Below are 237368 nucleotides of genomic sequence, written 5' to 3'. Positions count from 1 at the left end.
AAAATCCCATAATACAGATGGAAGCCCTATAGCAGAAAGCAGAACCGATGCTTTTTGTGTTCTGTAGTTCTGTACAATGGCCTTTTCTAATTCCTCTGTCATATTTTCATGTTTCTAATCCAGCCCCGCCAAATTTTGGGCTTTGGGCTAGTCCCTCCCTTCCTGTTCCTGTCTCCAGTCCAATTCTTTCTCTCATTCTCTCTGGTCTTTGTATATCTGTCCTCCACCCCCACCCCCTGCATCCCTCTCTCCCTCTGCCACATGTTCCAGTGCCCTTCTTTTCTCTGTTCAGTTAAATGTAAATTAAAGTAAACGTTACTGCCTGACAAACATGCCGCGTCTCCCACATGTAATTAATCCCACGACCGGCAGCTTCTCGTGGAGTCTGTCAGTCTTACTGTACCCAGCTGCACATGCAGCATTAGAGGTGTAATGAAAGCCGTGTAATGTTAATAAAGTATGAATCCACATTTGCTTCACAGTAAACTGGGGATAAAGCAGAGATGCTAAATTTATTGAAAAATTGACTTTTCAATATATTTAATTTAATATATTTACACAATATATTTGCACACCGCAAATTGAAACTCTGTTGCACCTGCAAAAGATAAAGGTTTTACACTGTGACAGTGAAAGCGACTAAAGAGCATGAAAAAGTGGATCTCAGTTAGAGGCTTTATTCTTCATATTTATACGAAGTGGAGATTTGCTCGCTGGTGTTCTGGATTTATATCTGCAGGTAAGACTGCCTTGCGCGAGGCAAGAGAACTCTACATCTGGCATAAATGCCAGTACTGCGAATTAGAATTGAATTGTCTTCCATTTAGAAATTAGAGTAAATTGCCATGTTTTATATTTTTCAGGCCCAGATGTTACTACATTTCCAGTTGTTTAGGTTCATAGACGTGAGTGTAATGACGTACACCTGTATCAAATATGATGTTTATTTTGGGACTGCAGGTCCATTAAAATAAAGAGATGTAATGTGTCTCTTCTGTATCTAATGCATAATAAATGTTAGTCAGTTAGGAGAGAGCGGAATTTCGGTCTGATCAGAACAGATAATGGGTTGGGAAATGGATGATGTATTTAATAATAGCCTCCTTCCTTTCTGCTTCACCAGAGAGGAAGCCAGTGAGGACATAGGATCTCTTCAGTGCAAGTGAAGTTCATGGATTCTGTTCCTCTGGGTGAGAAAGTCTTAGTGGCAGTCATCAAAGAGCTCTGAAGCTTTCGCCCACTGCAGATTCTGAACAATGCAACTGATTCCACTGAATCCTCCATGAAAGCACTGTGATGCTATTATTAGCATTTAACATTATTGAATTATTTCTCTTTTGTATTAATTGTATCAATTTAAATGTTATTGGGTTATTTAACCGGGCAGGTGGAGTGAAGAAGTTATTTACAATGAGGGCAGAGAGACTTTTATGGGGAAGCGGTACACACACACACACACACTCACACACACTTGCATGCACACACTCACGTGCACACATGCGTGTAACTTGCTGGTTGAAGGACATAGTGAGTCCAGCCATATTGCCCGGTGTGTACCTGTTTTAAGGAAGCTCTCCAACGGCATTACTGTCACTATCTGCTCATGCAGTGTGACCAGCATGTTTATTCTGTACACACTTTATCTTTCTGTTATTTCTCATTCAGCTTTGGGATTATGCTTAAGTGACTACTTTTAAAGACTCATTTTTGCTATGATTTTGCAGGTCCTGCTGTGTTTCGGTGATGTCAGCTATAAAGGTGCTCTGTGCCAGTTTCCATCCTGTGCTTAAACAGTAACCTGGTTGTGATGGTGATGGAGGGGATCATTAATACCCATGTCCCCCCGGGTCCCTGGTCTCTGATCTTTCTTCTGAGCCTCTGAGGCACTGGCTGCAGTGTGTAACTGCTGACCCTCCTGCAGGAGAACAGTGCAATAAGAGAGCAGCACAATAAGAGCAGCACCCCTTCCATGTCCCTCTGTCTCTCTCACACATACATGGCTCTATCTTCTCTGTTTCTGTGGGGACCTGCTGCAGTACAGCAGCTGTAAGCAGCAGAGACAGGGAGCACATGTGTGGGGTTCTCTCTCTCTGCCCCTTTGGTGTGAAGTTCTCTCTCTCTGCCCCTTTGGTGTGGGGCTCTCTCTCTGTGGCCCTGTGCACTCTGTTTATATGCTGCCTGCGACTGCTGTACTGCAGCACGTCCCCACAGCAACAGAGACCCTCCCACTAACAGGGAGAGTCCCCGGTAGAGCAGAGTGCGTGAGAGAGTGAGGGGAGAGAGAGAGAGAGACGGAGGGACAGGGAGAGAAAGGGAGCGCAATCAGCCGGCCTGATCATTGCTGCTGTTACTGAGAGGCTGACTCCACTGGTGTTCCTGGCAGGCGCTGTTTTCGGGAGGGTGGGGCACAGAGCAGAAGCCATGGCCCCGCAGCAGCTCCAGCGCGGGGTCCTGTAGAGCGAGCGCGCGAGTGGGATACCCCCTGACAGGACGTGGGGGGCTCGGCTCCGCCAGTGAGACGATGAGCACGCGGCACGGTCAGCCGCTGGCGGGGGGGCTGGAGCAGCGCCAGCAGAGGAGCAGTCTGGAGGGCCCCCCCGTCCCGCTGAGCCGCGCGGGCAGCTTCGCGTACAGCGGGGTGCAGCAGCAGGGATACGCCGCCGGCGTCTGGCTCCGCAGGAAGGACCGCAGGCTCGAGCGCGTAAGCACACCCTCTCCAGCACCTCCGCTCGCTCAGCGGTGAGGTTAGGCTCTTACACTGCCTTTACCCACAGCTTACATCCTGTCTTCACCTGGTATTTTCTTAAACAGTCTTAAGCTGGAGCTTAGCTGGTCTCTATCCTGTCTTTACCTCATCTGTACCAGGTCTGTTCCTGGTTTTTAGCTGGAGTCACATAGGACAAACTGTTGGCTCCTTGCTGGTGAACTTGGAAGGGGGGAGGCGGGGGGGGGCGGGGGGGGGGGGGGGGGCGGGGATGGTGCTACAAGTGGAACAGTGAGAACTGCTCTCAGTGAACGGGCTGTGTTGCATACTGAGGGAATTCCGTATCCTGCATTACCCACTGAACACTGCTGCATGCTACACACTGCTGAACACTAGAACACACTGCTACACACAACTGAACACTCCTGGGTAAGGTGACACACTGTTAAAAAACCATTTAAATTGTTATTTACCTGTTTATATAATGTTGTTCAACATGTGAGCACATGTCTGGCATGATCATTTATCTCAGCAGAATGATATGATTGGCTGAGGAAACCACAGCCTCACAGGGCAAACAGAATGATATGATTAGCTGAGGAGACCACAGCCTCACAGGGCAAACAGAATGATTGCTTTCATTATGTCTGGTGATGCTCCATCTGGTCATGTTCCATTCGACTAAACACGTGAGTTTTCAGGCATGATGATGAGGTCTGAAGAGCTGCACTAATGGACTAATGCTGAGGCATGGAGCACGCTTCATTCCTTTGGGTTTGAAGGGCCTCGGTGCCATACCAACCTGTGGCACTAAACTGCTGCAAACGCACGTCTCTCTTAGTCCTACTGCTGAACTGCCGTAACGCTTGTCTCTCTCAATCACGGTAAACTGTCGCTAACACACATCTCTCTCTCTCTCCCGCAGACTGCCACTAATATATGTCTCTCACTCATGCTAAACTGCTGTTGATACACGTCTCTCTCACTTCTACTGCTAAACTGGCACTAATGCACGTCAGTCTCACACTTCCTGCTAAAGTGTTGCTAATGCACGTCTCTCTCACTCCTTCTAAAGTGCTGCTAATGCGCATCTCTCTCTCTCTTTCTCACTACCACTTAACTGGTAGCCAGAGAAGGAAAATCCAGGTTCAGAAAGTAAAAGTACTCCCCTGTATTTTCTTCCAATCACATGGATTTGCTAATTAGCACAGTTCTTCAGCCAGGAGGTTGAAATAATTTGAGAAATCAGCTTGCTGAATTTATGGGTAGAAGAATCACATGGCAGGACTTTTACTTTCTGACCCCTGGACCTGCCACCGCTGCTGGTACAGGGGGGTCCTGAGGGAACACGAGATGGTGAGATTGGTGTCCAGTTGCATAAATAAGAGCTCTCTCTCTCGCACGCACTGTCTTACTTTCTTCATGGCTCTTCAAATTAATATCTTACATCCTGTAGAACTATTGAAAGGATCAGGTAGATGTTTCAGAAGTAAAGTAAGTACCAGTTATAAATGCAGAGAGGAGTTTCAGTGATCATTTTTACATGTTCTGCCAGTGTTTGGAGTAAAATATGCATTTATGCAGCAAGCAGAAAGACCAAATGGCAGCTGTGATATATACCATTAACTAAAATGTTTCACCAACATCATGTGATATGCACCCATATCAGCTTTATGGTCAATTCAGAGAGCTGGTCAATGTGAGGAAACTGCAGCACATTCATGCTGTGAAATAAAAGTGCAGCCGTATACTCACATTAGGGTCTCACTGAGCGGCGTTTGCATGCTCTCCTGCTGACTCATTCATTAATCACACAGAGCAACTGCAGTACAGCTCTCCAGCAAGGCTAATGAACGGCGGTTTTCACCTTTAACTTTAATTATTCTGTGTGCATCACTGTGAATGCGTTTCGACCCAAATAAATTCCGCCTGATTTTTGATTTGTTACAATGGATCTAGGCTATTCAGAACTGACAGCTACCCTTTGATTAGCCCCAGACATCTTGCGCTTTTAATGAGCTACACCAGAATCTCTGTAATAACCTCAGAAGGTCCCCCCCTCTGGAATCCAGTTGAATAGCTGTTGAGTGAGTCCTGTGCAGCTGATCTGAAAGTGCCACTGTGCTGGGGCCGTATGGAACACATGGCTCACTCACGTACAAGGTCAATGCAGAAACTGGCCATCTGTCAGCTGAACAAGAGGTAAATCAGCGGATCATAACGCTGTGATAACGCTGAGATGGAACACATGTTCCATCCAGGCCAGGAAGCAAGAGGCAGGATCAGCAGCATTATTCAGGGATTATTATTAGCATTATTACTATTATCAATCCTTGTTATTTCCCGCAGAATATTAAATCAGCATGATTCATGATTTATTAAACCAAGCCAGATCCACTCAGTGCTGCCTGTTTAATTAATTCACAGATAAAAATGTAACCACAACCCAAATGCCTATTGTTACATTACATATTCTGATAGCAATTCAGTACATGATTGTCATTTTGAATCATGTCATCAAATATTTTGCTGATCGTATTGTTATTCACAGTAATCACTAGATACTAGAATTTTTCACAATTGCAGAACGGTGTTCTGTCATAAACCACCAATTAAAGACACTCAGTGCATACATAACATGGGTATTTGCTTCATTAAGAAATGTAACTTTTTTAACACATGTATTTATCAGTTAAATATTGTTTGTTCAGGGTAGTGGTCTGCAACCCTGGTCCTGGAGAGCCACAAGCTCTGCTGGTTTTTGCTTTCACCTTAAAATCAACACCCAGTTGAGACCCAAGTAACCAGGAGCAGTGAGTTAACTGTGTAATCGACTCCTCTAATGGATTAAGTGCAGAGAAACTAGGAAAACCAGTAGAACCTGTGCCTCCCCAGGACCAGGCCTGCAGAACCCTGGTTTAGGGCAGTAGCTTCTTGTTGGACAATAGCTTGTGCTGCATAGATTGCTGGGTCTTGCTACACTGACTGAGTGGAAATAATATTTTCCACCATGTTCCCACAGCAATAATATAATATTCTGTGTTTTTTATTTCCAGCGAGACTGTGTTATTTTATTATTGCCGTGTATTTTAATAATTAATGTTTAATGTTGTTCATATCATAAGATTTGGCCTTCAGATTATTGCCTAGATCAACAGTGGAGGTTCTCATGGTGAAGGTACGTTAATGGCATGATGTATATCAAACTCATTATGATGGAATAATGATGTCATAAATTCAAAATCTCATAAAGCCGCAGAATGATCACACTAAATCTTACCCAGCAACAGTGTTACCGTGAGATTACTGCAGGTTTATTTGTGTCCTTTTTATTGTTGAGATAGAGTTTAAAGGAACAATGGAGTGTATGTGTCTTTTGGGGCTTTGTCACATCCTGCTAAATCTCCACAGCCTGTAATGTTATTACGTTATACCCTGTGATACCTACATACACAGTTCCACAGAATGTGATCTAATCCACTTTTATTAAATGTGGAAGAGAAACTTCAAAAGCAATCAAAACGTGCAAGGTTAGAAACTTTAGGAAACGACATTCTCACAATGGTGCATATACAGTGTAGTTTCTCAATAGTGCAATAAGACTATTCTTCTAAAACATAGCAAGATTATTAGTGTTAACACAATAGTTTATACAAGTCCGACAGGGAATAACTGTACTTGGAGTTAAAACTGCTCTATCAGACTTGATTTTGCACTTACTATTTTGATGTGGAACATTGATATGATTCCAGTAAACATATTCTGCCTCCTTAATGACTCTATTGAGTTGGTTAAAAAGTGCCTTATATTCTGCTCTCAGTAGAGTTCACTGCAACTACTGGCTGCTCAACTGAAGCAGACCTGGGGCATCACTGCTAACAGTGATCGAAATGGCAATCTGCTGATATCTCCTAAATGATGAGTGCTTACAGGTACTTAGGTTACTTCATTTTGGGTTTGAAATTCCTCTGTGGTTTATCAGGTATCTTCTACTAATACAGCATGTCTGTTATTCACATAACGAGTCAGATTTTCTGGCCATGTACACGGTGAAGGTGATGTAATTAGAGGTCGCTGGGGCATGTAGGACTCGTGGTCAGAGCAGTGATAAAAGATGTTTTCATGCTGGTAAAAATCTAAATACGGGAGAAGTTATTTTAACACTGAGAGCTGCTTCCATGGGACCAGGTACTGATGATCGGTCATACAGGTCCTGCCTGTGGAAAGGATGAGAGGTGTTGTGTGGCTCTTCCTCTCCATTACCTCTCCTTCTCTCCTTCTCTCCTCTACCTCTATTTTTCTCCTCTACCTCTCCTCTTGTCCTCCTCTCCTCTACCTCTCCTCCTGTCCTCCTCTCCTCTACCTCTCTTCTTCTTCTCCTCTCCTCTACCTCTCCCCCTCTCCTTCTCTCCTCTACCTCTCTTCCTGTCCTCCTCTCCTCTACCTCTCCCTCTCTCTTCCTCTCCTCTACCTCTCCTACTGTATGTCTCTCCTCTACCTCTCCTCCGGTTCGCCACTCCTCTACCTCTCCTCCTGTCCTCCTCTCCTGTACCTTTCCCCCTCTCCTCCTCCTCTCCCTTTGTAAGGGCTGTTTCCCAGAATCCTGTGGAAGGACCCGGGTGCTATAAGGGTGGTTAGAGGAGCATTAGAGATGAGCTCTCTCTCTCTCTCTCTCCCCCTCTCTCTCAGCTCCTTCATGTCATGTGTTTTGATGTCAGTTTCACAGATGTGGGAGATGAAGCATCTGCTGTAAAGCTGCTTGTATCCAGGATGACCGCTTGGTATAATTAGGAGGATTTACAGAGCCATGAGTCGCTTGCTAAAATATCTTTACCAAAATGAAACTGATGTTGATTTTATGGGGAGTAGCTTATTGTTATGAAAGAGAAATGAACCCTTAAATGCTTGCCGGTCGTTACTGTAGCCTAAGATAGGCCTGTGATGAAATACTTGTTTTAGAAGGTGCATATTTCTGGGGGCTTTTAAAAAATTTTTTAATTGCACATAGATGTAAATGGTGTGCTGTCTTAAGATAAATGCCAGATAATTAGCCTTTTTACAGATACATTTTTGACATGTTTCCTGTGCACAATGCAGAATGTTTCAGCTGTCAGACTGAAAGAAGCCTCTCAGTGCAGTTCAGCCACAGTCCGTCTGACCTGGCCTTCTGATACTGCTTTCTATAAAACCACAGGACCATGTGCTGTTTTTTTCAGGGAATAACTGCTATGATTCCGATTCTCCCTTAGTCCTGCCTGTTACCAGTGAAACATTGCTAAATTAAATTCAGCACTGATATAAGGAAGCAATCTTTTACATGAAGCTGCCTGTCAGAGGAATAGCTTGGCAGGTCACATTGCAGAGCAGAAACCCTGAAAATGTCCCGGCTTGACACAGTGATAGATGCTCTCTAGTCTATAAGCCTGTTTCTGTTTTATAAACCAATATAGGCTATGCAGTGCATGCGCGTGATATAGTGTGGAATAGAGTGTGTGATGTAGTGTATGTGACATCGTGTGTGATATAGAATGCATAACAGAATGCATAATCTAGAGTCTGCTATGGAGTGTGTGACCTTATGTGGAGTGTAGCAGGTTACTTGTGTTTCACTTGAGCAGCATACAGGGAGCGCCCTCTGCTGGGAGAAGTGAGGTATCACACAAACAAAGACTACTGTGGGCACTGTCTCTGAAATAAATTTAGGATTATTTTATTCAAACCACAATAAATAAATAAATAAATAAATAAACAATCAAATCAATAAATATAACTGAAATTGAGCCTTTTAATGGAAAAAACTGTCAAGATTTTTGTTATAAATTGTTATAAATATTGATATTGTATTTTTTTAAAATTATATTTTAAAAATTATAATGAATTAGTTAATAGTTAGATTTGTGGTCAATGCATGCATATTTAAGCCGCTGGGAAAGCTAAACAGTGTAAAGATTGTCTGAAACCATTCAAATGTTTTTTAGCTGTAAAATAATAGTAAAATAATAGTAGTAAAATAATATTCCCCCAGGCTTAATACCTGCTTGACCTGAGCGCCAGTGTTCAGTGAAGTGTTGCTGAAAATATATGCGCTTGACAGCCCAGAGTTTTAAATCTTTCCACCCATTTTCTGGTACCACCTGTCAGGCCTCCACTGAAATATGCACAGCTGTCATGTTTTTTTTTTTTTTACCTTTGCAAGGCGAACAGATGCTGCACTTCTCCGCAGTGAAGCGCAGAGCAGCTATAAGATAAACACAGCGCAGGTTTCCCTGGCCTGTAGCTTTGGGTCCAGCGCCCTGTGCAGGGGCTGAGGTTTGGGCCATTCTGACTGCGAGCTGGAGTGTATTCTCCATAATGCTGGGAACCCGCTGCCTTAATCTCCTTCAGCGGTAATGGAGGCCGTGCTGTGCTCAGCCTGCTGAGGCTACAGTATTGAGAGTTTGTGCTTACTGTTGTCTTCTCTGCTCACTCCAGTGATCATTTAAACTCCTCAGCGCAGCATGTGAATTGCAGAGGGGAAATATATTATAAACTTGTGGTGTATCTTATAAGGTTGCTTGCAAATTCCAGACCTGGTTTTGGACAGTAGGCTGTCATTGACCTCAATGTAAATATGTGTGTGCATGTGTGTGTGTGTGTGAGAGAGATAGAGAGAGCGAGAGAGAAAGAGAGAGAGAGAGAGAGAGAAAGAGAGAATGACATAAACAAATCAAAGTTGTAAATTGATTCTGCAGAAATCTGAGCGAGCTGAGCATTAGCGAACGCAGCCGCTGCTGTCTAATTTTACATCGGGCTATTTCCGTGTGCGCCAGGGTCCCCCCTGACTGCAGGTACTCTCACTCACCGCAGGCTCCAGCATGGCTTCTCCTCGCTGGGCAGGGGCTTCGCATCCAACAGGAGGAGTTTGGGGAGGGGCCTGGGGGAGTGGAGGGAGGAGTGTGAGGGCTCTCTCTTTTTCTTTCTCTCTCTCTCACTCACACGCATGCGGTCGGATTGATGGCATCATGTCCGAGATTTAGTGGCTCCCTGTTCCGGTGCCTTACATCATGATTTTCACTTGGATGCCTCACAAAGCGTGAGATCTGGTGTTTCGGGGAGCAGAAGCTCCGTGTGAGGAACTGATCTGGAGTTTCGGGGAGCAGACGCTCAGTGTGAAAGACAGATCGGGCGTTTTGGGGAGCAGAAACGGGCTCCCCCACACAGCTCCCCCACACAGCCGCCTGTGCCCCAGCTCCCAGAGTGTCTGAGGGCGCAGGATACTTGAGCTGAGAACCGCGCTGGGTCCAAAGGACAGGACCACACCATGAAGGTGCGTCTCCAGTCCTCTCATCTCCTCTCTTCATTCCTGTCCTCCCCACCTCTTTCCTCTCCTTTTCTCTCTTTTCTCATCTCTCCAACTCTGTCCTTTCATCCCATGTGCATGCCCAGTAGTTTTGGAGAACAGTTCTACCCCCTCTGACTCCCTCTCTGGCTAACATGTTGTGTTTCTGGGTTGTGTTCCCGCTCAGCGTGAGTCTTGTTTGGGACACAAGCACATGCTCTAGCTGTGGTCCAGTATTCACAGCATCTGCTAATGTCTGAATGCCTGTCTGTATAGGACTGTCTATTAATGCTTTTTAAATGGGTATCTGAATTTGGAACAATTGTTTTCACGTTAAAGGATGCAGTGATTGGATTGTTCCTAAACTCATATTCTTTAAAATATATTGTAATCATTTCATTTTCACATGGATGTTGCTTTCATAGTTTAATGAAAGAGAGATGGGAAAAGTGCTTGTAGTATGTTCTTTCTGTAGTGTAGTATATTGAGGTTTTTTGGGGGTGCATGGTGATATATTAGGGTCTTTGTTGATGGGGAAACATTTTCTGGGTGCAGGGTGGTATATTTGGGGCTTTGTTGATGGGAAAACATTTTCAGGGTACAGGGTGGTATATGAGGGGATTTGGTGATGAGGAAACATTTTTGGGGTACAGAGTGGTATATAAGGGGATTTGGTGATGGGGAAACATTTTTGGGGTGCAGTGGGGTACATTAGGGGTTTGGTGATGGGGAAGCATTTTCAGGGTGCAGTGTGATATATTAGGGGGTTTGGTGATGGGGAAGCATTTTAGGGGTGCAGTGTGGTATATTGGGGGGTTTGGTGATGGGGAAACATTTTTGTGGTGCAGTGTGTTATATTAGGGGGTTTGGTGATGGGGAAACATTTTTGTGGTGCAGTGCGGTGTTTTAGGGGGTTTGGTGGAAGAGAGACATTTTTGGGGTGCAGAGCTCTCAGAATATCCTCTCAGGCAGTTACAGTGCAGAACAGGATTCAGTTAGAAAACCTGCTCTGATTTTACTTATGAGGTGCCCTGGATGACATCTTACTTGCTGCTGCTAATGTGCATCAAGCAGGTCCTTATAAAAGGACCCAGAGAGAACAGACAGTGCAGGAGTGTGTGTGTGTACGTGAGTGTGTATGTGTATGTGTATGTGTGTGCATGTGTGTGTAGGTGTGATTATGTGTGTGTGCGTGTGTGTGTGTGATGTTAATATTGCACTCACAGTGCCGATGCTGTATATTTTAGCACATAAATCAGCATAGCTGTGTGTCAGTGCTCCTGCTCTACCATCCAATGTCAGTGTTTAAGGATGTTGTCAGACTTGCGTGTGCTGGATGTTTGAGTTGCTCCTTGATTACATTTATGTGCAATTAAGTGCCAGTTTCACTGCCCCCATGTCCTCCCAGAAGGATCCACACAGCATATTTCTGAATGTGTCCTAATCATAAATCACGCTGCTGTTGTACTGTAGTCTGCAGAACTGGCTTCAGTACCAGGAGAGATTTATTCAGACAATAACCTGGGTCTGTAAGCATAAATATATTAAAAGGTTATGGATGTTTATTGCTTTCAGAATACACAAAGGGTTTGAAATCAGGTTGACTGTGTCCAGCTCTGCAGGGCTCGAGTCACCTGGGACATTAGAATGAGGTTTGCACTGTCTAATCTCTGGCAGAAAAGCTTTTGCTGAACTAGTATTTCCTAACAGTCCAAACAAAATCTCCTCTGTTCTCACAGAGCCCAGAAAACTCCAATATGAGTTATTTTTAAAAATATGTATGTTATGAGTCTGTAGATATCAGGTCTGTCTGATACTCCCAAGGCACTCTGTGGTGGTGGTGTGTGTGTGTGTGTGTGTGTGTGGGGGGGGGGATCTTAACTGAAATCCATATATTCTGTTTGACCTTTTCAGACTGTTAGCTAGTACATGTGTGAACATGTAGAGTGAACATAAGCTAACAGAAAAAAGTTTAAATGTGTTAAATTGTTTTTAAAAAGTCTGTGCTGGCTCATTTGTGCAAGCATGAAAAATGTGTTTGAGTGACATGACCCCACATATGAGAGGTTTAGCCTGCTAGTTTTCTACATAACCAGCATGTCCACACAGTTTAATCTATACCTGAGGCACCCATGTGAGAGGCAGAAGCTCTCAATAAAGTTGGGACAGGGTAATGACATCAACCAGGTTTCCATCTGCGTGATACCATTGGCTGAGAGACAAATTATACTTTTTCTCATTCCCATGCGCTAAATTCTCACCTGCTCTATTTGAAAAGTACCCTTTAAGGGTCAGTTATCCTATTTTTTGAACCTCTCTGTACTTTCAACCTGTGTTTGGAGAGGAGAAATAACTGGGCTATAAATATAATGAAAGTTCAGTTAATGACTGAAAGAGACAGAATAACATTGTGTGTGTTCTAAAGTGGTCACATTTAAGAGTTAAGTGCTCTAAGGCCTTTTTAATTTGAGCTTGCTCTCATGCTGTTTTACTGCAGCTTCTAGCATGAGCCCCACTCAACTCACTGTCGTGAAACAAAGATATATAAATGCAGTTTGGTCTTTCGCACTGTTCACATGACTGCCCTTAATCTTACCAGACTAATATCTGTCAATCATCTTAAATAAGCATGGGCATTTGCAACTTTGTAGGCAACGCATCTGGATTGATTTTAGGTTGTTTTGGAACAGAAAATAATAATAAAGAATTTGAATCAGAATATCTATGTGTACTCTGAAATGCAACACTGCGGATATAGATTGGGATCATCATGTTACAAATTCAAAGGTTCTTCTTGTAAAATAAAATGTTATCCCTCTCATTTTGCCTCAATAAATATCAGTCACTTTGCTATGCATGCTATTCCGAGCCTGCCTTTTACCCACAAACCCCAGCCGAGCACACTCTCTGGCCATGACTGCTGGGTTCCTGTAGACACTGCTGGAGTGGGAAGGACTCATACATGTGTCTGCAGGTCGGTTGGTCTGACTTTCACAGGTAACAGTGGATTCTCCCGTGGATCCCTGGAATGCTCACTGGCATCGTAGGAGCAGTCAGGTCAATGGATCAGTTTCAAAATGCTGATCTTAGAGCTTGTGGTTGATAGTGACATGCTGAGGGCAACTTGATATTTTACCAGATGTGCAGAACGGGTCTCTGGCAGGAAACGGACAGCTCTCTAGAACTGCAAGCGTTGGCTAAAAAAACACATAGGGTCATAAATGGAGGAAACCAAGCTATTTGAATAGAGGTCAAGAAGAGTTTTCCCATGGTACAAGATCCAGTGTAACAGAAAGAAAATGTGGGTGAGGCTAAGAGTTCCGGAAGTGTTTTTGATGCAGATTCTCCAGATTGCAGATTTTAATCTAAGCAAAAACCACAATATTATAAAATATGGATTACGACCAAGGGTGGATTGATGTTTTGGTCCTCGGTTATGAATATTTCAACTTTATTTAGGAGAAATCATGTTTTTTTTTGTTCAGTATTACAGTGCCCATGAGCCTCAGCACCTGTTACTATGGTGATGGTGTGGGTTATAGAATTGAAAAATTCTAGGTAGCATCCTCATTCTACCTGTGAAGGTATCCTGTCCTCTTCTGAAGCAGTCACTGTCAGGCAAAGTTTGCCATCTCTTTCCATGCTTTCCATGTGATTCTCTCTGGTGTGGGAGGGGCTTATGGGCCTGTGAGGTGAGTGTCTCTGGTGTGGGAGGGGCTTATGGGCCTGTGAGATGAGTCTCTCTGGTGTGAGAGGGGTTTATGGGTCTGTGAGGTGAGTCTTTCTGGTGTGGGAGGGGCTTATGGGCCTGTGAGGTGATTCTCTCTGGTGTGGGAGGGGCTTATGGGCCCAGGACTCCCTCTGCACTAGGAGTGCCTGGAGCCACGGCTCACATGTCTTTCTAATGGAAGTTTAATTGATGTATTGATCTCGAGAATCCAGGCTACAATCAATACTGTGTGCTGGGAGTCAACTCTCTCTCTCTCCCTCTCTCTCTCTTTCTTCCTACCTCTGCTTTGGTTTAGGTGTTGGTGTGCAGGAAGCCATATCTGCAGGTTGCGCTGTGGGAATATAGGTTTCCAAAATAATTTTAGAGATTTCTGTTGGCAGTTGTTTTTTTTTTAAAGAAAACTTATTTTTCATTTTCCCTAAGGTCCTTTCCCCAGCATAACCGTTGAAGTACAGTACATTACATTTTCCTCTGGTTAATTAATCAATTATTCTGGCTTGCTGTGCTTTGTGAGTTGCTGTTAGAAATGTAATGTTTTCTGCTCTTTTAGTTTTGTGTGAAAGATGAATTCCTTGGATCCACTCTTTCCTTAAGCCTTTTCATTCTTAAACCATCATTTTGAATATTAATTAACAAAGAGAATGCTACATTAACAAGGGGAAGGCTATATTAACAAAGAGAGAGCTAAATTAAGAAAGGGAAGTTTACATTAACAAGTGAAAGGTCACATTACCCAGGAGTAGGCTACGCTAACAAGGTGGAGGCTATACTCAGCCTCCTGAAGTGGAATAATAGTGTCCCGCCCACTGCAAAACAAGGTGAATGGACCTAGGAAGTGGTTTGAAACAATGGGATTTCCCACAGAGGAAAACTTCTCATCGCATTTTTTATCTTTATCTTGAAAAACGTATCTTCTCATGAGCAAAAAATTACACAACTTCTTTTTTTAATCGATGCGTTGATTGTAAATAAATTATATTTTATCCTCAGATTTATAATATTGTTAAAAAACTACGCAACAGACGTCAACAAGCTCTCCACGACATTCTCTGTTGTTGGCCGGCGAGACCTTGATGACATCAACATCTTGTGTGGTCTTTTTTAGATATTGTAAATTTGAGGACAAAATTTACAAAAAAAAAACAAAAACATTTTTTACAATCAACTAATATGCGAAACATAAACTTGTTTGTTCATGAGAAGATTTTTTAAGTTTCCTCAGTGGAAAAATCCCAATTTTTCAAATCACTTCCTAGGTCCAGTCACTTTTTTGCGGTGGGTGAGACTTTTTGTTTCTTGTACTGCCCCCTGTCTGCTGGAGGATAGAATGGCTCCTCTCAGGCTGAGCCAGTATTCTCCCTTCCACACTTGGCCAGGCTGCTTTCTGCTACTGCTCTAATAGGAAACCTTATCAAAATGCATCCTTCAGCACATGACTCACAGCCTGCCAATTTCGGCACAACAAAATTCCATTGTTCCCCGGCAGAGGCTGTTTTGAATTAATGGAAAGGGATGTCCTTTTGCATGGTGTGTTGCCGGAAATACTGATCCGCTCTCATTACTGTTTGGCATTGGATGCCACGGATCAGTATCAGCTAGTGCAGGCACCAGCAGCAGGCTTGCAGATTGCAGTGGGTTTGAGTGCAGTCTCAGGATCGGAACTCATTTTAAAGTGCCCTCAGATGAACCCAAATTTTCACTGGGGTAAACGACTGAAGAAACACGGAGCAGAGCTGACGGGATGTGTGCTACCAGCCTGAAGCTCTGTCTTCTGAAGCTCTGCAGTCCCCTGTGTCCCGCGCTCCTGGTTCTGCTCTTCATGCCTCCAGTCAGTCGAGGGGCCGGGAGAAGCGGCGTCTGCCCAGTTAAACCGGCCCTTCAGGAAAATGTAATTAACAATTTGTGCTGTAATTGGATTGTGCGATTCTGCATTTCCTGAATGCAGCGTGTCTGACCAAGACCCCCCCCCCCCCCCCCCCCCCGTGCTCAAGGTCGGTGAATGAGTCTGGCTTGGCTGTGAAGACTCACAGGAAAGGCACCAAGGAGAAAAACAGGACTGTTAAATTATGCATGTGTTCCTCTTGGTTTTTTATTACCAAGGAATACATAAAGCACATAAATATAGAATACAAAAAACTCTCTGCTTGTTAAGTGCTGTATACTGTGGGGGGCATGTTGCCATGGCTGGGCCGTCCATGGGCTGACAAGCATTCACAGACACCCCGTCCCTCCCCATTAGACCGTACCATGTCTGTCAGTGAGCTCTCACAGTCAGGTCTCTCCAAGTGCACCTAGCCGGAACCACAGACTGCATGCTGTGCATAGATGATGTGGCACACACCTTTTTTCTAGGGGGATGCAGTGGAATCGATAACTATGTGTAACTATGTGTAACTATGTGTAACTATGTTACAGATCAGAATGAAGGTTGGCTCCCCTCCCCCCAGGCAGAATAAAGGCAGGTGATTGAATCAGAGCTTTGTGAGAATGTAGATGAAACAGCCTAATCCCCTCTCATTAAAACTGTGAATGAAGTCAACCAGCAAGACCTCAGTGCTCCACTTCACTGTTCCTGTCTGCCTTCTGCACAGAGCTGTATGAGGCTTTGCAGGGTGGGTTTGATGGCGCAACCCACAGGTGCATAGATTATACCTAACCAGGAGCACTCACTGTCTACCTATGGTAATGGATACACAGTAAAATGCCCAATGTTATTAGTTCAACCCTTAAGAGAAAACGATAATAGTTGACTTAATCTGTGTGTAGCATCATTACAATTTCTTGGGGTAATTATTTGTTAGCTAAATGACAATGATTGTCGACCCTGGTACACGACCAGGGTATATCAAGCGTCCATATCAGAATTCTGAGATTTTCAACAAGCAACGACCAGAAATGACCATGAGATGGTCGGCTGCTGCTTACCGCAAAAATGGATTTGTTCAATCAAACCGTTCAATTATGGCCAGCAGCACAAACAACGTTTGTCATCCCTCCATAAATGACAAAAGCACCAGTATCAGATTGAATTCTGAATCAGCCCCAATGGCACCTGACCATTATTGATGATGCTAACCTTTCTGTGTTTACAGTAACAGTGTAAATGATGCTGGAAGTTTTTAGCATTGCTATTTGCTCCCTAAACTTTGCCACATGCATGTTATTGTAAAAGTGAATATAGCCTTAAATGTTAAACATATTCTGTTCTGGTTATGTTGCTAGGCTGCCGTCCCAGGTGTTCTGATTATATTTGTGAATAGCTAATATTTACTGTAGGTGAATGGTCCTGCATATTTGCCAAACTGAGCTCCAAAATGCTCTGCGCACTGTCCATGGTCCTGATCAGTGCCATTATTGTAGCTGTGCATTGTAAGCTTGAAGGCTACAGTCAAAGGCCTATGGTCACTTATTAGGTTGCGTTAGGTGTGTGTGCTGTTATGCTGTGTGCATTAAATTGTGTGTATGTGTGTGGTTGGCAGAGGAGCCCGTTTGTGTGCTTTGCATTTGGGCCCAGTGTGACCATGTTCTGCTAGTGGTATAGATATTCGGTGAGACTTGTCAACCTGTAATGATGTGTCTGCCTCCCTGCTGTGTTGACTGAGATGTGTGCAGTCTGTGGCTATGATGATCTGAACAGGCAGTGAACAGGATGTCTCATCCCTGTCATTCTGTGTGAGACAGAAACTCCTCCAGGCCCCAGGACTGCTCAGCCACACCAGTGATTATTCAGTGAATCCACCCCACTCTACCCCATTCCCCATCATCTAAATGACTGATCAAATCATGTCACATTGATCAGTTCAGTCGTATTACTGGACTGTCTGACTGAACCATATGCACCTGGCACACTCCCAACCTGACCATGCTGCTGTGTCACCTCAACCAATTCTGAATCCACCCTGCCAAGAGACCCAGCTCCTCCATGAACAAATAGCACTTCTTACTCAATAACTGTCAGTTGTGCAAGCTGAATTATGATGGCCATGTTAATGCACAGCTTAATTTACAATATTTCTGCTGCAACCCCACGACTCATTGCTTTGAATGAGTCAGTACGAGGGGTGTGTGCTAGCGCTTGTGTTTCCTGCATCTGTCACCTTGCAGCCTGTGCCTTTGTGTAAGCCAGTGCCCCTAATAGAAAAATGATTCATGGGACACATTTTGAAGATGAATGTGTTTGAAGCTCTCTGATGGAACCCTTTAAAAGTGTGGAGGACCTTCACCCTTGCTCTGTGGCCGTCTGCCAACGTGAAGACGGCTGTTAACTCCGGAGATTCGTCTCCTGGGGGCGGTGCTCGAGTCCTGCGTGGAACGGGCTGCCCTGTCCTGGGGAGGGAGGCCCCTCAATCCCAGCAGGCTGAACGCTGTTGCGGTCCCGTGTCTGAGGGGGTCCCAGCCCCTACGCTGCTTTCCGATCACCCCTGGAGCTGGAAGCTCGGCTGACGGGTGCCGGAGGTGGACAGAGAGACTGGAGGCTGAGGCTCCTTTGCTGGGATAACGCCCGTCCTCAAACCCCTGGAGCTCAGCCAGCACCAGGCTGTGGGACCCAGCTGCAGCACATGCACGCCCACAAACACTCCAAACATCATGAATACACCCCCAGGTGTCATATTCCCCCCAGCTGAGCTCAGCTCTTCTGTAAGTAAAAGAGAGTCTTCCCCATTAACAAGTGGTAATTCTGCACAGTAACCATAAAAATATGACTTTTCTCACAATACTGAATAGTGGACTGCTCTGCCACCCAGCAGAAGAAACAAAAGCTTGCAGGGCTATGAGGCAAATGCAATTTTTCAAATTATTGGAGATGTCATTAGATAGCATGTCATTAGCGGGAGATAGATGACCACAAACCAAAACTATCAGGAAACACATAACAAAAGAACAATGGAAACTGCTGTGAGCAATATGTCTTGCATCATCAAATAATAAACAATACTTTATTATTTATTTTGCATTGTTTTTCATTGTTTAACGTTTTTTTCCCCTTTGGTCCAGGAGGGCACACTATGCAGTGTATTTATACAGTGTTAGAGACTTTAAATAATCATTATATTTTCACAAAGACAGGAGCTTATCAGGTGCATGACAGTATAAATTTTTTTTTTAAGTGAATTTTCTGTGCTGGAAGTGCTGTTCACTTCTCCATCTTTATGCCTCTCCTTTTTTATCTGCTCACTTCATGGTTTTCTTCGGTACAGACGGTGGTGCAGAAGGGCAGGTCTTTGCCTTAAACAATCTGAAAATAGAGGAATATTTGTCCTCATCTACAGGCTTGAGTAATGTCATACCTTTAAAAGATTATTCAGTCTGTCTGTTTAGATGCTAATGAAATCACTTGTTCTGTTGCCTTGAGCAACTCGTGATCTCCACAGAATAGCATGGAGCTGACTGTTTATTTTCTTTTTGCAGTCTCAGCAGAAGTGCATAGCGATCTTTGCACTGGTTTGCTGCTTCGCTGTCCTGCTGGCCTTGATCTTCTCAGCAGTGGACGTGTGGGGAGAAGATGAGGATGGAATCACTGAAGAAAACTGCAGCACTTCCTGCCAGTGAGAACACATCCCTATTATGAGCTTGACTTGAATGTTTTACTGTAACGTTGCACCATTGTAACATTGTGACATTTTGGACGTGCTGTAGCATATGTTAAAATGCTATAATTGTCCCTTCTTATTTTAATTCCTAAATGAAGTTTGTATCAGTTTTTCTTTTTAGATGAGCATTACTCTTGACCTGCAGCACACTGGATAAAATTTGTTAATCAGATTGCCTGTAACCAAGGTCACTGACTGTAAATTCCCTTTCCAGGTGCTGTAGAGACTACATCTTGGTACCACTCTACTTGCACTAATCTGTCTCAGTCATGCTTAATAAGGGCATCTGACAAATGTATGGTGGTTTCTGTTCAATTAGCAGCCAATTTAAACCTTGGAAAGGACACCAGTGTGCTCTTCAGCCAATCAGGGACTGTAATTTAGAAGAGTGGACAGTCTGCCCTTTCCTGGTAATTTAATTTGCTTTATTCAGGTATAATGCCTTTGCTTTGTGTGAGGCTTGTCACGCTCTGATGGTGTCATGGTTTTGGCTGATACCACCATTTCTTTTCCTAACTGCGCCTTTTCTTCAGTTATTACGGCCATTGGTTTTTTTATTCGCCTTTTCTTCAGTTATTACGGCCATTGGTTTTTTTATGCGCCTTTTTTTTAGTTATTACGGCCATTGGTTTTTTTGTGCGCCTTTTCTTCAGTTATTACGGCCATTGAGTTGATTAAATTATACACGTGCAAATTTCTTTTTACAATTTGCACCTGTTGGCGTTCTATTTAAACCCTGAGCAAGCCGATAAGCTTTGTTTCAGTGTCACTTATGTTGCGCGAGAGCCGGTATTCTGTCAAGTGAGGTGGTAAAGGTAAAGGTAAAGGTAAAGGTAAAGGTAAAGGTAAAGGTAAAGGTAAAGGTAAAGGTAAAGGTAAAGGTAAAGGTAAAGGTAAAGGTAAAGGTAAAGGTAAAGGTAAAGGTAAAGGTAAAGGTAAAGGTAAAGGTAAAGGTAAAGGTAAAGGTAAAGGTAAAGGTAAAGGTAAAGGTAAAGGTAAAGGTAAAGGTAAAGGTGTAGTGATATTGGATTGTTGTGGCTATAAAATTAGCACAACAGTCTTTAGCTTTTTTAGATTGTTGGCAACAAGTTAGTGCCACAATCTAAGCTCAGTATTCTTTCTTTAGGGTTTTACTTTTTCAGCCTCGGTTCGAGGTCTGTTTTCTTTGCCGGAGCAGAAAACGGGGCAACTCAGTTTTGTTTTATTTTCATACTCCTTAAGCTTTAGTTTTTTTTTTTTTTTTTTTTGTTTTTTTTTTAACCCAGTACGTGGGTTGTGTAGAGCTTTTCTTTGGGATACTCTCCCTAAGGAGTATTGTTTTCCTTTCCCTTGTCTCTTGAGACTTTGTGGCTATTTTACCTCTGGTTAATAGCTTAAAGAACCCCCTGTTCAGTCTCAGTTGGTCTCCCAAAACTCCCACTCCCTCACAGATGGAGCTTATTTTGAAAGAACTGCCTAGATCATTGTACAATATTGGAACTATTCCTGTTTGATATTCATACATGAAACAGATCACATGCATAAAACTGTTATTGCAGCTTTGGACAAACAGGTGCCTTTGATAGAGGAGGGTGGGGTGGTCTGTCTGACCTTCATACGCTGCGCTAGTTAAAATGTGATTCAGCTTGACCTGTCCTTTCTCTCGACCCTGGCAAGCATGACCTCATCACTGCACGTGTTTAAATGTGATTCAGTTTGGCCTGCCCTTTCTCTCACCCCTATCAGCACGACCTCCTTTCCGCTGCAGTCCTGTCTCTGGGGTGGCTCCCAGGACTGAAGCAGTGTGGCTCAGTCTGTTCTGAACACATTTGTTTCCTCTGCTCCTGCCTGCTTACTCTTTACTTTCTTCGCAAATGGATGCTTGTTCAGGGTTATTTCCATCTGCCCCCAGAATCAGCTGTAGTAGAGTTTCTCGCAGCCTCAGGGTTGGTGCTGTCTAATGAGTTTGCTAGGTCAGTCACACCTTTGAATATGTGCACATTGTTCCAGAGCCAGGCCTCTCTGAATACTTTATGGCTGGAAGTGGCCTCCATCAGATGTTTCCCTGTGGCTATGGAGGGCATTGGCCTTTATGTATCCCAATCACTTTCATTTCAAATCTGTCTTCCTGTTAGAGCCCACTGCACTGCGGGTAACTGCAATTTCTTTCGCTCGCCAATATTACACTTTTCAGCTCCCGTGCATTCAGAAGTAGGACACAATCATTCTGCTTTTTGAAATAAACAATTTGAAAGCTGGAGGCTGCTGTGGAAGAGGACACAGCTGAAGGCCAACATTGGTGGAATCCCAGTCGATGTAACCTGGTGTACCGGAACTGATAAGCTTTTGTCTCTGGTGCATCAGTCTGTTGCTAATCCCCCTCTTCTCTCTCAGGATGGTGCAGAGCTCATCTCTGCTGCATGACCACAGCAGGTCTCTAAGCTTTACACCCACAGATGAGTTAGACACATTGTGTGCACTAATGTTTAGGAACGCTAAGCCCAAAGGTAATCTCAGGTAAGGCACTGTCACGCTTCCCTTTGACAATGCACTGAATGACATCATTACAAAATAGAGGTAGGCTGTAGGCTGTGTGAGATGTGAAATAAAAAAATAAAAACCAATGAAACTGCCTATTCAAATGGCAAATGCAACACAAGGTTTTGTCTGATGATAACTATACCCACCTGCAGACAACCGTGATGCATTTCAGAGGAGTTCCTAATTATTCTCAAGGACAATGGTTGGCAGTTGGTTTGCAAGAATTTTTGCTAGCCTGCTGTTAAAAGGTTCTATTTGAGAGACAATCCATAAATTGCTCATCCTATCAGTTGCTGACATTACACCATCTTTCATGAACCATTGGGGAACACAGGACAAAAATTTACAGCATTTGTAATTCATTTGAGCAGGAAAATCTGTGATGTAATTTCTTTTTTTGGAGTTAAGATTTATGTATTAAAATGGCCTGGCATAGGAAAGGAATTTATTAAGAAAAATGTGTTTCTGTGAAAAACAGAAAAGTGGAAAATAAAGTACAACAAAATTTAAAATGTCATTTTTTGATAGTGATGGATGGGAAATCCAGTTTTTTAAACAACAATGAATAGATGTGTAACTGAAAACATTTATGATGAAAAATGTCTTTCAGTGGAAAATAGATACATACAAGTCTTATGTACAAAATATATAAGACTATAGTCCTATATCCAAAAAGGGATAAAAAAATAAAAAATTTAAATGTCACTTTTTGATACAGATGAATAGGCAATCATGTTAATGTAACAACCATGGTGAAGATAAGTTCATCGAAATGTCTGAAGAAAATTATGATTAAAAATGTATTTCATTCAAAAGTATAAAAAAACATCAGACTAGCCCAAAAAGTGGTAAAAAATGCAAATATTTTAAATTATTATATTAATTATTAAATACATGACAGATGTACATCCAAAGGGTGAAAAAAATGCAGAGATTTTTGAATAAAAAATTTTGACGGATTGGAATTTAAAATTCTTTTTTTATTTTTATGGACCACGGTCCATTAACAAATCAAAATGTGTTTAAAGACATTTTTAATGAAAAATTAGCTCCACAGGAAAACAGCAAAATACATAAGACTATAATGTTATGACTAAAATGGACAGAAATACAAAAAAAATATGTCACAAACATGGCTAATGAATAAAAACATGTTTGATGAGATTTATGATGAAAAATGTGTTTCAGTGGACAACAGTGTAAAACATTTTTTTTTAATGCATTAGAAGAAATTTTAACTGTAAAAATTGTAATGTAAGACTATAGACTGTATAGATGTCCAAAAAGTAAAAAATAAATAAAAATTCACTTTCATTCAAAAGTTTTTCATTCAGGTGGATAGGATATCATTTGTACATTCATGCTGAAACACACAAAAATGTGTTTGAAGGCATTTGCATTTAAAAATGTGATTCAATGAAAAAACTGAAAAATACAAAAGGCTATATTATGTCCCAAACATAAAAGAATAAATAAATACATAAATAAATAAAAACACAATCCCCTTTTAATTTACACGGGATCTGGATTATAAGTAAACCCCATTCTGACTGATCTCCCATAACCTTCTCTGTGAAGCAAAGCCTTGATTGTTGGATAACTCAGTTAGCCTAAACAGCCCTCTGCATCCTGCATCACATCTCCTAGTGCCTTCCTCTTTTCCCACCCCAGGGTTAAGTTTCTGATCTCCTCTTTCAGCCCATCCTCTATCAGTTTTGTCATTTGATCTTTTTGATTCATCCCTGAAAGCACTGGAGTATTCCCTAATGAGACATCATAGAAATCAATGCTTCATCATCACTGAAAACCAACTTAACACTTTTTGGTGAGGTTGTGTTTTGATGTAGTAGCTCGATGACAGATACATATCCATAGACATCTTAGGGAGATAAAAGCCAGGTATCCAATGGCAACTCTGGTCTGTCTCTGGTCTGTCAGTCTACAGACAGAATCAATGTGCTGTGTTGAGAATGTTTCACAGCCCACTAAAATTCATTAGAGATATGAGAGCTTGTGAAAGCCTTGATTCAGCTCTTGCAACCATTTGAAAGCATTTCTTGCAAGAATTTCACTGGCATAATCTGGCAGAAGGAGAGAATGGTAGTTTTCTCATGTCTGTGTTTTGCTGTGATGTGTAATGATGTGGACTTAAGCATTATTTTATGGCAGTGTATATTGATCAGTGCACGTTTATTTTGGACATAGTAACCGAACACCAGACATTTATCAGCCCAGTTTGCTCACAGAAGCCTATAATGGCTTCTCTCCTCCAGGCTGCTGCTGTGGACATGAGCTGCCTCTAATCACCCTCTCTTTTTAAATAGATGTAGATTCAGAGGATGGGATTTCCTTGTCTTTAAGAGGTCAAAGGTCATCTTGCTTTCCACTTGTTTGTGTTAATTTATTTTGAGTGATTTGGAATCCATGTCAAGTTGCAGACTCCCTGTCCCAGATAGGTTTGACAGCATTTTCACAAAAACACACACCTCCATATCACACAGATCCTGTGAGACTCCACTTGGGCAGTACATTCCCAGAAAAAATTCCCAGGGTGTCCCAGTCCCCCACGCATGGTGCTGATGGGCTGTTCCTGCTCATCATCACCGCGTGAATCCCACATTCTAAACAGGTTAAAACTGCATTCTTTCCTCGTTCAGTGCATTTAACTCTGATAGAGTGCATTGTTGGGACCGAGAGTCCATTTAGCTTAGCTTTGTGAAGTAGGTATTGGAATATGAATTCATTCTGCTTCTATTCACTCAGAAGATTGTTTAATGGTTGGGGTTCTTTGGGATGGAGGTCTGGTGAAGGCTGTATTCCTGAAAGTGGAACACAATTAAATCATGCTCAATTCATCAGGGGCCCTCTGTAACTGGAATAGACGAGCTTGGCTTTCTCCTACAATTACTGAGGTTTTCCCTGCTTCTGGAAAAAGTGCTGTGTGGGCATCACACAGCTGGTGGCACACTGGGATGTGAATTTACTGTGGAAATGCAAACAAAGCAATGAGCTCCCTTTGCATAGAAACAGGCACTTTCCTAAGCTTTATCATTTGGATAATGCTTTATTGAGGGGGAGGAAATTCTTAAGTCATTTATTTCCTGTTGAATTATGAATGACAATGTTTTTCATAGTTCACTAATTAATTAATCAATTAAATTTTTAATTTTTCTATTTTAATACCACGTTAGATAAACGTTCATTTTATTCATTTATTTGTTCATTTAATTAAATTAACATGCCATCCTCTGAATCTTAATCTATTTAATTCAGTCCATCTCCCTACCTTTATGCTTGAGATGCATTGTTGTATTCATTATCTCAATGGTGTCCATGTCGTTTTATACAGATCCATGCATGTTTTTACACAGTGTAGCTGTTTATCTTCATTAATATTATATCACTTCCCTATTTTTTTTTGGTCAACTACTGAGTTGGTATCAATCAGAGGAGAATGGTTCTTGGTACTTAGACCCATTGTGCACATTTGTTGCTCTTTGGCAGTCCTTCTTCCCAGAGTCGTATGGCCTAAGTCCAGTTTCACAGGTTTTAATTTGTCTCAGCTGGTTTTTATGTGTTTGCTTTCTAATAAAGGTATCTGTCAGTCTCTTTTTGTGCACAGCAGTGGAAATATTTCATCCGTGCACTGAATTAGCCAAGCGCGGACGTCTGCATTAAACACATGCTCGGCTGCTTTATCGCTGTAAGACTGTAAGAGATTTGTAGAGTTTTTCCTAATGGAAGGCAGCTAAAAATTAGGATGGCTGTGAACAGATGACTTGAGAATACAAGGCACAAGGTTTTAAGCTTTGACATTGTAGTGTGGAAGCACAAAGCAGCAACACCGCAATCTATTATGTTTCCTATTGGCACTAGGTGCAGCTAATTTGTACCGCTCCTGCTGAGTTGTAATATAATCAGGCATGTACAGAAAATGCCAAAAGTGACAAACTTGACTGCATATAGACCAGTGCTTATAACAGCCTCTAAAATAGGTTTGTATGTGGTTATATTCACAGGGTTTCCTCTGACACTGGAGGTGGATATCATTTTTACTTTGATTCCAACAATATAAAAGCTTTATTGTAGATTAAAATTTGCAATAAAGTGGAATAATGTAATATTCTCTAAAGTTTTCCCTGTACCACAATGGTGAGGTATAGCTACACAAACCTGGATTGTTCTTCTCTGTAGTAATAATAATTATAATAATCCTTGCATTTATATACTGCTTTTCTTACACTCGGAGCACTTTACAGTGCACTAAATGTAATAAATGTTCAGTTTATTTCAGAGATAAGATCACGTCCAATAGATAGTCCATTAGATCAATGAATATGTCATTCATTGCTACAATTATTCTATGTATGAGGTCATTTGCGCACGTCATAGACGTCAAAACCCAGTCTACCCTGTCCATTAAACGGTATATTTTTCCCAGAGCTCAGTCTGCTCTGCAGTTCCTTATTTTGGCCCAGTCCCTGTGAAGTGTCAGAGTAATGAGTTTGTCCTCTAGTTTGACTGTCATGGCTGTTGGGCACCTAATCCTTCGGCATTTTTAGCTGGCTTGAAGCGAATTGAGCATCTTCCTAATATACCCTACACCTGTTTGTTTTTAAGTGGGGAATATTTTAGTTTTCATCCTGCTTGATAGGACCAGGAGGTTATCCTGGTATAACCAAGCTGCTGCAGGAAGTGATGTCACTAAGCATCAATACCCCTAGACCAGTCACCGGGAATCATGCTCCAGGATACATAAGCCAATCAATGGATAACATATACAACACTTAGGATATCATCCTAGACTTCTTATCATGTAAATTATATGACTGGTGCATGATGTAAAAAACACTAATGTAACGTGCATTAGCCCCAATATCACCTGACAATGTCCCCTTGCAGAAACTGCTCTGGTGCCGATGCAAATTCAGGCAGAGTTAATGGCCCATAAGGCTAATGTACCATATAAAATTGGGCTAATGTCCTCTATTAGAGGGTCCATGATGCCATTCTGGACCCGTGAATATATAATGGGACATTGGGGCTGTAATGTGGTCACATTACGAACCACTGATATAAAAAAGTGGAAAATATGTGCCCCACTCATCTCCAGCAGAACAAATATATATGTTTTCATTGAGAAAAAAATGATTGTTTTCACAGGATAGTCCTTGTAGAGAACATTCCAGAAGAGGTTTCCTTCTCAGAGAACAGTACAGTGCACCTCCCCCTCTCTGTGGGTCTGCACTTGCTGTTGGACCTGGCCAGCCGCTCGGTGGAGATTGTGTCCCCTGACTGGGCCCTGACCTCCGCTGACCCCGAGGCCGACGTCTCCTCCGCCAGACAGGTAAGCACACCGGCAGCGCAACCAACAATGCGGTTGAGCTTAATTTATTCATGAAAAACATCAAGGAGGATGTGTGTCTATGAAGTTTTTGAACGCTCTGAATGTAAAGTATTAAAATGCCAGATTTGCTCAACATTACTAACTGACCAGATACAATGAATACCATTTACTGCAATAAAAACCAGTCTGAGCCTGCAGGCACTGTAGGCAGCTGTTTCAGATAATGGTTCAGATACTCCCTGTCTCTCTATAAGCCCCCCTGCTGTCTCAGATACTCACTGTCTCTCTGTAGGCCCGCCTGCTGTCTCAGATACTCACTGTCTCTCTGTAGGCCCGCCTGCTGTCTCAGATACTCGCTGTCTCTCTGTAAGCAGGCTGCTGTCTCAGATACTAGTTGTCTCTCTGTAGGCCCGCCTGCTGTCTCAAATACTCGCTGTCTCTCTGTAGGCAGGCTGCTGTTTCAGATGCTTGCTGTCTCTCTGTAGGCCCGCCTGCTGTTTCAGATACTCGCTGTCTCTCTGTAAGCCCACCTGCTGTTTCAGATACTCACTGTTTCTCTGTAAGCAGGCTGCTTCTCAGATACTCGCTATCTCTCTCTAGGCCTGCCTGCTGTTTCAGATACACGCTGTCTCTCTGTAAGCCCACCTGCTGTTTCAGATACTCGCTGTCTCTCTGTAGGCAGGCTGCTGTCTCAGATATTCGCTGTCTCTCTGTAGGCCCACCTGCTGTTTCAGATACTCGCTGTCTCTCTGTAGGCCCGCCTGCTGTCTCAGATACACGCTGTCTCTCTGTAAGCAGGCTGCTGTCTCAGATACTCGCTGTCTCTCTGTAGGCCCACCTGCTGTTTCAGATACTCGCTGTCTCTCTGTAGGCCCGCCTGCTGTTTCAGATATTCGCTGTCTCTCTGTAGGCCCGCCTGCTGTCTCAGATATTCGCTGTCTCTCTGTAGGCAGGCTGCTGTCTCAGATACTCACTGTCTCTCTGTAGGCCCGCCTGCTGTTTCAGATACTCGCTGTCTCCCTGTAGGCCCACCTGCTGTTTCAGATACTCGCTGTCTCTCTGTAGGCAGGCTGCTGTCTCAGATATTCGCTGTCTCTCTGTAGGCAGGCTGCTGTCTCAGATACTCGCTGTCTCTCTGTAGGCAGGCTGCTGTCTCAGATACTCGCTGTCTCTCTGTAGGCAGGCTGCTGTCTCAGATACTCGCTGTCTCTCTGTAGGCCCGCCTGCTGTTTCAGAGGCTCCAGGGGTTGGGCTCACGGGGGGTCAATCTGAAAGTGGCCAGTGACCGCCCGGACTCTGCAGAGCTCAGGAAACTCTCGAATCATGGTGAGTGACATCACACTCGCATCCCACAGAGCTGATATATGAGCGCTCCAGATAGGCTGTTAGCACAACGGAAATGATTCTGTGGCATGTCCTAAATATTGATCCCCATGTACAATAATGTTCACCATGGGACTGCTGGGCTATATTTAAAACAATACATTTTTTTTGAAGCTGCTGATATAGATGTATTCTATTTGCTTTGTCCCAAACGAGACAGAGCATCTTACTGCCTGCAGGCATTTAAGATTAAAAATATGTTCTGCAGTTTTCCTTTTGCTCCTAGAAAATGATTTTTCTTTTTTGATATTTTATCACATGCATATAAATAGTACTGGACAGATACTGAGCTACTGTATAGTGGAAAAAAATAACTCACAAGTTCCTGTGAAAAAGAACCTAATTTTTCATGGCGCAATAAAATTTATGCATATGGGTGAGGGGCAGGTGAGGGGGGTATATAGGGAATGGGTATATGGGGAGGGGCAGAAGGAATTAGGAAATAGACGTTCAGGTCAGCACGCACTCTTTCAGTGGCCTGATCTAACAGCTACCATCGAAGGGTAATAGCCTCACTATATACTTGCATCAAGCTTTCAGTGAAACCTTGTCCTTGTTTGTGTTTTTAATATCATAATCATGGGTCAGAACATGTGAACGGTTTGATTTTTGCTCTCCTCTCTGCACAGGTGCGGAGGTGCGCTACCTAAACTTGGCGGCTCTGACCAAAGGCCAGTTCCGCTCTTCTTTCTGGGTGGTGGACAGGAAGCACATGTACATCGGGAGTGGGGGCATGGACTGGCACTCGCTGTCAAAGGTATCCCCAAACGCCCACCTTACACCCTCAAACACCCAAAACACACCTACATGCCCTCAAGCACCCCCTTACACCCCCACACTCCCCTTACCCCCCCCACAGTGAGTGGTGCAGAGAGCTGCGTAGCAGGGCCTGTGTTTGTCTTCACAGGTGAAGGAGTTCGGGGTGATAATCTCAAACTGCAGCTGCCTCGTGCTGGACCTCCACAGGATATTTTCACTCTACTGGCAGCTACAGTACAAGGATTTTGTGCCATCAATCTGGTCCAAGAGGCTGAGCGCTCTGTACAGCAAGGAGCAGGTCCTGGCGCTGTCCTTCAACAACAGCAGGAAGGCCAAAGCCTACATGTCCGTAAGTGTCCAGACCGCTGGGTGTTCGAACCCGAGTCAGATCTAACCTGCGTCAGCAGAACCGCAGACACACTGCAACCAAACTCTGACCCAGAATGGCAGGCAAGGTTATGAAATCAACTGATTTAATCAGTCAGTTCAGTGCACTGTTCTCACCCAGTCCAAACTCTTTGAAGGTAAAGCACCGTAAGCTGAACATTCTCTAAGAGAGTTACTTCTGCAGCGTCCCTGGTGTTCCTGGCCCTGTGTCAATCAGCATTACAGCAGAGAACTCTGCCGCACAGCCCAGGCTGGTATTAGCGGATGGGGCGAAATCTGTGTGGCCAGGCAGGGGAAGCACATTAAGCACAACTCAATTAAGCACAAGCCATAATAAAGTTTGCTATCTGGGTTCGCAGCTAAAGGCTAAGTTGGTTCCTCCGCAAACAGATTAGTGCTGAGCTCTGCTGAAATGACATAGCGCTGCTTAAACTAGGGCCTAAAGTCATTTCCAAAAATAGTTTTATACTTGAACACTCTTCCTAGTTCAAACTGGGTACAGTACACTTTATCTGACAAAGATACACTTTTAAAACTCTCCATAGTTTCTTATTTAACTCCCCTTGGGCAGCAAAGTCATCATGACTGATGGGAGTTTTTCATCAAACACTAATTGGTAAAAAAGTCTTCTGAAGTTTCTCTCCCTACTGATGAAAGATCGGACGCACATTTGGGTATAGAAGCTCCGCGTTGCAGTTCAGCCAAAATGATCTGCTGCTCAGTCGATATTAATTACTGTCTTACATCAGCTAACAGCGCATGTTGCAGTTTGGGCTCTGAAGTGTACCAGTTTCATTTGAACTGATCTTAATGAGCCTCACCAGACTCTCATCAGCAGGATAGCTAAGAGGAGAAGACAGGTTCTTTGCCCTCAGTACACACTGGCACAATTTATGTGAGGCAGACCTGGCACCTCCAGGGAAGGGGGCTTCTTACAGATGTATTTGGGTGTACAGGTCTTAACATTCCTCCCATCTGTTGAGAAAATTACTCTTTCCTACAGCTGAAGGTCAAGCGCTGATTGTATGGGGGGTGAAGAAGGGGACACACACACATAAATAACAAGAGATGTGTAGTTTGGATGGGGGGAAATTGATGGGGTAAAAATGACATATATCACACCCTCATACACAGAAGTGTGATATACACAAAGATGTGTTACACACAGACAGGTTTGGTATGCAGAAAGGTGTGCCATGCAGAAAGATCTGTAGGCCCCTGACCTTTGATCATGCACATTTGTGATGGAGTAATCAAAGTGGTTCAGAAATTTTGCAGGGGTGGCAGGTTTGATTCCCAGGTATGGCACTGCCATTCTACACTTGAACAAAGCAGTTAACCTAAATTACTTGTGTCAATATCCAGCAGTATAACCACACGGTATGCACCAAAGCTGGGTGAGTCACTATAGATGAAAGCATCTCCTAAATATCAAATTTACATTTCCAAGGCTTGTCCATTTCATTACTCTTCTTGGCCACAGAGCTCTCCTGATGTCTTCTGCCCGAAGGACCGAACACGAGACATCGATGCCATATTCCGCCTGATCCAGGATGCCCGCAGGTTCATCTACATTTCAGTCACAGACTACCTGCCTCTCATCAACAGAACCCCTCAGAGGTGAGCAGTCAGACCCCTCACAGGAGAACAGTCAGATGTCTCACAGGTGAACAGCCAGACCCCGGTGTATAGTCAGACACCTCGCAGGTGTACAGTCAGACACCTCGCAGGTGAACAGCCAGACCCCTCAGAGGTGAACAGTCAGACCCCTCACAGGTGAATAGTCAAACCCCTCACAGAGAACAGTCAGACCTCTGACAGGTGAACAGCCAGACCCCGGTGAACAGTCAGACCCCTCACAGGTGAACAGTCAGACCCTTCACACACAAACCGCTTGAACATGACCAGCAAATGCACATACAGGCATTTAAAGCAAGTAACCTCCTTTCTAAATGAAGTGGGAGAATCAGTTGAACCACAGTTCTTTTATTTGTGCTGTGCATGTCCACACAGATACTGGTCGTATGTGCTGTGTGTGTGTTCACATAGATAGTGGTCATAGGTGCTGTGAAAGTTCATAAAGATACTGGTCATATGTGCTGTGTGTGTTCTCACAGATACTGGTCACGCATAGATGGTATGCTTCGAGAGGCCCTGATCCTGAGGGGTATTAAAGTGAAGCTGTTGATCAGCTGCTGGAGGCAGACCCACCCCCTCACCTTTAACTTTGTTTGGTCTCTGAAGTCTCTGTGCATGGGGATGGCCAACTGCTCTCTGGAGGTGGTGAGTATGGAGTGTGGAGTATACACTACCTGCCTGTTATAAGCTACAGTTACCCTACAGTTACCCTTAACCCTTCTGTGTTTTTATGTTTGATGAAAGCCTCTCATATACAGGCCATAATCTCTAAGCAGTTTTACCTCTTTAGTTTAATAGTGCATTCTGTCTGTTAAATCAGGCCAGCTGGTCACACCCTTTATTAATGCCTGCTCTGAACACAGAATGGGTCTGTGCGTTTGCATGTTTGGATTTAATGCTCAGTGGAGGCTCTATGGAGGAAACATGTCTCTGTGTGTGTGTGCTGGTCTACGCAGAAGTTCTTTAGTCTGAGGGACCAGAAGAATGGAACATTCCACAGCGTCAACCATAACAAGTTCATGGTGACAGACACTGCCGTGTACATAGGTAGGTACTAATCTGGTAGGTACCAAGCTGTAAACGCAAGCACAGCAGATCTACTGGAAATCCAGAGCCGTCTGTGTACACCTGAACAGAAATCTGTTCAGAAATGAGCGTGAGAAGGACTGTCTGTGTTTGTGTCTCAGGAAGCTTGGACTGGCTGGGGAATGAGTTTGCTTACAATGTCGGCGTGGGGCTGGTGATCAGCCAGGCCGAGGGGCCGGGGGACCAGGGTGCCCCTGTGGTGGGGCAGGTGAAGGCCCTGTTCGAGAGGGACTGGTTCTCCTGCTACGCCAAGAGTCTGCAGCCCAACAAGCTTCCGGAGTGCAGCAAGCTCAGGAACAGCCCGCCTCCCCTGCCCAAGGCCCAGACCAACAGCAGAGACCTCAAACAGAAACCCAGCACCCTTCTGTGATCCGGGGAGACCACCAGAACCACAGGATATCCTCTTCCTTAAGTGGCAAAACTATACTGGCTGTTTGAATCACATTTTCAAGTTTGGATATTTGTAACTCTCTGTCAGATCCAACTCTTGACTCCTTGGGACTTGATCCATTGTTTTTTTAACCAGGCCATGGTGCTTAATTTGAGAGAGCATCTTTTTTTTTCTCATGTCACAGAAGAGAAACATACAAAAGACAAGCAGCACAGAGACATACACATTGCCAAACGACACAGACACACTTACTTCTCTTCCAGTGGGCGGTGGGAGAACATGAGAAGGCAAAACTGAAGGATTGAGAAACAAGGTTTGGCCTCTCCATCAAGCCAGGTAGTGGCATGTGCTTATATGTTATGTCACCATGAATAAAATTCACTTTTTTATTTGTAATATAAATTAAGCAAAGATGATATGTACTGTAAAAATGACTGTTGAACAGAGGAAAACAATGAATATGAGAAGGCACGCTGGGTATGGCTTCATAAGCGTTAAGAAACTATCAAAGTGAAAATTAGAAGACTCTACCCAAAAAGTCATTCCATCCTCTGATATGGACTCAACATGATCCTCCATTATCTGCTCACTGGCAACCCTATCTATTTAGACCTTGTCCATTTCAAATCTTTACTGCCACAGAAAATGTGGAATAATTGCACAAGAAATCAAATAGATGGTTATAAGAAAGCAATTACTGTCTGCAAATTATTTATTCATGGCTATTAACTAGGAAGGATTTTCAGCTTTGGACACAAAATTAATTTCCAAATATTGTAATATAATTCAGTGAGTGTCTTAATTGCTGTTGAAATATCAATGTCACATTCCAGAATACTGCTCAGTAACATGTATGATCCTTCTGAAATTATCAGTTCAAAACAGTTGGGAACTACCTCAAAAACATGCATTCAGAATGTGTGCAAACATGTCAATCTGAATGGGATGCTTAGATTTGTTACTTAATGTGACCTGTAATCAGAACCCACATTCCATTACACTCTCCTGTTCCCCCAGTTTTGAGACAAACCCATTTGTACATCTGTATATAGGGGACGTAAGGATAGGAAATTTGAATACAGACACAGTGCTCATTTCCTTGTTAGTTGTAATGGAGTACAATTTATATCAAGTCATAAAAAAGGTCTTGTGAGGCACTTGTGAAGTGATGTTCAACGTAAATTAAACTGACATTAGAGTTGACATACCATGTCAACCATACTGTCCAAATACTTTCCCGTGTGTTGCCCTTAAAGTCCAGTTCTCAGTCCAGGTCTGTGTTTTCTCTGTCCTCAGATCATTTCTATAAAGTGTACAGAGTAAATGGGTTACGTAAAGAACTTTGGCATCTGCTGTTCAGGCCCACCTGGATCATTTGGGTGCGATGCCAGAAGAGCTCTTCAAGCCTACAGTATAATCAGCTCTCATTGCAGTGGTCGTGCTAGCCCATGGAATGCTGCGTCTTCGGAACGCAAGACATTTCTAAACGTTAAACTAATTGCCTTCTGATAAAAAATACCTGTTTTTGCCGTAATATTCCAATTCACAATAATAACTAAATTATATGTCATTCATAATTTTATTATCAAACATGTAACAGAAGCAGGATGAAATGGCAGGATTAGTGGGATGAAATAAACTACAAATAATGTTTAGGTATTCTTGAAGATCAAAATGAATGTATGGCACTCAGGCTAATAATATTGGAAAACCCTTTGAGTGATTTCTGTTTTTATTTACACATGCTGAGCAAGCAAGCTAGAGCAGGACATCTCATTTTTTACTTTTCATTCAAACGCTTTCCATTTTAATCTCACAATGTTACCAGTGGCTGTATAAATATTATGATAAAAAACAGCATGCATGTCAGACACCGAAAGAGGATTGGCTGAAAGAAACAGGAGTGATTATTTTTTTATGGTTCAAGTCTAGTTCATCGCCTGCTGCATACTTTCTCTGTGTAAAAAAACGCAGAATCCTGTGTTAATGTGACCACTGTCATAGACCAACAAAACATTTCAGGAGGCAAACATTAGTTAAAATTAAAACCTGCTTTTAGAATATGCTCATGTTTGCTTTTCTGATCCCCAAATGAAAGCCCAATGTGCTTTATTTTCTCATGAATTCATTTAAATGTACTTTTAAAAATGTTTTAAAGATCCATGTAGTGCCTTGATGTTACAGTCAGCATCTTCTTTTGCTTAGCATGACTACTCCAGTGAACAGATACAAGTCTAGCCAATTGCTTTTGCATTTTTGGTTATAAGTCTGTGAGAATTTTGAAGACAAATTCTAAATGATATGTAGAACAAACAATATGACACAAAGACCTTATTATTTGTTTTTTTCCCCCAGCTCTGTACTGCTGTTGGTTTCACAGGAGTCATTTTCCACAAGCACAAAACTATGCAGTGCCTCATCTTTCAGGTCACTACAGTATGTAGTAGACTGTTCAAGTTCAATTTTGGATCCTGCAAGATTCAGCATCAGAACAGTATTTAATAGCACAAGTTTAAACATCCTCTGGTTGTTGTAGCTTTCTAATGTTCAATCACCACTCATCTCACTAGAGCAACACTATACCTGCAACAATATACATATACCAGAAGCAATAGACAATATACCTGTGACATTAGACAATATACCTGTAACAATATACAAAATACCTATTCTGAACTTCACTGCATGTGACTTTTGAAAAATAAAAAAATAAACATCACCTATCTAGGCGGCCAGACATTTTATATGTTTTTATACCTGTATATAATACCTTAACATCATTTATGCTTTCATATATCTGATGCAATGTGATTTTGGAAGGATTTGGGCAAACACCTGTAGTATGTGGAAATGCCCATATTCATTCATTCATTCATTCACTCAGACCTGGATTATTGAGGAATTTGGTTCAGCATCAGCATTTCTTTCTGCTTTTTTTTCTCAACTGTGTTATTTTTTAATCAGTTTGGTTTATTTGCTTTATGTCATGCAGTCATGAGACTACAGGACACATGTTCTACTTTATTACTCATGCATGACAAAATACCGTTTCATAAGCAGAATGTCCTACAGGAACAGTGTTTTTTACAGGGCATGCTCAGATATGCTTTTGTATTTTTCATGGTTTTATATATTTTCCATGAATCTGGAATCCCCCTTTCCATGACTGTAAATACGGTACTCATCCAAGACCGAGCTGCTTATTTTTTTCTCATGACAGAAAGAAAATAATAAGAGTGTTTTAGTGGTATATTATCAATATGCTGGTGCATGTAGACATGCAACAGATATATTTTCTCCAGTTAGAAGCACTTTAATTTTGAGCTGAACTAGATGCCCATATTGGGTTGGGTTGGGGGGGGGGTCTTTTACTGTTTGATCATAAATTCAATAAGAATCTTTCTTTTAATTTGCAGACCTGTAATGACTATGTGTCTAGCACGCAAAAACTCCAGTGATGACCACAAAAACACTTTCAGATAGTTAGTAGCATGAGAATAGTATGTACAAGACTTTACTTTGCTCCAAACAAGAGATGTTGTATTATTAGGAACCAGGGTAATACAATCAGTCATTGTTTTTATAACCAAACCTATGAGGAACAAATTTATCATACTGATTTTTATGCATGTTAGCAGTTTGAGATTGCATAGATCATTTCTAAGCTTCCTCTTCTCATTCTTCTGGCACCTGTGTTCTCTCTTGAACATTGCAATATGGCTCACCGTTGCCCCCTAGGAATACAAACACATGTTGTACCAATATCAATACGCTAGTGCACTAAAACTGATCTCATGCGTTACCTTGGCTAGAAGTTAAAATATTTATCCTTTTTTCTTAAACATAGAATTCAATTATTGCTATAAGTTATTTTATTCTAGATATTTACAAAAGATATATACAATGAAATTCTGGCTATGTACCTCTGAACTCTACACTTAAATAAAAATAAATTGATGAAACTGACTAGACTATGGTAACCCAATCAGTTTTCAGATATGATATACTACTGTCTTGATTTCAAACTCAAACACTCTTTAATTCCTTAACACTTCAGGTTAACTGCTATCAACACGTGATCACATTTTAGCATTTTTTTAATTGGATCATAGAAACCCTTCAAAATAATCAAATAGGACTGAAATTCTTACAGAATCTTACACCTGCAAAATTAATTTTGTGCCATTGCAGTGGAAGTTCCTTATGTGAGGATTTATTTTCAAGGAATTAGTCCATTTACATTTACAGTCATACTCCATTTACATTGGAGTATGACTGCCATCTAGTGGACTAAGTGTCAAGACGGGGAGGAGTTATTATTTTAATTATAATCACTTCAGCATTTTCCACGTAAACGCTGTAGTGATTTCACAGTAGCTGAATTAAGTACTATGCATTGCAAATGCTTTGATACCAAGTAATCTCCTTTTTATGCTCTGCTTTCTCTATTTGGCATGTTGCCTGTTTGCATGGCCTGCCCTTACAAGTTAACTTTACTACATTTGTTCCCCCAATATATTTTCTAAATGCAAAGGAATGTATATGTATATTTATTTTATAATCTTGTTAATGCTCTGAAATAACCAGTAATTTAAATTTGTACTCTAAATTAAAAAATTATGAAGGTAATATGTGATGTTTGCTGTTTTATTAAAGAGAAATGTGTCCAAATTCACTGCACATCTGTGACTTACTCATTATGCTGTAAGACTTAAATGAATTAAGAAACCTCCCATATGACACACTAACAAGCCAAATGTACTCATACCACAATGAGGTCTAGAACAGACGCACGTTGGAGGATTATATGTGCTTATTTCTCTCGGTAGTTTAACCAATCAGATACTGTAAATCCTTGCGCCACCTCACCAATCAGACTGCAGGTGCCAGGACTGTTTCTCTGTGCCAGGAATAAATCTCAATCCTGCCGGACAGATTACTGAGCACACTCTGATACCTTCTACACCTTCTACGGGCCAAGGGCAGAACCATTGCATCTGCGCCAATTGTTCGGGAATGCGCCGTGGCGTTCACCAATGCTATCTTGTGATAGTGCTGTAGCTACAGGTGCCACCAGTGTATTTTGGCAGGTACGGTAATATCTGTTCCTACCCTTTTTCAGTTTTTTTTCAGCACAGGTTTAGTGCAACTTATTCAGTCTGTCCCTTCATTGGCTGTTTATAAATGTTCCTGGTATTTTGAAGTGCACTCTCGAATGTACTGCATATCAAATATTACAGTAATAGTCCATATTTATCCTGCTGAATTTTGTTTTATTTTATATAATGTGTCATGAAGTGCCTTTTAGAACGGTCTATCAGTGGATGAAACGCAACACATTGACGTAATTGGTTACCATAGGAGCCGATTAGGAGACAATCCATCCGGGTAGTCCAAAATGCGAGTGTGCGTACCTTGAGTCCCCAATTAACCTGCAGTATACAAGCGAGAAGGCAGTTACAACAAATGCCTGCGGCCTCAGATTTGATCTGGGCATCTTTTATGATAGCAGGGTGATTCTGTCATCTCCGGAGCCCCAACTGTCAAAATGGCTGAGGATAGCGAATGGGTCGTGGAGAGCATCGCCGGCTATTTGGGGAGTCCCGAATGGGTCATACCAGTCACCGACTTTATGGAAAACAAATGTACAGGTAGGCTAATACAGTTATGAACATTTCAAATACTCGGTGATTATTGGGTAAATATCTAGATAATATATTATTTATTTATTTTTGCGGTTTGTAAGGTTCTGTTATAATTGCATATTCTTAAATGCACCGTCTTAGCGAGCTGAAGTAGGCTATATCAGCTGACATCAGTTAGGTATGTCACTCATTTCGGTGCGTCCTTACAGTCTATATCTTTCCAGATGTCCATAGCAACATAATTGTTCGCGTACTATCCATTTTTTCCACGCACTTGCGCCAGCCATTGCTCTGGGTAAACTATCTGCGGTGGCTGTAATCGGCTCACTTCTAGCCGCTAGCAGGGTACAGTCGAGGGTTGCTGTAGTTTGCCCGATGCATGTTTTCTGATCTCCGCACTCACGGTGCCGAAATGGCCGTCTAGGCTAATGTGTCCTCACCCAAACGGACGGGACGAGGCCAGCAATAAAAGTACACTACATCGTGACAAATGAGTATAAGCATATGCAATGTTTCCCAAGGAATTCTATTCAATTGCAGACACGGCAAGCTAATTCATTCATTTTCATATTGTACTTTGTAATAGTCAATTGGAATACGGAGGTACCATCAGACCCACCAAAATGTGGGCGTGGTACCAATGGTGGTCTAGGCTATCTAGCCAAGCAGTTTGCCTTGGCAAACAAACCAATTCTGAACAAACTTATTGTTATTACATTTTGAAAAGCAACGCAATACCTGTAGAAAGGCATACTGTATCTGGTATTCCCGTGGGGAACGTGTCGTTATCGCAGCCATAGCGTTCAATAAGCAAGCAACACACCAACACAAGCAACTAACGGCACGTGATGAGTTTTCATTTTAAGTAGGCTATTGACCGTCCTGTAGGTACCCGAACAATATATATCCACCCGTCCATTATCTATACCCGCTGATCCTGGTCAGGGTCGCCGTGGGTGCTGGAGCAGAGGGAGTTCCGATCACACCCTCAGTGCCGCACGGACCTTCCTCGCTGCGTTTGAATATCCTAATGTATGTAACCAAGGTCCCACTGCGCTTGCCCACGACTATTTTTTCTGTTTTCGCAATACAGAGCACTTTAATGATCCAAATAAAAAATGATACTTTTGTTTGTATTTAATTTTCTCAAGTAATAAATTACTTAACAATAACTTGCCCCCATAATTAGATATTATGCCGAACAACATATTGTCCTGAGAATTTACGATTTAAAATGGATTTAAAAGAAAGCCACAGTTTAAAAGAAGCCACCTACAGTGCCAAAAAAGGGCACTGATTGCAAATCAAAAAGTCTTTGTTACCTATATGTCGTCCATGTGTCATATATACTGCCTCATTAGGACATTTCTCTTTCAGTAAAATCTCAGATGCTAATTAAATTTTGTGTCATGAAATTTGTATGGTCTCATATGCTGTTATACTGCATTAACATGTTAAGCAGAAACATGCTCTGTCAGTCTTACGTAAGCTCTTCCTTCCCAGTTTTTGATAATGAAGATGAGAATAAACTGACGTACACAGAAATTCACCAGCAGTACAAGGACCTGGTGAGTAAATGCCTGGGAGATGTGGTGTTGCTACTGGTACCCGTTACACACATGCACACCCACACACTCTCTGCGACACACATGCATGCTCACACACACACATGCACAATCACCCTCTGTCACACACATGCACACCCACACACTCTCTGTGACACGCATGCATGCTCACACACACACTTGCACGATCGCATTCTCTCGCATACATGCACGCTCAATTTCACTGTGTATATCCGATGAAAGGCTTGTGCAGATGGACTAGTATGAAACTTGTGTGGTGATGACAAGACGTTGGTGGAAAGCAACTGTTCGTTGTAGTTTCAATATAGCAACTTGTTAGCAACTTTATTAAAGCACATAGCAGCTTTGAAATTCATGACTGAGATATTCATGGGTGTAATTTATCTGTTTGTCGTAAAACAAATAGTGAAACTCGCTTAGTCTTATGTTAACTACAGACCTTATTTTCTGCATTAATCAAAAATCCTATGGCAAAAAAAAGATTGGACCTCTGCAGAGGGAACCCATGGCTCAAAAATGCAAACTGATTTCCGGATTTTAGGACTACAAACTGTAACACTCTGGTCAGAGACTGCGTGTATATACTGGGTTGACATGCTTCTGTAGAAGTATCAGTTCTCAATGAAACCGTGCGCAAATTAAAGTCAGTGGATGTTCATGAGTAACGGTGGCATTATATTTAAAAAGAGACATTGCTGTTGAATTTTTTGAATGTCAATTTTGGTACATTGAGCCCTACAAAAAATATGGGTCTGTTGAAGTCCATTGTGTCAGGGTAAGCTGCAGCACAGCAGGGGATATCTAGAAAAGTCATTACATTTCAGAAAAACTATCTGAATGGATAGATAGTTATCGGGGTAAGTGGAAATATATCATAATTTCATTTTTGGGTGAACTTCCCCTTTAATGATGGACTAATACTTATTATTTTTCACCATTTATTTTCCAAGTGAAACCCAAGGGACTGTTTATGCAAGGAATGTTGATAACCAGAAAGGTGATGTCAGGTACATGTAAAATATTAAGTAAATTAATCATAATCCACAAAAACATTAGTATTATTGCAGGAGTACTGTAAATATGTCCTTGTCAAAGCATTTAATGTTTGTCAGGGAATTTCATCATTTTAAATGGTAACGTAAGAATTCACATTTCCATTTGCACTAAACAATCCCAGTCAGAATGCACATTTCTCTGCACCTAACCTACCTCTCTTGCTGCCAAACACTTGGAGCCAATATTTTAAAACAATTTTTTTAATTATATAGAAAATAAGTTAAATACAAGTGCAAGAGCTGAAGACAGTGTTCTAGGACAGTAGGTCTGTTATTGTGTACAATAATAATTTATAACATCATTATATCTTTCATCACATAAGCTTCTGACAGGTACAAACAAAATTACCCATAAATCATGTTTGAAAATCATGGAATACTGATACACTGGAGCATTCCAAAATTAAAAAACCAAATGATGCTTCTATTCTAGCAATTATTTCCTCAAATGCTCCTGTGGAGCTCAGAAATAGTCAGCATTTATTTATTGTATTGTCATGAAATAGTAATTGACTTTTGCTGAATTATTTTGTGTTCTGGGTCTCTTTATAATTACAGAATCATGTTTATGTTGTATGCAAAATAAGTAGCTGACAATATTTCTACTTCCATTGCTGAATGGATCAGTAGGTCATTTTTCTCTGTGACACATTTTTCAAAGCAGACTAGACATCAGGGAGCTACTCAGAGCAGTGATTTGTGTGTTTTTATACACCAGGTCGAGAAGCTTTTGGAACACTACATGCAGGAAGTGGGAATCAGTGAGCAGCAGTTTTCAGAAGCATGCTCATCTCCTTTCGCCAAGTCCAAGGCGCTACAGGTGAAGTAACGTCCTCTGAGCAGCAGCTAGACAGGCCTCCATCCACACTCCCTTATCTCCCAAAGGGGAAATGAGGGGGGTTTGAGTGGATGGAAGAGTCTCAGATTTGAGCCTCACTCTGGACTCCACAAACATGAACCTGAGCTTACTTTAGATTTTTTTATGTGGAAAGCAGTTGATTTAGAAAGAAAATAGTCAATGCTCTAATATGATTTCCATTACTGGTTATTGTTTAATCTAAAATAAAGGTTTACTAAAAACAAAGAGTGGTCTATTAAAAAATAAGGCTACAGTAACTTAAAATTTCAAATCAATAAAATAATGTAATTATATATAATAGGTGTATTTTCACAGGACTTTCAGTTATGAACATTTCGGACATCAAATTCCATTCCTGATGATTGGTATCTGAGAGGTTCTATTGTAGTTTCATAACTGAATGCTTCCTGATATCATCCCTCTGTAGACTGTGCAGTGTAATATGTTCCTCTATGTATTGCATGTCTGCTCTCCACTCTGGCTACTAACACGTGGATTTGAAGATATGCAGCTGCACACTATCACACAAACTACTTTAAACCTTTCAACAGAGTCCTTCCTCTGTCTAAGATACATATGAAAGACATCCATAATGAAGAGTTTATACTGTTCTGCACAAAGGAGTATTATCTTAAAAACATAGCTTTTTCCCTGTTTTTTTCCTCTTTTTTTACCTGTTTTTTTGGCAATCTTCTGGTCCTTTTGGGAGAAGACGCTACTTGAGAAAGCCTTAAGTGTGATGTACCTTACATCAGGCAGATGTATAACAGGATTAAGGCCCTGCTCTTAGCACAGGAATGGCGGTCAAGCGCTATTCTGGTTGAGTGTCTCTGGGCCCAAGCAGGGCCCTCTGGGTCTTACCTGCGCCAGAAAAAGCCTGCAGGAGCGATTATGCTTATGGCCTAGATGGGGTCGTTTCAGCCTGCCCTGCTGGAGGAGGCTTACCACCGGAGGAGTCAAAGGGTTCAGTCCTTCTGAACTGGGAAAAGGAACATTGTGTTTCCTACAGCCGTGCAGCTCCACTGCATACATTATCCAGCACGCACGTTACACTCAGCAGCTGTAGGGCACCACGGGAGAGCTAGCACCAATTAGATAAGATGAGATTCTACTGCATAGCAAAGGGGGCTTTCACTGTAATGGCCCACCGAACACAGTGGAGAAAAGAATGTTCTGCCATTGCTTGTAGGCGGATAGCAACACAGCCTAGCCTGCATTCATGATGCCTTTATTGACTGAGCCACTCTGAACCCCTCCATGAGTGTCTGAGGTAGCAATGCCAGGCACTGTGGTAGTGAAAGGACCTGCTCTCTAATGTGCTTTTGTTGATTCTCCCTCACCCATGACTCACCCGCAGACCGTGTTCCAGCCAGTTCTGGCCACAGACGACTTCCAGATGTTCCGGTCCCTGATGGTGCAGAAGAACGTGGAGCTGCAGCTGCAGGCACTGCGTGTCATAAAGGAGAGGAACGGTACTGCACCTCTGCATTTCCCCCACTGCCCCAAGATCGTGCAATGACAACACACTAAAACATGGATATCAAACTGGAAAATCCACACTAAAACATGGAGATGAAACTGAGCCAATCCACACTAAAACATGAATATCAACCTGAGCCAATCCACAATAAACCTGAATGTCAAACTGAGCCAATCCACACTAAAACATGGATATCAAACTGTGTAAATCCACACTGAAACATGGATATCAAACTGAGCCAATCCACACTAAAACATGGATATCAAACTGAGCCAAATCCTCACTACAGCATGGATATCAAACTGTGCATGCACAATTATGAAGGTTATTAAAACCTTTAGTCTGCATTGTGAACAGTCAGTACTGTCTGCACATGGCCATCTGCATTCATTAAGCTTAATCAGAAATCCAGTCTTGTAGTCAGCAGTTCAGTTGGATAAAAAGTTAAAATATTTATGTGGCACTCCAAGATAAGACATATACCATATATACCTTTGATATTCCTGTGGGAGATTGACTGCAGCCCTGCTTTGGTGTTTGATATTTGCATGGTGGCAGTTGGAGTCTGAATCTGGTGTCTGATGCATGTGGACGGTCTCTCTGTGTGACAGGCATGCTGCCAGACTGTCTGACCAATGGGATGGACATGATGAGCGAGCTGGAGCAGCAGGAGATGAGAATCCTGCAGGAGGTACTAAAGTGAGTGTTCCCGCTGTTCTGTTCTCCTGGCCTACAGCACCCAGGTCCATGTACAGGTTATACATTTACCAGGATGCTCTGTCACCAAAGAGAAGCACACAGTTTAGCACAGGCTGTAGATTTATTCATATAAAAATACTAGTGTCATTACAGCAGGACATAATACATATATGGAAAGTGAATTTAAATGTGTTTATAACATTGAGTAATGCAGTTGTACCGCAGGAGGGATGGACTTTGTATAAATATTTTAGCTAGGCCTTGGTATTCTGAATTTCCTCATGGAAGCAAACCAGTAGGATACATGCATACATTTGCATGTATCTAGCAGTGCTCATTATGTGTTAGTTTGGCGTGAATCATGTCAGGGTGTGATGAGTAGGCTTCTTTATGACATCACTATTTTTTGTTTCTCTGGATGATTTACCTGGGTCTTGTAGTTCTGTTGTCTGTTTACACTGAGAAGGGAAATGTATAGGGTTCTGGCCCCTCACTGACTCTTGGCTCATCTGGCTGGGGTGAATTCAGTTTACTACAGCATACGAGTCCTGCGGTTTCAAAATAGCTAAAAATGTCACTTTTAGCTCTATTCCACATTCAGTTATTTGTTTGGGTGGGAATGCATGATACCATCATACTGTGCGATGCTCCCATCTACTTGGCCTGCCATCTGCAGGTGGGAGTATAGAGTTTCAGATGATTTATGCTACATGAAGCATGCAAACATGGTTAAAGTGCTAGCTCCAGGTGTTAGCATCCACTTACTATATGAAGCATGCAGACATGGTTAAAGTGCTAGCTCCAGGTGTTAGCATCCACTTGCTATATGAAGCATGCAGGCATGGTTAAAGTGCTAGCTCCAGGTGTTAGCATCCACCTGCTATATGAAGCATGCAGACATGGTTAAAGTGCTAGCTCCAGGTGTTAGCATCCACTTGCTATATGAAGCATGCAGACATGGTTAAAGTGCTAGCTCCAGGTGTTAGCATCCACTTGCTATATGAAGCATGCAGACATGGTTAAAGTGCTAGCTCCAGGTGTTAGCATCCACCTGCTGGAGGCTGCAGAAGCTGGACTCGTAATGGGATTGGTGCAACTCGCAGTAATCTTACAAGCTGTGTGTCTCTGGTGGCCTAAGCTCCTTAAAGCTTTGGGCAGTATTGGGTTGTGGGGATTTATACTTAAAGGCAACTGAGCAGTATATTTAACCCAAAGGACAATTTTGGTAAGTTCTAGACTGATGGAATCAGTGTTGAACATCAGCTGTAGGAGCCTAGTAGTACACTGGTATGCTGGTGTGTTGATTTGCTGGTTGGGTTGAGTTGTTCTCTGTAAGGAGATGAGGGGCATGTTGGTTGGCTTGAGTCATTTGTCAGTAAGTAGATGAGGGGCGTGTTGGTTCCGTTGAGTTGGTAGGGCTAATTCCAACCCTACAGCGAACGGTCTGGAAGCATGGAGGTTTAATTTTAATTCAATTAAGCAGTTGAAGCAAATCCAGGAATGCTATTTAGAGGGTCATATGAAAATAAATATTGGTCAGGATATTCAGTTGTTCTTTAATACTAATTTGAGAATCAGATTTAAGTGGGCTGAAGTGACGCCTCGTACATCTTGTTGATGTGAGCTGTTGGCAGTGCAGGCACAGAGAGATGTGTGGGGAAACATCAGCTGCATGTGTGCTTCAGTGAGACCCTGTGACTCAGGGAGGCATGCCCAGTTCACACCACTGTCAGCTGAAGAGCTCAGAGCTTCGGCCAGACTTAAGCCACCCTGCTTGCTGTACTGAGTGAGTAAAGTCATAGTAATAGCACGGGTTTGTAGAATGCTTATTCATGGGTCTTGAAACAGACTAAGTAAGAATGAGCAAGTCTATTCAGCTAATACGGAGGAGCTGAATAATAGATCTATTGATTGATAGGTACAGTAGAGCTGATTTACTGTTTGGCTGATTGACTGATCAGCAGTCTGAAGAGCAGGTGAATCCAGATGAGCCCAGCACATTCCCCAAAATAAATTCGCTGATCCCTGTCATGGCCCTGGTGTCCCCCCCCCCCCCCCCCCACTGCCTCCGTCTCCCCCTGTCTGCAGGAGGTCAAAGGAGGAGTACGACCTGGAGATGTCCATGAGAACGCAGCCTGAGGAGGGCTCGGGCTCTGCATCCACCAGCAGCTTGGACCAGGCCGTGCAGGACAGCGCCGAACAACGGCAGCCCTCCCCAACCCACCCACCGAGCGCTCACAAGGTGCCTTATAAGCGAGGCTGTTTAGTCAGCACCCCAGGAAAACTGGGCTGACATACGGCAGGGTTCCTCAGTCGTGCACCTGGAGAACGCTGCATGTGCAGCAGTTCAGTGCCACTGGGCTGTGCGCTTTCAGTTTCAGTTCAATGAACTTCAAGGGCCTGTTTTTGGTTGTTGAAATAACAATACAGAGCAGTTCAAGGAGTAGTGTGGCTGATGTGAATACCAATCTCTATGGTATTTTCCAGTGGTTCTTATGAATATTGATCTCTATGGTATTTTCTCACGCAAAGGGGAAGGTGAAGAGGAGCGGGCAGCCAGAATCGGTGGCCAGCAGCCAAATTCCTACGCCCATGCTCACCAATGGCACCAGCACAACTGCCGTCCCAACCAGCAGGGTACATTGTGATGCTGTGGAGTAGTGTGTGTGCCCTATCCCCTCCACACAGTAGCTTCAGATGTTCAATTCTGTGGACTATGCACAGTTCTGCCGAAAAACCTAAGTGCAGTGTGAGTGTGTGATATTAGTGTGTGATGTGTGTACTTGCCCCTGTAGGTGTGCAGTGCAGAAGGGAAGAGAGATAAGGAGGAGGCTGGCTCCAGATCAGGGGAGTGTGTACAGACGAGTGCAGCAGTCAGTCCTCCAGCATCTGTCAGGTTTCTTCCAGGTATGTTAACTCTATGGCACTACAGCATACAGGGACTGTAAGGTTTGATCTCTGGTATATGATTCTTCTTGGAATACTAGAGATTAATGCAGCACCCTTTTGCCAGTCTTATATGCAGTAATACACTAGAATTAGACCCAGTACCCAGAACTTCAACTCAGGGGTGAACACGTTTGAGATTAAGTATTGTGTTTAGCAATTAATGTTATTAAACAATAATTTGCAGTTATTTGAATGACATTAGTGTTACACTTACCTTGATAAACGGAAGACCAGAGTAGCTTGGCTTTGAGGCACACTGGACAAGGTCTCCTTCCCGTCTCTCCTGCAGTGTGATGGTGTTTCAAACAGTCATGTTTTTCTTGCTTTACTTTTTCCCTTAAAGAGAGAACGTCTCCTGTTTCCAATTATGTGATTTCACAAAATAAGATTTCCTATCAGTAGAGAAGCAACACGTCTGAAATTCAGAACACAGTCAATATGTACATATTTTTTTATCCCAAGGAATTCTGGGAGAAGCTTTCAACTAGCAAAGGAATGGCATATTCATTATTCATTGTGTGGAGTGACCAGGCTTACAGGTTTAAAGGCTGGTTGGAGTCCTGTAGTTTCACAGAGTTAGAGGAAGGCTAGCCCTTTCCTGGGCATGGTCACTGTTTTGTCCTTTGCTGTACAGGGCAGGACGGTGTGGGCCCCAATATGCCCCCAGCAGTGAGGGCCCCCTTAAAGGGGACTGGGTCTTCGTCAGCAGAGAGGACCGGGGGAGAGAAGACTGGGGGGGCGAGGAGCGGGGGCCAAGCAGCCGAGGCATGGCTGGAGGAGGCGAGCAAAGAGGCCGGAATCTCTAAACCCTTCAACGTGAGTCTGTCCTGCAGCATCAGAACACTCACACTGACTGTGCTGCACTGTGAGTCTGTCCTGCAGCATCAGAACACTCACACTGACTGTGCTGCACTGTGAGTCTGTCCTGCAGCATAAGAACACTCACACTGACTGTGCTGCACTGTGAGTCTGTCCTGCAGCATCAGAACACTCACACTGACTGTGCTGCACTGTGAGTCTGTCCTGCAGCATTAGAACACTCACACTGACTGAGCTGCACTGTGAGTCTGTCCTGCAGCATTAGAACACTCACACTGACTGTGCTGCACTGTGAGTCTGTCCTGCAGCATTAGGACACTCACACTGACTGTGCTGCACTGTGAGTCTGTCCTGCAGCATTAGAACACTCACACTGACTGTGCTGCACTGTGAGTCTGTCCTGCAGCATTAGAACACTCACACTGACTGTGCTGCACTGTGAGTCTGTCCTGCAGCATCAGAACACTCACACTGACTGTGCTGCACTGTGAGTCTGTCCTGCAGCATTAGGACACTCACACTGACTGTGCTGCACTGTGAGTCTGTCCTGCAGCATTAGGACACTCACACTGACTGTGCTGCACTGTGAGTCTGTCCTGCAGCATTAGAACACTCACACTGACTGTGCTGCACTGTGAGTCTGTCCTGCAGCATTAGAACACTCACACTGACTGTGCTGCACTGTGAGTCTGTCCTGCAGCATTAGAACACTCACACTGACTGTGCTGCACTGTGAGTCTGTCCTGCAGCATTAGAACACTCACACTGACTGTGCTGCACTGTGAGTCTGTCCTGCAGCATTAGGACACTCACACTGACTGTGCTGCACTGTGAGTCTGTCCTGCAGCATTAGAACACTCACACTGACTGTGCTGCACTGTGAGTCTGTCCTGCAGCATTAGAACACTCACACTGACTGTGCTGCACTGTGAGTCTGTCCTGCAGCATTAGGACACTCACACTGACTGTGCTGCACTGTGAGTCTGTCCTGCAGCATTAGAACACTCACACTGACTGTGCTGCACTGTGAGTCTGTCCTGCAGCATTAGAACACTCACACTGACTGTGCTGCACTGTGAGTCTGTCCTGCAGCATTAGAACACTCACACTGACTGTGCTGCACTGTGAGTCTGTCCTGCAGCATAAGAACACTCACACTGACTGTGCTGCACTGTGAGTCTGTCCTGCAGCATTAGGACACTCACACTGACTGTGCTGCACTGTGAGTCTGTCCTGCAGCATTAGAACACTCACACTGACTGTGCTGCACTGTGAGTCTGTCCTGCAGCATTAGGACACTCATACTGACTGTGCTGCACTGTGAGTCTGTCCTGCAGCATTAGGACACTCACACTGACCGTGCTTCGTAGAAAAGTAACATTTCAATGATTAAGTTTTTAGATTGGAATATTTTAGCTCAATTCTTTCTGTAGATCAAAGTCCAAACTTCAGAAGAGGCTTGCTCAGTGTTGAAAGCGCATTCTGATGTGTACTTGTGTGTGTACTGTGTAGGAGCTGTCAGCGGCACAGCAGGAACAGCTCCAGCAGAGGGCGCTGTATCTGAGGCAGCAAAGGGATAAACTGCAGGCCCTGAAGAAAGAGCAGCGGCCCACACCTGTAAGGCTCTTTAACCCTAAGCACACCCACACCTGTAAAGCTCTTTAACCCTAACCACACCCACACCTGTAAAGCTCTTTAACCCTAACCACACCCACACCTGTAAGACTGTTTAACACTAACCAATTGTCATGCGCAAGTAGCACATTATTGTTATTTGGATTGTTGACCTTGTTCTTCAGGCACAATGCATACAGGAGGGGGAAACCACCAACAGGAGCGTCGCTGCTAACGGCGTAGCAGCTGATCGGCTCAATGGCTCACAAACAGGAAGTGCGCCCCTAGTGGCACCGACTAAAAAGGTGATCTGTAGTTCCTCTTCCATTCCTTTTTCGTTTCTGTCGAGACCGTATTGTGAAGAGACAATTAAGAACCTGATGTGTGTTTTTGCTTTTGAAAGGACGTCTCTACAGAAGAGAGGAAACGCTTGCAGAAAAGGAAGCACCTGGCAGAAAAGCTGCGGGAGGAAGTCATTAAAAAGTAATGCTAAGAAGATCGTTTTTTTCCTACCTACGAATGAGGGCTTGACCTTCCCTTGATCATGCATGGACTGCTGTGATTCTGCTTTGGTGCCAGTGGACAGATGGGTTTTAATGGAAAAGAATATTGAAACCTCTTAGTCCTAAATAGACTTTACAAAAAGAAACTATGTACAGATTCTTTGACGACCTACAGACTGTTTAGTAAATACATTTTATATATACTCATTTTTCACTAGGTGTCATAGTCCAAACCACTGTTGCCTACTAAAATGGAAGTACAATAGCAAACTAAATATAATTTTCCAGGTACATCCCCTCCAGGTACAAGCCCAGCCCAACTGTGTTAAGATATGAACTGTACGAAAGTAAAACTTCAGTATTTGAATGAACTTGTACCCAATCAAGGCACATTAGCATTTTCAGGTCTCCTGTCTAAAAGTGTTATCAATTTCCAGAATGTTGAAGACATACTATTTGTATGCTGTTCAGCAACATAACTGAATGCTGGAATATTGCACACATTAATCAGAGCTGAATTACAGCCACTGACAATAGTCTGAATTTGTGTACATAGTACTGTGGGGCACTTGCAGACCCAGGGACGGTTGCTTATTGTGCAGAGCAAAAATGTTAATTGGCCAAATTAAAGCTGTAAAACTAATGACACTTCAAAGACCATTTAAAAATGGACCAAATTAGTCATTACCCAGAAACGCGTACAAGGTATGCATATAACCATAGTAGGGTTCACGAACACAAAAGATGTCCGTGTGTGAAAGTGGGTCAGCAGTAAATGAATCGGCTGCTTCAGCAGAGTAAGCTAGTCTGTGTTCGTCTGATACAGTACCTTCAGAGAACAGGGCTTAAGAGACTTAACCACTGTAATGACCAGGGAAGGCCATCTTTGCCCATTCAACAGAATTGATGCTAATGTGATTTTATGAAGTGTGCAAATTGAAAAATCACATCTGTGAGTAGATGTGGCAGATTATTCAGGCTCGCACAGAAACTGATTCTGGGAGAGAAACTTCTTCAGTCTTCCCCCCCAGTGAGTTTTTCTGTGAACTCCAGCCAAAATAACCAGCTTCCAAAGCATAATCATGTGCTTTAATGTGTGGAGTATGTTTCCATAAGGAACATCAGTATTTGGGGGCAAAAAGCTTGTCTAAAATTCCTCGATTACCAAAAATAGTATCAATAAAGGCAAATGTCCTGGCTAGCTAACAGTGAATGAATTGCACTTCCACAAGGTCATTTTCTTTTTAATACATTTGAACTAATGGTATGGACTGAAGTGTGATCAGGTGACGATGGTCTGTAAAATATCCAGCCTGGTGGAAGTCAAATGACATTTGTAATTTTGTACATTTACAGTATTGTGGCAGCAGTCTTACACACCACATGTCCAATGCAGCAGACAGTAAGTAAAAACAACAAAAACACAAAAAAGGCAAACCATTAAAATAAGACTAGGTTGAGAGTTTTTAATGCCAGGGTAACATTTAATCTGAAACCTTTTCAAATATCAAATGTATACAAATGATGTAGAATGGAGATAGTGGTAGTAAACGCACTTGTACAAAATTCTATGGCCAAAAAAAATAAAAATAAACTATTTTCTCTACACATCGTCCTCTTGGAAATGTTAGCACTCAGCCCCTGCACAGTCTGCGCTTGCTCAGAATGAGATGCTTGCTCCTTTTCTTCTGATGCTCTGAAAGCGGACTGTCGATCGGAATGCCTGGTGCCGTCTGCTTTCAGAAGCAGCGCTGACTGGGGGGCGCGTATTCGGACACGCGTCTCTCCCCCCGTCCCGGTCCTTCCGAATCAAAACACCCGGAAACAAAAAACACTCACTCATACAGTCCTGTGCACCTCAGGGCACTGAGGGGGGGCGGGGCGGGGCTTAGTAAAGACTCCTCAACGCTGGTTTGTACAGTAAAAGGAGGCTTCCCTGAAGGAACGCTGAAGGAACGCACACACACCTGACGAGTGACTGAGCCCTGGCCCCCAGCGGCAGAGCGGACGCCCCCTCCCCACCCTCTCAGGCCAGCGACGCGCCGGCTTCACTGCACTTTAACGCACGCCATTAAAAGCAGCTCCGCCCTTCACAAAGCAACCAGTGTCTGAATTAAAATAAGGGGAAACGGACCCTCGCGACCCGTGCTCAAAATCACACTTGCAGGCTCCACTTTCCCCTTTTAAAATCTTCCAAAAGGGGCAAAATGATTTAAAAGAAAAACACGCTGTACAGTACTTTAATAAAATTATGAATACAGAATTCCTGGCTGCCGCGGTTCCAACACAGGGGTCAACAACTGTCCCAGTTTCAAAGTTTTGAGTCCTGCTCCTTGGAACTAAGTTCGGTTTATGTTTGTTTTTGTGTTATTATTTTTTTATTTTTTTTTGCCTATCCCCCCCCACCCCCTCCCCGAGTGTTAGGATCTGAAGCCAGTCAGGCATCCGTAACCGTAGCGCTGGCCCTGCCTGCCTGACTGGGTGGGAGGCGGTTGGAAGTGCTGTCCCTGCCAGAGGGGGCGGGGCCTCGGCATGCTGTCGCCGGGACGACGGTCCTCCTGCACGCGGGCGGGAGGGTATTTGGGAGTGGGGAGTGGTCTCACAGTCCAGGGGGGGCAGTGGGACAGTGGCACTGTCGGACTAAAAGACCAGAAGGGGGCGCACCGCCTCTATGTTCCCAGGCGAGGCCGCTTTCGTGGTGACTCTTCTTCCTCTTCCTCCTCGTCTTCATCATCGGGGTAATCCACGAGCCCAACCAACCCCGTCTGTGCAAAGGCAACGAGAGTAAAGATGCATTATGGGAATCCGTTTCTGTTACCAGCTACGACATGCAGTGTTTCGCACGCACACCTGGGCAGGTCTATAAGCTTTTAAAATTCTGTGACTGTGTATTAAGCGGAGAGCGGCTCAAACAGGAAGTGTGAAGCGGAGGGGGCTGTTGGGAGGGGGCTGTAGGGGGCTCACCTTGGTCAGGGGGGCAGCAGGTAGCAAGGTGGTCTTTGCGCTGGAGCTGTTGGGGCTGGCGGGGGAGGGCGGTGGCACAGCGGGCTTCCCGTTAGCGCTGTTAGCACCGTTAGCTGCTGCTGCACAATGAGAAACTGTGAGCTCAAAGCAGCAGGCTCTGCACTCGCTCACTGCACACACAGCTCAGAGAAGTTCAGTCCCAGGGAGAAACGGCTGTGTGTGCATGCGCGCACGCTTACCATTAGCATACACTACACATAAAGGAATTTTTTACCGTTAAAATACACAACAGGTAAATGGGTTTTTACCCATTAGGATATGCTAAATCTAAAGGGGTTTTTAGCCATTAGAATATGCTACAGTTAAAGGGATAAGGCAGAGAATGGCAGTAAAATACCTTTTTTTGCCTGGATAAATTTCCCATAGCTCTCGGGGAAGTCTTCTTCAGACCTGCTCTTCTCCACCACAGGCTCTCCTTCATCATCATCTTCGTCTTCATTAAACCACATTTCTTCATCATCGTCCATAGCCCGAGCATCTCTCCGGTACCTTACCAAGCAGGAGAAAGGACACGCTGAACAAGCAGTCACACTACAACCATTCCAGCATGCTATGTGCGCTCACATAGAAACAGGACAACTGTCCACTGCAAATTTGCAATACAGTGACCTATGAGTTTACTGGAACCTAGGTGTCGAAATGCCCCCAATCAAAAAAAAGAGTTTTACCTACCTCCATTTATATGATAAATGATACTAATAGTAATGACTGTAATAGTAATTGTTGTACACATCTGAGCAGTAGTCACTTGTTTCCACGGTGCGGTGCGAGAGACAAGCTGCCACTCACCTGTTGAGTCTCTGGTTCTGCCGCTCCCTCTCCTGCTCGTACTTGCTCTTCAGACCTTTGAACGTCTGCACGTACTCGATGGACTCCAGCGCTGTGTAAAAGTTGTCCACTATGTGCGCTGTGAGGGACTTGATATCCTCCTGCAAAGGGTGTGGAGCACTTAATAGTTATGGGTTCAAACATGCAAACACACACACACACACAGCTGAGCCACCGCACTACATCACTGACTCTGCAACAGCAGACTCACCACTTTGATGAACTCGAAGAGCTCAATGACAGCAGAATTGAGGAGGTTGTATCTGGTCCCGTTGTCCAGGAGGGCATTGATGACTGGCTCAAATAAGTTCCCTTTAATGATGTATCGGTTATAAAACTCATCCTTTAAACCGATGATCCTCCTCATGAAACGCAGGGCACCTGTGGGGGATGGGGAGACAGGGGGGCACACCTTTAAGATTACTTCATTACCATGATTAATCAGGCCATAAATCTGACCAATCTCATTTATCCTTTACTTAGGAGTCCCCAAACCAAACTAGCACCAGCAGCTGGCCGGGGCCTAGCTCGTGATGCGGATGTAGACAGTAGGGGCGAGGCACTTACACAAAGCCAGGAAAGTGTGCTTGGAGTTCATGAGCACCAGAACCCGGCGCAGCAGGTCCTTGGTCATGATGTAGTTCTTTATGTGGTAGGTGTGATGCTCCACACAGAACGTCAGCAGCTCCAGGATTAGCGCCAGCAGCTGTGCCGTCTGGAAGTTATCTGTCAGACCGGGCCAGAAGCACAGCACACACCATTAAAGAGGAGGGAGACGCTCGCATGCACATTAAATCGGGGGAAAGAATGTTCTGCTTACCGGGACAAACTGGATTGATCTTGGTGGCTCCCTCTAGTGAATCTGAAGCACAAATGTTTTACAGACTTCTGTAATGATTCATTTTTCTCAAAAACTGTCACATTACAGGCACAACAGCTACAGTGCAGAGCTTTTGCCAGTTTTGTCAGCCGAGGAAATTCAGTGGGATCTAGTTACTGCCATCAAAATGGCGACCCGACACGATATAATAAAATAAGAGCAGATTTTGGGTGATGATGAACAGCGTGTGTAAAGCTCACCCTTACTGCTGTCCTCCTCGGCAGTGTTGGCCAGTAAAGGGGCGGTGAGCACCTGCATGCAGTACTTATAGAAGAAACTCAGGAACTCAGTCTTCTCCGTTTTCTGAGGGAAATGGAAAAAAGACAGAGGAGTCAAACGCCAAACCGACTACGAACCATTCAAGTTAACAAAATCATATAATTTTATGCTTAAGATTGTATTTTTATACAGTTTTTGGAGTTTCCCCAACAAGTGTACAATGTGTGAACACCTCCAAGTGGGAGCAATGGGAAGTCTTGTGGTTCGTTGTGGTTTCTCTCTCATGACGTGAACGTAGCATTATGTTGCTGGGGACAGTGCAATGCAGTGTTCTCCATAGGGAAGGGGACAGTGTAATGCAGTGTTCTCCATAGGGAAGGGGACCGTGTAATGCAGTGTTCTCCATAGGGAAGGGGACAGTGTAATGCAGTGTTCTCCATAGGGAAGGGGACAGTGTAATGCAGTGTTCTCCATAGGGAAGGGGACCGTGTAATGCAGTGTTCTCCATAGGGAAGGGGACAGTGTAATGCAGTGTTCTCCATAGGGAAGGGGACAGTGTAATGCAGTGTTCTCCATAGGGAAGGGGACAGTGTAATGCAGTGTTCTCCATAGGGAAGGGGACCGTGTAATGCAGTGTTCTCCATAGGGAAGGGGACAGTGTAATGCAGTGTTCTCCATAGGGAAGGGGACAGTGTAATGCAGTGTTCTCCATAGGGAAGGGGACCGTGTAATGCAGTGTTCTCCATAGGGAAGGGGACAGTGTAATGCAGTGTTCTCCATAGGGAAGGGGACAGTGTAATGCAGTGTTCTCCATAGGGAAGGGGACAGTGTAATGCAGTGTTCTCCATAGGGAAGGGGACAGTGTAATGCAGTGTTCTCCATAGGGAAGGGGACCGTGTAATGCAGTGTTCTCCATAGGGAAGGGGACCGTGTAATGCAGTGTTCTCCATAGGGAAGGGGACAGTGTAATGCAGTGTTCTCCATAGGGAAGGGGACCGTGTAATGCAGTGTTCTCCATAGGGAAGGGGACCGTGTAATGCAGTGTTCTCCATAGGGAAGGGGACCGTGTAATGCAGTGTTCTCCATAGGGAAGGGGACAGTGTAATGCAGTGTTCTCTATGGGGAGGTGGACAGTGTAATTCAGGGTGTGTTTATGTATTTATTTTTACATTGGTGGGAGCCAGCATGTTCTCCGGATCGATCAGCGTCCGCAGGAGGCCCATCAGCTGCACGGCTCCGCCCAGCTCAGGGTCCGAGTCGCAGATCATCTGCTTGATCACCACATTGATCAGCAGGACGTCCTGCAGGAGAGGCATGGCCACACGTCAGGGGACCAACAAACAACTTTACAGGCGTTTAACCGCTGTCATGCTCAGGGTACACAATTATGACATACAATCATTTTACTGTAGATAGGGTTCACATCAATTAAAACACTGATCTGCATATGTAATTATAGGAAATTAAATATAGGATGCTAGCATAGACAGGCTCTGCTAAAGCACAGATGAACTTCACAAAGACAGTTAGTTTCCAATTGTGTACAGGCACGCATGCTAACAGATGCGTGCCCTCCCCCGGGTAGCCCCACGTACACCTTGCCTCAGGCGACCCCACACTCACGTCATCGGTCTGCTGGGGCTCCTGCATGATGAACTCGCGCACCATGGACGGGCTGAACTCCACCAGGTAGGAGAAGATGTCTATGGCTGCTGCCCTCACCTGCAGGTCGTCCATACCCTGCGGGACCACACCATTTATGAGCGCCAAACCAGCAGACAGCACACAGCTACACAACTACTCGCATACAGTCTGAAAAAAGCCCTTTTCAAGATCAACCTCACTGTCCAGCATTGCAGCCAATAGCGCACATCGCTGCATGATCGATTTGCTTGTGGTCCTCTGTATTAGGACCCTGTGCAGTAAGGGGCTGAGACGCGGACTCACTCACCATCACGATCTCCAGAGCAGGCAGGATCCCCAGGTTAGCCAGCGTCTTGAAGAAGGCATCCCTGTTTTGTGGCTGCAGCGTTTGTGAAAACGCACAAAACTCTTTGAAAAAGTTCACCTGCAAAAAAAGTTACTCACAATCAGAGACCTTACATTAACACACTGCGCAGGAATGATCATCTTCATCCTCATCCGAGATGAAGTTGCTTCATCCGTTGGGATGGTTTGCTGTGAGGGGCCCTTTAAATAGCACAGACCCACCCCGCCCCCTCCCCAGCTCTTACCAGCTCTCTCCTCTTCGCACCCTCAGTGGCTTCATCTGTTAACTGTGCAAACACTTCGGTCAGAAACTTCTCATCTTCCTGTTTTTCAGGGAACAAGAATACCACAGTAAACACAATGCATGTCTTTAATCCCTCATAACCTAACATCAGATAGGACAGAATCGGTGCCCAAATACCAAAACATCAGGTAAAGCAGTACAAATGCTATTTCCCAGCAAGCAATAGAAACACTTATCTACACAACTCCACAAGTAGAAACAAAAATATGACAGCTTACTTCATCCTGACTAGTCAAATAATAAAGCTGGACTAGAGAGAGACACATTCAGGGGGCAGGGCTTAAGGAGACCTGCAGTAAAATGCAAGTAGATGAGTGACAGTGGGAGGTGGAATCAGGGGGTGGAGACTGTTGCTGAGAAACATGCATGGAGGAACTACTGCAGGTGCACTACCATGGAAATGAAATATGTAAAAGTAAGAACACAGGCTGATCGAGTTCTGCAATTCTCAAAGCATGACATGCTCCCCCCACCATATAAGGAGTTTAGGAAGCAGACATGCTGGATGAACAATTAAATGCTACAAAAAGCATGTCTTGGAGCAAAGAAGTGAAGCAGTATCCACCTGATACACTACATACTGACACATTGAATTTCTTTTGCACAACTTGCAATTTATCAATAAATTCCAAGAAGCAAACAGGCCGACATTTACAAACAAAGAAACGTGAATTAAGGTCCGAGATCTACACCAAGGGAGAACCATCCGTCAGCAGGGGAAAAGACAGCCATGAGCGTAATGTCATTCAAGATAACCGATGCATTCTTAAGTGCAAATATTCCACTGGAAAAAGCAGAATGCCTAAATAGCGTGCATTTGTAAACAAGCATGTAATGAGGGGGAGATTCAGTCAGCTTGACAACTTCGACAGGAGTACGTGCTGCAGACCGCTACTTTGCATAAAAGAAAAACTCAACAACTGACTGTGGTCACAGACAAACCAGCAGAAGCCAAAGACAATAATGTTTTACATACTTTATTTGCTCCTCTAGGGAAATCCCTCACGACCGATCTTGCTGACAGTGTATCTAACTGCTATGAATTACCTCTCAGTTACAGACAGCATCAAGAAATGCTTACTGGAGTATAATGTTGACTTTGAAAATGTGACTGCATTTGTGTCTGACAAATGTGAATTACATGCTAAAAGCATATAAAGACATCCTTAAAAGCTTGTTGCCAAATTCAAGGCATTTAACTTGTGGCTCTAGTGAGTAGTGTTTGCTAAAGTAATTTCCCTGAAATTCTCAAATTTGTGACCACTGTCAAAGTTTTTAAACAATGCCCAAGCCAGAAGATGCGTTACATGGAGAACATTAAGAGCAAGGCAAAACAAGATGCATGTAGCCTATTCCGATTGACACATTTTCAACAAGCGCTGCAAACTATTTTCTCCAAACTAATGCCAAGTTAAATGTTACACAATGGCTCTCATTTTTCATGTGGGCATTTGCCACGGCTTCTAACTAAAACTAGCATGCCCATGCCAGTACAACATTTACAAATACTGCAGTAAGTCCATTCAACTGAATTGAACACGCACGTGTCACTTGTAAACATCGCTGTCAATCATCGTCTGTGCTTAATTAGTGTCTATTACTTTACCAACGTAGATGACCATGGTGGTGCAAATGGGATTACTGTTTGATGAAGAGGCTATCGTGGTCCCTAGCTGGCAGAGGACTGAAATACCAATGTGAAAAAAGAAGGGGAGACTGGTGGCTAATCATAAGGAAATAGCACACTTAGTAAGCACAACACAGTAGAACAAGTCAAATTAAGAGGTCTCCTGTGACACCCCAAACTCAGTCACACAATCAACCGCCGCTGTCTGGAGAGAACCATTGCACATCAACATAACATGGGAGATATTCTAACTGCATTAGGCCTACTCAAATATGTTTTAGTAAAAATAATAACGTGTCTGTTGTAATGTCTTTCAAGTTTTTTTTGGTATAGTATGTCGTACATTGCGAGGTTTGAGTCTCTGATGAAGCATATTGTCACAGACAAGTTATTGTCGCACTTAGTCTCGAGTCCCAGCATTTGGCAATATGGTTAAAATGCTATGGGCTTAGCCTATAGGCTACAAATCACAATGCAAGCTACGTTAAGGTTGAAGTTCCCAAACAGAAACTCCCGAAAAGTCACAGAAAACACTAAAAACGGAGGAAATCACGGAAATGGTAAAAACATGAAAGTAACAGAACCCCCCCACAACGAGAATTCAAATAACTCTCAAAATTGTCCCTGGGTACTCAAGCACTAAAAATCACCCAAATGCCCATCCCTACTATAGATGGGTGGATCCAGGACCGCAGGGCAAACAGCAAAGCAAGTTATACAGGTTGTGGGCTCACAGAATATGAACACAGGTATATAAACAGAGTTTCCTTTCATCTGTACCAAATCCCACATCTCACCTAAAGCTGAATACCACAGCGCCAAGAAAGAGGAGCTGAGACCAAACAGGCCTGGAGCTGGACAAAGCTGCGCTATGCTGGGAGGACATGGCACTGGCACCAGTGCCATTTGAGCAGAGCGACTGGCACCAGTGCCATTTGAGCAGAGCTACTGGCACCAGTGCCATTTGAGTGATTGAAGACTAACCTGCAGCATGCTGACTATCTCCACCTTGTTAAAAAAGATGAAGGATGTGAGCGTGGACAGGAAGTTCTCCTCAAACACGGAGGGGGTCGGCAGGATGATGTCCTGGATGTACTGCACCCGGTAGGTCTGGTGGATCTTCTGCCGCAGCTCCGAGTCCGTAATGGGGATCACCTCCTTGAACTTGGCGGTCTTGGTGAGGAACTCGCGGTGCCGCTTGGGCTGCACCAGGGCGGGGTCGTACTCCAGGCAGCCCACCACGTCCATGATGCTGTCGTCCGAGAACATGACCTCGAAGAGCGCCGCCTTGTTGAGGAAGAGCACGCCGCGCACGATCTCGTAGAGGTGGTGCAGGCCCTCGCGGTTGTCCAGGTCTTCGCACTCCTGGAACAGCTGCAGCAGCCTCTTGATGTAACCGTCGCTCATGAGCGCCAGCGCCAGCTTCTCGCGGCGGATGGGCGAGGACAGCACCGAGGTCACCAGGTCGGCGATCTCCTCCAGCTTGGCCAGCTCGCACGGGGGCAGGTCCACCAGGTGACTGGTCTCTGGCAACTCCTCGATGCGCTCTTCCTCCGACTCATCAATGGGGTCCTGAGTGATCTCCACCGCCGGGTCTTTCCCCTGTACCTGAGACAGGGCACGCACATGCAGAGAGACGCAGACAAACACAAACACGGTAAGTTACAGAACTGTGTTCTTCACCAAAATTCCAATTATTCGTTAAAAAAAGAAAAAGAAAGCAGCACCAAAACAATTTACAATAATTAAAGCCTTGTGCCCACTCAGAAGGTAGTAAGTGAACCCGTATTGTTTATAAAAGTGAGAAGTACTGGGATTTCTGATTTCCCCATCACGTACATGCCAAACAATTTTCCAAATGTTGGGGGTGCCTTAACATCTACAGTAGACTACATTGGCATATTGCATTTTTTACTGAATTAAAAGCACAGAAAATATCCCTCCCACCATGAATTTGTTGCGTTTATGAATGACACAGCAAGTTTTCCGCTGACAACAACAACCTTTCATGTGTTAGCCTCTCCCTACTGTGTCACTTCAAAGGTCAGTCCCATTACACTTTCTTATCTTAATTACATTGGCAAAGCCAGCAGCTAGTTGAATCCTCTTCACATATTTATCTTCATATTATAAATCCATACTGTACACTAACAGTAATTGTGGAAAGGTAGTACAAGGTACTAACATTGTCAGAATCCACAGCTGTAGGACTGCAACAAACGAAAACCATTTTTTATTTCATCTTAACTGAATATATGTTTCCACATCTGAGAGACTACTTTCATATTTTCATTACTCAGTGCATTTTATGAAAGTTTTGCACACTTGTAAACTGACCTGGCAAATCTTTTCCCAGATTTCATCACAGCCTGCCTTTTCCTGGAAGCTCAGAGCCAGGTCATAATTCTCTGCTTCAGACCAAACAATCAATGTGTCCTGTTCAGAGGAAAAACAATTGAGCACAAATTTAAACAGCACCCTGATGCAAACAAAGAATTGCAAACTTCTTGACTTTGTTTGGCACCTCCATGACAACACACTTCTCTCTGTAAACCATGTACCCTTTTACCATGACCAACTATACTGTGGTTAGCCTGGCAAACACTCCACTCAAAGGTACAATAATGCATTTTGACATCACAAGAAAACTAACAATTTTTTTCTGCTTTACAAAAAAAGTATGTTCCATTGTATTGACAAAACTTCCCCACAATAGTTTGACTTAACATCTCATGCACTAACTGTTACAGACAAAAACGATGTAAGGTTGCTAAGACAGCCTACCGATGTGGCGTCACATGTTTTAGCGGACAATGCAAATTTTACAGTTCAAGGCCCACCAACATGAACGTTTCGTAAAGCTTGAGAAATTCAAATGCAATATCATTCAATATCCTAAACTGTTCTATTAACGCACACGACATATGTCCACCTCATACTTACTTGTTGTTTCTGATATGCTGTGTTGGGACTGATTCTGGATTCTAACAAAACCGAACCTAGAATAAAAGAAAATAACCACACCAGTCACACCAATTCGAGAGCTATTTTAAGATTAAATTTCAATTATATAGAATTATGTTCAGCGTTATACAAAACCTGAACACACTGAGGTAAACTGTTTTATACTTTCGAACAACATTCACCAGAAACAGCAGTTTAGCCTTGTCTTCATTAAATTAGGTGTTTATGCAAACCAGCTAACTTACACAACATGGATGGCTAATGGTAATGGCATTTCCAATAACAGGTCGCTACGCGTTTGTCAATTTTGGTAGCGACCACCTAGCGAAGCATACATAACAAATTAAACCTTATCTGGTGAGCTAACGTTACATTTGAAACAATTGCAAGATGTAACGTACCCACCAATAACCCAAAGTAAAAACAAAGCAGTGGCACAAGTCCCACGAATTGGGACACGTTCAACAAGAGTTAGCCATCTGGCTAACTAGTTAGCATGCACTTGGGAAATGTACCAAGTTACAGAAAAGTTCAGTTTCTTAGTTGATTAGCTTTCTGTGTTATGGAGGCTATACAAACAACACCAAACAAACGACCCAGCATTTAAAACAGTCATAATTCATCATTAACTTACCGAAGGCTATCACTTAGCTAGCCAACAATGTAACAATGACTGGCTGCGAAGTTTGTTGGCGTTAGCATCCACTTCAGCCGGCTGAACTAACCTGAGTGCTTGCAGCCATGCAGTTACACAACCGGTTCGGGAAGTAAAACCATGTGCTGTTTAACTACTTAACGCGAAAAAAACTCGCTAAGGTCGGAAAGCAAGTTAGCAAACTTATTAATGTGGCTAAATCTAAAGAAGAACAGTCGCATAGTAAGACGTTAGTGCACTAGCGCCGTGGCATTTGCGGCCTACCAGCCCAGCTAGGCTAAGTTAATGCTACTCCATACTCAATGATAAGCAGTTGCAGATGCTGGAGAATCATGCCACAGCTCCGCTTTAACACGGTCACAGGCACACAAAAAAAACTTACCGTCTGATTCCGCCCGAACCAACAAAGATATACCCTTCTGCCGTTCGATAAAGGTGGATGAGACATGTCCAGTTCCTCTGTCGTCCCACTGCCGGTCTTCATTTAACGTGTAGACTTTTACACGCCGCCGAGTATCCGACATGGTTTCCCACTTCTTCACCCTCTCTAAATAAAATATATTTCTTAACCCAGAGCTTTGAACTTTGTTTCTACCCGCATGTTCCAAGCGCCCTACCGAGTCTGTAGTATACAGTTCTGCAAAAGAACAGGTTCTCGAGCATACTACAACAAGACTTCTTTTTATGGAAGATTGAAGCAACAAAGTGAAAATTCACCGCTATAGACACAAAAACAGTGTATCTGGACCTCCTCTCTACAAACCGCTGTCCGCCATCTTGTAATCCGATCTTGTGTCTTTTCCTTTCCGACGTCAATCACACCGGCGGCCGCCGCGGGGTTTCCTTTAAGGGGCTACAGAAGCCGGTAGGCGTTGTGGTGCTTTCTACGCCAAGCATTAGAACCGATTATAACGAACACCAATCAGACAGAGACTTTTTTTGCGATAAAACAACTTGTGTTTAGGTAATTCCATGGAATTAACAAATATGCTCGTCCATACAAATTAATGTATTAATTGGTCTTTAATTCATCTGAGAACATTACTGTTTATTTATTGTTCAGTGTCTGAGGTATTACATTGACCAGTGTTTTCATAATAGAATCACAATGTGTGTTCATTTAAAAGAAGTATACACCTTTCTTTGTTTTACGATAGAAAAAAACATGAATTTTCAATATGTACCTAGACAATAATATGAATGAATGCAAGCCCTAATTTTTCATGTTTATTTCACATTATCACACCAAAGCTTTTACATACATACAGACATACATACCAGAATATTATATAAAAAATATCAAAATATATAATAATACACGTGTATTTATATTATAGTCCAAATTGTTTTCTCATTCCATCATTCAAACATACACATTCATTCTGGTGTTTTTGTCTAACTGGTAACAGAAAAAAAAACGAGCTACAAGCTAGAAGCTCTGGTTTACTCCAACTGAGATACAGGTAGACATAAACATAATCACTGGGTGAGGTGGGTGGACACACCATTCAGATGAAAGTGAAGGGTCAAGAGGAGTCTGTCACATGAGCATTTCCTGTTCCCATGACAATGCTCTGCTTCTCACTCATGGTCTTGACCAGCATGGCAGCAGGAGCCTGAAGCACTTTACGTGACAGTCGCATCCTTCCGTCAATTGGGTCTCGTCCAAAATATTTAACCTGCGATCAAAATCCCATACTTCCGTCAAGCAGGCTCTGAATTGGCTCAAATTCACTTATAATAATGTATAAACAATGGCAACATAAATTAATATTTGTCACAGGGAGATGCTCTTCTAGGGAATATTTGTAATATAGGGTACAAATAACATGAAATGTCTTACAGTAGCATATTCTAGGATAGACAGAAAATAATTTAGCCACATACACAACACAGAATTTTGGTCCATGATGGCTCAGTTTCACCACACTTTAGACACGCTAGCCCTTTTTCAAAGGTAACTTTTGTCATATCTAAAACATCCCAACATCATACCACCTCAATAATTTTACTCGCAATGAAATTTTAAAAAGCTTAAACGGGATAATGTATGTCACTAATAGCATACTGTTATGAACTGAAGCATACAGACATAGAAACTGTGAAAGAGACTACTTACTGTCAGGAATACCACCCATATGGATTCCCCCTGTACTCAAAAATGTTTGAGAGCAAGAGCACTGATCTAGGATCAGTTTTCCTTTGTCCATATTCTAACTCTGTCATTTATGAGCCAAAAGGCAAAGCTGTTCCTAGATCAGTAGTCCCACTCATAGAAGATTTGTGAATACAGGTTTCCTGTTTCAACACAGCAAATGCTGGGGTCCACACACCTGAATCTGCTGTTCAACCTCAAGGCCAAGAGCACTCGGATGTTTTATCTGAAACGAGAGGAGAGCATTTCATCTCACTGATAGTACAGTCACAATATTGACCATGATTGTTTTACTTAATGAATGCAAAGAATCACACTGATAAAATCAACCATGTTACACAGCAATGCTTTCTGAAAACATTCATTTTGTCATTCGTTGATCACACACAATTATGAAAATAAAGTAATGTGCAACTGTTCCCATCCCTGAACTACTGTCTCAATCACTATGCTTTCTGATCTCCGGTGTGTGATGGACGAGCAGACACTTACTCGCTTGTGGTCCAGCTGGGAGTTGTGGAGCAGAACAGGGGTCATGTTTGGATACAGCTTCACCATGACTCCGCTGTCCCTGTGGAGGGAAGAGAAGTTAGAGAGCATTCCAGGTACTCACAAACCCATCACTGTGCTCACACACATCCGCTCTGAGGTACTCACAAACCCATCACTGTGCTCACACACATCCGCTCTGAGGTACTCACAAACCCATCACTGTGCTCACACACCATCTGCTCTGAGGTACTCACAAACCCATCACTGTGCTCTCATACATCTGCTCTGAGGTACTCACAAACCTAAACAATTTCAGGCTAAAAGCTGCGCTTTGTTAGCACACACTGGTGATGTAGGCATACCTTATTTCCGTGATGGTTGCTGTGTAGACCGCACCAAACTCCAGCTGCATTTCTTGCTATATATTAAGACAGGCATCAGCATTGAGGCATTCTCACTATCAATCAATTTCAGCCATGTTTCCTGTCTGGTGCTCTAATTTACGTTATAATACAATTACTGAAACAAACAATGGTCAAAATAACGTACTGTAAATTACTGTTCTGTCTAAGCCCCCAAAATAAAATATTTTGAAACTAACTGGATAAAAAAATACTGGAAAGATTTTTTAACTTTAGCATTAGCCTTTCTTCAGAACAATACTAATACTAGTATTTCAAAACTGAAAACAAACACATATATATACAGTATATTGCACAATGCCAGCAGTGTTATTGGTGAACGGTGACCGATTATGGCCATGCGCTGCTCCACACAGCACGCTGGCCCTGACCATCACTGAAGCGGTTCAGAAGGCTGTCTGACTCACGTCATCTTTGCACAGCTCTGCGATGAAGTCCTGCGCTTCGTTCATGGCACTGGGAGTCGGTGCGAACACAGAGAAGGTCTCCTCATCCACCTGGTTTATAGTCACACCTGTCCAAAGGTAACGACACTACTGTAAGCTACTGTCACTAAATTTCAGATATACAACACGTTTCGTATCGCCATTGTTTTGCATGATGAAAGCAGACACAACGTCATTTGTATCAGCAGATAAGCGATGTTCGGTTGTCTCTGAGGAAATGGCAGACTCGCCTGCCTGGGCTTGCAGTCTGCGAAGGTTGTAGCCCCCTGGACCCACAAACCGCGCTCGTCTGGAGACAGGCACTCTGACCGTCTCTACGGAGACAGGAAGTGGGAACAGTAAAAACCACACATCCCCACACCAGTGTCCAAGCACACATTCAGAGAGTTCCTCTGGTCTTACCCACAACCGGTCCATTCTCCTTTCTGCTGGCCCTAGGTTTGGGAATGGTCTTATTCATGATGGCCAAAATCTCCCTCTTCGCCCCTGAAAGGAAATGTGAACAGAATACATGCTAATTAGCCTTTCGTATGTTTTTACACAGAAATATTGCACAGTGCTAATCCATGACTTGGTCTCTCCGGGCTGTAAGGGTTCCATACCTGTTGCTTGCTGGATTGCCTCCATTACAATTTTGAGAGGTAACCCAGGAATCTTTACATCAGCCTAGAAGAAAAATTGAAGCAATAATCTATTTATAAAGACACAAAAGGAATCTGCTGGGTGCGACAAACTGAGGAGGAATAAGATGAGTACTGCACCTGTAAGGCACTGATACCCTTGCTGGTGCCCGCCAATTTGAAATCCATGTCTCCGTTGTAATCCTCAATTCCCTGACATTAGATAAAAGCACATTAACTTACACAGTGGAAGATTTGCTATGTGTCATTTCAATTATCGCAAGAGTGATCGAGCATGTTTCCAGAGCAAGACAATTTCAGCAATAAAAATCATTGCGAACATTAGAAATTCACGTGGCCGTACGAGGATGTCTGTGAGTAGCCTGTAGTCCTGGATCTCCGACGGTTTCTCCGGGTTTGCCTTGGAGATGAGGCCTATGGCGACTCCAGCCACCGGGGACGAGATTGGCACGCCTACAAGCCACCAAGCATTCATTTTATTCTCAGAATCAGTCTGCATTTCCATATGTCATGTTTCCTCATAGCATTGAACAAGGAAAACAAATTGAATTCATTGCCAAAGTTGCCTGCACAATGCTCTGAATCACCAGTGGTGACGTTCAACTGCTTGGGCGGCTCACACATACCTGCATCCATGAGAGCCAGGCTGCCCCCACACACTGATGCCATGGACGAAGAACCTGAGGCACAAACAAAGCAGAGTAAAAAAGACTAGCACTAACTTCAGTCAATCCATTTTTATTCTGTAGGTTGTTACACATTGCTTCAAAATGGACCTCAGCAAAACTGGTTGAAAACAACTCACTGACCCCTTAAAAGGTGATTGGGTTTACACTACACAGGGTTTTAATTAATCTTTGGTTCATTTGTCAGGGACAGTGATGTAAATAATGAACAATCCTGTAATGAACAGTACTGCAAATATGCCAGTTAGCCAAAAGGCTATTTCTCATCTGTAGTCCCTTGTTAGATGTAAAACAGGCTAGCTAAAAGTCATTAACTCAAATACATGATGAAAAATACATTAAAATACAAATGCAAATGCATTAATGGGTAGACCCCATTAAGCAGCACAGGATTTAACTCGGGACTGAACTCAGTGCAGGGTTAACCAGAAGACCAGTATTATACTGGAGAAGAAGGGAGCTCACCGTTAGACTCTAACACTTCTGACGTGACTCGTATGGTGAAGGGGAAGTCGGAGGGGATGACGGGTTTTAAACCCTTCTCTGCCAGGGCCCCTGCAAGGAGAGCAACACTGCTGTGAGCCAGCCTGCAAGAGGGGCGGACGCGTTTCTCCCATGAGCCTCTGCTCCTGAAACAGACACCTACCGTGACCGAGCTCCCGGCGGTTCACCCCTCCCAGTTTCCCGATCTCGTTGGTGGCATAGGGAGGGAACTGAAACACAGACCAATAAGCCCTTTACTAAGAACCAGATCAACTGCTGGGTTACTGCCATATTAGAACATGACTGCAATAGTTAATTATGTAAAATTCACATTTCCTCATTTAATGATATGCAGTGTGCTGCATATGCCTGTGGATAATCTGACCTATGCAGCACACTGCATATCATTAAATGAGGAAAAGTGAATTTTATTTGATTGGATTATTTTACACACATGATCATGTGAATACATGGGGATCTTACATGGGTGTCACAACTGGCAACAGTTCTAATGTAAATTGGGGAATTGATAATACTGTAACACTGGAGTGTACCAGTGTATATTATCAATACTGCAAGCTTACAATCACTAAACGCTCCCGCCTTGTTATTACTTTGTTATGTTCGTATGCTAAGTAAGTACCAAAATATAATAGGAATAAGCACATCAGCTGGGATCTGCCATCAGCACAGCTGTGTTTCAAAATAAATTATAGAATTATAAATTATACACTAAATGAGCCATTCCAGTAAAAACAACACCCACCTCATAGTGTAGCATGAAGTTCTTTTCTTTGATTCCACTGTTAAAAAGAAACACAATAAATGCAGTAATTAATTCAACTGGAATTAAAATTAAATTCTTGCATCACAGTCTAACACAATGTCATGTTACACTGTCATCTTCAAGTAAAGAAAACCCAACATACTGCTCAGAGCTCCCACTGCTGCTTAGGAATCTTGGTATCACTTTTGTGATAAAGTTCTCCCTTTCATTTTAAATCCAGTGACCGTGATGAGTAACTCAAAACCTCAATCACCTCCTCTTCAAATTACATCACAATTCAGATACAGAGTTCTTGCATATGGTTTAGGCCCTAAACCATATTCAGATGGCCTTAAGCTATATGATAATTATATGCCCCCAAAACATTGTGCCTTACTCACTACGCATTATATAACCCTGAAAGCACAGTGTTCCTTACCTTAAAGCAGCAGTGACGGGGTCAGCTTTCACACTGGATTCTATAGAATCAAAGGTTACAGTACAGAGCACCTGCAAGATAAGCAAAAGCAAACAGAACCGTTACGATGGCACAGTAAAAATGTTCCCATGAGTTTCCTCCTACACCACAGTCACAAGCCTGGCTTTCCACAGTCAGAGTAAGGACCTGACTCACTGAGGCCATTAAAGATAACGTGTCACTTATCGTAAAGTATGATATTGGGTTCTTCAATGAATTGAACAATTCTTGGCTAGCTTAACTGCCCCAGTTACCACAACCCCCCCAGCACCCGCACATGTTTGCTAGCATTCTGGTGCATAATGGCTCCCATGGTGTACCATGAAACAACTTTACACTGTGAAGCACTTCAACAAATTGTATTTGAAAATACAATTTTATTATTATTATTATTATTATTATTATTATTATTATGTAAGAGAAAGAACACCTGCGTCTGTCCCCTCTGGAAAAGAGCAGAACCGTGGACCGGTCTGAGGATGTCCACCTCACAGGAAATGTCTCTCAAAGACGTCAGATCCCTCCCATCACACCTGTGGCCACAGAATAGCATGCAGTCACACACCCCATTATCAGACACGCTACAGCTAAACCACATAAAACACAGAATGAACACACAACATACTTTCAGGATATCGATCAATCCGTCATATTTGCCTCATGTGAAAGACACTGATAAGGACACGTAAATACACACATGCGTGCATGTTACTGGGAGAGCTTGAATAACATGAAAACTACCTGCCTTCTGTATTCATTAAGTACTAAATTGCGAAAGACCTCCTTGGAAACAGTGTTGAAGGCTTCAATCACATCATAAGGCTCAGCCTCAGGAAACTTTTCTGAAAAGCAAACACTTTTAATCAAATTTGTGAAAGAACGTTTTCTGGAGCTTTTGGAAAAAAGTCAAATTCATTCAAGAGGCAAACACTGATCACATAAGACAACCCCTGTATGAGTGAGCAGAACAGCTCAGTGAGAATAAGCAGATCCATCACACACCACCTCTAAACTGCCCCTCTGTACCCCACACACTACCTTTAATCTGCCCCTCTGTGTCCAGTCGTATGCTGTTGATGGCCTCATCTCTAGAAATCTGCAGGTAAAACAGGTACACCATATCAGTGACTGTAGCATCATGTAGCATTATACACTGTCATACAGCATCATACAGTGTCATAACGTGTCAAACAACCTCAAACAGCATCACACAGCATCATACAGGGTCAAACAGCACCATACAAAATCATACAGCACCACACAGGACTGCACAAGGCCTTCATGCTTACTTTGTCATGGGAAAAGTCAGTGAAAACAGCATAAATCTTATCCGACGCCAATCTGAAAGCAAGCCAAAGCAGAATCAGTTCAGCATAGTCATGACGCCCTACCTGTGTAACTATTCAAACACCAAGAAAATGACTAGATTATTTCACGAAACTGTACCAGTTTCCGTAAGTTGGTACCAACACACACTACTCAAAACTGTTTATTAAGGCTTAATATTAGTTTAAATGCCCTGCTAAAATACCAGATCATGCACATCTGCACTCAGGAAAAGGGTCCCCCCCCCCCCCAAATCCCAGATGTAAAGCATAAATGATGGGACTAGCAGCCGGCAGATCCTGTAGGGTGCCAGGGGGGGTGGACTCACTGTTGCGCATACGCTACCATCTCCGGGACAGCAGTGAAGAGTTTTGGAGGGGTGCGTTTGGACACGCCCAGCTCCCGGACCAGCTGCTGGATGCCCAGGACGATCTGCTGTATGTGTTTGATGCCCAGCTTCACAGCGTGGCAGAAGTCCTGCTGCAGCACGTTGTCTGCAGCCGCCTCCATCATCACTGGGACAGACAGACAGACAGACAGGGCAGGTGTGTGTAAAAGAGGGCAGGATGTGCATAAACGGGCAGGGTACGTACATGGGCGGGGCATATGATGGACTCACCTACTTGACTGTGAAGGGCTCCCGCCACCACCAGGTTCAGTGTGCTGGACGCCATCTGCTTTCGGGTCGGATTCACTAGGAACTCGCCATCTACCAGGCCCATTCGCACCGCACCTGACCACCAAGAACCAGGTGAACAGTGATAATCACACTCTGACAGACCAGTATTCTACCTGATTAACCATTCCAGCTGACTAATGATTATCACACTAACAGAACAGTATACCACACCGCATGACACAATCTGAAGCTTACGGACAAACTGAAGTTGCCTCTGGCCAAACTGAAGCTGACTCGAGCAAAATTAAAGCGGAATCTACGACAAGCTGAAGCTGAAGGTAGTTCCATGGCTAAGCTGAATTGGACTCACCAATAGGCCCATTCCATGGGATGTCAGAGAGAGCAAGAGCTGCTGAGGCTGTGGGCACAGATGACATATTAATAATTAAATGAGATGCACAACTTATTTTATTCATTTTTTAAAAATGTGTTGATGACTGTTAAACGCAAGTGCTCTCTCACCCCCATTGATCGCAAGAACGTCTGGGTCATTCACTCCATCAACAGCTAACAGGTTACACACAACCTTTAGTAAAAAAGTGAAATAACAACATATTACATTGGCAAATGCCTAAAGAAGACATAATAAAACATAAGCTGTAAGTCTATAAAGAAAATTTAATTTGGGAAATGTTGAATATACTGTATCAGTAGGTATACAAAATCGAAGCCTTATAAAACACTCTGAGACAGAATTACTAAATTCTGATGATACAAAATGCTAAAAACTCACCTGTGTGTCATAGAAATAACCAGCAGGGAACAGTGGCCTGATGGACCTATCTGGTATAAAAGAAGAAGAAATTATAATCCACCACTCCTGTGCCAGACCACCTGAATGACAGTAGGCCCTGCTCTCACCTATCAGTCGGCTGGTGAGGATCTCATCGTCGGTCGTGCCCAGCTCTCTCCGGAGGTGGTTGGTGGGTATCCTGCCAGCGGCTGCTGCTTTGCGCCTGTAGTCCACCTGATAATGAGACATACAGCCTGGCTGACGCGCTGCAAACTTCTGAAAACTCACTTGTTAAAAAATTTTCCTTTATTTTTCCAGGTGAATCGCAGTGAGATAATTCTCCTTTTCAAAGGAGCCCTGAACAAGGTGAACACTGCGGCAGTACACATTCACAGTGGCGCAGCAGCAAAAACCCACTATTTACAAGAAACAGTGAGGACAGAAGCAACCAAGGAGCTGAGTACCTGATGAGTCTAAACAAGGTGAAATAGCAGTAGGTTGACACTTACTACGAGTGGCATGAATTGAGAGGAGGTGGGCTTTGTTTTGCTCACAGCGGTCACCATCACAGAGGTATCCCCAAGCTGAAATGAGAGGGTAGCTTGGTCTCGCATATGCATCACTTGTCTGCTCAATATCTGTCAGTACTGACGTCAAAATAGGCTTTTTCTCAACAAAAACTCATATTCATTTCAATTGTTTATTTTAACTTATATCATTCACTATCTGCGTTCAGTCATTTCAGCAGCTACTGGACCTGAGAAAACTGCAACGTTAACCCTAGAACCTACTAAGGGGAATCCCAAGACTTGTACCTGTACAACAGCACATCCATCGGCAAACCTGGCAAGTCTGCCCGTCGATATCTCAAGTTTTCTAAAAACAAGGGGACACGTCAATGTCAATTACATCGAACTGCACAAACTCGCAGTTACAGAAATTGTAGTAGCAGTACTGCTTATGCAATCTGGGCGTTCATTTAGCATAGGACGCTGTACTAGGTGCTTTACTGAGCTAACTGCATCACATAAGATTATCCGATCGGCATATAGCTAGCATACATGAGAGTACATGTTTCGGTGCCACACATGAATCATCAATTCAACCAACATGACAGAAACAAAATGTACTATCTGTCACTGATCCTTGTAACTATCAACTCTGGTTAGCTAGCTGATGTTAGCAAGAAGCTATGTAATCTCACCTTTCCCCCAAGTCAACCCCAACCTTCTTGACGGTGCCATGCTTGCCCCAAACACTTTGGTGACAGTGTCGCAAATTAAACCGGGCTACTCTGAACCCAAGGACGAGAAAATGTTTCATATCCGAGGGACCATTTGCTTGTTTTTCCCCAAATAAAAATCAATTTTGAAACTACTACTCCAGCCGAGTCCACCTCCAATGCGCACATGTGCGGAAGTGCTCTCCAGTCATTGGATATTTGCAGTGCATCTTTGAACATGGTAGTTGGACCACCAACACGCTGACAGTTTAGTTCCAGTGTTTATGGGAAAACGCTGTACTGTACTTGTTGAGGTCTTCAAAATCAAAGCTTCACATTTTGGCGATCACATTTTGGTTACCGTTTACAAGCGTCACATTTGGCAGGTCATAAAACAATCAAGCCCCTAAGGATCGCGCTTTTCGAGAAAAGATTGTGCCTAATTATTTTTTATAGGCTACAGGAGAAGTGACAGTATTATTGGCACCTTCGGTAAAGATGCACAGAAAAAGACTGTAAAAACAAGTAATATCATCACTGAGATTTACTTTATTCATTAGTACTAATGATTTAAAAAATATAAAAAATAAATTATATGGTGAGCTCCATCATAAAGTTTGGGACAAAGACATGTTGTTAAAGTTTCACTTTTATTCGGCACCCCTGTGATTAGTACTTGATACAGGCTTGCCTGACAAATATAATGGCACTCAGGCTGGAAAACACATTTGGAGGGATCTTGAATAATTATTTCATGCAGAATTAAAAGAGAAGGCCTGTCAGTGTTTTATTCCTCTTTCTGGGAAACCGGATCAGATACATCCACTGAGCTGTATAAGAGATATAAATCCTGACTGACGCGCATATACTGTGTAGTTCATTGGATACATCTAATAATGGTAATAATCAAGATTCTTGACAGCGGGTTATTTTTCTCCAAAGGAAAAAAATAGTCATAAACCTCCCGGAATGTGTCCAGTGGGACGTCTATGGCGTCATAGAATTGGCTGCCTAATGCTGTGACGTCATTCGTGGATCCCGACGATACTTTCTACACTAATTTCACCGATCATTTTTTGTTATTGTAAGGAGACACGGAAGACGTCACGGGGGTGTAAATCTTATAAAACCCAGTTGACTTATTTTATCTATGGGGTTGTTGTTGCATTTGCAATAGTATGTTTTAGTTCATTTTAAGGCCGACCATGATTTATCATGGGTCAGGCTTGTTCTAAAAACCTGAATGAGGACAACAGAGCTAGTCAGGATAATGTAAGGCACCCTTCTGGTGGTAAGTGACTTTCACTGTAAGGTTGGCAATATAACTAGCAAGGCATGGTTATCACTAGCTATCTGGTTTAGCTCAATTCTGGGAGGTGAGTAAGCTGTGTTGTATGCAGACTATAAAACAGTTTTAATTAGCTGACAAGCATGAAATTGAAATCAGGTCTCATTCTTGTTATTTTACTAATAAGCAACTAAACCAACTTCCATTAGCTAACTTAAAAGCAAATGAATATAAAAATACATGGTTTTACTTTGTTGTAGTAAAGTTCAGTGTAGAGTGGAACAAGACTAGGAAACATATGGCTGGACCTAACACATGATCCGGCCGACCAATGGTGTAACTTTATCACTCAGTCACTCAGTCAGTCACAGACATTCGCGTTTGTAGGGCTGGTCCCGCTGTTGCAGTCCAGCCAAAAATACTTGTGCCTTATCAGCTGTCTCAAATTCCAAATATCACCAAGCCAATGGCAGCATATTTTTCAAGAGCTTGTGTGATACTGTTTGTGTGACTAATTACCAGAAATGGTTTTGTCAAGGGTTGCTTAGAGATGTAAAATTTTCATGTTTTAATTCTAGATGCTGAACTCCTCTTCTTGGTCACATTTGAGAATGCGAAACACAGAAATGGAATAGCATCAGAGCCACCTGGGCCCTCAGCCCCAAGGCCCACAGAGAAGCAGCTGAGGACTAAGGGTAGCAGGAGCCCCACCCCCTGCAATGTGCATGCTGGGAAAGCCCAGGCTGAAAGCACCAACCAACTGATATGGCTGAGCTCTGTCTCCCCGAGTGACAGCTTTCCAGCGGGGGGGAGAATTTATGTTGTCAGGAAGATGAAGCTGCCTGATGACAGGGTACAGTCTGCCATCGACGAGGTTCCCGAGCCGAAGAAGGTCTTTATTGTCAGAAAAGCCTGCCCCAAAAGGCTTAAGGAAGTCACTGACTTTGGACAGACTAAGTCCTTAAAGAAGGGCACTAATTCACTTGCTCAGGTGGGTTCCTCCCTATAAACATTGATATTTCCCATATTGGGCATGAATACAAATGAACTGATGTGCATATCAAAACAGAAAACAGTGCTTTAAAGCTGAGGAGTTTATTGAACGGTTTTCAAAATGCTTCCAGTTTGTGCCTCAATTACTCTTGAGCAATGGCAGGAGGCCAATGATATGTGGAAATAAATTCTTCTTATTTCAAACCCAAATATAATTGACTTTTCAATGACTATATAGTCAAATAATAAAGGCTTCTATACTTTTTTTCACTGGAGGTTGACTGGAGTTTTAGCTAACTGATTTTCTTCTACAAATACGATTGCTTTTGAAACTCATTTGTTAGTTTGTGTTCTAAAGCAAATGGAGGTTGTTATACCTTAACATACATTGTTACTCATCATGTAATGCTGAGGATCTCCTTCACAGGGCATGTACAAAACACCAGGAAGTATTCGGAGCATTGTCCTTGGCCAATCAGAGAGCCAACCCTGGAAAAACACACTTCCTAGCCAATCAGAGAGCCAAGCCTTGTCACAGACACAGGTAGCCAAAATGGCATGCAAGGATACATACGTCAAGCAGCTGATGGCTCAGATGGGATCGAAATGCATCCAGAAGCGCATCAGTGCTATCAACCAGCTGGTGGATGACTGCATCCTAAAGCCAGGCATCATCATGTCCTGCATATTCCCGGTAATTCAGCCGAGCAAAATTCCACACATGGGATTTATTGTACATGCAACCATGGGCCCAGGTATTTTGGGTCCAGAAACAGCCATGATCTAAACAGAAGCCTTCTGAAGCAGTGCTTGATTAAACCATTGTCTTATTTATTAGTTTAGTGATTATTTGATAGGGATAGATTCATAGATACATTAAACAATAACCTGATTAATTTTACCGTAACATTAGTAGTTTACACTGCTTTCCAGTGCTTTTCAAAGATAATGTATCATAAATGAAAATGAACATGAACATATACTTCCAGAGGTAAACTGCTTTCTCATCCTCTCCTACGGAAGGTCTTTGACACCATCAGGGCCAGGCTGGTGGAATCAAATAGAATGGTGAATCTCCACATGTTGAAGGCCCTAGGGACCATAATACCTCAGATGAAGGAGAGATTGCACAAGGTGGTCTTCCTGTTGATCCCTGCCATCGTAGACAACCACCTCAATTCTAAGACCAACGCCATCTACAGTACTGCCCTTGCCGCGATCCGCAGTGTTGTACACAATCTTGGTGAGGTTCTTAGGGCCTGCCAGGCCCCCCAAGGGCATTCCCCTGTTGCAGATAACTCCCCTGTGCTTATATCTGTGCTGTTGCAGATAACTCCCCTGTGCTTATATCTGTGCTGTTCCAGATAACTCCCCCTGTGCTTATAGCTGTGCTGTTCCAGATAACTCCCCCTGTGCTTATAGCTGTGCTGTTTCAGATAACTCCCCCTGTGCTTATAGCTGTGCTGTTCCAGATAACCCCCTCCGTGCTTATATCTGTGCTGTTCCAGATAACTCCCTGCTGCTGGAGATTTTGGTCACCAAGGCCCAGCTCATCAGTGGAAATGCAAAGACAGACCTCACTGATACTGTTGCAGGTACTGTTTGGATATTATTATTATTAGTTGTAGTGGTGGTATTAGTAGTGGTGGTAGTGGTAGCAGTAATAATAATAATATTGAAAATTTAAAGAACATGTATCAGGAGCATTTATGTAGTTATGGTGTGTGAGGTTTCATGAAACAAAAATGGGAGGAGACACCATATGCTCTGAGCAAGCCACTGATTTGAGCCAATCATGTTTTTACTGCATATATATATATATATATATATATATATATATATATATATATACACACATATATTGTTTGGTTCCAACAAATAAATGATTGACAGCTCATTATAGCTCCAGTACCGGGGTTCATACAATCTCACTTTCCCTTGTTTTATGTTTTTGTTTCTGTCACAAATAATTGCAAGAAAGAGTGAGAAGACTGTGACGTGATGCGATGATGTAGGTGTGTTAGAATGTGATGAACTGTAAATGTGTTTGACTGTGATGTGCTGTAAATGTGTTTGACTGTGATGTTCTGTAAATGTGTTAGACTGTGATGGGCTGTAGATGTGTTTGACTGTGATGCGCTGTAAATGTGTTTACTGTGATGTTCTGTAAATGTGTTAGACTGTGATGCTCAGTAGATGTGTTTGACTGTGATGTGCTGTAAATGTGTTAGACTGTGATGCTCAGTAGATGTGTTTGACTGTGATGCGCTGCTTGTGTTTCAGGCATGGTGATGGAGCTGTACCCTCGCAGGCCTAAGATGGTGGAACAGCAAGTGCTTCCTCTGCTGTGGCACATGTTGGCCATCTGCAGCCGCAGTGCAGCCACAGTCACGCTGTTCAGGGCTCTGTACAGTCACATGGGGCCCAGGCTGTGGGCAGCAGCTGCCTGTCAGCCCCTCAGCATCCGGAAGGGTCTGCAGCACCTGCTCAGCTCTGCCTGATTAACTCGTGGGGGCCAGGGAGGGAAAAAGAACATCATAAGTGTGTTCCGCAGACACACGCCTGAACACCTTTCGCCTGGGCTATATCACAACTACACAGCTTTTCTTCTATCTGATTTTAATGTAAAGAAATCGTGAGGTAAAGGTGTGGCCAAAAATCAGCTGGGCTGTGGAGGTGGTTCAGGTGGTCAGAGCAGAAGCCAGTGTCCAGGAACAGCTTTCCAGGACGAGGAGCACAGATCAACTGTAGCACAACTGTAGCTTATTTGGGTCACACCTTTTGGATTTTAACCATATTCATACAATAAATGACCATGAATTGTCATTGTAGTGCTTGTGATTAATATGTGAAATTTCATGCTGACTGATGTTGATGCCTTGAGGTACTGTCAAACCCAAAATCATTAACTTTAATGTTAGTTGTCTTAAAACCAAATGCAGACCCCCCCAACTACTGCCCCGTCCCTAATTAACAAAGATATTTGCATTATAAGGTCTAACCATCAGTCCAACCCCATTAACACACCAAATCAAATATCAGTTAATATTTGTACGACAGTAAATTCACTTTCGGTCCTGTTGCCAGTGTCACCCGGTATGACCCCGCCCCATTGTGAAAGTACGCTAAATGATTGGCAGTTTCTATGTCGTAAAGCAGTTTGTAAATTACAGTCACAATTTGTACAATAATATTGGGAAGAAGCTTGTTTTTACGCCTTAAAAATTAGGATTACAACGGGAAAACGTTTGTATTGCGATTATTGTTTATTGTAGAGATTCAGTCTAACAGCTATGCGAGTGTTGAGGGTAATTGTGGCGCTTTAGAGTTTGGTTTCATTGCGAATGTTGAAGTTCTGTGTACCGGGTGCTTTCTGTCGCGGTACTACAAGCTACCGATAGCTCGGGGATCTCTGACTAAAACTAAATCCACACCTAACGCAAACCGTATGTTCGCTAGATAAAAATAAACGCAATATACTGCAATCTGAACCTTAAAATCTGTTCAAATTGCCTGATACAACAAATATGGTAAAGTTAGCTAGTATATATTAACCCGGCTCCAAATGGAAATAGCTGAAGTTACTTTTACCAAGCTCGCTAATGTAGCTAGCACTAACTAGCGTTGTTTGTCTACGCTATTTGTTCGACTGGATAGTCTGCTAAAATTAGAAGTAGCCTACATTGTGACAACTGCACTGGATGTAACAGTAATCAGCATATAAATCAAACTATAAAGTTAAAAGCTTTTGAAATAACAGGGCACTAATCTAAATAGGTACAATGAAAGGCGTAATCTTGATATGTTTTAAACGTAGGAAAAACAGTACCGTCTTCCTTAGATAGCAAGGAAACAGTGCAGAATAGTTCCACTGCCTACAATAACAGAAAGATTTACTGTTGTTAAAATATGACATCCTCGTCTGAGCCTTTAAAGAAGAAACTACGGTTGGAGGGTGCCGGACCATCTGTCAGTGGCAGCACGAAGAACTGCAGTCAGCAGTGTGGACGCTCTGTCAGAGGTCAGTTTCTCCATTGCTAATGATTTAATTGGCCGTTCTTAATGAAATACATACGCTTATTTATTAAACCAGGCTTAAAAAAAAACTATTTTCCTTTTCGGCAGATAACAAAAAGAAGACTTCTCCGACTTCTACAAACAAAATGGAGGAAATCACAGAAAAGTAAATTGTTTTCGTTTGGGCATGTTCATGATCATATGCGCTTATTTATGATCATCCGAGTATTTATGATCATATTCACTTACGTATTGTCATATACACACATGTATGGTTATATTCACATTTATGATCATATACACATCTATATTAACATATTTATTATCATGTGGGAATTTTCTGGTGTCAGATTTGATGGATTTGATCATTGTTCTGGGTTAGCAGTATGTTCATAATTAATGTCCGGCCTGCATTTTGCTTTGATAACAGAATGTGTTCATTATGTAGTGGTGGGAAGCATGCAGAGAGTAGGAGTAACACAGCTGGGAAAAGGAGAGTGGTTTTCCCTGCCCTGTTCCCTGAGAGGAAGCCTGATGGGGAACCACGGGACAGTGAAGACCGAGGAATGGCAGAACACTTACAGGCCCTTCCTTCTGGGGGGAGCGCCACGCTGGAGGGGCCACAGGTGGAGGTGGGCTCTTCAGGGCTGGAGGGGCCACAGGTGGAGGTGGGCTCTTCAGGGCTGGAGGGGCCACAGGTGGAGGTGGGCTCTTCAGGGCTGGAGGGGCCACAGGTGGAGGTGGGCTCTTCAGGGCAGTGTTCAGCCAGAGCTACCAGCTCCTCACCCGGCAAATGGAAACCCGTCAGGCTGAGCGTGTCGGCTGTGCAGGATGTTGAAATGCAGAGTGTGGAGGACACTGCCACAGCTGCCACACACCAGGCCACAGGCTGCGTGCCAGCGGGGGACCCCAGGGGCTCCAAGCACAGTGGTGGGAGGGAGAGTGTCGATCATTCCACAAGCAGCTCGAAAAATCCAGGAGCAACTGGATTGTTGTCCACCCCACAGACCAGGCCTGATGAAGGTCAGAAGTCCCAAACACCGAGCCCGTCTCCTAGGTACTGTAATGCTGTTCTCCTGTTATTAACCCTGAACCAGGACTTTTACTGTAGTAGTGTTGGGAAGATAGCCTGTGTGTGTGTTGCAGTGTGCAGGTTCCAGTGCAGGGGAGAGGAGAGAGTTGGTGGATGGCGACGCCCATCTCTGAGCTGAGGAGGGCACCAGGCTGCAGCCTGGCTCTGCCCCCACTGAGGGCTTCCCGCAATCACACCATCACAATCAGAGTGAGTCACCCCATCACCGTCAAACACACCGTCACCATCAGACACACTGTCACCGTCAAACACACCGTCACCATCAGACACACCGTCACCGTCAAACACACTGTCACCATCAGACACACCGTCACCATCAGACACACCGTCACCGTCAAACACACCGTCACCATCAGACACACCATCACCGTCAAACACACCGTCACAATCAGAGTGAGTCACCCCATCACCGTCAAACACACCGTCACCATCAGACACACCATCACCGTCAAACACACCGTCACCATCAGACACACCATCACCGTCAAACACACCGTCACCATCAGACACACCGTCACTGTCAAACACACCGTCACCATCAGACACACAGTCTTCATCGGGGTGAGTCACACCATCACCATCAAACACACCGTCACCGTCAAACACACCATCACCATCAAACACACCGTCACCGTCAAACACACTGTCACCGTCAAGGTGAATCACACCGTTACTATCTGTGCCGTTGCCTTGGTGAGACCTGAGTTAACCCCAGTGCTCCTGTGTTACGTTTGACAGACAGACCTCTTACGGGAAGGACAGCTCCCTGTCCCGTTCCCCTTCAAGTTCAAAGATGCGTGGGATGACGTGACAGTCAAGATGCCCTGTTCAGAGTGGAACCTGTTTCCTGGAGGAAGTGAGGTAACCTGACCGTCTTACTGCTGCTCATATGTTATAAACATCTGATGCACATATGCTCAAGCCTTATATACACACATTTTATATGTACACATCTTATAATTGCACACACCTTGTACACACAGACACACACTCAGGTAATATAAGAACATAAAAGTAGATTTGGCTAAACGACTTGCCCAGGGTGTCCACAGAGTCTAATTTGGGCCGTAGTAAATGGTAAATGGACTGCATTTATATAGCGCTTTTATCCAAAGCGCTTTACAATTGATGCCTCTCATTAACCCATTCACACACACACTCACACACCAACAGTGAAAGGCTGCCATGCAAGGTACCAATCAGCTCGTTGGGAGCAATTAGGGGGTAGGTGTCTTGCTCAGGGACACTTCGACATGCCCAGGGCGGGGGATCAAACCAGCAACCCTCCGACTGCCAGACAGCCGCTCTTACCTCCTGAGCTATGTCGCCCCTATGTTGTGGTAGTTCTAGCTATGACTGGGAGCACTGTGGAGCGGCACAAATTTAGCCATAGTGCCACACAGAGTGGAGAGGGGCACCTCTCACATACTCACACAGTCATGGCTGAACAGTCTGTGTGCAGAGCCTGTGTGGGTGCAGTACCCAGTGCGTCCTGAGTGTGGCGCTGTAGGAGAGATCTGGAGGATATGATTTCATGCTGAAACCCTGGGCTGAAGTGACCTTCTGTTCTCCCCAGGGAAGCGGGGTGCAGAGCCGATGGGACCTGATCCGGACGTCTTTGGAAACCGAGTTTGACAGTTCAGTGGATGTGCAGGTAAGGGCAATGAAATGCTGTGCGGAGCCTAGCTGGGAGATTCTGGCCTCTAAGTATAGGCCTCTGTATAGGACTGCTGCAAATTATGCAGTAAGTGGGATTGCAGTCACAGGAAAAATTCAGGAGTTATTACAAAAAGAACCAGCAGGTGGCGTTATAGTCAACAAAAGTCAAGATTTCAAAATATTAACAAAAGAAATGTAAAACATGATGAAGTTTTTTTTGACTTACTGTATTAGGGTTTTATTGTACAATTTTCTCAGTTATATTTATTTCATTCTTACTTCATTACTTATTTTATTATTTTCAAAATATTATTTACATATCTGCATGCTTGAAATTAGGGTTGAAGGAACAGCCTGTTTTAAATATTCATGATAAATGTCCCATTTCAGAATGCAATACTGCGATATAATACTGCTCATGCCAAGAGATGGGACTTTACTGCGCTGAACTACCTGTGCACTGAGGTGAGCAGCGCCCCTGCGTGTAGTCAACAGGAGGTCTGTTATGTTCATTCCTCATACCAGTGCACATACACCTGCCTTCTACCAGTGCTCATATACTTGCCCTATACTAGTGCATATATACCTTTCTGTATACCAGTGCACATACACCTGTGGCTGTCTGATGCTGTAAGGACTGTGTAAAGCGCTGTACTCATGGTGCTGTACAGGTATGGCACTGTTTTTACCTGTCAGGTAATTTAAAGACTGAGAGTGTTTCTGTAGGGAGCTCTGTAAAGCGCCGTGCTCTTGGTGATGTAAATGTATGGCATGTGCGTTGTGAACATTTCCAGTAAGCAAAGGGCTCTTTGTGCCGCTCTACTTATTTTACAACTTCCTCAGTTTTCTGAGCTCTGCAACATTCTGGGCTCTGAATGAGGGGGGAGAGTGGTTTCATTAAAATGATTTATTTCCTCTCTTCCTTAATTAATCCTTTGGTTTTGAAAGAGGATTCAGCTGTGTGTTTGGCTGTTGTGTACATTCTGTTTTTTAGTAACAAACGTCTAGGCACTGTGCTGAAGGAACATATTAGCTGTCAATTTATTTGGATAAAAAGCCCCGTTCTGTTTTAACCTGGCTCATTAATCATTTCCTTTTGATTCATGTCTTTGGCAAAGTCGTGGAAATTCTTTTCATTTCTTAAGATGATTTTATTGGCCAAGTCAGTACTTCTGGATCAATAACCTCCTGTGCCATTCAGTGGAGTAGGCTGATTTAATTAAAAGGGGCTGTGAAGTTTATAGGGATGCTAATCAAGGCCATTAGCAAAGTGCACTTCCAGCCAGTGGTAATCAGGCTTGCAGTGTTGCTCTCCCTGCTCTGGCTCTCTCTCCACTTAATTGCCAGAGGGAAACTGGAGCTACTTAGCCAGCTCTGCATACTTATAAGGGCACCCCCATATTCCCTACAGGCGCCCCACAGTACGAGCAGCTCTGCACACTCATAAGGGCACCCCCATATTCCCTACAGACTCCCACAGTACGAGCAGCTCTGCACACTCATAAGGGCACCCCCATATTCCCTACAGGGTCCCCACAGTATGGGCAGCTCTGCTCTTACACACTCTTACACACTCACTGCACTCTTAACCACTCACATCACTCTCACATACTCAATGCCACAGGCTGGTAATTCAAGCAGCTTCGTAGAAATGTTCACAAAATGAAGAAAAACACATGAAATGTAAATAATCATGCTGATCGTCTTCATTCAGTGCTGCCAGACATTTACTTAAAATTATTTCTACTTTCCTGAAGGGGGTACTTCACTCCCCAATTACACGTGGCCGCTTTTGTGTATGTTTCCTTCTTGATCATCTGTCGTATAAAACTGAGATAATTTACTTTTAATTTATTTCTCAACTTTCAGGCAGCAGAGGGTGCTGCAAGCCAAATGTTTACGATATGAAGGCTTAGTGGGAAATGGGCTGAAACATGTCCATTTTGCCTGGTTTTACTGTTTGGAACTGGCACATGTGCAGAACCCACTGCTCTGCTTCAGCCCCATCAGTATGAGTCACAGTGAGCTGCAGCCCAGCTAGCGCCTGGCTGAGGACAGACACACCAGCCCACCTGTAGGCACTGGAACCCTACAGGTTCACAGATTGTTTATTTCCTATGTGAGTGTATCACACTCATATTTTCAGTCTTACAGGCTTAACCCTCCAAGGTGTAAGGTCAGAAGAACAGATATGTGATTAGAATGTTCTTAACTGAACATTCTAATGCTGATGTAACTGTAACTACTGGTAATTGAAAGCTGCAGAGTTCTAGAACACTGACAAAAAATCTACTCTTCAAAGGGTTAATGAGGACTTTGTATTTTGGTGTATTTTTTCAGTTCTATTTTAATGAAATAGTATAGTTACTTAAATGGGAAAGTATATAATAATGTGTTGAAATGGTGAGTAAGTGCTGTTTGTGGATAAAATTCAGCACAATTTGTGAAAATGGCACTGACTATTGTCATAAATACATTTGGAAATTGTAACCCAAGATTATTTTAAAGATGGGGCTGGATTCATATGTAACCATTGCACACTCCTTAATGTATTTCATATCACTATTACACGTCCAACAGCCAGACAAGACTGGATGAAAAAAAGGAGGCAAAATGCTAATCATTTCATTAAACTAATTTCAGTACTGAAATTCCCTTGTTTACATTTGTTAGCTGAAAGCAGTATTAATGCAACCTTTCTTTACTCTCAATGGCTTATGAAGTGTTAATGGTAATTATAGGCTTATATTTTTTATGCCAAATTGATAGATCAATCAGGTGTAGCTATGTGAAATTTGGGCTGATGCATTTTCACCCTTAAGGTATGGGGAAATGGGCTCATATTTAAAAATGCCAGCCGGTTGTGCTAAAGTCTTTGGACTTAATTAAATTTGTGAAGCAGTCCTTCAGGCCTGCAGTAATTGTCACCAGGTGAAAAGCCTCAGCACTGACATTAAGGCCTTGATGGACAGCCAAGGAGGAATGGCAATAAAAAAGGAACTACAAATTAGGGTGTGTCCTGTCTGCGTGTTCCCCAGAATTGAAAGTGTCAGTGTGTGGTTTCTGATAAATGTCAGAGTGCTTTTCCTCTGACACATTGATTAGATTCCCATCATATTCAACTTCTGTTGAGGCTGAGACCTGATCCAACCACATGCTTTAATGGGGTTACAGTATATCTGTATTAAAGGTGTGCGTTAGTGTATATCTGTATTAAATGTACAATATCACAGTATACCTGTATTAAATATTTCAGCAATATGGCATGAGAGGCAGTGCTGTATCATGAATACAGTCACTACTACAAGGGTGTTGTTTATGAACAGTATTGCTGTTTATCTGTATTAAATGTACAGTATTACACTATACCTGTATTAAATGTGCAGTATTGCAGTATATCTGTATTAAATGTACTGTATTATATCTGTGATGAATATGGATCAGCATGCATGCACACTAATTGCTGTTAAGGTAGTACAGATGTGGTATCCCACAGTTATGTTAATTTAATGCGTACCCCATGGTTATGTTAATTTACAGTCTACCCCACAGCTCTAATGGCTCCTTGCTGTTGGTGTGTCTGAGGAAACCCGTGTAACCCTGCAAACACTGAAACATGACAGTGTCCATCAGCTGCATGTCAAACTCAGCTCTGCGGGTTGGATTTGGTTGTGTCGTTGACAGGAGGGGTATTCATCTCAATTTAGAAGGAAATACTGACAGGAACCTTTTGGTTTCATGCAGAGTGTTTCATGCGACTGTTTTTGCAAAAGTAAAGCACATGACACCTGATTCATGTGACGGTGGTGGATCTTACCCCTGGCTGTCTCTTCTGCTGGATGAGCATAAACAACACAAATGGTAGACACCGAAAGACAATTGGCTTATAGAACCAGGAGTAATTAGTTTGTTGTAGTCTGGGTTACTGTCTGTTGTAATCTTAAAAAAAGATCTTGGAATATCTTGCAATATAAGTTTATAGAATGCAGTGTATTTTTCCCCTGCATTTTGGCTCCTTCTTTCTGCGTAAATAAATACTATGGTGAATGGAAAAATTGCTTGATTAATACTGTAGTGAATGGGAAATTTGCTTGATAAATACCATGATGAATGGGAACTTTGATTGATGAAGACTGTGGGGAATGGGAACTTTGCTTGATGAATACCATGGTGAGTGGGAATTTTGCTTGAATATTGTGGTGAATGGGAACTTTGCTTGATGAATACTATGGTGAATGGGAACTTTGCTTGGTGAATACTGTGGTGAATGGGAACTTTGCTTGGTGAATACTGTGGTGAATGGGAACTTTGCTTAATGAATACTATGGTGAATGGAAACTTTGCTTGATGAAGACTGTGGTGAATGGGAACTTTGCTTGGTGAATGCTGTGGTGAATGGGAACTTTGCTTGGTGAATACTGTGGTGAATGGGAACTTTGCTTGATGAAGACTGTGGTGAATGGAAACTTTGCTTGGTGAATACTGTGGTGAATGGGAACTTTGCTTGATGAATACTGTGGTGAATGGGAACTTTGCTTGGTGAATACTGTGGTGAATGGGAACTTTGCTTGGTGAATGCTGTGGTGAATGGGAGCTTTGCTGGACTTGCAGGCTCTCTCTTTTTTGGTGGATGACTGGCGAGGTGATGTACGAGCCATTTTAACTCATGCGCAGAGTGTGAGCCCAGTTTGATTTGATGCACTGTCTGGGTTTGATTTAGAAACGCTGGGCCTTGCTACCTCAGCTATATCCTGCCGGCCTGTCAGCTCCTTTCATTCATTTGGCCCGGAGGAGCACTTTATGGTGCGGAGCGGGTCATTACTTATGACAGCATTTAGTCCCGTCTCCCGTCCGCGCCACGGAAACGTTGGCGCTAAATTGGCAGGGGAAGCCTCCCATCCAGAGCGCTGTCTAGCCGTCACAGCGGGGCCATTTGCATCTGCTCCAGGAGCCCATTTAATCAAACGACACGCCCGGCAGCTCTGATGAAATGCTGCGGACTGAGCGGCCTGACGTCTGCAGCCAATACAGGTTTAAATAAGTGGGCAGTAAATCCCCGCTATGGTGAAATAACCACAATGTTACTTCGGGTTACAGGCACACCGTGTGTTTATGTAGCACACGGTGTGTTCATATAGCGCACGGTGTGTTTATATGTAATGCACATTGTGTTATCTAATGCAAATTATGTTTATATGTAATGCTTGGTGTGTCCATATGTAATACTCTGTGTGTTTATATATAACACGCAGTGTGTTTATGTGTATCATGCAGTGTGTTTATATGTAATGTGCTGTGTTAATATGTAATGTGCAGTGTGTTCATGTGTAACTCCAGAGGAGTCGTAAGGTTTTTAGAGGGGGTTTTTTTTGGTTCGCTGGATTTTTCTACCTGTCGGATATCTGAAATCAAGATCAATTAAGGATTTAAGAAATTACTCCCTTTTATACGCTCTTATGAAACAACCCCTTTGCTGTATATTGGTATTACAAAGCACGGCTCCCTGGTGGCCTTTTTTAGGTTATTCTCAGTGTGAAGAAGGTTGTTTTGTTTTCTGTAGTGTTGTAGCCTTGCTGGCCTGCTCTGTATCTCCATCGATACTGCAGTGTGTGACATTAGGGCTTGTGTGTGCTCAGTAACTACAGAGAAACCGGTGCATACAAGCAGTATTCTGCCTCCTACCCTGATCTTTCACGCCTAAAAAGTAAGAGGTTTTACTTCTGTAAGTATAAAATAACTTGCAGTCCTTACTTATGCCAGTAATCAGTTCACCTCTGCTTACAGGTCCGGCTGCTCAGCCACTGCTGTAGAACAATAAAGTGGGATAATGAAGCCTTTTAACAAACAATTAGCACAGGACTCCTTATACCCTGCAGTTTCTCTAAGCATGTGTATGATGTTTAGTTTGCATAATGAAACATTATAACATTCTGTTTCTTGTTCTAAGGGTCTGGAGGATGTTGAAGTAGAGCATCTGTTTGAGTCCATCCTGCCGTGCATGGTGCAGTTAGCGGTGAAGGCGCCTAGCCTGTGTACTGACGTGAGTATCTGAGGTGTGAAAGACCGACTCTTCCTCCTGAGAGCGAGGGGAACTGCCAGGCCAGACGGACAGGAGCTGTGTGTTACAGGCCTCGGAACTCTGACATAACCTTCGCCCATATATGGATTTCCGGATCCAAGGAGAATTTCTCAATGGAGAAAATGAATTGAGTCTCACATAACCGTCACAGTCTGATTTAAGCTGGAGTTTAAAACTTTTTTATCTGCACACATTTCTCTCTTAAATGGCACTGGATACACTGAATTCCGATGCTGCTTTCCAACCTCAATTATTTTGCTGACAGCCTGCTAAAACTGCTGCCCATATATCACAGCTAGCAGTTCCCTGACAAGGCTTTTTAAGCTAGTCAAAGCTAACGTTAGCCAGCAAAGAAATTTAAAGAAACTTACTCAACTAACTTTACTAACGAGAACAGCAACAATGCAACAACAATAGCAGCAATAAAGATATTTACAATGATATATACCACTTTACAAAATAAATCTATAATTTCTTACACTATAACAAGTAACAACTAAAGGTTTATAGCATTAGCACGCTGGGGACGGCAGCTTCTGGAGCGCCTCTGTACAATGATAAGTGGCACCGTGCAGTCTTCGCTCTAAGCTCCCATACACAGCTCGCTCTGTTGAGATTCTAGATGGTAAAGTGCCTTACAGGACACTGAAACACAAGTGTTGTAACCGACAGAAGCTGAGGAGCTCGGTGGAGGTCGATCGAGATGTCACCTCTGCTCTCTAGTGTGAGGTTAAGGGCACACTGGCGACGATGCAGCTGTCTATGTTGTTAAAATGGACTTCTTCATGCAGTAGTAGGGTTAAGGCTGTATGCTTTTGGTTTTGACTTTAGTATTGATAAGTAGTGCCACTACTTAAACTATTAGTCAGATTAATGGGACTCAACTGTAATGCTGCTGGCTGATTTAAAGAAAACAGTACTGCCCCTAAATTACTCGAAGCAATTTGCTAAACGCAATTTGGCTCCCTGTTTGGTAAATAGCTAAATTATTTCACTCACTCTCCCCCTCTCTCAGCCGATACCTCTGCTGAAGCAGAAGATGAATCACTCCATCACCATGTCACAGGAGCAGATCGCCTGCCTGCTGGCCAATGCCTTCTTCTGCACTTTCCCTCGGCGCAACTCCAGGAAGTCCGAGTATTCAAATTACCCAGAAATCAATTTCTACAGGTAATATCACCGTTTAGTGCATATCATGCTTATGTTCTGTGTGTATGTTTGTGATTTTTGTATGTACATGTGTGCGTGTGTGTGTGTGTGTGTGTGTGTGTGTGTGTATCTGGTCTGTGTGTGTCTAAAGCCAAGCATTTCTGCTCACAGTGGCCAATCCCTTCACCCCAATGATCAATGATCATGCAAATGAGTCTTAGTGTTTATGCAAATGAGCCTCAGCGTTTATGCAAATGAGCTTCATTGTTTATGAAACAGGAGACACAACATAAAGAAAAAGAGCACATTTCACACTCATGGCTGTCCTGGAAAGTCCTCTGTCAGAACCGCCATAGGAAGACCTTTGACCACTCCCCCAACTCACCACCAAGTTAAATGTGAAGCTTTTTTAAATGCATGTGTACACATCAATCACATTAAATTAGGTTCTATTTTAGTTTAGAGGTTACAGCAGTTCTGTTGGGCTTTTTTTGTTGTTTGAACCCTGGGAGAACAGGCTGTTCAGCTCATGTAGGACAGCCATTAAAAGCAGAAGGGACAAAGCATCCCTTCCCTGCTGGGGTCTGCCTGTCAGTATGCCTGTCTGTACTACCCCACCATGATGGAACAAATTTCTCAAAGTCAGCACAATCACTGACTGTCGTCCAGCCCAGGCTGTAGCCCCACCTTCAGACTACATGCCATCACCACCCGGTAGTGCTCCCATCTTGTGTTCTAATTCTGGTTATGCTAATTTTAAGGTTTTAGGTTATATTTTTATTGTTGTATGTTCATCCTCTTAGGGCTTGTTATGGATGTGCTCTGTATGTATTCAGGTTAATGGTACATGATTAGCAGCGCTAACTCACACTACTGCTTTGGTGACGCTGTATCCTTTACTTGCTGGGCTAGGAATGTTGTGAGCCAGGTCTGCACTAGTGCTCATGTTTATGAGGTGAATGCACTTCTGTTTCTCCTACAATGAAAGTCGTTGTGCTTTAATTTCACTCTGCCAGTATAAGGGTGAAGGGAATGGATAGGTGAGGGGGTCAAGTTTAGGGTGAAATGTGAAGGGTGTGGCTCACAGGGGCCTCTGAGGAGCCTCCATGTTAATCTCACCTGTGATGGGCTGAAAGCTGAGAGGATGAAGAGAGGTCTTTGTTTGGAGTCGGGATATTTATGTTTGATGGGTCGCTCCCTGGCGTTTGGTAGTCAGAGGGGTGAGCACATTGCACCTCTGTGTAGGAGGCTCCCTCTCTGCACATTGAGTTACAGCTGCTCTAAAATCAATCATCTGCTGAAATAATTCCTGAGAGCAGTCATTAAAACGGATGAGGACAGTTTAAGGTAGTTTATCCTAAAGTGCACTGTGATTCATCTTGTCAAGTTGTCACAGTCTCAGTTAATCTTACTGTCAGGTGTGAAGCCATCAGAGCTTAAGCAGGGGTGCTATACATGTCTTTGGATGGTTAGACGTGTACAAACTGTGTGCTGTTTGAGACTGGACTCCACTTGTTCCAGTTAGATCTGTAGAAATGCTGTGTGCAGGTTTGGACTTTACCGGTGTGCTGGTAAGATGTTTTAAATGCCATGTATAGGATAAGATTAGACACTGTGGTACACATCCTCTGTCCTTGTCTTTAATTTACCTGCCACATGTAGCAGGACATACACACAGTCACTTTCAATTTCAAGATGAATTTAAAATTTTTATTTTACAATATAAAGTGCAAAGTGTTTGGTGCAAACCATCCCTGTGACTTCATATTCAATACACTGTTCTTTAACACAACCCAATGTGAACACAGTGTGTTTATATTTAAAGCACTGTCAGACATTTTTACTCTTGACCTCGTCTTTATCGTTTTATTGAAGTGTTCTGCCTTCGACAGCTCAGAAAAGTAGTATTTTTATTTTCTGTCACAGTAGTAAATATTAAAATGTCAGGGATAATAAATAACGTTTTTTGCTGCTGCAGCTTGCTTATGGTTCAGCCGCTTATGAAACCAGTGATTAATTGATGCAGTCTAACCAAAATGAAATTACATTGCTTTCATTTGGGGGAAAAGGTGCCAATTAATTTGTGAATAAAATGTCTGCCAAGCAAGTGATCAAAACTAATTTAATATGGAAAGATGAGGAAGAAATTTAAGGTGCAGGTGTGTATACCCATCTCAATAAAAACACGTCTTCAACATACTGAAATGTCTAACACAGCGTTAAAAACCACAAAAACTAGGCCTGGCATTAATTGTTTGTATACTGAGGTGACAAAGTTTGAATGACCACTTTCTCTTCAGATGGTAAGATGAAAAGATTTCACCCTGCTAATCCTGCCATTTCATCCCGCTTCTGTTACAAGTGTCATAATAAAATTATTACAGTTATAAGAACGCAAGTGAATTTGTGTAAAACACGGATTTTGAAATGTCCTGCGTTCCAGAGATGCAGCATTTAATGGGCTAGTGTGAGCACTGAGCCTTAGACAATAAGACCAAATTCTATGCATTTTTACCACAGCTTTGTTGGACACTCAACTCTGATTGAACAGTGAGCAGTGATTATTTCAGTGTAATGAATGTAGTATAACCGCTTTTTTACACCTGAGTAAAGTGGTGGGCAGAGTTCACAAAATCTAATACATACAACTCCGAAGTTTGGCAGTACATGTGGGTTGTCTCCTATAGAAAAAGTAATGAGTCATTAGGAAACCTAAGGATGGAGAGATATTGACTTGGTAGCTAGCTGGTGATAATATAACCCCCCTTACTGTAATGTTGTAATGCTGCTAATGTTATATATATTTTTTTTTCTTCAAAATGCCAATAGTTTGTTTTTTGTTAAGCAGCTGGCCACCCTCCTAATGTCCATCTCTCGTTTGTGCCACTTGCCCTCAGGGTTACAGTGCATATAATTGGCTTTGGTGCCTGTGAAGGGCTCAGAGACCAGGTCTGTGCAGGAATCGACTCTTTTAAATGAGCTTTTATTCCCTCTGGGCATTCGCAGCATTGGACGCCACTCTTGTCGTTTTTCCCCCCTGTGAGATGTCTTCATTTGGCACCATGCGCAGTAAGGCTGTTTAAGGGGAGGCAGTGCTATGGCTGTGCTGACACAGGGTCTAAGGGCAGGCAGTGCTATGGCTGTGCTGACACAGGGTCTAAGGGGAGGCAGTACTATGGCTGTGCTGACACAGGGTCTAAGGGGAGGCAGTGCTATTGCTGTGCTGACACAGGGTCTAAGGAGAGGCAGTGCTATGGCTGTGCTGAAACAGGGTCTAAGAGAAGGCAGTACTATGGCTGTGCTGACACAGGGTCCAAGGGGAGGCAGTGCTATTGCTGTGCTGACACAGGGTCTAAGCTGCGGCAGTGCTATGGCTGTGCTGACACAGGGTCTAAGCTGCGGCAGTGCTATGGCTGTGCTGACACAGGGTCTAAGGGCAGGCAGTACTATGGCTGTGCTGAAACAGGGTCTAAGGGGAGGCAGTACTACAGTGTGTCTGTGCGGACAGCTAGGTTTCTGTCGCAGAGGCAGACCACAATGAAGCACTTCTCCTGATAACTGGAATGTTTTTACTTTATTTTCTTAAATAACTTCACCACGTTAATGTTAAACTCTCTCCGAACCATTTCAGGCTATTTGAAGGTTCTTCACACAGGAAGACTGAGAAACTGAAAACGCTTCTGTGCTACTTCAGACGAGTCACTGAAAAAAGTGGGTCTCCGAATATCTCTTTTGTGAAGAATGAAATTAACCCCCATCACTGCATTCAGCTTTACATCTTCACATCTGTGTACAGTTTTTTTTGTCTATCGTCTCAATATATTCTCTTTCCACAATTTAGGACCCACTGGCCTGGTGACATTCACAAGACAATCTTTGAACAGCTTTCCAAAATGGGAAAGGTATATAATTTCTCAAATTATTTGGGCAGAAACAGTGATTCAGTGTTTTTTGGCAAATTACCCAAATCTTTATCAATGTCTCTATCAGTCTAAATATATGAAGTATTGGGGACCCCACTCATTTTGATGAATAAGCTGATTAATGAAGAACACAGCTATATTGATAATGGTCTCTGTCAGCATCTCTTTGAAGTTTTGCTTACATTTCACCAGCTGAAGTGATGGAGACACAAACATGTATTCTTTTAATAAACTCCTTGTGACTTAAAGCACCTGAATGTTATGGATTTAAAACATCTGAATTTAGTTTTGTGTGTGTGTTAGTTATTTTTTAAATAAACATTAATAATCATAATTTTCACTTTTCAGTTCTGAGACTCTGCTCACACGACTTCACATCACCTGTGAAGGGACCATTGAAGATCAGGGCTATGGAATGCTTCAGGTACGAGCTGTCATCCGTCTACACTTTTCATTAGTATTTTTCATTGTCATTCGATTAACAGCAAATACACTTTACATTCACAACTTGAGAGAAATCCAGCTGTTCTGAAGGCCTCGTTGGATATTAAAAGTTTACTGACCACTGATCCCGGTTGAAGCATTGTCACTGTGCTACTCACTTATCCCGAGTTCTTTCAGTAAAATATCCAGCTGTATTAACATTGATAATATGTAAGTGTGTTTAAAGCGCTGTGGATAAATGTGTGTGCACAGCTGATGTACAGCATGCTCTATTTCACCCATCCTAATAAGCTGCGTTGTGATTGGCCCACAGGTGGACTTTGCCAACAGGCTGGTGGGAGGGGGTGTAATGGGCCAGGGCCTGGTTCAGGAGGAGATCCGCTTCCTCATCAACCCCGAGCTCATCGTAGCGCGCCTGTTCACCGAGGCTCTTCACCATAACGAGTGCCTCATCATTACAGGTCAGCTTCCCACCGTCCCACAATGCCCTGCAGATATTTACTTTAATCAGTAGGGGTGTCAATACTTTATGAATTCATTGTTTAAACAAAAAATATTTAGAAATTTAGAAACTTCCCTAATTGTGTCACTGCATTGCTAAATATCACAATAAAATTGCACAGGCTAGTTGAGTTCGATAAAACTACACGGGCCAGTTGCTCCAGTAGAAGTACGCAGGCCAGTGTAGTCCGTACTCTGGACCCACTGGACTAAGTGCTGCAGCACTGGACTGAGTGCTCATTCGGTTCTAGGACGTGGCAGATTAGGCCCGTGAAGCAGTCGCCTCTCTCCGAACCTTCATTCCCCTTTGAGCTTCCGCGCTGCGGTCACCAGAATTCCCTGAGCTCCTGAATTCTCCTGGTGTCATCGGCATCCTGCCCCTTCAGTCTGAGCTCCCATCCCATCCTATCCCATCCCATCCCATCCCATCCCATCCCATCCCATCCCCCATCAGCTGTCCTGCTGTCTGCATTCAGCCCTCTCCAGCAAAAGTGTCCTGTAAATTTGACAGGACGGCTGGAATTGGACGATCAGCTCGATAATGCCACAGTCAGGGAAATTAGAGGCCAGTCCAGAGGCACTTCTCTAATGAAGTCTCTTTTCGCTCTCATCATCCCTTTTTGTAAAAGCGGCGAATCGTCAGCTTGTCCCGCCCAGTCGGCTCGTGCAACAGAGGCTGATTCCAGCCCAGCGTCTGTGGAACTGATGCTGTTTGCACTTGGCAAAGCTGCGGCTTGCCTCCCAGTGTGTCTGTGTTGGCCTGCTTTCGTGGATTAAGCATCTTTATGGCTAATGGTTAATTTTTGCATTTTTTAAATTCAGTTATATTTTATTCATCTCAAATATCATTATATTAAAGACCCCGTCTTCAAAAACGTGCTTTTAAATTGTAAACCCCTATTGGAAGCATGACTTTCAGTAAACAGCAAGTAAACAGTTTCAGCAGAGTGGCTTTCTCAGATTCTTCCACTGTACAGGGAGAGCTTCTCTGTACTTCCCTGAAATCTGAGTGGGAAATGTGCACGTATGAGCAAAATGTGTTACATCACAAATATGACTAGTGAATCATGGTCCTCTATTCAAAGATATGCAGATTACAGGAGAGTGATGTGGTAAATTGAAACCTTAGCACAGACAGGGCTGTGTGGGGCTCCATGTGGGGCTGTGTGTGGCTCTGTGCGGCTCTGTGTGGGGCTCTGTGTTTGTACTGTGTCTGCTGAGATCCGGTCAGCTGAACATAACTATAGGACAGTGGAGCCTGCTTATTATGTGTTGAGTTTATAGCAAACACACAGCCATAGCTAGACAGGAATGCTGGCTTTGTCCTTTCCTAAATTGTGACATATTGGCTAATGCTTCTCGGTCTCTGCCAGTACTGTCTAACACACAACTGCTGATTAAAGTGGAATTGTTGATTCAGCAAAACCTCCTGTAGCAGCATTCAGCTCTGTCTCAAAATGAAAAGAACTCTCAGTCCTTAAAATGCATAAATCAGACTTCATACTGGACAAACCTGTTTAAGTTGGACATTCATCATTGCAACATGGACACAGTGATTTATTAATTCATTTATTTATTTTTGATATTAGGTAAATAGGTAGGCTGGATAGGCAGGCAAAGTTTCTGCAATCTCAGGTATATTATTTGTTGCTTCCAACTAATTTAATTGCATTCAGAAAAAATGGTTTCCTTTGCATTGCAGTTCTAAAGACAGTGTGTTTCACAGAAATTCCGTGCGAAGCAGATTTCCTGTGGACAGCACAGTGTTAGGCACAGGCTGCCTCTCTCTTTTGCTCTGTGCTGGATAAGGGCACAGTGCATTATGAATAGAGTGCACACTGATGGAAAAGGAAATAAATTACCTTTATTTTCATCTCATATTTAATATGTACTGGTCCTAAGAGATAAGTAGTTCTGATGGAAACGTTGACTGTGTGTGTGTGTGTGTGTGTGTGCGCGCGTGTGTGTGCACGTGTGCGTGTGCGTGTGTGTGTGTGTGTGTGTGTGTACACGTGTATGTGTGTGTGTCTGTGTACGTGCGTGTGTGCATGTGTGTGCATGTGTGCACATGTGTGTCTGTCTGTCTGTCTGTGTGTGTGTGTGCACGTGTGTGCGTGTATGTGTGTGTGCATGTGTGTGTGTCCGTGTGCGTGCGTGTGTGCACGTGTGTATGTGTGGCTGCACGTGTGTGCGTGTGTATGTGTGTGTATGCACGTGTGTGTGTGTGTGCTTGTGTCTGTGTTTTTCAGGTACGGAGCAGTACAGTAAATACACTGGTTATGCGGAGAGCTATAAATGGATGCACAGCCATAAAGATGAGACCCCAAGGTACAGTAAATCCTGACTAGCTTTATTTTGCTGACAAGCTTTAGCACTTTTCCCGAGTTCCTGTGAGAATACCCCGTCCTGGGACTGTTTTATTTTATTATTACTCCAGTGCTGTATACCCAGCTTGTGAGCTGGTAATCTTAGTAATGTTAGAAAAATGTTTACAGAACATTGCATGCAACTTGTATTGTATTTTACAGTTGGCAAGTTAAGCTAAGTATTCACTTGATGGATCCTAAATGCTTTAGCTGCTTTTCATCTGTTTTGCACTGAGATGTGGGTTTGATCCCTGTATCTGATCTACAGGAGATGGGGTTTAGGGTGGGAACTGGACCTGAAAATAGATTATATTTGGAATGAATTGATGTGTATGTGTTAAAGGGGAGTGATTTGCAGGTTTTTGTGGTGCTTATTGGCCCTTTTCCCTCTGCACAGAGACGGCTGGCACAGGAAGTGCACAGAAATCGTTGCTTTGGACGCGCTCAATTTCAGCCACTTCCTGGACCAGTTTCACCCTGCGAAGATGAACAGGGAACTCAACAAGGTGCGCAAAAAATGACCCGCCACCTCTCACTTCTCACTCACTCCTTCATATTGGTTGAGGAGTGTGAAGAGATCTGTGGGGTTGTAAATTAAAATGGATGCACACATTTGAAGAGTCTGAACAGTAGTGTAGTTGGTTGGCTTCAAACAGAAACTTATAAAATTATCATTCAAACTAGCCTGTTTTAAGAAGTTTGTTACACAACTCCACTGGTCTTGAATGTTCTCCAATATCTTTTACAATATAATCAATTTTGTAGTCAAAAATATCAATTTTATGCACATTTTGTATGCCTCTATCATTGTACAAATGTGAAAGATCAAGACAGGTATCCTTTGATTATTTGATGTTTGATGTTAATATTTTGCTGATTAATTCCTCTGTAAAGGTTAGATTTTTTTAATGCATGCAGCTCTTTGAGCTGAGGTCACCATTTAATTTCAGGTGAGCCTCTTGCAGATTTTAATGATCTAAGTGCTGTTATATTTGGTCACAGTATATAGACCTAATGCATTCATGTGTAGCATAATTAGATGTTGCATGTTGCATTTTACTAGCTTGCTAGTCACGTACAGCTACAAGCAGCCCAGCTAGCAACTCTCTCAGCATGATGAGATGGGGAGCTGAGAGCCAGCTGTCTGACTGAGTCTGTGCTATAATATGCAGTATATGCTCTTTTCATAGACTAAACACTCTGCTGTCATACTGAAATAAATCCCTGCTATATTCTCATACTCTTAATGGGCCTGGAGTTTTTAAGTATTATTTTAAATGTTCTGATCATTTTTGCTTATGCGAGTAGAATGTAGAAACCTCAGGCAAATTGGCTGACTGCAGGCTCCAGTGCTCATTTATACTGCTTTTATTTCATCTCATATAAACCTGCTGGGTGGGGTGGAGCTCTTGCTTCTGTTAAATCTATCAAATTAATGATAAATGTTTGAAAAAGTTGACAGATTTGAAGGAATTCGGTCTGAAAATCATGGCTGTCATGATTAATTCTGTATTAATTAGTATCTGGAGGATTGTCATAACTACCTTGTAGATTTTACTGTTAAATTTTGAAAATTATAATCTAGGCGATGTGATGATGTAATGTGCTATTCTGATGATTCCGTGTGTAGGTCAGGAACACTGATGTTATGCTTCTTCTGCTCAGGCTTACTGTGGCTTCCTGCGTCCGGGAGTGCCCAGCCAGAACCTCAGCGCCGTGGCAACGGGGAACTGGGGGTGCGGAGCGTTTGGAGGAGACACGCGTCTGAAGGGTGGGCAGAGTGTGTCTAACGGGGTCCCACAGCATGCATGTGGGGCTTCCCTGAGTAAACTACTGGATCTCAGTAAATATTATCCTGTTTCTTACACAGGATGGTAATCACAACCTTTTCTGGTACTTTGAATCTCATGATTGTCACATGACCCCACATGCATGGTTGCATTTTCCGCCCACAGAGCAGACACTAGTGGTGCACATACCCATGTCTCTGAACCCCCCCTGAACTTAGAAAAGAGCTCCTGAGTTTGTGTCTTTGGAAAGGCAAGGACAGCAGCACATTCTCACGGGCAGTTCAGTTAGCAGCCTGCTGGGCTCCGGTGAGACGCCATTGTTTGATGTCGGACAGGATACAGGACGAGCTCGGCCCCTTTACCACTGTTTTCATAGGCAGTGTTTAAGATCACTGGCCTCTGCAGAGCAGTGAGGAGGCCCAGGGATCTACCCCTCAAATCACTCATTCGCTGAACTACATGCCTGTCCTCCTCTTATTGATCAGCTGACTCACTTTCCTCGTTATGTGTGTGATTGACTGCCTTGCCATGCCCACAAGATCATTGGGGACCTGTTACTCCATTGAATTGGCAGAGACCTCAGAAATCTCCAGAAACACAGCATCACACTTTCTGAAAAGATTATGGCATTATTATTATTATTATTATTATTTGTATAACAGACAGTACTGAAGCCCTTTATATTTAAGTCCTGTCTGCTTCCTGGATTTCTGCCTGCATTGAGTTAATTATCCAGTGGGTGCAGAAACACTGCTCTTCTTTCTGTACAGTTGCTGGGACAGACTTCTAAGCTCTGGTTTCTCCCTTTACTGAGCTGGGATGTTTTCAGAGTTCTTAATTATCTTATGAAAAGGTGCTGCAGAGCTGAAACCTGGTAAAGAGTTGATCTGAGGTGAATTTGTTTACTCCTAAATTTAATGCTGAAACCAGATCCTCATTATCAGCAGGCTGTTTCCAGCCTCTTTAAATATTAAAGTCCCAGAGGCCTGTTTCCCATGCAACGCAGTGGCTGAGATAGAACACTGTGACTGGGATGGAACACTGTGACTGAAATAGAATGCTGTGACTGAGATGGAACACTGTGACTGAATTATAACACTGTGACTGAGATGGAACACTGTCTGAGATGGAACACTGACTGAAATAGAATGCTGTGACTGAGATGGAACACTGTGACTGAAATAGAACGATGTGACTGAGATGGAACACTGTGACTGAAATAGTATGCCATGGCTGAAATGGAACACTGTTACTGAGATGGAACACTGTGACTGAAATAGTATGCTGTGGCTGAAATGGAACACTGTTACTGAGATGGAGTTTATCTGGAAAAGAAACCTCTGTGTTACAAAACCTGCCATGTCTTTGTGGATGCTGTACTTATCACAAGACTTCGTTGAGCCATTAGCTAATTGAAATGTAATACTGTTTATGACTTCAGATTCAGCCATCTCTCTGAGGTAGCTATCACATGTAGAGCCACCCGTCTCTCTCAGGTAGCTGTAACATGCAGAAGCATCAGTCTCACTGAAAGCATATCCAAAATGCTGGTTTATCACTTAGGTTCAGTAAAGACTCCTTCTGCATGTTGGACAGCGGTGAGCTTTTAACTCCATATGGTGAACGTACAATTTTATTTACTATGCTTCATTTTCAAAACTGAAAGTCTGTAAATCTGTATTTGTGCTGGTTGTTATTGCGTATAATGAGGCAGTTTGCAGAATGATACGCCAGTGCTGATTCACTACGCACACCCCGGCTTCCTGTCCCCAGCCCTGCTCCAGATCCTGGCGGCCGCGGAAACGGGGCGGGACGTGGCGTACTTCACCTTCGGCGACCGGGAGCTCATGAGGGATGTGAGAGACATGCACGCCTTCCTCACGGACAGACGCGTCACCGTGGGTGAGAAATGCGCACCTCACACACACCACACACCTCACACACACACACACACCTCACACACACACACACACACACACACACACACACCTCACACACACCACACACCTCACACATACACACACACACACCTCACACACACCACACACCTCACACCTCACACACACACACACACACACCTCACACACACACCTCACACCACACACCTCACACCTCACACACACCACACACCTCACACACACACACGCACCTCACACACCCCTCCAGAGTGTGTGTAATTGTGTATAAGTGATTGTGTGTGTTTTTTCCAGGCTGTGTGTACAGGATCCTGCAGCAGTACTACCACAATGTGTGTAAGACCTGTCACTGTTCACGGCCGGATGTCAGCCTGTATGGCTTCATCTATGAGAAGCTCAGCTACAGCAATGCATCACCACTGAGAGACCCAGACTGCAGCCCTGCAGCATCGCCGAGAGACCCAGACTGCAGCCCTGTGTCAGCAAAGAGAGACTCAGACTGCAGCCCTGTGTCAGCAAAGAGAGACTCAGACTGCAGCCCTGCGTCTCCACAGAGAGACTCAGACTGCAGCCCTGCGTCAGCACAGAGAGACTCAGACTGCAGCCCTGCATCTCCACAGAGAGACTCAGACTGCAGCCCTGTGTCAGCAAAGAGAGACTCAGACTGCAGCCCTGCGTCACCACAGAGAGACTCAGACTGCAGCCCTGCGTCTCCACAGAGAGACTCAGACTGCAGCCCTACATCTCCACAGAGAGACTCAGACTGCATCCCTGTGTCACCACAGAGAGACTCAGACTGCAGCCCTGGATCTGCACAGAGAGACTCAGACTGCAGCCCTGCATCAGCACAGAGAGACTCAGACTGCAGCCCTGCATCTCCACAGAGAGACTCAGACTGCATCCCTGCATCTCCACAGAGAGACTCAGACTGCAGCCCTGCATCACTGCAGAGAGGTGGGGACTGAGATGACCCTGACGTCCCCATGACCTTTCTGAAAACTTCACCCCTCACACAGAATCAAAACCTGCCCTCTGCCTTTCTAACAGGAAGGAGAGGGGTTCAGCAGGAAGTCACAGCCTTTCTAACAGGAAGGAGTGGGGTTCAGCAGGAAGTCACAGTTTTTCTAACAGGAAGCAGTGGGGTTCAGCAGGAAGTGACAGTTTTTCTAACAAGAAGGAGTGGTTTTCAGCAGGATGTCACAGCCTTTCTAACAGGAAGGAGTGGGGTTCAGCAGGAAGTCACAGCCTTTCTAACAGGAAAGAGTGGGGTTCAGCAGGAAGCCAAGGGGATAAGGTGACTAATAATAGAAATGGATTCCTTGGTGGTGGCACCCGTCTCCTTTTTTTGTCCGAACATGCAGTTTGGTTCAGTTCTCCCTTTAAAGATGGCATAACTTTATGCTTCTTCCTTTTTCACTCTAACATTAGCACTGGGCTGAATGAGGGATTTGTCCTGTTTGCTCAGATCTGCATGTGGACTTGTATGAACTTTGCAGGATGTTATAAACCGTCAGGATTCAAATCAACTTGTTCAGTTTGGTTGATCTTTTGTTGATTGTTGTTTTGGATTTGTATCTTGGATTGGGTTTGATTGGTAATACAGAAATTAAAATGAAATGTGATTGTATGGGTCTTTTTTAATGTGTATCATGTATCATGTTTGCATTTGATAATAAATATGGATCTCTTATGCATTCATTTTCACATTAAACAACACATTTTCATAATGATGGAAATGGACTCGCTGTTTCTCAAGCTGCCTGAGAGTTTTGTTTGGGAAAACACCAGTTTTTCATTATAACAAATTGGCAGTGCGAACGTGCAGTGGGTAGCCAATCAGAGGTGTGTCTGTGGGCAGCCAATCGGAAGTGAACTTGAATGAAATATCCTTATGCACCTCCAGCTCTTTTTTTTCCATAAATTACATTCTTTTGGTCAACAGGACATTTTCTTATTTTCCTATTTATAAATTTGGAAAAAGTAAGTATGTGTTCTTATCATGTGGCTAAATGAACACCTTAAATGTAAGCATAGACGTGATTGGCCAGGGTCTTTAATAATCTATGAGTCCAGCTCTCTCAATGGGAGTACTGCCATTGAGGTGTGTGTCTGAGGGTTATTCAGGTTTGTAATTATCCCAGTCTTCCCAAGCACCTGCTGTGTGGTCTTCATGATGGAGCGAGTCTGTGGGAGTCCTTTGTAGCTCTTATCTGTATAATTTATCAGTATGCTACAGATTTAGAGACTGCAGATATTTTGAGATGCTCGGGATAATTGTTTATTTTCCCCATTGATTAACTACCGTGGCGTACTAGTCAGTTTTTATTTTCATGTGGATTAAAAAGATTTTTGGATGATGCTTACCTCTCAGGGTTTGCCTTTGTAGTCTCTGTTGGTGATGTCTCCAGGAGGGGGAAGGAGGAACTCCTGCTCTGGGTTTGGCAGCTGTCATTCCTCAGGCCTCTGTGGGCTGATTTCTCCCCCCCCCCCCCAGAGACCTGGGCCACTGCAACCCATGCAGCTTCCTTTCCCTGTTTCCTGCAAGCTCCACCCATCCACTCAGCTGATTGGGTAAATCTGCCTTAATGATGGATGTGTGGGGTTATAGAACCTCTGGAATATGACTCTGAGCAATGGTCTCTGGCTAGAGCAGAGGCGCTGTGCCAGTTTGAACGTTTATCAAGAGTATAACAGTCCTTTCACTGTGCTGTGCCTTCATATAGCCTGCTCAAGGAGTTTCATTAAGTACACATTGTTATATCGCTCTGTGAGTTTCCCATGAGTCAGATGCAGGTTTGGATTCCCAGCATCCTCTGCTGGTGAGAGCTGCCATTAATAGTAATCTATTGTACCTGTTTAATGGGTGCTTGAAAGGCTGAGTAACCTGATGCACCTGGTCCACAGACATTTGACAGGCTCTTGGCAGCAATTTTATGTCTAATTTTGTCTTTTCAACATTTTGAGCTATGTAATATATCAGGCTAATACAGCTAAGCACTGATCAATGATGACAATGAAAAAAGAAAGGACTGAACAATGTTTCCATTGTAATGTCATGAATAAATTATTCATGGTCAATTTAATGCACCAGAATATGAGATCAGCGTAATTCATCTTGGTGATGATCACTGAATCCTCTTTGTCCCCAGTGGGACATAAGGTTGTAACGATCTTCCATCTGGACCTGTCCTGTGCAACATGCAGTGCCTCGTCCCAGGTTAGACCAACTCCGTGAGCTCTGTCACTAGTCTTTCGCCTGGTTCTTTTTGGCCTTCTCTGGCGATGATAAGACACAACTTGTAATGAAAGGTTTAATTATTTCTATGATTTTCTGGTCATCATATTGCTCCCTTGGTATAAGTGACATGTTTTAAGTTTCAGGAGATTCTGAAACGTAGCAGCCAACCAGAACTGGTCTGCTGCCGACAGCATTGTCTATAACGTTGTTAGCAATTTGAACATCTAGATTGTCGGAAGCCTCAACAATGAATAGTTCCAGCAAGTATTTGAAGAGCTGAATGAAGCTTGTAGGATGTGAGAGGTTGATGTTCAGCTGAAACATTAGCAGGATCAGGAGGAATATGAGTCTTGTCTCTTAGTGAGAACCTTAACCGCACACATCAGCACAGTCCTGTCTCTGAGAGAACCTTAACCACACACATCAGCGCAGTCCTGCCTCTGAGAGAACCTTTACCACACACATCAGCACAGTCCTGTCTCTCAGTGAGAACCTTAACCACACACATCAGCACAATCCTGTCTCTTAGTGAGAACCTTAACCACACACATCAGCGCAGTCCTGTCTCTGAGAGAACCTTAACCACACACATCAGTGCAGTCCTGTCTCTTAGTGAGAACCTTTACCACACACATCAGCACAGTCCTGCCTCTGAGAGAACCTTTACCACACACATCAGCACAGTCCTGTCTCTTAGTGAGAACCTTTACCACACACATCAGCACAGTCCTGTCTCTCAGTGAGAACCTTAACCACACACATCAGCACAGTCCTGTCTCTCAGTGAGAACCTTTACCACACACATCAGTGCAGTCCTGTCTCTCAGTGAGAACCTTAACCACACACATCAGCGCAGTCCTGCCTCTGAGAGAACCTTAACCACACACATCAGCACAGTCCTGTCTCTCAGTGAGAACCTTAACCGCACACATCAGCACAGTCCTGTCTCTGAGAGAACCTTAACCACACACATCAGCACAATCCTGTCTCTTAGTGAGAACCTTTACCACACACATCAGCGCAGTCCTGCCTCTGAGAGAACCTTAACCACACACATCAGCACAGTCCTGCCTCTTAGTGAGAACCTTTACCACACACATCAGCACAGTCCTGTCTCTCAGTGAGAACCTTAACCACACACATCAGTGCAGTCCTGTCTCTCAGTGAGAACCTTAACCACACACATCAGCGCAGTCCTGTCTCTCAGTGAGAACCTTAACCACACACAGCAGCACAGTCCTGTCTCTGAGAGAACCTTTACCACACACATCAGCGCAGTCCTGTCTCTCAGTGAGAACCTTTACCACTACCACACACATCAGCACAGTCCTGTCTCTTAGTGAGAACCTTTACCACACACATCAGCACAGTCCTGTCTCTCAGTGAGAACCTTAACCACACACATCAGTGCAGTCCTGTCTCTCAGTGAGAACCTTAACCACACACATCAGCGCAGTCCTGCCTCTGAGAGAACCTTAACCACACACATCAGCACAGTCCTGTCTCTCAGTGAGAACCTTAACCACACACATCAGCGCAGTCCTGCCTCTGAGAGAACCTTAACCACACACAGCAGCACAGTCCTGTCTCTCAGTGGATACTATCTCATTATTTGCTACTCTTAGAGGACTCCCCCCTTTGCAGTTTTATAAAGGCAATAGTGAAGGTTGCCTGACAACATATTTTGTAATTTAAGAATATGGATTTATGTCTATATCTCAACACAGAAGACATGGATATAGGATATTAATTGCAAGTACATTTGTTTTCAATAACAAACATAGGCATTATTCCTGCTATGCTGCTGTGTGTGGAACACATGCAAAGTCATATTTACATTATGCAAATACCATTCTGTTAAAGAGTAAAGTAGTACAGTGAATGTCTGTGAAATACGTGTAAGCTTCTTTTGGTCTTTTTCTTAACTAACTTTACTCTCTATTGCCTGTGCTGGGAGGTAATTATGCCAAACCGTGTAATTTTGCATACCTGTGTGTTAGGAACCACTAGCAGGTCTTTTTAAAATTAATGCTATTAATAATATGCCAGAAACAGAAGGTTCTCACTCCATCTCTGTCACACACTGGAGTCGGAGGGAAAAATGGCATTTTCACTTATAATTAGCTGACCCTTCCTGCTCAGGGTCATCAGCAGGATCACGTTTTTCGTACCACAAACAAGGATGTTCAGACGCTGCGCTTTCTGGACCAGAATGAGGAGATGGAGGAAGGGAGGTAGTGGCGGAGGGATAGGGACAGACATTTATTGCATCTCTCAGACAATCCAGGAGAACGGCAACTGATTAATCAGGAGAGCTCCAGCCAGAGAGATGTTTGTTTGCAGAAACTATGTGGTATATTATGAATGGGAGACAAAGGGATGCTTTCCAGTGCTTTTTTCCAATGAATAACAACGGCTACTTGGTAAATTAAGTAAACTTTGTACATAAGACTGCTTAATGCTGATTGCCATTACATGCAGATATATTTAATATGGACTATCATTACGCTGGTGCTCACCTGGTTAAATTAAAATAACACATTCCCTTACAGAAATTAAATATATATAAATATATATTGAAATATATATTTTGTTGGGAAATCGTATGAATTATTTAATGGATTGAAGGTTTGTTCCCAGTGTCTCATTCACAGGTGATCTCTAGCTGAAGTGCAGAGTGGCTTTTCTTGGATTTTCTTGTGACGTAATCCAGTTTCTTTGAGCATTCTCTCATGACCCCATGACCCCTCTGTCTACATTAGAAGAGTAGCACACTGTGCTCAGTCAGCAAATGTCTCTGCAGACTGGGGCTGTATTTTGAACTGTATACTTGTGTTCTATCTAGAGCATATAGCAGGTACAGAAGTAAAACTCAAGAATGCAACAAGGCAAAATTGCGAGGTTTTAGCGGAAGTTCTCTTCTTCTTCTTGGGAGGATTAAAAATCAAAGTACGCTTCAAGCAGACTTTTCCTTGCTTTCCCGTCCCAACAACCATTGTGTTTTCTACTCTGTATTTGGAGGCAAGTAAGATTTTTTTACTCAGCCAAAAAAATGGACAACAGGAAGTAGAAGGATTTTGGGTGCAAATGTAAGTATATTTTATTTATGGATTTTTGTAGTGTCGATGTGTTTCTTGCTAAGGTTAGACGTTAGTAGTGGTGACATCAACATACAAGAATGTTTCATATTGAACAGATTTTAACCGTTCTTGTACACTCAAAAGGTATATTCTTGTAAGTGTACCTGGAGGTGTGTTTTTACAAGAGCACAGAACACAAGTATACAGTAAAAACACCCTGGCTTTTATCCCAGCAAACTTGGGAGTCAGAAACGACTTCAGTATCTGCATTTGTACTGATGGCTCCTCCCATAATTGTTATTTACTCTGCAGTCTATCCCAGCTTAATTAAGTAGCCAATCATAACTCACAACACTGGAATTTAGCGATGTAGCCAATCATAAGCTGTCTCTTTTCAGTGGGTAAATTACTGTATTCTGTCACTTTAGCCTCAATGCTTTGATTAGGGGGTAACACTGATTCTGATTCTGATTCTGATTCTAGTACAAAAATTCTCTAAGCAGCTGTAGACATCGAAGGTGATACTGATTCTGAAGACGGTGTATTCTTGCCCCAGCTGCAGAGAAGGACAATGGCTTTTTTCCAATAGAGATGCAACAGTTAAATCAGTCCTCCACTGGCCCACAATTCAAATGCTGCCAGTGTCCCAGATAACAAGATCACTTACAGAGGAAGAATGATCATCCTGATAAATTTCAGGGGAAAGTGTGTCAATGGGCAGTTCAGTGAATGGAGTTCTGGCACACAGTTTGCAGAGTTCTCTTTTTGCCATCAATCACACTTAGTTAATACACGTGGAACATGCTATCACTGGCAATGTTCTGGAATATCCCATAAATGCTCAATTGGGTTCAGACCTGGTGACTGAGAAGGCCCAGATATATGAATTTGATGACATCAGCGTCACGCTCCTTGAACCAGCTGCTCCTGTTCAATTGATTGAACATTGGCGATGGAACCCTCTAAGGGTAGCCTAAAAATGCGTCAAACCACGTGGAACTGCCAAGAGTTTCATTGTTGGAACACTGTTGTTTCCAAGGTATTACAATGGGGGGTGTGAATGATTTAATCAGAACTGCTCTGATGGAAGTTACTCCTCCTTCAGGTAGCAGTGAATTAACAGTGGGCTACGAGAGGGGTGGGGGCAGAGAATGCCGTTTTCAGATGAACAAAGCCTAATCTAACAGACTACAAACTATTACAGTAATGAATTAGGCAATGTGATGATGATGACGATGATAATATTAACAACAACAACAAGAATAATAATAATAATAATAATAATAATAATAATCGTATAGGAAATTATTAATATCAGGGATTTATCGGGTAGCTACTACACATAGAGCTATAAACACCATTATTAACATAGCCTACATAGATAATACAGTAGGCTACAATTATCTGTGTATAGTTTCGCTATTTTAAGTATACAACGCATTTAACTGAAACTACATATCACATCTGCTCAGTTTGTCCTCGAGGTGCGCTGCGCAGCGTGTGCAGCTGTGACTCCATTACCTGACGCACACGCTGTCGCGGCGTCCGGCTTTAACCAGCCAGAGCAGTCTGGCGTCACATATAAACCTCGCTGTCTGTCGTCACCAGGCTCTCCGGGACATCACCTCTAATGTAGACTTTTTTTCATTTTCTTATCGTTCTCCGTAACCTAAGCAACTCATGTAGACAACAATTTCGGGGCTCGTTCAAGAGGTAAATTTATCCGCAAGTGGGCTGTACGAACCTTAACCAGCGTCAAGCATATAGCCAATGCTGCTGCATTCTGTCAGAAGGAGATTAGTGGGATTTTATGTTAGATGGGGATTAGCACCACAAGGCGGAAAGCGAAATAGAATCAGAATTGTGTCCCTGAGATTGCAGAGCAGTGAGGGTCAGTACTGGCCACCGGTGTTGAAGGTGAATGACTATGGTTATACGGAACAGAACGAGTAGCAAGGGGTAGCTACATTCTATTGTCTATTGCACCCGATGGGACACATCACCTGCGTTTGCAACGTACATCTTTAAAGTATTTGGTCTATTAGAAAGGCAGATTGTAGCAGGCGCGCGCATCATGCCGCATTGTACCTGAAATGCTGTATAATTTAAGGTTTAGAAAACAAAAGTTGGAATGTTTGTGTAAAATAGAGTGTCCTCTGTACAGTTAACCTGCCTGTGTAATAATTGTACTGCTTCCTGGAACTTGGCCTTGCAGTGTCATTCCGAACGAAGCATAGCAGCGCGTTTACCGGGGTTAACAGATAATAATCTGGAAATAAATGTCGAAAATCTCGAAACATACAAATTTGGATATGAAATAGCCTAGACGGACTCATTTTTATAAATCACCATTGTAAATGTTCTGAGAAGTACATCCAACGGCGTCTTCACGTTGGTTGAGAAGCCTATTTTCAAGCTGTTTGTTCTTTAAATGGGGTAAAACTCCACATTTTCATGTACCGCAATTATCGATAGGCTACTAACTGTAAAACGAAGCGTGAAAAATGTTATATATTGATAGCACGCGGGGCCGTGCATTTGCTGTTAAAGCCTAGACAATAAAACATGAACGCGATTAACCTGCTTAAACTAGTCTATGCTATCATGGGGGGGGGGGGGGGGGGGCTAGAGTCTATTGGAATTATAGAGGTCTGAGGATGACAATTATTATTCATCTTTTGTTTTTTCCTTTACTTTTCAGTCATTGGGAGATAGCATGCACAGATAAGGTTTAAGGTCAGGTGGAAACATTCTTGCTGACAGGACTGATCATTTTTAGCCTTCTTGGATAATTATGTCGTTCGTCAGCATCAGAGAGATTTTTTAAACGAATGACAAGGAAAAAGATATGCTAGTTTGCCCAACTATCATGTTGTGTTTTTGAAAACGGTTCCTGAATTTGTCTGTTGATCAATAGGGGACTTTGAGCTCATGTTCCCAGCACAGTTAAGTAACTCCTGACAGTCACAGGTGCATCAGGTTTCATCTATAATATTTTATTATTTATCATATAGGATGTCTTCCCTTTACATTTGATATGGGGACACTTGTTTTCACTCTCTAGTTATCAAATTATGTGAAACAGGAACTTTGAAAGGCCAGTTAGGCCTAAATGTATTGTGAAATACTAGCAAGCAGTTCCTCTGTAAATTATTGCATTGCATCGCCCAGATACCAACCAACTGTCTAACCATGTGGTTAACATGTTATTCCTTAACCCTAAAGGCAACTTTAATCATGCTCACCCTAAACCAGTGTTATTTCTGCAATGGCACACTTTTTATAATCAGAAAATTCCATGGTAGCCTACACCACCATCACCACTAAAAGCTTACAAAATGTCACACATGCTCAATTGTGGTGGAATTACAACAGCACACCTGGTAAGCTCTATCAGCACACTAGTGTGCTGCTGCACTGCCCTAAGCCCTAAAGGGAACTTAAATCACACTGACCCTTTACGCTAAAGGGAACTTAAATCACACTGCACCATAAATGCTAAGGGGAACTTAAATCACACTGCACCCTAAACAGTAAAGGGAACTTAAATCACACTGCACCCTAAACGCTAAAGGGAACTTCAGTCATAACAGCAGTGCTATTCCCTTCCTGCTTTCACGTTAATAATCACCAGCCATTTCAGACCCGAGAAGCCCAGTGAGATGAGCTAGCTGTGTGATTAACTGCTGGAAGGGATAAGTTGAGTGCTGAGTAGTAACAAACCGGCAAGCACACGCTGCAGATAGAGGGTGAAAGAGCACACCAGTGATTCATGTGACTGTAGTCCGGTGCTCTAATTCTAATACTCTACTTGTATTATTATTATTCATTCTGGTTGTGTAGATTCTGATCCTTTTTCTCCTGTGTTCTGGCCAGTGTGCTTGCTGCTTGGGCGGATTGGAAATGAGCCAGATTCGAGCGCTCGCTGGGATCCTGAGGGGTCACAGTCTGTGGCGGCTGAGGCCCCCCGTGGCAGGGACGGACAGGGGCCCCTCTGACCCCCGCCACCACCGCCGCTGCTCCTCCAGGGCCCCCGAGCCCTCTCTCGCCAACTGCAGCTCCAGCTATGTGGAGGAGATGTACTACGCCTGGCTAGAAAACCCAAAAAACGTGCATGTGGTATGCTTTTAAACGTGTTTTGCCAATATTCAGAACAAAATGGTTCTTTCATTTGATGCATTTTGGTTAGTAACAGGTTTTAATGGAATTTAAGTAGTGAAAGTATTATTTCAAATGTGTATTTGACCCAGGCCTGATCATTTGTTGGTGTATATGAGTTTTGGAGATAAATCCTCTCAGACGCCTTGTGTATTTCCTGTTACATAAGCTGCCATAGTCTCCAAAGTGTGTAAGGTGGTGCTTGGTGTTGATGTGCCAGATGGCCAAATGTCTTGAGCATCTCGGTCCTGAAACGGACTCTCTGCAAGTTTCCCAGGTACGTAACACCTTTGCTATGTCCACAGTCCTGGGACGTCTTTTTCCGGAATGCTCAAGCCAGTGCTCCGTCTGGAGACGTACCTGAGACCCGGCCCTCCAGCCTGCTCCAGGGCCGGGCCTTGTCCCAGACACCTGCCCTGGCCCAGAAGGTGGTGGAGGATCACCTGGCTGTGCACACACTCATCAGGGCCTATCAGGTACAGAGTTCTCTGCTTCTGACTGATGTTCATAGCTGTGTGTTCTGTGACTCTGTGTTTTATGGCTGAGGCTACTGAAAGAACATGTGTGTCAGGTTATTTTTGTTTTTTCTGGCTTTTAGGTTCGTGGACACCATGTGGCTCAGTTGGACCCTCTTGGAATTCTGGATGCCGATCTAGATTGTTTTGTTCCTTCAGATTTAATTACCAGCATTGACAAGCTGGGTGAGCCCTTCGTCTTAATGCACTCCTCATAAAATTACTTATCTTGTGAAGGTACATACATACAACTGACTTAAACCCTCCATTCCTGGGTGAGAGCCAACAGCGTGTCAATCTTATGTTATCTGAGTACTAGGTAATGTTATCTGACATAACAGCGGTTAATGTAATCTGAAGTAGCACTAGTCAATGTTATCTGAAACAGCAGTGGTTAATATCTTAACTAGCAAAGATTATTATTATTATTTGAAATAGCATTGATTAATGTTATCTGAAATAGCACAGGCTAATGTCTGAAGTAATGCTGGTTAATGTTGTCTGAAATAGCTCAAGTAAGTGTTATTTGAAATAGCACTAGCTGGTGTTATCTAAAATGGCAGTAGTTAAAGTTATCTGGCCCCTGTGTTTAGCTCTTTCCTTACCTGCTGTTCCTCTTGCCAGCACTCTATGGGCTGCTGGAGTCAGATCTGGACAAGACCTTCCAGCTGCCTGCGACTACTTTCATCGGAGGGAGTGACCCCACACTGCCACTCAGGGAGATCATCCGGAGGCTAGAGGTGAGTGAGCGGGTGGGGCAGGTTGGTGGGGGAGGGGGGAGGGGGGGGGGATGGTGTTAAAGGGCAGATAGGGCTGTTTGTTAAAAAAAAATGATCAGTCAATCTCATAAGCATTATGTATGCTAATATGGATTTCAACAGCATTTCACAGTGTTTCACAGTCACAGTCACAGTCTCGTTGTGGGTCCTGCTCAGTGTTGCTTGTGGTTTTTTTCAAATGCGTAGATGAGCTACTGTGGTCACATCGGAGTGGAATTCATGTTCATCAACAACTTGGAGCAGTGCCAGTGGATCAGGCGGAAGTTTGAGACTCCAGGGATCATGAGGTTCACTAATGAGGAGAAGAGAACGCTGCTGGCCCGGCTGGTGCGGTCCACACGGTCAGAATAACTGTGTCTTTTAGATGTTTCCTTACCTGATCAGTCTTCAGAATGCCCTGCCCACTCACCCATTCTCTCAGTCAACAGGCTGCTACCTGTAATATTTGAAAATATTTATTTAAAGAGTTTTTTCTGCAGGTTTGAAGATTTCTTGGCCAGGAAGTGGTCCTCAGAGAAGCGGTTTGGGCTGGAAGGCTGTGAGGTCCTGATACCGGCCTTGAAGATGATCATCGACAAGTCGAGCGAGGCCGGCATTGACAGCGTCATCATGGGCATGCCCCACCGGTAAACACAGCCATCCACATAATATTAATCACCAGTGGCGTTACCTGATCTCACCTCAGCTATTATTTACAAAAATAATGGCAACCCGTTTTCTGATTGCAGGGGCCGACTGAACGTCCTGGCCAACGTTGTGCGGAAAGACCTAGATCAAATCTTCTGCCAGTTTGATCCAAAGCTGGAGGCTGCAGATGAGGTGAAGAAAAGCGGCCATATGAAATCGAGCATGATGTCATTTAAGATCAACTCTCTGACAGAACTCTTTGCGGACACTTGCGAACCAATGAGATATAAATGTGTTCTGTGTGCGGGTGAAATTTTGGTTGAGGGACATGCAGGTTGAGTAGAGTGAGTCACTGGGAGGAGTGTGTGTCATTAAGCGGACGTGTTTGGTTCACAGGGCTCAGGGGATGTGAAGTATCATCTGGGAATGTATCACGAGCGAATCAACCGCGTGACAGACAAGAACATAACCCTGTCACTCATGGCAAACCCCTCCCACCTGGAGGCGGTGGACCCAGTGGTGCAGGGCAAGGCCAAGGCAGTGCAGTTCTACAGAGGCGACACTGAGGGAAAGAAGGTATCCTGAGCTCCAGGGGTCCCCAAACTGCCCCCTCTTTATGGGAGAATGCATTCCCTGTGACTCACTCCTTGTAACCTAACATATGGTCTGATATGAAATACATGTCAAAGCATCTGCCTGCTCACTGTAACTAGTAACATGCAACAGATACAGTGTTTAAGCGGTGGTCTGTGGTTTACAGGTGATGTGCATCCTCATACACGGAGATGCGGCGTTTGCGGGACAGGGGGTGGTCTATGAGACCTTTCACCTCAGCGAACTGCCCTCCTACACCACCCACGGCACCATCCATGTGGTTGTGAACAACCAGGTACTGTGTGCCAAAACGGCCAGAGCAGCCTGCACCTATAAAGTAACAGTGCTGCGGGAAGAGGTGGTGGTGGGGTGGGTGGGGTCAGGCTCATGAAACTGCCATCGTTTTTAACAGATGAGTGCTGTTCTCATCTATTCTCTCTGAGGAAACAGGGAATTGATTTCTCTCTTTCCCCAGAGGGAAGAGGGGGTGACATCTGGTCGATCTGTTAGAATTTTGCTCTGAACGACCCATATATTTCCCTTAACTTGCTATCCAGTGAGCGCCCACATGCTGAATGCAGTTGCCTGGTACTCCTTTAAGTACACTCTTTTTTTAACTGAGGCAGTGGCTGTGGACAGCTGCTCTCAGTCAGGTAGCTGCTGTAGTGTATTCATGAGCGCAGTGCTCTAATTGTTCAGAGAGTTCAGTGCTGAAAGAGAATGTGTGGGTCGTATGTGCCTTTAACCTGGGCATTGTGCTGTGGTTCTGACTCCAGATCGGGTTCACCACGGACCCGCGAGTGGCCCGGTCCTCTCCGTACCCCACGGACGTGGCGCGGGTCGTCAACGCGCCCATCTTCCACGTGAACGCGGACGACCCCGAGGCCGTGATGTACGTGTGCAAGGTGGCCACGGAGTGGAGGAGCGCGTTCAACAAGGACGTGGTGATCGACCTGGTGTGTAACGCACTCACACACGCCCTGGTGTGTAATACACTGACACACACTCTGAGGTGTTACATCCTCACGCACACCCGGGTGTATAACGCATTCACACACACACCCTGAGGTGTTACACCATCACACAAACCCTGGCGTATAACGCATTCACACACACACCCTGTGTGTGATACACTGACACACATCCTGAGGTGTTACATCCTCACGCACACCCGGGTGTATAACGCATTCACACACACACCCTGAGGTGTTACACCATCACACATACCCTGGTGCGTAATGCACTCTCACTCACCCTGAGTTGCTACGCCCATAAACACACTTTGGTGCACAACACACTGACTGTGTGCTTGTGTGTGTGTGTGTGTGTCTGTCTGTCTGTGTGTGTGCGTGTGTGTGCATGTGTGTGTGTGTGTGTGTGTGGTGTGCGTGTGTGTTTCAGGTGTGTTACCGGCGTTTCGGGCACAACGAGATGGACGAGCCCATGTTCACGCAGCCGCTGATGTACAAGCAGATCCGGCGGCAGGAGCACGTGCTGAGGAAGTACTCAGAGAAGCTGATCGCCGAGGGCGTGGTCACCCTGCAGGAGTTTGAGGTGCCGCCCGTTCCTTTCCTGCGCGCGTCTTTCACTGAAGCGCTTTTAAAAGGAGAGACACAAAAACACAGGAACACATATGGACCACACCAGGCCATTCAGCCCATCTAGGCTCGTCATTCACTTGCATCATTTAACTGGAGAGCATCAAGCTCTGCATCAACCCTGGACCTGAGGTCTCTGCCTCTGTCGCCTGACCTGGCAAACTGTTCCCTATGCTGACAACTCTCTGCATGAAGAAATACTGCCTCGTAGCACTGCCAGATTTACAGTCAGGATGGAGATGCTGTCTGCATGTACTGTACTCATACTTACTGTGCTCAATATCAGATAGAGTGCTTTCAGGCTCAATAATGCCCATATATCTCAGAAAACTCCCCACGTGTCAATAAATCCCTGTGTGTAGCACCATTTTCAAAGAACTGGATCTCACAACACTTCACAGTTATCCTGCTGACTACAGCAGTTTTCTGGCCATAGTTTAAGACAAATATGACTCAAGTAGTGTGTACATTTGGATTATAGTGGAGAGTGGTTGAACAAGATGTCTAAAAGGTCAGTTGATTCCAGATTTAAAAACCGAAAAAGCTCCTTGCTTTCTGTGCTGGGCTTCAGAGCCCTTTCTCATGTTATGCGGATGGAGCATGAATTGTGTAGTATGCGATTATGACTTTTCTCACATCTGTGTTTCCCCTAGTTATCTTAATATTAGATTATTTTTTTGTTTGTTCTGTATTTAAAAAAAAGATTCATATTAATTTATTTGTTCCATTTTGATTCATTTAATCATCTGTTTGTTTGCAGGAAGAAATAGCAAAATATGATAAAATCTGTGAAGAGGCATATACAAGCTCAAAAGATGAGAAGATCTTACACATCCGCCACTGGCTGGACTCACCTTGGCCAAGTAAGTTTCCCTTTCATCATTGTGGATTTACGACTGTGTGCAAATTTATACCACAGCTTTTTTTCAAAGTTTAAAATTTTTGTTTAATTGTATTTAAGTGCTGCATTATTTCTATTGCAGGTAGCTGAATACACACAGCATAGCCCATCCTGGTGTATTTCCTATTTCCCAATTCCTGTTTTTTTTTTCAGATTTCTTCACAGCTGAAGGAGAGCCTAAGAGCATGACCTGCCCTTCCACAGGATTAGAGGAAGAGACTCTACTGCACATTGGCCAAACAGCCAGCTCTGTACCTGTACAGGACTTTACTGTACACCCAGGTATGTTTACCCTGTACCTGTACAGGACTTTACTGTACACCCAGGTACGTTTACCCTGTACCTGTACAGGACTTTACTGTACACCCAGGTACGTTTACCCTGTACCTGTACAGGACTTTACTGTACACCCAGGTACGTTTACCCTGTACCTGTACAGGACTTTACTGTACACCCAGGTACGTTTACCGTAATATCACGTAATATGGCGTGTTTAATACGGCGTATGTAATTATGTGTGCTGTAATTGGTGTTCCCAGGCGTGTTGCGTATCCTCCGAGGCCGGGCGGACATGACCCGGAAGCGGCTGGTGGACTGGGCTCTGGGGGAGTACATGGCGTTCGGGTCCCTGCTGAAGGACGGGATTCACGTGCGGCTCAGCGGACAGGATGTGGAGCGCGGGACTTTCAGGTGAGACACCCCCCTGCTGGGGCTGCTCAGCCTGTCAGTGTGAGTTCCCTTTCCAGCCTGCAGACAGGTTAACCTGACGTTCAGGTGAGGGGGGTGGGGGAAATGTGGCTCTAACTGGTCACTTCTAAAGGTTACTGTCTCTGCAGCCACCGCCATCATGTTCTCCATGACCAGGAAGTGGATAAGAGGTTCTGTGTTCCTATGAACCACCTGTGGGAAAGCCAGGCGCCGTACACTGTGTGCAACAGCTCGCTGTCTGAGTACGGTGTCTTAGGTAAGAATCCACAGACCCCCAGTCTGAAGCAACTGACTTATCACTTTGCATGTTCCACTGTGTTTACTACAAAGGATGTGCAGACATGATTTATTTAACACGCAAACAGAACAGCCCAGATTTGCTTTACTGAATGCAGAAACACAACAGCCCAGTTTATGCTCTTGGCAAAGGTGATTAATGTAGTATTATTTTGGGTGTTAAACCAGGCTTTGGCTGGGTTCAAGATGGAGAGGGATAGTTCAGTAATTACAGTAGTGTGCTGGTGTGCGTGTTAAACCAGGCTTTGAGCTGGGTTTTGCCATGGCGAGCCCTAACGCTCTGGTGTGCTGGGAGGCCCAGTTTGGGGATTTCCACAACACAGCCCAGTGCATCATAGACCAGTTCATCGCTCCGGGCCAGGCCAAGTGGGTACGCAACAACGGCATCGTCTTGCTGCTGCCCCACGGCATGGAGGGAATGGTGAGACCCCAGAACCCACTACCCTCAACTATACATCACAGGCAGAAAAGCATTACCATTGATGATAATCATTCATCATAATGATGCATCATAATTAATAAAAGCTTTACGGCAGGGCATCAGTATTAAACCAGAACAATAATTATAATGATTATAATCATCTCCATATATTTTTTTATGTATTTTAACTTTATTTTAAATTTTTTTAAAGGGGTTGACATCATTCAATAACATGTGATGTCAATGTGTTGATTTCTGTTGGTTATTCACAAACTTTGAGTTCATAACCATACATATACAACCATGAATTATAACCATAGATATCTGCTTGTGTGTATTTTGTGAAAAAGCATTGCCATAAACAGCTACATGCTTTCAGTGGGGGCTTCTTTATTAAGACTTCACACTCTTATTGTAAAGCTCTTTCGGTAAAAGCGCTATATAAATGCAGTCCATTTACCATTTTATCCTTTACGGAGAGGCGTGTGTCAGCTCTCTGTCAGCTTTCCGTTTCCTCTCTCTTCCGCAGGGTCCAGAGCACTCGTCAGCACGGCCTGAACGATTCCTCCAGATGAGTAAGGACGACTCGGATCGCTATCCTGTGAGAGAATCATTCTTACGTATTTAATCATCTTTTAAAATTCTTCAAGTATAATGTTTTGTGGACTTATGTGCAACTTACTTTCCCCAAAGAATCATCCACTGTCAGCTGACGGATCTAACATTTTGCCCCGGATAGATTTTTAAAAAATTAAAATCATTTTCTTGTTCAGTTTACTTCCCATATGGAGTGAGTTTCTATATAAAGCTGTTTTAGAGCCTTGCTCTGCCATAGATCCTGGAGCTGGTTGCCATCAGATCCTGATAAATTTTTGAATTTGATTATTAAATCTATACTATTAGAAGGAACAAGGTTGTGCATCATCCAGCATTACCAGTGTAACATTATGTTTTATGATGTCATTTTTTATATCACAGTCTTTCTTTCATTGTTTTTCAGAAGTTTAAGTTTTATTACTTATTGAAAATGCTTCTTAACAGTGTATTTATTTGGTGGTTGATGTGTTTTCGGAAATTATCAGTGCATACTATATGTTTGGTGGTTTATGTGTTTGTGCGCTTCTAATAAAGGAATTCACCGGGGACTTTGAGGTCCAGCAGCTGTTTGACTGTAACTGGATTGTGGTGAACTGCTCAACGCCGGCCAACTACTTCCACGTGCTGCGGAGACAGATCTTACTCCCATTCCGCAAGCCGGTAAGGGGGAAAAAAATATTTACAAAAGATACCTAATCAGGTATTCACATGGGTTTGGTAATGACAGTCTTTCCTGACATGGCTCTGCATTAAGGAGTCCTGGACCATGATTAGAGAAGCAGGAATGTGTGGCTGCAGGGTAATCAGTGCAGGTAGAAATGCGCATGTAAAGGCGTAGAGATTCTGATGTTTGGGTGCGTCTGAAGTCTTCCTCAGAGAGGGAATCGGAGGAATATGCTGGCCTAATGCACCCATTCCTCACCTACACTCAGTCATGTGAGGGACAGTATTCACTAGCACTCTCTGGCCCCTGGCCTTCTGTTTGACCTGTCTATGTGGAGGAGCCCTGTCTCTGCTTTAACCCAAAGGCCTAAACACCCAACCTGTCATAGAGATTTTAGAGGAGTTAGAAACTATCTGAAGACCGCTCTTTAAACTAGTTGCTTTATGTCGAGCTGTATGAGAGTCTGTCTCTAAACTTCATCAGGCCTGTCTTCTCTCCAGCGGCCTAACTTTGTGCTTTTCTCGCCACGGCGACTGTCTAAAACAATCCCAGAATGCCTGCTTAATGCAGTGCTTTCTGAAGCAGGAGAGGAGGTCTCAGCGAACCGGTTAAAAGCAGAGGCACAGGAGACTGCTGCTGTGTTGTGTTGTGTGTTCAGGCAGCCAGGAATGATAGACTTCATTGGCTGAGCAGCTGTAATCGTGCTACTGGAGTTTCCCTCTTGTGTATAAGCATTTTGGTCTTTGAAAAGTTAGAGTAATGCTGCATCATAATAAGAAGAGAAAATAAGAAGAGTGATAATATGACTTTGAAACTCGTTTTACTGTAAAAAATGAAACACATGCAGTACTCTGGCACATACTCAGAATATCTGCTTTATTCAAAACATGGAACAATATGAGAAATGTTTCATTTTATAGTTTGCGGTGTATTCACCGTGCAACTGTGTGTGGGCAGTAACCAGAAATTTAACCATTTAGCAGGATGCAGACTGCTTATGGTGAAGACGCACCCCCCCCCCCCCCCACACACACACAAAAACGTCTGCCTGTGCTCACTGCAGCATTTAAACAAATATTATTTTACATGCTTCTAATACAGTCTATCTATACAATTTGTCTTTTTGCAGTTAATTATCTTCACCCCAAAATCCCTGCTGAGGCACCCAGATGCCAGGTCTAGTTTTGATGACATGACAACAGGTACCCATTTCAGAGCTCACATTCTAGTGTTGATTTCCTGATTGTGTTCATTACGAGCGCGAGCCGCTGGCTACCTCATGATCAGCTGATGCTGTGGGCACCAGGCACCAGGTTCCAGCGGATCATCGCAGAGGAGGGTCCTGCCAGCACCAGGCCCGAGAGGGTGAAACGGGTCATATTCTGCACGGGGAAGGTGTACTATGAACTGGCTAAAGAGAGAAAGCAGCAGGACCTGGAAAATGATGTTGCTATAATCAGGCTAGAGCAGGTATGCATTTACATATACAATACAGGAGTGATATTGAATGAAAGAATGAATGTTTTATTTTTGCGTCATGCCACCCATGTGGCCCATCCCATACGGGATTGTATGACACACCGTGTGACACAGGCAGAGGCGCTGACCAGATGTTTAATGGCTCATCCCTACCCATGGCCACCCAGCAGTCCCCTATCCCCTGAGCCCTTCCCCGTACATACAAAATATACATAAACTCTACTTCCACGTAATGGTATACACTGCCAAGTGATGTTCAGCAGGAAGAGGGGACCTGGGCAATGCAGGTGGAGAGAGGGCAGTCCTGTATATCAGTTAAACAGTATTCATTAGCCTAATGTACATTACCCTTGACTATATTGATGACCATATGTTCTCTTAATCACACTGTGCCTCCTTTTCATGTGTATTTTTAATTGTGTAGAGTGCTGTTTTGGAGCAGTGCTATATTTGAGCTTGCTTTTACAGCTATCGCCATTCCCCTTCGACCTGGTCAAAGCAGAGGTTGAAAAATACGGCAATGCTGAGCTGATATGGTGCCAGGAGGAGCACAAGAACATGGGCTACTACGACTACATCAGACCGCGCTTCCTCACGGTGCTCTCCGACCATCGGCCAATATGGTACAGTACCTGTCCCCCAGCCTCCAAACCGTCCTCTTTAACTCTGTCACCTTTAGCTCAGAGCCTGTATCATTAGAGAGCTAAAGCACAACCAGCATGTGTATCTAGTGCTGGTATCTCAGTGTTAAAGAGGCTGAATTCTGACTCTGGGCCTTTCACTTCTGCAGGTACGTTGGCCGTGATCCAGCGGCAGCTCCAGCCACAGGGAATAAAGTGACTCACCTGGCCGAGCTGAAGAGATTCCTGGACACAGCCTTCAATCTGCAGGCCTTTGAAGGGCGGAGCTTCTGAACCCCTACTGCAGACCCACGACGCGGACGCACAACGCAGGCACACAGCACAGGCGCACAGCACAGACGCATGAGGCATGACGCAGACGCACAAAACAGCAGCATGACAGACGCACAATGCAGGCGAGACAATCGTCACAATTAAATCTGCTCTATTTCATTTGTGAATCCAAACACCTGACTTAAAAAATCTATAAATATTTCACAGATTCTTATTTTTACATATAGGCATCTACTTGCCCAGTAGTAATGCAGTGGCTAGAACCATAACAATAGAGTTAACTCTATGGTGAGTATTTGAATAGAACAGGGGTATTATTTCAGTAGCTGTATATGGGCTTGGCCCCATTTACTGCTGAAACAGATTCATAAAGAGTAAACAATATTTAATCATGAAGAGCAGAGTACAACTACATGCTGTAAAACAGTAAAACAAATCAAAGTAAAGCAGCAATTGTATAAACTTAACTAGACAATCAATTAAATATGCATATTCATGTAAAGCATAGTTTTAAGCAAAAAGAAACATTCTGTGTGTAACTTACAAATTAATGTAAGAGTTCATTTTTTCTGCACACAGTTCAGTAACAATCAAAGTAGTCTCAACTCAAATTAACCCTGGGGAATTAAAGACCTGTTTTTTTTAAGTTAAGGATGAATTGTTTTAAACAAGCTTGATATGGGTGACTCCAAAATCATTTGAAGCAGTGCTGGTTCATTGTTCCATTCATATCCTAATGTAGCACAGAATATCACAATGCTGATATTTCTATTCAATTATAGGAACGGTATTCGCTTATTCACTATATTTGCATAGCATCGAGAGCCCATGCTGCATGCAATTATATAAAAATAAATGGCAGGCTTTATTTTTGAGCAGATATATTTATAAAAATGATATAAATTATTGTAAAAAGCCTCTATTATCACCTATATATAGTTGATACAATAGTTTAAGGTGATAAATATTAGCTAAATATTAACTATGAATATTTATTTCATTTTTTCCCCCGTTTTTAATGTGGATTATTAATCTTAAAAGTTAAAGTCACTGTATTGCTTTAGCAGGGTCAGCATTCATCAATTGCACTTTTTCACAAGTAAAATGATTTTCTTGTAGATGTGGCTATGTATTCTGTCTTTTTCTGAAAATGTATCCATACCAATTATGACATAATTCTAATATGTATATTCGAAAAGATACAATATAATAATTAATTTAATAAACGTACCTACACATAGGTTACATTTGAATATATAGATTCAATAAATATTCAAGCAGTGGGAGAATAAGACTTATTTAACTGTACCTATCATGAGAAAACAAGGTCTGCTACATGTTACTTAGTAAATGTCTTTGAAAAAATTATTGCTTTATGTTTATGACAGTACATTTTAATAATATAAAATATGTAATAATGTAATAATGATCTCTGCCATGAGTGTTACAGGGTAAATTTGTCATTACTTGCAGGTACACCTTTACTTTTTTCTGAAACAGCAATAAAACATGGTCATTTGGTGACCTCGTGGGTGCCTGTGTGATTTTGCATCTTTTTTGGTGGCCTTTCCCTGACCAGGTGTTCTGTGTACAAGCTCCAGCTGGGATGCTGAAGTATTGGCAGTGTTTACATTACTTCCCCATCTCTCCTCCTCCTGGTGATGCCCGCAGCCTTGTGCGTTTATCCGCATGTTGCACACACCACTCTGTTCTGACCTGCATTCAGTCCATTTGCAATTCCATGCAACTTTGCATCTTCAGAAACTGTTTTGTGACTTCAGTGACCAACAAAATGACCAAAAAAAAAAAAAGACAAAACAAAGTATCTTTGTGTTATACAGGGGTCTACTGTAAACTTTTTGATGAGTTATGATGTATGCACATGATCCAGTGTCTGGATACAGCCAGCAAATCTGCAACTAGCAACTGCATTTCTGTTTAATACTTGGATTTTTAAAATGAAGTTTAGATGCATCTCCATTACCTGGATTGCAGCCTGGAATCTGCGTGAAGAGATGACATTGACAGACCAGATGAAAGGTTTTGAGGTAGGCTAAGCAGCTGAATTTTAAAAGTTTTACTTTATACAGGATGAGTTAACAGTCATAACACTATAGCATCTGAAATCGCATTCTACTTATTCCCTTGTGTTTTGTTTCGTTTCGTTTTTACAAAAAATATAATTTTTATATTGTATAAAAGATTCCTCTGATTATATACGGATAAAACATGCAGGAATTTCCACCCAGCCGCTCAGTATGCGTCCTTCACAGCGCTTTTCGCGTCCTGGCAAAGTGGATCCAGTCTGCCATCACCTCCTGAGGAAAAAGTCAATGAGTCCAGACGAAGCCCCCGTAAAATGAAAAACCTGAACTGCCCAAATGCAAAACAATACAAATAAACATTAATATTTTAGTTAAAATCTCACCAAATTCAAGATCCCGTATGTTGCATGCAAAAACACATTCACCATTGACAACAAGCTCCACTTTGTTCCAGTCTTGTATTTTCTCGAGGACGCAGCGATGGCCATCCTCTGTCAAGGCGGCTTGAGAATTAAGATAACAAAAATAACCCAACGCGTGAATTGGAGGTGGCAGCATAACCACAGGAAAGGCCTGTTGTGAGATATATTTTGCTAACTCGGCAGAGAATTTATAGCCTTATACTACGAAAAGCTCTTGCTAAGATTACGTATGTTGAAGTGGAGTAAATTAAATATTTGCTAGTTATGGCAGCGAATATTCTATCACGCGCGATTCTCACCTTCAAGGCCCTCCAGACGGAAAGTTCGGTATTCCACGGTGCCACACGATTCATACGGGCCATATCGCACAATCACCAAAGAGTTTGGAGGCATAAGTGATTTTAGCAAGGATTAGACTGAACTCCTAACTCAGTTAGCACTAAACAAATGGCACCGTTTGTTTCTTAGCAACAACGAAGCGTCATCGCTATGGAAGCAAGCACTTGGAAATTTTCCCGACAGGCTGCACTCAGTGCTTGTTCAGCGGCCGGATTCGCAGATGTGTTCTTCCAAAGAAAAACGAAATTTATTCACTTACAGACTTCAAAACCTTCTTAGCTTATTAATATATCTTTATCATTATGCCCTACAGGCATGAGATCGAAAACTATTCACTGCCCAAAAGTGTGGTTGTAGCCTACATAATAGGGAACTGTTTTCATTCAGAGTGTTGAGAGCAGCTGAATTGATGGATTGTATGTCACCACACTTCAGAAGTTTCTTAAGCAAAAGTACCGCCCTTCCTCTTGTTTCGCATGTAATTGTTTTCCAAATAAAATGTTGAAATGAATTTCACCCAGAAGTTCTATAGCAGAGAGCTCAGTAAAGAGAATCACTGTTGTGTGGCTGCTGTACAGAACTGGTTTCTGTCTGCTCTGTGTGACAGCTCATAATCAGTGATGAAGTGCCTGATTCAGTACCTGATCCCTATCTTAGTGTACAACTGTAACTTTTTACACAGCCTTATAACAGTACAATAATGAATTGGACCATCTGTCACGATTGTTTTTAACGCGATCAAACAGTGCATGCACACTGGGTCATGGTGAATGCTTGTGTTAACGAGGCCTGAACGTTTGTGCAGCGTGCTATTCTAAAGGGGATTTACAACATATGTGCGCTCTCCTCCGTGATAACACCCACTCATTAAAACAGTTTTTTGGACTAATTATGACAAATGCCAAGTTCACTGGTATAGAGAATACCTTGGTACAGACAGCAGTGTATAATAAGTTTAGTTAAGGAGTGTTTTCACATGGTGCTTCACAGTGGGTTCATCAAGTTTTGATGCTAGCCCAGGGTTCCAAGCTAGCACTGTATTGCAGGCTGACGCTGTGCTTTCACTGAAAAGCAGTGGCCTCCTGAAACACCTGTGTTAACATTTTCTGTGCAAACCCTGCAGTTGAGCAGAGAAAGACACTGAAGGTCACTGTGAAGACGACAGCCTGCTACCATAGAAGGATGATAGGCCAATAAACAAAAGAGTGCACAATTCAGCCCTTAATGTGCAAAGGTAACTCAACCAGTCAAACACAATCCTCCTCACAAGGATGTATTCTAAGCAAATTTTTGCATGCAACTTTGATGCAGGTGAATCTTTGAAATACTGTCATTTAATTTATGTGCAGCCATCCAAAAGGATCCCTTTAACGCTTTTATTAATTAAACATGTTGATGGGTCGAGCTCCGATCTGGAGTTAGATGGATCCCGGGCGATGGCTGAGATCCCCAGGTGTAAGCAGCAGGATCTGGTGATTCACAGATAGACTGGATGAGATCTGAAAAGGTCTATGAGAGCAAGTCACTCCATGTTGAATGGGAGGTTAGTATTTGAAATCAAAACTGGGGAAAAGGATAACTACAGAGACTCGTCTTTGGGCCACTTAAGAGGGCCTGCTGTTTGCTGGCTGCCTCTATTACTGAAATACAGTTGAACCAAGAACTTATTTTTTAATAGGATCTCTGCAGAAATAAAGTACCCTTCTGTGCCTCAGTAGCTTTCAAATCATATCCCAACAACAAACAGTCATGTTGAAATCGTAACCAAGCAATTTTCCATCAGAAGGTTGTAACACAGTAATACTGACAGCATTTCACAGCTTTATTCCAAGGCACGACACACATTTTTATTTAACATCAAATGTGATGATGTACATTTAGTTCAATGAGAACTTATACACAAATGTACAACTGTGTTCCTTTTACTACTTAAAAATAAATTATTAAAACACTATACAAACAACACATTTTAAAACGCAACATTTTCACTAATGCGTCTATATTTTTTGTAAAAAGCATTTTTTAAAGTGCAGGTTTATGTCCTCATACTGCATTCTTCATGGTAATTTTATGATTTCCTGATACACTGTAACCCTTATGTATGTGCAATGTGAATACAGTTTAAGCTTTTATGTACGCTGAAATGCAGAGCATATAAATATAGCTAATTAAACATTGACACAGACAGCTATACTCACAAAATACAGACGTTTTACTGTTTAATGATCAACAAGATCATTAAGATCACTCCTAACTTGAATATATTCATTGCATGAATAGTTTTTTGTTGAAACTATAAAATTGTGCATTAAATTCAGTAATATATTTCAGTGCATAACGTTTGTAACCATTATATCAATAATGTTAATAAAATAAATAAATAAATAAATAAATAAATAAATAAATAAATAAATAATTCACAATTTTAAAACATGGCTGTAGTTGTTTGAGGATATGAGTGAAGGGGAAAGTGGACACATTCTGTATACATACAAGACACACTGCTCAGCATTATTAGCATTAGCATTGCTTCTGTGCTTCCCTACAGGTGATGCATCTTCTGAAAATTCATTAAGAGGCATAACTATGTAAAAACCTATGGCAATAGACTGTACTGTAACACAGCCCTGGAAACCTCTGGTTATCAACTGGAACCTGGCTAAGGAAAAAGAAAACAGGACCAGCAGCGTTGGTCTGTGCAATCCTTCACACTCCCTCCAATGGCGTACTTACATTTTTCCTCTCACATGATTGGCAGGTCCTTCACTCGTCTTCCCAGCCTTGGTTACAGAGTTACACAGCTCGCACAGATCCCTCATTTTTACCAGACTGTCCTCCAAAGCCCTCACAAATGCCGCTGAGCTAGTGTCCTGGCACGCCCGGAAACTGGACACGCAGAAGGTCATGTGATGTGACTGAGGGTTGTAGCATGCACCGTAGCCATTGGCAATCACAGGCCCATAACAACAGAACATCTCCGCTGTGGTGGGGACCTGATTGGAGAACCGGAGTATTCAAGAAAGCCAGACGTTTTGAATGACTCACGGGTATGAGTGACAGAATTTAGGCTGAAATTTAACCCGACTGTATCTAACACTGCAGGTCGTCCTTGAGTATTACTTTATCATTATCTCTTACGCAGCATCCTCATTGTTATCTCTTATGCACCCTGGTTATTATTTCCCAGCTGCCATGCTGTGGGATTAATTCCAACAGTAACACTTACATTTACAGTTCCACTGAAAATAAGGTAGAGCTAAACTGTAGTTACATTAAATCCAGCCATAGATGTGCATATGTCCATAGTGCATGTTCATAGTGCATGTTATTTCATAGTTTCCGTGCTCATAATGCATATGTGCAATGTGGGATTGCATGTTCATAGTGTATATGTTCATGGTGCATGTGCATAGTGCATGTTCAAACTGCATTCGGTAGGATTCCTGTATATACACAAGTGTGGATTCCCTCACCTGACTGGTGGAAAGAGTGAACTGGTGGCTAATGAGATATGTCTCATCAGTGAAGATGTCAAGCTTTTCCATTCTCAGCTCCTGTGCCATCCCACACAGCCCCAGTAAGTGGTTATCTATTGCCATGCCTGTTATTGCCTGAAAGAAAAGAACAGGTAAATGGAAACAATGGTTGTGCCAGTGACACATGGTTGCATGTTTAGATACTGAGCACAGGACTACATGGAAAAATTGGTCAGTTACAAATATACTATTTTAAAAATGTTAGTCCACAAATCCAGCATTTTCTCCCTCAGTGAAATAAATGACTGGTGAGGTGAGAAACGCTCACTCGTAAAGTGTACTCAGTCTGAGCCTTGATCGCATCCCACAGCCTCTTCATCTTTTCAGCGTCCTACAGGACACAGCACAAAATATTACAGGGTAGACATGGCAAAGCTCTACACTTCACATCCTGCAAGTGTAAAATATGAACCAAACAAGAGCAGCGGATTTAGTGAAAATGTAGGTAAGAGAGTGACTGACAGACGGCTCAGTGTCCCAGTCCTCAGACTCAGGCCCACACAAACCCATGTTTGGCATGAGAACGTCACGCACCGGGACGGCAGGCTGGTCCTCCCTCATGGATTTGGCGAAGGCCAGAGCCTCGGCGGTGGCAGACCGGATGTTGTCCACTCGCCCGTCTCGAAAACGGCGAAGGGAGGCGCTTTCGTAGGTGGGCCCTAACCGTGCGTGACATCTGCGTAACTCAGAGACAGACAGCACTGCACAGTCTCCCTCAATCAGACACTTCTCTTATGCAACAGAAAACCAGAAATACTCTGAAGGAGGACATAATACTGTGTAATAGGTTTTTTATTATTTATACGAAAATAAACACTTTAATGGTATCTTAAAGGACAAATGTTGATTCTGCTTACCTTTTTTTCTCCCAAAACAATTTGGTCAATTGACTTAATAATCTGACACTGCTGAACAGGCAGGTGCTCACCTGTAAAAAGCCAGCTGCAGGGCCACTTGGATGAAAGCGTCCGGGCTCATTCCTTGCTTTTTGATGAATTCCTTGCCGTAAACTTTGAACTTGTGTACGTTCATGTCCAGGTTACTCACGAGTCTTAATGAAGCAAAAGAGACCACACTGAGAGAACGCTTGTGATCTGACGTATTGATATGATTCCTAAGCAGAGCCCTGCTACTACAGGCAGAGCACTGGCAGAAGAAATACTGTACTGTGCTGGGCTGTGTCTGTACGGGAGCTGAGCAGCGGGAGACCTGCCTGTGCAGGCAGAGCACTGGCAGAGGGAATGCTGTGCTGTGTCTGTGCCTGTACGGGAGCTGAGCGGCGGGAGACTTGCCTGTGCAGGCAGAGCACTGGCAGAGGGAATGCTGTGCTGTGCTGTGCTGTGCTGTGCTGCGCTGCACTGCGCTGTGTCTGTATGGGAGCTGAGCGGCGGGAGACCTGCCTGTGCAGCGAGTCGGCGGAGGATGCCAGGAGCCCCTGGCTTTCAGGAGAACATGTCCAGTGCAGTCTTCTCGGGGTGGGAGGGTGTCTCGCACGGGTGCAGCTGCTGGGCTTTGGACTTTCTGCGCTGTAGGAGTGCACAGCCACATACAGACAGAGACTGCCTTGTACACGTGTGTTCTGTCCATATACATCTTATCAGTGTGTGGGTTATGACTTATCCCATTTCCCTTTTTTCTCAATATGCACAGCAGCTACCAACAGAAAACACTGTACTGGACTGTTATGTCTGTTAACGATGAACTGTTATATCGATGTGTGCAGTGCATAGTGCACATGTGTTCCTACCTGTGATTCTGTTTCTGTCTGAAAACGAATCTTCCCCTTAAGGACAATAAAGCTTTAATCTAATCTCAAATATCATGAAAGATGAATAATCATGACTTTAAGTTTACGTTAAGGTTACTTACATATACCTCAGGAGGTATTCAGTGCACTGTACAAGGACAATTCCTTCAAAGGGCGAGTGTTCACACACCACACCACATGCTCCGTCTGCACCTACGATGAACTGCAGGCATGGATAGCATATGAACCAAACCTTTATGAAGATCCATTTTAAATGCAGTGGTGTTGATTGAAGCAAAATATAACAGTCTGAACTCAATACATCATTGCTTTGGCTGACAGGCTGATTAACAGCCCTTCATAATGCAAGGATAGTTAATAACAAACCAGCCTGCTGGATTATGGGTCTACAGGGCCAGAGTGGAGAAACACAATAGTGCTGAATGGATCTGTATATACTCTGTTTTTGTAGGGTAAAAATTTCTACCTGAAGGGCCTTGTCGTACCAGCGGTTTCCTCCATTTTTACAGCAGCCCCCACCGTGGAGCATCTGCAAGGCTCGGTTTGTGTCACTGAGCTCGACCCCGCTGGGATCGTCCAGGCACACCAGGCAAAGGCATCGCTCCATCATGTCCAGTGAGTCTCTGTTGGTAGAATCTGAAACAAAAGCCTCATTTCGAATTTTCCACATTGATCTTCATTTTAAACTCTGTTCAGACAGCACATTAACGTGGTGAATTAGTACTTTGGAGAATGGAGTAATCACTGGTGCCGCACCTTTAAGCAGTGCATCTCGGGCTTCAGCCCACTGCGTCCTCCTGTCTGAAGTGAGCAGGCCAATAGGAGCCTGCCGCTCCTCCTCTTTTTCCGCCATTTTCACAATCTTCTCCAGCTGGGTGACAAGGTCTGCTTCACTGACATGGCAGAAGTCTATCACCACATTCAAAACAAAGAACTGGAGCAGAGAAAAGAAAAAATGAGCAACTCTATCTTATCAAACCAGCTAATGCCCACGCTATGCTATAGAGCAATCACACCATACCAAACCTTCTCTTGCTAGTGCGCTGATACTGGACAATCACACCTGATTAAGCCTGCTCATGCTACTGCTCTGCTCTGCAGACAGTGTTATTTTTCTGGATACTCATTTATTCAGAATAAATGCTGAATAAATTGTTGGTAAGGCTTTGCCTGTGGTTTTACAAAAAAAGTACAATGATGAGAGGGACTGACAACATAATAAATAAATAGAAACCCTGTATGTTTTTATTTAAATATATATCTGCATTTGTGTATTTTAACACAATTCGTTTCCATATTCATGTTTTATTAAATAAATATGCTTCTACCCTAAGATATGAACTTGGGTACAATGGAACTTGAGATGCCAGACAACTCTTTATGCAATGATGTCAACTGAATAAACTGGCGTTATCTAGTACAAATGTAAAATGCACGCACCTTTTCTTTCAAATTTTCCCAGAAACATCTCAACCAAGCACTTATCCAGACACAGACACCACTCCCCACCTATCCCTTTCCCCTTTCCCTTTCATTTATTAGCCTTGAGTACAATTCAAAGTCCAACCCGTGGAATACGAAGCCAATTTAACCAATGCAGTATTCAGCACTCCTCGGTGAGATGAATGCAGTGAAACACTGTGTAAGGCTTCATGTTTTTAACAGTTTCTGACCTGATTTTTACAGCCCACGATCACATGCTCCCGTTCGGGCGTGGCTCTGCCCTGCCAGGTGACCAGCGTATCCTTCCTTCTCCCGGGGAGACGGCAGGAAGTGAAGAGTCTGTAATACTGCGCCGTGCACATGGGAGTCCCGGCCAGCTGGCCTTGCGCTGACTCCACAGGCAGGACTCCTCTGGGAAAAGCACAGCCCACTCCAAATCTCACCTTTAACACCTGTCCCACACAATTCACTTATGATCATGAACGCAACCCTCCATATTAAAATACACTGCTATTCCTTTTCTCTCAAACAGGAAATCTTATAGAAAACAATTTACAACATGTAGTCACCAATAGGACAGCAGGCACATGCCAGGTACACATAGCAGGCACACGATAGGTGCAATGCTAATAGGACAGCAGCCACATAGTAGCTTTACTGTCGATAGTTGATTTGCTAATGGGATTCAGCACATTTCATTGAAGAATAAAGCGAATCTTGATGAGAAGTTCAACTCTTAGCAGCTTGATTATGATAACAATTGAATCACAGCAGCACATGTAGCTATTTGTACAATAATCTCTTACTGATAATTACCATAGTTATAATAAGATTTCTGGAGCAGTGTGACTTGCAGTATTTGAAAAAGTCTGTTGGGGAGTAGCTGCCTCACATGAGTGAATGCCACAGTCTTGGATTGAATCTGGCCCATGCCGCACACAATTGGCTTTGAATCACCTAAGGGATTATGGGAGAGATTCAGTCGGCAGGGATAGCAGTGTTCATTGTTCAAGCGACCCCTGATGGCCTTCTGGGCGCCTGTGGCTTGCTCGCTATATATGCGTATGATTGGGTCTCCTCCAGCCCCGCTTTGCATGTGCATGGCTTGTGGCTGCAGTGCGAAAAGAAACATCTGGCTGGCACCACATGTTTTGGAGGAGAACTGCAAGTTGTATTCACTCTCCTGATTTGGGAGCAGGGGCATATATGAGCACACTTCTGCGCAGTTTGTGTATTGGGGTTTCCAAATTTTTTAAAAAGAAAAAGGTGTGTTGTGGATATAACTTGAATTGTGTCATTATTGAATATAATTACTTGACTACGATTTTAAAGAATCAAAAAGTTAATATGTAAAATGTAAAGACCTATATTTAGTTTATATATTATATACTGTAGGCTAATATGGTACAGTATATTACATATAGGAGTGATAATCTGGAATGGTCAGTAAAGTTTGGTTAAAGAACAGTAAGTTATATGGGAGAGGGTGCGTAATGATATTCTTGAATGCTTATGGTAAAGACCTCGTACAGCAGAGTGATTGTGTGCTGGGGAAACATACCCATAAAGGAGAGCCTTATATTCCAATAATCCTGAAATGAGACGAGCAGCAAATCTAAGGGCATAAATGTAACAATCAACTGAACAAATATAACAAAACTGCAAATAAGCAATATTTTCTGTGTGAGCATGCAGAATTATAACAGCAAATTCGGGCAATTCTATTTATTAACGGCTGAGGTTCTGCTTGAAGGATTCAACACAAGATGTCACAGGACATAGGGCATATTAGAACCAGAGATTAGAACATGGCTCGAGAACCTGCTGCTCATGGCGTCATTTTCCCCAAACCACTTTAGCGCAAACCACGCCCCGTAGTTGCAATGGAATCGATTCTGAACGTTCGAAATGACGCGACTGACACAGACCTAGCAGCAGGCTACGGCTACATTAGCTTGCTAACGTGTTATGGTAGGCCTTTGCGCTGGCTAGTATGCATCGACTCGTGTACGGTAAGTCTAACTTTAGCAATGCCGGGGTTGTATTAAAATGTGTGATATGAACTACAGAATTGTTGTTGAAGTGGTTTGAGCTAAGTTGAGCTAAGACGTGCAATATTTAACCGTGTATACTTTAGCTAGCCAGCCTACTTTGACTTGCAAAATTAAAACTAGCCCATTTATGTAGGCTATTGAGATGGGTTTCTGGAGTTAGCTGATTAATTAGATAAGGTCTTCCCTGCATCCAAAACCGTAAATATCGTAAAGTATATCCGTAATACGGTAGGCTGCCCGCTCGGCACGACGAACCACGGCCGTCACTTTCAAACTGAATACATGCGCTGGATGAGCTTCACGGTACAACCTACAGAATGGTACCTGGGGGTCCGTACCTGAGGTTGTCACAGCGAGTGCTGAAGGTCTGTTTAGGAAACACGAGTACGGGGCTGGAGTTGACGGGCAGCGCTAACCTGTTACACAGGTACATGTCTTCAAGCCAGTAGTCATAAACCTGTGAATAAAAACAATTAAATAGTGGTTTAGCTCTTTGTAGACAGAGCGGACTATAAGCCCAATGGCACCGAATATGTGCATTGACTAAAACCACAAAGTACTTGTAGATTTACTAATATCATCGAGTAGCTGTACACTTACTAATAATAAGAGTAGCCTGTCGGTTCAGCTTTAATCCTTATTAAATATACTCTTTGTAGGCAGATGGTTAATTGCCTCAAAGTGGAGCCTTAAAAACATATGACTAATTTTGAGCTCAATTAATCTTGCAATATCAGGTGGGTGGACATTGTTAAGGATAATTCATAACGCTAATGAAAACACAACTTAATAGTGATTAGATCTGCCCTGGAATTAAGAACTGTCATTAATTATTCATGGTGGGAAAATCAGCTTTATAATTATCAACATTAAAAAAATTAATTAAAAAAACTATTATTACTTTGTCCGTACAGGTTCTTAAATATGCAGATAGGTTTGAACTCCCATTTTCAGGAGACCATACCCAGTTATCCGTTTTCTCTCTTTTCTCTAAAAGTTTTTTTTGCAGAAATTCTCCCAAGCCTCCTGGTTCTCCAAACTTGTGCACAATCGCTGTGGTCTGATGGAACTTCTCCCTGGTCACCAGGTGCTCCACACATTTGAGGTATGTGTCCAGGGTCTGCTGTAATGGGGGAACAGGAAGTTTGGGCAGGTCCTGTGGAAATGAACATGGGACGTGACTGAAACACAATCCCATTCACTTTAAACATATTAGAACCCATACACACTCTGGACTGTCTGTTCTTACGTATAAGGTACCATGATGTTTCTTCATAAATCACTGGAAAAAGTACTTAATCACTGAATAGATGCATACTTATAAATGGCAATTACTTTTTTTCTGATTGTGAGCTGTAGCTATTTACTCAAGCACACTACTCAAAGATATAAAGACAAATTATTTCAGTACCTTGGGCTCATGGACAAAACTGACTTTGTTTGCTTTGCTAAACAAATAGAAAATTATTTTATATTGATGTTCCCTGTTTAATTATTTCATATTGAAACACAAGACATTTCAGATAGTAACTGATCAACATTTATTTATAAACAATTTAGCGTGTAAGAAGAAATGCCTGGTAAGGAAGCCCTGCCAACATTTTCATGGGTTATTGCAGAATGAAATAATACAGTTCTGCACAGTATTGTGTATGATTCAGGGGTAAATGAATCAAACTGCCAAGAATGAGTCACAGTGACCTAAAAAACATCAGATCAGGGATGCATTACTTTTGTTACAGCGCTGCAGATAGTCATTAAAATGTTATGTAAGTTACAGATACTGAATGGAAAGTCTCAATCCTGATGCTGAAAGTCTTTCCATTTGAGAGCACCCTCATCTGAGGTTCACACACAAGGGGCTGAAATTAGCGGCAGCAACTCCTGTCAGCCAGTAACCGATAACATGCAACATAATGCTGGCTAAAACCGGGTAGAATCAGTCAGGTTACAGGGACCTTAATGCACAAGATTGAACTTTCCAGAAGCCCACAGAGAATGTCTGGGGCCAGGAACACACCCTGACTAATGTTCAAGTAGTTGAGCAAAGACAAGCATCTTGGCATGCAAGAAGACTATGTGCCTGCAGTTATAACACTAGACAGTGAAAAAATGTAAAATGATTCTGCTGTACAAGCAGCTTTGTTACAGTATCAGAGTTGATCAGAATAATTGTATTATCTAAATTAAATGTCATTTACAATTTAGTGTGAGTATTATTCCGCCAAAGGCAATGATGAAATTGAAAAAACACTTCTGGAGGTTGTTAATGCATTATCAGGCTTATACCAGCATTTAGAGTGGTATACAAGTTAACAGAAATGTACCCATAGCACAATGTGTTAAGTGATGTTGAGAATTGAAATCAGAATAGTTTTGTGCTAATGAATCGTGATAATAATTGATTAATGATGTGGACTGAGAGATGTTATTAAATTATTGAATAAGCTGTAATTTGTTAGTTAGTAATAAAATAACAATGAAATATGAAAACAGTAGTGCAGTTACACTGCAGCCTGGACTTGTTCTTGACTCATAAATAAAAGTGTAAAATAAAGTGTTTAAAATAAAATAGGCTATATTAAATACATCAGTGTAAATAAATGCAGTAACTTCAATACTGATTTAATGGATGAGATGAGACCATTGATCTCACAACAGTATTTATGGACTAAAAATCAGGCAGAGTCGTTTTGTTTTTTTGTGTTGTATCGTTTAAAATTGTATAGTATGCTTGTGGTCATATTTCAGACTGTAGTTCAGAGTGCTCACTATATTCAACAATGTACACCCTCTAATACAGGGCTACTCAACTCCAGGTCCTGCCGCTGGAGTGTCAGCAGGTATATTTGCTCAAACCAACCACTACAAAGCCCGATTTCACTGATGAGGTTATGAACCAAGGAGGTAAAGTGATTAGGTAAATCAGGTCATGTGGTGCATGGTTGGAGCAAACACATGCAGACACTGCGGCCCGCAGGACCTGGAGTTGAGTAGCGCTGCTCTAAAATGAATAATTGATTAGTGATATTATTTCCAGGAGGCTCAGGGGATCTGTGCTTTTTTATTATTTAATACTGTCATGGGGAGTTTTTAAAGATTGCTAATCACTTCCGCTTTTATGGTCGGACGGCTGAAGGGCGCGCTGTATGAACAGCCACACCACTGGCGCGCCGTTTCGGCTGCATGTGTTGTATTAGCATTAACAAGTAATAACATTTCCAAGTTCGAAGTACTGTATTTATAAAGTAGAACGATTATTTAATTTAAAATACAAAGAAACAAAAAAACACCCATCATAAGCTTTATAAGAGAAAAAATCTAATCATTTTTGCGTGGTTTGCTTTCAAGATTTTATGAAACACTAAACGATTTGAAGACTTTAAGACGCATGCCCTGCATCTATTCCGCTATGCTCAATGCAAACATGGTGAGACTGGACTCGTTGAGACATGGATCATATATGTGGAGTGTCTCCTTTGGTTACTAATTTATTATTTTTTTTTACAAACTTTTGCATTATAGGACGTTTTAAACGCACATAAAATGTCAGCCCCTGTGTAACCTACGTTGTACTTCAAAACCAATGCACTTCTTCATTATAAATGATCGTTTTAAGTGTACTGCAAAACCAATGCACTTCTTAATTATAAATTATCGTTTTAAGCGTATTTACAGGGTTATTCCGGCGGTCCTCCGGGCGGGCAGGTCCCACAGCAGGCATTGCTGGATGGAGCCGTCCAGACATGGGAGAAATGCGCGAGACACAGGAGCTCTCCCCGCTTTTGTGAAGTTATTTGAAGAACTAAAAAAAAAAGAATAAATAAATAAAAAACAAGAAAACGTGTAATTTGAACGCAGGATTATGAGACTCATTATTCATAACTTTTGCTAAATTGGGGGCATCGTAAGGACACTAAACAGTGAGATCATTTACAGCTCTTCCAATTCATCATGTTTGTCAGGACAGACCACGACCATTTGGATTAGTAGTCGGGCATAACCAACGGAATCAGATATTAACCTGATTGTTTTCAATTGAACATTCGGCCCACAGTGCTTACATTTTGCAGATTGACATTCATTAATGTAATTATATATATCAATAAGAAAAAGTATTTGAGATACTCTGTCATCGCATTACCTGAATAGAAGATGCCCTGTCGGCTCTTGAAGGTCCAGAAAGTTTACACTTTAGCACCGTGTCTCGCATCCATGGTTGTGCCGAGTAAAGAACCTTCGTTTAGCTTTTCTGAGATACCTGGCTGCGAACAAATCATTCCCACACAGTCACACTTTTAGTCTGCTTGCGTTCCACCCAATCGGTCAGTTAACGCAATAAGGATCCTCGTGGGTGCTGTACCGCACCCACCCCTGGCAGAAAAATGAACTCCTCCCATCGAGGTCCATTAGCGGAATACTCGCTTTACCAGCCCATTTAATATGACAGTAACCTGTCCAGCGGCACTTAATGCCAGTTTTGCGCGCCCCTTCAACCAACTTAGCGTTTTCTCACTCTGCTGCTGTAGATTAATTCGATTTTAAAAATTAGATTAGAGTTATTATGAATAGTAGATAAATAAAATAACACCTTCCAAAATTGCTACATTTGCTTATTGAGTTACGTTATATGTTTTTGCTGTGACAGAAAAGGAATTCTCGACGAGTGCTGGTGTGACGGATGAGAATCGCACTCTCGGATAATAAAATGTCCTGTGTTAATTAAACTCTAACAGAGTTTTTACTGTGAGTGCATTAGCGTAGATGGTTTGCGATGCATTTGTCGCCTGCATTTTAAGTACATGTTTCTGCTGTGAGGTATAATCAATACGCTTGAGCTCCCTTCGTTGCCTGAGTGCGCGCGAAATGCGCGACTAACATGTCCAAGAAAAGACGCGGCGAGCTTTACACTGAAAACACCACATTATAATCTTCCATCTGATTTGGGAACCAATATTCCTTGCAAGTTCATGATATAGTTACATGATCGGTGGAGGGATGGATCTAATGTTGTTGTAATGCTGAGTTTTGCTGAATTGCAGTAGCAGTGTGTGGGTGCCGAACGCATTTTGGCGAATTTTTTTTGTCTATTGCCTGTTTTTTGGATTTCTGAGAGTGTACTAAGTATTTACATTCTGTCGGGTGTAGCAAAGATGGGTCAGAGATACCCATTGTTATTTTGGACCTTGTGGATTGCTTTGGGTCAGCCCGTTAAGTGCTTAATGATCATCTTATCTCGAGACACTTGTTGCATTCTCCAGAATTCTTCAAATACATATTTCAAAAGCAAAAATGAGATTTAATTCCCAAACTGTTTAAACTGTCCCAATCGTTATCCAAACGTTGCGTTTCATTTTTTTCCTGTAAATAATGATATTTTCTATGAAACAAATCATTTGTAAAATGTCTTCATATTCCATATTTATGGCAACGCCAAGGCCACTTAACAAGAAAGTAATTCGTAAATACAGACACACAAACTCACATTCAGACTCAGTTTATTCCAATACAGTGTTTTCCAACGTTCCTTGGCATATTGCATATTATAGCAGCACAAATCAGGCAACAAGTTTACAGTTCATACAGTGTTGTTGGAAAAAAACGGGTTTATTTTGTTTAAAAAAAAAAAAAAAAAAAAAATTAAAAAGCCATCCGAAGCGAATTCATTTTTTGTTTAGTTTTTGTCCCTGAATATGCAAATACATTATTTTGAATACATAGCTGATACACTGATCACACACTTCAATAGTTATGTACACAATTTCGACTGCCTGTCATCTCTCGCTGCACTCCACACTCCAATCCATACGGCCATATGAACAATCTTTTAAAATTCTTGGGGGGTGGGAGGGCAGGATGAAGCTAAAACAGTCGTTATTTCATCGTGTATATTAGAACATTATATGATGGGACAAACATATGAATGAACATTTTCAAAAGGGACATAATGTCTATTCAATTTAATTGTAATCGGACTCATATTCTTCTGAATGTGACCGCACTTCTCCAAAAGCATCCATGCCGCTCTCATCCCCTGGTTTGCCGTTTCCCGCCGAGCTACACCCCTGACTCCTGCCTTTGCGCTCTTCCATTGTAATCGTGTCATAGAGTCCCTTGTGTCCGTCCTCTAGTAGTATGTTCCTCTCCGAAAAAGAGGGTTTCATTTGGCACACGTTTCTGAGCAGCAAGAGCGCGGGCGCATACAGCACGTTGGCGAGCCCCATACCCAGGTTGAGCTGCGCGAAACCGAGATTATGGACAATCTGACCTGCCGCTATGGGTCCCAAAGCATAGGCAACACAATAGGATATATCCGCAATCGCATAGACGCTGCCGTACACGGAAACGTAGCGCACGTCTACGAGAAACGCAAGTGTTGGCAAAAGTGCGGTGTCTACCAGGGCAATGCCAAAGCAGATTCCGCACAGTGGGGCAATTAGTTGCTCAAAGTTTTTACAGGCTGGCACAGTGCATGAGCTCGCGCCAATGATAACCATCCCGACTGCCCCATAAAACCACTGCAGGTGCGGATACTGGGCCGCTAATTTTACAGTTATGTAAACACCAAGGACATGAGGAAAGAAAGATGGTAACCAGGTCAGTCCAATTTGCCATTGCGTTGCATTCATTGTGGCCTCCATCCAGTTGGCTATGGTAGGCTCCAAAAAGGCTAATGGGATGTTGCACGTGGTCAGAGCCCCTGCCACAACAGCTATGTAGGGGTCAATCATGAGTCTGTATATAGGTGTGCCGACTGGCATATTCTCTCGTGTCCTGTTCGAGAAAGGCTTAAGTACAGTGAAGCACAACATGCCGTCCGCAAAGCAAACACAGGCAAGCACAATGAACGGAACCCTCTTTCCAGCAAAGTCGTAAAGGATGCCACCAAAGGGGGGCGCCACCAAGCTTCCGAAAGAGATGAACGCCAGCGCAATACCAAGCGCTTTGCTCCTCTCCCCCTCTTCTGTGTACTTATCAGCAATCATAGCAATTCCTGAGGTATCCGCAAACGCGGACCCCAAACCCTGCAGACTGCGTGCCACGAATAGAGTAGCATAGTTGTCAGCAAAGGCGAATACGCTGGTGGAGATGAACATAATGAAGAGTCCAATTATTAGTGGAATGTCGTATCCAACCCGGTCAATGAAAGTTCCGGTGAACGGGTTAACTAAGAGCTGAATAATAGCCTTTGACGCAAAGAGAACACCTATTTGTAAGTCTAAATTGTCCCAAGAACGTTTACCTGGAGTTGTGTTGTTGATTGAAGAATTTGACTGTATAGATTCGTAAACGTGTTCTGATTTACTTTCTAGATCTGCAAGATAATCAGGTATAATCGGCACGATTACCATATAAAGCATATTATCTAACAGCAGCGCCACACAGACAATCACTAAAATAATCCGTCTTTGTCGGTGAGGGTCTTGCATTGCTGTACCTAGCTGTTTAGTTCTTTCACCCATCTCTGACAATTTGTCAGCGGCAGATTTAGCCAGTCCGGCGGATTCTTCCGATGCCATGATTTACACTTATATTACTTTCTTCTTCAGAGAAGCAGGTACTATTTCTACAACACTGGAACTGGAGGCTCGAAGACAATGCGCTTTCTCTACATGTATTTTATCCCCGTTACTTACAGTGGTTCATTCAGACTCTAGTGCGGACGAACTTCGGTGGTTTTTACCTTTCCGTGCAACAGTTTTTCATTCTTGTATTCTCAGTCCTGACTTTGAAGTTTTTAACAAGAGTTGTCGACTTTTATTTCATAATTGCGTTTTATCCTGTGGGTCAGGTGACAACGAGAGTCCAAGTCCTTCTCCTCAAGTTACGTTTTCACTTCTACGTTCCCTATACCAAGCCATCAGAGTGCAGCTTTGACAGTAAGGTTCTCATGGTCGAGATTCTGCCTTCAAAATGCATCACCCGCCACTTGTAATACTGCGAGTGATGATATCATCAGGGATTAGCGGTTCTGATTTTTTTTGCCATTGGTACTGACAGATTCGCATGTTTGTTGATTCTTTCCTTTTTCTTCCATTCCCAGTGGCTGTGACGCACCACCAACTCGCCTCCCCAGTGGCTCCTTAGGCAGCTGCGTATTTTATGCTAATTTAACACATGACAGGAACGTGCCCAATAACCGGGACCAGCGCGTGGGCACCGCAAGGGAAGAGTGAAATCTGCGTGACCCAGGCTTTTGCAGACGGTATCCAAGTTTCTGTAACAGTGACTAGGTATTTTAACTTTTAACTTTTTTTTTTTTTAACTTTTTGCGATCCAGTGTGCCAAGTTTTTTTCGTTGTCGAGTACTTAACGTGGAGTAAGTCCAACAGTAAGCACCTGTGTGTGTATTTTTAATAATTTCCGAGAAAGAAAGACGTTATGCTTATCTTCATCTGGCAGACGTGTATGATTTTATGATGCTCAGAAAATAATAGAGGCATTTGAAAACAGCAGAACGTTTTAATTAACCCGCCGCTGAATGCTGTTACTTCATTGCAGGTTTGGGCATGCACGGTCCCAATTATTTTCAGAATCCGGCTACATAATATAAATAACGCATTCATTATGTTGTTGTGGCCTTTGGTAGGCTACTATGACTGACTTCATAAATGATCACTTTATCCTGCCATTGTCGTTTTGGATAAATGGGTTGTAAAGATGTGGAATTTGGGCAGACGAATTTTGTATGTGAAAAAAAATATTTAGAAAGTGAACCTGCAAACAGTATCACGGATCACCCCGCTCAGCTTCCTCTGTGGCGCCAGACCAGTTGTGTGTATCCTACTACTACATTATTCATTATCAGCAACACGTGGTTCAACAGGCATCTATGGGAGAGGGCCCATGAGATGTGGGTAATCCCACTATTAATAGCTCGAGCTGCAGTACCCTGGCACCAAATTATCCATTAGGTGTATTTTGGCTTGACCGACTCTTGTGTGCTCTACTTATGCGAAGTGTACGCCACAGCCACAAGGCCAGCTTGCCTTTGTTTCATTTGAGAGCAGCGCTTAAGCGAAGGAACTTTGCTACAGCTACAGCTACTTGATGACGTGTGGACACTGACCGATTATGGCCCATGTCTTAACAAGAATGAAGTTAACATGGCGCAAACTCAGAGTTATATGCATGTTATTGTCATGATGTCGACTTAAAATGAATTAGAAAATTGAATTTATTCAGAACATCATGGGAGAGGGTTATAGACAGAGAACGGACGACAGATGAAGGAGTGCAAGAGTAGAGATTAAAGTTTTTCCCGCGCTGGTGAATCACATATTGTGCCAATGCCAACTGCCCTACGAACTGTGCCGAAGGTCTGACATTATACTTTCAGGTCTATTCAAATAATTTTTTGACGTGCAGCGATTATCAAACTCGACCAAATGCTGTAATCATAAAATATGTATCAATTTCTTAAGGCATAACGGTAAAGTTCGCACGCATTTTCTGTGGCAGCATTTTTTGAAATTTGACCTTGCGGAAACTTGTGATTTTTTGCTTTTTGTAGTCTCCGTGAAAGCAGCATGGCCAACTTTTCTCTGGAGATCCAAACTTGAACTTGGATTTCGTCAACGTTAGAGATCCTACCTACAGAGATTGCGGTTAATCGCATTGGAAGTAATGCTTTTCAGTCTTGCCCCATGGTTTATTTATGGAAACTTTCCATTGGAAAGCATTACCCAGGGTAAGATGAGTAAGCCTCAGAGAGTTTGGGGGTGATGTTTAGCAGTGTTCTACGCCACCACGTCCAGACATAATGCACTGGTACTTTAAATTAGAAATATTAGCTGATATTTTATTTTTTATTTCACACTGTATTTTTAAAGAGTTGCTGTTAGCGTAAATTAACACACACGCACTCAATAATATAATAAGAGGTCACTTAAAACGAATTTATACATCTAATTACGAAATTGAGGGCTTGGAACACGGTGCTGGTCGATAAACAAAGTAATTATGAATGTTCATTTATTACAATCCACAAAAGTCTTCGTTTTCACAAAAACTACTCTGTGAGGTTTAGGCCTAATTGTTGTTCTGATAATTGTTCTGATAGAAAATTTAATGGAAAGCGAGAAATATTATTCTGTTACCATCCATTGTCAACATCCTCTCTTACGATATAAATCCTCTCCATAACACGAACACGATTCACAATACACAAAATACTCTGGAGTTGTAACAAACTACATCCACGCGCTCAATTTCAGCACCACACCGAATCGAACAGCTCCTTGTAGGCCATACTGGTGGCGGGGTATTGCAGTGGGACAAAAAAAAAAAACAAAGCACTTTACCACACGATTTTTATTTTTCACCATCATTTGCGCCACCCGTGTCGCCTATACCTAGGGCCGGCCATGAGCTAGTCATTCATGTTCGACTATTTCATAAGGTATCACCAAAATATGTAAAAACTCGATTTGTAAAAGAAACGTAATGTGCCATGCTCGGGCTGGGTTCAAATATTGCTTTCTCGTGCATTTCAGTCTATATTACGGCATGAGAAAGTGTATCTATTATGTAGAAAGAACACTGGTCGGTCAGTAAAATTGGGGCATTGATTAACATGCTGTGTGTTCTATGTCAGTGCTTACCAGCTCAGTAACAAAAGTTTCCAATTTGCGCTCTAAAAATTTCTTTCCTATTTATGCAAGAGAAGTGCAACATCGCTATCTAGTGGATTTACGCAAAACCACACGTAATCCTCCGTTATTTTTATTTCAGAAGTGCGATTGCTTAAGATGTAGAATCACTGTCTTTATTAAGTTTCAGTTTCAGAATAATCAAAGACCGTTTTGTAGGAGCATGAACAGCCTAATAACACAGCTCAATCAGTAATGTTTAAATATGGTCTTACGGGTGAGCTGTCAGATTGTAGATCTTTTGAGCAAACACTTTATTAGGCACAGCTTCTTTTAATCAGTTATTGTGGCTTTATTTAGAAACAGAAAAGGAGAAACTCATTGACAAACCGGTCAAAATGAAGGAACAAAGCATGGATCAGTGGTCTACACTCACAATAGAAAACATTGGTGACACAGCTCATTTACTGTCTTACTGACTATTTTAAACCCTTTGGATGTTTTTTTAAAGCAAACGTCAACCAACTCACAGCTCCATTGACTGCTTGTAGTTAAAATATTTGTTCTGAACCTGTGCTGGAAAGCATTAATAAATATACAGCTGAGGGCAGGGCTATCTACTGGAACCATATATAATAATATAGTTGTAGGTAGGATTATCCACTAGAACATATATGAGTATATAGCTGTGGGTAGGGTTATCTGCTGGTGACTGCACATACTTGTGTAGCGGAGGGTAGGTTCACAAAAATGGCCATGAAAATCATCTGATTTTCCCTAGAGGGCCGGGATGGAAGTAAAATGTCCTTTGCTTGCCACTAGATGTCGCCACAAAACATTGTTTTTCAAATGGCATGTCAATTCTTTATTTTTAAATATCTTTAATGAAATTTTATACAACAATAATAAAATATTGTTGCTGTGTTTCACTGTTGCATTCATGATACTTTTGTGACATTTGATGGTATTTCAGTTTTGCAGTCTATGATATTTCAGTTGCTCATTCTACGGTTCATCAGTGCAACATTCATCAAGGTTTCAGTGCTATAATATGCAATATTTCCTCTATATTTCATTGCTGTGTTCTGCTATGTTTCAGTGCTGCATCTGATGATATTTCTGCTGCAATGTTTGGTATTTCAGTTCTACATTCTGAAATATTGCAGTTCTTCATACAGCAGTGTGAAAACAGAAATCGCTTCTGGAGTTAAAACAAAATATTATTAGCATGTGTGGCAAAAATTTGTTTTGATCAGAAAACATGATTTGTATCTTATTTCATCACAATGTTTGGGGCTTTAAAACGTGGTGATTTTTGGCAATGGAAACCTTGTATAATGTGTGTGTGTATGTATATATGCATTATGATCTGGTCAGTAAGTGGTGGTATTCCTGTTAAAGAGCTACTGCACATGAAGGAAATCATATACTACTCTGTTAATACAGCATGCAAGTATTACTGAATAAATGGCATGCTAAGTGGGTTTAATGGGACAATGTATAATGAAAACATGTGAAGGTAGATTAAAATGTTTAATCTCTGTGCCTGGCTGAAGGGCAAAGCAGCGAGAGGGATTACAGCTACAATTTCATTAACGAATGTAGCCAAGGGCATCCTGGGCTGGGACCGAGGAACACTGAAAACTCGTCTGCTTTCGTTACACTCTTATACAATTAACAGACATTTTAGTGCACAGATGTCAGTTTTAATTATGAATGTATATATTTATGAACAGGCTTTGCAATGCACACAGCTGTGCATGGCGTTTGATTAAAGCTCAGTGTCCCCTGGCATATGTTAAAATGAAACACTAAGAGCACAGCTGGAACCAGGATGGATGCTGTCAGAGAGCCTGGTACACACTCAAAACAATCGATGGCTGGGAATTTTTTGAAGCCATGTATACCACCAGTGTTTTGAACTTTAAAACAATTTTTTTTATTTTAATACATTTATAGGTACTGATGGCAGAAATGCTTAATGCTTTTTTTTTTGCATTTCATTGTAGAACCTTTGGCACTTGGGTGGCTATCCCTTGCTTCTGCTATAGTTCCAATACCAGTTCCAAATGGAAAAAAGGACCAATTTAAATATGTTTTCAATGACATATTTATACACACATATGTTTTCGCTTTATTCACCAGCCTGACGTTGCATGGGCAAGTTGGGATAGTGTTACATTATATGGGCAGGTTGGATTCGGGCTCCCTCTGACATCTTGACAAGCAGGTTAAAATTTTGTTGGTTAGCAGTTCTACCTAGGTAGCTATATAAAAAAAGATATATTGCCACTTTTTCATCGAATAATTTCAACATTATGTTTTTGTTGACTTAATAGGTTGTACTCACTGGCTAAGCCTATGCAACTGCTAGCTACCTAAGCTGTGTAGCTAGTTACTTAGCTACTGATAGCTAGCTACCATTGGCATAATTCATTTGCAAGCATAACAGTGAAATAGCCACCTAAAAATAAATGCTCACAATATTACAAGCAAAGTAACTGAACGTGTCCCCTCACCAATCAAAGGGATGACAAGCTTTTTGGCAGCAGGGTGGAAACAGGTTTTTCAAGCAGCTGAATGCGGTGCAGTTCTCCTGTCTTACCTAAGCTGATTCCATGCATTATTATGTATTTAATGAAGTTGGAGTTGTTTTCAGATTTGCTCAATATTGTTTAGTTGCAAGTAATGCTTTTTACACCATCACAGTCCGCATTGGAATAGTAAAGCCAGGCCTTTTACCGTCCTTACATTAAGTACATTCTGGTGGAACTATGTGTGGTTGACTGAATGCAGTGCATTTTGGTAGGCCATATGCATGCACACATCACCTGCAATATGGGGACACATAACCTGCAATATGGGGACACATAACCTGCAATATGAGGACACATAACCTGCAATATGGGGACACATAACCTGCAATATGAGGACACATAACCTGCAATATGGGGACACATAACCTGCAATATGAGGACACATAACCTGCGATATGGGGACACATAACCTGCAATATGGGGACACACAACCTGCAATATGGGGACACAACCTGCAATATGAGGACCCATCACCTGCAATATGGGGATACAACCTGCAATATGAGGACACATCACCTGCAATATGGGGACACATGACCTGCAATATGAGGACACATAATCTGCAATACGGGAACACATCACCTGACACATAACCTTACAAAAATAGTAAGATTTATAATTTAAACTTCATTTAATTAAAAAAATAAATAAAATCACTGTTTTTCAGAGATGGAGGCTATTCAACTAATTGTGTCTTTGATAATTATATTTTTGCCTGAATAGAATAATTTCTCATTTTATTTAAATGTACTTATCTATCATTGACATCTGTTGGGCTTTAGCTGCCTGTCTCTCATTGCAAGGGGACTGCCCATCACTCCTGACATAACGGTGACGTCTTTCATTGACATGTCTTCATTTCCCAAGACCTCCAATCATGGAGGACATTTTGCCAGTACCCACAGCACATAATCCCAAGGCCAGATGAGCCTTGAGCTCTGTTCACTGGACTTGGGCTTTGAGTTATGCAATAGGAAACACTTTCCCCAGGCAGTACTCCAATTAATCAGCTTAAGCCATGTAGGTTCTGTCTTCAGTTGTGTGGGAACTGAAAATTTTCCCTGAAAGAAGTCAGTTTAATTTGCTTTTAATGCACTGAGATAGTGATATGGGAAAATTTGAATGTATATAGAACAGGGTGGAACAGAATCCCTGAGCAGGCCCACAGTTTAAACTCTTTATTTTTTAAATATTTGCCATGGTAAGTTAGAACTAGAAAATAAATATCTTCACAACAGAGAGAAACAGAAGTAAAGCGCACATAATCCACATTAGGAGGTTCACAAAGCATGAACAGCACACTTAGCAGCTTGGTAGCACTACACATAGCTCTTGGTCCTTTACAAAGAACAGACAACATAACTCTAGGCACCGCTGGCAAAAGCACTGAAAACACAGGGAGCAGAGCGAATAATGCCTCCATTTACAGCACAGAAAACAAAGATCATTCCACATTTTGAGCTACTATTAGAAGTTGACCGGGTGAGATCTTGTGATAAATGTGAATGCACACATTCATTATAATAAGCATAAGTGCAGTTGTGATTTAGATACAGCTCAAGCAATGGTGTGCAAAGCCTTATCTTAGAAATTGAATGTAGTTAGACCTGGCCATTGATGCGTTTCATTAAAGGGGAAACCACTGGAGCTCTGCAATTAGCAAAATTATATTTTCCGCTTTTGAAATGAAACTGCCTGGTGAGGAAAAGAACGGCTTGGGTTCTGATTTAAATGTGCTTATTGGAACTGGGGCAGGACTTCATTAGGGGAGCTCTATTTAACAAGGTTTTGCCCTCTTTGTCTTGCTTACTACACAAGTTTAAATGAAACTTTATGGCTGTTTCATTTGTGAGCCAGGGGGTACATATGGCTCAAATAAACAGATATGAAGTTACACACACTCAGTAGGCACTAAGAATGAAGACCTACAGACATTCATGCCTGTGGTTGAATACAGGACAGTTAGAGGTAATGTTTGTACATCTTGGTCTTTTATTACAAAGTAAACTTTCCAACAAGAACATCACAGTATGAAATACCTTGTGCGTTACTCATGAAAATAAGAGAAATATATTTTAGTTGTCTTTGTACTTTTGTACGTATTATTAAAACTGATATTATATATATTATATTTAAGTACGAATAAAAGTCATCATTGCCTTGGCCAAAATGATGCTTCTGGTGTCATAGGATTATGTAAGGAACTTGTTTTCTATTGGATCTGAAAGAGAATGGCATATCTATAAATAGTATGTGTGGCTAGCGATGTCCTTCTTTGTGCTAATGGATGTCTTCTCATAAAAAGCCCCCTTGTTTGTAGGATTAGACAGTTCTGCACTGCTAATTCCACTCCAAGGGCTGATCTAAATCTTCTCCTCTATGGAGCAAGATTGAAGTGCTTTATGATGGACACATGACCCCAAGAGAGTAACAGAAGCATTTTATCCCCATATATACACAGTATATAATAGGAAAGTGTAGGTAAACGCTGTATGGAATGGTTACCAGTGGCACCACTACTTGGATTTGTTGTGAGAGTGTCCTGGAGAATCACTGTTTGTGATGTGCTACGCTGTAACATTTAAGTGTAAAGCTGCACTGTTTAGCTTAAAAGCAAGTGCCGCAAAATTGAATCGAACTGGAGGCTTCTAGCTTCTGAACTGGCCAGTGCTGAAGAGTGACTGCATGGCCTGTTTCAATGTGAGGCCTCCTGTAACGCTAGCTTAAAATTAGCTTGTGGATATTTCACTACAGCACACAATACACTTCGCAGTTTGATGACTACTAAACTGTCTACTTACAGTGACAATACACTGGGTTTTCTAAAGATTATTTCAGATTTGTGGTATGTTTTCATTGGTCAGTACAGTTTTTATGTGAAGCTAAATATATTTTAGGTATTTACAGAATTTACAATGGGTCCCACGGGGGCTTCAGGATTTGTGGTGTAAACAAGAAAATACACTCCAAGTAATTCCGAAGTAAGTTGTACATATTACCCAACTATTCTTCAAAAAATAATGTTTCTTTACAACTGGACGTATTTCTCATGGTGTATGCAACCAGTTTTTCTTATGGTGCTGAGACTGCTGTGCTGAAGGAAACTAGTGCAGGAAGTTGATATTTTCCAACATTATTACACCGGTCCCTGGGAGTGAAGAGCTTGCACCAAGCCAGTAGAAGAACCGGTACAAGCTGCTTTTCTGAGTTACTTGCAACATATTTTTTGCTTTAAACCTCAACGCCTGAATGCCCCCATATGTGCCATGATAAAGTTGGCTTGTCCATGTGAAGGTCTGTAAGTATCAAAAATACCCTTCATTGCGCAGAAAAACTATGAGCCAATGAAATACATGCACTAAACCTGAAATATTATCGAGAGACTGGAAGATGAAATATCACTTTATTGGTCACGTATAGTAAGCTTAGTGACAGTTACTCACACCTGCATATGGATCAGAGATAAATATGTTAGTCGTGGAACATGGAACAGAAAGCTGAACATGGGCCATACCTTCAGAAAACACCAGAAGGACATGAGGAGCACATAATGAATGCTCTGTTTATTTGGACTTGTCAATTTGAGGCACTTCAATCTTTTGCCCCGTGAGAAAGTGCCAGATGCCTCCCCTGTAGTTCTCGTTTCCGAGGGCATACAGGAAGGGGTTGATTAGTGGAGAGGTCTTTGCCAGAATAGGAGCAATCTGCAGAACAGAAACATCATCAGTGGACATGTCCCAGAGGGAGGCCAATATTTATGAAGTTTGCAGGTGCACTGTACGTTGGAATAATCTGAGAAATGGTGGGTGAATACTCTACCTGGATTACTATGCCTGTCTGGCAAGCCAAACCCTGAAATTAGTGATTTGTTTTTTTTTAATCGTAATGTGTGTGTTATTGAGTGACTCACAGATTTGAATGCATTTAATAAAATTGGAAATAAAAATAATATGAAAATGGGTTGCGATGGTAAATGGTAGGAGTGAGGTGACCTTACCATCCTAACTTTAGGAGACACAAGTGTGGCGTCCTCCACAGCTGCATACAGACACAGCACTGCGTACGGGCCCCAGCACAGCAGAAGGCTTTTCAGCGGAGTGCCTGTGTTAAACTGAGAGAAGAAAAGGCAGACGCGCACGTGACTCGGCTAGCACATGCTAAGGATAAGGGCCTAATGCACGCATGAATCAAATGAATATGATAATCCCATCAGTGGAGAGAGGCCTCACCTTGGACAAACTAAAAGTGATCAAAGAGCAGGCCAGCGGCGAGGCTGTAATCACTGAGCTGGGCTCCAAAGCCGCTTTGTGGCCCACAGAAAGGCAGTTGTTCCATTCTGGATATCTCGCGATTTAAGCCGGGCAGTTTACGAGCAAGCTGACTGTTGCATATGAGCATGTCCAGATATGTAAGCATGAAACACCTGTTTCACTAATCCAGCTCAGCACATCGATGTGCATGTTTAGCCCTGAAAAGTCTGCTTAATTCAGGCAGGCCGTAGCAGTGGTAACAGTGGTAAAAACTCCCTGAGGGGGGTGTTTGTAGAGTAATTGTGAGTGGTTTGAAAGACTGGTAGGATCTGAGCTGTGTTTATGCGTTATGTAACAGTGCGGTCTCAATCTTCCCACTGCATAGATGTCTTTGTGGATTCCAACTCATGGTTACAGGCTTGCTCAGGAACCATAATTAATTTCATTACACATTGACAAAAGACAAGCATCTGAAGCTCTAATGCACTGACTATAATGGCGGTCTCAGTGTAATGGGGGTGGCACAGGAAAATAATGGTTATGGAGCAGTGTTTATAACACTTCAGGTTGCAAGTTTAAATATTGAGTAAGTTGCTTAATTTGCTTTAGTAAATACCCAGCAGTAAAAATTAATTTTGTCAATGTCTAAGAGGCCCTTGATGAGCTTGTGAAATTTCATATATACAGGATCCTCCTAAAGTATGTTAACGGTGGAGTGAAATTAGTTATTTTTACTATATAATTAAGGCATTTTAATTTAAGATCACAAGGTGAATGTGATTCAAAAGTACAGACAATCAGCTTTTATTTCGTAGTATTAACATATGTACCATTTTACAGAAACAGCTGTGCAAAATTAAGTTAATGGATGAAGTAAATCAAAGCAATAAAGTCTAATATTTGGTTGCATAGCCCTTAAATGCAATAACAGCATCAAGTCTACAACCCAGTGGCATCACCTATTGCAGCTTCCAAGCAAGCCCAATATTGCCACTAACTCTTAACTTTAGCAAATTTTTTAAATCATCTGGTTTGTTGTATTTATCGATGCACTATGACCCATCATTGTCTTTCTCTTCAAAAAAAGGGCTCTCAAAAGTAGTCTACTGTTATCAGTGTGTTTGTGCTTGTGTGTTGTTGTTTCCAAGTGGTTAAAAAACAGTTTTTCTTCCAAACTACTAGGACTTCAAAAGAAAACCGCTTCTCCAATCCAATTCCCTCTATTGACTTGGACTTCCTTTCAATTACGTGTATGGGTAAGTCCATTATCTATTCCGGGTAAGTATAAAGCAAAAATATAGGTAGCCTTTATGAAAATTATGGTTCACAAAAAAATAAAATTATCAAAAATAAATTATCCCAGGCCCCTTTTTTTGGCTCTTAATATACCAGCCCCTAATTGCGACTGTCGTCCGCAAAACAATTACAGTTCAACAGAATCTTCAAGGAGCCAAAAGTGAATTCTTCGTTGTTAGGAATAGTCCAGGATGAGGTGTGTGTTAAAGGGTTTTAAAGCACAATATGGAGGTGAAGAACCACCCAAGGTGAAGTGGAGCGTGTTCAAACCCTTTACCACACACCACATTGTGGATTATTTAGCTTATACCATGGTCATTTGCCAAGGAATAAAATACAAGAGGGGTTGTTAATATTTTGGGGCAATTCGCCCTCAAAATATAAGCTTTTTTTGCTGGCACTACTTTAAAAATTGTTTCAGCATGTTGCTATGGGTACTTCGGCTGGTTAGCTTGACAGGCAGTGTATGAATTCAGAATGGTGATTATTCTTGGCCCAAACTACCTGTGCATTAAATGCTGCACCTTCCAGCCAATCAGAATTGAGTATTCACCCATACCGTGGTTTATATACACACTAAATGGCCAAAAGTATGTGGATTCCTGACATCCAACATTTCATCCAAAATTATGGTCATTGATATGGAGTTGGTCCACTCTTTGCTGCTATAACAACCTCCACTCTTCTGGGAAGGCTTTATACTAGATGTTGGAGCATTACTGTAAGCATTTGTTTCTATTCAGCCAGAAGTGCATTAGTGAGGTTGGGCTCTGATTGGGTGATTAGGCCTGGCTTACAGTTGGCTTTCCAATTGATCCCAAAGTAGTTGGATGGGGTTGAGGTCAGGGCTCTTGGCAGGTCATTCTAGTTCTTCCATACCGTTCTCAAAAAAAGTCATTTTTATATGGTCCTTGCTGTGTGCCAGGGGGCATTGTCATGCTGAAACAGGAAAGGGCCTTCCCAAAACTGTGTTGTATTGTATGCTGTAGTATTAATATTTGCCTTTGCTTGAACTAAGGGGCCTAGCCCAAACCATGAAAACCAGCCCCAGACCAAGGGATGTCCAGATACTTTTGGTCATATGGCATGTATATATATATATATCACACAACTCACCTTAGGTTGACCAGTTTTCTTGAATTTCTTCTCAATGGACCGATATGAAGACAGGACAGTGAGAGCTTGGATAACCAGGTTGCAGAAAGCCATGGGCACCAAATAGGACACATAGTTCCTGTGCAAGATTAAACAAAGCCTGTTTTACAAGCCCTCTGAAGCCACAGCTTAAATTAACTACAATAACCACATTGTTTGCTGTGTTTTATCCATGCAATAGGCCAAACCAGCCAATATCTTTTCATGTGCCTTTGCCAGAAGCTATTCTGAATATTTGCTTTTACGAATTAGTACAGTTCAGTCATATCTGTACAGTATATCATCTACTGTGATATACTGTACATGTGTATATGAAAATGCAACGGGTGAATATTTAGAAAAAAAGTGAAATCCAAAAATCTAAGATCTTTCTGCTTACTGTACAGAAAAATAATTCACTATTCCAGTTTTGCATATGAAATTCAGTGCATTGTAGCATATTGATTATATTATTCATAATTCAACATAAGCATAGTCTCTCTCTCTCTCTCTCTCTCACACACACACACACACACACACACACACACACAGATTTTAACACATTGCTTCATCAGTGTGCCCAGCTCTGCCAGTGTGTGTTGAGTACCTGTCGCCCTTTGTGTAGTCCAGGGTGCAGCAGGTCCGCAGGGGCTCGTAGTCATACTCTCCCCAGCCAATAAGGGGCATGGCGGACCAGAACGCAGTGAACAGCCAGATAAAGATGACCAGAGACACCGAGCTGCTCCACTGCAGTCTTGTTCCTGAAATTTAAAAAAGGAAAGGATTTCTATAAGAGGCCTTACAGACCGGGATGTCCTTAATCTAGATGAGTGACATACAGTGCACTATATGATATATTGTTTTGTGTCGCCTTTTTTTCTGAAAAATATTTGTATACATTTGGTAACAATGGGAAATCTTGATTAAGATCGAATGGGAAAAATACTGAAATAATGTGAACTTGCTGTACATGGTTCCCATCTGATAATACACATCAGATCATCAGATCACTGGTATCGATTATATATATATATATATATATATAAAGATTCCTTTTAGATGAAACATAAGATCACAGCATGTGTGTTGCTGAATTCTTCCTACCCCATTCCATTGGTGAAACACGCCATTTCCCATTATGCTGTGCATCTGATCACATCGCAAACCCTTGAGTGTGCTTGGATTCCTGCCTCCTTTCCTTGGCACAGACATCACATGACCTCTTTCAGTTGAGTGATTTACTCAAAGGGCAAGCTCTCTTCTTGTTTTGAGCCTCTTTTTTCGATGTTTGCTGCGGTGGCCATGATGCGTGTGACTTACTGGTGCAGTATTGGTGGTATCTGTCCCAGGCAATGGCAGCAATGAAGTTAAGGCTGGCCAGAGCCGTCATGAAGCCCTGGAACCCATGGGTCTGGCATCCGTCTGATCCATAAGGCCAGTATCTAAGTACAGCAGGCAGCATTTATATCAAGGCAAAATAAACCAAGCTCACATGCACATTGTGTGCTAATGGGTAACAACGTTCAAAGTTTTTAAAAATCTGATTTTGTGGAATAAACTTAATTTATAAGGTAAATATACAACAAGAATAAAAAAATCTAGAATTAAAAAATAAAGAATAATTCAATATATTCTACAACATAGAAAATACATGTGCATTATAAAGAATGTGCTGTGTGTTGTGTATTGTATCGTCTTGATACAAAACAATGCAAAACCCACAGCAATGAAATGTCATTTGATAATGACATTGTATAATGCCATTATAGTGACATTTCAATGCTTTTATTTACGGTTCTATTGCTGGCCAGTGCATCTATGAAATAACTTTAATTCGAATATTTCCAACTGGGTTTTTCCTGTATGCAGAAGACATTGTCAATGTTTAATGTGCTTATGGAAAGAGGACGGACCTGTTCAGTGAGGCGAATATCGAGAATCTGTTTTATTATTTTATTTGTAGTCATGTAACCTCTTAAATATGAATGGCTCATGCAAAAGCACAACAATCATTGATTAATAGAAGTTACACAACAGAGATAATCAAATCACGTTGACCTGTCTGCGCGCTCCCGCTAATTCCACGCGCCTCGTGTACTTCATCTTTACTGTCATTTGCATCCTTTCGCAAAAATACAGGAACCTGCCCATTAACTGCACAGCTGCACGTTCCCAAATCTCATGGAAGCTCTCTGCAGAGTCCCTCCTCCCCACAAATCGAAATCTAAATCCAAGCTACATAACACACCTACTTAGTTTACTGGAAGTTACACATTTTGTTATTATTACTGCATTTGTATTCCACGTTTCCAGTTTGTGTTTTGAATTTTCGCGTTTGGTTTCACAAAATACTGAAAGAAAGCATTTGGTAAACAGACGTCAAATTAGAAATAAATACGACTAAATCCCACCTCAGAAAACTGGAGAACGCCGCGATGGTCGCATTCATACATATTCCACAGTCCGCCATAGCCAAGCTGAACACGAGGAAATTACTTGGGGTCCGTAACTCCCTTATTTTTAGGAACGAGATAACTGTGAGTCCATTGAGAAACAACCCAACCAGACCTTTAGGAAACAAACATAGCAGAGAAACACAATAGCTTACGAAGGTGTGGATAATGCAAAGAAATAGTTACAGTACATCTTACAGACTGCGATTTCATGGTAGTACGCATTATGAGGGATATATTAGAAATGGTTCATCTAATTGTTATTTATAGATTTTCTTGAACATCATACAAACTATTCGGGGCTAATAGAGGACAGTAGGTTTGCAGAATGCATGAACCATCCAGGCCAAATGAACGAAATCACTATACTTCTATTGAGCGACTATTCTTGGTACTGGCCATCCCCTCGTCTCTGTGCAGAGTAGGGGACGCGTATAAATGCCGAGAAGCTCCAGTACAGTTAGCTGCGTTATTGCCTAGACACACTTACCCTCCACGAGAAGAGCAGAACCCAAAGAAAACACATCGAATTCGGAGAATCCATCTGGCAAAGGGTACGAAGTCACCATTTTGAAAGCTATTTTCACACAGCGTAGTGCATAAATCACAGACCACTATTATTCCACTGTTGGACCGCAACTGATGCGCCTCAGTGAGTTTACACCAAGCCTCCTTTTAAAGGGACATTTCACGTGAAAACGCATGCCCGTTATTATGTAAAGCCGTTTTTTTCTTTTATGACAATCCAGTAAAGAATGTCTTAACGAACATAACACCGCTGCTGCTCCCCTTAATACGTATTTACACGACTCGGCCATAACAGTGTTCAATTAGTTACACAACAAAGCCATTTTGTCTCCAGCGTTTGTGGCAAGTTGTGAGTGTTAAGTTGTAGCGGCACGTTTGTCTTAATTTCTTAGCATGCCAGACATGCGGCATGCTGTGGGACATTTGGTTAAGGTCTTTGGATAAAATCCAACAATGTATCTTTACAGGGGTTTCCTTTGACAATATTGACAGTTTACTATTTATTGACATTTACTGTCTATTACGTAGTAGGAAGTAGGCTGCTGCAGACACCAGCCTAACACGCACACACACACACACACTATTGAAGGCGCTGGCATACATGGGTTCTGAGAGAATTAAATTATTCCCGAACAATGGAGCTGGCCTGATTGTGAAGTTAATCTCTTCACGCTGTTCGCGTCATCTGTGCGGCATAGCCTACAGACTACAGGCGCTACTGATCATTATTTCATTAGCATGTTTCGCCAGTGAACCCTGGAATAGAACGGTTTGTATCTATCTGTAATTTCGCCGGTTAAGGACATTATCTAGCATTCATTCCACATAATTTTTCAAACCCAGATCCTAAACAAAGGGAAGTGTGAATGGTGTGTTTCCCAGCCTTTGGGACAACAGCACTACAGGCCGACATACACATAGTTGTTTAATTATGGGAGCATTCATTGTGAGAGTAGTTACTCCGTAAAGAAAGACAGGAAGCCTGCCTATTTTCTGAAAGCACGGAAAACCCTTTATTGCTAAACGTGTGCAAATAGATACTACAAGTCAATACATTGTACACATTACCATGAAAATGCACAAGTAATGCTGACGGTCCTAATTGGGAGCTTTTCATGCCAAGGGTTTAGACAGGAAACAAAGGGCATGTTGTCTGACAAACACTGCCTTCAGAACACTGCCAGATTATCAGATTGTGAACCTTTGGGAAAAATATCTAGAAGGGTTAATATGCAAAGCCTGACAATGCAAAATTAATCAAAGGAATAAAAGGGTATCTTTTAGGATTTTGTGTTATTGTGAGCATGTATATTCATTTCAGTTCAATTCCTGTTTTTGCCCAATTTTCTATTGTATTCTCACTGTAAAGAGTCTTTGTGACAGTGCTTCTGTAAGAAGCGCTATATAAATGAAACTTAATTTGAACTGAATGTTTACGTATGTGGCCTGTCTAAGATGGTTGCAGACTATATTTTGTCAGGTGATTGTGGTCTGAAAGAATGGGATTAAAATACAGTGTGCGTGGCCTTACTCCAGGAAAAGGACAAAGCTGACCTGTTCAAAGTATTTCTGGCTCTGGCTCCGTAAATAATTATAGTATGGCACTGATCCCACTGTCCCAGTTTGCCCTAAAACTCTGAACCAAAGCAGCACCCAAGTGTCTGGGCCTTGCCATAAACACATTCAGATGTAACAATAATATGCATACATGTTACCATTTTCCTAGAACAAATTAACAAGCTTCAAAAACAACAATGTACACAAGCGACTTTTGCATTGATCTTAAAGGAGAACTCAAATTTAAAAAGGATACCAATTCAAGTTGGAGATGTTTATAATCGCAGTATTACATAATTGAGTTGGGGAATGGGTATCATGTAGGTTTCATGATAAATGAGTAAAAGTCAAGGCTTACTCTTTCATTAAGCTGATGGAGGTACAGAAGCAGTTTCTGCACATCACCTTCCACCTTATTTTCCAAGGATTTCACAGGTTTTTCTTAAATGTGTAATCATCTCCTTGTACAAGCAATGTGTCGATATGCGCATAAGGATCTATGCAGCAAGCATGCATAGGATTTATGGTATATGTAAGCTGTATGTTGATGTAACTGTATCTATGGAGTATAATCACATTTATGTCTTTTTTGACCTGTTGATAGATGGTGTTTTTAGTGTACTGCTGTTACATGTTAAAGCACTGTGTACATAAACAATGAGCACTTGTTCTTCCAAGTACATCAAACTAGCAAAACATGACATGACAAAACATTCAATAATCAGTCTCAGGCAAAGTTGGTGCTTCTTACAGCTTCTGGTTTATTTAATTTAGCTGAAATCACTTAACAGTGTCTCATGATGACGAGAAAAACTTGTTTGACATTCAATAATACTGTCTTACATATTATACCATAGGTTCTCTATTTAACGTTTTCTGGGAAAATGAATCACTCTGTAGAATGAAGCAGTGTTACAACAAGTGGTTGTAGTCTAAATACTGTCAACTTTAATTGAGGGTATTTACATCCATATTGGGTATATCTTGTAGGAATAACAGCCCTTTTTATACATACAGTGAGCTCCATAATGATTGATACAAAGCCATATTTCCATATTTTTATTCATAAGTGGTTAAAGTACAGATTCTCAGCTTTGATTAAAGGGTATTTTTATACATTTTAGCTTCACCATGTTGAAATTATAGCACTTTTTAAACAGAGTCACACACTTGTGGATGTTTGACCTCCAGTGTGTGAATGCAGTTGATGGGAGTCAAAGCTTCTAGGGAATCCTTATGTCTGTTAGGTCATCACAAGCTCCCATGTGTTGCTAAGGCACAGATGAAATAGAAAATGAAACAATGCAAACATAAAGCTCAGGCCAGTGCTGTTCCACTGAACACCGCACACAGAACCCCTTTTCTGAAGAAATTAGCACTTTTTTGGGGGGGAACATTTTTTGAGTCTTGTGTCACTTCTCTAAGACTTCAGGAGAATATGGGACATATTACCACATTACCCTCATTAATCACAATAATCACATTAACACAGTCTAGACATTCTGCAGGATCAAATTACATTTGCACCTACAGTAGCTATTATATCATGCCTACAACCTACAAAAATATATGTGCAGATCCCCTTGGAAGAAAGATGATCTTAACTGCCTTTGCAGATTAGCTCCTTAATGCAAAACAAGATTACCCTCTGGGGTCTAAGCTTATTTTCCCCATTTTTGGTACCCTTGGATTGTTGCTATTATACATACAGTGCAGGCCAAAAGAATTAGGCCACCTGTGTTTTTTCAAAAGAAACTTTTGGTAGAGAAGAATTCAGTTAATTTATGAGAATTTATTGAATAACAAATTAAAGTACAGATCATTTTTACCTACATTAACACAAAAACTTTTTTTTTGTTGTTTGTTTTTAAGTAAAACTCATCTTTTTTGCATTATTGTAGGTAGAAACTGAAAAGTTTTTACTTTGGTTTGTTATTCAATAAATACAAATATATTAACAGAATTCTCCTTTTTTTTAAACCGCAGGTGGCCTAATACTTTTGGCCTGTACTGTATACGAACCTATATAGCACTGACAGATGTTGCATATCACAAGAATAGAATAAAAAATTACCTGTCCCCTTTCTCATGCGCTCTTTGAAATGTCAGTTTGCTGTGTGACTGTGCTCTGTACCTCGCATAGCAATGTGCCAAAGGCTTCAGAGATCCACAAATCATATGAATGTACAGTGTTAGACAAACAGAGCTGGACATACGACACAGTGAGTCATGTCATACAGTGTTCTAAATGTCACAACTATGGATGCATTTTAAGAGTAGAATGTAAGTAAATTTACATTCACTAGAAGATATCAAGACAACTGGCCATCATTAATTACAACTTCAGTCTGCAGTACTGCTGTACTCTACAGTCACATAAGAGAGCAGTATTACTGAATGGACATGTCTTAGAGAAGGGTTGGGGCTTTTTATATACAGTTTGGCAATATGACAGAATCTTATTACAGGCAGGGTAGAAAATCCTTTTCTTTATTTAACCCATTTGGATGGAATGTTTTAATGTGTAGACCACATACAAAATGACTAAATATAGTTTAACTCGTAGTGTAACTTTACATTCTGAGAGAGAACTGTAACGTTCTTTTTATTTGGATAGCACTTACTTTCTACAGCAACACTGAAATAGGAATATTGGGAAAGAAGTCTGAACTTCCAAAAATCCAGTAAGTGAAGCACTCTGTGGGAAAAAATCCTACAGTGTGAGCCCATCCTCCGCCACTGTTTTGGTGTTTTTCTTCCCACTGGATGTTTTTTTACGAGTATATTAGTAACAGTTGACTACACAACAAATTGGTTACAGTTCAGATATTGACCACTCATCTGTGTAAAATGTAGCTGCTGTCGGAAATAAGTTTTTATCGAACATTTTACTGTGTAGTATGGAGTCTCTGATAGTTGAGTCTTTATTGTGTGATTTAATTTAACGTGTGGCCTATTCGCTGTTTGATTTTTGAAAAGGGGAATAATAAACATTGCTGATGGTGACGCATTTGAAATAAATAAAAAGGGTATTGATATGCTTGTTGTTTTAAGTTCCTGTGTTCTCACGCTTTCCCAGTTTTGATTTGAAATGTGTGAGTTGCACTGTTTTGCGATGCATTGACGTAAAAGCCACTTATTGTGAGAAATGCAATAAATCAACAGCTTAACTATCACGGCAGATTTAAAGTGGCTTACATGAAAAATGGATATTATGACAAAACCATTATAGCACATTTTGACCTGTTCGTGCGTATTTACTCTGCATAAACAACGCAGGTCTCTCTGTGGCCTATAAGATTCCAGGATGTTGTAAGCTTCAACAGTACATGAAAATAACACGACTCCTAAAACTAATCCCTGACTATCCCTTTTATCAGGGGATCCAAAGCTGTCAGTATGGGACATCGAGGCAAGAAGGCAATGTGGTGCCGCTGATGGTCCGTTATCCTTGGCAGCAGCCTTTCTTAATTTTAGGATAACATAGCAGCGTGAAGCAGCGAGGCAGAATGTTACTCACTCTTAGTTGGGTTTTCTCCCTCACTGTAGGGGTATTTCCTCTGGTTCGGAGCTCTTGTCCATCTCAGTGTAGTTGCTTTTATCACAACCTGAGTGATGGATCCAAGGCCAGGTAAGTTGAAAATCTTATTTTATTGGACAGCATGTGCGTAAATACGCAATCTACGAATCAGGTATACAGAACCAATCGTAGTTATGCCGTAACGGTGTGTCTTGCACAGTGCAATTTCAGCGGTAACACCGCAAATAATTCTACACACTGCATTTCTGTTTTCCAGGCATCTTCCTTCTTGTATTTAGTCGAGTATCCGTTTGTGAATCTGCATTTCTTTCTGTTGTAATTAGAAGTAAGGAGGGTGAGAATTACGAAAGTTATTATTTGGCTTTGAGCTTTTCGATTCATTTAAAATAATGTCGTCTTATAAGATACCCTCATGAATACAACCATCCTTAATTTTTTTAAATTAAATTGCTATTACGCAAAAATAGTCGACATTGTCAAGAGACCGTAAACTATTCTAATGATTAATATTTACATGCTTTATACTGTCCGGAAAGAAAATCAATGTGTGTGATTATTCTCGTGTAAAACAATTCAAATAAACAGACGTTTCAACGTTATTTTTCTGTCCAGGAGCGTCATTTGCAATGACCCGGAGATCTCGTTGGTCCCCGCCAATTTTCCTGCTGACACCTCAAAACTTCGAATTGAGAAGACGGCAATCAAGCGGATTCCAAGCGAAGCTTTCTATTACCTCTCAAATTTGGAATGTCTGTGGATGTCTTTCAATTCGTTGTCTAAATTAAATACAGACAGTTTCCGTGGCTTGTACAGCCTTGAAGAACTGAGATTGGATGGCAACTCCCTTACGTCGTTTCCCTGGGAATCGCTTGCTGACATGCCCAGCCTGAGACTCCTCGATTTGCACAATAACCAAATGACTTCACTCCCGACGGAAGCGACCGTTTACATCAGAAACCTGACGTACCTGGATTTATCTAGCAATAACTTGGTCACTCTACCGTCAGAGGTTCTCTCCAGTTGGCTATCTGTAAAACCCACACAGAGTGTAGACAATTCCAAGATGATTTTAGGTAAAAGAAATAAGATTTATTAATTGAAAACAAATTAATAAATAATCGAAATTGATTTTTGAGCGTGGAAAAATATAGCAATTTAAATTATTATTATTATTATTATTATTATTATATTACAACAATGGCATAATTTATGTGAAGAATTTCTCAATGAAAATATCTGAATTAAACAGCATTGCATTATATATATTTTATTGTAATAGTTTGTAGTGTAGACATCCACTTGCTGAATGATCATTGGGATGTGTGTTCACTCTTTAAGTACATTTGTTGCATAATGTTTGCATTTGTGTCTTAGGTCTCCATGACAACCCCTGGGTGTGCGACTGTCGGCTCTTTGACCTGGTGCAGTTTCAGAAGTCGCCCTCCTCCTCAGTAGCGTTGATAGACACGCGGCTGCGGTGCTCTGAGCCCGAGAGCGTGTCGGGGATCCTGTTCAGCGACGCTGAGGTGCGGCGGTGTCAGGGGCCCCGGGTGCACACGGCCGTGGCTCGCGTCCGCAGCGCCGAGGGCAACGGCGTCCTGCTGCGCTGCGGCTCCGTCGGCATCCCCGTCCCAGACCTGTCCTGGAGCAGAGCCGATGGGAAGCCTGTGAACGGGACCGGTGAGCTGTGGGAGGGACCGGCAGGCTGTGGGAGTGACTGTTGAGCTATGGGTGGGATTGTTGAACTGTGGGTGGGACTGTTGGGCTGTGGGTGCGACTGTTGGGCTGTGGGTGGGACTGTTGGGCTGTGGATGGGACTGTTGGGCTATGGGTGGGACTGTTGGGCTGTGGGTGGGACTGTTGGGCTGTGGATGGGACTGTTGGGCTGTGGGTGGGACTGTTGGGCTGTGGATGGGACTGTTGAACTGTGGGTGGGATTGTTGAACTGTGGGTGGGACTGTTGGGCTGTGGATGGGACTGTTGGGCTGTGGATGGGACTGTTCTGCTGTGGGTGGGACCGATGAGCTGTGGGTGGGATAATTGAACTGTGGGTGGGGCTGATGAGCTGTGTACTGATAAGGGTTGAATGCCAGTGGCATCATGGGCTGATGTGACGATGGGTGGAGGGTGTGATCAGGCAGTGCAGCAAACTGTGGGCTTCTGGTTCATTGCGACTGTTTTCGTTCTCTCTGCAGCCCAGCAAGAGACTTCAAAGGAGGGGATGGTGTGGTCCATCCTGAACGTTGCGGCTGTGTCCCAGGGGGACTCAGGGAAGTACATCTGCAAGGCCAGGAACTTTGTAGGAAGCGCAGAGGCCACCATTTCCCTGATAATAACAGATTCGGCGAGAACAGATAATCAAACCGACGGCACCAAGAAATCCAGGGGGAAGAAACCCAGTGGAAAAGCCGCCGCCTACCAGGAAAAGCTGCTGGCCAGGTATATGGGCCTGACGACTGCAGCCCCCACCCCCCTCATTCCTCCATCGGCCTTCACTGGGCAGGTCCCAGACACGGAGAGCTACAGCAGTTCCGGCCGTGCGCCAGATGTGCCCACGCCCAGTCTGGCCCTAGCGCAAGGGCTGCTGGGCCTGGAGAAAGCCAACCTGAGCAATCTGATGGCCAATACCTCGTCCCTCCAGCAGGACCGGGACCGCGTGGTCCGCTCGGTCAAAGTGGTCGGGGACACAGACCACACGGTCTTGCTGAACTGGAGGGCCCCCACGGCCAAGAACACCACGGTGTTCAGTGTGCTGTACGCCGTGTTCGGGGAGAGGGACATGCGGAAGATCAACGTCGGCCCGGGCAAGAACAGGATCACCATTCAGGGTCTGGTGCCAAAGACGAAGTACATCGCCTGCGTGTGCGTCAGAGGGCTGATCCCTAAGAAGGAGCAGTGCGTGATCTTCTCTACGGACGTAGCGGCCAGCGCTAGCGGGACCCAGAAGCTCATTAACGTGGTTGTGATTACGGTGGCCTGTGTGATAGTGGTCCCTCTGACCTTGATCGTGTGCTGCGGAGCTCTGAAGAGGCGCTGGAAGAAGCTGTTCGGGAGTAAGTCTAAGGAGATCCAGGACTCCTACGTCACCTTCGAGACTCTCTCCCCCGGGACCAGAGCCAAAGTTCAGCAGGGGGAGTATCTGACCCGGCCCAACCCGGAGGAGTCCAACCGGCTCCTCTCAGCCCGGTCCAGCCTGGACTCGGATGCCACGGCTAAAATCGAAGGACAGAAAAATGAGTATTTCTGCTGACCCCACCCCTGCCCCCTGATGACCCTCCCCCCCTTCCCTTTGGAATTCCAAAAAGGGCAGTTTGACTTTGCACAGGGCAGCTCAGAGTTCAGAACAATGTAAGGATTCACCACAGAACCATGGTGGAGTGACATCTCGAGTGTGTGAGGTGATGGCGTGTGGAGCGATAGTACATTGTACAGATCACATATGTCAGTTCAGGATGTGAATCCCATTTTCCATTTGTGATACACAATATTTTAAATATGTCCTGCAATATGCTGGCACAGTTATTTTGTACATACAACCATTAAAAGTGGCACCCAACCAGTACTGAGAGAATTTGCTTTAAGTGGAACATATTACATGGACTGAGAGGAAAAGGGAAATGTAATTATTATAAATGTAAATTTCCATGACTGTGTATGCACGTGATTGGCTTCATTAAATTTTATAACATTCACTCAAGATGTGTGTGAACAAAAATGAATCTTTTTACATAGTCATATTTGTAGTGGTCATGTGTTTTATGATTCCTATTCAGAGCAAGAAATTGTTTTTTAATCATCTTTACATTGTGAAATGTCCAATGACATCAGCCATGAGTAACTGATCCATTGGGTTCCCCAAATGTTTTTACTGTAGAACTAAAGCAAAACAAAATATATATATATATTTAACTGAGAAATAGGCCTTATTGTAAAGCAATATTGAAACGACCTGTATTTGCTGTTTTGCAAACGTTTTTATTTCCTTAGACTTGTCAGCATTGCTCCCTGATTTGTTGAGTACACAGGTTGAGGTACTGTTATTTACATTATTCCCCTTTGACGTGTGTATTTAACAAAAAACGGAGTTTAAAATTGGTGCCCATTGTTAAAATGCGATGTAAATTAGTGTCTTGAGGACTGTGCCAGGAAAAATCAGGCTTTTACTGATTTATGATACTGGAGTGATCCCGCGAGTTTGTCTACAAATTCTGTTCACGAAAACCCTCAAATGGAGTATAGCTTCTTTTTTTTTTTAATTAAAAAAAAATTATTATTTAGTTCTAATCCAATGACTTCACATTGCTCACCCGGTTACACCTCTGCAAACGACCGATATAGGAGTTATTTGTGAATAAAAACATTTTAAGAGCGTGAATACGAAGCTATTCAAATACTTTATTGTGTCATGGGGATATGCCTTTTCACCGGTCCTGTTGCTGTACGATTACAGAGACAAACAACGTTCAAATCTTGAATTTATGTATCAGAAACATTACGCCGCTGTGTGGCATCAGAAACCCAGTTACTTCCGTTACCGAGTTTATTTTTTGTAACTGCCAGTGAAGCAGAATATGGGGGAGAATGTTGAAACGCAACATAAGGCTATCGTGCACGGGCGCTTGTTTTACAAAAAAATGCGATCTAGCAAGTTTCAATATGTACCATATTTTGTTTACTGACTGGTGTTTGTACGATGACGAAATACAACTAAAGCTACTTTTCTTTGCACGACAATACTTTGTATGGAAATCGCGGTAAGAGAAATTCCAGAAAATATCCCCCACGATTAGATTAAAAAAAAAAAAAAATCGCATTGAGAACTCAAAACTCAGTTAAACTCAAATTACCCCATGGACCTTTCTCTGAAATTCGTGCTTTGGAGTACATTTGATTGAATCTGAAAGAAGTAATTGTAGTTAATGTACAAAAGGATTGGATAGCTTGATGGAGTACTGGTTGCATTCAGTACCACGGACAGCGTTTCAAGACCGTTTTACAAATGCTGTATCCGAACCATAACCGTCTAAACGCTCTCCCCAAATTCTCTAAATTATTGGACCTACTTGGAGTTATCCTTCAGCCTCTTTACGGGCATATCTAGAGAGGTCTCTGGCGTCTATGTCTTTGGACAGAGGCGGGGAAATAGATACCAGAGCATGTCAAATTTATATTAGGCTTTACGACAGGCTGTGGCTGTGTGACTGTCGTCTGCAAACCCAGGTAATTATCGATGGGACGACCAATTACTGTAATGAACTCATACTTAACATGCTCAGGTCCCCAACCGAGGGCTGATGAGTTTTGCTCATTAAGTATGTGCTCCTGCTAAGGATTTCTTTAATGTGAATGAACTGGCAGATGCAATGCAAGATGGTTCACAGGAGTACAGTCCACTTGACGTTATTGCTAACGGTTAGTTCTTCTTTTCTTGGTGAATTCCTGCACTGCTGACTCCAATCCAGTGTGACGTAAAAGTCTGCCACGGCCACTTTGAGACACGAGACTTTGCATCCAGTTTGGATTCATTTCAGAGGTGTCATTTGCCTACAATCAGGATCAGTGATATACTTGCATCAGTAACCATCCAAACCCTTCTCTTCTGTCTCGCAAATCATTGGAAAGATGGCAGAAACATCTTTTCTAAACACCTAAAGATAAGAAAAATGATACGGATATGTTTTACATGAAAAAAAAAAAAATTAGACAATAATATAGAAACACTGTGTTGAATCAGTCAACACAGAGAGCATTAGTTACACACAGACAGTTATTTGGGTCTTTAGATAATCGGTAGGACATAACCCCTCGGAGCTATCATTATGTTTCAGCATTCAGAAAGATAAAATAGTTTCGGACCACAGCACAATGCACTTCATGAAAAAGTTCCTTTTTATATACACATTAAGAACATTTATCACATCTGATCAGAGTACCCTTGTGTGTCCACCCATAAATCAACTTTTGTCTTCACGTTTATCTTTTATTTTGAAAACTTGAACACAAGAATCCATGATTACCTGACTTGAGACCTGACCTTAGTTCAAGAACTAAATTTCTTTTTGTTAATGATCTGATGGAATTGAAGCCTGAAAATAAGCTTGTATTCAATTCATAGAATTTCCCTATTATAGGCAATGTGAGACTTTAGGAATATGACAAAAGACATATTAAAAACAATTTAATTACTAACAAGAATACTATAACAGAATCTAAAGGAATCTCTTAATAGGCACCAGGTGGTTCCAGTTGAAAATAAAAACCCAGAGCATTTGATTGGATATGAAAAGCATTTAACACTAGCCTTGCTTGCTACATGCAGCACTTTCTGCTTGGTTACTCTATCAAGTGGCTTCGAACAGTAATGGTTCTCAAACTCAGTTCTGGGGACCCCTGAGTATGTTGGTTTTTGTTTCATCTCTTGCTAAATTAAGCTTGCTGAACATGTCTTTAAGTTCTTTCAAATTTTTTTCTTTAAACTTATTACACAATGCAGGTTTGGCTTGTTATCAATTGCTTTGTCTTTGAATTCTTCATAAACTACCAAATGGTTAGTTTAAGTGTCCAGGTGTCCACCCTTTCACCAATTAGGAAACTATTGATTCACCTCTCTAATTTGAGCAGATCAATTTTTTAACCTTTTTAAGTAATCATTTTGTGATATAGCACAATAAGCACTATGTGAATATGGGACCTTAATTATTTGTGGCAAATTATCTAATTAAGAAAAGTGAACAGCTTTGGTCAAATTCTGGGATTGTAGTTGTGGTTGGAATGAAAACCAATTTACACATGGGTCCCCCAGGAATGAGTCTGACAACCTCTGCCATAAATCTTTATTATTATTATTATTATTATTATTATTATTATTATTATTATTATTATTATTTGATAACAGTTCCTGGTGCCCTTTAAGGAGTCCAGTGGTAAACCCATTTCATAAGAGTTTACTGATTTCAACATTTCATCACCACACATTCACTGAAACAAAATAGATTAGTCACTAAATACAGAGATAACATAACAACGAGAAAATCTGAATCTCGTTCAAAATCTGAAAACTATCTATGACGAAAGTCATGCCCTCAGGGGGGATTAATAATCCTAATTGTGACCACTGTTATCGCCTCCTTATCCCATACTGCTGCAGGGATTCTCAAATCTGGCCCTTGAGGCCAGTAGTACTGCTGGTGTCTTTTCTACCCAGTAGTTTCATTGATCGATTAATGCCCCTGATTGGCCAGAGATTTAACTCACCAGGTGTCCCAGGCTTAAATAAGGTGAGGAATGAAACCTAGCAGCACTACTGGCCTTAAGGGCCAGATTTCACTATCCCTGCTTTACTGACATCTGAATTTAGAAGGTATCTGACTCATCTAATGCCAACTCACTTTGCTGTGACTGGCTAACTAGACAGTATTTTCCACACAGTCTTTATGCGTCTCTATATTTCTTTGCCATGGCTCTGAACTTGGCAACCTTTTGGCTGTCTTAAATCTCTAGAAAGCACTTTAAAAAGGAGTCATACCGGGTTGCAGTACTGCCGTATGAAGTCTTGTCAGAGATGTCATCACTAGGGATATTTTTCAGAAATCCTGTGCACCCATTAACTCACAGAGGTACATCTGCACAATGATGTAGTATTGACAGTATTGACAGTGGCGTGCTTGAAGTATGCATTACATAGGCTTGTTCTTAGCTCACAGATATTAAGCCTGTTCTGACCCCAGCACACATGGTGCTCTGGCACCAGCACATACAGGAGGGCTAGTTATCATCGACTGCCATTTGCATTTTGCGCTCTATCATTTTCTTTTCCAGTCTCATCTTAAGCTCTGACACAAGAGCAGAGTTTAGGCTGCTCTCTCTGGTCCTGACGGGCTTCCTGGTTGCTCTGGATGCCACACTTCCAGAGTGGGTGGGGCCTGGCCAGCGCCCCTGGCTGGGCCAGGGGTGGTACTGTGGTGGGAGGGGCATAGCTGGCGCACAGGGGGGCGGTGGTGGTGGGGGCCGGCAAATGTTGATGCTGATATTGTTGTTGTGGTTGACGTTCTCTAACTCCTTTTCAGGGTCCGCCACTACAAACTTGTCGGCGGAGTTGTCAGGGCGACGGAAAGGCAGTCTGAAAGTCAGCGGCCTGCGGTCCCTCTGTCTCTTCCTGATGATTCGCCGAGCCGGAAGAATCCTGTTGGACTTTTTGTTCCGCATGAACATTACCGTAGAGATCACGATCGTCATGACTACTATGACACTAATGACACCAGCGATCATGCCTAGGACTTTGATGGGATTTTCCCTACTTTGCATTAAAAAGGCCGCCATCGGCTCCTTGAGCTGAGTCTGTAAAAGAGCACAAAGAGAAGACCTTTAGTCTGGAATATGAGCTACATCTTCATCAGTCCAACCACATGTGCAGTGCCAGCTCCGGGCCCCAGGAGAGACCGGGCAGGTAAGTATGAGAGAGTGAGGTAAGCAGCAAGACTTTTACTCTTCTTGCTGTTTGGCGAGGTGAACAGTCACCTAAATGTGAAGAATGAATTTGTGTTGAAGCGAGCATGAAGGTTAAGCGCTGAATTCAGAGTTAAACGTTAAATTATGTTAAAAGTGATTACAGACCTCTGGGTGAACTGTGAGCATATGCTCTCATCGCTCACAGCACGTGTTAACTGGTTGCATCTGGCTGTGACACGAATTGGTGTGCTAGAATGGGTGAATCCTTGTGCTTGCGCACATGGTCTGTTGCATTAGAATGGGTGAATCATTGGCTGTGCTAACATTGGCCCAGAGCTTGCACTGCACATACAGACAAGATCAGAAGGGTTGAATGGGGCACCTATGAATATTATGAGACAGAGGCCTGTATTCAGTCAACATCTGTCCTTAAGTTTTACTCATAACCAAATGCAAAAGTTAGCACACAGCTATGGACAAATGTTGACAGAATACAGGTCTATGTGGTCTCATGCATCCTTGATTGGTTTTAGAGGGTTTGTTGTATAACCCCCGAGCTAAGCCACTTGCTTTGATCAACACAGTAGTGGTGCGGTTGCACACGTGTTGAAGGATGTAGCAGGTGGGACTGTCCTGAGAGACAGTTATTTTTACAGCTGCTGTGCTCCTGTACTCTTTTACAGACCAACAATGTGCTCTAAGAATACACTCCCTGTTCATGAGAATGCACCTCCTTTTTACAGTCACCGTGTGTCATATTGACGTGTCATGTGAGCTGACAGCTTTAGGGATAGGGCCTCCGTATAATCTTTCTGATCTTGCCCTGATGCTGAACCCGAGACTTTTTCACTGATGTCCAGTACGTTACTGAGGATATAAGGACCGCTACTGAAATGGCTGTGAGGACAAAGCTCAAACAAATCCAAAAAACAGCTGCCGGACGCTTTTTGAGCCCCAAGAAGTACGAAACCATTCTGGATTTGATCTGCAAACACAACACAAGACGACTTCAATTACATTCTAGCGGTGCACTTTACTGAGCGTGCCCAGTGAAGCCCTTCATTAAGAAGGAAAGGGGTATTAATGTCATAATAAATCCAAACATGTCAGCTGAAATTAATGAACTATTATAATCAGTATGAGGGTAGGACATCATGTAGTTATGACTCAGTTATTATTTACAGCAGTTGGACACATCTTAAATAATAAAATTGAATTGAAAATGTTTAGAGTCAGCATGCTGGTGTAACTGTTGCTTGGGTGCAATACATTCTCCCTAAGTATTACCAAATTCGTTTGGGCGTATTAATTAGGCATTTATAAAATGTTAACATTTACTCAAATGAGATGCATTCTTGGGGCACTCATAAATGTCACTGATTTTTTTTGTAATAATGAATTCTTAAAATTAGAATATAGTCCATAACTTCTTATATGGTATAACATGACACAACTGTGCAAGTTGGTAAGCAAAAGCATAAATAATGTAATAACTAATAAGGATATGCATGTATGTGTGCCAATTACCACCGCAGGACCTTTTGTCTCTACACTTGATGATTTGGCAGTTTTGCATCATGCCAGAAAGTCTTTTTAATTTGCTGTTAAATAATAATAATAATAATAATAATAAGAGTATTGATAAGCTTACAGCCTCTGTGATGTCGATCTTCACCACGGTTGTGGTGCTGAAGGAGGGGGACCCTCTGTCCCGTGCCTGCACCACCAGGGACCAGGTGCAGTCCTTCTGCTTCGTGATGTTCTGCACGATTTCCAGGGACTTGATGTAGGGCTTCAGTTTGATCTCGCCGGTGTCCGCGTTGATGTCGAACACGTTATCCGGGTCTGCTTTCATGATCGAGTACTCAATGACATTATTGGGCTCCTCCGCATCATCATCCACTGCCTGAAGGCACACGCACACACACACACACACACACACAAATAAGGCATGTTCAAATTTTGATTTCATAATTACATTTCTTATCTTGCCAAACGGAAATATGACCCATAGCCCAATAACAGGTGATAAATATGGACACAGAAACAGTTAAGCATCTGTGTACATGGGTAACATTGAGGATGTGCAGTTATACAGGTCCCAGAGCTCAGTATCGAACAGTTTTTACAGGCGTTCTCAGTTAGATGGCTATGAGAATAAAGGCTGTATGAAAGGGATGTATTCTCCACATTACGCAGATAAAGCTGGCCACACTGCCTCATGCTGTAGTTTGAGCTCACCTCAATCTTGACTGGGGCTCCGATCACCATGGTCTTCTCCAGGAAGTCCTGGTTGAACTCGGGTGGATGGTCATTAAGGTCCAGCACGGTGACGAACACTTCGGCCAGGCTGTACTTCCCCTCCGTGTCCTCTGCCTTCACATAGAAGCTGTACTTGGACTTGGCCTCTGCATCCAGGCTGGCCCACGGCTGTGTGTAAATGATGCCCGATGTGGAGTGAATGAGGAACCTGCAACACACCCATGCATGTTTTTTTTTTCTTTAGCCCACCACCACTTTATTATGATACAATCATTGAACCTTTGACAAAAAGGCATATATGGCACCTGTTCCAAATGCAAAACTCACAAAGGCTCAGTACTGTACGTGCAATGGGAATGCAATTACATTCAACAGTTATGGAAAATTACGGTCAAAGATATGACTAGTCACCTCAAAATATCAGAACCATTTTCCCCTGAAACATACATAACTGGAGATTTAACCAAATGCAACATCTGACCTCCCCCCCTCCCCCCCAAAAAAAATATCATTAAGGAATGCAGAAGTATGGTTTTTACTCTCTGTAGAGACACAGAGGAGCCTTTTGGAATCCTTTCTCCTGAGAGTGTGCGAGAAAATAAACCAAGACCGACTGTGCAGCTGAAGAAACTGTTTACCCAAGCTGTGGTACAGGTCTCTTCTGTTAGCTTATGCAATAAGAAATACATTTGCATCAACCAGCACTGGGAGATTTATCTGTGAGTCAGTATAAAACTTGTTGCTTGTATGGGTGTGGATGTGTCTTGCTACCCATGAGGTTGTGTTAGCACTGAAATAAGAGAGTTATCTAGCATTATTTTATGATGGAGTGTTTCACTTTCCTTTTGGTGAAATATGATGTCTTTCATCTAAGTGTTTTTATGCAGCTCTGAAATTGTACATGAATAGTCCCTAGTACATTGGACAACCCACACACGCTCTATTTTTTCCTCCAATCCCATTACAAGATTAGCCTCAGTCAAAGTAGGCTGAGCGGACAGCAGCAGTCTAACAACACCACAACTGAGCCTTCAACCCTACAGGTTTAACCCTTTAACATGTAACATTACAAATATTTCTGAAATGAAAATTCTAGTGCTGATGTAACAGTGACTCCTGGTAATTTAAAGCACTGGAGTTCAAGAACACTGACTTAGAATATTTAAGAAAAAATAACATTTAAAAACAGATTTTCAAAGAGCTTGAGAACATGCTCTTGCTTTCAAATAATTTACAAAGCCATCACTTACAATTTATTTTACAACACATTTATTTCAGGAGCACATGTATCGGTGAGGCAGCCTTGAGATACATATCTGTGAAGCTGAGTGCATGTATTTGTGAGACAGGGTTGATCTGTCAGGCAAGATTGAGTGCATGTAGCATTATTACCATGCTTGAAGCCCACATTACAAAGGGTACCATGCCTAAAGCCCACAGTGGCTGTTGCAGAGACAGATTGACTGAGCAACAGTACTGGTACAGCAGATACAGCAGCTCAGGAGCACTCAGTATTTCCCTGTGATCTCTTTGCTCACTCGGTGCCCCTGGGGTGCTGCTGCTGCTGGTGTAAGTTTCCAGGTCATCGCACTAATCAAAATCAAGAGTTCCAAATCAATCATTCTAAGCGTGGTGTGTGATGGGAGCCTGCAGGGTTTCTACCTCCTCATTAGCCTGCAGTGGTAAAGACCAAAGACCTCCACTAAAGAAACTAACGCCAGTCCTATACAAGAACCACAGGGTGATGTCACCCTCTGTAGGGGATTCGTTTATCTCTAACGCACATGCAGGGTTGTCCATGAAGACCAGACTGACAGTCAAGCCACGGACGGAAACTAAACCGATTCTAACCAGCCGTCTTAAATTAAACTTCTATAAATATTACAGCCAATGAAAAATGTGTATTTGTGGTGACAAATTTGATGTACAGCATGCTATTATATTACAGGCTACAGTAGGCATGTACAAACTGGAAAAAAAACAGACTTAAATGGCAGAAAGATTCCATTCAGGATGAGATACTAACTGACAGAAAACTATTTGTGGCTTTCTCACTGCACTGAATAACACTGCCACACCCCATTACTATCAAATAGCTTTTCACAATAGCAACAGCATTCCATATTTGGAGAAACTATAATTGTGAGATGTACTATGCAGGAGTTTGATCAGATCTTTCTCCACACCGCTTGGCTCCAGACAGCTTGCAGATGTCAACATGGTTGTTTGCATGAGGTTCTTTGGTGTGGTTCTTCAGAGTGTTACATAAAGAACTGATTGTTGCTGTGACCCCCCCCCCCCCAGCTTTCTGAGCAAATTGTCATGAGAACTAATGGCCTTGCATAAGCCAGCATTTCAGCTGGATTTATTCTGGCCTGCTGTTGTGAGGGATGTAATCAGCTGACTGGTGTGGGCAGTAAGGGGAGGGGCCCTAATTCTACTCACAGATCAGCACCAGAGCCATAAATGGAGTACTTCACTTCACCCCAACGGCCAGAATCAGGATCTGTTGCCTGTAATAAAAAAAGGAAAGGAGATTGTGAGATGTCACATAAATGGACTGCTACACTCCCTTAACAGTCATGTGACTGGACTGTTACGTCCCCAGACAGTCATTGACTGGACTATTACATGCTCAAAACAGTCATGTGACTGGCCTATTACCTTCCCGTGCAGTCATGTGACTGGACTATTACACCCCCGACCAGGCATGTGACTGGACCATTACACCCCAACAATGTAGCCATGTTATGGTCTGGTGTAAAGCAATGCAATTAATAAAACTGCAGAACAGCAATAGTCTAGTCTAGGGACAGCAAAAGCTCTGATAGATGAAGTACACTGTAGTTATTGATTCCCAAGACAGAACAACATTTTTAAAATCATTTTGGCTGGTTGGAGTTGCCTTTTAATTTAAACACACACAAATGAATTTATTCCTCAAGATAATTTTGATGGCACTCTCAGTGCCATCCAAATTAATTTGTTTTAATACAGTTTAAACCAAAATATTTTTATCTCCTCCAAAAAATATTCACATTTATGGTATCAGCTGCTCCATGCTGTCCTGGAGCCTCTTTAAAATCATGTGAACCATTAGCCCACAGGTTAAACCCCGTTTAAATCCTTGTTTTTTATGAAACCTTTCTCTTCAGTTGGCAGTGGAGAAGTGGGGAATTGTACCATGACGGAGATGACGTTGGACCCTCCAGGGGAGTTCTCGGGGATCCTGGCGATGTAATAGTCAGAGGAGAACTTGGGACTGTTGTCATTGGTATCCAGGAGGTGGATGATGATGTCAGCCGTGGCACTGAATCTTTCCGGTGTGTCAATCTCCACAGCAAGGAGCTGAGGAAAAGAGACACAAAGAACAATTTAAGCTTCTGGAAGTTTCTGAAAGTGAGTTTCACACCCTTGTGTTTTTATTATTATTTTTTTTTTCGTGCAGTTTTACTAAGAATCAGTTTAATTGGGTATGTTTAGTCCTGGTAACCACAGCCCTGACTTTCAGCTCAATAAATCACAGCTAATTTTTAACACATGGAAACAAACATCACCACCACATTTTTCAAAACAACACATTCATAACCTTCATAAATTCATAGCCTTCATAAAATGTAAACACGCAAACTTTATAACATCCAAATGCTTCATAACGTTTATAACATTAATAACCTTCATAATCTTAATAAGCCATAGACTTACTACCATGACTACTGCTAGCAAAAATGTTCTAATATCCTATGAAGCCCCCCCCCGACCCTTCACCATCAGAAAAGTGACTTCACCACTGTTTGTAATACATTAAAAATTTTAAATATATATTTACAATTAGTGAAGAAAAGTACATGTGAATCTCTTACCTTGAAGGTAAGGAAGTGGAATTTCTCGTAGTCAATGGCTGCAGAATCTTCTACTATGATGGTGACTTGGGCCTGATTGAGGACAGTCTGGGGGATCACCCGTAGCACGGTCCCTGGGCCCACCAGCCTTAGGTTAAACTTAGCATTAACACCCTGCAGAACACAAACACATTTCTGCATATTTGGGACTAATTATTTGTGAAAGAAATGTCATTTTGGTGAATACAAACTTCAGAAAATGTGTCAAATACTGATTGCATTTAAGTTTATTACTGTTTATTATTTTTGTAAGTAATTGACTTAAAATGTAAGTCTGAGGGACATTTTCAGAATTACACAGGAATTACAGTCAGATTTGATTTGCAAGAGGGCATTAAAACCTGTCAGGGTGATGTTCCATAATGCTGGACATCAATAGGCATTAAAATAAGCAATGTCCCTTCTAGATTATTTTTTAAAAATCCATTTACATTGTTATTTTATGATATACCCATTATTAGTTGCTTACACCCAGAGAAACCTTAATTATGTAATATGCTGTTTATAGGGTTTGTATTGGAAATTGATTTTTCAATTCCACAATTTCATTTTAGTCTCCTCGGTGGCTTGGGATGGTGGGGCCCAATGTGAAATCTGTTCATGGGGCCCAAAATCCCTGGTAACGCCTTTATCTGACATTTATGTAACATAAAGTGGGTTATATTCATTATAACAGTACTTGTCACAGCACAGTAAGCTAACGCGCGGATAATGATGACCATCTAGTTTCTAAATATATTCCTCAGAAGATTAGGGGAATAATGGACTAACAAATGAAAAATGTTAATGAAATGGGTATTTTTGTTCAAGCATTGACCAGTGTCCCCATGTTACACAAAACATTTTAGATATGAAGCAGAAACTGTAACGTAATGAATTTGACTACATTATAAAGACTATATTATATATATATATATTTGACTATATTGTATACAGTCATTTGGCTTTATCCAGATGGATGTATAGTAGTGGAAAACAACATTGATTACTCTCAGGAACACACAAAAGCTGTATCACCAAAAAGGAACAGAGGCCCATTTATTATTACTGTAATATGTAATACTAATATTAACAAACAACAGTTTATATTATAACAAAAGACGGTTATGATTACATCGATAATCTTATGTAGCTATGCCTATAACATTATCCAAAAGATTATCCAAAAATAAATGATTGCTGTTGTTTTCTCACCCTTTGCTCATGGTTCCACCAAAACATCCAGTTTAATATGTCATAATCAAGAGTTATACCAGGACACAGACATAGTTATTTAAATAGCATATCTGAAATGACATTTTCAGGTCTGTTGTAAGTTCTTTCAAATAGAATACCCATTATGTTCATAGGTTTATATGGCAGAATATGGAAATCTGATCCTGGATCAGAATTTAGAGAAACTTCTGAACTATCAGTCCAGCATCATACTTTTTTATGGTCATATGACCTTCACCAGGCCCTGCAGGGTGGTCATGTGACCATTGGCAGACCTACCTGATCAGAGTCATTGACAGTGATCTTTAGGCCACGTAGAATCTCCCCCTCAGGGGGGTGCTCGTACATGGTCAGCTCAAACTTGCTCTGTGGGCCGCTCTCCCCATAAAAGGTAGGTGGGTGGTTGTTCAGGTCCACTACACGGACCGTCACAACTGTGGTGGAAAAATCCTTTTTCTGGCCTTCTGCACCCAGCTCTGTAGCCTGCTCAGAGAACACAGTGATTAACTAAAAATCATCAACTCTACACTCCTAGTACAACTGTACGCTTAGTAACTATGTGCTTCAGCTTGTAAAATATTTCATTTCTTTACCCAGCCAGTGGGAGCAGCTTCAGCAGAAGCACATTGTTTTCCACACATTGTTATTTTATTGAGATACTAATAGTAAATCATATTTACTATTAGTATCTCAATAAAATAAAATAAATGTAAATTGAATGTATGAACGTGCACAAACAAATTAGCTTGTGTCAACCATAGTTTTGAAGTATCAGTAATTTAATGAAATCGCTCACCTTGACTTTAACTTCATATCTTTCTTTTTTAAGATGAGCTGGATATGCAAGAAGCCTAATGCATCCACTGGTTTCATTGATGGAGAAAACACCATCAGCCCCTGTAAAAGCCCCACACCATCAGAACATCAAAGTCGAATGACACACTACAACCTCACCTTTCTCAATCAGCAGAACAAGCACTAATAAAATGACCAGATTAATGCCAAATACAAAACAAACCATTACTTTATTTTTTATTGACGACTTTTTATCTTATTTTATTTAGACTCTTTATAATATTTCAAACTTTAACTGCAATTTAAATTTTTTTCCCCCAAATTCAGTCCAAGTGAGGGCCGTATGAGGAGGGGATTTTAAAGCTCACCGTTCACTATTGAATATCGGATTGGATTAGGGTTGCCTTGGTCTCCATCTTTTGCAAAAACAGTGTAGATTTCAGAACCCTGAAACACAGACATTATTCACACTTATAATCCTGATGCCAAAAGATACTAATGCAGTCAAACATTGTCAGAGCATGGTATTGCAATGCATGTAATGGTCTGGTCATACATGATTAAGTAGAATATACTGTAACACTCTATTTTAACCATAATTGAATTACTCTGTGTTTAGTTGTGTTTAGATGAATAAAAGCAGGGATATTTGCAGAACTAATATTTGTGGAATTATTTCTCAAAATTGAAGTTCCTGCGTTCCTTTTGTTTGGATAAGTGCTTTATACATATAGATTTACTTACTGGCACTGAAACCTCATAAACGTATCCGAAATATGGTGCGCCAACAAAGATGGGAGGTGTGTCCTGGGCGTCAATCACATTGATTGTCACAGTGGCCGATGATGTCATCACCTGTTCCTTCCCTTTGTATGTTCCACCACCATCCTGAGGCAGAAAAGCACTCGTTAGTATGCCATTAGAAACAATACATTTTATTTGTTCAGCTCAGGACAGCAGAAGTGTGGACACACACGCCGCCACCAACTCCAGCTGTTTGAGTCCTGGATGTGCCCCCCCCCACTCCAGTCTGAGCCCCGCTGGTGAAAAATAGCTGTGTCACTCTGTTTCAGGTCAAACTTTCAGTTTGTGTCTCAAGATATTGAGAATATCTTCCTCCATTCTTTCTCAGTGCAGTGCTTTAAAACCCTGGAAGGCCTTAATCTGTTCTGATGTATTTTTTATGGAGACAGATGATTGCTCTGACTCTCTGCTCAGGACAAGGAGCTACAGTGGCCTATGGAGTTCACCTTACCTTTGCGACCACTGTGATGAAGTGTGTCCGTGACTTCTCGTAATCGAGAGTGTCGTGTGGTCCGATCCGGAGGACCCCACTGTGCCGGTCGATGGCAAACTGGGTCTGGTGGGAATTCTGGGGGAAATAAATGCATTTCAAATTTAGAACACTGTAGAAGCAACCTAAAACACAGGACCATCTCTACACACTAAACACTAGAAATATTGACAGAGACTTACAATAAAATGTCCAGTGTTCATTTAATTCTAACAGAGTAAATATGAGTCCGCATTTTATTGTGCTGTTTTTCTGAGTCACAGCTGAGACACATTTCAACATGTTCCCGTATCCTGCGGCACGGGGCACACAGAGGAAGTAAACAGCATTATGGGAGTCATTTTAAATAAGCGACACTGCACACATTTGCGTCAATCCTCAACATCCATGCGCCGCACTGTCACAGTTCACTGTATTAGAATCCCAGGGGCCAGATGTGCACTGTTGGATGCCGGGAGGTTCCTGTGTGCGTAATGCAAACGCACACAAAGTGCCACCGGGCATTTGCCACCCGCTCCCAACAAACCTAAGCTGTGAGCTAAGCCATCAGCATCTTACCCAAATGTAATTGTAATTTAATCCCGAAGCGCACAAACGTATCTGCAATGGAATGTGTTTGTGCTGTGTTACTGTCATTATGTTCAGATTAACCTCCCTGTCCCCCCTTTTTAAAAATGCTTTTTTTTTTTGCTAAAGGCTTTTAAAAACATTTTAGAGCCATGCATATGACCACTTATGCTAGAAGCTGGCTGGTATAATGGAGATGGCCTCTCGGCTCTGGGATAATGGAGGTGGCCCAGGGTCAGCTGGGGTTGTGGGGTTGCCAGATGTTACCTGGAGGAAGTAGTTGACACTTCCGCCGGCTCCAGTGTCTCTGTCCACTGCCTCCACTTTATAAACACTGCTCCCAAGGGGAGTGTCCTGTGAAGAGCACATCATGGGGAAATACAACCATTCAAGTTCCCGCTAATGCTAACACTACAAGCACTGCAACATCCTGCTGAAATAAAAATGAAACTTATTACTGAATCTCTTAGAATTATTGTGTCAATGTAATGTAGTATTTAGAAAATAATGTTTAAACATATAAATAACACCTACCTCTGGGACATCCACAATGAAAGGCAGGTTTCTAAACGTGGGCCGTTCATCGTTGGCATCTGTCACGAACACTCTCACTTTTTCAACCACCTAAAATGCCAGTTTTCCCAGAGCAGACACATACATTACCACCATCCCACAAAAACCCAGATCTATCACATTTCAGACACGCTTTGACATGTATAAAAATGCTTTTCATCAAATACACTTACTTTATTAGGGCCATCTGAAATACTGATGAGAACTTCAATTTCATCTTGTGTCTGGAACAGCAAAACATAACATTTTAAGCTTTGTAATTTCTTATCCATTCAGTTAAAAGCAGATCTGTTTTGTCAGCTTAAATTTAGTTAATTCATCATTTTTGTGGTGATAGAAACCTAGTATTTCTTTTTAAAGATGAGTGTGTAGACTAACCAAAAAAGAGAACACAAGGAAAAAATAATCAAATAAAAATGACATTACATAAAAAAACAGGACAATTGGAAAATAATACATCATTTTATGATTGGTTATGATTTTTGCTGTGGGGAAAGATCTGAACATTAACCTCAAGTTTCACAAAGCAACACTGGGCTCACATTTTTTTGTGAAAACATTATTAATTAAATTAGGTATTATTTACCCTAAAACTGGACTCAGAAAATAAATAAATAAATCAAAATAAAGAACAGAGTAGAACTGTTATTGACTGGAATGTTTGTTTACTGTTAGACATACTTCTCTGTCCAGTTCTTCAATAACACTGACAATCCCAGATGTATGATCCACTTTGAAATATTCCTTAGATCCGGGTTCAAAAGTCAGCCCGTATCTCACAGGCTGGCCTTCTGGATCTGTTCCGTTCAGAATATATATCTGAGTTCCTGAAGGACAGACAATGCAGGAATTTATACTCAATATATAATTTATATAAATTATATATAATTTATACTAAAAATAAGTATAGATAATCATGCAAACTCCTGTAGAGGAAAAGTACTGCAAATGATGTGCTAGCCAGTTCTCCTGTATCTGCTGCTAAAGTGTTTTAATCGACTTCACGTCAAATGTCTACTGGTCACGGTGAAAAGATCAACACACAGATCAATCTGGACTAGTTTCTCAGGAAACTCTTAAAAACATATGATTTACTGAATGAAATGTTTGCTCATTTAAATCAAGCAGGCATGGAGCTGCCAGACGATTAGTAATGATTCTGTTAGTCTGTGTGGCCTGATTGCTTGTGCTTTGCTCTATAAACACTGTTTACCTTAAGCCCTGTCAAGAGACATCACTGGAATGGCCCTAATGAACCACCAGCTTAATGTGAACTGTGACCTCAAACTCATCCCTACTTTTCTGTCTAACTATATATAGATGTATTATTTTGTAGATTTTCAACACCTTTTTAGTGATCTGAAAATATTTGCAGCTCTTTGAGCTTTTTATGTTGTTCTGATCTTACCCACTGGAGTGTCCTCAGAGAGGCTGAACAGAGCCATATTTCCATTGCCACTGCTCACGCCATAATCAAAGAAATATGGGGCGTAGTCAGCTTGCACTACAAGAGAACAACAATTCACCATTTCCACATAATTATTTATTGATAGGCAGATATGTCATCTAGAATTGATGGAATGTTATTTTTTTTCTGTATGAAAAATCAAAAATGGCATGAATCTAAAAACCGATAATTTGTCTTAGCACAATAAATCTCTAATATCAGAGAAGAAAAAACAATATTATCACCCTTAATTTCAACTCCTACTTACGGCTAATTTCAGCTCCCATTATAATAAAAATTAAGCCACACTGACAGAAATAAACACCAACTTAAGATGTTAGGATAACATATTGTGTAATTACTCCTAAAACACCTGAGAGTATAAATACTGCTATTAAACTCTGTAGTATAATATATCTACTGTTTAGCATTCAACCAGCTCTTATTACAAATAATTAAAGACCAAGTAGCTCTGCATTGGTGAAACACACTCACTTGTTAAAAGCAGAGAAGTGTAGATGGGTTTACACACACACACACACACACAAGCATGAACAAGCACACGCATATATAAACACACATACACTGTAAGTACTTTACAAAAGAACAGCTGATGAAACATTGCACAGGGTTTGAATTGTACGCTATTAAAGAAGCAGGTAGGCAGGTAAAAAACAAAGAATGAGAGAAGCTTACCAAAACACACTCGCACCAGAGTCAGAAAGAATGAAAAATGCACTTTTCTGTCATTCTTCATCATAAAGGAGTGATGGATCTGAGAGCTGCATGAAGGAGCGTGGAGAACACTCGGAGACAGGGGCCCTTCTGAAGACGTCCGCGCTCCCCCGGGGGTGGCTGAGACAGATGCTCTGAAGCTAATCCCATCACGTCTTAATTCTGCGGGCCTTGTTTTTTTTGCACCCTCTCCTGATTTCTCACAGGCACAGGGTTCATTTCTGAGGTGTGAGGCGATCACGCCTCCCTGGATGTTTACAGGGAGGAATTCAATTCAGGTTGTCTGAGGTAGGAGGGACTTAATATAATAACATTCACAAATGTGTAATGTAGGTTTTATTATTTATTTATTGCCGGTGGTTTTACAGAGGACATTACAAGGACAAAATGATTTGTTTCTTGATAATTTAGCTTGAAATAAACATTAATAATAAATATTACTGGTCTTAATTATAAACCTAGGGATTACTGGGGATCACAATATTTTCTGATTTGCATGCAATGCGAGTATTAAGTATTAAAGCACTCTATAAATTTTGTCCAATACAATTTTAGGACGAAAATGTACACATTGAAATTTGTTACAAAAATGCGTTTTTTCAAAAAAAAAAAAAGTTTGGAATTGCGTAAATTAAAACTAAAACGGTTGATGTAATATATGATAAATTAAATATTACTGTGCATCTTACTCTTCTTTTTTCGCTCTTTCAACAGACTACCTGGATGACATGTGAGGAGAAATCCTGCAAGAAACCAATAGGGGGAGCCCATCCTCCAGTCAGATAGAGAAGTAGGTTCATAGGCACTAAACATGGTCTGTCTCATCAGTTCAACCGGTTGTACATCTGGAGAATAGGTCAAATATTCTGATTAGTTTTTAATATACAGTATATATTTTAAAGAATTTTTTATAGATATATTCTTGTAGGGAAAAGGATTGAGTTTTGTCGCAACTTGTTAAAATTCCAAGGTAGCAAGTGAGTACTCCTTCAGTACTTCTTATCACCATCAAAAGGCTATTTCTGTTTCTAATGGGAACACCACCAAACACGAACACCAAACCTGGTTCTAATACAAACACCAAACTTGCCTCTTGAGTGTGGACAGCGTGTCAATGGTTCATTTTCATACATATTAAATTTTGTGATTCTCTCTCCCTGGTACTGGGCACATGCATATGAGACATGCATCGGACTGACTCAAGATATAAGTAAAGACAGGAAGCATGTTCGGTTAGTCTAATAAGCCCACGTTGCACTTATGAGACCAAAAATGCTTCTGATAAAAGCAGTTTCCTAACCTTTGGGTTGGAAGCTTAAACACCAGTGCAGGTTATTCAACATACAATCCCATTACACAAGCACAAGTGTATGTATCTGGGATTGTATATGTAGAATGTTTAAAATATTTTTAGTTGAATATTCAGTTTCAACATCTTCAGCAACAACAGTTTTACAAATACAATATTCAGAGTTTTTTTAATGCATTCAAACATAATTTGCATACACGGAATACATTTGAGCCAGGTCTTATATTTTGTCATGAGTAGGCTGTATGTGCATTGTGATACTCTCTTGCTGATGCTCATTGGTAGAACGATACCGTGGAAACCACTGCCTCTCACCTGTCTCTTGAGAAGTGGTTGGACAGGAGACCAGAGCACATGACACAAGAATAGCCAATTAGAGTGGATTACCTAACCCTTTCCCTCTCACAGAATTTTAAGAAGTGGATCAGGATAAGCTACTTGTTTACCAATCCAATTTGCTTTTTAGAGCTGCGCTTAAAACACCATGTTTAAAACATGATGTGATATTTTATTAATATTATGGATGAAGAAATTGAAATATTATGGGATATTGTGTGATCTGCTTGTGGAAAGGTGTAATACCCCACTCATACTGTAGCACTCCAGCCTCTTGCTTTATCTTACTGAATTATCTCAGTTTCCATTTTAAATAAAAGATCTATACTGTTAAGAGATGTGAATTTTTCACTGGCTTTAAAAAAAAAATTTTTTTTTCTGGATTGTTATAATAAAATAATAACTTTGAGGACAAAACAACAATGACCCATATGGAATATGCTCGTGAACCTTGTCACCTAATTACATATGCGTTACCCCGGTCTATGGTTTTTGCTCTTAAATGGTTTAATACAAGGCTGTCTGTGACAATACTTATTAATGTATTTTAGCTCCATCTACTGGTGTCTATTGCTGAAGCAACAGAGAAGTTAAGGAAGCCAGAGGAGGATCTTGGGTTCTTGATTCATACCTCTTTTTAACACACTGCCTTTTAATATTTTTATTCACACTTCACACACTTCACTTTTACATACGGCCCATTCAAACTGCCGGTTTTTTTTTACTAAAGTAATTCATGATAAGTAACATGCTCAAGGGTTCTATGGCAGTGTCTCACCTGAGAATTGAAACTGCAATCTCTGGGTTATAAGCCCAGATTTCCCACCATTATTCTACATTTCTTTAGAAACAAAAACAAAAACAAAAAAAAAAAAACAGCTGAAATGCGTGTTTTGGCCCCTTAAGTATGAACAGTTGTGTTAGCAAGGTCCTCTCTGGGTGCTAAAACAACTTACAGTGATACCGCCCAACGTGCTACTGATTGACAAATGGAATAACAGCAGGCTGACACTCACATGTAGAAAACAGCAGTAATGAGTGAATTAAGACTGGAGCTGGGCTGGACCATGGGTGAGACTTTCTGATTTTCCAGGTGGTGCCCCTGAACAAAAACAAATGACCCCAAAAAAAGAATCAAGCAAAACTTCCTGTCACAGCTTCCTTTGAACCACCTGCCAATTTACAGCTGTAAACATCTGCTGCCAGGGGCCTGACTGTAATCTTACAGAGAGCAGATGGGGAGAAGATGAAGTGTCTGTAATCCCTGGGCATTCTGGGATGCAGGGGGTCTCTATGGAAGCGGAGCATGTAAGTGTACAGTATAATGAACTTTAAAAACATGCTTGTTTTATACCTTCCCTCCTTTTATAGATTGCCTCTTCTTAATTAATTTTGGTGTTTTATTTTTGGCTTTGTGGTTGTTTTGTGAGCTTCTGCGATCAACAGCTTATTTTGCCAGTTCTACTTGTATCCCTTGTTATTCAGAATTGCACACTTAGACAGTATGAAGAAAACCCCATGCACTAAAACGGTCACATACAGTAACTGACATCGTTTTCAAGTATGAAGTTAAACAGAATATTGAATTGGCAAAAAACAGCAAAAAAAAAAAAATATTGTGATTCATTTCCATACATATTTTAAGTATAAATTATTATATTTAATGTAAAATTACATTGATGTTACAAAGATCACCCATGAGATTGAGAAGGTAAAATGTAGTGATATAGAACCATCCAACCCTTCACCTGGGTCATGGTGCTGCTTTTTCAGAGGATTAATTTGCAGACTCAAAGGCACAAAAGGGGTTCAATTCAATTTTATTTGTATAGTGCTTTTAACAAAAGGCACTGTCATAAAGCCGCTTTACAGATATCAAGGGCTGAACTGCCAAGATCACGCCTATGACAACAGTGGCAAGGAAATACTCTCAGAAGAAACCTCGAGCAGAACCTCAGAGGGGGAGCCCACCTGCCACTGGGTAATTGTAAAATGGCTGATTACATACTAAATGTACAACAAGCAGGAAAGTGACATACGTATGTCAATGGCAATGTGTAATTGAAGCAGTGCACGGATGTCTCAGTTCTTGTTGTGATATGGGCTGGAAGGCCAATGGGTGGCACTGTCAGATAGGGGGACAGGCATGGAGTTGAAGCTGCACCGACTGTTAATAGGTAAGTCCTCCTAACTGCTCCTAACCAACTACGATTTTATTCATCTTGCCTGCTGTACATGTAGGGGAGTAGATGTTGTTTGTGTGGATCCACGCTAGTATAGAGATAGGGCTTTGCTTCACGGTTCTTGTCAGATCTATAAACATTTATGGTCAGATTTAAAAAGTTCCCGTAACCCAAGTTCATGATCATAAATATGAGTACATTTTTATTTCAGTTACAATAATCATGCATTCCCAGCGAGGTAATAAGCATCGTCAGCAGCTTATATGCATCACGTGGCCAGTAAGCTAATCTTTAGCTATGCATGTTACTATCAATTTTATAATCTTAAAGCAAGAATAACATCAACAATATTAAATAAAACCCCCTGATTCTCACCCTCCCGTTTCTCACTGAATAAAATGTTATTACTCAGATAGCAGCTTGGATTTGGTCTTCCAAAAATGTGGTCCCTCAAAAAATGATTCCCCAGAAATCTGGTACTAATATTTATTTTTGTCATGTCTTACCTGCAGCTGTTTCTACTCATTTAGTTCCTGTCTCTGCTACTTTTCACACTCACTGCCATCTTGGGCACTTTGGCCATATTGGCTACATTTTGAAGGGGGCAATTACTGTCTCCCTGTCTGTTCTGCTCTGTCTTCCTGTTCTCATGCGTTGTACTCTAACACTGAGAAATTCTTACTTTCACACTGCAGGTGGAGCAGCTGGAGCAGACTGCAGCTGGAGCAGAGGCACACTGCAGCTGGAGTAGCTGGAGTAGACTGCAGCTGGAGCAGCTGGATCAGAGGCACACTACAGCTGGAGCAGCTTGAGCAGACAGACTGTAGCTGGAGCAGCTGGAGCAGAGGCACACTGCAGCTGGAGCAGCTGGAGCAGACAGACTGTAGCTGGAGTCCCTCCATCCTCTCTCACCAGCATTAATATATATATAAGACATTTTATGAACCACCAACATTCATGAAATAGATATTAATCTATTTTAAAATGTGCACGCACACACACACACACACACACCAAAGTTAAAGTTAAAAGGTAAAAGTCCAATAACGATCTTGCTGAGATTTATATGACAGGCAAAACATGCTATGCCATAGGGCCCGAAGTGTCTCAATTCAAAAGCATCACATACTCTACCACTATCAATATATAGAGGGTCTTTTTAGCCTTCGGTTGGATTGTACTGACATTGTACATTAGAAAATGTAAAAAAGACCATTTTATTTTACCGCCAAATATTTGCACATATACAAAGACAGGACAGGTACGACAAGATGACTGACATGAATGAGCATGCTTGTGCAGATAACATCAATGCTGAAAATTGTATATGCTAGGCCTACTACTGAACCGAATCACACAAGCAGACCTGTGTTAAAACACCTTAACAGTGCGACCCTTGTGTTTAGACTTATACGAGGGGGTTGGTCGCATTGGCCACGTGACCATCTGCAGGATCTTGTTTGATAGAACGGTGCGTTCACCCAACACACATACTGGGGAATACAGGACATGTGTTTATGAAGTTTAAGTTTCCTTCACGTATTCACGTTTAAATAAAAATGCATGTTTGTCGCTGAAATATTTGGTGCTTAAATAAAAGCCATTTTCATTATTGCGGAGTTTCAGCTATACGTCGGCAGACTGGAACAATGAGGGATGCCGCGGGGCGCGCAATTGATCACCCGAGAAACCTTTCTCAAGAAGTCATAGAGTTTAATCAAGTAAGTAATGTAAAACTAATAAGATCCCTGAACATTTCGCATGTGCGGTACACTAAGTAAATTATATTCGTTTAGGTGTGTTTGTTTCGCTAATTTAATAGCCTATGGTACAACCGTGGGCTAATGTGAATGTGACTATCAATATTTCTCAGATGCGGTATGACCGTATAAATCACACATTACGCAGGCAAATAAGTGCTTCGATTAAGGACAGATAGACACTGCTTAGCGAACGAGTCCGTTATATTACACTTAAATTGCGGTGCGCAGTTTAATGGAAAACCCAAGCCATTGTTGTTAGCTCAAGCTAACAAAGGGAATCTGTGAACAGGAATGTGATGGTCCATCACCACACAGTACCAAAACGAAAGCTTCATGGACCCTGGAGTAAAGATCTTAACTCGCTTTTTTTGGAATAGCGGCTTGACGTCGTCACAGATTGCACATTTGCTGTGCTGTAGTGTTTTATATATTTCCCACGTGATCGTTTCCATACACGGTTTATTGATTGAACGTAATATTTCTTTCATTTATTTATGCTGATTTTGGTTTTAAAACGCTAAAATCTTTATAGCTCAGTTACAGTTACTTTCACTCTCCTAAAGCGACAGAATGTTGACTGATAAGTTACATGTATACAGTAATCTTGCTGTCCACTTTAGGTATATTTAAATTGCTCAACATTTACATAATTTTGAACAGTCTGTTCTGTTTCCATTGCAATTTTAAATCAATTTTAAATATCTAAATTAAAAGTTAATTATTATCTCTATTGGTCTATGTTAGGGTGCATTATTATTATTATTATTATTATTATTATTATTATTTCATATATCTATAATCCCTCTCATAACTTAACTGCCTCTGGAGTTGTTTGAAGGAGCTGTTAAATTACTAATATTTTTTTAAACAAAGAAACAAAAAAAGAGTTTTGAAATTGAATTATAATTTATCACAGGTGTATTACTTGCAATGGTAAATGTGCTCTGGAATCTAAAATTAAAATAAATGAATGTCTTTCTTCAGTGTTATGCCTCATTGGTTGAAATGACATCAATCCACAAATGCGCTAGTCTTCATTGCAGTCATTTAGCTGTCTGCCCCAGTAACCATTTGCTTTGTTTAATGTGAACACTGTGAAGCCATGAAGAAGAATCTACTGGTACCTCATTTTCAGCAATCTTGGTATCATCACCAACCTCAAATACCTACTGCTTACATGGCAGGACTGCAGTCTTCATAGTGCCTTATTCAAGGTTGTTCAATCCTGAACCCAAGAGGAGGATGTAGATGTCTAAGAGAAATTTACTATAAATGTGCATTTCACATGGTAAGCAAACTCAAATAGAGCTAGATATGGGCAAAGACACAGTCATATGAGTGGCACTATCAAGGTGGAGTCTCAACACCTACAAGATAAAGAGAGAGAATGTTTTGTTTTTTTAATCAAAACATTGAGGTGTAGTCTGAAAAGACTGGTTTTTAGATGTTTGCAGAAAACAGCCTTGCTAAAAATTTCAGAATAAACCAGCCTAAGCTGGTCAAGCTGATTTAAGCTGTGTTTTCGACAATTTTGGCTGATCAACGAGCAGTTCATGCAGCAGATAACTGGACCAGGTGATTTTGTTTAAAGAGAGGAGAGGAGAGGAGAGGTCCAAGGAGGCGGCGGGAGGGTCACTTGGAGGGATCGATCTGCTGCATAAAAACCATGAGGGAAACGTGTGAAATGTCCATCTGAGAAGGGTCCGGTGGTTGGCTATATCAGACACACCAGACTACTTAAGAATGAGGATGGAGCTCCGTGGCTTAACACGCACCAAGCGAGGAGAGCAGTCTCAGTGGAGTGGCCAAACTTAAAACTGCCGTTTGGAGTTGAGGAAGGTATTCTGTAAGAGGTGGCGATTGGTTGGAGTTGAGGAGGTTATTCTGTAAGAGATGGTGATTGGTTGGGGTTGAGGAGGTTATTGTGTTACAGAGTTTGAGGGTTTTTGTGTGTTTTAGATAAGAATGAGAGAGGGGGCGGGTTGGTGATTGTATACACTGCATACATATGCTGGGTGCTGAGAGAGCAGTTGATAAGAGAGGAGGTGAAAGGAATGATGGCCTCAGAGTTGAGCTGAAGAAGGGGAAGGGAATGGGGTCAGTATAGAGGTCAGTAGGCTGCTGGAATGTTTGGAGCTGGGTGTTGGAGTTTTAGGTGAAAATGAGGATCAGGATGCACAGGGTGAGCAAGTGTAAAGAACAGTAACAGACTGGATTCTGAATGGAATCAGTGAGACCACTTTACCTTCAATCATTTTGCAGAGATAAATGATTGACAGTGCATACTGTAAAATGACATACCATGTTTCACTTCTGTTTGCACACATTCATACCCCAGATACAGATATACATGAAGCCATTTTTAGTAATGCTTTCTGTAAAATACTAAGATTTGTCTTGTGTCATATTGTTAGTAACATGTGCCATTGAATCCATATGACCGTAGAATTATCATTCACGCAGGAGAACTGAACTGGCCTTTTGTATGAGATTTTGTTTTCAAATCTCTTAGTTAGTTTATTAAATACTGAATACTGTATACCTTGATTAATCTGTAGAAGCATCCCAGGTTGGCAGTGTACATGTCCATTGGTAAATTGAACTTAAAGCCTTGTCCAGGAAAGAATAGGCTGCACAGTTAGAAACCGATCTTAGTTCTTGCTAGTTCAGCAAAGCACATTATTTGTTACCTATTTTTGATTTTAGTAACACTTTGCATTAAATCTGTGACTCCTCAGGAAAGCAGCTGGCTGTATGGTGAATGCCCCTGTGTGCACCATGCTTAACTGAGTTATGCTGGATATGTACACATCTGTGTATAATGAACATCTGGGGACACCCTTTAGTCAATTTCCATGCACCTCACACTTCCATAAAGACCAGACAGACTCCAGGAATACAGAAGGGGTTTCTATGGTCGAGACCGACAATTGGAAGTGTTTTTAAAACAATGGCTCTATTCAGGAGAAGAAAATTGCGACAAATGAATTGTTTATTTGTAATGAAACATATAGACATGTATAATGAAATATGTAGACACTTATAATGAAACGTGTATATTTATAATGAAATATGCAGACATGTAATTTTTAAAAAGCCAGTGCTGTGAGAAAGGCCAAAAGCTTTAGAGTAAAATTTGGTCTGAAACAATGGCGGAATTATAATTTCACAGCAAACTGTTCCTTGCAAGACCAAATGTACTTTTATTTTGTATGTTGGCATGTTAGCATTCTCTCCATTTGTCTTTTATTCTGTGATTTTCCCTATATACGTAGAGACTAGTTTTGTGTTGGTGGATTAGTGAGGTATATACCTGTACTCTTTAATTATAAGCAGCTGTATCATAGCTAATCTTAAGCATTGACTTTAATTTTCTGGCTCAAGGAAGCTGGTAAGCTTTCGGGAAGCTAACTTGCTATCTAACTGGAGTTGTGAACTTTTATTAAAACAGCCGTGAAGCAAAATGCAGAACATGCAGGAATTTTCTTTTCCAGCTGTGTATATAGTATAAATACTCCTGGTGACTGGGGGCAGTGCCAGCTTTTGTCATGGGTATTGAGAGCAGTGCCAGGTTTAAGTATTAAAACCCTTCTTATAACAGCCTGACCTGGGTTTTCTGTGTGAATTCTCTGCATTAAGGAGGAAACATCCTCTATGGGATTTGTGCTGGAGGTCTAATAGCAGCGTGTCCTGTCCTCCTGATCCTGATCTAAAGCAGAAACCCTGGGAGTGATGAATGTGACTGGGCACAGCAGCTGTTTCCTGGCTGCCCTGCACACTGCTCTTTACTGTACTGCTGAGGCCCCATAAATCTGAACAGCAGCCCAACAGGAGCAGATGTCTTCGTCCTTCAGGCTTGAGTATAGCCGTGTTAAAGGACATGTAGCACACTAACACAGGTCCTGTGCTTTCAGATTGCTCTCCCGGCGTAATGCAGCAGCGATGAAGAGCAGCTGCTAAATGACTTCAGTAAAATATGAACATTTGCTACTTCTACTAAATAAAGTGGTATATAAAGACTTGAAACATTCACTGCTTTGGCCAAATGTCGTGATGCACTTCAGTGCAAGTCCTGAGGTGGTGAACCCAGCTCTTCTTGAGTTCAGTTTAAACCTATTAAAAACTTTAAAAAGTGCAAATATTTTGATTGTACCGGAGTGTGTTTATTAGTCAGCCTGCTAAAGGCTTTTTCCAATTGTGTAGTTTGCTTAGTCCTTTCAGTTAAACACTTCCCTGTTAAGTGTAGCTTATCAGAGCAGTGCTGTTCCAGCCCTACAATGGGGAGCAGCAGTCACAGCTCCTGTTGCTCCTGCGGCTCCTGCTGCTCCTGCAGATCCTACTGCTCCTGCTGATCCTGCAGCTCCTGCAGTTTTGCAGCTTTGCTCCCTGGTCTAAAATGAGCCAGACTGTTATGTATGTGGCCCCTGGCGAGATCAGAAGTTACTGAGCTGAGTTTCAAAGGGACTGTGATAAATCTCCCTGATCCTGTGCAGGAGTGGCCCAAATCCATAACTGAGACTGTTCTTCCTGGACTGGATCTCCTAAAATGTTCCAGCACAGGGTATTCCTGTCCCCCCAAGGGCCCTATGCCAGGGATCCGATCAGTTCCTGTCACCTGGCCAGTTCCAGAAGGAAAAAAATGATGTTAATTTAGCAGATGTTTTTTTACAGCCAGCTCCCCATTCCCTTGTCATCTCTTACACCTGCTCTTTGAAAAATCGACTGGTCATAAATCATTCATTATGTTTTTTTTAACAGGGATGTTTGCTTTAAGTTTAACATATTTCTGCACATGACAAATATTTGCAGTTTTGTAACAGAAGCTGTAAATGTTGGAATGAGTTCATGCAAATAATTTCCTTATTCACAAGCTTTTCTTTGTCCTCACGGATATAAAGCCTAAATGTAAAAGCTCTATGTTTGAGGATATAAAGCCTTTATTTGAATAACTGTGTTTATAATATGTGATATAAACACAGTTATTCAAAAAAAACAACAACAACAAAAAAACATTAACAATAAAAATAATCAGTGCTGGGAATTTCTCTGATAAATCAGTGCTGATTGGCTCAGTGTGAAAAGAAGCTCCTCCTCCTTAATTTGCCAACCCAGAATATCTCATTGACCCATAACTGCTGTTTGTGCTGTGAAAGGTCGACAGGCCCTCAACACTTCCTTTAAAAAGCAGGCGAGCGGGCATCCTGTATTTACCAAACGCACAGAGGGGTTCTGTATCAAGCTCAAACATTTTAGATGAGAGCTGCTCTGTGTTTACTGCAGTGTTTAAAGCCAAGGAGTGATTTTTCCATTGCCTCTCTATTAAGTTTCCAGTACTAGTTTCAAGCTGGCTGTGACGTTCTGGGTAGTTTCACAATTTTTTGAATCATTTGTTTGAATTTTCACAACTTTTGACTTCAGCCCTTGGTTTTTTTATGTGAATGTGTTTGTGGAAAATTAAATACAGCAATGATATTTCAGACACACAATGACCCATATTAAACTGGCATGACCTTGTAACTTTAATTCAAAAGTATACAGGTATCTTAATTCTTTTCACAAGCACTGCTTCATAGGTACGATAATTTAAGTGATTGCTGAACTGTATGAAAGCAAATGAATCACAGAAGTTTTAAAGTTTCAGTTAAGTACAAATATCAAATGTGTCCAGGCCAATGCGTGGTTGGTAGACTTTTTTTTTTGAACAGTGGCCCCAGACTATGGCTCGAGGCCAAAATCTGAGAGAGGACAGGACTGCTTTTGACATCATAGAAATGGGTTGAACAGCCTTTCCTGCTCACATATTTTTAAAAAATGAGAGCTGTTGCTTCAGCTTAATCATCTGCTTTGCTGAATTTGAAGTGGTGACATATGGATCCATTATGACCAGTATTAAAGGGAATAAATATTACAACATAATACTGTGGAAAACAAGCAATGTGTGAATGCACATGTCTGCAGCTTGCTATATTCATTTACTACATGCAAGCAACAATGCCAAGCTGAAACGCTAACTCAAAAAGCACAACAAGGGTTGCAAAAGATGATCAGTACACGTTTGTAAATGCTCTTTAATAATCTCAGATATTACGTGCTTTGTGTTTCCGCAAATTTATGTTAATGGGGAATCCAAAACATTCAAAGATTTTATTCATCATAACCTACTACTTGACACATATGTGTAGCCTACCCTTCAGAGACCTGAGCCTTAATTATAGCAGTGTTTGTCCTCCAAGCACAGATGTTTCTTATCCAGAGCGACATTCACCTAATTTATATGAGCAACAGTGCCAGACCTAGCTAACAATTTTCCCAGACCATCAAGTAAAGTAACATCACTAAAACACTAGTGGAAGTTAACTCTGCTAATCATGTACCATGATACGAATCCTGAATACGTACAGACTACATTCATAATGCCCCCATTCACAGGGACTTAATTCCCCAGTTCAGACAGCAGACAGGTGGTGATTGAATTTGTTCTGTGTTGAATCTTCTGAAACAAGGTTGATGCTGTTCTCTCATATTCAGCTACCTTGTGACCCATTTCAGTTTACAGAAGGATCACTATGTCCTGTCTAAATTCTCTTAATCCACACTGTCACCACCATATACCCATTGGCAGTAAAAGTTAGGTTTTATTTTTCACACAAATTCCCTCTCTACTGAGCAATGGCAGGGAATGTTAACATAGTGTTTATAGTTTTTGAAGGTATGTCATTTATATTTTGTATTCATTTTCATTTACCCATTCTCTCTTTTTGCCAATTTTATGCGTAAATTGTGTACATCTTCAGCTCTGTACACTGAGGCCTCTGGCAGCCAGATATCTTTATTGTCCCTATAAGGCTGGGATTAGTACTACATAAATAAGGTAGGGGTTAGTACCCTACAAGTTTGGGATTAGTACCCAGAAATGCTCAGGGCTTCACTTGTGGTTGTGTTGTGTAGCATATGGATGATAAACATGTACCTCCTGTACAGAGCACAATATGATAACTTTAATTAAAGAGGTAAAGGGTAATGAGGGCCATATCTGTCTCTGGTTTTCATGGCAACTTCTGGCCTTAATGACTTAATTAGCTGTAACATTTATGTAACATTTACATCTAACATCTGACATTTTAGCTATGTTTCTTGATAAGCACATGAATGACAGCTGAAGACCTTTTGTGTCCCTCTATGAAACATTTTCCTGTGATCTAAACTGCAAGTGTACCAGTGTTGGCGTATACAGCCAATTACCGCATTTAGCCAGGATAATTGGTAAAAACAGACCTGTATACACACCAGCCCTCCAGGATTGGAATTTCCCACCCCTGAATGAAAAGGAATGAATAAAATCAAAATAAAAAACAGCTCTGAAACTGTCCAGCAATGTTTCTGATAGTGTTTTTATTAAGGAATCCCCCAGTTTAAACACTTGTTTAGTTTTTAACTGTGTGTTCTGATATTGTAGTCTGCACATTGTGCAGTGTGTTAATCGGCCCTTTTCATTGGTAGGATGCAGCTGTACATGCGATGAGAAATGCATCAAACCCGCAGGCTGTCTGAAGAAAGAGTGCTGGAGCCTTGCGCCTTGGACACAACCCATTAAAACGCAGCCTGTGGTTGGTTTGGATCTACTTCATCCAAGAATGAGGAACAAGTATGCAGTAATCTTTGTCTTTATCGTGGCTCTCGTCATTATCGAAAAGGAAAACAACATTATCTCAAGGTAAGTGTGGGACCATTCTTATACATTTATCTCATGTAGGTTGTCTTCAAATAGGTAATTACAATCACTGAAATATAATTTGTAGGCGATATCATGTTGGCAGTATGAATAGTATGGTTTTGCCCTTTTGATTTAATATAATTTTTAGTATTTGTGTGACTTGTGTTGGATAGCTGCAGGTAGATGGTTATAATGATGCAAGTTAACTTGCCTGGCTCGTACAGTGATGGACTGCATATGATAGCCCCACCCACAGTCAGGTTCAAGAAGCTTCTCAGGTCAGATTGATCTAACCGCTCTTCTAACTGAGACCTGTCTGTATGTCTGTCAGGGTCTCTGATAAACTCACCCCAAGGCAGACTCCTCACGCACCCCTGAAGCCCAATGTTTCGGCTGCGGACCCGCTGAAGCCCACCATGTCCTCCCTCTCCTCCTCCTCTTGCCCCCTCACTGAGCCCAGCGCGGCCTTCACGCCCCCCAGGAGGCGCCTGGTGCACCTGGCGGAGCCCACGCGGCGGCGCAGAGATGGAGGGAAGCACATCCTCCTGCTGGCGGCCACCAGGACCGGCTCGTCGTTCGTGGGCGAGTTCTTTAACCAGCAGGACGGGACCATGTTCTACTTGTTCGAGCCGCTGTGGCACGTGGAGAGGAAGCTCAGCGCGGCCGCCGGGGGCACCAACTCCTCGGTGTCGGCCCAGACGTACCGGGACGTCCTGCAGCAGCTCTTCCTCTGCGACTTCACCCTGCTGGAGCGCTTCATCGAGCCTCCGCCTGCGGACCACGTCACCGCCGCCCTGTTCCGCCGGGAGTCCAGCGCCTCGCTCTGCGAGGAGTCCGTCTGCAGCCCGGTCGTCAAGGACGTGTTCGAGCGCTACCACTGCAAAGAAAGGTCGTGCGGCCCGCTCAACTTCACCCTGGCCTCCCGGTCCTGCCTGCGCAAGGTCCACCGGGCCATCAAGACGGTGCGGGTGCGGCAGCTGGAGAGCCTGCGCCCCCTGGTGGAGGACCCCCGCCTGGACGTGAGGGTGATCCAGCTGGTGCGGGACCCGCGGGCCGTGCTGGCCTCCCGCATGGTGGCCTTCTCCTACAAGTATAAGAACTGGAAGCAGTGGCAGGCGAACGGGGAGGTGCCCGTCGACGACGACGAGGTGAAGCGGCTGAAGGGGAACTGCGAGAGCGTCCGCACGTCGGCGGAGGTGGGGCTGAGGCGCCCGGCATGGCTGCATCGCCGCTACATGCTGGTGCGCTACGAGGACATCGCCCGGTACCCCATGCAGAAAGCCACAGAGATGTACCGATTCTCCGGGATCCCCTTCACGCCGCAGGTGAGGGAGTGGATTCGTAAGAACACCCAGGCGTCCAGCGAGGCTGGTGGCGTTTACTCCACACAGAAAAACTCCTCCAAGCAAGTGGAGAAATGGAGGTTCACCATCCCCTTCAATTTGGCCCAAATGGTACAGAAGGTTTGTGGTCCAGCCATGAAGCTATTTGGGTACAGATTTGTTTATAATGAAGACATGCTAACTAACAAGTCATACAGTTTGCTGGATGAAAAGACATTTCACTTTGCATAGTATTTAATGACATTTTTAAGGGTTTTGTTGGTTGTAGCATTTTTTAAAGTGCAGTTTTTACTTTTTTAAGGGCCTTATTTCTGTTTTGTTTTAATGAAAAACGTTTTACAGGAAACCCTAAAACACGCAAAGGGAATATTTACTTTTTTTTTACTGTTTAAATTTGAACATGTCAAACTGTGTCAAAGCTGTGTTTTGAGGTTCACACTGCTGTCTCATCATTGATTAATGGTGAAGCTTTATTTATAAATGCCTAAAAAGGGAAACGTTTAACTTATTTAGTGTTGTTACTGTCACACACTATAATGTGCTTTATTCAGAGAATTATAGGGTTCCTCCAGAAGATGCTGTACAGCATATTAGCTTTGGGTAATAGTGGGTTTCAGTACCTGTGATTTCTGTGCATTTGCAGGGTGCTGTTTTCACACACAGGACTACATCCACTGTTACCAGAGTAAAACTCCATACAGAACACACTTAGAACCAGTGTGTTAACATAATGTAAGAAGAAGTGAAGCAGCTTGTAGACTACAGGCAATGTCTTGAGATTGTATATATTTGATATGAAAATGTGTTCTAAAGGAAAGCTTGAAAAAAAGGACATGACATCTATGTTCATTGAAGAATATTTTTCTTGTAACTTATTTAACAGGCTGTTTTACATTGTTGTCCTATGGAACATATAAAGTCCAGTCACCCTGTTTATGGGGATGTGTGTGTCCATGGTGTTTCATATTTTGAAATGTCATTGGTTAATTGATCTTTCTTTTGAAAATAAATGAACGAGATACATGTGTTAAGACAAGGATTCATGGAGCGTGTTTGAATGCTTGTTACAAGGTGTCTTTTTTTACCTTTAAGAAAAACCAGCTGTTTGTATCTCAGCACATTTTCAGGCTATGTCAGACAAATTTATAATGATACATCTAGATTTTCTGTTCCTAATGGAATTATTGTACATAGGTGTAACATTGCAGGCAATTTGGCTAAATTGGAAGGAATATATGGTCACAGTAAGGCTAAATGATGAGGTTGTGTAGACTAGAGACATTTACACTCAGTTGAAGACGTTTTGTAGATGGTGTATGTTTCCATGGTTATCAGGCCTGTTCACTGTACACAGGGTACAGCCTGACCCATAGAATAGGTGAAAGGTTGATGATTGTCATGTTTATGGGAAGATTTGTTCCTTGGTTCATCACTCTGAAATTGAATTGTAGAAACTCATACTGTATGTACAATGTACTCATGCCAACAGAAACAGCCACCACTCTCAGTACCATTCTATCCTAGTCCGACAATGTTGTGATAACCATAGAATATTATAGAAAACTTTATTGTCCATTAAATATAAAATAAAATGGAAATTTTCCTTCAGCTCAATGCTCATTGCAAATGACACAGACAAAGGTATGTGTGACACAGACAAAGGTATATACATCTGTGTAGACAGCACTAACTACTAACTACTGAGTTTTACGTGACTAGTGGTATCCTACATCAGTTGGTTAAAAACGATTAGTTGGTCATTTCCCTTTTCAGACAGCAACTATTCTACGGTCAGAAATGTGTGTCGTTCACATCCCTAATGGATTGACTGTAGTTTACATTACATTACATTTATTTGGCAGGCGCTTTTATCCAAAGCGACGTACAAAAAGTGCATTTCATGGTCATAGACAACTGCTAAACACGGTTCAGTAAGGTACAATACTTATTTTGTACAGCTATTTCTAGCCAAGAACACAGTTCGCACAATGAACACTATTCTGACCTAACCTCTGCAAAGCCAACTAGGCAGAAGAATAAGCTACAGTATTAGATTAGTTTAAAGTCTTGATCAAGTGTATGTTGAATGAATGAAGTTGTATAGTAGTGCCTGGATGCTGAATCAGTCAGTAATCTCCTGGAAGACCATGAGGCCCTGTGGTTTCAGTTGTTTGCATTTTAGGCACAAATTGTATGCTGCCTGCCACCTTTTTGAGCAGGGGCCCTCCTCTCTGTTCTGTCCCTGTGAGTGGTATCAGATCCAGAGATCTGAAGTGATATTCTTATCCAGGATCAAACATTTACCTGTGAGTGCTGCTAGCGCATTAACCAAGGAGCATATTTATTTGAGTGTGAAAGTTATCCTGAGGGAAACGTACAGCCAGAAAAGTTTTGTTTTTAGAGGGAAAGAGAGAACATTTATTTAACCCTCCTGTTATGTTGCGGGTCAAATTGACCCTTTTTAAAGTTGAAAATCTAGGAAAAATACTTAAAATTATTTTTTCAGTATGAAACTTCTTCTACTGGCCTTAATTAGTGTAATCAACATTTTAAATGAAAATGGTTCATTTCATGTATTTGCAAACCCCCCCTGTATGGGGATTGACCCGGGAACATTTTTGCTGTACCTAAAAAATGAACAGAACAGGAGGGTTAAAGACAAGGACCCTTTCGGGTTATGTTTGCTTGCTAGACCTGGAACATTTATCCCAACTGCATAATAAAAGATACGCTTCCCAGTTTCTGCTAAAAAATGGAATTGTCCATGTCTGAATTCACAAACTGTGACTTCCATAACCATATATATTTTTTTAAAAAGCAAAAAAAAAAAAAAAACAACATTTGTGTCAAAACTGCTGGTAAAGTGTGAATTAAACTCATTGAGAACTAAAAATTAAATCAAAAGTAATTAATTGTTGGTTATGGCTGAATCCCAATATGAATTAATTTACACTATTTTCACAATTTTTCACTTGTCATTCGTGCATGTCCCAACCCTAAGTAATGAAAAATGCGTCCTTAAGGTCCTTATTGCGGTTAAATTTGAAGGCACCATCTGATGTATCTTTCGCCGGGTACGATATCGCATAGATCTTTGCGATTACCTCACTTCCGTTAAAATAATGGCAGCTGAGAAGAACGAAGACGAAGCGGGAGTTCCGGTCACAACTGGTTGCAGTGGCAGCGGAGGAGCTCATTTACAAGTGTAAGTATACAGTGAATTCGATCATTTGTTGCAATTGTGTTTAGAATACATTTTACTTAGTACACTGAAATTACGTGTATAATGTTTTTGGCCTCGGTGAGCTTTACATGAACTACCGGGCTAACTTGTTTGTAAAACGCGTTACTTTCCTGTGACATCACACAACCTCCGAAGTGTCTCCCAGATTGGTTTCTTTTTGACGTTCCTTTTCTGTTTGGATGCTACCTTCGGAGGGAGTTGACTATGGAGGCAGCTGCCTTCCGTTTGAGACACAGCTTGTATATTTTTAGGGGAAATTATTTTTAAAAATTCTTAAATGTGCAAATTAACATCCGGAAAGGAGTTGTGCTGCATTGTTAATGGTGCTTCATTACCTTTCTGTGTACTGCAGGAAGAAAAACTAATTTTACATGACTGCAGACTATGTACTGTTTAATGAACAGTCCTGTGTTCAGCATTACCGTGCCTCTCAGATTGTGGTGTATTTTGTTTGGTCCATAAGCATTTAAGCTGTTTGACATTAATTATAAGTCTTAATACCTAATCAGCATGTTGAAAGTAACCAAAAAAAAACAAAACATTTTTTTGTTTTTAAACATTTGTGTTTAAAGCTAGGCCAGTGAGGACCAGTGTTGCACCAAACTAGTTTTTTCATGGTATTGTGTCCTTTTTTTTTGAAAATGTATTTCATTATGTTATTTCCGTGTATATGTAACTCTATTATTGTGTTCCATTGTTCCATCCCATATGTGTTAATCTATTGTAGTGTTTCATAATGTTCTGTAATGAAAGGTCCTCAGGTCCAATGAAGAATCTGTCAGTCCATCGGCAAACTCTTTTGGGAATTTCTCAACACAATACATTGTTCTGTCTGCACTGATCCTCTTGACATTTTTTGGTCACTTTTTCTTCATCTATTGTTTCCATGGTACCCGGACCTACATGTCCCTGGTTACCATAAGCAACCCACTGTTGTGATAATGCTTACACCTAATTTATACAAGTACTTGTTTCATCATTAAAATCACTACGTATTACTAAAATAAATGTTACTGGCATTAACTGTGGTTCCAGAGTAGTGTGTTTGTCATTCATCTGGGTGTGCTTGTTTATAATGGTATTTAATGTTCAGGTATGCTTACCACAACTTTACTCTTCTGCTTCAGTAAGTACCGTGATCCAGTGGAATGATTGTGAATATGTTTGTGGCAAATAGCAGGTTGTATTTGATCCTTGTCGAACCAAATGTTCCTGTAAAAAGTGCAAAAGTGCCTGTAATATAAAAGACAATCACTTATGCTTATAGCGTTGATGTATTCAAAATAGCATACACATTTTTAACTTTTATTGCGGCAGTGTAGTATAATGGGTAAGGAGTTGGTCTTGTAACCTAAAGGTTGCAGGTTCAAGTCCCCGCTAGGACACTGCCGTTGAACCCTTGAGCAAGGTGCTTAACCTGCATTGCTTCTGTATATATCCAGGTGTATAAATGGCTGCCATGGAAATGCTGTGTAAAGTTGTATAAGTCGCTCTGGATAAGGGCATCTGCTAAATTCCTGTAATAATAATAACAACAGCATCTGTTAAACTGATGCATATTCCTCTGTCTCTGTCAGCCAATGGCTCTACCATTACACTTAAAATGTACTTCATGCAATTCATGAAATAAGTCCTGGTCATTTTATTGTTTTCCTTTCTTGCATGTTTAGCAGGCCACTCAGAAGATTGTTACTGTCACATATCTGGTTAATTTACAAATACTGTGAATAACTGTTCCTTGGCCTGCAATCCTGGCCTACAAGCTTACGATCATCCTGCCTAGATTTGTCAGCTTTCAATGAACTGCCTCGATGTTACAGCAGTTTTTCCATCGAACAAAAGAGAATGGGGAAAAAGAATACAAACGTAAAATAATCCAGTGAGGTGGCTGAAATTGCACGTGGTAAATAAGTAATTTCCTGTCTAGAAGTGCATTCTGTTTAGCCATTTTGGACCTCAGTATTATACTGAATGTGAGTGCAGGGTGTTGCCATGTTATGCCATGCTGGGTGCCTGCCCAGCCTGCTCCTAGTGCAATGTTCCTGCTGTATCAGTACGGTATTCCTGCTCTATCAGTGCAGTATTCCTGCTTCCTCAGTGTCGCTTTTGAAATGCAGAATGCTATTATTGCAGTGGCATGGTTTAATTCAGTATTCCCTTCTCAGCCAAATGGGGCCCCTTCCCATAAATCGTAGTGCATAGTGCATGCTATGCTTCTTCTGACAAAAGACCTAATCCTTAAAATGGTTCTTGCTGTAAGACATTTTCACGAGTCCCCTCTTGCCCAATTAATACGCTGTCTAGAAATCATTTGATTCTTTGTAACTGCCTTTGGAGAGCCTGTTTTTAGGGTTGCACTGGTTTTGGGTGGTTTTCCATGTCTGTAGCGCGTAAAGTGTGCACGCTCATATTCAGTATTTCTGTTTTGTACAGAATGTGGTCTGAAGAGTCTTCCAAATTGTAGCCTTGGGGAAATGAGTTTCAAACAGTAGGGTTCCTTATGTAACTTATCCTTGCTTGGTGAAGAGGGGCTTTGAAAGGGGGTGTGTTGGGGGGAGGGGTGCTGAAGTAGATTTATTCAGGACATTCATCAGTCCCCTCCCAGGGAGAGGAGGACAGAAAGCAGGGGTGGGAGCTGGGTGGTGAATGCAGTTCCATCTCTTGAATCGAGCCATGGCGCCAGCAACTGTCCTACTGCTGCACAGCAACAACACAGTTCCTACATATACACCACCTGCTCTGCCTATGTCAGTGGAGGTACTTCCTTCTTTAACCCCACTTTATCTTCTCCCCTCTGTTCTAAGCTGGCTGTAGAAGATAATAGTCAGCCACCCTAAGTCAAATCCATTTTGTTTTTAACATATTTGCCAAATGAAAAATATCATTACTTGAGGAATTTGGCAGAATCGTATCTATATGACCCAGAAGAGATTTTTTATTTTTTATTTTTACTAAATCTTGAAATTAAACCTAGGTGACCATCACCAATTCTCTCTTAGATCCCTTAGATTCCACTAAATTTTAGCTCCAGGACCTACTGAGGGGTGTTTGTGAGAAAATTGTACTCAGAACATTCCATATATATGTGTATCGTATTCTAAAGTAGTCACAGGTCTGCCAATATGATGTGTGGATTATGAAAATATTTAAGTTTTTCTTCAGGATGATGGGTAAAATGATGTATAGTACAGTTGTAGACTGTATCTATGAGTATTGTGTCCTCTGCAGATGATATAGCACTGTTGTATGTGAGTGCTGTGTACTCTGCAGATGGTATAGCACGGCTGTACAGTGTGGGTGTATGTGATTGTTGTGTGCTCTGCAGATGGTATAGCACAGCTGTACAGTGTGGGTGTATGTGATTGTTGTGTGCTGTGCAGATGGTATAGCAGAGCTGTACAGTGTGGGTGTGTGTGATTGTTGTGTGCTGTGCAGATGGTATAGCACAGCTGTACAGTGTGGGTGTATGTGATTGTTGTGTGCTCTGCAGATGGTATAGCACAGCTGTACAGTGTGGGTGTATGTGATTGTTGTGTGCTCTGCAGATGGTATAGCACAGCTGTACAGTGTGGGTGTGTGTGATTGTTGTGTGCTGTGCAGATGGTATAGCACAGCTGTACAGTGTGGGTGTATGTGATTGTTGTGTGCTGTGCAGATGGTATAGCACAGCTGTACAGTGTGGGTGTATGTGATTGTTGTGTGCTCTGCAGATGGTATAGCACAGCTGTACAGTGCTTGTGTGTGGGTGTGTGAGAGGGCTGTGTGCGTTACAGGAAGTTGGGGAGCTGAAGTGCATCATGCAGATGGCCGTGCCCCTGCAGGTTTCCATGGTGCTGGTCTATAAAGAAGGCCTTGTTCTCTCTTAATGTTGACCATTCAGGCAGGGGCCCTATCATGAACCATATATACAGCAGCCTTTTAAAATCCAACACACTGCTCCTTAGTCTGCCACGTGGAATATCCCAAAAAGAAAGTGCTATATTAGTCCATTCGAATGTATAACTATATCTTGTCCACAATTTGAATTATTTATAAATAGTGAAATATGTTATAAATAATAAATAATATGGTTCCTGAGCCAAAAATAAGGAGAACTTCAGTTGGAATGGGTTTAGCTTTGAAAGTGGAAGTAACAGAAATGTGAGTAAATGAATGTATTTTACCAGATCCTGTACACAATTTCAACACCTCATTTGCCATTTTAGAACGCATTAAAACACGTGCACCAGAACAAATAGCAATTTCCGTGAACTCATGGTTTCATAATATAGCCTAATTAAATTGGTTACAGACTTGAGAGGTCAGACATATGATTAGAACTAAACACTTTTAGTTTCAGATGGGTAGCTGCAGTATCCTACATTTTTATTTTAGTTATGATGGAAAGAATCAGTATAACAATGTCATTCACACAACCTTGAGCTGAAAATATTTGTCCTCCTCAACTGGGGTTTTGAGCTCTTTTTTCACATTCATGCTCTGTCCACCTCCTCAGTTCTTTCCAGGAGCAGCATGCAAGCTTGTTTCTACCACCTACAGAGGGCAGTATACCCTAATAGACATTTAAATCCATGTATTTACCAATTTCTTGCACACATAAACCTCAGTTCACCCCAAAACTGATAAAGAAAATAATAAATGAATACTAAGCTGCACATTAGAAAGCAGAGCATCACTGTGGACTGCTGTGGGCACACGCACACGTGCGCGCGCGCACACACACATATACGCACACATTGTAGCCAATGTCTACCACACACAGCGCAGGGGGATGTGGCATGTGATTGGCTGGGAGCCATCTCCCATTCAGGAAACAGTGAGAAGAGTGGCAGCTGAACAGCCAGCCCTGGCATGGTGCTCATCGCAGTTTAATCTTTTCATTCATTGGCCCACAGCAGAGTGAGGCAGTTACTTCAGCACCTCTGTCCTTAAATATTTATCTGAAAGTGTGTGCGTGTTGATATGACCACTGGGGACACATTTTCCCTGGGAGCTGCACAGTTCTGTATCGTATCGCTGGGCTCATGGTTGTGATTAAATGTATGTGTGTGATTAAATGTACGTGTGCGTTATCTTGTTTCTAGGCAACCAGTAAATACCCATTGGTATAAGGAAGCAGTGGGCGTGGCTGGCCTCTGGTGAGCCTTCACTCATTGCATATCTGCAGCCTCCTCAGTCCCAGTGAGTCTGTCCTTGCTTCTGGTTTTGTTGTGTCAAAGTGACGAGTAGAATTCCTTCATTAAAGGGGTTGGCGAACCACTCCAGTGCTAATCCTTACTTATTAGTAAGCAGACACAGCTGACCCCCAAACTACTTCCTGAAGCTTTAGTCAGATTATCTGTCTGCTGTCACCCCTGATACTGAAAGCATTCATTATAGGGGACAGACCGGTTGTGTGTTACTACTGCTTTTTCAACCTTGCCTTAAATACTACTGTTGAAATGAGCTCCATAAGAAGACTATTACCACCGGATTAATATTATGCAGGACAGTGGCCGTGAAACCATGATATGATTTTACACACAGATTCCACTGAGAGAGACACAGAAAGCCTGCAGTCGATGAATGCCTTATTCCCAGCACCTTGATTCAACAAGCCTGGTGCCCCCTAATGGCTGAAATTGGGTAGTGCAGGAGGGAGGCTGGCAGGTGAACTTGACACACTGTAGTGTCTTACTATTTTCATAAACTTTCAGGAGGAACGAAATTAATATTTGGTTTGTTTATTTAGAATGTACATGAGCAGCACAATGTAAAACTGAGTATATAATTTTGAATAAAAAATGTATTTCTAAATGGTGCAAGCATTTAAAATTCCACACCCCTTACCTTTGCATTGTATGACCTGTCTGTTCCTCAATTAGGTCTTCATTACATTACATTACATTTATTTGGCAGACGCTTTTATCCAAAGCGACGTACAAAAAGTGCATTTCATGGTCATAGACAACTACTAAACACAAGGTCTATATAACCCATCGGTTCTTAAATTAGCACTATATAGTGAGCCTGGGGGTAGCAAACATTACAGTTTGGTATACAGTCCAAGGCTTATCTACAAAACCCATTAAACAATTGCACAGTACAGTATGGCTAAAAAATGCTAATATTGTTCAACTTGAAACCTTTTTGATCCTTGATAGTTTCACTTAAAAACATTTTAATTCAGAAAGCTACTTCTACATAGCCTTTTATCTTTTTCTTGGCTTCTCTTCAGAAGCAGCCAGCAGACCTGCTCTGATTAGCACACCTTTGCGTGGTGACCTCACTGTCATACTAATGTTCCTCGTTGCATTATTTTAATTAAACAAACCAGGGAGAAGCTAAAGAGCCACTTGGCTGGTGGTCAGGATGTCAGATCCCATCATGGTAATTCAGTGAAGGACAGGATGCCTCTTACCTTTCCCCCTTCCCTGCACCCTCCTCCCTGAATTCCACAGTAATCAGATAGGCAGGACGGCTGCAATGGTATGGATGGGCAGTCACTTAGGGCTATTTGCTATTTGGGAGCTGTGCTATCTTTACACCGGCCTGCTGCACCACCACTGTGTTCAACAGAACAGATACCATGCGGCAAATCAATGACAAATTGCCCCTATGTTCAGTCACACAACATCTCCCTGAATTTTTCCCCAATGCATTCTTATTTAAACCGATTATAATCAAGTATATAGCTGGGCTATTCAAGCATCCATCTTAAATGTGGATGTTCAACTTTGCTGAATATGAAAATATACACACTATACAATATACGCTTCACGGTTGCAGACGTTTTACAGGGCTGGGGAAAGTAAGGAAACAGAGCTGAACATGGAAGGCACGTGCACTGCCATGCTCGCACCCCACCATGACGAGCCGAGGGGGGAGAAATGACTTCGTGTGGAGTCTGCTTTATGCAACAGGTTCATTATGTCCCCATTAATCTTTTAGAGGTATCAACACCTAAAACAGATAAAGAATGCAAAGAACTTTCTGGAAATTGGCTTCTGCCAAGGACGGAGTGAAGGAGCCCCAAAAGAGCTCTTTTGAGCTCTAGTCCTTATAGGGAAAAATGTAAATGAGGAAACATTTTGTTCATAAACCAACCCTCCCCTCACCATGAACATGGGTACCATATATATGGAATTATATTATCATTGTATTTCCAAATGCACCTTCAAAAATTAAATAATACATTTATACTGTACAAGCTGCTCTCCAGGTCAAGTAGAGTATACGAATTATGCTAAATTTGCGCTGAACGAGGCTCTTAGACTGAACACTGGATATCAAATAAACATTAGCTGATGTCACTTATCCTTTTGTGAAACTGGAGTCACAGTAAGGTATGTTCTTTTGTAATTGTGTTTCTTTTCTTTCTTTCTTTCTAGCCTGGTGAAGTCACTATATTGCACACATCAATAATAATAGAACTTCACAGCTGAGTGATTGCTGACCATGTCCTTACTCACCGCTGCCAGTCACCTGGCAGGGAGAGCTGTATAGAGTTGCCTGAGCTATGATTAGCGATTTCTGGATTATTTGTCTCTCTTAATATTGATGGTGTGTGTAATGGATATGGAGGCAGCGTTCTGTGGCTAATGCAGGAGGAAACCCAGCCCACATGCAGCCAAGGAGCTACCTGTTAGCTGGATTTATTTATTTATTTATTTTAAGTGCTGACATGCACACAAAAGCCACCTTAAAATTTTAATCAATGTACCTTTTGCTGATGTATGAGTCATCCGGATTAGGAGTAATACGTGCTGGTTTCACGGACAGGGCACAGGTGGGTAAACTAAAACGGTGTGTACAGTGATTAACTGTTACAGATAGGGCCGTTTCTCATACTGGTGACAATGCAAGTATGCCAGATCTATGACTGCAGTGTGGCAGTGCTCCATGGCTGCAGTGGAGCAGAATGTTTCATTCCCCCTGCCCTGGACTTCCCTCTTAGTGCTGTCTCTTCTCCCTCCACGAATTTGCAGCCAGAGTCCTTCTAATTTTCATTAAAACAGGCTTTGATCAAATCTGTGAGTAAAATGATAGCCCAGATGAAGTGGGGAGTATGACAATTTTTTTTGAATATCAAATTTAAAAGCGATTGCACTTTTAATATATTTTTAATATGTGTTGGCACTCCATTTGGGTGTTTTTTGAACTCCGCTGAAGGAGTGATTAGATAGGAATGGGCAGAAGGTCTGATCTCCTGTTATCCCAGTATATGCCACTTCCTCGGTCTACCTCCGGGGGGCAGCAGAAGACTTAATTATGCCCCTATTCTGTGAGTACTGTAAGGACCACTTTGATGAGTCATTATTTCTTAAGTTCAGGATGTGTCTTAGAGTTAAAATGGAATTCAATCAAAAACAAACAAACAAAAAAAACGGGCTTAATACATTTTATGCAAGTTATTTAGCTTTTTCTTTAAAACAGATTTTAGGTGAATTGAATTAAACTGATACTGTCATTATGTTGGAATGAGTTAAGTCTAGTCTTTTCATTCATGCTCTGCATATTGCAGAAACAAAGTACATAAAACAAAAACTATTTCCCAGCAATCATCAGAAAGAAATAAAATATCAGTTGGATATCAGCGACTGATGAATAACATACTGAAAGTAAATATATTTTCGTTCAGGTTGTCCACAGTTTGACTCCCTAATTCCTCTCCTGTGTGCCGATAGGACAGTGAGACACACCGACCTTTCCTGAGCTCTGAGTTCAAGGCCACCGTGGTCATCGCTGCTCTCTCCTCGGGAGGAGTGGAAAGCTCTGCGATAAGTGTGAAACTGGTGAAAGTGTGTCGGGGGTGTGGAAGGAAGTCTAACACAGACATCTGAGGGGGAAGCGTGTGACGTTAGCGTTAGCTGGAGGTCTGCAGCCAGATCAAAGCTCTCTCTCTCCCTCCGCTGTCAGCACTTTTTAATGTCTGCTTTGATGTCCGATTTGTCATTGATTGTCAGCTCTTTTCTTTCTCCCAAATTTGTGTGTCGGATGCGTTCATGGTTTCATTAACTTTCTTCCGTTTTATTTAACTCCCTTTCATTCTTTTGTTCCTGTCAGTTTGAGATATTAAATTACTTCCTGTGATGGCTGTGCTGTTGGATTTGAGTTTTTATGAGTGGCACATTTCTGAGTTTTTCTTGTTCTCGGACTGATTCAGTTGTTGTAAACTTGACTTGAATTTATTAGATAAATTTTCATCAAATTATGGATATATTCACTGGAATATAAATACACACACACACACACACACACACAAACTAAGACTGAAGGACAGAAACGATACAGATCTGATGACGACCCAGAAGGAAATGAGACAAACATGCAGCAGAGACAAATGCAAACAGAAGTTGTAACACGGGCATATTTTATTCCATGCTTTGCTTTATTGCTACCCAGTGTGCATGAAGAACAAACAAGGGGTCAATAATTCAAATCTATTTTTAAACAGAAGCTGAATTTAATTTGAACTATAATATATTAAAATAATTTTTACAGAGACAATTACATATTAATTCCCGTACATTGTGCTTGCATTCTGAAGTACTACTCTGTGTTGAATGGTATGCTTACTCTGGGACGTGGTCCTTATAAGCAGCAGTTTATTGGCAGAGCAATTAATAAAGGTCATCTGTATTAGTTTACCCATAAGACCTTTAGCCTCATAAGTAATGACAATCATTACATTTCTTACTAAGCTTTGTTACTATGTATCATTCGTTAGTCAATGTTAAACTCTCTGACATAACACCTGATAGCAGGTATTATGTAGTACAACAGTAATTTTGAGTGTCTTGCACAGCATCTATGCATGCATTTTTGTGTGAATATATGTGAGTGTGTGTGTGTGTGTGTGTGTGTCTAGGGTGTACTTGTGCATTTCATTTCTGCACGTGTGCTTCTGTTGGCTCATTGTTCATGTGTTGTATGACTCTAAAGATAATATCAGATCATTACCCTTGTTATACATTATGCCCACAGATCGAGGGAAGGGATATCTGAGTGTCCACGCAAATACAGTGTGAGGTTTTACTGTCTGACCCTCGGCTTGCCTGAAAGCTGAGCCTTCTTATCTCAGTCCCAGTTTCCAGTGATTAATGCTCTGGACCAACACTGTGTGATGGTACGGTATCTGATTTAAGAGGAACCTTGGCTGCGTAGTGAGAAAGCAAGTCATAAAAATATATATATTTTACAGTGGCTTTGATTCATTAATTTATTTTAGCTGCATTTATTTTGAAAGAACTATAATTCAACATTGGCTAACACTGGCATCTTCCTCTACTTTTTGGAAGAAGTAGCAATATACACAAAATAATTGTTTTAAATGTTAAGAACAGTTTTACGTATGTATTTCAATAATGCGGCAAGAAGGCTACGGTCTGTTGTGTATTACTGCATACTATCATTAATACATTAAACAGTTACTGGTTTTCTGAAAGACTTCTTAAAGCAAAGGTGAAATGTGTTTAGCAGAAGTTTTTGCATGTTAATGAAATTCCTCTACTTGGCAGGGAGAGGGGAGAGGGTGATGGAATTAGGAGAGATGGATGGTGAACGAGGGGTGAGGGGTGAAAGGCATGGAAAGAAAGAATAAAGGTGTGAATCGTCGGCAGTTTTGGATGAAGGCAGGGATGAGATGACATTAATGCACTGTGAGAGATTCAATTATTCTAACCATGTTTATTTGAACACTATGGACTAAGGATTCAGGATTGCTTCTTCCAGATATGAAAATAAGCAGAGCTGTGAAATACCCTCCCTGTCCCATCTGACTAAACTTTGTTGAACTGTCATATGCTCCTGCCAAACCTTGCATTCATTTTATAGGAATTTCACTGAGGAGCAGGAAGTGGGCCAGGGAATCATTTTAACATCACTCATTTCTGCTTGAGTTGTTATGATCCGGGGCAGGTGAGTTTGTATTGGTTTAATAAAGCTGATCCTCTCAGAGAGAACAACTTGCCTATGATACGCAACAAGTTATTTATGGTTATTTAAGACTAGGCCCTGTAGATGTGAAAGTCATGTTACAGAGCTTATCTGCTTTGCACATTGATGCTAATAATGTCTTGCGCCCTGTTGATTTAATAAGAGACGCATCCTACTGTACATGACAATAATTCCTCTGGACGTTTGGCTACGCTGTTAACATCTTTTGTTAAATTATGAAGACATGGCGAGTCCTGCAGCGGACCCGGCAGGTTTACCCTTTCTCATGAGCCTTGTGTTTCCCGCCGGCGTGCGTATCCTGAGACGGGACCCGGAGCGTGGTGGTGAGGCTGAGCGTTGCAGTGACGCAGACAGTTAGCGCTCATGCTGGATCTGAGCCGAGCTGCCTGACTGCGCCACACCACCACCCCCCCCCCCATCCACCAGCCCATTCTTTTTTAATTAATGTTTCTACAGGAAAGGGGGAGATCATTTCATGCTACGTTATCATTTAAGCCTTAACTATGTGCACTGCAAGAAATGTCAAAGTAAGCTTTAGTATTGATATAATACATCATTATTGTTACAGACAAAAGTATTTATTAGAACCTTTACTAATGTACCTTTCCCAGAACCCTCTTAGCACCAGTAAATCCATTACACGTGGGTGCCATGGTTTGTGGTTAGAACCTGGTGCATAAATGATCCGTCCTGGCTAATAAGTCTGGCTGATAAGGCAGAAGTCCTCCAATAAAGAGAAACTCTAGACTTGGTTAAACTCCTCATGCAGAGAGAGGCCAGGTTGATGCACATTCACTAGGCCTCTGGGTTTGATTCGGTTGATTGTGAAAGGGCAGTGATTAGCAGGAAGTATTCTCCGGATGGGTAATCCCATTACAAGCTCTGAGATTACAGGTCTAAGACTACTGGCTCGGGGTGCTTGTTATGCCAGGAAAGCAGTTTGTGTGACTGAGTTGAGGGCTTCAGAGCCGTGACCGTTTAGATTTCCTCTGAAAGCAGTGTGCTAGTTTGGCTCTGCTCACTTTCGCTGTCGACCAGTCTGACATCTTCCCCGGGCTGCCATGGCGACCCTGCTGCCATAGTGAAGGCAGTGAAAACCTGCACTGGGCTCACATCGCACATGCAGGGAAGCTCATATCCAACGCTGGGTCTGAAAAGCACTAACTCCAGGTTTCCATCTTCCAAAACTGAACACAAACTGCAAAAAACGGCTTCATTTAAAACTCTGCAATCAGCACGCAAAAATGTTCAGGTATCTGGGCAACAACCATGGTAAAAACAAAAGCAATTTCTCATGCGTTACAAGGCACATATTTTGCATTTTGTTAAGTGTTGTGTGTGTGATTAAAATGTGTATTTATTTGTAGGTTTCTTTTCATTTTATGGAACTTTTAAATGATGCAAAACAAATTTCTGTGTGAACAGTTATTATTTTTGCAGCCATGGGGAAACCCCCCCCCCCCGACCTGCTGGGAAATGGAACAGAGCCTGCAGAAATGGACACCCATAGGGTCATTGGTATACAAGCACTTTTATCCTTCTATGGTCTATGATCTCTAAACTAGGCCATAATATGGCTGATGCTACAGTTTCCCAATAATGTTAAAAACAGCACAGGAGTTTTGGGCTTCTGCTTTCAATAATGGTTCATGATGTGTATCCCTGAGATATAGTAACACAATTATGAACAGTAGAAATGCTAGGCAAAATAAATCTTCATAATTTTTATGCTGCTGTGATGTGCTTACCCACATATTCCAATGTTTTAATAGTTTATTGAAAATAGATTAGAAGAATGAAATGAAGTCACTGTCCAGGAAAAGATGCATTTTATCAAATTGGAAACAATCCAATAAATGCACTGGCACAATGATTAGATCAATTTTGAGCGAATCTATAACACTACCAGTTCCTTCATTGTAGAATGTCTGTGTGACAGGTGAGGTCAAGTCTGACCAGTGGGTGAATTTGATTCTGGTGCCTCAGAATATTAAGACATACTATTTCGAAATCCATATAATGCACGTGTGAACACCCACCCCTACAGTGATGACACAAGCTGGAGATTATGCCTTAAGTGCTCTGTTGAAATACCATTACATAACTGGCTACTGTATAAGAACATGAGAGAGAGAGAAGGAGTAATCATTACAAAGCCCTGCAGTGCCAAGAGCTGAACAGAGAGGAGTCCTTGGCTTACTTGTCCTGAGGCTGAGTTCATGTACAGATCTGAACACAAATAACACCAATCAGCCTCAGGGTAATGATAAATCAGTCTAAAGAATTAGTCCAACCCGAATTATGATGAGGTAATCTAAAAATGCACTACTTATTGGAGCAAAAGCTCACAAACTCAACATAAGCTTCAAGAAATTACAACTGGGGATGGGGAACTGCGGACCAGGGAACTCACACAAGAAAAATATCATTTAAAAAAGGCATTTGCATCCTGTGAATACGACACAATTTGTGGCCCTGAACAACCACTGTGGTGTGGGGATGGCTGGTTTAAGCAGCCACACCTGCCCTGGGTCAAGCTAAGTAGACCTGGCCAATTGGATAATTGGTTAAGAATGAGAATTGGCCAGGCCAATTGGACCCAGGAACAGGAGTGGCTGCACCTGTGCGTAGTGAGGTAATCGGTGCGCACAGGTTAAATCTGCCATCCCCACCCACACAAAAGAGCCTCTCTGTCATGACAGTGTTCTAGATCTGCTCCCTTTGGCGGTAACATCTTGCCAAACCCTTGTAAATAAATCTGCACTGTTGGAACATCATCTCCCTGTGTCTCTGTGCTGGAGGGCCCCTAGGAAAGCCACTTCGGTGGCCTGTGGCAGGCGTGTTTGACACTAATACTGTGCAGCAGCTCACTGACACTGTGCAGCAGCTCACTGATACAGTACAAAAGCACACTAGTACTGTGCAGCAGCACATTGATACTGTGCAGCAGCTCACTGATACTGTGCAGCAGCTCACTGATACAGTACAAAAGCACACTAGTACTGTGCAGCAGCACACTGATACAATGCAGAGAACCCCTTTTGGTATATGATCCCCAGTCAGCTGGTATACTAACTCGAGAATTATCAAAACACTACAATTCGAAACTCTGGAACTAAAAATTGATATTTGAGCTAAATTGTAATTAAATTTTATAACAGATTATACAGCAAATATATTTGTGTAAACATTAAGAAAAATAATTTTCAATATGAATAGGAACTAGAACACATTTTTTTGGTTATAAATTGGTAAAACCACAACTCGGCAAATAAAAATGTAAAAAATTAAATAAATAACAAGACTGCTTGTTTTGGCTCTCATGCAGCCATAGGCGTTTGTAATATTTGCCAAAATGATGTAAGAGTAATAAACAGATGGCTCATGGCCTGTCTGAAACCCTAAGCTTTTGAAGGTTGGACTTGTTGAGATATCGTGGGGAGTGCAAATTGTGGAAGATTCCTGGACACAGTGGGAGATTTGTTGTGTCACTCAAAGTGTTTTTGTAAGATATGGGCTGTTTGGACAAGTCCACAGCACTAATTCATTTGTTATTAGCAGGATGAAATATGTGTGAGCTTTTCATCATACCTGGGATTCTCTCCCCAATACATTATTTTCATTGAGTGAATAAATCAACTCTTACAAATTATTTTTCACGTAAAATCAGCATTTATGAAAATGGCTCCGAGAATCAATTATAGTTTAATGCAACACACACACACACACACACACACACTCACGTTTTTGCAGGAAGTCAGCAGATATGAGGTTTTGAATGAGGGAAAGTGCCCTTCTGATATGTTTTTAAAAATGCATGTTGTGTCCAATCAAATTTTTTCTTTGGGTTTAATGTTATCACTGACCGACCCCTAGTGCAATTTATCTCTTGAAGCTTCACTTGACCAGACTGAGTGCTATCTGTAACAGAAATTTTAACCTAACAGGGTGAAAAGAAAATAATCAGCTCCTTGTTCAGTTCCACATTAGCATGAATGTGCTGATCAATGAATGAATTGCTTCTTTCTATTGCAACTCTTATAAAAATTACTGTCAGTAACTTTTTTGGTCGCATAACTCAAAATGCAAGCCAGTGACAGCTGTGCATTGGGTTTAAGCTAATCTGTTGTACACAGAACAGATGGTGAACTAAAATGTATTTGCTTGTTTGAAAAAACTTTTTGTTTCAATAGAATAGTGCTTTGTACGATTAAGAATGGTGCTTTGTTTTACTTGAATGAAAGGCTTAATAAACAATCTTTTGATACATGTACCTGGTTTCTTACGCATTGTTTGTTATTTATTCCGAGCGGGAAAAAAAATTCAAATCAAATCAAACGGAAAAATTCACAGTACACATCATCCCAAGAAGACAATACGATAACTGAATGGTTATTAAATTCACAGTTATAAAAAAGAAAAAAACATTTATTTATATATTTATTCAGCACCTAATTTGCAAAGACACATTATTGTGAACTTTTTCATTTACAAAGAGCAATTCTAAGTTCAGTATAAACATATTGGATTTCAAAATATTGCACACAGTCTGAAAACATTGTAAATATTAGTGCAACATATTGAAATTAAATTGCATCTGAGCATCTAAAAGAACTGTTCAAAGCCGATGGATAGTTTCAGTTTAACTATCATTGAAAAAATGAACAATCATAATGATGAATAGAACGCATGGCTGCAAATTGATTTTGGTTTTGTTTATTAGACAGTAGCTTAAATTCCCTTTCATCTTCAATTTCCTGCTGTGTCACCTAATGAGCAGATCAAACAGAGGGCAAAAGCGCACACCCCATATGCCCCCCCCCCCCCCCCCAACAGGCCACAGCTCACTGCTTCTTTCTTCTTACCCCCTGTTCATTCTGTCCCCCTCTGAGGATGGCCCCTCCAGCCAGATGAGAGAAATGTTCTTAAAAGGTCATTAACCCTCTGAACAGCACATGGAGCAGCTTTCATAGGGCAAGCGTGCTTGTATGTGCCTCGCTATGCACATGTGTGTATGCGTGTGTGCGCATGTGTGTGCATGTGTGTGCGTGTGTGCATGTTTGCATATGTGTGTGTTTGTGTTTGTGTGTGTGTGTGTGTGTGTGTGTGTGTGTGCATGTGTGTGTGTGTGTGTGTTTGCATGTGTGTGTGTTTGTGTTTGCGTATGTGCATGTTTGTGTGTGTGCGCACATACGTGTGTGTGTATCCATTGGTGTGAGTGGCTTTATGTGGACCTTAAGTAAAGGTCTCAATGGTAAGTAACCAGCTTAAATAACACACATTCTCTTAGCAGTAGACATCTTTAAACAATTCTTTTGTGATTATATAAAATGGCCTGTAGATCATATGTATTTTGTTTAATTTTATTTATTTATTCTTTTTATCAGGGGGTGGGGGGGATTGGCGGGAGTGATCACTTAGTCAAAGAATAAATCACAGCTTCAGAATGTAAAGGCAGAAATTAAATTTAGATATGGTGGAATTTATTGGCCAGAAAATTCCATTCTACTATCTGATTTTAAATGTCCAGGCCTCCCAGCTATGGAAATCTATTTTCCACATTTTAATGGTCTACATGGCAGTCTTCATAAGTCATTTGAGTGTATTAAGCATGGTTTTATTAGATTTGAAACCGTTTTTGGTGGAGGATCCTGTAGGCCATTGAGCATGGAGTAATTTTATCCTTGTTTCCCTAATGATGCCATAATAGCAACTGAATTTCTTAACCAAAGACCAAAGAACATTTTGAAGGTCAGCTTCATCTGCAAGAACTTTGAAGCACCTCTCATAGAGATGGGAAAAGATTTGAGATTTTTGAAGAGCCTATTTGCATTCTTACCTTTTACCTTTAGTTTTAGACCCCCACCCCCTGCTCTCTCTTCCCTTCTCCCCTGTTTGGTGGCTGTCCTCTTGCAGTAAGATGCAGAGCTGAGGGACAGTTTGGCTGCAGACAGATCTCAGCTGTGATGCTGCTGTAATTTAAACAGGATGCCTTTGTTATCACGTTCATCTTCTTTATTGGTTTTGTTTCAGTGATCAGGGATAGACACCTGATAGGGCCAAGCAACAAGGGAACCAATTATATTTAGAATGTTCTATTAAGTCTAATTAGAATTAGAATTTTACTGAGCCTTGAAATAGGTAGTACTTTGTTTTGAGCACTTTAGATATTGTCTAGAATCAATCAGTTATCACAGCATTGCATTCGGGGAAAGCCACTGTTTATCAACCCCATTTCCCTTTCTTGGTGCTCTTGCATATTTGTGCTTAGGATGCCTTGTTTAAGGGTACCTATGGGCTGAGACTCAGTCACACATTTCATAACTGAAGTGCGGTATCCTAAATGCTATATTCAGCACTGCCTTTGTGGGTAATGTATCCTTCTCCCCTGAGCAAGCATCGACACAGATACATGGAAATACTGTGCAGTCAAAATGTCTTCTGTATGAATCAAGGGCCCTTAACAAAAGTGCCGAAGTGCCCCTAAACAAGACACCTAACCCCAAATCACCCTCAACGAGCTGGTGTGTGCCTTGCATGGCTGCCGTGATCAACGTTGGTGTGTGAGTGTGTGCGTGAGCGAGAGACATTAATTGTAAAGCACGTTGTGTAGCCATAGTTGCTTTAAAAAGCACTGTATAAATGCAGTATATTAATGCTGTCTACTTATCATTTGCCATTTGAATTCGGACAACACGTTACCTTTGCAATGCTGCGAAATTTTACTTCCATACTTTTACTATGAAATGTGAAAATAGTACAAGGAAGTTAAGATAAGTCCATGTAAGACATGTCTCTTTAATCATTCAACAGTTTTCCATTCTAGCAGCTGGTTTAATTGGAAAGAAGTAGGAATCACTCCGAAGAAGCGAAGAGAAAAAATAAAAGAGGTCTGACAAGATGATCGATTACCTGTAACTCTACCTGACACAGAAATTAGGCTTTTTTAATGACAGGCAGCCTCTTCTTGGACAGGAAATTCAAATGCTCTCCACAGTCTGCCTTCAGACGTCACACGAATGCTCGCGGTGGAGGCACTTTGTCTTTGTCACCAGGGAAAAGGACATTGTTTTTACTGACAGGCCTTTGTATTAACCAACCCGCCCCTAATAGAGGACATATTTCAGCACACCTCCACTCCGTTGTTAGCTTCAGTTCAATTTAAGAAAACATTTCAGGGAGAAAAGAGATCAGAAACGGGGCAGAAAAGCTCTGCTTAGAGACGTTGTGTCTGAGCTGTTCTGATCGGCTGTCCTTGGGTTCTGTGAGGACTTTTTGCCTCTTCTAATCAAGTCACAGAAAAATCCTCAAGAGTTCTTTGTTAGATGTTTGTTTTCCTTAGCTTTAGTTTTGGGGGTATTCCTAGTACAGCTCTGATGTTTAAATGTGATTTGATGAACATTTTTAAAAGGATTAACACTAATTTGCGACTTTAACTATCCATGCGCTTGGATCAGAATAACCTTCATAATGAAATATATATATATATATATATATATAACTGATTATAGCCATCATTCATTACTTTGCTTGGCAGTACCCTTATCAAGGCAGACTTAGACACACTACTTTTTCTTATTTACATTTCATCCATTTAGACACATGCAGCTGCACATTTACCAGAGCAATTCAGGGAGCAGCCTAGAGTAATTATTTCACCTTAGTTTGTGATGAGCTGTGGTACAACAACAGGCCTCAGAGCTTCTACAATTCAACGCACTCAGCATGCCCTAATTCCACAGCATGGAACTGTGTCATTAAGTAGTTTACACTGCAGCAGTCTCAATCACACTGCTTTCAATCACACAATGATTCATTGCTGTTTATTTAAAGAGCATGATGATCAGGACACTGGCTACAGAGCTCCACACTGTTTGACACTTAATATATAGTCCATAAAATGTCTCTGTCAGCAGTGCATTAAAGTCAGCGTATTAAAGTCACTATTACTATTTAATTTATAGTAACAAGACTGTAATAATGGCGTAAGTTAGACTTAAGTTAGGCATTAGAAAAACAGCCACAAGAAAGACTGTGTTCTCATTTGTATTTTTATTTTATATTGTTGGAACACATTTGTAGGAAATGGTCTTTGTGCTCATGATAATAAGCACATACACACACACACACACACACACACACACACACACACCTGCACTATGCTTCACAGCATTAAATTTATACAAACTCTGTCATTGACAGTGATGAATGTTACACTATATTCTACAGTATGTTTAATCCATATGCCTGTTAAATTTTCGCCGCTCGTACTGTGCTACCACTTCACCTCTATATGTTAGATATGAGTCGCTCACATTAAAACTCCAAGTGACACACTGAAGACATCAGTATACACTGACACACAATTGGTTGCATGTATGTGTTCGCATTCATATTTTTGTCTGCATGTGTGGATACATATACTGTATGTGCACACACATGTGCCCACACGTCGACTGGCCTTGAGGGAAATTAGTTCACATGAGAGGCTCCCTGACATTCACTTAATTAACGTAATTCAGCATTGTCATGTCATGGGCAACATTCTCAGGCCTGTTCCCAAGTGACCATGGTTAGCATGATTACTCAATGTATCCCATTACTCATTTAACAGGCAGAAAATTGCTGATGACGGCTAAATTGTGACAATAGAGAAAATGTGGCACAGGTCATTGGAATGAATACTCTGTTTTTCTGACAATCCCTCTTCATTTTAGGGCCTCGCTGACTGCTTTTTGCATTTTAGTGCCTCTGGTATTTTGTTTTTCAATCAATACGATAAAAACCCTTCCTTCCCAGGATTGGAAGAATTTTGTTAAAGGATCTTTCTTTTTTAATCTTGCACCTTTGAAAAAATGAAATGTTACTTTATTATTAATACTCCATTAGTGCCTGTTAATTCTATCTCTGGTGTTGCCCTTGTATCAGAGAACATTAAAATATTTATACTCTTCTAATTAATTGGCAGCAGGACCTGCTTTTTGTTGGCAACTGTAAATGAAACCCAGCATTAGCTTCTGATATTCATCCATGTTTGGAGGACAGGGGGTCAGTATATGAGCTGACCAGAAAGAAACCTTACCTACACACCACTAAAACTTTGTTTGATAAATATATAATATGAATAAGCTGGAATTGATCTAATCCAGCCAATTACTGTGTCTGCCAATGCTGACTCTCAGGTGCGTAAGCCTTTAGGCAGTGTGTTATTGGACTGCATCAGCCACCTTTGTGGAGATGAATTACTCAATTTAAACAGTTTGTAATGAGGGCATATAATTACTGTGGCAGGTCTCACTGCTTTTCATTAAGCACATTGAATTGTTTTATAGCAAATCTAAAATTGTAGAGTGCAGAGCCAAATCAAGAAAAAAAAATCTCTTTGTCCCAAACATTATGGAGCTCACTAGGTATGTCTTAGGATTAAGTTTAGGGTTATGAAAACAGTAAGTATTTGGGCAAAAATAAGGTTATGGTGAGTTTTGGGAAAGAGTTAGGACTAGGATTAGTTGAAAATTTTAGACAATTTAAATTTTTCACTATTGGGGCATAACACTAGCCTTATTTATTTAGATTATTTCAGTAAAATACATTTTTCATAATAAATGGCTTAAATCATGTCTTTGTGCATTTCTTTGGTGTAATTTATTATATTTATATTATTTTAGCTAATTTTTTAATTTTACATTTAAATAATTTCACTTGCAGCAGACCTGCTGAGACAAAATAACATATTATGTTAAGCAAATAGGAGCCTGTCCCTGGAGTCTGCTCATATCCCAGGAGGCCAAACCCTCAAGCAGGGCTCCGGAACAGAGATGCACATGTGTATTCTGCATTACACTCTCTACAAGAAATGTTGAAAACACAGGCAAGTTTTCTGGCTTCAAGTGGTGAACTACACAGCTTTTTTAAATGTGTGATCCTTTAACAGGTATGTACTGTATGTTTGGTATGTTTGTGAGTATTACCCTGTGGAGGGTCATTAAACAGTAAAAAGTGTGAATGCTGGGTGATGTTATTTTTAAAAGTACCATATTTTTTAATCTGGCTTTTTTGTGAAGAGTTAGATAAAAGCCATCATGTCCTCTGAAGCTGGCCTGTAAGCAGCCAAGCGTGGCTCTCCCAGACAGAGGGAAAATTATTCAGCTTCCTCCTCCTGATAACAGGCTCACAGCAAACCAAGTGCTCCATGCCTCACTGACCAAAGGGAGAGAGTGACATGGCATCCCGGCACATGGCAGCCTGTCACACAGGACCCCGCCTCAGAGCCCTCCATCTTAGAGCACCCCGCCACACAGCACCCTATCATAGTCTCTAGGTTTGTAGTTTTAAAAAAAAGAAAAGTGAACTTCATGTTGTCCAGCACTCTCAGAAAGAAAAAAAAAAAACAGTAAGAAAAAGTGTCTAAAATGGTATAACAATTGTCACTGGGGTGGTACCCTGATTCCAAGTAAGTATTTTACAAACCAAACCTTTCAGGCGTAAAACATAACTGGTGCAGAAAATCAGCAAAATTATATTAATATTGGTTACATCATAAAATATTAAGCAATTAAATTAAATTCTTATTTTCAACAAGTGACATACATTAAATATGTTAAATAGTATCACCAGACACTAAAAACTCACTAAAAACTTGGATGGTGTCCATTTAAACACAATTTAAAAACTCGTGACAACCAATTTTCTGATCAAAACATGCACCTGTGTTGCGGTGCTTTCTCAAAATTGGATTACCTAAATACAATAAACAGCCGCAGTCCCATAGATTCACTGTCCAGACTAGCATAGGACCTCTGTTATCAATGAGCCTCTTTGACTGGGCTAACTGCAGTTTATAATTAATATGCCCAGCAGTGTAATTAAATGGAATCTCAATCAATGGCAATAGTAAGGAATAATAAAACCGAAACCTCTGGGGCAGACATGATAGAATTACAAAAGCGAGCAGCTTGCAAACAGTCTTTTCTGTGATGCAGTACGGTTTAATTATCCGTGCTGGAAAAGGTCCCCTATTGTTTGGAGCTAATTTGTCCCTCTGGGTGTCCGCAGGCTCATGTTTCTGCCTACCCTCTCCCGTCCCGCATGCCTCCTCTGCATTGTCAGATATTTAGGTTCCATCTCTGGGGTGGGCCTGGACTACGGGCTGGGACAGTGTTTTATTTGTTAAGTGTTGTTCTGCGATCTTGCCTCTCTCGTGGTTGGGGGGTGGGGGGTATGCAAAGATCAGCCGGGTCAGTTTCTTCCCGCTTTGTGCTGCCCAGCAGGTTTGGGTTCCCCCTCCCACAAAGGCTACCGTTGGACATAACCATCCTTCCCCCTGTCGTCCCCCTCTTCAGTGGGTGGGAATAATGGATGGTTATTCCACCCCCACCCTCCCACCCCCCCTCAGACTCTTACTATATTAACGAAATAAGAGAGGAGAGACCTCTGTAGAAAGGACTCAAACAGAATGTGTTCTTAACTTTTCAAAGGTGCTTAACCCCTTAAAACCCACTTAAACTCAGTTCCCACTTCCAGAAGCTAATTTGATCAAGGGTGGTACCCTCTGCAACCACACAAACCACATTCCCTTTTCTTGGCTAAGCCCTGTATTTCAGCCATAAGGTGTCCTCTTGGAGGGCTTCTGTGCCCAAAACCTTTTCATAATTGTTACTTATCGCACACACTCACAATCAAACCACTTGGTTTTCCTTTGCTGTGCCCTCTGATCTACTTGTGCTTGACTGTCAGGGGAAGGGGTGGGAGGGGTAGCCCTGTAATTTGCATATGCAAACAGCAGCTGTGTGAAATGAGGCAGAGCCTCAGGCACTACCAAGGCAGTGACAGGAATTCTTACATTTTACATACAAAATCATTTCAGCTCAATGGAAATAATGCGTCCACTATTCCTAGCCTATGTACAAAGAGTGGATTGATTGCTTATGACTCAGAGATTTTGATGATGCCATTTCCATTACTGTAGCATTATCACTTGTTTGACTGGTTGCAATTTATTGGATTATGAAATAATATAATCATATGCCTGGGACCTTTCGGCACTTCCTTTGGAGAAGAGGACAAACATGTCAAAGGTACAATCAGAACTGCTAGCCACTCTGGGTAAAGCAATCAATGAAAACCTCTAATATTAAAATGATTGATTCACCACTGAGTCTCCAGCAGGGGTCCCCCTTTCAAACCATCACTGTGCCTCAGGCCCTCCTCCGTTCTCCCCTCCATGAACAGAGGGTTCATCCCTACCTGCTATGGTGCTGCTACCCACTGCTCAAGTTTCCCGTTTAACGGGCTGCAATTCAGCATCTCACCATTACCATTCAGCAAACACCACCTCAGTGCTGTTCAAGTGATTTCATGCTTTAAAAGCTTTAACAGGAAATTTCAAAACACTAAGCAATATATACCAGTAAATCTGTTTCCTGCAAGTCCTGGATTTAGTGTGTGAGAGAAATAATTACCATTAAACCTAAGCTATTTTTGCAATGAGCATGTACGTGAGAGTAATTAGAACATGTATACAACATGTGCACGTGGCCTCATAAGTAATACATTTATGCTGAAAGGTGTATTTGGTTATATTTTAAGGCTGCATTTGCTGCACTTAATTTCTGTCTTTATTTATCTTTAATATGACATAAGCACTGGCACCAACTATTGAGCAGCATATATCAGTGTTCGGCTGATTTCAGAGGTTTATTTTGCTAAATGAATCCCCTTAATCAAAGCTCATGACCCTAGCAAAGGCTACATAACGTTTTTATAATAAATTGACTGATAATACAGACAATCTGACAAAACAAGGAAATGTCTGCTCAGTTTCATTTTTGCCTTGCGAATCACATGCACACGGTTAATCTAAAGCGTTTAAGGTTAGAATGAGCTTCTCCATCAAAAGCTCCCATTGCATTTATACTTCTTACACAGAAGTCAATTTGCAGCTGCCCGAAATCATACATCACTGCCAGCAGGAGACCGCTTCACTAGCTCCATGCATTACCCTGCCGCATGCTGCTGTAAAAAAAGCCTGTTTAAAACTCAATTTACAAAAAACAGACATAATTCACTCAGGGCAGTGAGATTTGAACAACATTGCAATCTCCCTGAGAGGGAGAAATTTATTCAGACTAAAAGCTTCTCCAGAGCAGAGGTGCGTCTAATACTGACTCCTGTGCTGCTGAGGGAACTCAACCTGCCCTTCTGGGTGGGAATCCTTTCATCTAAAGCATTCATTGACGTTCCTCTAAATTCTCATAGCTACGACTCATCTTTTAGGGACACTCGACAGCAAGCTCATCTATACTTAGCAGCAATTTCTCTTTCAGAAAAAGTGATTTTATAACTTTTAGCTCGGAACCATATTACCTTTATCCTCAAACTCCTGTCAAGTGTCAATAAAAGTGAATGTAACGTCACTGACAATCATTGCATTGTTAGAATTCATTAGTTTCAGAAGCACTGCTAAGCTTGATGATCAAAGGGTTGAAGCTTTAGCATGACATTTACTAGAGGACTGTACAATAACTAAAGACATAAAAGCTGTTAATACTCAGTCACAGCATATGTTTCAAAGGAGAACTCTCAACAGAGCAGTGAACTGACACTTAAACACAGAAGAGTGATTTCTGATGATCATACAAAAATGTAAAAGCTCCTTAGAGCACAGTACATCAGACATGCTGGAAAGTTTAGGATTAAGTTTTACCCAAAGAGGTTGTGTCATGTAATTTTTACTCATTGTTTTGGTAATTGCAGCGAAGGATTCATAAGGGTTAAATGAATCCCTGCCATTTCACCCAAGCCCAGATGTGACATGTTTACAGTGAAATAAATAGGTAAATAAATTTAAAAAAATAAAATAAATATATATATATATATATATAATAAATAAGGACATTAACCCAACACATTCTGAAAACAATATTGGAGACAGAGAGTCTTTTACACACACCTGGCACCTGAGTCAAAGACAAAATTTTACCATTGGTTTTACACATAAAGACATCCCTTTTAACGGTCAGTGGTCACTTATTGTCTTGGACAGTCCACTTGAGAAATACACATGCAAATAGACAGTGGGGGTAAGTATTTACAACAACCATGCACAAAACCCCACTTGTTATTTAGACTGATGTAACTCATTTCAGTTCATTCTGGTTTGATTAATAACTCTTTTATCCAGTAGAGGATGAAAACAGTAGACATAGCAGTAGAAACATGCTAAGAAAACAGACTCAGGACTTCGGACACATTTAATCAGAAGCTGGATGTAGATAAGCAAGAGGCTGCTTGAAAGGTTCATTGATGATGTCAAATATTAGATTTGCTTTTATAATGCAGTTCAGACTACATGCTCACAGAACACTAACAAGGGGCTTTAATTATCGCTGGCGAATGAGCTAGCACTGAACCCAGTTAGCCAACTGTTCTGCAGTGCCACTAAGATTTGCAATCTTTCATTGAGCAAGTGCACTACACACAGTCAGAATACAGATTAGCATTTAAAACCATCCCCTCTTCAGCTAAAGAAAGTCATAATATTTGCAATTACTTCTCATCTCCTGAATTTATTTTCAGGCCATAACTACTGTGTTTTTAATTAAGCAGGCACATTGGGCGGGTAGCGCAAGTACATTAATAACTGCTTAGAAGAGCAAGGCCTCCACCCACACTTTTAATTGTGAGAGAAATGAGATGTAATCTGTTGGGGGTTCACTGGGGGGTGGCAGCTAGGCACCATAAGAACTTTTAAATTGACTGGAAAAGATTGCATTGCAAATGAAACTAATGTTTTGGAGTAACTTCATAAGTCAAGCAAAATAACCCCACATACTGCAGGACATACAGTATATAGATATTGTTTTTCTTCACTGCTATAAGAATCATTCAAACTGAAATTAAAGGCTTTTTTCTGCACAAAAACACACACACACAGGCACACACACATGCATGCACACAAAGAAAGCTGTATGAACAACACAGATCTCAGTCTTGGCTGGTATTTTATATGACTGTAGCAGCTATAATCACACTGTGATTTGTAGGTTTTGGTTGTGAGCTGCAGGATGGGCAATGTCTCAGCCCCCCAGTGATGGACGAGCGCTGCTGTCTCCTGGCCTCATGCTCTGTGATTTAGACGGAAGAACTGCTCAACATTCCTCAGCAAGAGCCACTGCCCACCTCCCCAGGTCTGAAGCCCAAACCACCTTCACTCATCCTTGTGAAAAACACTATTTATTTTGCACTTACCGGATAATTTACATTTCCACAGGAATTCTCCTTTTCCCTGTAAGATGAAAATTCATGCAGAATTACATCTTATGTCATCGTTATGTTTACTAAGCATGGATGATGTATCTGCAGAGCGCTGGCTTGCCACTGAGTGCTTAATGATGCGTAAGATTAAGCCGCTGCTCTCAGCTGTGCTGCTGCTCTCCTCTGCCACCCACACCACTGAGACATGCTGTGAGCACTGCTCCCTACAGCCATCAGGCAAATAGAGCTTTCTCCCTGTGTGTGTGTGTGTGTGTGTGTGTGCGTGCGCTCTTTTCATTTTTCTTCCACTTCTCCTGCCTTTCTTCCCTCCCCATCTCCCTTATTCTCTCCATCTCTCTCTCTCTCTCTCTCTCTCTCTCTCTCTCTCTCTCTCTCTCCCTCCCTCCCTCCCTCCCTCCCACATAGGAACAGTCTATGATAGAAACATATTCCTTCTGCTGCTAAACAATCCAATAAAACTCTCCACAGGGAAGAGGTTAACCTCTCATCTCCCCCCAAATGACACCTCCTGTGCCATATGATGGTTGCTATGGTGAAGTCAAATAATTAGCCTCCTCACCCCATCAAAGTCACTATGAACAACATAACCCTTCTACAGGACACCACTGTCGTCCCAATTCCCATTGGAGAAATTCCCCAGAATAAAGCTAATTCCCCTTTTAATAATCTGTCATCAGGATCAGAGGTGCTCATAAATTAATAATGAATAACATGCAGACAGGATTCACTATGGAGTCTCAGGTGAGGGGCAACAGAATGGCAGAACCATTGAGCCTCCCCAGCCCATACACCTTAGGTGTCGGGGGGGGGGGGGGGGGGCGGGGGTCTGTTTGTGGTTAAGGTGAAGGTGTTAAAGGGTTGGGCAGGCTATGGTGGGGGGAACTGGTGGAACGTTGCCTGTTACAGGATTTGCAAAAACCCTCTGATGCATCACATCAGCGAACAATAATGGTGTGCAGAAATAGATACAGATCATGGGAATTGCCATTAAAAAACTGCGGAAAGGCACACAATGCACATTTGAAGCCCGTACTCCTGGCTTTAAAATGTCACCTTCCCATTCGAGTGGTTCATTATTATTATCTCCGCCTGGCGGGGACCATGTGTTTGGTCGCGCGCGCGTGTGTGTGTGTTTGTGTATCTGTCCGCAGCTAATCTCGCATACTACTGAGCCTAATAGTTGTTGTGCATGCTGACAGCAGGCCAAGGACCTAAATTCTCAAATATTTTGCAAATTGGTCAACGACAATTATTTTATTTGAATTAATTTCCATCATTGTCCATTGAAATAGATTGAGTGCTAACTCCTCACTCCTCCTAACCGGCCGCTAGGGACCACAAGTGATCAAGAACTGCTTCCAAATGGACAGACACGCCTGGCGGAGATCTGCACTCCACTGAGTGCACTCTTCTAGTGAATTATGAATTTATTAATGGACAAACAAATGAATGCATTAATTAATTTATCACAGTGTATTTACTTGGTGATCCATTAATGCTCACTTCATAATTTTTCATTCTCACAAACAATTCATTACAGTCTTTACCCTAAACAATTCAGATCAGATGCCATAGTAAAGCAGGAGAGAGCAACCGGGCATTTTAACCAGCATCATCATAGTAGTAAGGCCAGTGCCTTAAAGCAGAGTATCCCAAATGGTTTAATCTCAAGGCCCCTGAAATAACTATATTTTAAAATAACCTTCCTCTCTTGCGACAAGTATACCAACCCTGGTCTACACTTACTCATCGTTCATCCCTGTTTCTTTTTTTATTACACACTCAGATACATTTCAATTACACATCCAGGCTATGAACCTTGGATGCAATCAATATGCAGCTGCACAGTCCACATACATAACTCCAAAGGACCACATTTGAGCATTTCCCCTGCAGTTTCACAGTTCAGGATTCCAATTAACCTGCGTGGACACCACTCCAACAACGGACACGTTTATCGACAAGGAGCAGCAAAAAATAATAATGTTGTGAGGGTGTTGTCATTTAGTGGGAGAGGGGGAAGTTCACCCCCATCATTTATCAGACCTTCTCCAGGCCCCCAAGGGCCCTGTGGCTCCCCTCTCCTTCAGTACAGGAGCCCTGAGCCCAAGAGAACACTGCTCACTGCACAGCACTGGGCCAGGATTCTGATTGGCTGAACCCTGTTTCCTCTACCATAGACAGCTGTGTACAGGCTCTGTGGATTGCACATACAGCTCACATGGTCCTCTGGTGGACTGGTCACATGGTCTTCTGGTGGACAGGTCACATGGTCCTCTGGTTGCAGAGTGGCAGAAGTACAATATTTTATTTCAATTTTTGAAATAGCATTCAAAATGTACAAAAGATACTTTGAGTGAATGCAAACATTTATTATTGAAACACAGTGGGCCTTATTTTAACAGTCAAGGCTCTGCAGTGTATAAAATTTACCAATTTAGCGTAATTTATCTCCAACACAAAGCACAGGTGAATTAGGATGTGTCCAACTCAATTTTGGTAATTTTCTGACCAGGCTTCAGTGCAACTACAGCATAGTTGTAAAAGAGGCTGGTTTGATTGGAATAAATTACCTTTGGGTGCGATGGGGCTTTGATTTCATTACAGCCAATTAAATTTCCCCATTTTGTTCCCTTCAAAAGCAGTGCCTTAGCATCACAGCCAACTATTTATTTAGTCATTCATGGCCAAAGAGCAAGCATGTTATGAGAGGCTCTGTTATGACCTAAACAGAACCTCCTCCAGGACGGCGTTCTGGTGGACTTCCGGAAAAACAAGGACCTGGCGAGAGAGAAATGGGGGGTGGACCACTGGAAAGAACTCATCATATAGTCCACCCCCCTAGGAGGGGCACCCGCTCTTCACACCATTCCCGAGCGCACGTATTTTTGTTTATTCTGTTTATAAGGCACATAGTATTGTAAATTATTTATTGTAAATATTCTTAAAATAATTTTGTCTCGTGATTATTAGTTAAAATATAGGTAGGCTGCTTTGTATTAGGTTTCCTTTTTCTGAGTGTTTTGATTTTTTTGTAATCTAGAGAATGTCCATGTCTGAATGTATTTTTTGTTCCTTTTGACTTTTTAAAAGGAATACGTTTTAAAAAATGTAAAATGTCTATTAAAACCATTAAAGATACATTGACCTAATCCTGCCAAACTTACAAATAAAAGCAAGTTGTCAGTGTTTTCTGGGCTGAATGTATAGTGTTAGTAGTTATGATTTTCATGGATAGTCACTTAATTTCAAAGAGTTCATTTCTGTTGAGTGTGCCTTGACAATTGAGGCAATTTAATCATTATAGTTTTTCTGCATAAATGAAACCAAAAACGCAGAGGATGATCTATGTAACGTATATCACTGTCATGGGAGTTTCTCAATATTTCATTTACAGTGCTCACACTTTAATTATATTTAAAGCTAGTTTACTGTCTTCATCATGGAAAAAAGACTAATGATTAAATTACAAATTCTTAAAGCCACAAATTATTCACGTAGATTCAGCACATGTAATTCTTCTCTTCCTAAGAAAGTGTTAAATGGGGCAGATTTTCCATTTAGGTAATCAAAAGTCAGACTAATCTCTTTACACAAAAACTAGAAACTAAAAAGTAAATACAGTATATGTCTAAATAAATAAAGTGAATGAACGTGCATATTTACAGCTTATTTAAATTTAAAATATTTAAATTTTCGATTTACAGTCAGCATGAGAGTAATGTTAAACATTCATGAATTTTTTTTTGCCATTTTGGTCACCAAGTGAAGCTTCCTTCCCAAAATTGCAAAATCATCATCAATTCACCTAAATCACTCTATGGTGCTTACAATTTTATAATTTTGTAGTAAAAACAAAATAAAATGGTAAAAATGTGTTTGTGTTCATGTGCTGAGCAGAGGAAAAAAATCAGGGAGGAATTAATTATGTGACACCAACACTTCACATCATGGCCTGGGGTGGGGTGGCAGGGGAGACGGGGTCCAAACAGTTTGTAGGGTCTGCTAAAAAAATGGTGTAGATCCCCATGGTGATGAGATTATTAAGTGTTGCATGTCTGTCAAATGTTTGAGCACAGAGAAGACAGTCTCCAAGGAGGGGCTTGCTTCTATCTGGCAACCACTTCTGTCCCCTCTCATGCATTTCTTTAATCTGCAGGCTGATGGGGTGGTGTCCCGGCGACCCTCCACGGCAACGCAGCAGATGACAGTTCTGTCAGTAAGGGGAGAAGGGGGAATGGGTGTATCTCTTTTGGGGCCTGTCCTCATGAAACTTCTGTGCCATTGTCCCAGAAAATTTTTTATTTTATTATTTTTTTTACCATTTTATTTTGTCCCTGAAATACCTTCTTCCTTTAATCCACAGGAGAGGACTAACCCGCTGGCATTAGCATTAGTTTTAAAGTGGGTCTTGGGAAGAGAGGGCTGTGAGAAGGAGGGGAAAAGAAAAACCAGGAGTGAGAAGGCATCTTTTCCCCCACTGGGCCCACCCTTCTCCATCCTCCTACACCCTGTGCCTCAGCAGATGCTGGTGCAGATGGCCGCACATTAGTATCAAACAGGAGAAAGGCTGTGGACCTGCATTACAGGCCTAGGGAGGGCAGACATTTGAAAATCAAAATTGGCTTTGTCTGAGTGTGCACACGTTTGTGTGTGTGCGTGCATGTGTGTGTACGTGTGTGTGTGTGTGTGTGTGTGTGTGGTAGGCTGACTCTCTTGCTAACTCTTGCTCTTGCTCTTCTGGGTGGGACAAAATGCATGGGTGGTGAACTCCATCTCCAAGACACAATTTGCAATAATAATCAGAGGCGTGAAATTACAAGTGTAAAATTTGTGGCCCCCCAGGGTGTGGTGTGACAGGCGTTCCTGGCCCTTCGATGGGCCCCAGGTCCCCAGAGCGCAGTGGCGATCAGCAGTGCTTTGAGCCCCTCTACCCATATAAACCCAGCTTACTTTAACAGCTTTTCCTGTTAGAATGGAATCATTGATAATATCTTCCTCACAGGTGGAGAGGCATCTTTGGGGGCAGATGAAGTCAAATTGAGAAGCTTTCATTTCACAAGGAGTGATACAGGCTGGGGGCTGACATTGCAAACTGGTGAGCTCAGAACATCAGTTAAACACAAAGTCCAAATTAATATCAGGTCGGGTCTTTAAATGAAAGAAGCAGGCCTCTGGGCTCAATCAAAAATGTGTTCTTCATTTTGACAAACCACAGTCTGGAGGTGCCTGGATCTCCTTTATCTGTGTAGTCGCATGTCGCAGTCTTTATGACTGTCTGTACTGGCCCCACAGTGGTGGAGCAACCTTCTCGAAGTGTCAGGTCAGTAGAATCCTGATTTTTAAACATTTTACATTCCCATTTACTTCTTGTTGATGAGATGCCCTGCAGCTGGTGTTCAGCTGAGTGCAGTGTGCTGGTGAGTTGCCCTGCAGATGGTGTTCATCTGAGGGCAGTGTGTTGGTGAGCTGCCCTGTACATGGTGTTCAGCTGAGGGCAGTGTGTTGCACCCTCTTGATTTCAGGGAGCAGAAGGATGGGACAGATATGTCTGGGAAAAGGCTGAGGAGAGACATTTATCCAGAGATGGTAACAAAGGGAGGGGGTGGGGGCTGCTCCATGCTGTTCACAGACAATTTGTAAGCAAGGCTGCTGAAGACAGGCCAAAGACAAGAAAACAGCTGGAGCCTGACTGTGATTGATTAACACGCCCCCTGAGAACTTCATTTTGGTATGAATGAAGACAGAACGCAACAATGCTCAGTGAGTGTGCAATGTCACCGTCATTAAGTAACAGCAGTGGACATGTCCTGGTCCTCAGATGGGGGATGCTGAACACTGAGAGGGAGGTCAGGACTCCTGCTAATTAGCATTTTATGACAAAATGCTTTAGTAATTATTTTATAATTGATTTATCTTGCAGTTTGATTGTCAAAGAAAAGCTTTGTGTGGGCTTTAATGAACATCTTCACAAATGTGATGTTTGTTTTCATTATGTGTGGAAAATGAGATGGTAGCTTTCAGCACTAATGGCTGGAATCTCTGTAGATTTGGGGGGAAATCCCCCACATCTTAAAAAGAAATTCCTGCTTGAAACAGAAAATATTTGCTATTTTTCACCTTTAAGTATGCCAAAGTGCTTTACACATCAATGTTGCTATAGAACTTCTTTGGATAATATCCGTTGTAGGAGGGCTCCACACTTTATTCATGTGTTCTTTCAGATTCTAAGCTGTCATTTCTTAATTTCAAAAAATAATTTTCCCTATTCACAAAAATGAGATTTGTTGGATATGTACTGATTGCAAAATGAATTCATTACATTTAAAGAAGCATGTTCAATTCGAATACAGTTGTATTCACAATGGTATGCACGTTACATTAAGTTTAGCTACGTTACACGTTTAATCAATTGGTCTGCTTTAGACGGTGTATTTGCAAGAGCAATTTGTGGAATATCAATACTGCTGATAGGGTATCTAAAATGCTGAACTCAGTAAGGGCAGACAGCGGGCTCCTGATTGGCTGGAGGTTCTCTAACGATTTGGGCAGGGATAACCCTGCTCTCCTGTCCTGGGCTAAAGGTAATTAGGCTTCACCAAAGTCAGCACTGGCACAGGAGAACATCACAGCATAAGAGCCAGTATACCACAAACACCCCCACAAAATCATAATGTGATAATATTTTTAATTTTTCAAAACTTGATAGACCAAAGCCTCAACAAAGCAGTCAACCTGCCTTGCCAAGCACTTACCTGTGAAATGTACACATACCTGAAAATGTACTTTCAGCCTTGAGAATTTGGGAGCAGGTCATTTTCAAAACTTGAACAAGTGAAAGCTTTAAAAAACTCAATCCATGTGAAATCACTCAAGTGCAACCGGTACCCAGGACATTTTCAGGAGCAGTGATGCAATGAGCATCCTCCCATCTTCTTGAAGTAATGAGCACCCATGTTAGTACCCATTAGCAGTAGGGAGGTACTTCTGTAATTTAGGATTATCAGCGGTATTGGGCTTTCATTTTCAGGGTGTTTAAAGAACTAATGGCTCAATCAGCAAGTGCTTTCCTCTCATTCATAAACTTCCTGGACAGCAACTGAAGTCTTTCCAGTTTGGTTTTCTTTTAGAATCTGAATAGTCTAATAATAACCTTTAGTTATTACATTAGAAATGACATTGTACTGTAAATGTATTTGTTTTTATAGGACACAGAGAGGGTTAGGATTAATTATGCATTGTAGAAAATACTGTGTACCTCACTGATGTGGTGGTGGAATGTAGCTGTTCAAATCAGTCTCCATCAACCCCATTCAGCTCCAATCAACCTCCATAAAACCCTACTCAGCCCCAATCAACCTCCATCAAACCCAATCAGCCCCAATCAACCCCCATCAACCCCACTCAGCCCCAATCCTTCTCCATCAACCCCAATCAGACACAATAAGCCTCCATCAGACCCCATTAGCCCCACTCAGCTCCAATCAGCCTCCATCAACCCCACTCAGCCCCAATCAGCCTCCATCAAACCCACTCAGCCCCAATCAGCCTCCATCAGCCACCTTCAGGCAGTGCTCCCACACATGAATAAAAGTGTCTGATAAATGTGTATAATGCAATGTAATGGTATAATAAACTTACATACAACTCTCCGCTCCCATATGCCAGATCTGTTTCATCTTTAATCCATGAGCACCCTCCAAACGCCAGTGAGTTTTAAATGACAGATTTTTTACATTCTCTACTGTCTTCCCTTTCCTGCCTCTCACTGTCACTCAGTCTCTCTGTCTCCTTGATCCATTAGGTTGCTGTGTGACACTCGTTTGGTAATTAAACCATCTCCTGCTTTATATATGAAAAACTGACAGTAGAGGGATGATATTCACGGCTGTGGGCCCCAAGTTTCTCAAGCCATACTCCACTGCCAGAGAGATGCTTTTAAACATAAACTAAGGGTTTCTATCTCTTTTTTTTTGCACTGTAATACTTAATTAAATGCTATGTGTTAATCATGCTCTTCTGAATCAAACCAGAAGCACAACAGTGATTTTGCTGTTATCTGCAGATTTTTCTCTCTGTTGCTGACACACAGATTCCAGTGGAGGGAGAGAGGTGCAAATGTACACACACTGGGCATCTAATAAAATGTATGGTTTAGTAACCAGTGGCTTGTGTCATTTCCTTGTAATAAAACTCAGTGTAGGCTTTGTGCTGTCCGCATACTACATTTAAAAAAAAACCAAAAAAAAAAATAACCAAAACCTTCCAGGCCTTCCCGAGGTCTTCAGAATTTAAAATGTTGTATTGCACTATTGCATCATGCTGTTGCATTACATATGAATGTATTTCTCCAATATTTGATCACATGGAGGACAAAGTTTATATTGTACATGTTGCACACCTTGTTTTAACTTTCAGTTTGTCTGCGGCAGTCTTAGCTGCAGAAGAAAAGTGTCAGAAGACTCTGTTCATGGCTACACTATCATAAAAAAGATATGAAAAATTCCTCATAAGGGTACAAATTCTTGTCACTGCGGTGGTACCCTTTAGGTACATAAAATTGTACCTTTAGCCAGCAATACATAATTCATTTGTACCTTTTTTGGTCAGAAAAGGTTGTTATTACCCAAATAGAACATTATTGTAATGTCAGGGTAACCTAAAAATAATATAAAAATTCTGTCTATTGTGGATATTAAATTCTTAAACAAATTACTTGCAGTAGCTATGTAGCCCACTCCTCTGAACAAATTTTTGTTTTGGTTGATTGAAAGAAAACGTTTGAATCCTCAGAAGCACACTACCCTCTCACCCCCCACTACCCTGCCAAGTGGTGAGCACATTTCATCTGAAAATAGGCTTAGAGAAATATATATTTCTAAATATTTCTTAATATTTATCATTTTATAAAATATCACATAATTAACATTTTATTATGTTAAAGCCATACTTGCAGCCTACATGCAGACAGAAAGGAAAGTGAATTATAGTGCCAGTTACGGTGGAAAACATGATACTCGCAGACTTATCTAATGTCTAATTATTGAAGTTGGCTGTAAATGAAAAGCAAGCGGAGCGAAAATTCGGATAAAAGTTAACAGGACATTTTATCGATTAAATAAACGTATTTAAAAGTTTCATACAGCCTGTAGGCTATCGTACACGCGCCTATCTGCAACATGCACGATTATTTATACATACTGAAATAGGTCAATAGCCATGATATGTTGGCCTGTGTATTTTAACTGAAATGTGTGAACATTTATTTAATATTCCTGCTGCGAAATGTAGGCTACCATACCAGGTGGTTTAACATGGACTAATGTCAATTTTAGTTAGTTTAGTTTAGTTTAGTTTTAAGTTTTCGCAAAAATATGGAAAATAGACTGTAGTCTACGAACTAACATTATTGTCCGCTCTTTGCAAAGAAACTCTTAATACGTGTCGGACCGAGGAACTTTATCACCTGTGAAGTTTTCAAAGCAACTAGTGTTATGCATAAACCAGTTTCAGCGGGAGCTGAGTTTACAATAATATTTTGTTTAATTTTTCCAATATTTATCCAAGTTTATTCGAGTCCGAATATATAGGCCTAGGCTAATTAACAGTTTATCCTCTAACCCACCTCCTCCAACGCGAAAATATACTCCACATTTTGTAAAGAGCACGTATGCCGTGGAGTTTAACCATAGTTAGATTCACCAGATATCATTTCCCTTAGGATAATATTAAATTCAGCCAATCGGACAAAAAAATAGTGCATTTACTATAAAATTGGTCCAACGTAGTAATTTGAAAGGCGTATGTTGGTTACTATAGAAAGAAAATATAACTTCTAAATAACTTAAATATGCATGGGTCAAACACAAACAATGTGACCTAAACTTCCATTAATATGAATTCTCTTACCATTGCTCTACTGAAATAGAGTATTCAGTAAATTCAGTAAGACTGCAGCAAAATTGTCATATTGTATGTATGGAGTAAATCAGTCATTATTGGTGAAAATATGGAAAATATTATCTACTTTCAATTAGAAATGCTTTTCCATAGCCGATAGTAGATTAATTGCGGAGTTCAGCCAATAGGCAGCTCCCTCTGTCATATTGCAATACCCGACCTTTCGTTGAACTTCTTGGCTGAAACTTCAAGGAACTTAGCAAGGAAGATAACGGCTGGGAATAAATCATTTAGAACGGGTAAAAAACTTAGCGGTGGTTATTGCACAGTTATTGTATGCATATGCAATAGGCCTGACAGTGAACGAAAAAGACAGGGTATAGATCTTAACACATAGCCTATCTAAGTCTCCTCTTAATCTCCGACCGGCAACTTATGAACAGTACCTGAAATGTTTTATTTAGCGTACTTTTTTTATTTCCCAATTTGTATTAGTTTTATAGCAGCAATATAGCTTCTCTCTTAGATGATCGGTCGTCGATTCTGACAACCAGCAAGGAAAGGCAAAACACCCAGCCAGTGAGGGAGTGCGGGAAGCCGGACAGATCTATTGGGCTGCATCGAAGCAACGGCCCATTACGCAAGGAAAGATATGGCTCAGAGCGTTGGTCGATCAGGTGCAGGTAAGCATTCTGTTTTGTATTTCTCATTCCCGTCCCCCTCTGCTCTTCAGCGCCAGGGTTAATATGCTGTTGAAAGAAGCGTAGCCTATGTGTACCTTTCCTGGGGTAATATCATGGATTTATTTTGAAAAGGCTTTGTGTCATGCACGCGCAGCCCCTGCGAAATCCTGCTCTTCATTTTGCTCGATTGCTTTAAATGTCCGTGTTGTTTAACGGTGAACACGAATGAGTAAAAGGACGGATGGGGAGTTGTTATTCGCCGACATGTGTTAGCAAGTGAGTGTGCGTTCTTCAATTGCAAGCTATGTGTAAACATCTGCATTGCAATTCTATAACCGGTACCCGCACATAATTACTACATAGGGAAATTTAAACGCAGATTGTCATGCGACTAATCAGTTTAGATAATTAGGCGATGTGCCATTGATTCATGTAACTGAAATCGTATTGTTGAAGGATAGATGAAAAAAGCGTTTCCTCTTTATATTCCGATTGAAAATTGCCATTTAAAATCGTCTACTGTTTGTTTCATATTTTAGTTTTTAAATAACAATGTTTCTATTCATAAAAAGAAAATGTTTAATTTTAATCATCAGAGCATTATATTGCCTCTAGTATATGTCAATGAATTACAGCAGGTTTTTGGTCGTTAAACCCCCTGTATATTTTTGTTGGTTATATAGCCTGTACCTTTATAAAAATGTTTAAATATATATATAAATAATAATGACGATAAAGTGAGTATTATTATTATTATTATTATTATTATTATTATTATTATCATTAGTAATGATAATGCTAATAATAATAAATATATGACTAATAATAAACCTATATTGATAACTATATATTGATAACAGTTATATTTAGATAAATTTTAAGCAGCCCATATTGCTGATAATATTTTGCATGACATTCTGATTCCTCTGTGGTCATAATAACTAAAACTCTCTCGTCACGTATGGGACATGAGTAAATTCTGGATCTATTGTCTACCAAATTAAAAAATTAATGCC

At 41.9% G+C, this 237368-nt stretch overlaps 15 protein-coding genes and 1 long non-coding RNA gene across 31 annotated transcripts in view; 8 read left to right on the top strand and 8 right to left on the bottom strand.

Annotated features, from left to right (window-relative positions):
• The first annotated feature begins 2274 nt into the window (after positions 1–2274).
• Positions 2275–35573, top strand: LOC118217582 (inactive phospholipase D5-like). Of its 2 annotated transcripts, none has more exons than XM_035399473.1 (10): positions 2275–2701; positions 19162–19298; positions 27027–27210; positions 28428–28536; positions 29223–29350; positions 29501–29701; positions 31223–31359; positions 31857–32022; positions 32334–32424; positions 32565–35573. In XM_035399473.1, the coding sequence occupies exons 1-10, from the start codon at positions 2522–2524 to the stop codon at positions 32831–32833; spliced, it is 1602 nt and encodes a 533-aa protein (XP_035255364.1). In that variant the 5' UTR covers positions 2275–2521; the 3' UTR covers positions 32834–35573. The 2 variants fall into 2 exon arrangements, with proteins under 2 accessions (XP_035255364.1, XP_035255366.1); XM_035399475.1 differs by lacking the exon at positions 2275–2701 and adding an exon at positions 9576–10010.
• Positions 35574–36352: 779 nt separating this feature from the next.
• LOC118217584 lies at positions 36353–39416 on the bottom strand. Its single transcript, XR_004763225.1, has 3 exons — positions 39238–39416; positions 38211–38286; positions 36353–36588 (listed from the first exon to the last, which is right to left on the bottom strand). It is a non-coding gene; the product is annotated as an uncharacterized LOC118217584 (long non-coding RNA).
• Positions 37753–51669, top strand: LOC118217583 (cilia- and flagella-associated protein 36-like). 3 transcript variants are annotated; one of them, XM_035399476.1, is made up of 13 exons: positions 37753–37944; positions 38364–38505; positions 40003–40067; positions 41859–41960; positions 43357–43471; positions 44091–44178; positions 46267–46420; positions 46711–46815; positions 46974–47085; positions 47762–47943; positions 49459–49563; positions 49746–49865; positions 49964–51669. In XM_035399476.1, exons 1-13 carry the CDS (start codon positions 37891–37893, stop codon positions 50045–50047), a joined length of 1428 nt encoding a protein of 475 aa, XP_035255367.1. In that variant the 5' UTR covers positions 37753–37890; the 3' UTR covers positions 50048–51669. The 3 variants fall into 3 exon arrangements, with proteins under 3 accessions (XP_035255367.1, XP_035255369.1, XP_035255368.1); XM_035399478.1 differs by lacking the exon at positions 46711–46815 and having other exon boundaries at positions 37754–37944; XM_035399477.1 differs by lacking the exon at positions 37753–37944 and having other exon boundaries at positions 38132–38505.
• Positions 51516–63385, bottom strand: LOC118217579 (serine/threonine-protein phosphatase 4 regulatory subunit 3). Of its 3 annotated transcripts, none has more exons than XM_035399470.1 (16): positions 62936–63385; positions 61878–61933; positions 61272–61370; positions 59919–60542; positions 57249–57326; positions 56966–57082; positions 56638–56754; positions 56184–56315; positions 54996–55098; positions 54736–54777; positions 54483–54641; positions 54127–54296; positions 53877–54016; positions 53425–53576; positions 53028–53143; positions 51516–52828 (listed from the first exon to the last, which is right to left on the bottom strand). In XM_035399470.1, the coding sequence occupies exons 1-16, from the start codon at positions 63075–63077 to the stop codon at positions 52733–52735; spliced, it is 2343 nt and encodes a 780-aa protein (XP_035255361.1). In that variant the 5' UTR covers positions 63078–63385; the 3' UTR covers positions 51516–52732. The 3 variants fall into 3 exon arrangements, with proteins under 3 accessions (XP_035255361.1, XP_035255360.1, XP_035255362.1); XM_035399469.1 differs by having other exon boundaries at positions 53028–53146; positions 62936–63384; XM_035399471.1 differs by lacking the exon at positions 51516–52828 and having other exon boundaries at positions 53028–53148; positions 53426–53576.
• Positions 63386–63767: 382 nt separating this feature from the next.
• LOC118217581 (polyribonucleotide nucleotidyltransferase 1, mitochondrial) lies at positions 63768–73295 on the bottom strand. Its single transcript, XM_035399472.1, has 28 exons — positions 73065–73295; positions 72676–72736; positions 72370–72444; positions 71989–72094; positions 71861–71910; positions 71590–71653; positions 71438–71485; positions 71068–71181; positions 70777–70963; positions 70412–70463; positions 70161–70218; positions 69868–69964; positions 69553–69655; positions 69084–69154; positions 68645–68681; positions 68042–68108; positions 67861–67950; positions 67336–67389; positions 67053–67162; positions 66830–66901; positions 66671–66734; positions 66471–66554; positions 66299–66382; positions 66030–66136; positions 65563–65618; positions 65201–65279; positions 64887–64934; positions 63768–64232 (listed from the first exon to the last, which is right to left on the bottom strand). Exons 1-28 carry the CDS (start codon positions 73181–73183, stop codon positions 64080–64082), a joined length of 2310 nt encoding a protein of 769 aa, XP_035255363.1. The 5' UTR covers positions 73184–73295; the 3' UTR covers positions 63768–64079.
• A 2621-nt stretch (positions 73296–75916) lies between these two features.
• On the top strand, positions 75917–77864 carry LOC118218348 (TOG array regulator of axonemal microtubules protein 2). Its single transcript, XM_035400946.1, has 4 exons — positions 75917–76057; positions 76387–76606; positions 76872–76958; positions 77647–77864. The coding sequence occupies exons 1-4, from the start codon at positions 75917–75919 to the stop codon at positions 77862–77864; spliced, it is 666 nt and encodes a 221-aa protein (XP_035256837.1).
• A 663-nt stretch (positions 77865–78527) lies between these two features.
• On the top strand, positions 78528–102027 carry LOC118217887 (poly(ADP-ribose) glycohydrolase-like). Of its 7 annotated transcripts, none has more exons than XM_035400061.1 (19): positions 78528–79384; positions 79489–79546; positions 79811–80006; positions 80115–80437; positions 80527–80662; positions 81212–81334; positions 82050–82127; positions 82523–82597; positions 88080–88172; positions 89227–89381; positions 92992–93071; positions 93202–93262; positions 93632–93707; positions 94041–94188; positions 96478–96556; positions 96992–97100; positions 98260–98365; positions 100158–100286; positions 100595–102027. In XM_035400061.1, exons 1-19 carry the CDS (start codon positions 79273–79275, stop codon positions 101263–101265), a joined length of 2808 nt encoding a protein of 935 aa, XP_035255952.1. In that variant the 5' UTR covers positions 78528–79272; the 3' UTR covers positions 101266–102027. The 7 variants fall into 7 exon arrangements, with proteins under 7 accessions (XP_035255952.1, XP_035255948.1, XP_035255951.1 ...); XM_035400057.1 differs by having other exon boundaries at positions 80043–80437; XM_035400060.1 differs by having other exon boundaries at positions 79811–80048; positions 80121–80437.
• Positions 102028–108136: 6109 nt separating this feature from the next.
• Positions 108137–122394, top strand: ogdhl (oxoglutarate dehydrogenase L). 2 transcript variants are annotated; one of them, XM_035400054.1, is made up of 23 exons: positions 108137–108331; positions 110495–110737; positions 111082–111252; positions 111375–111477; positions 111916–112031; positions 112257–112411; positions 112550–112696; positions 112799–112889; positions 113094–113273; positions 113458–113586; positions 114068–114247; positions 114693–114845; positions 115650–115752; positions 115944–116072; positions 116330–116480; positions 116627–116754; positions 117038–117216; positions 117746–117817; positions 118348–118473; positions 119607–119679; positions 119784–119947; positions 120425–120579; positions 120747–122394. In XM_035400054.1, the coding sequence occupies exons 2-23, from the start codon at positions 110522–110524 to the stop codon at positions 120868–120870; spliced, it is 3045 nt and encodes a 1014-aa protein (XP_035255945.1). In that variant the 5' UTR covers positions 108137–108331; positions 110495–110521; the 3' UTR covers positions 120871–122394. The 2 variants fall into 2 exon arrangements, with proteins under 2 accessions (XP_035255945.1, XP_035255943.1); XM_035400052.1 differs by lacking the exon at positions 108137–108331 and adding an exon at positions 108415–108535.
• Positions 122395–122695: 301 nt separating this feature from the next.
• On the bottom strand, positions 122696–123820 carry c18h10orf53 (chromosome 18 C10orf53 homolog). The gene is made up of 3 exons (XM_035400062.1): positions 123637–123820; positions 123299–123418; positions 122696–123188 (listed from the first exon to the last, which is right to left on the bottom strand). The coding sequence occupies exons 1-3, from the start codon at positions 123728–123730 to the stop codon at positions 123124–123126; spliced, it is 279 nt and encodes a 92-aa protein (XP_035255953.1). The 5' UTR covers positions 123731–123820; the 3' UTR covers positions 122696–123123.
• A 1780-nt stretch (positions 123821–125600) lies between these two features.
• LOC118217564 (choline O-acetyltransferase-like) lies at positions 125601–136789 on the bottom strand. The gene is made up of 15 exons (XM_035399434.1): positions 136622–136789; positions 136154–136282; positions 133442–133633; positions 132816–132934; positions 131985–132038; positions 130654–130834; positions 129737–129914; positions 129447–129616; positions 129082–129182; positions 128613–128738; positions 128141–128263; positions 127747–127888; positions 127481–127543; positions 127150–127287; positions 125601–126669 (listed from the first exon to the last, which is right to left on the bottom strand). Exons 2-15 carry the CDS (start codon positions 136223–136225, stop codon positions 126406–126408), a joined length of 1923 nt encoding a protein of 640 aa, XP_035255325.1. The 5' UTR covers positions 136226–136282; positions 136622–136789; the 3' UTR covers positions 125601–126405.
• LOC118217565 (leucine-rich repeat, immunoglobulin-like domain and transmembrane domain-containing protein 1) lies at positions 132014–164082 on the top strand. 2 transcript variants are annotated; one of them, XM_035399435.1, is made up of 7 exons: positions 132014–132435; positions 133475–133582; positions 151099–151172; positions 160434–160515; positions 161038–161498; positions 161800–162105; positions 162621–164082. In XM_035399435.1, exons 3-7 carry the CDS (start codon positions 151169–151171, stop codon positions 163673–163675), a joined length of 1908 nt encoding a protein of 635 aa, XP_035255326.1. In that variant the 5' UTR covers positions 132014–132435; positions 133475–133582; positions 151099–151168; the 3' UTR covers positions 163676–164082. The 2 variants fall into 2 exon arrangements, with proteins under 2 accessions (XP_035255326.1, XP_035255327.1); XM_035399436.1 differs by lacking the exon at positions 132014–132435 and adding an exon at positions 132840–132904.
• Positions 138107–140489, bottom strand: LOC118217566 (probable vesicular acetylcholine transporter-A). Its single transcript, XM_035399437.1, has one exon. It carries the CDS (start codon positions 139995–139997, stop codon positions 138438–138440), a length of 1560 nt encoding a protein of 519 aa, XP_035255328.1. The 5' UTR covers positions 139998–140489; the 3' UTR covers positions 138107–138437.
• LOC118217567 (RPE-retinal G protein-coupled receptor-like) lies at positions 146830–155680 on the bottom strand. The gene is made up of 7 exons (XM_035399438.1): positions 155290–155680; positions 154758–154914; positions 153667–153788; positions 152954–153107; positions 152329–152446; positions 149664–149777; positions 146830–149370 (listed from the first exon to the last, which is right to left on the bottom strand). Exons 1-7 carry the CDS (start codon positions 155366–155368, stop codon positions 149230–149232), a joined length of 885 nt encoding a protein of 294 aa, XP_035255329.1. The 5' UTR covers positions 155369–155680; the 3' UTR covers positions 146830–149229.
• A 4107-nt stretch (positions 164083–168189) lies between the features above and the next one.
• On the bottom strand, positions 168190–181732 carry LOC118218347 (cadherin-related family member 1-like). The gene is made up of 17 exons (XM_035400945.1): positions 181625–181732; positions 180890–180985; positions 180163–180308; positions 179655–179705; positions 179443–179532; positions 179176–179262; positions 178303–178419; positions 177792–177935; positions 177416–177494; positions 177049–177149; positions 176532–176735; positions 174999–175151; positions 174319–174483; positions 173581–173648; positions 171115–171343; positions 170525–170779; positions 168190–168762 (listed from the first exon to the last, which is right to left on the bottom strand). Exons 1-17 carry the CDS (start codon positions 181686–181688, stop codon positions 168190–168192), a joined length of 2622 nt encoding a protein of 873 aa, XP_035256836.1. The 5' UTR covers positions 181689–181732.
• A 5172-nt stretch (positions 181733–186904) lies between these two features.
• LOC118217787 (carbohydrate sulfotransferase 3-like) lies at positions 186905–197350 on the top strand. 2 transcript variants are annotated; one of them, XM_035399799.1, is made up of 4 exons: positions 186905–186962; positions 187118–187212; positions 194755–194968; positions 195300–197350. In XM_035399799.1, the coding sequence occupies exons 3-4, from the start codon at positions 194889–194891 to the stop codon at positions 196540–196542; spliced, it is 1323 nt and encodes a 440-aa protein (XP_035255690.1). In that variant the 5' UTR covers positions 186905–186962; positions 187118–187212; positions 194755–194888; the 3' UTR covers positions 196543–197350. The 2 variants fall into 2 exon arrangements, with proteins under 2 accessions (XP_035255690.1, XP_035255689.1); XM_035399798.1 differs by having other exon boundaries at positions 186923–187212.
• Positions 197351–236227: 38877 nt separating this feature from the next.
• The window catches only part of LOC118217798 (paired box protein Pax-2a-like), an 18593-nt gene continuing 17452 nt past the window's right edge, over positions 236228–237368 (top strand). For both annotated transcript variants that reach the window (XM_035399824.1, XM_035399825.1), the window contains exon 1: positions 236228–236352. In XM_035399824.1, the coding sequence (XP_035255715.1) occupies positions 236322–236352 (31 nt within the window). In that variant the 5' untranslated portion in view covers positions 236228–236321. The remainder of the gene's footprint in view (positions 236353–237368) is intronic.

The sequence above is a fragment of the Anguilla anguilla genome, chromosome 18 (genome assembly GCF_013347855.1).
Source record: "Anguilla anguilla isolate fAngAng1 chromosome 18, fAngAng1.pri, whole genome shotgun sequence".
Taxonomy (NCBI): Eukaryota; Metazoa; Chordata; class Actinopteri; order Anguilliformes; family Anguillidae; genus Anguilla; species Anguilla anguilla.
The sequence above is the reverse complement of the archived record's forward strand: the minus strand, read 5'-3'. Positions and strand labels throughout refer to the sequence as shown.

What these genes read in the sequence shown, in the direction of transcription:
- LOC118217582 (XM_035399473.1), top strand. Translation starts at nt 2,522, where the DNA reads ATGAGCACGCGGCACGGTCAGCCGCTGGCGGGGGGGCTGGAGCAGCGC. An exon ending in ACGTCTCCTCCGCCAGACAG is followed by an intron (nt 27,211 to 28,427) that starts GTAAGCACACCG and finishes GTCTCTCTGTAG; the next exon opens with GCCCGCCTGCTGTTTCAGAG. An exon ending in AGGCCAAAGCCTACATGTCC is followed by an intron (nt 29,702 to 31,222) that starts GTAAGTGTCCAG and finishes TCTTGGCCACAG; the next exon opens with AGCTCTCCTGATGTCTTCTG.
- LOC118217583 (XM_035399476.1), top strand. Translation starts at nt 37,891, where the DNA reads ATGCTATCTTGTGATAGTGCTGTAGCTACAGGTGCCACCAGTGTATTT. An exon ending in TATGGAAAACAAATGTACAG is followed by an intron (nt 38,506 to 40,002) that starts GTAGGCTAATAC and finishes CTTCCTTCCCAG; the next exon opens with TTTTTGATAATGAAGATGAG. An exon ending in ATCCTGCAGGAGGTACTAAA is followed by an intron (nt 44,179 to 46,266) that starts GTGAGTGTTCCC and finishes CCCTGTCTGCAG; the next exon opens with GAGGTCAAAGGAGGAGTACG.
- LOC118217579 (XM_035399469.1), bottom strand. Translation starts at nt 63,077, where the DNA reads ATGTCGGATACTCGGCGGCGTGTAAAAGTCTACACGTTAAATGAAGAC. An exon ending in ACATGCTGGCTCCCACCAAT is followed by an intron (nt 55,099 to 56,183) that starts GTAAAAATAAAT and finishes CATTTCCCTCAG; the next exon opens with AAAACGGAGAAGACTGAGTT. An exon ending in GCACACTTTCCTGGCTTTGT is followed by an intron (nt 54,297 to 54,482) that starts GTAAGTGCCTCG and finishes CATCCCCCACAG; the next exon opens with GTGCCCTGCGTTTCATGAGG.
- LOC118217581 (XM_035399472.1), bottom strand. Translation starts at nt 73,183, where the DNA reads ATGAAACATTTTCTCGTCCTTGGGTTCAGAGTAGCCCGGTTTAATTTG. An exon ending in CAGACTGCAAGCCCAGGCAG is followed by an intron (nt 66,137 to 66,298) that starts GCGAGTCTGCCA and finishes ACCTTTGGACAG; the next exon opens with GTGTGACTATAAACCAGGTG. An exon ending in CCCAGCTGGACCACAAGCGA is followed by an intron (nt 64,935 to 65,200) that starts GTAAGTGTCTGC and finishes CTCTCGTTTCAG; the next exon opens with ATAAAACATCCGAGTGCTCT.
- LOC118218348 (XM_035400946.1), top strand. Translation starts at nt 75,917, where the DNA reads ATGGCATGCAAGGATACATACGTCAAGCAGCTGATGGCTCAGATGGGA. An exon ending in CAGTGTTGTACACAATCTTG is followed by an intron (nt 76,607 to 76,871) that starts GTGAGGTTCTTA and finishes GTGCTGTTCCAG; the next exon opens with ATAACTCCCTGCTGCTGGAG. An exon ending in CCTCACTGATACTGTTGCAG is followed by an intron (nt 76,959 to 77,646) that starts GTACTGTTTGGA and finishes CTTGTGTTTCAG; the next exon opens with GCATGGTGATGGAGCTGTAC.
- LOC118217887 (XM_035400055.1), top strand. Translation starts at nt 79,273, where the DNA reads ATGACATCCTCGTCTGAGCCTTTAAAGAAGAAACTACGGTTGGAGGGT. An exon ending in ATCACACCATCACAATCAGA is followed by an intron (nt 80,663 to 81,211) that starts GTGAGTCACCCC and finishes TACGTTTGACAG; the next exon opens with ACAGACCTCTTACGGGAAGG. An exon ending in CAGACGAGTCACTGAAAAAA is followed by an intron (nt 93,072 to 93,201) that starts GTGGGTCTCCGA and finishes TCCACAATTTAG; the next exon opens with GACCCACTGGCCTGGTGACA.
- ogdhl (XM_035400054.1), top strand. Translation starts at nt 110,522, where the DNA reads ATGAGCCAGATTCGAGCGCTCGCTGGGATCCTGAGGGGTCACAGTCTG. An exon ending in ATGTGGTTGTGAACAACCAG is followed by an intron (nt 113,587 to 114,067) that starts GTACTGTGTGCC and finishes TTCTGACTCCAG; the next exon opens with ATCGGGTTCACCACGGACCC. An exon ending in GTGGAGCGCGGGACTTTCAG is followed by an intron (nt 116,481 to 116,626) that starts GTGAGACACCCC and finishes CTGTCTCTGCAG; the next exon opens with CCACCGCCATCATGTTCTCC.
- c18h10orf53 (XM_035400062.1), bottom strand. Translation starts at nt 123,730, where the DNA reads ATGCCTCCAAACTCTTTGGTGATTGTGCGATATGGCCCGTATGAATCG. An exon ending in CCGTCTGGAGGGCCTTGAAG is followed by an intron (nt 123,419 to 123,636) that starts GTGAGAATCGCG and finishes TTAATTCTCAAG; the next exon opens with CCGCCTTGACAGAGGATGGC. An exon ending in CATACGGGATCTTGAATTTG is followed by an intron (nt 123,189 to 123,298) that starts GTGAGATTTTAA and finishes CTTTTTCCTCAG; the next exon opens with GAGGTGATGGCAGACTGGAT.
- LOC118217564 (XM_035399434.1), bottom strand. Translation starts at nt 136,225, where the DNA reads ATGTCTGGACGGCTCCATCCAGCAATGCCTGCTGTGGGACCTGCCCGC. An exon ending in AGGACCGCCGGAATAACCCT is followed by an intron (nt 133,634 to 136,153) that starts GTAAATACGCTT and finishes TCATTTCCACAG; the next exon opens with GACCTGCCCAAACTTCCTGT. An exon ending in GGTACGACAAGGCCCTTCAG is followed by an intron (nt 129,183 to 129,446) that starts GTAGAAATTTTT and finishes CCATGCCTGCAG; the next exon opens with TTCATCGTAGGTGCAGACGG.
- LOC118217566 (XM_035399437.1), bottom strand. Translation starts at nt 139,997, where the DNA reads ATGGCATCGGAAGAATCCGCCGGACTGGCTAAATCTGCCGCTGACAAA.
- LOC118217565 (XM_035399435.1), top strand. An exon ending in CAATTCCAAGATGATTTTAG is followed by an intron (nt 161,499 to 161,799) that starts GTAAAAGAAATA and finishes TTTGTGTCTTAG; the next exon opens with GTCTCCATGACAACCCCTGG. An exon ending in GAAGCCTGTGAACGGGACCG is followed by an intron (nt 162,106 to 162,620) that starts GTGAGCTGTGGG and finishes TTCTCTCTGCAG; the next exon opens with CCCAGCAAGAGACTTCAAAG.
- LOC118217567 (XM_035399438.1), bottom strand. Translation starts at nt 155,368, where the DNA reads ATGGTGACTTCGTACCCTTTGCCAGATGGATTCTCCGAATTCGATGTG. An exon ending in TTCTGCTCTTCTCGTGGAGG is followed by an intron (nt 154,915 to 155,289) that starts GTAAGTGTGTCT and finishes TGTTTCCTAAAG; the next exon opens with GTCTGGTTGGGTTGTTTCTC. An exon ending in TGTCTCCTAAAGTTAGGATG is followed by an intron (nt 149,371 to 149,663) that starts GTAAGGTCACCT and finishes TCTGTTCTGCAG; the next exon opens with ATTGCTCCTATTCTGGCAAA.
- LOC118218347 (XM_035400945.1), bottom strand. Translation starts at nt 181,688, where the DNA reads ATGATGAAGAATGACAGAAAAGTGCATTTTTCATTCTTTCTGACTCTG. An exon ending in TTGAAGAACTGGACAGAGAA is followed by an intron (nt 179,706 to 180,162) that starts GTATGTCTAACA and finishes TTGCTGTTCCAG; the next exon opens with ACACAAGATGAAATTGAAGT. An exon ending in GTGTCAACTACTTCCTCCAG is followed by an intron (nt 178,420 to 179,175) that starts GTAACATCTGGC and finishes TATTTCCCCCAG; the next exon opens with AATTCCCACCAGACCCAGTT.
- LOC118217787 (XM_035399799.1), top strand. Translation starts at nt 194,889, where the DNA reads ATGAGGAACAAGTATGCAGTAATCTTTGTCTTTATCGTGGCTCTCGTC. An exon ending in GAAAACAACATTATCTCAAG is followed by an intron (nt 194,969 to 195,299) that starts GTAAGTGTGGGA and finishes TATGTCTGTCAG; the next exon opens with GGTCTCTGATAAACTCACCC.